Raw genomic sequence first — 239755 nt, forward strand, 5'->3', positions numbered from 1 at the left:
AACGAAGAAAAATTTTTGTCCAAAAATGCGACTTTGTATTAGGAGAACATGATACGATAGGAGGTCGATCGAAAAATTTTTCCAAGAAATGACGTCGAATTCTCGGAACCTCTGAAATTCTTAGAAATGACGTTGAATTCTCGGAACCAGTGAAATTCTTGTAAACGACCTCGAATTCTCGGAACTTCTATGATTCTATGAAATGACGTCCAATTCTTAGAATTTCTAAATTTCTTGGAAGTGACGTCAAATTCTTGGAAATTTCCGATTGCTCGAACAATACCACGATATGCTTCACTAAAAATTCGATTTTATATTAGGAGAACATAATTTAAAGGGGGTTTTTTCACATTTGTCGTATAGTTATTGATCTCCTACTTAATTTTTTATCATTCTCCCTAGCTTTGCCGCTTTTTTAAAGTTTTAACACATTTTTTTCCCAATTTATGTATAAATTTAGATATTCACTGCACGTGCACTTATCTACTAGAATTTTTAACGTGTTTTTTTATCATTTTTCTCAATTTTTTAAAAATTTCAAAACACATTGGTTTCGATTTTTTTGTTATATGAAATATCTCCATTATTTTTTATAATCGATTGCATAAAATAATATACCGAGTGTCCGAATAATATTATCTGATGTAACTCGCTTGTTTTTGGAAATATTAAAAGATGTGTCAAATAAGTGTTTATTTTTTTATACATAGAAGTGTAAGGAATTTATAGAAGTGAATGTTTTCTGAATAGAACTATACGTTTTTTAATACACAAATTGATGTCTCTTAGTATTCTCTGTAAGAAAGTATTAAGCAATATGTAACAAAAAACTTATGGTTTAAAAAATAAACAAATTTAATTAAATATCTTTCAAACTAGTGATTTTTTGTTAAAAATGATTCAGTACTTTTTTTATAGAAAATATTATGATACATCGATTCATGCATTAAAAAGTATAGGATACCATTTAAAAAAATAAAGTAGAGCTCGAGAAGTTTTTTATGAGTCCATTTACGAAAAAAATAAGGGCACCAGATTATAGCTCTTTTGAAACCATTCAACTTTTATTCGAAATATTTTTTAATATTATGATGAATAAACGAGATATTTAAGAAAAAAGGTTAAGGCGAAATTCCCTGAGTGATGGTAAAATTTTTGTCCAAAAATCTGATTTTGTATTAGGAGAACATAATATGACAGGAGGTCGATCGAAAAATTTTTCCAAGAAATGACGCCAAAATCTCGGAATCTCTGAAATTCTTGGAAATAACGCCAAATTCTTGGAATTTCTAAAATTCTTGAAAATGACGTCAAATTCTTGGAAATTTTCAAATGATGGAATGAATGAAAATTTTGTCCAAAAATTCGATTTTATATTAGGAGAACATGATTCGATAGGAGATCGATCGAAAAATTTTTCCAAGAAATGACGTCAAATTCTCGGAATCTCTGAAATTCTTGGAAATAATGTTAAATTCTTAGAATTTTCTATAAATCATAGTTTGAATGAACGAAATTTTAATTCAATTTCTCTTTGTATCAGGAGAATATAATTTATTTGTGATTTAATAATTATATCGCAGAATTGTTAAGTGTTTCAAATTTATTTCTTATTACTTATTTAAATTTATATCTTGTAATTTCCCTGACCATAAATCATAATTATCTCTTTTAATTTGTAAAAAATTTAACAATTCCTTATGTTCTTGTTCAAAATATTCTTCCTAGTATTACTAGGAAGCCTTCGTACTTTTTCCTTCAATCCGGCATGTCTTTGAAGTTCACTGTCTAAATCCTATGAGGTCGAGCTGCCTTAAAAAGACAAGTTTCCTCCCTTTGACGTTGGATTTCACGCAAGGCTAAGTTATGCGAAGATGCTCCTTGTTTAAGCGCAAATTGGGTTTGCCCGACGCGAAGTAAGAACCCTCGCGAGGTACAAAGGTCCTCGTCCTTGAAATTAATTCGCAAAAGAGACAAAGGACTTATTCGATGATCGTGGAGCGCCGTTCAGGCTTCACGGTTGACGAACTGTCGACACGCGCCGGGCAAATATTAGTCGACTGGAAGTGGCAGTAATTGGATAAATAGTTGTCAGAATCCGTACCTTCCACCCTCTAAAATAAATTTCTTGCAAAAGACATACGGATAAAATCAATCCTTGTTCATTCATGGAAATTAAATAATCAATTTTTTCATATGTTATAGAAAATGTCTTAACAAAGCTCTATTTTCGAAAGAATTGACTTTTAAAAACTTCCTACGAATAAAACGTATAATAAATTATTCCTTGAATGAATTTAATTTTCTCGAAAACGATAATATCCCGATATTAAAAAATTTCAATGTATTCTAAATTTATACATCATGGATATATGTAAAATTAATAACAAAAGTTGTATATTTTAAAAATAATTAATCCATTTTTGATGATTAACCGATTAAATCTGTTCAGAGATCATAGTTTTCTTTTGATTCACCAGGATCGTGCAATTTATTTCATTATATTCGACACGCGTCGCGTTTGATCGATTTTAGTTAATCGCTCGGGGTTATATAGCAGAATTCCTAGCGTGCTGGACGCCGACGCACCTATTGATTTTACGGGAGAGGGAAGACGAGGGTGAGGAATAAGAGAGGACAAGGGGGTTGAAGGTGGTCCGACAGTCTCCTCTGACCGGTGCAGCTTCATTTCCCCGGTGAAGCTTTCACTTAAAAACATCTTTTTTGCGTTTTACCTCGAACAATCGTCGAATAAACGACATTATACAATTTGATACAAATTTAAGACACGCTTTCTTTTTCGATTTTATTTGCTATTATTAGAATTCATTGATTAATATGCAGATGACACAAGAGATGAGACTGTGGATCTATTATGTTTGCGTTTATGGAAAATTTAAATATAGAAAAATGTATAGGCGAAAGAATAGAAAATATTCAAAGTGTATATCATGGTATTTAATGAAACAGTTCTCCATTTATATGTTCATAAAAATTTCAATTTGCATAAATAGTACTTGAAGTTTAATAATAATTATTTGCAAGGAATTTAGCTAATTTATAATTACGATAAAATAGAAAATATACATGAATGATTCTGAGAATTTACATTAGAAGAATGAAAATATTTACAAATTATTATTTATAATAACTATATTAAATGATGTTTAAATATTTAAAATGACTTAAAATTAAACGGAGTGATTACGAAAAATATTTGAAGAAATATTTCAATCAAATTCTAAAAGTGACGCAACATTTAATCTCAAACATTCAAATGGCACAATCGAATTTCTTTTTTGGCGATATTGTGAAAAGCAGTAAAGTATTAACTTCACATATTTCGTTCTCGAGATAAGTTTGAACGAGGTTAAGAAAGGGAGAAACAAGAAGATCGAAGGGATGAATCGTCCGTTGTTTGTGGATATCTCGAATGAAGTGGTCGTCCCGAATACTTGGGTAATCCTTCGATATACGTGAGAAGAAAATCAGATTTCTTAAACGTCAGCCAGCCCAGCTGAATTCTGAAGTTCAAGCTGGCCAGGATGAAAAATTCACAAGGATTTTTTCTCCATACTCCTCTGCAAATCCCTCCATCGTGAAATATGAACCAGAAATATCACTTCTTCTCGATGATAATAAATTTATAATTTTAACAAATTCATAAAGTATTTTATCATTTTATTCATTAATTTTATTATAACTATAAATGAATTACACAATGTATAATTGTAATGAAACATTTTGTTCAATTATTGCGATAGATGTACGAGTTTCTATTATGTTGTTATTATATTTTATTTCAACAATGATACATTCTTTATTTCAATCGTAGATCAAAGAATGAAAATTTTAACAAACGCAAATAATTTAGATTATCCGCAACGAAGGTTTATAAAGGTTTATTACCATGTATCTGCAAAATTAAAATATGGAGAGTGTAGGTGTGTGGCTGAATTATGCGACAATAGCGCCAATCAAACAAAATTTGCAGCATAATGTAAACGAATGAATTGTAATCACGATCTGCAGGTATACTACTTTTCATTATACGTGGAATTATAATTATTTGTTTGGCATTTGTCAAACAAAAGCGTGGGATAATGGTAAATATTCGCTGGTCGAGTGTTTGTTTTCAATTAAATCGTGCCCACATCGACCAACGACAAAGCTGCGAAACACGATGGCGTAATTATGCCCGTGCTTCGTTTAAATTTCGCCACGATAATCGATGACCATTAAATGACGACGGACCGAAGAGGAACACGTCGCTGACTTTGCTTTTAATCCAACTTAACGGCTGAACAATTCGTTCTGCTTTACTCGTCGATCCAACGCGCATTCAATCCTTTTTGTTTTTTTTTTTTTTTTCTGTCAATTGAAGCGCATCTTTCGAATTTCCTGAAAATCAACATTATCTATTTATGCTCTATTTAAATTTTTTAAATTTGACTCTTCAAATTTCAATTTTCTAAATTCTTTTCAAAAGAAAGTTAAACAAATATTATTAGCAAAATATTGCATTATTCAATATATAATAAAGAGTTGCCAATATTAAAGTTAATAAATAAATATATTATGCAAGATGCCTCTAAATAATATTTCGAATTCGAAGAGTAAATCGATGATATGTAAAGAAGGAGCTGAAAGAATAAAAAGGAAAGGAAATGAAAAATAAATTCATCGATATAAGTAAATATAAATATTTATTTATAATACAGTACATTACAATAAATATACAAATTAAATAAAAAAATATATCTTCCGTTCATTTTTTCCAAAAGTTTTCCCCGAGAAAAACGTCTCATTAACTTCCGATCCATCTTTTTTCGACGACAAGCCATCCGGTCTTAGGTGTGCGGCGAAATTCAAAAGTTGAGGAAACGCGAAACGATTTGAGAACCGTCGCTTTAAAGCCCCACTTATCGAGCGCCTAGTTGGTATGATAATGTAATAAAATAAATGGAGGTTGCTGTTTCCGAGCGATATGGACTCTCGCTCTATCCCGTTTCCGCCCCAAATCTCGTTCTTCCTCTACTCCACGCCACCCTCCTCTCCGCCCTTCCTCGTCGCACACCGCCACTTTCGACTCCTCCATCTCGTTCCCGTGGATTCGAGTCTCTCCGGCTCGCTCGCAGTTTCATTTCCTCCCAACCCGCTCCTGGACCCTGGAGGGGTTGGCACGGGGGATCGAGAAGGTAGAAGGGAATGGAGCTCACCTCGAAAGCGAAATACAACAAGTCCCGCCGCCATTGCTGGGTCACCCTTCAACGGGAGTTTTGTCGTTGCGTGGGAGGGGGTTTGACAGCCCTGTGCGACGAGTCATCCCCTTTCGACCCCGACGTTCCGCTCGGTGGGGATGGGTGAGAGAGACGGAGAGGGAACCTCTGTTTCATACAATATAAGAGAAATTGAGAAAGAGACGGTTATATTATACGTGGATAAAGAAGAAGCAGGATAAAAACAGGTGAGGTCGTGGAGGAGGTAGCTTGGGGGATGGAAAAGGAAAAGAGGGAGAAAGAGGAAGGTTGGTTCGTTGGGAGAGAGGATATCGTGGTGGAAAGGAGAAAAAAGATCGAGGGTATGAGGCGGAGAGTATATTTATAGGGAGGGAAGCGAGTCGAAGAAGGAAAAAGAAAGTGGGATGAAGAGTGATACACGTATATATATATATACACACACACACACATAGAGGGTGAAGATGGAAGGAGGAAGGGAGAAAGGTCGAAAACTCCGCCCCTGTATCCGCAAAAGCGAGTCAATACCATGACCAGCCATCCTTTCTCCTCCGAATGCCCTCACAGGCATAACCCTGCCTTTCCAACCCCTTTCTCTCTTTGCGCTCTCAAACCGAGATATCGAAATTCGTTACGTGAGGACGCTCGACTTGAAAGTTGACGGCGTCACGAGGCAAACGTGTGTTTTAGGAATCGATCCCCGGATATGGACCGGACGGAATTGAATTTTGAAACAGTTTCAGATACCTGTGAGTACCATTTAGCATCGTTCTTTCTCGACCGTTCTCACAAAATTTCTTCACTTCGCAACACCGTATATTTTCATTTACACAGCGATTTTTTCCGCTTGGCTTGTCAAATTTAACAGTGGCGTGAAATTGTAACATTTAATTTTCGATCGTCGATAATTGGATAAAAGAGGAGAAAAGTATCTCTGTAATTGGGGGAAAAAAAAATTCAATCCTGAAAGGATCAAGGATGCTCGGTTAATCTTCTTACCAATAATTCCAACGCGCCCCACGTAATTAGAAAAACGCGTATACGCATATTTGAGAATCGTACAAAGGCGGCTATGATCGAATAAATGCCGGGCAGTGATTCCCCAGATGAGGAAACGATTCGAGGAAACGATCGAAAAAGTATTAAGGGTAAGTCTACCCCTCCCTTCGTGCCGGGGCGTTTAACTCTCCGATTGCTTTGACAACTTAAGCAGGCCCTTAAACCTTGCTCGAGCCACGATGTAATTTATAAGCGGCTGTGGGGGTAATTCCGTTGGGGACCGTCAAACTGCCATGTGGCAAAACCCTCGAGGGAAAGTCAGGGATTATACGGTGATAAATAAATATGTACGTTTATGCAACAACCACCGTGACTCGGGGGTTAGCGTCAAATTTCGATTCGACCCTCTGTTAAATAAACAGAAATTAAAGTAGTTCGGGATGGTGGGATCTTTGACTTTCGTCGTGGGGCGAGACCGCGTGTCTGTCGAGATTAGTGAGCGTGGAATTAGGGGTATTTTGTCTAGCTTTGTGGAGTATCGAATATTTTTTTGATAGTAGATAAATTAAATAAATATTATTGTAACGATAATGTTTCTGATTTATTTTATAAAGGAAAATTACAAAGATTTCATTCTATCTTGATTGAGAACACAGTATCGAAGTGTTGAAATTTTTTTATAGATTTATTGAAAATATGAGATATCGTAGAGTAGCAAATAATTTTTTTTTTCTTTTATTTCGTTAAAGAAATTCCTAGAATATTTTGTCAATAGGAGGGTCATTAATTCGACGTTTCGATGATTCTTACGCATGTGTACTTTTATTACAAGTGATTACGTAATCGTTACAATATATGTCACGTGACTCAATATCTAGATTTTTACAGCAAATAGTATCACAACACGAAATATACAAGAAAAGCACAGACAAGTGTATCTTTTTACAACTGTCCAAAAAAGTTCGTATCAGTTTACTCGTATATTCAAAATTCTTATCTTACATATTTTAGAAAGTATAAATAAGAAAAGAAGAAAAGAAATATATATATAAAAAAAATGAATATCGAAAAAATTAAACGAAAATTTTTCATTTCACTATCTCTTTTTCAACCTGATGATTCGTATAAAATTGATTACTTAAAATCGAAGAATTAAAAAATGATTTGGTCAACACGTCGAACCTAATGTTCGATAAACATTTCTATATTAAATAAATAAATAAATATATATATATATATATATATATTATATTTATATATTATATATATATATATATCTATATCTTTACATCGGAACATGAGTATCCTTCGTTTCACTTAGATACCGTTGAATCATTAAACTAAATACTATTATTCGTCGATTCGTTCACCTTTCTCGAAGGATCTATCGTTACTCGACCTCGGATCTAGTAAGAAAAAAAAATCACTAGGTCGCGAATTCAATTCATATTTGGGGCTTCATCCTTAGGCCAAGGCTTTCGCACACGTATAAACTATTCATCTTCGATCGATCATTCTCGACTATTTGGTCGGTTGCTCGATTGCTTTTATTTATACTTTCTAGTTATTTTTTTTTTTAAATAATCTGCCGTTGAAACTTTGCAACGCCTACGCTGCACCTAAATATATCAGTATAGATACTTTCGCGAGGAAAAGTCTTTCGTGCTTTTTTTTTTTTTTATATTACACTTAAAGAGACGATATTACAATGGAATTTCGATCAGGCATCTGCGATTGATTCTTTTTGCAAATGACTCGAATTTTTATATTCAAAAGCATTCGTTCAAATACGAAAAATGTGAAATATGTTACAAGATCGCTCTTACAAGATCCATAGAATTCCACTTATCTTTGATGATTTGAATCTTCTTTTTCTTTTTTAATTTTTATACATGTCGCACAAGACTTTCTCCATTGGAGTGTTGCCGATTGTTCTGTGAAAATATATCAATTCCACCCTGGAAGCAGGCACTGTCCTCAGTAATGGGAGCAATAGCAGTAACCTGCCGAATCTTGCCGGACTACCTGGTTGTTGCGCTCTGGCGTGTTGGCCCAACATCACTTGGGCTTGGTCCTGCAGATTTTCTATCTGACTCGAATCCTTTAAACCACGGGTCTCTGCAATTGCGTTTTGGAAGACACAGACTTATTTACAATTTCATAAAATATACGTTTATTCTAACGCAATACTGATAATATTAAGAAGAAGTAATGATATTATTGAAATTAATCAGAGCGCGAACCTGGTCGAAATAGTACTATGGCTTTCATACAGGCGAATTCAGCAGGATCAACCATGACAGCCTTGTATCTCTGCAAAGTATCGTGCAAATGCCTCACGTCCGCTGCCACTTGGCTCGGTTTACCCGTCGTGGTTTGCATGTGGATTCCGGAATGAGGGTGAGGATGCGGCGACAATGTCAAGGCAGTCAATTCCGCGGAGTTGAATAGGGGCGATGATTCAAGTGGAAGGCACCACTGCACTGCGTTCAGAAGGAAAAGCTCTGACCAGGCCTCTTCTAGTAGTATCACCTATCACGGACAAGATGAATCAACAAATTTCATAGATTTTGATTTTTTAGAAATGGATTATTTCATTGAAAGAGATTCTATAATATTTGAAATAGAAGAAAAAGAGTTTGTTCGATACCTGATCCCTGAAAGGCAAACTCGCGAAAGACGGAAGATTCTTGGCCCACTTTACAGCCATGAAGAGCAGTCTAGCACTGGTTTCGTAGACCGTTTCAGCACTTGCAGGCGAGTACAACGAGGGGATCACAGGAGGAATTTGCGTGCAACCGCTCCTTTGGGGTGTCAATGGTTCCTCGTTCGTTACGTCTATACTATCCTCGGATGCATTTCCTGTTGCAAAAATATTCAAAATCGTTATCGAAAAAAATATGATTTCGATATTCACGCGATATAATAAGTGTTAAAGAAAAAGAGAACACTAGTGAACAATTCTAAATACATGGAATTCTATATATAAATGTTGAAAAACTTGTTTCATAAAAATTGATAAAGATTATTGATAAAATAAATGAGTACCATCTTCGTTATCCTGTCGAGGTGGTGTCGGAGGGTTGGTCGAATTTGTCGTCGGGGCAACGGTGGGTAAAGGCAGTGGTGTCGTGTATCTCGCCATGGCCAAAGACACAGGTGGTCTGAAACATTATATTTTAAAAAATTGTATTTCGAATTTTCATCAAATTTATTTTTTATTTTATTTTCCCTATGCTAATAATATCCAATAAATATTTTTTGTCAAAATAATTTTTATTCTTTCCTCCAGATTTATCTTTTACGAATTTATATATATATATATATTTTTTTGTGCGAATTTTTAATCGCAATTTTAAATCGCGTAATGAAAAATTATCTCGAATTCGTATAGAGCGATACCAAAGTCGATATGTAAAGCAAAATTGATTATACGAACGATTCGCAGCAACTTTAATTTGTTCGCTCGCGAGTTTTGTTTGCATACTTTCAGCGTATGCCGCGAAGAAATTTCGTTTCGCGGAATTCGGGTAGGTAGGTGGGCGAATATAGGTCGCCCTGTACGAGAAAAGTGAGCGCGATTTGCATCTTGTGCGAACGAATTCGTTGTTGAAAAATTCGGAACCGATTTCACGTCCAGACGGTCGGAAAAATTGAGAGATTGCAGATGACGGTGTGTGATAAAATTGCGGTTAATGTATCAACAAAGCAGCAAGAACAAAGGTCAGTGCACTTATATCCATCCTTTTCTTTCTATAAATATTATCGTAAAAGGTGTTCTTCACGCGCATTCATTCAAACATTCCTAATATTTCATCAAATTAATCGTTTAAATCGACTTAATCTCGATACGATATTTTTTTAATTAGAAACAACGAAAAAATTATAATAATTTCTTTTCCTGTACGAGAATATTCCAATAATTAATTAAAAAAATAATTTCATCAATTCCATTGTCAATAAAAATGAAAAATGTTACTATGCATCTATCTTTGCATTATCTCTGATGAACAAAATCATCAAATGGAAGAAATTCAAATACTTTTTAATTCTTATTCACCCAAAGATCTGATCGTAAATCTTAATTTTCCACACAGAAAACAAAATCTTTGAACGAAAAGACCGCCGCCACCCTGTCACCTACCACGAAGACCGCCCCTGAGGGCAAGATCAATGCATCGACTTCCGTGTCATCATCCAAGATGGCGATTCCGAACAGCAGAAATTTCGCCAATTGTTACATGGAACTGTGCAAACAGCAACATCTGCGACCTCTGCCGGTCATCTGCGTGACACTTCCCCATAGTCTAGACTTCACCACCGACCGTGTAAAAATGGACGATTGGGGCCCAATATTAAATTCTCTGTCTCTCGATCGTAGCCTACGATCGATTAGCGTTCGCAGCAGGTATCAATGTCGCAAACCTTTGGAGGAGATCAATTCGGAAGACAAGGCCAGAACGATGGGCAAGGCACCCGTCGTGTTGTCTCGATATCTTCTGGAATGGCTGTCCCATAGCGTAGCTCAATGCGTCAGAAATTCGCCGGTTCTGACCAATTTGGAGCTGGAAGGAATTCCATTTCCTCCAGATTGTTTGGCTGTTCTCTGCGTGGGTCTGTCGCACACGCACACCCTTCATTACTTGTCTCTCCAGCGTTGTTACATCGGTGATAGTTCTTGCGAGGTGTTGTGTCGTACGGTGGCCGACGTGCCCAGTGTCAGATCGTTGAATCTCAGTTACTGCGACTTGACGTGCAAGTGCGGTCCGGCTCTGGCGGCCGCCTTGTGCAGACAGAAGCTGTTACTCTATCACGACACTTGGAAACAGTCGCTCAGATATCAGGAACCGAATCTCGAAGCTATGCCGGGATTACGTCGTTTGACGTTGAACGATAATCCTCAACTCGGCGACGCGGCCATAATGGAGCTGATCGAAGCGGTGAGGGATAGCCTTTGGTTGAAAGCGTTGGATCTGCAACGCTGTGGATTGACCGACAAGATCGGCAAGGATCTTCTCGAACTGCTTGACCACAACACCACTCTGAGTATCCTGGACGTGAGGCAGAACGTGAACCTGAACGAGGCGTTGGTGAACGAGGTGATCAAGAGGCTGGAGGAGAACAACGGTGACGCGAAGACCGAGTATAGGTGGTTGGGTTTGCCACAGCACGATCGAAGAGTGGTGTCGGCAGGCAGTGGGAACAGGAACGAGAACGAGGATCACAGGAAACCTCCGATCAGACCGCGTAGCACGGAGTACAACAAGGGGCCCTATGCAGCGAGGAGAATGGTTAATCAAAGTAACGCGAGGAAAACGAAAATGAGACCTCACGTTCCACCGTACAAGACTACCAGACAACTGCAGCAACAGGAGCAACAGCACATCATTCAAAATGGTCAGCCCAAGTCGAAAATCTCGCTTCATCTGGATCTACAGTCTCACATACAGCCTGTGATGGGGGAGGGACAAAATAACGTTCCGTCCTACGTGGACAGTATTCAGGCTGACACGGACAGGTCGTCGTCGAAAAACCTGGAGGTCATAAAAATTGACGTTGGCGTGCAGGTGGAAAACGAAGAAATGGAGAATTCCACTAAAATTCAAAAGATCCAGTTCCAATTGAGCGAGGCGAAGGCTGAACACGATCGGCTCATCGAAGAGGCTAAACGTAGCGGTATAATGCTGGCGGACGAGCGAGGAAGACGCGAGGCCGCCGAGGAGCAGTTGAACGCGATGAAAAGCAACCTGACAGAGCTGGAGAACGCTCTGGAGGAGAAGGAGCGGGAAACGAGCGGATATCTATTGCTCAGTCAGCAGTCTTTGGAGGAGATTTGCAGTTCCTTTGATAGATTGCTGAACATGTTGGACAGCATGACGAAAAATCGGAATGCTAATAGAAGAGAGAGTACCGAGGCCGCCATTGTGAGGGCGGACATAAAGAGACGGGTCGCCTCTGTGATCAGGGAGACGAAATCGGAGAATCTGAGGCGAGGATTCATCATCGACGACGACAACTCAATCCAGTACACGGAGCCTATCAAGAAGTTTGCCAAGTCGGAGAGCGACATGAGATCCGCTTTGCCACCGATTTCCACGTTGCATCTGGAGAGGAATATAGGGGACAGTCCGGATATCGGTTCGCCCACTTTGCAGAGGGTCTTGCTTCACGAGAAGGACTCGTTGTCTCCCAGAGCTAGGGCCAGGGCGCTGTTCGCTCAGATAATTCAAGGGAACACTGTGCTTGACTTTTGCACTCATATCGATTAGTAAATTGGGAGTAGCTGAAGATTCAGGGACGAGGTTTGTAAGGTGTACAAGCGCGTAGCTTTTTATAGAAATAATATAGGTAGATAAATATACGGAACGAAGAAAAGGAACAAGTGCTCAGTTCGTCGTACGTCGACCCTGATTCATTGAAATATCTTATAAGCTGAAGAAGCTGCGTAACGATTGCTGGGAAACGAAACTAAGAAATACAATAGATAAATAAAAAAAAAGAGAAGAAACGTTTTTAGAAGAAGAAAATTTTGAGAAAAATTGAAGTGTCGTGATTCGCTCTGCATCGAATTGCACGGATTAATAAGCGTCGAATTGAAGTGAAGTTCGACGGTGGTTTCTAAGCAATTGGAAATGTATCGTTAATAATCGATAATTATAAATATATTACGCGAGAAGTCGCGTTGGGATCGATTTGTAACCGCCACGGTTTTTCTTAGCTTCGTAATTGTAAATGGAATAAACAGCTTTCATCCTTCTCAATAAGCATCACTTCGTTCGTGAAACACGTGTGTAGTATAATTAGTTTGTATGGAAGTTTATTTCGTCCGAGTAGCTATAGCATCGATATTATTCCTCTTGTTCTCGTTCTCCTTTCCATGAAATTTTCTCCGATACGTGAGCCAGATTTCCAACACAATGATAGAAGGTTAATATACGAATAAAGCCCGGGCTTATGCAATTTCAATAGTCGGTCCGGAAATAATCATGGATAAGAAAGGATGAAACGTCTCGTTAAACTGCACGAGACATTTTGTTAGAAACTATTGTACGTTGCCACTAGTATTTACGTATTTATTACAAATACTAAAATAGCTAAAATAATTTACTCCAAAGAGATAATTTAATCCAAATTCTTTTTATCTTCTCAGATGACGAAAATATACTTTCTCTTTTTCTTTTTTTTTTTTTTAAATTGTGCACACTTAAATAAAACTTTTCATTCGTTCAGCTAAATGTAGTCGAGTCGATGTTATTTTATAATATACCTCAAAAGATTCGAACGGCCTAATAATTATAAATCATAAAACACTTTATCATCGAGCATATTTAATTTGTCAACGATTTAATGTAATCACAAAGTAACCATCAAGAAATAAAGGATTAAATACACACGAAAGAAATGGAATCATTGATAAAAAAAAAAACATAGCCAAGATTAAATCAAGGATAAAAAAAGCGATAACGGTAAACTCGGGCACTCGTGTGAAAGCCTGCACGCGGAGAAAAGAAGGCGTAATTTCCAGAAAGCTGCGGATATCGACGCCGAGCACGCTCGCTGTCGCTTTTAACGTTCACCCCTTGGCGCTCTATGGATTTTCCATTAGTTCCAACCTGAGTACTCGGTTACCTGAAAAACGGTCAGCCACGGGCTACTAGTCAAAGGTAATTTTTCATGATAGATCACGCTCGGCGTGGCGTGTTGCGAGCGCGCTTGCTCACGACGGCGAAAAGTATGCTGCTCTCCAGCAGAAGATCAAACGTGCCAACAACGTCGTCCACTCTCTTGCTCTTATCGTTGTTGCTCCCGATGAATCGACGATTATCGATCGCGAAAACCCTCCTCAACGTTACCTTTAATCCTCCCCTCGACTGACCACCTGGATCCGCTCGACGATTCATCGCGTCTTTGCGTCACCTAAATACGCGCTTAAGTGGGATCCAACGCGTGAAATGAATCTTGAGCGTTGCTCGAAGAAGTGGAGCAAGGATCTTCTTAATAGACACGATTATTTTTGTGTTTTCGCAAGAAGAATTTTCAATTTTTTTTTGCCGTGAATTTAGAGATTAGAGGCTGATGGAGGATTGATCATTGAGCGTGACTACTAATTACAATTTTTTTTTGATCGATATATCTAAGGTTTTAAAAATTTTTTAAAATTAATAATTATTTACTAACACCTTTATCTTATTTTTAGACGGATTTTAAATATATTTCTTCGAATAATAACAATCGAAATAACAATTCAGAAACGAAATTTCGATGAATGCAAAGCTGTCATTAACAATTTCACAAAGATGAAAAATAGAAGTAATAAGACTCACCCAAAGACACCGACGGCGACCGCTGCCTCTCGAAGCGCTCTTTCTTGATCCATCTCGACGAGAGCCTCTGGTCTAATGGTGGCAGTGTTTCTGGGTTGCCGTTCATTCTGTACCGCTGAAACAGAAGCGCACATCTTCGATGTAACGTCGATAGCAGGCGTTAATTGCAGCTACGAATTAATTACACGCCCCCGTGTATTGCCTCGTGCGCGCTTTAGTCAGCGCTATCGAATGTAATATCTTTTGGAATTTGCGCACAATAGCGCGGTAAACTACACGCCGATTAATTGCTTCGATCAATCTGCAAGAAAACGATCGTACGAGATTATTAATCTTGCAAATTGATGAGGAATCGATATTAATTTTCTTTTTATTTCTAAAAGGGAGGAGGAAAATTCTTCATCCCTCGTTTTGCATTAAAAGAAACAATAGAATAGCAATTATAAAATTATTCTTCGAAACTTGATACATCATCTTCGTTATTCATTATCACAAGTTCAAAGATTCTTTCATTCTTAGGATATTTCCAGCATTTTACATAATCCTTAATATGTATTAGTGATAGATAAACGGAGTGCAATCGATCTAAAAATAAGACAATTTATAGAATTTCTGGGAAAAATAGGAGGAGCGATCAAACGCTATATAATTGATCATGTATCTCGATAATTCGTTACATGGAATATCCTCCTTCCCTTGGATCTTCTTGGTTATTGAAATATTAGTGGAGCTCGGTATGGAGTTCGACGAGTCTTGTTGAGATTAATCGAGGAACAGACGATTGGCCACCACCCTCTCGTCAAATTCACGTAACGCGTTATATCACGACAGCGGCCTGCGACTGACAAGCGTGAATTTAACAGACGTGTAGAAATCAGCCACATTTATTGTTCGTATATATTCGTATATATATATATTTTGCCGTTCGATAACTTTTTGGTTGACATCCATCTTTGGAATAACTTCATGCACCATGGAGAAAATGGAATATAATAATAGAAAATGGATATAATAATATCCCTTTTCGTCTTTTCGCTGACGTGAATTTTCTTTGGGGATCGAATTAATAGAAAGAATTGTAAAGGAAAGAAGAGAGGGACTTCGTTTAATGTTTAACTTGGCGTTCTGAGCTTTGGAGATGATTACATTGGGGGACGAAATGAAGATGAGGTTGCTTGGAATTTTTTAGGGCAATATAGAGATGAATTTTAATGTTTTTTTAGACTAGGCTTAGAAGATAAATAGAAATGTGAAAATTATCAAATTAATAATTTAATCTTGAAATTCTGATATGTAAATGATTCTATCTTAAAATTTCTTTCCTCTTTTTGTTAGTATTGTCTGATAAGAATGACAAAATATTTATACAGTCGTGAAAAACAAAAAATTCGTCTTTTTGAAATTCGTCAGACGACAAATCAACAGTTCAACACCGATATATGTTTTTAATATAAATAACGTTAAACGAAAAACTTCTTTCGCTTATTTATAACGGTATCTTTTGATTAAAAAAAATTACATATTTAATTTATCTCTACTTTCTTTCTTAAAAGCATAAAGTAAAATCATCACCATCTCAAAACTTGCATACATACATTGCTACTAAACATCTCTATTTTCATTTTTAAATTTTCTTAAAAGATTTCGCAAAAATATCGTTCGTTAAAGGAAAAAATTCGTGACTTTCTGCACACAGCATATCTTCCATAAATCTTCCTTAAAAGCACAACTATAGTTATCTTCGATTCTCGCAAAGACAATGCAATTTCATTTACTTCCGCTCTCCAAGAGAGAAGATTTGTGACACCGAGCACACGTTAATAGCGATTAGGATCCTTAGTAGCGTGTAACGGCGAGCAGAATATATTTTTTTTTTCTTCAACCCTTCCCTTTTTAACGTGGCACGGGTGCACAGTAATTTCGTAATGATAAAAAGCGTGCCGCGGCTCGTTTTACCTACGCGTCGTGCTGCCTGCTGAGCGGCTTAATAGGATCCTCCTACTTCATCCAAGCCTTTTGCATCCGGCTCTCTGTCTCTCTTCCCTTTTTTTTTTTTCCACAAGCTTTCTTCCCTTGCTACTGCCCTCTCGCTCTCTCACTTTTTCTCCCGTTTACCCTGCCGGCGGAAAAGATAAACGCCCTTCCGCCGGTCGCGTCCCCGGGAAATTTTTCTTGTCCGCGCGTATAACACGCTGCGCTTTCCCTTTTGTCTTTTTAACTCTTCAGTCCGCTTATTTTCACACACCCCTCTCCCTTTTGCGCCTCTTTTTCCTTCACACCGTCTTCCTTTTTTCACGTAAAGTTGCCTTCATTTTCTTTTTTCGATGCACACAACCAGGGATCCTGGCACGACGGATGTTTAAGAGGCATCCGGGGGAGGAGCGTGAGCCCTAGAGTTTCAAGCGAAAATATTATTTGCACGATTAAATCGAAATTAAAAAAGTTTAATCGAACGTTTTCATTCTTGAGTTTACATTCTCCGAATTTTACGATAATAATTGCGAATATACGAATCTTCCTCTCTCTCTTATAGTTGACATTAACGATATTTAAATGTAATTTTAAAGAATAATTAAATATATCAGATCGATCAATCACTCGATAACGTCACCTATCATCTATCCCATTCGAATGATCAAAAAAATCAAACGATATCACCGATCATTCATCTATTAATCGATCTGTAATTCTCCGTAAATTACAATCGTTAATTGTTCTCGTTCGATAATAAATAGAGACCTCCAGACCCTAGAATCCTTTCCATCATCGCATCGACGTCTCCGACGTGCAATCGTTTCACACGAGGAGAGATAAACGCCCTTTTACAGATCGTTTCACTCTCATTTGCGTGAAGCTCACCGTGGGAGGTCTGCCTCCCTTTTTCACTTTGCTTCTTCCGTGTATCCTCTCTCCCTTTCTTTCTCGGCCGCCGTTATGACACAATTTGCGCCTCGCCTCTTCTTTTAACCTCGCCTCCGCCCGGGATTCCTCGCCGGGATAACACGCGTGTATTCACGGGGGCGAGAAAGGGAGCGCGACAGGCAACGAGCGGCGCGGATTTTTGAGCATGCTGATCCGCCTGCACGTTGCATACGTTTATTTCTCCCAATTAACCCTTCGGGGCTAGACGGCGGCCACGCGACCGTCGCTAACGACCGCAGTGTTTACGACGCCTTTCGTGGCGAACCGCACCGCTCTGCACGCGCGTGCGGCGTGTTTGACCGCTCTGCACACGCGATTTTCATCGAACGATTATCGTACGTAACGAGGATCATCCTGACGCGTTAGGTTTCGGGCAAGACCTCTGCATACGCGATTTCCATCGAACAATTACTGTGGAATTCTGATGGATAGGCTTCAGGATAGATTCTATGGCTATGTAAGATCATTTTTCTAATTTTCATCGAATGACTATTGTAATATCGGAGGATTCTGATAGCTGTAAGCGATCTGCACTCATAATTTTCATGGAATGATCATAATGATTCCGATATATAAGTTTCAGAACCGCTCTGCATACGCGATTTTCATCGGACAATTATCGAGGTACGAGTACGAGGTACAAGTAACGAGGATTCTACAATAATTTTCATCTATGACTACTATAATAACGTAGATGATTGTTGTAATAATATAGATAAGTAATAATTCGTGATCGTAAGAATTTTGGAACTTTGATGATCGAGATGATCTTCCTATTGTAATCTCTTTTTGAAAGGAACTCGAGGAATACGAAGAATAATGCAATTATACTCTTACAAAAACTATCTACACTTTCAGAGAAAAGAAAGAAAATAACGATACTTTATTGATTCTTTCTACCATTAAATGGAACGATTAATAGTATAATATAAGTTTGAAATTAATTCTATTCACAACAATCCAAAGTAAAACACATCTATCTACTCAGCGACATCACTTCACATCGAGAAATCAAGCACTTTAAAAATATCCTCGAAACGATATTGATCAAAGCTTCGAGAAACCTACAAATCAATTGCCTAGGGAAAAATATCAGCGCACGAGGATCGTAATCGCGAAACTTTCCGCAATATCTTTGTCGCGTAACTCTCGACGCTGGCCAATCTAATTTCCCGTGGAAACGATCGACGTTCCATAGAAACGTCGCCGTTCCGGTCGCCAAGGGAACCGGGATCCAATTGGAAGTATTTCTTCTTACGACGTTCAAGTTCGGCAATAAGAAAGTTGGTTGCGCGCCCCGGGACGTGTTTCCGCGAGGAGAAGAGAAAGAAAAAAAAAGGAAAGAAAAGAAAAGGAGAGAAGAAGAAGAAGACAACGGGAAGAAGGATGGAAAAAGGGGGAGAAATGCTCTTTTGCCGTGGCAGGTGCGTCTGTTCGTTCGGGTGAAAGGCATTAAGAGTTGAATCGAACGGTTGCCGCCAAACCCCTCGTCAATCGCTTCTTCCTTATCCAGTTATTTATGTCGCGAGCATAAAGGAATTCGTTCGAATTCCGCGTTTCGAGGGGGAAACGCGAGGGTTGATTGATCCTCGCAATACCGGTTTACCTGTGGAAACGGATAATCTAATGTATCGATAACTGGTGGTTTCGGAAAATCATTCTCTGTGACGATTTTTAAAAAACGATATTCTTTCTTCTCTTCGAGAAGTGTTGTTTTTTCGAGTCGAGGAAAATTCGATCCGATGGATCGTAGTAAGCTGTTTTGCAAAATTCTGAAATTGTATAATTTAATTAATTCGTGAAGATCGATTAAGAGGAAAGTTGTTCTATGCTCACCATACGGCATCCGTGGAGTGGAAGAGACATGTTCTTTAAAACGTAACAAAAAAGAAGAAAAAGAAAAGATTTTTTGCATTTAGAACGAATTTCTCTCAAGTGGGATTTAAGTTAAAAAGCTTAATTATTGTTTGTAGAATTGTTTCTTTCTTTTTAATCTATTCTAAAGTTTTGTCGTTCCTAAATTAATATACGATGACGAATAAAAATTAAAATAATGGAAATAAAAGACAGGGGGTAATTTTTACGGTAAAAAAAAAATGTGTACTTGTTAAAAATTTGTAATTCAATTACTCACCGTCTTTATTCATCCCCATCTGCATACACTTCTTCAAACGGCATGCTTGACACTGATTTCGATGAGCTTTGTCCACAACGCATCTTCCGGTACCGGCTTGACATCTGAAGATAAAAATTTTCGAAATATGTTTAGAAGATTCTAAATAAATAAGACCCAACTTTTTTTTTTATTTTATAAATTATTTATTTTCGAAATAACTTTAATTATTAGATTTTATAATAGGGAAAAATCATCGTAGAGAAAAACTGTTTCACTTGTCGAAATCGATCGATCCTTGACGACGATGTTTCATCGACGACCGTCGTAATTTGATGGCTGTTGTCCCTTCCGAAAAGAGGACAAATTTCGAGCGCACTTGCCGGAAATCCTGGCTGCGCACTCAGGAGATGGCGTTAAATTCGATTACTTTCATTGTTCGGCTAACCCTGTTATCCTTTCGAGCTGACTAACGTAAAGACCTCGCTCGAGGTCACGTAACCTTCTTCTTATTTCTCTTAATTTCATCCAATCCCGCGATAACCTCATGGTACTTTTCTTTTTTTAAAGCTTGTTTCCTCAATCAACTACTTTCTTTTTTTACATAAAAAAATCGGATTCCATCCATCAAATCCATAAAAATCCATTCAGAACATAGAGGAAACCATTGAAATCATTTTTCGATTCATCCCGATATCTCAATCGGGATATAACGATTCAAAGTTTCTATGGCGCTTAGTTTATGAACCGGTCCATGATTCAACGATCCACATTTTTTTCTCCTTTTTTCTAAGAATTATGTCTGGCACTTGACTGAAGTTTGGCACAGATCAATGAGAGAAAGTGCGAGCGAGAGATCCAAATAAAAAACAAAGATAATGATGATAAATGATTAAAAATTACGCTTTTCTTTATACAACGATAACCAGAGATCGTATCAGGATAAATCAAAAAGCGTTTTAAAGGGCAAGATTCAGCTCTTCTAACGATCTTTCACTCATTTCTTGAAAATCATTATCTTCGAAGTTATAATAGTTCAAAAAATTTTTTTAATACTAACGATTTTATTAATAACACATCGAAAAATCTATATTTCTTTCTCAATTTACAATTTATTCATTTTTTAATCATAATCCTCATCATTATTCCTTTCGAATCAAGAAAGAAGAAACTGTTTTTTATTAAACGAAACGAAAGTCAAGTCCTTCTCCTGACAGTTCCCATGTACTGTCATCAGATTAGAAAAAGATACACGTAGTAGTAATGGCTCGAGGCCAGTTCTCGATCGAATCCCGGTCTGTTAGCGCGATTTTAACTAACGTCACTCACAAGGAGGCGGCTCGATCCAACGGCGCGACGAAAGGACGCCACAGTCGTGGAACTATCTTGTCCCGAGGCGGTGGTACACGAAGGGCACCGAAGGGTGGCTGCGTGCTGCCCTGCCAGCGGGGTTCCTCTCGCAAATTGATTTGCGTTCACACCCTACCGAGCCTCCGCGCCGCCCATGCAACACGGGGGGATACATCACCCTCCACGGCATTCACCCTTCAGAACCACATCATACATTTATTTACGCATCTCTCTATTCTTTCGCTGGCCGGCATTGTTTGGTTCATCGAGTTACCGGAAACATGTGCTGCCTGTTATCGCGTACGAAGATCGCGGCTACGGATGATTCGATGAATTAACTCTCTGCGAGAGGTGGAAGGATCCAGTGAAGGATAGAGACTGATGAGACTGGGAGTAATGGGTGGTTTGGTGGAATTGGTAGATGAAGGAAATTGGATGGAGAGTGGATAGTAGTAATGATTTTTGTTTTTGAAGATTGAGAGAGATTTTGGAGATCGATACGTTAATGATCACAATCAACTTAAAAGTTGAATTTTATTAGGATTGTCAATCTTTCTATTTCTGAATTTTTGTTCTCGTTTTGTCGCTCAATATTGCCTATTGAACGCGTGTTGCGAATGGAAGTCTGTTACTAAATCCTTCGATTAAAAAAAAAACATTTATCGAGCAGATAACAGAGGAACAGTTGATCCATCGCACGCAGAATTCAAGTGTGGCCCAGTGGGAGTCGGCGCGAATTTTCCATGCAATCTGGATCATGCACGATCTTCTTAATTGCATTTAACCGATCCGTGAAGTTGGATTTTAATCTGACGATTATGGTCGATGCGCGGCGCATCACGTCGAGACGCATCTGTCGCGGTCTGCGTTCCCCTCTAACGAATAATTGGTTATCTGTGCGAAGCCTCTTCACTCTTTACCACGTTACGGCCATTCGACAGGAATTGATAGTGAAGAATAAAAAGCCGGTGTAACGGGACACGAGAAGTTCAATCGGGAGGACACGTGTCGCGAATGCTCGATCTTCGATCCATTTTCACACTGTGACGATATAACACAAAAAAGATAGCTGAAATTCTTTTGACGATACTTTTAACGAATTGTTTGCTTTACGTACGAAAATCAAAAATTTACTACATATAAAACTATACTACAAATAAACTCTCGTATCACATCTTTACAAATCGTACACATCTTCTTTCACTATTTTTCCATTGAAATTCTCGATTACATAATTCTGACGAAATGATCATATTTCGTGCTCGAATCTTTTCTCAAACTCTGCAAATCCAACTCAAAAGAAATTCAAAAATCTCCTCTCCCCAACAAGACTTCATATTCGTCACTCGAGACAATTTGCAATCCGATCACGCGCTCAAAGCGGACGTAGCATTTATTTTTCGAGCATCGACGGGGTTAATAGTTTGTATATCGAGCATCGTGTATCTCTTCGACAGGCTTAACGTGCACACCTATGGCCGCCTGTTATCGATAGTCACGTATACGTAGTCAAAGGGATATGCACGCACAGGGGTCCGACAGCCCGTTGGCTCGAGTACGTGGCCCCGTGTAAAACGGATCGAGCGTATCAGACAGCGATTCCGGGCTGAGAGGGATCCGATGGAGATGGATGGCCGTTCCCAGGGGATGGTAATAGTATGCCGTATACATAGGGTTAGGTGGATAGGTCCTCCAGGGTTCAACATTATGCCGTTCCGCATTGTTGCCCGGTATTACGATGAGCCCACTCGACTTGGACCACATGGCGCCACTGGCTGCCCAGTTTGACATTAAACGCCGTAAGAAGATCCGCTCGCTAATTTCTGTCTGATTGAAGACCCGAGATTTCCCTCCCTCGTAAGGGTATTTCGCGATAAAATGATTTTGGTTTTGTTCGATTAGATTTCTAAGATGTGTCGTCTTTTTTATCCTGGCGTAAACGAGTGATTTAGCATACAATTTTGTGATTTGTATTGCAAAATATTGCGAAATATAAGGTTAAGGTATTTTAATACTAGTAGTTGGTATAGAATTTAATAGAATTTCTGGTAATTTCATATTGCGTGTAAATTTGGATTTATAAATCAAATGTTTTAACCTTATAAGTATGCAAAATTTACAATAATTCAGAATAAAGAAGCTATCGTTAAAATGTAGATTCATAAATTAGAATACCAACAAATAATGATAAATTTTATTTTGAGAATCCTATGTATAACAATGCAATACTATATATATCTACTTTATATCTACTTTCGTTAATAATGAAAAATCATTGGATAAAAGAAAAGAGTCTTTCAACTTACCTGTATATCAACTTCCGCCTGACGCTTCGTTTGAAGAATCCACTGCATCCGTTGCAAGCGAGAATTCCGTAATGTTTGCCGGAGCTGGTATCGCCGCAGACCACGCATATCAAACCGAGGCTTCGCGGTGGTTTACTGCCATGTTGCGGTTGCAGTTGCTGTTGTTGTTGCTGCTGTTGTTGCTGCTGCTGTTGCTGTTGCTGAACTTGGCCCAACAGATGAGGATGGCCGTTACCAAGGGCGGTTAAATAGGGCGACCTCGCGAGAGGGAAATCGGTCGGTATTCCTCTGCAAAGAGGAACAGGACATTCTTGGACAGACCTCGAGGCGTAAGGATCGTGACTCGAGGTCGATCCTGTCGCCCCAAGAGGACTGTATCGTTCCGGTAATCCTGGGGAGATTACGCTGCTCTCGCCTGAATCTGGAAACAAACGGTTTTTCAGTTAGCTTTCTTCCACTAAGAAAATTCCATTTGCAAAATTGTATGGATCATTGTGTTGTTATTTTTCCTTTTTCTTTTCCTGTCGATCGCTTTTTTACGGGATAATTTCAGATTTCTTCAATTATTCCACGATCAATTTTGGCCCATTCTATTCGATCAGATGGCAGATAAGTTCGTCTAATCCCGAAAATCTCTTTCGTGCGTTCACGTCATCGACTCCACCATCCACCCTTGATCGATCCTCGTAAGAATGGGTCCGTAAATGTGTACTTACGTAAAATGAGTACATGCTCGTAAGTCGTGCGCAAACTTTATTGCTGTTCAGAAAGGATCGCGAAGATTTGCGGCCGATTAAATGGACGATGATAAAGCTGTTATCAATACTTGACAAGATTAACCCTTTTAGTGTAAGTAATTTTTCGAAATCGATTCATCTTGTTCACTTTATTCTTTTCACCATATTTTTTTCTTCGGCTCTAATTTGATATTTTTGAACGGCAAAATCTTTTTTTGATAAGAATCTCCGCTCCGATCGACTGTGGTTTCCCTCCCCACGAGACTTATAGTTCCTTTCTCCTGCATCCCTTAAGGCTTACCGAATGGATCGCAAAGGCAAACAATATTTACATGGAGAAACGAGTTCTTAAAAACCAAGATATAAATATTTATACGCTCAGAAGAAAGTATAAAAGAAAAGTGAGATGATTCCGTCGCTTAATGTTTATCAATGCGAGCAAAACTTCGTATTCAAATCGTATTCAAATAAATGTTCAATGATTATTCATTTCTTATACTCTTTCGTTCAGTCCACGCTTATCCTTTCCTTGTCCGGATGAATAAGGAAGATTTCCAATCCACGAACAACACGTGGAACAAAGATCCAAACGTGTTTCCTGTAAATTTCTAGCGTCACCTCGGCGTTAACGATATTAATTGAAAGATGGAAATGCAAAGAGATCGTAGAACATCTGCGTGATCAACGAAATGTGATTTCGCCTCTCCGCTCGAGTTTATTAGTCACGCCAGCGCCCTCGACCGAGGCGCGAGATCTCCCCGGAATCGTATTTGTCGGGATGCATCGAAAACTCGTTCCGGTCTCGTTAATGCCGCGGGGTCAAATAGGATCCGTTCGAATTACCATGCGAATCGACAACAAGTCGATATCAGGTTAGGGCCCCTCCCGTATCTAACCCCGTTTTAAAATAATTTAATCGTGGCCCTAGTCCGCCGAGTATTATTTGAAATCGTTTTCGGCTCGAACTACCCCGGTGACGGATTGTAATTGATGCTTACACTTATTCGTTTGAGAAAGAGAATTAAGTTTGTGCTATTGCTTTTTGTCTTAGAGGGAAAAAAGTGGATGCAATGTATTTGAGATCGATTTTTGATACAATATTTTTTAACAATTATATTTTAACAATAGTGAGATTATTTATATATATCTTGTTTTTTTTAAATAACAATATATATATATATACGATAAGTATTAGGGGATGAAGAGAATTGCTACGCTATTTAAAAAAAAGGATTATCGACAAGAAAAGAAAGATATTTATTGCTACACGAATCCAAAGAACGAATTGACCGTCCCACGATGACATTATAACATTAAATCCAAGAGATACTTATCTATCTGTAATCGTAATCAACGATCAAAGCCGTGGAGCACGTTTGAATCGTTGGCTGGCACGCGTGATCCGGCTTCACCAGCAAGAATTCAATCGTATCGTTTCGTCGTTACGGTTACGGGGGATGAACTCGAAACGATCTTATTAATGCGACTCACGTAACTTCCTAAGCGTGTCGGCTTTTCGATCTCGTTAACACTCTAATCCCAACAGAGAGACACGAATTACGACGTATGAAATCTGTCCTCGATAGACAGATCCACACGATTCGTCCATTTTTAAATTAATTACGTATATACGTGCGTAATTTTATTACAAAATTCGTTCGTGGATTTGACAATATTACATTGTTACATATTTAAAATTTCGCTCACGTATCGACATCAAAAGGGTTGATTAAAGCTTTCTAGAATTTGTCATCCACCACTCTCCGCCAAGAATAACCAAAGACTTCGCTCTCCCACTTTATCAATCTAATTTTCCCCAATAAATCCTCCGTCACAATACTATCCGCTCCTCCCCCAAAGACTGATTTGAGACTCTTCCCCCGAACAAGTTCCAAGGCTCACCATAATCCTCCGCAAACGAAATATTTCTACTTTCTTCCTCCTCATCCGGTGGCCAAATTTTCCCAGAAATCTTTCTCGACAAGGTTACGCCATTAAAGTAATCGAATCCCGGCGGAGGCGCGCGAAAACGCGGCTGCCAGGGGTTAAAGGAGAGAAGAAAAATTATTATGCGCCCGTATGGTGGCCAGCGTGCGAATCGCGAAGCGTGCGCGTGTGTGCAACGAAAGCAGGGGCGTCAAATTTCATTAGCATATCAATGTTGGCGGATGGCAAGGCGCCACCTGCGCCCCCGTATTATGGGATCATCGAGGTGGTGCAGGGGTGGGATGCGCGTGGAATGACGAAGGGAACGTTGACCGAGAAGCTCGAGGGGGAGAGGGGAAAAAAAAAGGGGTTTCGTAACTATCGGAGACCACTTTGGTCACCCTCCACCCTCGCACCCTCGGCTCCAATCTCGACTAATTGTTACCGCATTAGGGAGACACCGGAATTGTCTGGGCTGATGTCTCGCGTGGAAACGATTCGCGATTTTGAACATCTGCTCGAGTTGATTTCGTGTTGCTGGCGAAAAGTGAAAATTTCTTTTTTTTTAGTAATTTTGATTTTGAGAAGTGTGATAGATTGCGAAGATTGTGAATAGTGTAGTATTTTAGATATTTTATTATTATATCGATGATGTAAATGTAATATTAGATATAATAAAAATAATTAACGCGTGTTGTGAATCGACTTTAAAAGGAATTTATATAGAAAATGTTTTTTCTTTAAAGAAAATTGCAAAGAAAGTTTATAATGAACAAATCCATGATATATTAATTATTATTGATATTTACAAGAAATGTTTATAATTAATGTTTTATTTAAAATTAAGTAAAAATTAAATTATAAATTCTTGTATAATATATAATAATAAGTAAATTTTCTGAAGCATTTAATTTAAATCAATAAGATGTTTATAAGAATTTTAACAGAATGTTAAGTAAATATCATAGATCAGAGATATCGCGCAAAATGTGTTAATTAACAGTGGATTTTAGTGAATAGCTAAGTGACTAGTTAACTTGAGATTAATACTTCGTGGTTATATTGTATAACTGAAAATATATTTGTTCAGTTCCTTTTGTTTTCAATGCATCTTCATATTTATATTTCAACATACATCACGTAACACTTGCACATTTGTGGAAACTGACTGAAACTGACCAAGAAACCAAGAAAGATAAGATTCCATTATAATAAATAATTTTTAAATCCGTTAAATTAATTTTAAAAAATCCTGTTGATATGAAGAACTATTTTTAACATTTAGAAAATAATAATAAACTATTTTTGTCGTTTAACGCGTAGAAAAATCATGCTGTATTAAATTCTTCAGGTCACTCAAAATCTGATTACACTAATGGCATAATTTCGTTGGCCGCGTAGCAACCCTCTTTTTGCTCACTTGCCACCCTAGAACTATGATTCGCATAAAAATACGTCGAGAGATGATTTATACGTGTAGCTTGCTATTAATGGAGTTGTTCATTTATAAAAGAACGCACGAGAAATCCAGTGCTTGTTGAACGATGATTTAAAGGCAACAAGTATCGACAAGTATTGTTGTAATGTCAAATAATTTTGAGAAACAATATTTGCTCCTCCCGAAACGAATGTTACCATGTTTTCTTTCATTCGCGGAAGTGAACTCATGTTCGATGCTTCGACATCTGAAATAACAGTTTTGCATTTTATCACGTTACATTCGTAACCTTTGGATTGAAAAATTAAAAAGAGATATGACTCGATTTGCGTGAAATCGATTTTAATATAATAGATTTGTCCGATGAGATTGATGAAACTATCATTGTTACATTAAGAATGATAAGAAGAACGAAGAGAAACAAGAAAGATTAAAAATTATCAAAATATTTGAAAACCAATCTATTTTTATCTCGATCGCTAAACAGCGAGGAATGTTTGCTCAGTTATGTTTCTCTTGCCTGTACAATATTTCTTACGAATTTAATATATTCATTCTGAATTCATTTCGAACACTTCGTTTCCATGGATAAATCGATATTAACTTACCGTGTCGAATACTCAAAGGACTGGTAGGACTTCTCGGATGTTCCTGAGATGGATCGTTTTGCGGTTGCTGATGTTGGTGCTGGTGTTCCTCCGAAGTCGTGACCGACGTTGCTCCGTTCATGGTGTATCAACCAACATTCCTCGTTAAACAAAAGACAATATACTGGAACATATTATACAGCGCGTACAGACGTTATTATTGCCGCAATTACTACAATAAAATAATCTCCATCGTGTTCCAACACAAAACTTGCCAATAAATCGAACTCACTCTTCGATATCCAATTACAAAAAAAAAAAAAAACTCCTCACCTATCTATTCTTTTTCTTCTTCTTCTTCACTCTTCTTCGTGTACACCAACAGTTCCAATTGTTCCCACTTCTTATCCAAAAATTTATCTTCCAAAAAAAAAAAAAAAAAAAAAGAACTCGCTCAAAAGTATTACGAACTTCTCGCACTGATATTAAATAACAAATCACCCATCATCTCCGGTCCCTTCCAACTTCACTAATGCACGAAAACGGATGCACGAGAACACGACGACCCCGATCGAACCCGACCACCAGCTCCACTCCGACAACCGATTTCCAGGGTCCAGGATCGGTTCTTGGAAACTGACGGAACCGCGTCAGAGCAACGACGACGGATGACGTCTCGAGGTTGGCATCTCCCGGCGAGAGATCGACGGTTAGCTCGGCTCGTATCACCGGAGGTCGACGTCGTTGGTGGCTGGAAGTGGTGCCTCGACCCGCGAGCACGGGCCACCGATTGGTCCGTTGGCACTTTTGAAGGCGGGATCAGGAGGCAACGGCGGAAAAACAACAAAAACGAGGAGCGGGAGGATTTAACCTATAGCCGGCACGTTTGACGCGGCGCTTCGCCGACGACGCTCGTCGCGGCGCCTGCGCGCGCCCCTTCGCGTCGGTTGACGCCTGGCCAAAGCTCCAACTCCCCACCCCGTGTTACGTCGCCACGAGACGACGCCTACCTTCTCCAACTGAACGTCGTGCAATTGTTGATCGTTGGCTACGTGGTAGTGGAGCCCGTCTCTTTCTCAATTTCACCCTTCTTTCTCCCGGCCTGCTTCGACCCGCGAGCATCCCCTTTATGCAGGTGCAGAGTAGGACGATACCCGGCGTTGCTGAGCGAGAGGAATCAAATCCACGAGCGGAGTGTGATACGACGAAAAAATGCCTTTTGAGAGTTAGGTCGCAGCGGGGTAACTGGATGTAGAGGACGAGAGATTTATCGTGGAATAAAAATCTGTCGTGATGCAACGTTATTTTAATCGAACGTTACTAATTTTTATACGATGGATGAATCGATTTCTGAACAATGGGACGTTGATATGATAATGATATTACACGACAGATTGTTCTGTCCATGATTCGTAATACTTGTAATAGACAAATAATGAAAAGTAAGGTAATAGAAATTCCATGGATAAATCGAATTCCCCCAATGTGCAACGCTCGAGAACAGCAGGCATCTTGTATTCCCGCGACGTCGTCAAAGAGTCGTGCTCTGAAAAGACTAGTTAACGGAGCAATTAATCGTCCGATCGAACTTCCGATTCCTGAAGTGTTCCCCCGGACAAATCGAGCGAAATCCACTACTCGGCCCGGTTTAGTGGTGAATAGCATCGCAGTGGCCTCGATAATAGCGGCGAAGTCGGTATCCTGGTGGTAATGTTGGTGGTAGTAGCGATGGTGGTGGTGGTGGTGGTGATGGTGGTGGTAGTGAATTCACTCGGAGGGGTTGCCAGGTCCGCCATGCTGGATTCCTACCGTCGAACGACCCTGTGGTTTTCCCGTAATCGTTGCCAGGGATGCAGCCAGGCATTCTCACCCCTCCACAGGAACCCTCGAGGAACTCGAGGCCACGCCCCATAGCTCGAAGGCGGACCAATGACGCCTGGACGTCGCGACGCGGCCGTCCACCAATAGGATTACCCTCTGATACGGTCTTTCGCTTGTCAATGACTGCTGCACGAACACGCTCGCCTACCTCTCGCTGGGGTGCTTTTCAATTTCGGAGCCCGTATCCTCATAAACGCAGCCAACCGCCCGTCCACCCACCCCAACGCACACAGCAACGCTTCGATAGCCGGCCGTGGAGCCACCGGTGGAAAACGTGAGCAAGTGTGCGAGCGGACGCTTTGTCGAGTTTCCAGGGGCGGATACAAAGGGGATGATTAAAAAAGATGCTCAGGGAGGACGAGTCGCGGTGAGGAGTATCGTGAATCGAAGGTGAGAAACACTGAGGGAAATTGTCGTTGAGGGGTGAAGGGTGCTTCCGGTAATTGGAATTGATGACTAAGGATTTGGGGGATTTAAATGGAAAAATTGATGGAGTACGGTATATCCTTGGCTTCCAGGTCTATGTATATTTTCTTCTGGAAATTTAATCGCGCTAAATCTTTAATCAAGTCGAGAACGCAAAAAAGATTGTATGTAATCGCATGAAGTTTCTTTTTTTTTTTTTTTTTTTTTTTTTTTTTAGAAAAATATTATTTCGCCTCTATTATTATTCGTTATTATTATTATTTCCTATATAATTTTATCATATGTTTTTGTGTCTTACTGTTTGAAAAATTCGATTTCCTGGGTTTCGAAAATTCTTCGTCCATCCGTGGCACAAGCACAAACAAACGCTGTTTTATCAGTCATCCGCCGAGATACGATGGACCATTCATGTGCAGATAGATGCCGCGTAAAGTGCATGCGTGTTTATGAATATATCCGGCAAGCGAATCATGTGCACTTACACACGAGCGATTGATACGAGGGTGAGTTGGGCTTTCGTACAGGGAAAGAGACGTTCCACGTGTATACGTATGCTCATAAATAGAAGCAACCATCCATCTACTGATTAAAATGAGCGGAAAACGCGTACAGGGGATGAATAAATACAGAGACGTATGGTAGGTGAGCATGCGTGGCCATCAAAAACATTTTTCGTATGTACAATGGAAAAAATATGCGGTCGACGGTTAGTTTGCCAATTATTTCGAACAGTTAGTTTGCCAATTATATCCGTTTATCTGTGAAATTGCGAGGAAATAGAAGTTACAATCGCGTGAAATACATTTATTAATTTAAAAATGAAAAATATTCTGGTTTTTATGGAGAGATCAATTTGAACGAGGCTTTTTTATTCTATATTTCTTGGCTGAAAAAATGAAATGCAAAAAGATTTAATTCGTATCTAATGTTTATTTTTATCAAATAATTTCTTTTAATATTAATTATATTTATCGTGAAATATTTATTTAAAAAATAAAAAGAAAATTAATACGAAAATTTTATTTGAAGATTGCTTTTTAAAGATAATAATTAAAGATAATAATTAAAATCGTTTGATTTCTTTTTTTTTTTTTTATATCAATTATTTAATTATTTATTTAAATAGAATTAAATTGATCTTAATATTCAGATTGCACTTAATCAAAGATTATTTCATACAATATCAGATGTATATTTTTAACATAAAAGTTTTAGAACAATATTATCGTATAAAGTATTTAATTTCTTTCAACTTTCAAACAAGTATGATAAAAAAAAACTATTGAAAAATTCTAAGACTTTTGAACGGCTGCATACATTTAAAGATGAATATTAACGACGCGGAAAAATATTATATTTCCTTGTAAAAATACTCTCCTTGTTTAATTAACAATACTTCTTCTATTTACAGTACGTCCGCTATTATCAATTAACATCTAAATTACATCTAACCAAATTAAAAATTTACAATCTAATACATTCTGAGTAAAGTTTCTCTTAAATAACATATCATGTCTTATTTATGTAAAAGATTTTTCATACAAACATTAAACACTTTTTGATATAAAATCTGTCACTTCGAAATTTATTGAGAAGTCGATGGCGTTGAGACTGCGAATTTAGAAATTTCTCCGTATTTCTCATACTTTTTTAAAAAATTATCTATAACTGCACACGCATTTTCGACCACGACCATTATTTCAGGCTCAGCATCGATTATCGCCAAGACTTTACGATAATGTCTAAGTATAGATTTATTCCGGCTATGGAAATCCTTGATTCGATTTTTGATATAATCGAAAGTGACGGATACTCTCTCTGTAGCTTTCACGCTTTTTGCCATTTCTCGATCGGTCATTACGGAATTTCGGACATGCAGAAGTATGACGAGATCAGGTGATCGTAATTCTTTATCAAAAACTTTACCTTGTTTCTTATCCCGAGGAAATCCGCTTATAAAGAATCCTTTTTTCTTATGAATGTTTTCCAGCATTTTTATCGCGATCAATTCTACTAATACATCCTCTGGCACCAGTTGACCTTTCGACAAATAACGTGCCAGAGCGTAGGCCTTATCCGATCGTTTGGCCACTTCGCTTCGAATAACATCCGTAGATATTATGCGCTCGAAACCGTATTTCTCCGCCACATGTGTGGTTATTGTCCCTGAAATGGTCGATTATAGAATGTTGTAGTTATAGAATGAAAGATTATATAGTTATGGAATGAAAAAACTTGTTTCTTTTTCTTTTTTTTTTGTTTCAAAATTTTTAGAAAATCTATTTTGAATTTAATGAAATGAGTATAGATTGTAAGTGAAGTAATAAAATTTTAAAACGGATAAAATGATAATTAAAATTGAAAGTATAAAAATAAAAATAATATAATATTGATAATAACAATAGATAATAAAATAACGTGATTTTCATATTTCATATTTTTATTATTTTCATTAATTCAATTCTTTTAGATATTTAAATGAATTTTTCTTCAAAATAAAATTAGTAATCTCGTTATTGATGTGATTAATTCTTTGCATTTGTTAAAAAATGCGTTAATTTTATCTATCTTATTATTTATTATCTTCAAAAAATTGAATGTGAAATATGAAATAAAAAAAAAAATAAAAAAAGATAATTAAAATTTAATGAAATCTAAGGTTATGTGATAATGAAATAAATATAATAACTTTTTCCAGATCCCGGTCCTCCAATGATGAAAATGATAGGTAATTTCGATCGTTTGATCGGGGTCGTGTCAACATTGATACCTTTGGGAAGAGAAAGACTTAAAGGATCGGTAGGCCTCATATAATTGCCCATCGAATCAATCGTTTGAGATTTTTTTATAATTTTAAAACCACACTTTCTTTTTATGATCATTAACGAAATACATTTGAATATTCTCCCTATTTATTTTATTTAACGTAAAAATTTCTGTTCAAATATTTGATTTTTGAAATTATGTTTTGTTAATTTGAAGTTTGTTTTTAATCTTTATCAATATAAAATGTGAATACATTCAAGCAAAATATAGAATAAAATGGAAGCAAGATCTGTTCTGAAGTTCAGTTTAATCTATCGTTATTGTAGCAAGATTCCTTCTTCACCGATTATCGATATTTGCTTTCAATATTTACCTATAAAAAAAAAACTGATTATCACTAATTCTCAAATATATCAATTAAAATTTATTATATGTGACGTATTAATATTTAATGTTATATGGATTATATTAAATTCAATCTTCAAATTTTTCTATCAATCAATTCTTTGCTCAAATATGAATTCCTACTTTTCTGGCAGTAGATAAAATTTGATTATTTGTTGATAAGAAGTTTATAATAATTATAAAATGTAAATAAATTTTAATGAACGAAAAAAAAAAAAAGTATCCAAATAAGGACTTATTTTAATTACTTTTCATTTTTGAAAAATTGCACAAGTATCTTCTATAGTATCATATTCTATAGTTATCATTTATGAGAAAAATTTTAAACGAAAAAGAACATGACTCATAATTTCGAATTATCTCTGACATATGTTAACTCGATTGAATCACTGTTTCTAAGTTGTTTTTTAATCCGTGAGAATATTTAACGTTCACATCGTGGGTGGTCATTCGAAAAAAACATTACTGTACTTTTATATTCGGTGTCGTGGAGCTAGAGAATAAATTACACCAATCAAAGTTTCATTGGCGCGACATACCTCTTTCGACATTACTTAATTCATTTTGACACATGGAAATGAATTTCTAATCGACGATCGATAGTAAAGGAATGCTGTGATTCGGATTCGAACATCGAAAAAATTTTGATTGATACATAAACTCAGTCCTAAACTTAGACCATTGCTCCATATATCAAAATAAATTATATTTTATTAATTCTTCACGATAAAGCAAAGAAATTAATATTCTACGAAAGGAAATAAAATATTTACGTAATATTTCACAGAAATACGAAAATATAATTAGAATACGATCTCGAAAGTCACGTCATTTATTATTCCTTCATAATACAATCATTCCGAACAGTACATAAGATCGAATAGTAAGAAAAGACATAAGGGAACATTGTGTTAATCCTGATTTCCCGCAGTGCCTGATAGAAATCTATTCGATGTTCAGAATAGAATTTCTCGTGATCTTATAAATTCAAATTATCTACGGTTCGATGACTAATGCAACTATGGAAATATCCAAGTAGTACAGGCAAGCGAATAAACACGCGGTTCGTTCAAAGTAAAATGAGTAGAATGCTCAAGGCTGTTATTCAATGTATTGCCATATTGTCGCAAAGTTATATATTACATAAAAGTTACACGCATCGATGACAATGCGTGAATACATTTATAATTTGATCGAAATTATCGTCGTGTAATTAACCATCTTTTGTTCATAAAACGAAGCTACAAAGTCTTGGATTATATAATAAGACTTCTGTACTATGTCCATGATAAATAGTCAAGTGATTATATAATAACTTGTATAATACACTTGTAACATATCCACGAGATCACGATTTTTAAATAACCATACCCAATCTCCAAAAATTTTATACCCAATAAAAGCTGTTATCGTATTAGATTTATGATCGTTTCAATTGCGCCAGAGAGAAACAAAATATCATCCTACAAGGATGAAATTACAGTGAGATGATAAAAGATGGATTAGATAAACGAATGATATATTTAATCCGTAAAAAAGAATAATAATATATACATTTTTCACAATGGCTCGTATTTTAATACTAGCAAAGAGTTAGAAACGTCGAAGCAAATTCCGTCCCTCTGTGTTTTAACAGATAAACATACCCCTATTTAGCACACAAACATACATCTCCCTCGGTAAAAAGATGTATCTGCTCTACCTTTCCGGAGCCAACGTTAGAAATTCCTATCTATACACGCATATAACCGTGTATAACAGATATCCATAAACTATATCGATAACATTAATCTTCGAGAAGCACAATGCGATTTTGAATACAATCAGAGCACGTTGTATTTCCCTGCGGTGCCTTATCGACCTTTACAATTTGCAAATTCGACGTCCACTAAAAAAAGAGAGAGGGAGGGAGGGAGGAAGACAGAGAGAGAGAGAGAGAGAGATCAAGATACATTCATATTCCATTTCTGTTTACCGAATGCGATAAACCTCGAACTATACCGTATCGCTTCTCGAGATACAATGTACGAGATTACAAATTCTTGCAAAACTTGATGCCGTAGGGGTATAGTCAGTCTTGTGCACCGATGAAACTTATGTTCTTCTACATACGTGTAGAGGCTGAGTTTGAGGCAACTTTTCTCCGAGAAGGAAGTCGTATATTCGTTTGACTGGGAAACAAACTAACCAGGGCCAGATCAAGCGTACGGTGAATTGATTTTCCCTCGAATAAAGATTAAGATCATTAAAATCCTATGGTTACCGGTGACTCGTTCCATAAGCCACGCTCCGATAACATCGAATCGGGCGATAAATTAGTACAATTATAGAAAATGGACACGGTCGATCGATAATGTCTGTGCAGTGGGAAAACTATATCTGTCATTGGAATACGAACTTACGGTAAGAGGTGAACCAGATAGAAAAATTAGTAATAGAAAGATTAGAAGGTGGATATTGGATATTGGAGATTAAAATTGAAATTAGGGATATAATATTTTATGTTTGTATGTTTTTCTAAGTTCTGATTTTCTATAAGAAACACGAAATTTTTATGATTTTATTTCTTTTTTGGAAATTTATTCGGATTAAGCAAGCCTTAATAGATAACGATTCATCAACAGGATGAACAATTTCATCGTAATTGATTTTACCTTATAATTATGGAATGATGTGGAGGAATGCGTTGAAACTATGGTAAGCAGAATGCTTAAGCTTCCATCGAGAATCGATATCTTCCGTTTTACCGGTGGAATCACCATGTGCCTAGATTGAATCTAATGATCTCAGAACAGGTTACGCAGCCGTGTTCAAAGGAATCGTGGAAGAGACCCGGCGTCGCATTAAATTTTATCGGTTGTTCCACGTGAAATAATCGCGGGCAGTAATTTCTCAAAACGAGCTTCAATGACCCTCCGATAGATTCATTGTGATTGAAATACTTTCCTTAATTGTGCACGTCGATGATAAAGAAATTATGGCTCGACCATAGATCTATCTGTAAATTAAAAGCAAGAATGTTGAGGTCGATATTTTTTTTTTTTCTTTTCTTTTAGAATTAAACTTTTTCTCCTTTAACACAGGTCTTTTTCACATAGATTTCCTCAGATCTGCTTATACTTGCCTAATAAGATTAATCAATGTTCCATTTAAAGCGCCTTTTGTACCATCGGAGTTGGTGGAATTTATACTAAGGAGACCTTATTCTGCCAAGATCAATGAGCAGCACAGTACAAATGAAGACAAATAGTTGTCACTGAGTGAAGTTGAATGTAGAAAACGTTATGTAGAAATTGGCTTCGCTGATCGAAATTCAAGGATCGATCCTTTATCGGTCACGTATTTAAATTTCAATGTTTTGGAATGAATAACTGCGAAATAAAAATATTTCGACGTTTCCCATCGATCAACTGAAAGAAAAACAAGCAACCGTTTGTAACTTTACTACGTCTCTTAATTTTAAAACAAATATTACGCATTCGAGCTTACCTTTTATACCTTATATACCTTTTATATTCTTATTATGAAGTGCGTTTATTCACGTATTCATACATAATTTAAATTACAAATATCCCTCTTTATTTTTTTCATTCGAATATTACACATAGTATACATATTCGATTAATAATATTTCTTTTAACGAAATTGCTGCAAGAGAATTTTATTTTCTCAATTTTCTCATCAAAGATCTTCCATTTTTTTAAAAACTTCTCACTTAAACAATTATCACATTTTCCATCATTTACACTTATTTTCCATCATTATCCATTATGAAAATTACGTTAATAGCAGCTACCTAACAAACACGATCGACAGACCATGAAGTCAGACAATTTTCTGTTTCTTAAGCATCGTGTTTAGGCGTATTATATAGGCGTAATAATACAATAAGGCACGTACAGGAGCTATTAATAAACAAAGAATCGCGTACTAGTCTAAATTACAGAAGAAAATTACCTCAAAATTACTTTTATTTTTTACCACGTTCTGATATTCAATTTTTTTTTCTCTATCAAACGTTTTACAACTCGACACGGTAATTATCAATCGTGTAAGTATTTTACATGATTTCTACGAGTTTGCTTTCACCGCGCGCTTTCGTTTTTACTTAACTTTCGTTCCGTTCCTTCTTCTTCTTTTCTTTTTTTTTTCTCTCTCCTTTTTCACTGTCGTAACTAGAAGAACGATTTATTACGTTCCTCCATTTTCTTCCTCTGTCGTTCTCTTTCCATTGAGATAGATTCGTGTGATGGTAATTGGATTGATAAACGATATTTGGGCGCCACGATTCCTGGAATCATTCGATTAAAGATTTGAAAATTTATTTAGGAAGGAAAGGTATTTCGGATGAAATTGAAATTTGTTTTGAAGGAGTATGGAAAGTGAATGATTTTGTTTCTTGTTAATAAAATATGCTTTATGAGACGATTAATAGCCTTTGTAATTTGAGAAAAGAATGTGGAGGACAAATATTTTGGAAAATAGAAGGAGATGATTTCGTTTGTTTTTTTAAATATCTAATATTTAATGTAATATATTTTTTAATATTATCTTTTTCTTTTAAATCTTATTCTTTTTTTGTTTTTTTTTTTTTTCAGTTTCAGAAAAACTTGATATATTTTAATACTCTTGAAAATCGAGAAACTGGAATAAAGTAATATTATCGATCGATTTATTAATCTGGAATAATCTGGATTAGTGTCAAGTACGATTGATTTAGAATTCTTGGAAATGTTTTGACGTGGTTTTTAAAATATTCGATTCTACTTTGGTCCATTTGAAATTCTTAGTGCATAGATATATAACGATATAATTTATCAAGCGTATAATTTATGTACAATTTAAACAGCAATATATGTTACATTTTTTTCATAGTCCATTGGACATAATATTTAAACTTGCGAAATTTGATTCGTAATTGCACTACGTGTGTGACAAATTTTAGTACAAAAATCTGGTACAATATATTACAATATATTTGACAGCAATTATCAGTTAATGAGATATACTATCGAAAAGTAACATTATAATAAATACTTTAGCAATATAAAATATATAAATTTTAATTTTAATATTTAAAGTTATGCATAACAGATGTGAGAATGCATTAATTTTATTACTAAAAATATTTATATAAACTATTCCCTAATTTCCCAACAGGACCATAAAAAGACAAATATCGAATATTTTGAAAAACAATTAAAAATTAAATTTTATTTAAAATTATATACTACTCTCCTTATATATTTCTTGCAAAAATCTTTAAGGTATCGAGATGTGAGACAAAATATTAAAAACTGTGAACAATAAGCCACATTATTAATTCACAACAAGTATTGAATTATACTAATGATAAATAAAAATAAATAATTATTAATAAACAATACCTAAATATCGTATTATGAAAAAAAATGTAAATCATAAATGTCAAAAAATTAGAAAACGAAAATCATTCGCATGGATCATTCACGGTTGTGTTCAGAAATGTCGAAGCTTAGATGGGTGTGCTCCTTTCTCTCTCCCTTGCATACATATACGTATCTTCAGCCCCGATCTATTTGCCGAACCACTCCTATCGATGTATCACGACGTGCACTCGGCGCTGATGCAACTCTATTAATGACGCTAAATGGCGCTCTCGACGTCACAAAAGTGGCACACGCCCGACGTCCGACCGGGGTATTCGTGTATTCGTTAAAATGCGGTTTTCGACATGAAAATGCCTCCAGGAATTTTCATACGATCGATCGACGATGTGACGCAATCAGTCTAGGCTACGAATCGATTTTTTCTTCACATCGAGAAACGAACAACGTGTCTTGATTTTCCGGTTGAACGATCTTTCGATAAAAAAATTGAAAACGTAAAAGGTATTCTCAGAATCCTTTTAATTCACGCGATATCGATAATTAATTTATATTTTTCTTATCTTTAGAATTTTGTTCAGGTAGCGTTTATAAATCTTTCAATTGATTTGGGAATTTTTAGAAGAGAATTTTGTAGTAAAGTCTGTAATAATTATTAAATTTCCGGGAAATGAATGAAAATGAATTTTGATGGATTCCTTAATAGAGATTCCTTAAACGTTATATGTTCAAAGATCGCTTCGAATGATACTTGTGAATGGTATATAGTTTATAGTGTTATATCTAAGAGTAAAGTTTGTGTATCTAAAATTGTGAAATGGAAACAAAGGATTAATAATTGGATACGTTATCCAAATGTTTTGTTTACGTAGTTAAGTCGTTCTCACATCATAGATCATCTACTAAAATGTTTATAATTGAATTTCTAATATTAGAGAATATTCTGAATACAATGTTTCGAACATGAAAAAGAAGAGTTAAGCCGTAATTGCCCATTAAAAATTCAACTGAGGAGATAGTGAACGGTTTAGTTACTTAGAATAGATAGTTATTCTATTTTATTTTAAACAACAACACTTTAAAAATAGAACACTGTGAAAATGATTTAATGATAGTATTTATCTCAAACCATAACCTTACTGATACCAGTATATTACCAAGATGTTCTAAGGTAGCATTTAAACATTTTTAAAACATTTTTAAAACATACTAAACATATTTACATACATAAATGCATTATAATTTTATTTATCATTCCATATTTATCAAATTTTTCAATTTTTATAATTCTTGTTATTTTATAACGCAACATGTTTAATAATAATGTATTATACTAGATAAATGTTGCGTTTCATTATAGTGAAAAGCGGCTCCAATAATCCGAATTTGATTAACAAATTCTTCGAAATATCGCAAGCCATTTTATAAAGTTAACGTCGTTACTTTCATTATTTATAAAAATAAAAATCGAGAAATTATAAAAATTATAAAAAAATAAGAATCGACGCTTCATTCAATCTTTATTATATTACGACACGTCAAAAATTCATTTACACAGAAAATATAACTTTTGCAATACATTTTTTTTGCAATACTCAATCTTAGAAGATTTAAAATAGAGATTTCTCTTCTCTACTTCGCAGAATTAGACACAATTTTAATACCTTTCGTCTAACTGTGTCTAAGCTCAAAAATTGTATTGCATAAAGCTCGTTCCTCGTAGCCGGACCGTGTCGCATTCAGAATACCTTAGATGTTTAGGTCATCGCCTAATATTAAACGCTAGCGCGCGATTGAGCTGTTCGTAGAGCGGATTTTAGCGGATGAATTATGCCCGGGATGTTATTAACGCGTTATGAATTGCCCGTTTATTTCCATGCCTTAATAAATAACGGTCAGCGAATCTTGGAAAAATTGGAGCAACCGCGATGCTGCATCGCGTCAAGATATTTCTAAACGCGTTACGTTAGATAAAAGTTGCACGGGCTCGCGTACAAAGAAACTATTTATTGCGATTTGCAAGGTAAATTGCGAGCAATTACTGCAATCTAGGCTTCTGAATGATACGTACGCTCGATACGAGAGTTAACGTCCATGTGTCTCGGGGATCATCCGAGAAGCTTGAATTAGTAATATCAAGGTAGAAAATGATTTTCCTTGGCTTCGAGATACACCTGGTAAACGGTAGCCGCGATTAAAACGCGAGGATTCAACGTTTCTCGAGGTATGCGGCGCTAGTGATCCTGTTCCGTGATGGACGGACAAAATGTAACTCTCTGTAATCGGTGTAACGCGAAGAAGGAAAAGAGACGAAAATCGATTTGCGCAATGAAAAAGTTTTTCTTTCGTCGAGAAATCTCTTGTTTAAATTGAGAATTAAACGGAACAAGTTTATTCTATTAATGGAAGTCCTGTCATTACAATTTACAAGTTAATAAATTGCGAAAATAAGGTAACGAACGATTGGTGGATTGGCTACCACCACGTGGAAGAGAAGAATTTCTACGAGGAACACATACACTTGAAAGTCAATTATTCAACTTATGACTTATTGCCTATAAATATTGACGGATAGTTATCATTGCTGTAGAATGGAAATGTTTATCAATTAAAAATTTGTTAGCCAGAGAAATATATTGTGCCAATATTTGCGTATTTAACATATCGTGTAATTTAAAATTTCGCTTTCGAGGAGTGGCTTCGAATCGCAGATCTCTCGATCATTGGTTAATATAATATTGACGCGTTTCTAGTTATTACGCGCGTATTCCAAATGACGATTCGACATTTTAGACACGGTAAAATGAATGCGATCTCGACACGGAGCATTGCTTGCTCTTGTTTCGCTCGTTATTCAACGTGTAAATCAATCGATCGTTCTCGCTTCAGTGGAACAATTATGATGCAACGTTAATGATACCAATGGGTCGTGTCACCGAGTCAACGACACTGCTCAGTAGAGATGATAAAAAAGCAGGTAGCTGTTGGTTCACCATGCCATAATTGTATCCAATTGGTTTAATAAGTCTTGGGAGGTTATTTCAACAGGAACAGGAAAAGGTTCGATCTAAATATATCGTTATAGAAAATCGATAAATAAATGAATAATAAAATTCAATTATTAATTAGAATTCTGGTATAGATATTTTCATAAATTTTATCGAAAATTTATTATAATAGATATATTATTTATTATTATTATTATTATTATTATATGAATAATTTTCTATTTTCATTATACAGGAAGAAGAAATATTTCGCGACTGTAAAATGTATATTTTGATTTTATATTTGAATATAAAATTTCATTGCTTATACTCAAAAACAGATTCATTTAACAGTCCATTAAAATATCTCAATAAGCAAACGAGAAGCAAAGGTTAATTAAACAAAATACATGTTAATATAAATGCACATATTCGGTCCTAAACAGAAAAAATAAATAAACGGTTTATAATTTTTTTTTTTTTTTTATGAATATTCATAAAAAGCGCGAAACACGTAAGTATCAAAAACTCGATTTCTTAGTGCCATCAATACCAATGAATATTTGATAACGTTTATAACGTTTGAATTTATAATATCGCAAGTAATACCGTATATTGTTTCGTGAAAATGTGGAATCGATCCAAAGAAAATGTCCGTGATTTTCATAAATAACACATCCCCCCACCTACATCCATTCTTACTTATCTTCGATCAACGATCGTTATTGATTTATGCACTTAATAATACCAGACCAGAGATTTTATCGATAAGGCGAACAAGCTTTATTATAAGATATTTTAACAATGATAAACATTTCATTTTGATATATGATTTGCTGCGCGAGTTAATCGCGAATGTCATCAACGCGAATCTGATTTTCACCTCATCTTGATTCTCTTATTGCAACAGGTATTCGTTTAATTTTCTTAGATTCGTTTCTTGCCAACCTTCCATACCTGTTGGCTTTCAGCCAGCTAAATTTGTTTCTGATCATCATTCATAACACCTGTATACATCTTTTTTTGCCTCGTTGCTCTAATGTTGTTGCTATCCTTCAGTTTTTTTCTTCTGCTTCCCTTTCTCTCTTCGTACATTTTCCTCCTCCGTGTTCAACTCTCTCTCTCTCTCTTTCTCAATATTCTTTCTCAACAACGACAATAAACTCGGGGGCCAGGAAAATTGTTGATCGAGGAAAATTCGCAACTCGCAACTCGATCGGAAATACATCTAACCCGGTGCATCGGCGATCAAGAGGATGATCCAAACGCGATATATTTATATACGACGCGTAGACCAGAGGCTGATGAACGATGATGATATAACGAGGGAGATGCACTCCGGACGTCTCGTAGGAATGCAGCAATTTAGCCAGATATCAGCCAGACCGACGCGGCTAATTCTATCTACGCGCCACTCGATAATTTGCTCGGTGGAAAATTAGATCGGCACCGCTGAGAAATCGCTAATTACCGATCCCTCGTCTCTCGTTCTCGATGACGCGTGAACCGATCCCATCCGGCGCAGAAACACCGGAGAATCCGATTTCGAATTTCCTCGAAATTAAAGCCTCGAGTCGGATCGATCGGGCTTGGATACCGATTAACGACTATCCACCCGAGAGAAACAGGAACAGGTATGTAATAAAGAGTCCTATTGATCCATGGATTGTAATTTTGTTGGGGATTAGAGAGTAATTGGGACAACGATATCGATCTTTATATAATTATTATACGCGTGGACGGAAGTGAATTTGTTTGTTGATTTTTAAACGGATTTCGAAAGGGGGGAATCGTTCGATTTTCGTGATCGATGAATTTAAATCGGCTTGATTAATTCGATTGGAGAAAAGGGTGTTTATGAATTTTATGGGATGTTCGACTTTGTCGGTGATCTCTTTATAGGTTGTTCTGGTAGTGGTCGATCGGAATGGCAATCTTGGTAAGGCTGATATAAAACGCTCAACGGAAACATTGTACGGGGATAATAAATCGATGGCCTCCACTCGAAATACAAACGGTACAAACACTCGTGGCGATATATTTCAGCATAGCTAGTGCTCGATTAGGCGATAAATAATCGAAAAAGAAGCGGAACAGTGGAGGTCTGGATGTCACGAATAGCAGATATTGTTAATCTGAAAAATACATTTGTCAAGCGTAAATTTTACTTACGGATTACGTAATAAACGATTTGGAAAGATTATTATTATTACCGTAATATAATGTTATTAAATATATTGGATGGAAAGTATTACAATGTGGGAAGATGGGATTCTAATGTGAATACGTGAGTTTAAGTAGTGTGAAATATTAGTATCGTATTTCTGAAAGAGATTAATATCGTGTTACGTGCACGACGTGTCCGTGAAAAGTATCGTTCGCGTGGCGAATATTGTCTTTGATCGGGATATTCGTTGATAAAAAGGGAATAGAAGGGAAGAAATATTTTTTATAACATTAAAATGAAAAATTCAATTCAAATCTCGTTCGATAAAACTGAATCAAATAAGCTTGGATCGTCGAGTGGTCAAAGTAATCTGAACCTCTTAATTAAAAGGAAAGGAGAGAGAGAGAGAGAGAGAGAGAGAGAGAGAGAGAGAAAGAAAAAAAGATAAATTTATAATAAAAAGAAAATTAGAGGTGAACAAAATGAAATTAAAATTAATACGAATAATTCCAACACCCAGGATTTAAAAATATCGATAAATCGTTTGTTTAATCGAGAGGGGAATATCTCGAGCGAGCAAGAGCGAATCGTCGAATCGATCGATAATCGCCATAGGCGAGATCGCGAGAAACACCGGTTCCACTATTGATATCGATGCAATTGATAATGTATAAATATTTAACGTTATTCAGGATGCGTCCATAACTACGATTACGCGTTATATCCACGTTTCGTATCGTCAGCGATCTTTTCTTACGACCGGTTGCTCGCTCTGCTCCCTTTTTCCTTGCCGAGAGACGAGGGAAAGACTAAACCACGTTCGTCGAATCTCCTCGCTTCTCCGTTTTCGCTCGATACCTCGTCGGTATTAGAACTCTGGTAGAAGCGGTGACATCGGTTTTCGATATTATTCAACGATATTTATAGGATCGATTTTCAACGCCGCTCCGGAACGGATGATGCAGGAAAAGAAACGTATATAACCGTGTATTAAACTCGGAGAGAGATAATATCTGCTGTGTTCCGAGATGGGATAAATTTACGGTGGATAAAGATTTTATTATATTTTTTGAATATTTTTAGAAACGTAAACGGGGAATGAGGCGGTGATTGTGCGCGGTGAATGAAAGGGAATCAGTGGAAATTAATGGAGAACTGTGAACGTAAATTATCATCTGTTCAACTTTTGACTTTCGAGCCGTTGTTTTAATTTAAAAGAAAAAAAAATATTCAGGAAATAATATTTTTACGAAGTTTATTTAAAAATTGGAAAAGTTTATTTCGACAAAAGAGCTTAGAACACGCTTCAACATGACAATTTTTGACCTACGATTTAAACAAAGAAATATAATATTCATAAAATTATAATTAATTCACTTTCCATGTTTGGATCATTAATAAGTAAAAGTAGTTGATTTAATGAATTTTGCGAAATACGCGAATAATTCGTATAAAGCAAAGTTCAAGGATCGAAAAATACCGATAATGTGGAAAGATCTCTTGGATATTTCGAACGATGCACACGTTTTACGTGGATTATGGGACTAAAATTAGTTAAACCTCTTGTTACCTAGTCAGAAGAGCTTACGAAAAAAAAAAAAAAAAAAGGAAAATAAAAAAAAAGATCACGACACAACGGTGCAAACAAGCCTGTTAAACCGACTATACGTTCACGTAAGCTCCTTTCGCGATAAACAACCATTATAAGAACCACTTAATTCTTTGCTACTTTTACTCCGGGCCAGATGCATCGAGTTCGTCGCCAGCGTTAAAAATCCATTATCGAGAAGAAGTACACGCGAAAGAGACAACCTTTTTGTTCCTTTCCTGCATTTTGTCAGAAGAACGAGTTATTTCAGGGTTAATCTTTGAATCCTCCACTTAAGCTTTTTTTAAACTCTCTTGTTACTAAAAAAAAACTTACGTCTCGCGGTAACAGTGAATTTTTTCACTATTGTTATCCTGCAACGTTGACAAATTATAAAGAAAAATTGAACGTCTTTGCGTTCAGCTTTTTAAATATTTTCCGAATATTTATAAACAGACTTTTGATCGATGTTAAAAAAATTACAGATCTCTTGAATCTTCCTCACTTTTCTATTACACGTTAATCAAATTAAATCTAAAAAAAAAAAAAAAAAAAAAAAAAAAAAAAGGATCTAAAAAAAAAAATAATACATAGTCACCGAAATAAAAAAAAACACTAGGAAATGGTCGAGGCTAAAAGCATCCGTTCTCAATTGCTGTTATACGCCGCTTTTAAAAACTTCTATGAGTCAAGCTCTGAAAATTCCATTCCGCTTAATAATTCACCGATTTCCTTCCTCGATCCGCGCTGATTTCGATCGAGTGAACGAGAAAAAAAAAAAAAAAAAAGAAAGAAAAATGGAAAAGGGGGGATGATGGTGGAGAAAAAGTGGAAAAAGAGGTGAAACGGAAGGAAGGAAGATGAGATCGGAAGCGTGGCGTGGTCAGGTGACAGACAAAGGTGGAGTCCCCTAAAGCTGCGTTCATAGAGCAGCGCGAGACACACCGCTGTATAAAGTCGATCCTCCACCGACGGGAGCCGTCAGTTCGGCACGACACCTCTGTAAAGCACGACAGAGGAACTCGCTTCTCGGTATTCTGTAACATGCATCACGCTACCGTCGCTGCGGCTTCTCATTTGATCAAAGATCTAACGGCCGACAAGTGAATCGCATCGTGAATCTATTATATCGAAATATCGTGGACTCGAATTAATCGTGAATCGATCGGCGGAGACGAGATCCGAGAGAGTTTTGCTACGGAAACGTAAACACCAGCGAGGAATCAGAGATAAAAATATGCTCGATCTTTACGTCGCACGTATACGTATACGTGGCGAGAAGTAATTTCGTTCTAATCTTTCGTAGGTGATACTTATTTGTGTTAATTGAGTGATTTCTTGAATGTAGTTTATTGATTCAATTGTTCCATCACGGAGAATTATATATATTTAATAAAGTTGTTTCTAAAGGTGATCTTGATCTTGATTAGGTCGTAAGAAAGGTTTGCTGTGAAATGTAGTACAAGTGCATTCTTTTCTTTCTTTTTTTTTTTTTTTTTTTTTATCGAATGTGAATGTAGTAAATGTCATATTCGTATTTAAATATACGTATATGGGGAAAGGAGTAATTATGTAGCAATATTTGTTGTTAACAATTTAATTTTGTAGATCCAAACATATGGATCTTTTTCCTGTGAAATTTTTTTTTTCGAAAATAAAACATGACAAATAACACGTCGACATTTCGGGAAAAGATAAGGTTTACCTTATTTAACTTTTCCTCCTTGTTCTTGTTCAATTGGAATTTTACGACCACCATGACAAATTGACCTCGTGTTTCGAATCTTTTTTTACATCGGGATTGTACCAGATACTAATGTTGGTACACGCTCGACATGATTTTTCTCATCGGCCGGCCAACTTGTCGTTCGAATTCCAACTGTTTAAAGTTCAAAGGTGATCGAATTCCCGTGACGAGCATGGATTTAACACGTATTCCTTCGCCAAGGATGATATTTTACATCGCGTTGGAACACGTTGACAAATTGAAAGAACAAGATTAAGATACGCGAAGATATACGTGTCAAAGCTGGCCCATTAAAGATTCGAATATTTCTGAAAATCGTGGCAAAATTCTGCGAATCGAGCTATGACGTGAACCTCGTCACAGACGGTTATAACCTCTTTCCTCTTTCCTCCTTTTTCTCTCATCACCGCTGCCGCGACACCACGAGACTATTTTTCTATCACAACATACCCGGAACACGAGTTTAAACCACTTTGTCTGCACACAAATCTAAATTTACGACCCCTTTGACGGCTTCCAAAGCTATTTTCGTGGACGAATGCAAGCGGCCTTGACTTTGTGCCTCTCTTCGCACGTGAATCTCGTTCTCATGTACCGGAAGAAACCGTGAAAACGTAATCACTAATATTATTTAACCTTCAAACTTTTCCACCTCGATCGAAAGTATCATCCTTGATGTCCAAAATTTCCATATATGATGCGAACTATGAATTTTAATTGCATGTATTTTCTAGCAAAATCATTCTGTGTCAGTATCAAATATCAATATCTATTATTATATAATTTATTATTAACTATTCAACTTTCAATTTCAAAGAATTCAATTCGAAGTGTACAAAAAAAAAAAAGAAAAATAATAATAAATCCTTTTTCACTTCTGTAAGATTAGAAATAGAATACAAAACAGAAATATTTCAACGTGTCCTTAAATCGAATCGATCGTTTGTTGCAAAATCCTCGATTCATCCATCATTTTGAAAACGTAAAAACCCCAACTATCAAATATCACGAAGAAGGCCTAATTTCTGTTACACGCACGATTATCTCATCGGTTCTGTTTGTTGGAAAATCGTTTCTGCCGATCAGTCATTTCACAAACGCGTATTATTAATAGTTCACGATCCCGATGGGTCGATAATCATAAAAATAAACGATGGCTCGCGTTATACCGACACTTGCGCAAGTACTTACTCAGATCCATCGGAATGGTGGCATTCTTACAACCGTGTTCCCACTATAATAAAGTAACGTGGTCCCATAAACATCAGTTGTGAACAAAAAAAAAAAAAAAAAAAAAAATAGACATAGCAATGAACCGTGGAAGCCGTCTGACGAGGCCATTTTCCAATGTAATTAACACGTATATCGGGATTCGATGATTATGTAAATTATTTTCTTGTCTCATAAAATATATATTATTAACGTCATTGAAAGATAAAGTATTAGAAAAATTTTTAAAGATATTATTATGATAAAATTTGTGTTATAAATTTAGAAAATTAATATTCGGAATATCGATTGGTTGAATTGGAAATTTTTATTATATTTTATTTTTGTTAAAATTTTAATTTTTTCTTCTCTAACAGAATCTCAATGCAAAATTAAATCGAAACGAGAACGAAACATTTGATTTTCATGATAAAAGATACTGCTCGATCTCTAATCTTGATTTTTTTCCGAAATGTGTCATAAAATTTACCATTTTATCCATTTAAATTGTCGTTTCGATGGAAAAAGATTCCTTTCCTGATAATTTTTAAAATTAACATCATCGAAGTAAAGAAGAAGTCTAAAACGATGAAAATGAAATAATTATTGACGAATAATTTATCGTCGGTAGAAAGTACAAAAATTTGTTGCCCAATTTAATATTTTGTCTCCGCGTTACGACATCGTTCACCGATAGACGTTTTCGTTTTCTGAAATGTTGCGCCATGAGCGTATTCTGTGCCGCCATTTCGTTTGAGTGACATATACAGACAACTGCCCGAATACATAACCCATAAATTCATATTCACCCGCAACTCGATTACTTATCGCGCACTTCCACCGCTACTTAACGTGCAACATTCAACCGGCAATAACTTCCAATTAATATGCACGCGCGTTGCCATCCAAAACTAATAAATAATCGACTAATAATTTAATTACCTTTAAATAATTTATTATTTTAACAAATTCAACAAATCGTGTTTTCCAACTCGATGAACATTCCTCGTCAACATTATACTCACGAGTAAAATTTTAAAATCTCTAATTGGCTAATGTTCCTCGTAAAGATCGAATAAAATATACGATCGACTGGAGAATATGTTATATACCGTTTATAAATTTGTACGAATACAATTTTTCTCCCGATTTTTCTTGTACTTTATTGCATCACGATGCCAACTGAACCCAACACATGCACAGTTCCGCGAACATAAATTAATTTCACCAACGGGAAAAAAAAAAAAAAAGAAAAAAGAAAAAAGATAGAGCAACACACAAATGTAACCACTTGTAACATAAGTAGGTACGTAATAATATATTCTATCGTATCTAGGAAAAAGAATCTCATATTTATAGACCAAGTAGCTCATAACTTCTCCGACAAACCGATTTTAAAACGGTGTATTTACGATTTACAAATACCTGAGATTGTAATTCACGCAATCTCTCACTCAATGAATTCAATTTTTTTCAATTTTTTTTCTCATTGAATCGCCGCGAAGAAAGAGAGAAAGAAAGAGAGAAAGAAGGGGGGGGAGAGGGGGAAAGAAAAATAAGCAATCCAACGTATATACATATAACCGAATGTACGTAATTACAGCTCCAATAATTTCGTCTTCTTATTTCCCTCTTGCTTCATAAATTCCACGTGTTGCAGCCACACAGCGCCATTCCAATTCCGCAAAATAAACACAAACTAATCCCCTTTGGCCCCGAATACCGGGCCCATAAATTAATCCCCTCAACCCCTCGACAACAGCGAAACATGAAAGAGCTCGAAAAACAAGGCTCCATAAACAATAGATCAAAAAATGGCGATAATGTAAACCGGGAGGGAGGAACGTAATTGAGATCGATCTACTGGAACCATCGAGGTTGGCGCCAGCCGATAAAAAATGGCGGCTTGTCGCGGATCGAAACTTTTCATATACGCGGTTAACGTTATACGTGTATAATTGAGAACGAAAGGAAGGATGGAATGCAAGGGATCGTGGATCGTGAGGGGGAGGGGATAAAAATATTTTTTCCGCCTAGCGCCGGCGCGCTTTCAGCAGAGATAATTCTACTCGTAGGAGAAACGATTACGTTCGACAGGTCGACGCACGACTAATATCGATTCCCGTCTAACGCTCACTAACAACTGGAGCATGAAGGCATTATGTGCGCCTTCGTATACGTACACACGTGAACGACGGCACCTCTAATATCCAATTTCCTTCGTGTCGCATCATAACTCGTTTCTCACGATGCAAAATATCTTGATCGCGCGTCGAATCGGTTGCCTGTGTTGTTCCCCTATCCGTGCAAGTGTTGCGTCCGTGTTGCAGGATACGCGTGTGTGCGTCGATGGCGGCGGTGCTCGTGAGTCGGTCTCGATAAAAAGTTTTATTGGACGGAATCGAGTTTTCGAGTAGCGGATGGTGTACTTAAGATATTGAGGTATAGTGAGTGAATAGAAGAAGATTTTGGAGCCACTCGAAAATCGGTGTCGTTCAATTTCTTTCTTTTTTTCTTTAAGGGGATAGAGAAGCGTGTTTGGGGAATCGGTTTGATTTTTTTTTTATTGGAGGAGGCGATGGAATGCTTGAAATTTTAAGGAGCAGTTTTTCTTCTACTTGAGCTTTTTTGCGTATCGATTTGATGATTTGATTTTCTTTTATCGATCTTATGACAATAAAGAGATGTTTTGGGAAAATTCTTTTCTAATTGTAGGCCGGGCTTGTATTCATTGAATCATTTCGGATTTTCTTGCTTAATATCATAAAAAAAAAAGAAGAAGAAAAATGTCTCAATCGTTGTCTCGAAACAAAACGAAAAACATCAATTCGCCGATAATGTGAGCTGCACCGCGTCATCCGGAAATCGAGGACGCGACTTAAAAATAGCAGCCGATCCTCCTCCACCTACCTTCAGCCGGCATTAAAATATTGTTCAAACGTTGAATATATTTTTTTCCGCCGAGGTGTGCTCCATTCTACAACCGTAAAGAAAACGGCTCCTTTCTTAAAACAATCCTAAAAATAGTCGGCGATTTCCAACACTTTGTCGTTCCGCTTTCTCGATGAAACCGCTCCAAACATTGCCTTCTTGTGTGTTACACGTATTCGTCATTAGCACGTGTCAACTTAATTATCATCAAACCAGCACGTTCACGTCACACGTCCAATTATTTTTATTAATACGACAACATGGAACAACTTCTTCTTCTTCTTCTTCTATTCGTTCCTTCGTTATGAAGGAATTCAATCGATTCTCTTACGAAATCGAAACGGATCGATCGTGTAGTAATCCAATCGTGCTCGATATAATAACACTACTGTGTAATTTCACTTGAAACTTATCGATCATTCTTGTCAGCACCAAGTTTCAATCTCTTATTGGAAGGAACAGAAGCAGCACGCCCTAACCTTCGAGGAAAACGTGTTTCGTGAAACAGGAGAATGGAAACAGGAGCGACGAAAAATCAGAAAAGGTCACCGATTTATCACAAGTCTCTTGTAATTATAGTTCAAATAGTCCCATAGCGCCCCATACGTCCTTCTATCTATCCTGCCTTACCACGCTGTAAATAATTTCTCTTATCTCCGTTATCCTTCTATTCCCGTGTACACTAACGCGATCACAATTTAGATACCTGCGTGGAAATTCCTACGTTAGGATAGGAGGTAACCCGAGAAACAATAAATAATATCCGCGTATCGGTGAATCGGTGGAAAAGTTGGCGTGGAAAATTGCCAGGGAAACTGAATATCGTGAGAATTCTAATATAGAAGCTCGAGGTGTGAAAGGAAGAATGGAGATTCTTGGTTAAATTCATTAATGTCAGATTTGTAATGTCAGATAGAGTAGGTATTTTATTGAGAAATCGGATAGAGATAAATCTTAGAGATAAGGGATAAATCGAAATTTCTATGAACGAAGAATATTTAATTTTAAGAATAAAATTAAACTTTCAAATAAAAGAAAAGAAAGAAAGAAAAAACATTTGATCGCTTTCTCGTATTTATTCGTTATTTAATTTTATTCAAAGATATTCCGATCGGAGGAGGATCGAAGAAAGGAAACGTAAGTTTCATTAAATTATTGTGATAAAAGCGATTCGATGGTGCGAGTAGAAGAGAAGAAGAGTGTGAATACGAGTGAAATATGGCATCGTGATTTCAATGACAGCCGAGGGAATTAAAACTGAATCGTGTGGTGTGATGCAAAACGACTGTCGTGCTCGAAAAATGACGAATAATTGTTCTCGAGATCGCTTCGAATCTCATCTGGAAGAATATTAATGGGAAGAAGCTTGTGGAAGATGATACGTGGAGCGTGAACCGGAAGAAGAATGTTCTCCAAGATGGATCAAACGATTCTTCTCTCTCTGCTGATATCATTGACGGTAAGATTTCGAATGTTAACAACCGAGGAACGTCGAAACGTGATTTAACGCGTGTTACATGGTATAATTTCTGGGCTGGGTCCAATTTGACTCGAACTTCAATGCCAAACTCGTAGATTAAATTAATGTGCAATCGTTTGGACCGGCCTGTTCGTGTATGGAGAGGAAAAAAAAAAAGAAAGGGAGGGGGAGTAAGTGCGGAGGCGGTGTCTTTGATGCTGATTCAAAGGACTCTCCTCGTTGAAACTCTTCTTAGATACGTCATCGATTTTTATGGTACTTTTGTAAAAGCTTAGTTCGGTTTTGAAATTAAGGAATAAATTATTCAGTCGAGTGTTTTAATTCCGACCGAATATGGACTTGGCTGACGGACTTAAAACTTGTATTTCTTTAACCGGACGCTTCTTCTCGATAAGTTAATTTTATTCACAAAATTTTAAAGGTTAGATTATTATAATATTACGCTATGCAAGAGACGTCACATTTAACTTTATCCTTCGAGATGTTGCCTTAATTGAAAATTCGTTACGTTAAGAAAGGTCGAGAGGCGTGAATTATCACGCGAAAATGAAAGTAGTTACACTTTACCAATTACCAGGCATATCCATGCATAACATTTAACATTTTATACCTTCGATCGATGGAAATTAATTTCTCGATTCCTCGCGAACACAACGAAGGCCGCCCAGTGGATAACCTCCAACTCGTGCAAGGATATTATAATTTATACGCTGCACGAAAATCGTCATACCGGTCGGCCATCAGAAGTGATCCGTTGAAAGACAAATTAGAGGATATCTGGCGCCTGCCTCGTGCTTTAAACTCGTCCGCGTTCTCGTCCACATGCTGAAAAGCACGGCCGCGCGCGGCCCCTCTCTTTTTTCCCTTTTCTCCTCTTCTCTCTTTCTTCCATCCTCCTCTCCTCTTCCTCTTTTTTTCCCTCCTCCTCCTCCTCCTCCTTTTATTTTCGTTTCTCCTCTTGGAGCCCGCTCGAGCCGCTCTCGAGAGAGTCGACGAGGGCTTACCACCACGGGCCAATAAAAAGTATCACGCGAACGTGTCTCATCCGTGTCACGATGATAAGAGTGACTCTTTTTGGGAGCATCTCTTTATCCGTGCGTGTCACTGAAATTCGTCGAAAGCGTGTCGGTGTATTTCTTCTCCAACAGAGAGAGAGAGAGAGAGAGAGCCAACTTCGAGTAGGAGTTTCTCCGCCGACTTTCTTTCGAGCTTCTATGCTTAAAACAGAACTGGCCGCGCTCGTAAATTAATTTCTCGTGGAGAACGATTTGGTTTCATCCACTCTTTTTTTTCTTCTTCTTTTTTTTTTTTCTCCATCCATTTTTGTTTGGTCAAGAGTTAGTGCAGCGTCGTTAGGAAAACGTCGGGGGAAAGAGGCGGTATAAGTTCCACGACGCCTTCTCTTCTTATGTTAGTTATAGAGTGTGTAAAAAAAGATGGATCCCCTGGAGATTTATAGAGTTGTAAGAGGAGATAGGAGTAGGATTTCTAGTATTCAAGAAGCCATTATCCCGATATTCTCGAAGATTTCATCATCGTGCGACGATACACCGTATCAACTTCTGTGTGAAGAATAATTTGATATTGAAACTCTTGAAACTCGTGAAATAATGAGATGATTTGAAAATGATAATAGCTTTAAATGCTAAAATACAAAACTCTACAGAATGTAGAAGCATCTCTTCAAGCATCCATTATCATAACACGGTTATTCCTACCGCACCGCACGAAATAATTCATAAACGTAACTCAAAGTAAAATATGACGACACGGCAATCCCTTTCTCGAAACGTGCACTTTGCAAATACAAATAATGAATAATAATGTTGAACACGAAGTCTGAATACGAGACAAATTTCACGCGGTCTGAAACAGCTGCAACAAGCGCCACGGGACGCGTCCAAATCGGGCAGCCGCGTATTTCGTAAATTCAGCAATGTTTTTCGCGTTGGGTAGCTAATGAATCCTGGTGGCGCTTGTCGTTAGTTTAATCAGCGTTATTATTATCATTTACACGGGCTAACGAGACCTTGTTGTCGTCGAGAAGTTAAATAGTCCACGCGTATACCTTTAATGATCGGCAATATTTCAAAATTACGAGGAATATTTCATCGGCGAAACCTTTCAAACCGGTTTCCCCCTCCCCTCCCCCCCTCCCCTCCCCTCCCTGTCCATTAGGAACTATGACGGATAAAATGACGATCGTACATTTGGCGGGGGTCAGATGTGGTTTCGCGTAAAACGAAGATAAATTCTAAATAAGAAAGTAGTATGAGTCAGAAATGGTCCGACATTGTGGTCGGTCGTAAAAGGAATTCCCTTTGCTGTTGGTGTAAAAGTAAAGGAATATATTTTTCATGATGTTTCCTGCGTGATAAAGAGGTACAAGCGTCACGATCTACAACAGCAAAGGCGCCACGTTGCGAGGGGAAAAATGGTATCCGATTAACGAAGTTATTTATTGCCTACGAATCTAACCACTCCCTCGTTAATTATCATAAGAGATACGTGAGCCTTGTAACGTGTCAATCAAACTTTAAGCTACCGCTTTAACCGCCGTTTTTTAATGCGTATGGAAACGGGTTAAAACAGAGATAGAGAATGAAGGGTGGAAAGAAGTGTATCCTTTTCCCGGTTCGAATACATTTCGACGAGTCGCCGTAACATTTATCAAACCATTGATAATAGTAATTATTGGGTTTACATATCGTTTCTCTAACGTTTGAAATTTACGATCTAATACAGCCAGGTAAATTTTATTAGGCTCCTTATAAATCACACGCGTCGAACCTTAATAAAGATTTACAGAGGAAAAAAAAAAAAAAAAAGATTAGAATTTCATTGTGATTGTGATATGTATGATAAATGATCGATGCACGAATTGTACGTAGAAGCTACTTTTCCTCACATCCTATTATTAGTTTGTTTTATCGTCAATTTGCCAGCTATTCTCCTATTGTTCTAAGCCTCTGAGGAAAATTGCTAGCCGTAGCGTGACCATTAACTTCATCAACATATAATAAATCACGAGCAATTCTCCAACTTCTTTTTCTCGGGATTCATCAACATTTCTTAAAAAAACGTCCCGAATTGTTACATAACGAATCGCAAAGAATCAGAAAGAACTTTTCCAGGATAATGGCATCGTTTGGCCTAACAATCGATCATAAAGGAAACAACGGGTGAACGAGCAAGACGTTCTTTTATTTTACGACGTGCGTCTGTCGTAAATAACGCGGTTTAATTGTGGCTGATTTTTCTCTCCTTTCCTGATGAGCCGAGACTCGTCTGCGATCGTCCAAGGCCTGTCTAGGAAGTGCCATTACTGCGCGAAACGCATTCCACCCGTTAAATGCTGCGAGTAGCGCGTATTCTTAGATCGGCCAAGCAGATTTAAAGCGGATTCGAACCGTGTTCGAACGGTTGAGAAAGCGCATGTGAAGTATCCACGATCCAAATTTCGTTTTTTGTCACGTTTCATAAAGTCGAGGAGATCCTTCATTAATCACTAGGATCGAGATCCATCACTTACCGCCCACGTCGCTGCTTGAGATTGTCTATGCCACTTAGAAGGAACATCTTCTTCTTGGTATAGTGTGAAATAACTTTGCCGTGAAATGGCTTTTGGTAGAATGCGTTGGACTTTTGACTTTTTTTTTTTAGGATGTTCGAGGATATCATCTTCCTCTGAGAATAGGAATCCCTTTGTGGAATAATGGAAAGTGAATCGTTTGAGAAATTTGAGAATTAGAGGATTAATTCGAGGGAAATTTCTTCATCTTAATGATTCAGACAAAGTATATGTAATTAGTTCTCCTTGGATGATGATGAAATTTAGATTCTCATACGTCTTTGACGTATGAATTAATCGACAATGATCGTTTAAAAACAATTATATTCAACAGTGATCAATGTAAGAACGATCCGATCTTTGAAGATGATAGATTCGTAAAATCTGATAGTCTGATTAAAACCATGAAAAATCTTTTATCATCGTTAAATAATCCAGGAAATTTCAATATTTTCCTGTTTTTATGTACATGAAATAACCAGGCATTGTAATAAATTATAAATGTTTCTCAGCTTCCTGTAAATGTCTCGCATTTTACTTGCGACAATATTTATTTCTCGTCGCCAGATACAAAAGGTTGCAGAATTTTTAACCGTTCAAATAGTATTTCAGAATAATTAACATGCTTAAACATTGTTGCATTTGATCATAAATTCACGCTGGATTGTAAATCTCTTTTCTAATAAAACTAGGCGAAATGTACAATAATTTGCATTGCGCGGCGTCACGTAATTTCACGATAATTCAACCGAGTAAATTTATACCTGAACCTTGGTTGAAAAGTATAAAATGTTCAATTTCGCTCGCTTCGGTGTACCTAATTTCTAGATTAAATTTTCCTCTCCTCGACTCGAACGATCGCTTCGCTTTTACGCGCACGTTCAGTCGACTGACAGTAGGAAGATATTTATTCATGGGCCATCAGTTTCGTGTCTCGTCTCCGTCTCAAACGTTGACACGCGTTTAGTGCAGGGTCATGATTACAATCATTCGAGTTTCTATTGGCGCTACTCGAATCTTCATTGACAGTTCTCACTCCCTTCCATTTTCTTCTTCGTTGATATTTTTTATTCAACTTTGTCGGTCCTTTATCCCTCCCAAGTTTCTCTCGTTATTATCTATCTCATTTTTTAACAATTTCCTTTACTTCAACATTGGAAAAAGTTGCAGAAGTTCTCCTTCAAACACATTCTTATTTTCTCTCGTATATTGAGAATAATTATTAAACTCTCTTTTTGCAAGTGTAAATTCTTTTTAAAAAAATTAACAAATTATTATCTACTGTTATAATCATAGTGGCTACATTAAAATTCAAGCAGATTCGATTAACGTCAGGGTACCGATTTCCACGGATTATATAGGCGCGTATCTTTCAAACGGTGTCCGGTTGCACGTACAAGATCCCTCTCGATTAGTCGAGTATGCATTTCAGTATTGCACAAGAGATTCTAATTAAGCAAAAACCAACCTTAATCGACGCTAATCCACGATTCGATACGCTCGTCTCGCCTCTGTTCTCCGTTCCTTTCGCAATTTTAAAATTTCACAAATTTCGATCAAAACGTATTCTTCTAACGAATAAAATCCTCAAGAGAATTATCTTCCTCAAGGTCGATTAGATACCTTATCTACCTCTTCAACTATTGTCTTCGCAAAGACAAATCCCACTTGATGAATCTTTCGATAATTTTAATCTTCGTACGATACAAATACACCAAATACGTATTATTCCATGAGAAAACAAATTGTAATAATTTTCAAACTCCCGTATAATATTTCCTTCACGACGTTATATCGAAAGACAGATTACATTACATTCACGAGCAGCGTTTCCAACATTTCGCTATCTACGACGAAATGGCGAATCCATTCGACGACATTCGACTTCTCGAAGGATGACGATGCACGTGACCGCGCTTATTCGCCGGCTATCGGTTCTGCTTTCGCGTCTCATCCCTTTCTCATCCGGCGCATTACGAAGCGTGCACGCGTAACCGGCGCCAGGGAGCAGGTTGCAAACGCCTCGAGTTTCATTGCTCGCGCCAAGCGGATCGTCTCGAAACGGGCGGGAAGAGCGAGACGTTTAGACGCGCTTCGCCTTGTCGGACCACCGTGAAAAAGCATTTCGAATTCGCCTCGGAATCCGGTCTTATCGAGAAAAGTCAATTATATCCGGCGCGGAGAACTGGTTGAGGAGTTGGCGGGGGGAGGGAAAAAATGGAAGGAATTCCTTGAAACCGTGAAACGTTTCTGCGAAACATTCCGTGAAACGACTTGCGAAACACTATGAATTTTAGATAGATTTCCATTTGTGCATTTTTGCCCTTTTTTTTTCTTTTTTGAAGACTTTGAAATTAAATTCCCTCCCCCTTTCGATTTATGATCGTTCCGATCTTTGTATTTATTCTCAATTGATAGCGACAGAAACGGAGAGCGTGTGTTTCTTTCCGATAATAATATTTTATTGAAACTGGTTTAGAGAGCGTTGAAAGATATTAAAAGGCGATAAATTGTGTCACAATTTAAGCGTACATTGTTCTTTATGGGATAGAGAAAATAAATTCGTAAAAAATATAAACTATATGTAAAGAAAGAATTGTTTCAAAAGAGAAGAAAGAAAAAACACGTATGAAGATTTTGAAAAATCTAGTACACGTAAATGTAACAGATAGATTAGAACTTTTTTAATTTCTTCGAGATAAGGATAGATTCAGAACTAGATAGATATGAAATAAAAAAAAAAAAAAAGGATATGTGATTGTACAATTAGCGCTTTAATTGTGCGATAATTGATCTAGCCTCGATAAGAAAAATGTTAAGTTAAGTAAGAAAATTTTAAACTTCTAAGCTGCATTGCTGGACTGCTTTGATAACCGGTTTCTATTGAACTTCTTTGGGTTAAATTTATATCCCGTACGATGAATTTATAAAATTGAAAAATTGCTTACTAGATATTGTTGAGAATATAATGTCGTAATTTATTGTGACGTTAACTGGAAATCTTTGTGGTATATAATAATTTATTACGTAATACGTTACACGATAACAAGGTCTTCATTATGATAATGTGTAGCTAATACCAGTTCGTGGTGTCTGGAACAACTCTCGTTTATTGAAATAATAATCTACATAATATGATTAAATCCAGACACCCATTCATACTTCTATGCAATATTTCTTTCTACTATTTTTTATTTTTCTATTTAAAATATAAATTCGTTGTTCGACTTTTTTAATTAACTCTACAATCAATTTTTTCAACTCGAAATTGTATTTTTGAATTACTCAAAGCGGTTCAAATTTATACATTTTTAAAGATTTCATTGCATTTGTACAATTATTCACCTGTCAGAAATAGACGGTGGAACGTGAACGAAGGGGTCAGGACTTTCATATTTCATCGTGGATACGACACTCGACGATGATCGGTGCCGATAACACCGTGGCATCAGAATCGAGTTCGACGTTTATTCTTGTTACGTTATTTTCGTGGACACTAGAGCTGTTTAATCCCCGTCCTGAATCTGGAACATAATGTCGAACCTGCAACGTTCCTCGTGGAACAACGATGATTCATTCGGGGTCCTCTTGAAGCCGATTATTAATTAGCCGCTTATCTTAATGACTTTACATCACTTTCGCTCCTCCCCTCCCCCCCTTTTTTTTTCCTTCCGACGTTGAACCTTCGCCACGATATAAGACTGCGATCGTGGAATTTCATCGTGCAAAATTATTCGCGAGAAATATTCTTTCTTGAAAAATTTTTCCACCGATTCCGAATTTAAAGGATTTGGATGAGTGAAAAGATCGATGAAGGATCGATCTCTTGGAAGAATCGATCGGCCGCCTGGAAGTAAAAGTTGAATTGATCAGGCATTAATTATCATTCGCATAAAAATAAGATTGTACATCATCGGTTACGGTATCATAATAAAATAATATTTAAAGTAGGTTAGCAATACTAGATTCATGCTGTTTAAACAATACTCGAGCGGCGAAACTAGAATTTTAAAACAAATCAGGTTGCGCTACAAAAGACGAAGATTTATGATGTTTAAACGATATTCGAATCGCGACATCCATGAATTTAATTTTATATTCAAACATATCATTCCGTTTACACACTTCATAGATTTAAAAAAAAAAAAAAAAAAAAAAAGAAAAGGAAAAAAGAAATAGACAGGTAATATTTCTCTCCCTACGATGATGAGATACGCTCTATTTTTACGTGACCAGTCTATTGGCCATGAATAACCCTATTGGATCTAAAGAATCTTACGTGACCGGCATAACCTGCGCTCAATTAACTCGTAATTGTGTAAGACATTAACCTGTATGACACTGTTTGATTACACGGTTAGTGTGTTAATGCTTCGTTTACTTTCTAATACAGATTTAACGGATTGCATCAACCTAAATATCACTTGGTTATATTCTCATTAGGCAACTAAAAATATCGATCGTTCGGATTCTATAACACGATTCGGTTCTTTTATCGAAAAATAATAACGATTACAAAAAAACATATTGAAAAGTGTGTCAAGTTTATCAAGTTTAATTCAACTTCCCCTCGAAAAAATGGTGGAGAGCATAACAACTTTGAATGAAAATATTCGCCACACGCCGATACTGAAAAGTATCCTGATCATTGCTCGAATCGAATCTAATAAGCGCGTGGTTTCTGAACGGACACAAGGTATACGCGAAATGCAAACTGCTTTATCGCAGTGTAAACACCTGGTGTGGCCTCGTAAATGTTGTTGGAGAGAATTACAGCTCGCTTATAACAAGTTAACACGCACGACGTAATTTAATGTGCTTTAACACCTCCACGGATTTATGCTACCCATTGCGTGCGAAGGTACGAATGCGTGTGTATTTTTGTAAAAAGTAGCGGCGGAAACCGCGACGCGTGTGCGTGGCACGCGTGTGTACGTGCACGGATGTCGAGCATACGGGTCATTGTGGCACCCGACGTTTATTTCAAGTCGCCATCGCGACGCTATAAATTTCACTGTTACATTTTTGGTCGTGGTGATGAACGGCTGTTCCATAAACCGTGTCGTTAATGAATGGTGAGGGTGTGAGGATGCAATTTGCGATAAAGGAAGTTAAGGCCTTATATACCATTCTTTTCTCAAAATAATCCTATCTTTGATCTATGGATCCTTTAATCGTATCGCGAGCATGGAAATTTTGAAACAAGGACGAAGAGAAGAATTATGAAAGATTTGCGTAAACGATAATTTTTCTGAAATCCAATTAAAATACAAATTTAATTTTCCTCTAATAAGTAAGAAGTTAGTTCAAATAGAGCACTCTCTGCCAAAAGAATCTATTCGAAAGTGAATTATTACGTCTACGTAATTAAGGGATTCCATAAATTTCTTCGTAACAATAATCCCACGGTTTCGATCGTAAATCAAGACCTTCGTCATAAATACAAATCCTAGATAACAATCGAGGCGAGATAACATTAACGTCCGATTATTCGGAGATGGCGACTCGATATATCGAGGAGGAGAGGAGACCTGCTTCACGTGGTTTGACATTATCGAGCTGTAATCGAGACGCCGTTCTCGCGGCTCGCATTGTTCCCTTATACAGGCCCGATTTATAAATTCGCTCATGCGATATTCATACAATTAATATTGGCCACGGTGCGCCACGTAAAAGGCAGAGTATAACTTGACATTCATCCCCGGTTAATCCAATCAAAGAGCCGAGGAGTGTCAGTTTGGGCGCGGCTTTATATGCACGTTACTGATTAGCTTTTTCACTGAAAAAAAAAAAAAAAAAAAAAAAGAAGTGTTCAGCTCTGGCGGATATCAAGGACATCAGCAGACTGTGAACATCGTTGGAAAATTAATCGTAGTTTAACCGATCGATTAACAACGAACGAGAAAAAAAGAATCTAACAATAATGGACAATAAAGATCGATAAATGTACATAAAAATACATAAAAAAAATAAAGTGTTGCAATTCGTAAAATTCTCTTAAAGCCTCTCTAAGATCGAGTAACATTCTTGACGCATTAGCCGAGCCGGACGCATTTCCAAATTGCGAAACTGCGTACCGAAATAGAATCGAATTTTCAAGAAAGCTATCACGGCACTATTAATCGTCCAATCAAACGGTAGTAATAGATACGAATAGTTCCAGATCCGACCTGAATCACTATCGAAGAAGCACTTGCTCCTCGTACGTGGCCATGTGGTCTTCTCTGTAATTTATACTCGTCTTTCGCGTCCCATATACCGATTCTACGCCCATGTAACACTAACCCACGTACGGATACTGTATAAGCAATTTAACATACAATCCCTTATCATCTTAATCTTCTTCAGCTTCATCAACCGCGAGAATAGGATATACGTCGGGCTCGTATACGTCGCCATTACAATACACTTCGAATTTCCTTTCGCAACGTATATTTTCAACTTATCAATTTCCAGCCTACTGACTAATAGGAATTATTATATATATATATATATTTGTTGTATATACGTGGACAGAGGTGGAGGGATTATTTCCGAGAAATCGTCGCGATTTTTCTTAACCACGCTCGATCAAAGTTGCGAATAACAGTGACGTTTACGAGACACGAATATTAATCGTGTCCGTCACGCTGCAACTCGCGTTATAAATCTTTTAAACAATTCTTCTGCCAAGAATTTTTTCAATTCTCTTCGATAGAAATAATTAATCGCCGATGTTGGAAATATTTATCTTGATTTGTATCCTTTGTATCACGTTGGCCAAGTAACTTTTGTTCGTCTGGCAAATGATAAATTTCTAATAAATTTCTAATAATAAAGAAACGAATAATTGCGAGGATATTAAATATAAATATTAAATTTGTTAATTAGGTCGATGGATTATACGAAAAAATTAAAATTATAGATAATTTGTGACCTATATTCCAATCGACATCATAAACACATACACATATGTTAACATGTTAAATTACAATAATCGTCGTATTTCGTTATTATTTACTCTACAAGAATTCTGATCATCGATCGCACAACGTTAAGCAATTAACATCACACACGTTAACTGATGTGTAATAATCTCTATTATAACTTCTATTAATATACTCTATATTAATCAATATTTTCTTAGTCAAGAGACAACATCCAATTACCATATCTTTTCGAATATTCATAAATTCAATTGATAATAAAATTAAATTTTTTAATAACAAAATTGAAAATTTTAGATGAAAAAAATGTTGAATTTCTAAGTTTTAAAGTGTCGATATAATGTTTAATAAAAGTATTTTTTGAAATAACCTAAAAAAGATTCACGATCAAGAGTAGTTTCTCTAGATTTGAGAATCTTTTATATATGTTAACACGATTTTAAATTTTATCTTAAGAAAAAGAATATATAGGTACTTGGATGTTGACATAATGATTAATGGAAGTAACGTAACATAACTTAAATAAGCTTTCAATGGCCTTTAGGTGGTTCTTTGATTGTCTGGATCACCCATGAAGAGATCCATGATTCCGGTGCACTCGACTTGTCGCGATTCACAGACTGAACGACAAACTGCAGCTGGCTTTTGGACACTCACGAAGGAACGCGACGTGGCTAAATTTATTTCTTGACAGCCATAATTTTACCACGGTCCTACGCACAACCATATGCCTCGACATGTTGTGACTTACTAATTCGCAGATTCGAAATTTACTTCGATCCGATAACGAGCTCTGTTTATACAAATTTCATGCTAAGTAACCACGTGTGTAAATACTGTTTCTGTTTCCTAGAATTCTTCGAGTGATTGGGTTCAACGAATTTGTGGTATAAAGACATATCCACTTCCACGAGTAAACAAATAAATGGATGGAAATACTTTAGTAGATTTCGTTTCATTAATATTATAATCTCGAAATATTATTTGAAATTGTATTATTTTGATGCTGTGATTAATCGTCACGAGTATCAAATTAATTAAAAAATAAACAGCAAAATCATTAAAAGATTTAGATGTATTTAAAACATATTCAAATATTTGATCGATATAAAAAAAATATAATGTCTCTCTATATATTCCCTATATACTTTATATTACAAGATTATTATATTGATACGTTAAAAATAATAAAGAACAAAATTTCGACTTTTCATATAACGTAAAAAAACGTGAAAAGAAATTAAAAATTTTGTCATCAAAACCCAATCAGAATGTAGAGAAAACCATGCCGTTAAAATTATTTTTTGATTCATCTCGATATCTCAATCGGTTGCCGAGATATAACGATTCAAATAGCGCTTAACGTAACGCAAAAATTATGAATGGACCGTGGCCCATTGGCCTATATTTTTTCCTGGAAATGCGTACTACGTCCTTCCAAGAATCGCATACTATGTTTTTCCAGGAATCGCGCGTCTGCCGCTTGTCTGCAGTTTGGGATAGGTTAGTGAAACGAGATGCAAGCAAAAGATCCGAATAAAAAACAAGGATAGTAATGGTAAATGATTAAAAATTATAGTTTCCTTTACACGACGATATCTTGGGAACCGGAAGTCGTATCAAGAAAAATCGAAAAGCATTTTAAAGAGCAAGATTCAGCGCTTCTAATGATCGTTCATTCGTTGATCGGAAATCATTATCTTCGGAATTACAGCGGTTCAAAGCGGTTTTTCTAATTTTAATAAGATTTAATTGAGTTTTGAAATAATTACGTGATAATTATATTTATTTTTCGAAGAATATTATTTGTTTTATTAATGATATATTGATATATTGATTTGTTGTTATTTTCTTGTTAGTTTTTTATCGTTACATTTATTCATCGAATTGCATGCATCAAAGTATATTTCAACGTAAAGAATAGAGTTTGTGGAATTTAAAAAAAAGATGTTGCGTACAATCGACCCAACCCGATAACAAAAATCAAAGATATTGATCACATGTACCAATGTGCTGCAGCGTGCAAGCAATGTGCTTGACAAAACGAGCGTAACGCTTTCCATTATTTTTGTCAGTGGATTTTGATTGCTTCCTCGTCGAGAATGTGCAAATGTGTTATTACTTCCGTGTCATTTCTATTTTCTTTGACAATGCGTTTTGTCATCTTTCGATCATCCTTTTTACTTTTATTCTCCATTATCTCAATTGTTGCATCAGCTATTGATGAAAATAATGTAAAATAAAATAATACAATACTCTTAATGTTTTAAATTGTTTTCAATTTCGAAATAATTCGATTAATTTCAAACTTAATATGTTCTCAGTGTTTTCTGAATTGCTGCGATGGACATTTAATCGATGGGATTTTCACGGAACCGACCTTGGAACGGGGTTACAATTTGGTTGCCACGGTTCCTCGTGGTGCTGTGGTTTTGAACGTGACACAATTACGTCACACGGAGAATTATTTGGGTAAGAAGGCATATATTTATCGCACTGCATCATCGGACAAAAATACTCGTACACAAGAGAAAATCTTCGCAAACTGAATGAACAATGAGATAAATCTTGATTTATAAAATGTATCGTATAGTATGCAAATTCGAAAATGATTTCATAAATTTTTTTTATCTTATTTTTTTTTTTTTGTAAGATTCTTGCAAGATAATGAATCTGACTTTCCTTCATTTCTTTCTGATATAACAATAATAATAATAATAAAGTATAATAAATTTTAATAAATATATTCAATTGAATAAAAAAGATATTAAAGAAAGAAAAAACGAATGAAGGAAAATATTACATTACAAATAATATTGAATCAAGCTTATACATAGAATTTCGCTCGAGTATAACAAAATGTATTAATAAGCAAATCATTGTCGTGAGAAGATTATTCACGATTACAAACAATCAATTGTACTTGTTCATGATGCCTCTTTATTATCGATGCCTAGAATTCATTCTATTCGAGGCATTATTCTTGGCATCAACCCTTGCATAATCTCCAATGTCTGCACACGCATTAAGTGAACGTAAATTAAATGCAGTAGCTATTCACGTGACACAATACGTGATCACAACTTTGTCCTTTGATTCGTTCTGACTCTGTGATAGTATTAAAACATATTTAACGATATAACCTATTCCATATTATATATATATATGGATTTTATTGAAATTTTTTTTATAATATTTCTCATTTATTCTAAGATTGTTGAATACGCAATTTTATTGTAATCGTAAAGAATTGTTAAGTTTAACGATATACGTATCGTCATAATGAGTAATCAATTGATTTTATAGTTATATGTAATAGTCATAAAATATCTTGTTTTTTATTTATAATCCGAAGAATTATATAAATCCGTATAAATTGAATAATATATTCGATTTGAAATTATATATATTTGTTAATATATATTGTGAGTGAAAATGAATTTTGTAATTAAATAGTTTTCTCTGTTCACGTAATCTTGCTATTTCATTTAGAAACGAGAGTAGAAGAATACTTATTTTCCAAAATTAATATTTCCGTGAGATTTTTCATTCTTCATTCTTTTGAAAATTCTCACTCTCTATTCTTAATTTTCACACGTCCAGTTTTCTTGAACCACATCCAAATAATAACCGTGAATAATATAAATTGATACGGTCGTAAAACCGATCATATGAACCTTTGCGAGCTGTAATTCTTGCCTAAACGATCTCAGCCAAGATTTTCACAATGGATCGAATGGGTCGATGTGTCATAGATCTTTAAAGAAGATTACATAGCGCATATTATTTTTATTCGATTACCCATTCTTTAGCGCTTGGTGAAACAACCAGGTAGGTGTGAAGTAATGCGAAACGAATCGAAGGTATTCATAACGATGTGATTAATTATATATGTATGTAACACGAATCCTCGAAGTCGATTTCGCAATTTTGTGTACGTGCAATTTACGACAATTTTTCCAAAATTTTATTAGTCGTAAATTTTAGATGGCTGGCCATTTCGTGGTAAATTTTTAAATAATTTCTATTTCGCGAACTATTTGTGGAAAGCTTAAACGTGCGGCAATATTTAGAATGCATTTAAATATACATAAAATAGAAATATAGTGAAGTATTTGAATAATTTCTAGACTGGAAAAATGTAAAAGTGTAAAAAATTTATAGATTTAAATTAGAATAAAATTCATGATTAAATTTCATACATTTTCATGAATCGTAAATTTCGAAAAATAATGTATCTTTTATACTTAGAAATTTAAATTGCCTCGATGAAAAAGATCATTGCACAAGTTTTAAATATACATAATCAATTACAAAAAAAAAAAAAAAAAAAGAAAGACTATATGAATAAAACAAGTTATCATTAATTATTAAAATAATTATAATTTTTCCATGGGAAAGCAATCTAATAAATTATTCCACCTATTTCTATTTCTTTTTAAAATCAATTTTTATGTAATTGTATGATAATTAAACAAAGTTGATAGATTGTATCACTCTCGTTTGTAAAATGAAAACGAAACAATTTGCATTCACGGTTCATATCAAGATAATATTTCGTTTAACCAAGCTTGACGAGAGTTGAAAGACACATAGCGGCTATCCAATGTGCACGTCATCCGCTAAATGACTCGTCTATGCCTTCAATGTATCGTATCGCGCAGTTGCATTGCACCCGACATTTCTCGCATGCAAACCCGTGAATGACTCTCCGTTTCCGTCTCATTATGCGAATCCGAGCTAACTTTAAACGCGCTACAATTACGCGAAATCATTATCGACAGAATGATCTGAATCTTAATGTCGTCCAACGCTTTATTCTACGTAATGAATGTGTTTTATTTACGCATTTCGATTCTTGTGGAAAAAAATATTAGACAATACATTGACGACGAACGAGAAATCTAATTTTCTTTACTGAAAATTATAGATAGGATGGAATGAAATTTTGATAAATTGAATTAGTGATAAATCCTACTAAATCATATATTCGATTTCTGATGTGATAGAAACTGAGAAATCTTTAAGAACAGATTTCAATAATCTTGCTTTGGATTTTAATCTTGTTTCTAGCGGTCAAGTTGCAAGATGGTAGCTACGTGTTCAATGGAAATTACAGCATAAGTCTGCCTGGTAAATATCAAGCGGCAGGGACTACCTTCGTCTACGTTCGTCAAAGTCCCCAGAATTTGGAAAGTTTCTCTGCCATTGGCCCGTTGGAAGAGCCCATTGATGTTATGGTAAATAAATTAAAGCAATGGAAATAAATGAAACAAGAAGATATATATTCAAACATTTTCGATTCAGGTTTTATATCAAGAACCGAATCCTGGGATTGTATATAGATACGTGATCCCCGGAAGTGGGGTGTCTCCGAGTTCTCATCTCGGACATAGGACGGGTATACAATTTTTCTTTTGAATAGACGAGAATGAAATAACAATAACAATTAATGTACAGAAAGTTCTATTTCAGTTTCTAACAAGGCTGGTGAAGCTATTCCTCACAGAAAGTAAGAATTCTTGAATATTCCAATATTTTTTTTTTTTTGTCACACTTCATTATCAATTAACGATTATTCATTATTCCATAGAGTGGAAGCCGGTTCTAATATCAATGATGGAACGCAAACATATCTTCCAAGACGGTACAAGAAAAGAAAATTCTTTTGGAAACCAAGCGGTTATACCGAGTGTAGTAAAACTTGTGGCGGAGGTAAAGAGATATTTTTAGAAATTATATTTCCAAGTTAAATATATGAAACAAACGTCTTTCTTTTTTATTTGTTGTACCAAAAAAAAAAAAAAAAAAAAAAAGGTATTCAGATGTTGAAGTATGTATGCACGAGGGAACACACACAGACACCTGTGCCTGAAAAGAGATGCCACGCGTTAGAAAAACCGCGAGAAACTCAAGTACGATGCAATACTACACCTTGCCTACCCAGGTGAATAGAATTCCACGCGTTCAATTGAAAAAAAATATATTCTTCCATAATATATCCTGCACTCTTCTATTCCTTAATTCAATAATTTTACGCATTTATTGTTTCAATATTTTAAATACAACATTTAACGTATCCATCTAATCTAATTTTAGAGATAATTTTATTTGAGATAATTTTAATTTGTGAATTCCAATATTTATTCGAATATATTTCGTAACGTTATAAAGATGGAGAGCAGGCCCGTGGAGCCATTGTTCGGTTACCTGCGGTAGCGGTACGCGTTCCAGAAGCATAGAATGCGTACAAGAAATAACAGCATCGTTGATAATGAGAATAGCCGATGGCGCCTGCGTGGAGCCTAATATCTTTCCTACTTCCGAGGTTTGCGAAATGCCACGCTGTGAACTCGAATCGAAGGTAGCACCAACAACATTACCGCCTCCGCAATGGAGCGTGGGCACATGGTCCACGGTATGTTTCTCTTTTATCCAATAAAATTCAAAACGAAGCCTATATATATAATAAATCGAGTTAAAGAAAGAAAAGATAAAATCGTGATAAAAATCACGAATAATTTATTATGTTTATTGAGATATATTGTGATTATTTCGTTTTTTTTCTTTTTTTTTTTTTCTTTCAAGTGTTCCACAACTTGCGGTCCAGGTACGAGAACAAGGAGTGCAACGTGCGTGACACAAGGCCCTACGTGTAATCTTGCAGAAAAGCCTATTACTCAAGATGCTTGTGATTTAGGAGCCTGTACCACTAAATCGCCACAAACGAATGCTATTTCCACGAGAATCGAAAGTTCGCAGTGGTTGTACACTGAATGGTCCGAGGAGGTAGAAAATATATATGATTATTTTATGGAACTTTCTTAACATTTTTCTAAATTTGTAAATCGGAAAGAGCCTTGTGAGGAAATAAAAAATATTCGATAGTCGATTTAACACTTAAAATTAATTATTTTTTTTTCTTTGTCGTTCTAAGAAAAGTGTAGTATTTATTATCAATTTCAATAGTGTTCCGCCGAATGTGGAGTCGGTATGCAAACGAGAAAGGTGTTCTGCGAAAAAGATCCGGAGGGAGAATTTTGCGACCAATCGACAAGACCTGAAACTTCAAGAACCTGTTCCAGCAACAGAACCTGTAGTGGACAATGGTTTACGGGACCATGGACCGCGGTAGGTTCAAATAACATAAATAAGGAAAATAATAAATTTAATACCGAATAATAGATATGTTAGCTTACCGTTTGCTGTGAAAATCTTAAAAATTATACACGATTTTTATCCCTAAGAGGGGAAGATCCATCCAAACCTTGAGATTTAAAGTTTACATTTTAAATTTCGAATAAATAATACCTTTTCCTCTAGTGTTCCACGGAATGTGATCAAGGAGAACAAGTCAGAGAAGTAGCCTGCATAACTACGCTTCGTGGATCTCTTCGTGTTGTTCTCGACATGAATTGCCCTGCGAACAAACCGGAAAGTCGAAGATCTTGCACCGCTCCACCATGCACATCCTCGTGGTTTATATCAGACTGGACAGAAGTAATTTAAATTCTTCGCTTGCGCATTTTAACATTAAATTAATCTTCTGTACAGTTGACAATTTTGAGAAACATTTGTAAACCACGAAGCAAAAAATTCATAATTGTTACGTAAATTATTTTCCACGCGTTTTAGTGCTCCCGATCGTGTGGAAAAGGCTTTCAAAAGAGAGAAGTAAAGTGTCTGAACAGAGAGGGTCAGATACCGGAACACCACGAGCTCCATTGCAAAGAAAAGGATCGACCTATATCTCGACGAACTTGCAACGACTATCCTTGCAAGGAGGACATGCACAGATCTGAGAATCATCACACTGTCCTGCAAGTTCAAGACGATCCAGAAATATCAAATGGTATTTCACATGGCATTTCTTAATAATTTGTCAAAAAATTTGTAATTTTCTTTAATGAGACATTCGTTACGATTTATTATCATTTATTATGTTGCATTGCAAGAAAACTACCTTATCTATTTGATAGATTTTTAAATTAAAGTGATCCTTATGAATTCAATTGGATATGACTTATTTTCTTTTTCTTTTCTTTTTTTTTCTTTTGGTTACGAATTTTTCAATCTTTGGAAATCATATTAAAGATTTTTGATAATTTTTTACTTTCAGTTCTGGAAGAAAATCCACTTTGCAAGGACAGTACATCTAACTGCAATTTAGTGGCACAAGCTCGGCTGTGCAGTTACCAGTTTTACCATCAGCTGTGCTGTCAATCGTGTTCCAGAGCTAAGCAAGATCTCGAATGAAAATCTGAAATTCTGTCGATCAACCAAATGTATCGTAAATGCAAATTTAAAGCATCGATGATTGATCGAATCATTGAACGTAACTTTATGATATTATACGTGTCGTAGAATTACTTACTCTTGCACTGCCTGATGAAAGATTTTTAACGCCAAGTTTTATGTATAGAAATGATATTAGATATTAGATTTCCTAAAGTAAATAATGAAATAATTATTATAAATAATCCATAGGTTTATGAATAAGCTTGGATTAAACTTTTATAAAAGTTAATAAATTATAACAATTGTCAACGTTTTATAACGTTTTGAAAAGTAGATTATTTATCGAATTATATACGTATAGCTTTAATTGTAATTTTATAGAAACGATGATATTAATGTATAATTATTTATGATTAATCTATCTGTGAAAATCGTTCGAGCTTTTTATTTAATATTGAAAATAAGTGTTAGATTAAATTAAAATGAAAGGAAAATTTAGTAAATTTTAATATTCAAAAGGAAATCACGAGATCGTCGACGAGAAATTATAGACTGATCGCATAAATTAACGCAACATTGGCATTTAATTTGTATTATTTTCCATAGTTATTATTTGCTATAATAAAGTTTATGCTTTCTATCTTCTTTCTTTCTTTCTTTCTTTCTTTCTTTTTTTTATTTCAACTATATAGAAAACAGCCATGTCAACAAAATGGAATCATCATTAAACAAGCCATATCAACGAAAGTACCAACATGATACTATTTACAATGCTAATAACACAACTAATTAAAAATTATTCACTACGCCTATCACATATTATAACGTAATAAATTATATGTACACATTTATCGTTTTGGATTATGACGGCAGTGATCGTAGAAGAGAATTGTCATATCACAAAACGAATAATTTTTAAAGTACAGAAATGCCTTGCTCAGTGGCAGCTAACTGACAAATGATTAGGATATCATTTGAATAATTTATAGGAAATGGTTTATTTTGCTTTTTCTGTGTGAAATGGACATAAATGAATATAATAATGTTGATAATTAATTATTCAATTTCTCAGCAAAGCAAAATTCCAGCAAGGCAATACTGTACATTCTTCATTTTACGCATCAACAGAAAAGTTTCTTTTAATCCATTAAGATAAACCATCGAGATAAACCGAACATTCACCAAAAATTATTTTCTAATTTAAAATTTCAATAATAATGACACGAATTGAGCAAAAAACTTAGCTCCATATTAAAATAAATAGAGAAACTGATTTTAACAAATTCCAAAGCTTAATTGGATCAAAAGAAAATAAATTGGCAATCGTAGAACCGATTAAAAAATTATACGAGAACTACAATAATAAACTAGATACGAGGATATAGTTCCTTTAGCAAGTTCAGAAATTATTCTGAATTTTCTAAATTTTCTTCAGCAGAAATTGTACTATTATCATGATTTTTGTACGCTGAAAAGAATGCTAAGGCTTTCATAAGTTGATAACTTTTGCTAATTGGGATGTTACTGTCGTACAAGCTTTTAGAGGCTTTGCAATCTACGTAGAACCACCAGTTGCACTTTAGAATCGTTTGGTCGAACAGGGTAGATTCAGGACAGAGGAAGCTCTTCATAATCAGACCATCATCTGTCAGTGCGCAGACATGAAACACCTAATTGTTCACGAAGAATGAAACAATTAAAAATGAAAAAATAAATAAATCTTTGTTTATATTATATAATTTAATAAGAATAAATTTACCATGCATCCAAGATCCTCGTCGGCATAAAGCCCTGGAAAATGCTTTTGATCACCGCAATAAAAGCTCGTGTCTGGAAGATCCACTCGGCTTGCGAAATTGTCATCGAAATTCTTATCGTATCCCATTGGATAATACTCACGAGGCGCATTCATTACTTTAGTGGCTCCAGAATTATATTTACTGAAAATATTAATAACGATAACAATTTATTGGGAAAAGAAAAAGAGGTATTGCAGAAAATCGAATGAAATATATATACATATATATTTTTTACTTTTTGTGTGGAGACATTGTTGTAGTCGTAGTGCTACTGCTCGCCGGTCCTTGCTGTTTTCGCATAAGTTGTTGCTGTCTGAGGAGAATAGCCGCTTCCAGAGCTTCCAAGGTGATGTTACTTGCTTCCGCGAGAGCTTTTAACGATGTCTCCATTCCCTGAATAGGCGCTAAAGACGGAAGTGACGATGGCAACGACGATGAGGATGGCATCGATTGTCGTTTATTGGTTTGCTGTTGTGATTTATTGAATTCAGCTGATTGAAGAGGCATTGGCTGAAGGGAAAGCAAAGTCATCTCGTTGACCGAGGAGGCAACTTCATCCCCGGGCAGAGGAAGCTAAATAATGTATCGAAGAGTATATATAAGAGTTAGTTAAAAACTATATCAATACTGCAGAACAAAATTTAAAAAGAAATTGGTACTATATAGAAAAAATTTTTGAATATTATAAGAAAATAAGATTGAAATCTACCTGATTGAAATCGTCTTTCGATACTTCATTATCAGAATCCTCTAAAATAGCTGGATTGTTGCTGATTCGATCAGTCAATTGAGCAGACGACTGTGGCATCGAGATAAAGGGTGGTAAGCCATCATTCGTTGATTTCGAAGTTTCTGGTTCTACGATGCTGCCAGTTGGTGGTATGGCAGCAACGATGTTTGGCAATTTTCCTGGAATTGCAGCTGCAACCGCGAGCATCTGTGGTGTCTATGGAATAAACATCAATTTTCAAGTCAAAGAATTGTTTTAACAATTTTAAGAAATAAAAAATCAGCATATCGATTCGAATTAATGAAAATTACCTGATCCCTTATCACTTGCATTGGAATGACCTGTTGATGCCTTTTATGTTGTTGAACCATCATTTGTTTTTGTTGTTGAAGTTTTTGTAATTGCTGCTGTCTCATGGCTTCCTGCTGTTGTAGCCTCTGTTGCTTCAACACTTGCAACGCGAAAGCTTCTTGTTGCAATTTCAATTGCTGCTTCTGTTTGGCTTCTTGCATCAATTGCTGTTGCCTCAATAAATCTTGCTGCGTTGCTGATAAGGAAGGTGCTGGTATGGTTCTAAGGACCGTGGAATTTTGTTGTACCACCAATTTTTGTCGTTCTGGTTGCTGAGCTATCGGCCTTGCTGCTCCAGGTGGCAAAGGTTTGAAAGGAGGCACTACTTGTCGAGTGTTTTGTGTGTGTTGTCTCTGATCATCTCGATTGGTCGCCTTAAACGAATCATTATCGATGTATCACAATTATATTATATCTTTTTTTAAAAGAATTTGTTTAAAAGGATGTGAATAATTTTTGGTAAAATTAATGTTGACTTTTAACTGAATTAGAAATAAAATTATACGTATTTATTTTTATAGCATTCCATTATTTGCATAAACATGAAATGGTGTTTCAAATGTCAATATACGGATGATTATGCATTTCGAAATTCTCTTGTCTAATATAATTAACGATCTCTTGTTTGTATTCAAATAACTATGCATTAAATCTACGAAAAAAAATAAAAAATAAAAATCTATCTATTGAATTAAATACATTATCGCGCTTAGTATATATTTAAAGAGAGACATAAAAACTTTAATTATGCATTAGAGTTATGTTTATATCATTGAAAAATTTTTTTAAATGTTTTTTTTTTTTTTTTTTTTTTTTTTTTTTAGGGGATCGAAGGATAAATAGCAAATAGATTTGTAAGTACAATTTACATAAAACTTATGAGATGAAACTCTTCAACATTTCTATTCTATTTAAGCTTTTAAGAACTAAAAAAAAATATGGTATATTAGAATAACGAAGAAAAGTGAGACATATTTTAAAAATTGAAAATATATATATCTAATTACTTTTGTGTAAATTACTAGGAATCATATGTTGATGATTAATGCATTTTGATCTTGTCCTATTTCATTCATCTTCTTTTTTTCTTATATCTATGAAAATTAAATGTACATGCATTAGTATGAGAATGAGAATTTAACTAGACTTAACGTGTTATTGTTGTGGAAAGTTTTACGTGAAGAGTTCACGCACTAATTACGATAAGATCGATCGCATATTTTCAGGCTTAATCGATATTTTAATAAACTTATCTAAAATTTGGACATGTGACTGCAATTTTCCTTCAATAAATTGTTAATATAATTTTTTAAAGATTATCGTTAAAGATATTGACATTTTTTTATCTCGTTTAAGAAGGAGCTATTAAGTATCAAAGAAGTTATTTATCTCCTCTTTTCTCGTTATAATAAATGCAGATTTGGATCACGATTACACAAAGAAAACAGTGTTGAGCATCATATTATATATGGATTCAATCGGAATGCAGTGAAAAAAAAGGAAAAAGAAAATCTTGCCATTATAAGAATCATGGATGGAATTGCTTTTTACATTCTTATTTATCCTAGATTTTCCTTGAACTACTTGTGTACAAGAAGGTACATACCTGCGTAGTGATATAGAATAAAAATTGACTTAGAAAAAATTGTCAATACCATTCGCATCAAATTTAATAATTTAAGAATTTCGCTTCTTTTCATCTCCTTTATTTAAAAGAAATATAACACGTTTCTACGTTTTCAATAGGCTTACCAAATTAGTGTAGGACGATGAACCAATTCTATTGGTCTGTACACTTCTTCTTTTTAAAGCCTCTACATTGGACAGGGATTGACCAAAGCCCAGCTCGTCGCCCACCGAAAATCCTGAAGTTAATAGTGATATTAATTGTACAAAGTTGTATCATAAAATTTCTAAATTTAAATTTAAATAAATCCATAATCTATAAATATTTCAAAGATTTTGTTTCGAGGCAAAAATTTATATAAAGAAATAAATTCTATATACTAAATGCTCTGATGATATTTTGATTAAAATATATCAATTTAATATTTGCAATTTATTTTAATATCTATCTACCTGGAAAACATGGTATAGAAATGATATTATTTTAAATAAAGCTTCCAGACATGCATTCATTTTTTATTTTAATTTTATATTAAATTATGTACATTATGTAAGTGACAAATACCGTTACTGAAAAAGAATGCGAGAAACCAGATCTTTTAGAAGATTGAAGAGAATTAAGCAATCACATATTACGCAAGAATCAACTTCTTTTCTCAATGTTCTATAAATCTGCAAATTTTTTAGAACGGTCCTTTTGATCTTTGACCAATTTTAATGTAAATTAAGTTTTTATTACACGTACCATCTTTCTGGCTTAAATGAATAATGTAATGTGTATAATATCCTTTCTTTCTTCTTATTTATCTTATTCATACTTGTCAAAGTAACAGTGACAGTAAATTGAAAAGAAAGATTTTTTTTTCTTTTAAAGAAAAAGATAATGTTTCATTTCACGCATGTTTCAAACTATTGATTAGGATCTTATGGTAATTCACTTTTTGTGCTTCGTTTCATAATATGTGTTTCATGAATTTCTTTTTAACAAGACAATGTACATAGTTATCGATTATTCAACGTTATGAATAAATGAATATTAATTCGATTCTATTTACATTTTCATTTTTGTGGATATTATATATGATGAATAAGCAGCAATAAAGAGGACAATATTTTACGTGAAATTTTAAATTTGAAATGTCACACACTCGATATAATCATTTTTCTATTTCAAAAATTATTGATTATTCAACAATTCAATTCTTGCATAATGCGCAATTAGTTGCACGAGATAACGCGCAAAACATCCGATCTTTTTTCTCTTCTTTTCTTCTGTCCAACGACATATATTGAAAAATCAGGCCGCCAAATAATAGACGTAGACAGTGGAAAGTATGTTATTTACAAATCCTGCAAGAAAGTGTAATAACTTACTACTCAACATAGAGAAATGTTAATTGATTCAAGCGACAGCGAAACAGCCAGAAGAAATGTGTCGATCTCTGAAAAGCGAATCGTTATACACATATTTGTTTGAAATATTAGTATTTTTTATATATATAAGCAATAGAAAAAATAAGTATTTACACTTTCTCTGTTTTATACACATCACATTATTTCAACGATATCCATTTTATATAGATAAATAATGCACATAAGAGTGTGTTAATACATACGATAGAATAGTACAAGCGATAGAATAGGAAAAAAATATTGTTAATCATAAATGTACAATATATTTACAAAACGCTTTCGATCGATTAATTATATTACGATGGAAGAATGATTAAATTGCTATTCAAGAATTTACAATGTCGACGGTATTCAGAGCAATTCGCTGTTTCGCGAAAAGTGTTTCGACCGGTTTGTTTCGACTCACCCAGGCCGACGTAGCCTTTGACACCTCCAAGATTTCGTACTCGAAATAGGCCGGATTTTTTGAAGGCGCAGTTAAGCACGAAACCAAAGTCCGACTGAAACACGCATGTCCCTAGTGTCTCCCGCCACGTGCATCCTGCAACCAAACCGGAAGAGAAGAACAACTATGGATCGATCCCTGTTCCGATCCAGCTTCTGATTTCATTGTTAATTAATTCCTCTATTGTATCGTGACTCAATGATATGCAAATTAATTTCGAGATCAATATTAAAATAATTATTAATATTCGACGAAAAATTACTAAATACTTATCGAACAATGAAAACATTGAAACAACGATGAAAAATTATCAAACGCTCGATTATTTTTATTAGTTGAATGAATGAGGTGTACTTTTCTCTTCTACTTACTTCTTTTTATTTTCTTTGTTTTATTTTCTTAAAAGATTAGCGGTTCGTTGTTATTTTAGGAAATCGGCGATAAATTTTCAGAAACAATAGGAGAACTTTCTCAGAGAAAGTTCAACGTTTTTTAAACCGGATTTTTCGACATAAAAGTATGAAGTCGACGCGACACCGCGATGAAAATTTGCGTTCTTCTTATTATTCTGAATTTAATCAGTTATTTGATCGACTCGATCTCGACTAAAATTGAAATGAAAATAAAAATTTCTAATAAATACGGGGGCAGATTTAATCCACGATTCTGTAATCTGTGCTATTGACCCTTGTCCGTGAATAGTCTTGTTATCGTAAACGACGATCTCATCGAGCACGATAACCTTGATTGTAATTAGTGATTTTTTCACGAACGACATTGATACGATCGTTTTAATTCAGTCACGTTTTTTATGACGTTAACGCAATGTCGTAGTTAATTTTCGTATAAATAGCACGTTAACGAAGTTTTTCTTTTTTCAGATCAAGATAATTAAAGATGGAATAAAGATACTATTATTTTAAGAATAATTGAAACATTTAATCGTATTTTATTATAGCAAGTAAAATTCGAATAATTAATTGGAAGATCCTTTCGATAATTTAAAAAAGAAATCAAATTTGTAAATACGAAACAAATAGAAATTAATTTTTACATAAAATATTCATGTATATATTTCATAAGGGAAATAAAAAAATAAACTAATTATTTTTAAATACGTCCACAAGATGCATTGTCCAGAATTTAAATATTTTTAGATATAGTTAAATACATATATATTTTTTATAATCAATTATTGGATAAGTGGAGAAGTTTAAATAATTGACGTTTTACTGTAGAAAATAACTTTCGTTTTCCTCTCCAAGGAAACCAATTTTAGTGAAATCAGTGTTTAAGTGTTACAAATTACAAATCTTTTTCCATTACATCTGCACCAAGTTGTCATCGACTATATAATTTTCTCCATCGAGATGACTCAATCGTTTAAGGTAATGATATTCGCTCAAACAAAATCTTCGTTGATATTCGTGATCTCTCACAACGTACAAAAAATTGAAATCACACGCAGATTTTGAAGAAAGTTCAAACAGATGAATCGTGTAAGAGCATGCAAATTATAGTCTTATATTAGTTTAGTCAAAAACATCACACCATCGTTTGACACATATTGATTTAAATAAAATATCACAGATAATGCATAGAATTTCTTGTTGTTCGTGACACGCGTGCTCAATTATTAATTGCAAAAGATATCAGAGATTTTATTTTTTTGGAGTTCAATCATCGTGATTAGGTAAAGAAGAAGAAAGATATTGAAAGAAATGTTCCAAAGAAATATATATACTTCCGGAACTCGAGTTCGGAGAAGATTTGCCAACGTGCCATTGGGCCACAGCCTACTGACCCACTTGAAGAGTCCAATCAACCTTTCGACTGGCCACGACTGGCCACGTTCCATACTTCAAAATCAGTTCCGTGTCTCAAAATTCTTGGTAATTCTGCTCTTTCGAAATCAAACGAGTAAAGATTGCGACATTGTAACAGTTTTGTAAAATTAACTTTACGATCTGTATAATTAATAGTCAATAGCTCTTTCTTTAGTTACTTTCTTTTTTATACGTTTTTTTTTTTCGATTTTACTTCATATTCTAAATGGAATTTTTTTTCATCTCGTCATTGCATTAATGAATGAAATTGACTTAATTATAGAGATGCAATGGTAAGTATAATCTATAAATTGCAGGAAAAATAAATGATTATTTTTTCGAAAAATAAATTTCTTCTTATAAAAATATCAAGTTTTATAAGTATTGAAGTGATTCTATTTGAATTAAAATGTTAATTATAATTTATAACTATTTAAATTAATTAATAGATGTTTTTAATGCACGTTAGTTATGATATATTTACATGTATTAACATCTCAATTGTATATTTAAATTGTAACTTTGGACTAAATGCAAATTCACTTTCTTAATACTTTTGTGATCGCTGAATATATTTTCTACTTCTTTTATGTCCTTAGCCTATATTTCTTGTGCCATAATTCTATGTAACATTTTACAAATGGAGAAGAAAGTTATTACGTTTAATATTCTACGTTTCATACAACGTTTCACAATAAATGAAAAGATCGAAGATGATGAAATTTTACGAGTACGTTTTGTATTATCTGAAAATGATGATTTAAAAATATAATAAAAAACGTTTCATAGACGTTTCAATTCGAATATTCAGCTTACGTTGCATGAATGTAGTGAAATTTTCAAACGAGAAAGCTCAAGCCTACATGTTGACCGAATTACTGAAGAATAAAGTCACAGATTATTCTTAAGAAGAACGTTATTTAACGAACGATTGTATCAAAAAATATAAAAGTTCCAATAAACTTTGAAACATTTAAAAATTATTTGAATAATATTAAATATAATTTATTTGAATAGCTAAATGATATTTTGCATTTGGAAAAATATTTCTTGAAAAATTTTCTCATAAGATTTTTATTAATTATCAAAAATAAAAAAAACTTTTTATAATTAACTGTCTTATTAAAATATAATTCATCATTTCAATTCAAACTACTATTTATTTTGAATTCAAATAAAATATATTTAAATCTTATATTTTAAATTATGTAACTTCTCAAAATCACAATAATTCTTTCTGATTTTTTTTAGACAAATTTTGCATAAAATTTACTTTTTTTTTGTTTCATTTTAAGGAATTCCAGTCCTGTTCCAAAAATTGGGTCAAATTCTAATCTCTTTCAAGATTCTATTCACTGGTAAGATCGGGGACAATGATTTTGATCGTAAAAATTTCAAGAATACTTTCACTGTTCCTTTTCAAGAGCAATCCCAGTCACGCAGTCTAATTATACAAAATTGTATGAATGGAGAATTAAATTCACTTTTCTTTATCTGTCATCGTTTCTTGATTTTATGTGAAACGACACAACGATTCGTTCTTAATGGAGTAAACCTGCGCAATACTTTCCCACGAACGCGGCCTTTACCTTTACCTTGAGAACGGTACTCTCCTTTACAATTGCCACTCTCACAATCGCAGCTCATTTGTCACCGAATTTTTTTTCTGATTTCGAAAAAATTCGACAAGATTTTAATAAATAGTCAACGACATAAAATGAAAAGAAATGAATCGTGAAATCTTATAACTGAAAATTAAGTGAAATTTATTCTTTTTTATTTACATGCACCAAATACTTTTTTTTTTACTGTCCGAATCTAAATCGTCATTAACGAAAGAATAAATTAATCGTTGAAGATGTTGAAAATATAAAACGATATTTCTTCATTTTTTTTTTTGAATATAAATAATTTATTACTTGCGTAGAGAAATCGTCTTCGTTTCTCTTCGCTATTGACATCAAATATTTTTACACGAAAAGAAGAGGAGATGAGGAAGAATTTGAAGATCATCTTCTATCATTTGAAGAAGTGATAGAAAGAGAACCATATGTAGAAAGTGACCAGTTGGATACGAAAACGCTCACATAGACTCGTTGCTGACCCGATTCCCCAAATAACACCTAACTGTCGAAAACTTGGTGGAAACATTATTAGAATCCGACGAGTATCATCCTATAACAATCTGTGCCTCTGTATCCGTTTTGAAAGCTGCTTCCTCGTCGAATAAATCGATCCAGTGAACAGAAACCACAGTTGATACACAAAACACAATTTGTTACAGCGTTTTTTCTTTTCTTACACGAAACCTTCTCTTTTCTTACAACAATCTATCTTCGTCAAATGATATTCCATTTAATCTAACGAACATTAATTATAGAGAAACTGAATCTTTATTACAACTTTTCCTTTCTAAAAGAAAACTAATCCTTGAATCTTTAAATTGTCATAAGATCATTCTCCTCCTTGCATTCTTTATGCAAATTTTCTCGACACCTCGTACTTATATAAAACTCGTCATCTTATCACAATCCAATTAATTACCATTTCCAACGTGAAAGTCATTTTTTCGATAAATATACAGAGAAAGTAGGAATGACAAGCGTATTACACGCTGTCAACGAAAAATATAATCGTAACAGCAGTAAAAGTTTCCACGACCCATATATACGTCTCTTATTATTTTCGAGTATTGCTATATTGTTGAATTGCTCGAAAATATATATACAATTTCGTTTGACACGCGCGATTCACTCGATGATTTCGATCCCCTTTCTCGATTCCTGTTTATAATCGTCGACACAATTGTCGACACGGGCAAAGTAATTGCTTACTTTCGTCGCTTGCTTTCGTTCTATTTCTCTCGCATCGATATTTTTATCAATGTTGAACCGATGTTTTTTACACTTTCTAGTTCGAACTAATGTGATACGATCGACTTTACTGTTACTTTTCCTCTTCAATGATTCTATCCTCGTCGCGTCGCGGCCATTCAATTGCGTTTATGCATATCATTTAATGCACTGTTCCATTCGTGAATATATCGTGTTTCGCGTGAATGTAAACGCTACGATTGAATAATTTTCTTGATGAAGAAGAGGATGTAATTGCGAGAATTTATTTTATTCTTCCTTTTTTTGTTTTTTTTTTTCGATACAGAGAAAGAATGATAATAAATAAAAAAAATCAAGTAAAAAGATTTGAGGATTATCCATGTTACGAAACGTTTTATATCATGTTGCATAAACATAAATATATTATGTTTATATAATAATATATAAAGTATATAAGTTATGATATATAAATATATAAGTGTATTTTATCTGTAATTCGTCTTTAAAAAAACTTTTTTGAGAAACTTTAATTATATTCTCTATCAATCAAGTATTTCTACTAATTTGCTATTTAACTTTCTCTTGTTATATCATAATCAAAGCACGAATACTTAAATTTTTTCGTTAATATGATAAAACTATGATTATTACAGTATAATGTATCTTTTTTTGTTTCCTTAAAAATTATAAAATAAATTAAAGTAAATTTCATTTTAATAAGCAGAGTTCTGCTTAAGATTTCTATTGAAAAATATATAACATAACAAAAGTAATTATCAACAGCCATGGAAGATTGTTTTTGATGTTATATTGAAGTATAATTATTGTTGAAATTATAAATATTGTATACAGAATTTTGGTATCTCATATTTTTATTTTATTTCATATTCCTATTCTTTCCTTTGAATGAAACATTATAATGGATATTGATGTAGTAAAGAAAATATTATATATATATATAATTGAATATACATAATTAATATATTGATAATTGCGAATAAATAAATAAGAAATAAAATCAATTTTGATTTCTTCCTAAGTTTGATTTTTTTATAATTATCGTTGAGAAATTGAATATTAATTAATATTTGGTATTTTACAACTTATTTACATTATCTTATATATCTTATATATATATATATATATATATATATATACATTTTTGAAATCTTTTATATAATTCCTTATTCGATTTTTATTATAATTAGTGAAAGAAGTTTCAGCTGAAAAAACTTTGATATTTCAAAATTTTCACATCTATTGCAAATATAATAATTACCTAAACAAAACAAAGATTTATTTCTAATATATTTTCTAAAATTTTATCTGTAAATTTTATTATAAGCTACATTCGTAGTACTGTAATATCGCGACGCATGATGCAAAACCACACATCGGTCATGCTTAAGTTGTGGAGAAGAGGACCGTGAAATTAATGAAAATTACTTCTTCTTAGCCCACGAAAAGCCATAGTAGCAGGATACGTATGTAGTGCGGTTAAAAACGCAATATTTTCCACATTTTTCGATACGAAAAATCATATTTACAATGATCCATGTATTGAAATGAGAGGAATATAGCTTATATCTAGAGAAGTACTAAGCTATTATCAATGAAAGACGATTATTTGAAGATCCAATAGTGTAGTCCAATAATAATAAGATCGAGTGATAAGGAAAAAGTAGTATACAATGGTGTCAGTCAAGATAGATATGGGTTCGATAGCACAGAATATAAAATGCTTTGATACAAAGCGTGAATGGTGGGAAAAAAGGCCCAAAAACCGAGAAAGAGTATTGTAAGATACTAGTTTCCAATCCTTACATATACCATCATTTATTAGATCAAACAGAGAAAAATGAAATTAAATATATTGGAAACTAGTTGTTGAATATTTAAACATAATTTTGATATATGAGTCTCATATCATAAAAAGATTCTGTGATTGTGACAAAAAAACTTGTGTAATATATTTTAATGGTCAGAAACTTTTAGATCGAGACTTGTGCTGAACGCTTAAATATTCATGTGATATAAATCGAATATTTAAATATTTGCACATGAATATCCAAATATCTTAATTATGCTCTCGAAAACACAGCTTCCATTTTAAGTAAATATGTATTTTCAACACGATCTTCTTCATATTAATTTCTCACATTAATCGATATAGAAACTTTACTCTCTAGAATTTTTTTAGCGATAATTATATATGATAATGTTACGTCCACACTTTCACCTTTCTTTTATGAACTTCCAAGCTCTACACAAAACGTTACGAAATCACCAATGAAACGATATCAAAAATTCTGGAAGAATCATTTACTAAATTCTAAACTCGATCGTCGACTATCTGATTTTAATATCCAATCCAATCAACTATAATACCTCCTATGAATAATTACATACAAATTAAAAACACGAGCACGATATACAATTATGAGAAAATACACATGTCAAATTCAGAAGCTGCATCTTAAAATTTGAAACAAATAACTGTTCTACGTACCGACAACTACGAAGAGGAATAAGGTCGTGGCAATCTTCATACTTGTCTATCCAGTTTTACTTATCGTTTAGTTTTGTCAATAAAAATAGTCGATAATTGTCTCGAAACGTTCCCCAAACGTCTCCTCTTCGAGGATTCTTCAACCGTTTCACCGTTAGATAATTATTCTCGTAATCGCGATGATCGAAGAAGGCAAAATCCGCGAAATTACGAGCCTTCGATGATATTCCACGACAGAAAGATAAAAAGATACGACAGGTTACTCGTTCTCGCGGACACTAATACTGTATGGATATGTTCCTCGAAGGCGAGCACGCTTTCAGACCCCATCTGGTTTCCAGGGACGGCTGAAACTTGGCTCCACTTTCCAGATCCCCCTCCCATTCTCTTCTCGCCATCGTGGAAAACGTTTGATAATTGGTGATTACATATGCGGCTAAAATATATCCATGTTAAACGTGCATGAAAATGTTCGAGGAATATTTCATGTAAGATTTTTATCGTTTATTATCGTTAAAATAAATTCGTTCAAGTCCGTGATTTTATTGAAAAATTTTAATTCGTTACTCGAATTATTGAATTTTTCGAGCTGATGATATCTCAAATATTTTTTTAAAATTGGAAAGAAAGTATCGTCTCTTTTTTGAGAAAGGGATTGTCACTATCACTTATTAATTCTATCTTGCAATTCTCGCTGTTATTAATATTCGATCATATTCCTTGATCTCCAGTATTCTTTTTTAAAATTGGAATTATCTTTTTCTTTGTAAAGAAACATCGGCGTCTGAAATATCTTGACTCCAATTTCCAAGTAGGAATTGAAACTTGCGAGGTTTAAGTTCGCAAAAGTGATATTTCTATTTGTAGAAATTGTTTAAGAATATTAGAAATTACACAGGTGCCTTGTTTCCTGAGAGGAGACGGTCCTGTCCAAGTCCCCACCAAGCTTGAACGGGAACGGTTTGCTCATAGGCTCGATACGCGCACGTTCGAAGCGGCTATGAGTAAAATCCTGTCGAAGTGTCGGTGACCCACTCGGATGAAACGATAACGGGATCGTCGTGCGTTCATTCACGAGCGAATTGATCGACAGGTTGGGAGGATCGACTGGTTTTTAGGTCTTCGAAAGATTTGACAAAACAACTCTATCTACAGATTTTTATCTCCTCTCTCTGGTTTCTTCGAAATTGATTGTATCCTCGTTCTATCAACGTTACGCTGCATCAAATAATTTTAGTAATAATTAGTAACATAACGAAAAAATTAACATAACGATTCGATTCTAGTTGTGCGTATGTTTGATTGAAATATTGCCTTTATGTGTGTATAAATAAATATTTTTTTAAGTAGTTTTAAAAAAGATTAAAGAGTAAAATGGAATATGAAATAGAAGAATTAAAAGTTTAAATCAAGAAACTTGTTTAATCATTGATATATTAATTAAAAAAATTATTTTACTTGGTCTTTAAATGATAATTGATAATTGAAATTAGAAATTTTTTTATATTCTAGAGTTTTATGAAATTGAATAGGGATAATAAATTCCAATTTGATTATATTTATTTTAATTATCGTAAAATTGTTTTAACTGTTTTCAGATATCTATGATTGGATCAAGTTTGCTATGGATCAAGTTTTAAATACGAGTGATGTAATAGTAAAACATTCCGTTACACCGATTTTACAGTGAAATCGTGCCTCTTATTTTGTATAGGTGTGTTAAGAAACATGGTCATGCAGTTCTTGATCATTTTTAAATTAAACAGATTGTTGTTTCGACATTACTTATAAATTAATAGAAATACATCAATATATTATGGAAGAAAACTATGTAGTTAAATCCAAACACGTTTACTTGATGCTTAAAGTTTAACGCCAGAGATATTATTATGCACTTGGCCGTGTGAATGTCAAGTGTAGATCAAGGTTTAATGGTTGCTTTTGTCCATCTTTTATTCTTAATTCTTCTTTATTTAATAAAATATTGATAATTCATTAATTTAAATAATTTTTATGTTGTATGCTTTCACAATAATAATTTACACTTCTTATAATAGAAATATTCAATTGAAATATAATGATAATAAATATTAAGAAAAAAATTAATAGTGAGAAATCTTTTCCTTTAATTTTGTTTAGTTCTGTTAATTCAAGTTCTGTATATCCGATTGAAATATATATATATTTTTTTATAGATATATTTTAGATATAAATTTTTATTGGTAAGAAAATTAAAAAATAGTAAAATACGAAAGAAAAGTTGAAAGTTTCATTCAAGAAACTCGTGTAATGATATATGATTAATCTTTTGAAATTTTATAACGAAAATATTCCTATCCTATCTGCTTTTTTTAAATTTTATGGTAAGTTTGATTCAAAAAATTCATGTAATCATATATAATTAGTCTTTTGAAATTTTATAATAAAATATATTTTCATATATTGTTACTTCTTTTAAAACTGTATAATTATTTTTATATCGCTATTTCTATAATCTTCTCTCATTGATATTTTTACTTGAAAATGAATAATACAATTTTAGATATAAACTCAATTTTCTTTTAGTAAATGAAATCTTGTTATGTTTATCTTTAATGCTTTGTTAAGCATAATGAAATGCACTTTCTTTCATTACATTTCTTCAATATCATGTATATTTTAATATCTAATCTTCCGCATTTCTTTTTCTTCCATCATAAATGATGTTTATATTCTTCCATTTTTTATTATCATTATCTGCTTTAATCTTGAATAAACAGAAAAATATAGAATTGATTAATATTTAAAAATTAATAAATATCATAATTATCTTAATTATGTATTTTTAAATAATATCAAAGAAATAAAGATATTTTGAAGTAAGTTATTTGAAAAATTAGATAGTTTTTACTAAAAATAGTTTAGAATTATTGGAACTTAAACAAGTAATTTATAAGGATTACTTTATCTATAATCTTTGTGTATTATATAAATAATAATTTTAATAATAAATACTATCAATTAATTTTATTATTTTTAACACAAAACAATTTTAATTTTGATTTAATTACATCATTATATAATCCTTTTAAAATGAATATTTATTTTTTATAATACTGGTTTTTAGAAAATAAAAAAGCAACAAAAAATAAAATATAAAAGATAATAATAAAAACTTATCTTAAAAAAAGAGTTAATTATAGTTTTAATGTTTATCAAACAGAATGATCTACTAATCATACTTCTGCTGACTCTTTCCCAATGTCAGGAGCTCTTATTGTTAGTATCTCATCACTCATTCTAATCAGATTCGTGAAAATATCGTGACGTCGTGATATGAATATCTCTGATAAAAATAGCAAGCATGTGCTTCATCTAAAAATTGATAATTCGAATTAATTATATCAGATAATGAAAGAGATCTTGCAAATAAAAATATTTTATGACATTCTGGAGAAATAATTAATTTAATATTCTTATACCTGATTCTTATCTTAAAAATTAAGATGGAAATAAACATTTGTTGTACTAATTATATTTAGATTGATCATTCTTTTTTAACAATAATGATAATTATCACAATGTGAAATCATAAACTACATTTATCTTCGTTTATCCTCCCATAATCGTTAGAATTTTATTTTTGTCCAAAGAAGTACAGTATCTGCCATCTATAGCTGAAAATTAAAACATAACTGTTAGACTTTAATTCATTTCTAGCTCTTGATAAGCATCATTTTTACATTTAATTATTTCTTTCTTTTTACACATTTGAAATGTTGTGTAAAATAATATTCGTACCAATTTTTGTACGTTTATCAAAACTACACCACAATTCTTTTAAAATTATTAATAAACCGAGAATATTTGTACAAAAAGAAAGTTGACATTTTTATAAATACGATTAAAAATATCGAATCTAAAACAATGTGTGATTTCATTCACAAAGCAGTTCAAATTGTAACCACTAGCTCTGGTTTTGGATTTTCCATATATATTTGTGTCTTACAATGTTTCCTATAAATACTTCAGAGGGCTATTTTAAAATTGAGCATGCCTCTAACAAGAATTTTCGCGGTGGATGCAATGCATTCGCGGCACGTATGTATCAGAGAAGCAGCATCGATCGTTATGCAAGAATGGCGCCGATTTGACTCTCTTTATTTAAATTAATTTCCTCGTTTGTTTCGGTATCACCCATTGTATGTTTATGCCTTTCGCCATCTAAAGATAAACCTTCGTTATAAGCGTTGCATTCTCTTATCATCGTACGAATACGGATGATGTACGCTTTGCATTCGCAAAGATGATCTCTCACGTTATCGGCGGGCATTAAAAATAGCCTGTGACGATTCAAAACATTTCAATTTGGTCTTTTCATCGATAATTATAATCGTCTTTTCAGAGAATCGTGGATGGACGCGAATGGTGATCGTGTCACAGAGGGGTTCCATACCCCCGCAATTATTCTATCTATTGATTTTATGATCCGGCTGTGAACAGAAAAAGACAAGCGCTCGATGGTAAATTATAGTTACTCCAATTGTTCGATTTCGTGCTCTCTTTGATATACATCGTACACAATAATAAGTAATATTGTTCGAGATGTATATACAATTTTGATTTAATACGTAGAAAGTTCGTTTTCGTCCCTTCTTTCAAGGACATCTGGTTCTCTGACCGGTTAATTATCTGTGTTAATTTATGTCCTGAATATTAAATTGTATTTCATATGAACGAATTACAATGTAATTTGTCTTGTGTATTAATATTGTGGATTTTTCATCAAATAATAATTTCCATATTTCAAAATTTCTTATTTATGATATACATTAAGTATCGTTGTTACGTGAAATGTCTTACAGATGTTATACATTGAAATTTCAATTCGATCAATAAGATGAATAATTACAATTTTTTAATCTGAATCAATGTCGATCAAAAAGGGGTTCATAGTACTCTCGATGGCTTAATGATTTTTATATGCACAATTTAATCGGTATAATTACTCTGTTTAACATTCAAACTGATTTCTAAGAGCACACGGCTGCAATTCGTTGACGGTCTTCTTTGATAACGCAAGAAAGAAAAACCTTCTTGCGAATGATCATAACACTAACTCCTCTGTCCGACATTTAATTAACTCCGTTTTGCCGTACCCAGAAACGAAACTGTATGACCATCTATATTATATTTAGTATTAAAAAATTCTTTAAAGAATATCTGCTTTCCTCGGAAATGAATGAAACCTTATAAAAGATTTAATGAAGTAAAGACAAAAACCATATTAATGATAAGTAAAAGTTAACTATTAACCATTTTAAAAAATAAATTTATAAAATATTTTGAAACGTTAATTATTAACAAAATTTAAAAATTGTGTATATAAATACCTACCTTAATATTTAACCTAGTATAAAGTTTGTGTCCAGTTAAGTCTAGTTGATTGGATAAAAAAGACATCAATTATTGGTCCATCTCGGGGAACGTAATAGTTCATTCACCTCGAGATAATTCGATGAACTTGTGGCGACCTCTATGCAACGACACAAATGCACACGAACCTGCTTTCCATTGATATTTTCTTTTTCTCTTGAATTTTTCTACATTTCATTAAAGATATAACGAACCGCAATAAAAAAATATCATTTCTGCAAAATTTGATATACCTATAAATCACAATATCAAAGAAATTAAAGAATAAATACTCATACAAAGAGAGTAATCATCACTTAAGTTACTAATTAAAATTATTAAATACCTGGAAATCGGGCCAAAAAAATCAAGACAATTGAAAATAAAATAAATTGTTCGTCGTTTCTGTTGAATTGAATTACAAGTCCTGACTAATCCTAATAAGTACATTGTTATTCTCTTATTGAACCCATGTCCTTTGTGCCCTGCATCCTTGAGAGAAGTGTGCACACGCTTAGCACACGTATCGAACGTTTATCGTTGTCGTGCTTGAAATTATTTATCAACACGAATGTGCCGCGTTGTATACGAAAAATATATGTACGATGCATTATTTATCGAATACCTGCATATCAACAAAATTCTTACCAAACCGTGTCTATGCGTTCGAGGATTGTTCCAGATTCTGTAACTATTTCTGTATCACACGGGAGAATTATCTGTGGAATAAAAGACTTTATATATTTAATAAGACTTTAATACGATCTAAACTTAATTATATAACTTTATCTTAATGTAATGGATTAAATCATCATCGATAAATGATCCTTTTTAATATTATTATTCTTGAATGTTCGATTTTATATTTAAAAATTTCTTCATTGTTATATAACATTTTATAAATATTCAGGCGAAAATTCAACTCATTTTCATCGTACAATAATATTCATTTTTCATACAATAGTTTTATTATTTCACACTTTAAATCAGTATATAACTCTCTATCATATCTATTATCATTATTGTATTTCTATGCATACTTTTATCATTACTATTGTTTCTTACCTTAAATCGAAGCATTCATTTATTCCAAAGATATCGAACGAAGTTGAATGTCTTGCGATGAAGGAAGTCGCGCAGTTCATCGTTAACAGTGTCTCGAAGGTATGGCGCCAAACAGACGCCGACTTCAAAATACGGCGCATGCGTACCGGCAAGAGTACATCGATTGTAAACAAAACCGGAGGCAACCGCGTGGTTTGACCAGTGTGGCGACGACTCTCGCGATCGACGGAAGTAGTGGAGCTGTTTTTCTCTTCACTTTTTCCATATATTCGATTGGAGGAAATCGCAAGTTCGCACCGTTAATTCTCCATCGATATCTTCTCGTAGGAAGAGAAGAGAAAGAACGAGAAGAACGTGTAGAGCTGTAGAAATAAAGTCGACGATTTCACTCGGGATGATCGAAGTTTTGGAAAGGAATTGAAAAGCACAATTTCATCGACAGTCGATCAAATTAGTTTGCTTACAATATCCAATTAACCAAGAAACAAATTGAATGCGCAAAGATTGTTTTCTTACCGTCCAAACGAGTGAGAGAGAGAGAGAGTGTGTGTTCAACAGGCGATTTGAGGAAACCATCTTCGAGATTCGATTCTGTTCTTTCGCTTTCTTCACTGAGAAAGATCTTTGGCGTAATTCAGGGCTTGAAGGGCTCACCAAGATATAACTGATCAACGCGTAGCAACAGGTTTCACTGAGATTTATTTCGATCGTTCGATGAATACGAGCTGTTGGACCGTTGCGCTGGTTGTGGCCTGCTGCACATGCAGCTTTCTGGCTTGAATAAGGGCTCCACTAAGTGCAGGTAGTCTTACAAAAGGGTCCAAGTACAACGTTGTCACGTTTCTCGAGAAACTCGAGGCAGTGGCCTGAATAACAGCAACAGCGCCTGTTGAAAAGCAAGAGGGCGATAATAGTGTACCAAAGATACATGATAACGTGTAACGATACACGAACCGAAGATCAACACCGAGTCACTCTGAAAAAAATTGTCGCCGCGAAATGATGTTTTAGCAGAAAAGTTTCGAGCTGTCCTTTCCTCTATTTGAACTCCCTACTTTTGCAAAGAGGAAACGAAAAGGATATAGGGGAGAATCGACGATTGCTCGACAAAATCAACGACTGTCGGCCAGAGTGATTCATATGAACAATGAAGTCTCTGAAGAATCGTTTTTCACGACATCGTGCTTTAGAGATTTTCGCTTGAGAACGAAACAATTCGAAGATATTGGGCATTGTTTGGAGATTCTTCATTGGAGATTGGATAAGATACACACGCTTGAAATATCGATTATTGCGTAAAGGAGAAACGAGAGTCGTAGAAAATGTCGCTCACCTCGACGGAGATTTGGAACGAAACCTTGCCGATGATTAATTCGACGCGGATCGCTCCCCTTTTAATATCTCACCCTGTACTGATGTCAAAGAGGCACGTGACTTTCGCCGCTCAGGTGGTGCTTACACTTGTGTACATAACCGGTGTGATTGGCAACATATCTGCTCTAGTCATTCTCTTTCATCGTGATAAGGTAATAATAAAAGAAAAAATCTGTTGCATCGTGTTACTTTTTTAAAAGATAAACGGAAATAACGATCGATTAATCATATATATATCGATAATGATTCATGTATTAGTAGAAAAGAGAAAAGTTATTTATGTTTCTATTATCGGAAAGTATACAAAGCGATTCCGTAAAATTTAATTGATAATCGATAGTAATCATAGTAAATACTATTATCTGTACACTCGGATAAATATTTGTCTTCGTAAAAACTGCGATTTTAATTGTCGATGACTAATAGATATATATATCAATCGGACATAATAAAGAAATTTAACACACGCGTGATAAATTATTTACAGAAAATAAGTCCAATGTGTCAAAGTAGTAAAAAGATGAAGACAATTCTTGGAAACGAAGAGTAACAAATAGCCATTACGTAATTGAAATAAATTGTTTCAGAGAAGAAATCGAAAACACTTGTTGATGTTGCGTTGCCTGGCGATCAACGATCTCGTCGCATTGTTAGGGATGCTGGTACAAATGTATATCACGATCTATGTGGGCAGCGTGATATCCACTCGAGGATTCTGCTCTCTTCGCGTGGTGTGGAGGCTTTTCGGTTTATTCAGTGGTTGTGTCGCCATCGTAATGGCAGCTGAAAGGTGGCTAGCCTTGACTAGGCCCTTCGTTTATCAGAAGGTAAGTCAAGATCCTCGATAAACCTTTATGAACGAAGGACCGACATTAGCTTCGGTATTTACAACGGCTTATCGCCAGATTTTTCTTTCATTTTATGTTTTTTTTTTTTTTCTCCTCTTCCTGTCCTCGTATCTCATCTAACGTTCTCATTTTATCCCGAACTAAATCCCTGTGAGTAACGAGTTTTGACCGAATAGTTAAAATATCATTTGAGAATAATATATGCAAATAATATATGCATACCAGAAAGTGTTGAATTAAATTTTTATGCCGAAAAAGGTTTTGTTTTTCTCAACTGGCCATTGATATTCATGATAGCTTATTCTCGCATCAAACCTGAATGGGAATGTGGCGGCAAATATTTTTTGCAAGCGAGGGGCAAATAAAACAAGAACAATCGCTGTTTTAATTGTTAAAAATTGGAGGGTATGTTGTTTCACGAATCAATCCTTGCACAATTTGATTTGAATTGAAATAGCATATACAAATTAGATATTTCGATATATATATATATATAAGATTTTATTTAAATAAGAAATTTTACGCGTCATGACAGAGATAAACAGAGGGAGAAAAACGTCATGGAAACGTAGCCGAACTAGCATCATAGTTTTTATCTATGCGTGATAAGAGTCACGTTACATGGATGTATACATCTATTTGGTATGGACTTGACCCATTCTTTCAATAAACCATATTAATTGGAATTAGTACGAATACAAATTGAATTAATTCTTTATTCACATTGCTATATTATACGCATAGTTATTAACAATAATCATAATGTCAAACTTGTCAAGCCCTGTCTCCGTTGCAACAATATTCCAGAAGAAATAATTCATCGATCTTGCATCATAAATTGGAAATGAATTTCTAATTATTTAACTATTTCTACAATTATTTCTTTGTATATTTAATACGTCACACTATGATTAAAAAATTCATTCATAAGGTTCTGAACATTAACACTGAAAGGTTCCTCATTGAGGATATGAATCACGAAACACTTGAGCACTCTTCTTTCATAGAATATAAACAATCATGCATATTATTAGAAAATAATTAAAAAAAAAAATAATACAAAGTGTCTTCTTCTTACTTGGAAGCAACTGTATCGAATTAATCTTTTTTTTATCTCAAAAACAGTGCTTGGCTAACGGAATCATAGAGTATAATCTTTCGTATTAAATCTTCTTGAGAATCTGGAGATATATCTGCGGTATTGATATAAACAGAATACGAATATTAACTCTGTCACTTCGACGTAGCCAATGATCCGTTTGAGTCAATCTACCGCCATTTAAAACGCAGCGGAAACAATTATTTAAACCGACTGCGAAGCAAGTGCTTCTCTAATGCAGTTCGACTACCAAAATGTATATCCTGTTTGTTCTTTTAATCGTTGTTCCGTATGTCTATTTACGATTCGAGCAAATTTAATACTTGCAACACAACAATCGAGAATCTTTCAAAATATTTAAATTATTCTTATCACGATTATTTTAAATTTTGCAATTTTCTCTTTTCGTACATTCGAGAATTTAAATATTGCGAATAAGAAGTTTGATTAAACGAGATCATAGGTCGTAATAAGAGGCGAAACAAATGTCAAATTTCCCACGATAGTGGTAATCAGTGACGGCTTTCGAAAGTCCTTAAATTATTTCCAAGAAGAAGAAGAAGAAACAAGCGCGTGATCAGCTAATTATTTCGCGGTTGATTAGAAAAAACTGTGTGCCATGTTGTTGATACTGTAACTGTAGCTTGTCTTAGAAATGGAGACACGTGTGTTTTTATCGTCGCTGAATACAATTGTACTGGTTGCGTCGAGGTGAAAAATTCGTGACCCATATTATGACCCAAATATGGACACGCGTCGTGCCTATACCGTTTTCGATCGATCGATCATCAACACTTTGTTCACTCAATATTTCTCTAGATTATTTGAACAATATACCGCGTTAATACATCTTTTTTCAATATTTTAACACGTTCAATTTTTATTTCGATATATTTTCTTAAAAATTCGAATGTAACGCTATAATACATAATTATCATTTATCCAATTCTTGCAGAAAGTAATACGAGAGAAAGGATCGTGTATTTAATTAGATTTAGCAAGCTTTTGGAATTGCTCAGCACGTATCTTAATTCTTGGCAGATGGAGAAGATTCAGGGTCAGTGAAATTAATGTAAACCGTATTTCTGCACTGAATGGTCATTCATCCTGAGCCTTTTTCTTACGATACGTGTATCCACACACGTAGTGTTTCGTAAAATCATAACGAAATTTGAAAGAACATCTTCAATAATAATAATAATAATAAATAAGTAGAACCGAAAGTAGCTTCGTAAATTATCATATCACACTCTTACCCTTATCCTTATTAAACCACATTGTAAATATATAGTCACATTGTAGCTATCAATTGAAATAATCTTCATAAGTTACAATCACTTATTCATACTTGTAAAAGTTCCACGCTTATAACTCACAATTAACTTACTTAACTTAAATAAATATGAATATAGATTTCCTTCATCCAATCAATATTTTTCCAATTATATACGTATTCTTCATTTCTCGTTATTATTTAAAAAAAAAAAAAAAGAAGAAGAAGCATAAGAACGAACATGTTCACAACGAAACTTCGTCCACTTGGTCACTCATACTGTTATTTTCCAATCGTAAAAATAAACCACAATCAGTCGTTCGATTCAAAGCAAGATTGAAAGGGAAACTAGGAAATCCACTCCTCTTGTTAGCATCCACTCCAAGGGGACACTTCTAATACCACGAATCCGCTATAAATTTGTAACACGATAGATTTTTACCTTTCGAAACCCGATGGAACGACTTCAAGGATACAAAGATACGAAACGATGATTATAAAGTCGACGAACCGAGGATTAGTAACGTTCGAATGCGGCTAGATCGGCTCTCCTCTCTATACCAAATATAGCTTGGAAATCTCGACGACACTTTAACGACACTTGGGCCACTTTAAGTTTGATAAAAATGTAGAAGAGTTAGAATGGCGAGGCTTCCAGCCAAAGTAAACTGGATCGACGATCGAGCAATGCGTAAAATTATCTTTCGGTGATTCGAAGAATCTCTGTCTTCGAAATGAAAGTGTTAGCGAGCTCGTTAAATTATGTTCAAAATGAATGTACAGAATCGATGAGTAATTTACAGTGTTTTTCGCGAGGAATTAATATTTCGTTTCTTCCTCCTAATTTCTAATTTTGAAAAGAGGTTAGAGGATTGATTCACATCTAATCTATGAAATATATCACGTAAAACAAGAGATTTGAAATTCCTCCACAAATTTTTGCGTTCCTTGCGAACCAATGAAATGAATGAGATTTAAAAATTGAGGATTATGACGTCTTAAGATTTTTTTTGGACTATTTTAAGACTATTTTTAGCAGGCAATTAATATGAGAAGACGTATCCTTGATACGTGGGAGAGAAGAAAATTGTGGGGTTAATGTAATCTTATAGAATGTTGTGTAAAAATGCCTGAATGATTTTTTAGAATGATTTTATGAACAACAGTATATATATCATAATAATTAAAAGTTAATCATATTGTTAAATTGATAGCGTTGTGTAACGTCATAGATTTATCTTGCATTCGATAATCATAATTAATTGTTAACAATTAATATAGATATTATTTGATATTAATATCTTTTATGTAGGAAAATTTATACATTTTTATATATCATATGTTATCAATTAAAAAAAAAATTCAATCATAATTTCTTTTTAATTTTGTGATAGAATAGCAATGTTCGAGCGATAAAATATTACGCATCACGTTTGTTATTTATCGTTGAACATGCTTATCCTGGTTATCTTTATCTAGCATAACATCTTTTCTTTCTGAAGAAAATTTATGATTATCGTTCGTAAGATTTTCGCTTGTATTGAAATAAAGTATGTAGCCAAGTGTCGACATTCTCGTATAAAGGGGAAACACAGCTGTGAAAATTCGTTTCCTGTTGTTAACTAGGTAAATAGACGATGTTTTTGCTCGTCTTCTCTCCGTTAGCCTCATCAAAAAGAAAGAAATTATTTTACGTTCTTTGATTTTAATTAAGAAGAAGAAAGAAGATATAAAGAATTACTAACTTTTCAGTTTGATTCATTTATATCATTCGCAATATTAAATTATAATCTCCATTTCTTATTTATTATTTTTAAAAAATATTGATAAATAGTGGTAATAAATATTCATATCTTATATATAGAAGAAGAAAAAAAATCTCCAAACATTTCATTATCATCAAAGTTGCATCATCGAAGAAAGAAATTATTCAATCCTCATCGTCATATATTTCAAACTTAATACTTGTAATACTTATCCAACTTCCCGATTTTGGCTTCTCTTCAACAATATTTTCTTTGATGGAAACCAAGTTAGACACTTGTTGATCCATCTATCTAATTCAAAATTTTTAAATTTCTTCGTGTTAAAAAATAAACCTCGTGTTATTAATCCTAAAATGTCTGAGATGTTTCCATAAAATTCTGTAAATATTGAAATAATATTAGCTAAACAAACAATTTACCGTATAGTCTTGAAATTGAAATTTTTTTCTCGAAAGATAAAAGTGACAGAAGCAACAGTATAATAAAGAGGCCTGTACAATTACAGTTTTTTTTCTTTTTTGCTTTGTCTACGTATCAAACACGTCCAGCTTCTCCTGTGAATAGACCTTTTCCTCCCCTGAAAGCACTTAACCACCTCCGCAAAAGAATAACGAAAAATCCTGAGTGGAAGGTTTCATCCCTTCATTTTTCGAGAAACACATTTATCAGGTTTGTGAGAGATGATATTGTTACGTTTGCTTCATGCGTGAATATGAAGGTATATTATACTATAAATAAATCAACCTGTTAATAATCTTTTGTATGAAAAATAGCAGAGAGTGTAAAAAAATGTATCATTTCTATGAGTTTGATTCTACTATAGTTTTATTTATAGTAGCTTATTTATTTTCTTCCTCTTTTTAATTGGATTTCGCTACTTCGCATGTTTGAGATGAATGAGAAGAATTATATCACAGCATGAAATAAGCATCAAAGAGGACTAAACTACTAAAGAGAATTTACATTAATCAAATAAAATTAGATATACAAGAATGATCCTACTTAATGAAAGATTTTTGGGATCAATTCCAATATAAATATCTTAGTAATGTATTTATCTAAAATTTTCAGATAACTATACATCACATTGTTTGACAAATACAAAGAAGCAGAGAAAATCAATTTATCGATTAAAAAAAAAATCGAGGATTTCATATATTCTTTGCGTTAATAAAAAATCAGAGGATTAGAAAAATTCTGGCTACAAACTATAAATGAAGTTTAAAATTTATTTAAAGAAAAAATTATATTTTCCCAAACGAAAGATTATCTTTATACCTTTTTAAGATTTTCTCTGTTTGTTCTACTCTATTATTGCAAACTAAATACCTATATCAATATATTATTACGTCAAAACAACTTCTTCCAAAGATGTTCTTCGTCAAAACATAAATCTCGAAAATAGTATGTTCATTAGATAACAAATGACGTGATAATTTGCACTAATTTTTAAGTTTGACTCAACGATATAGAATTTCGTTCTGCAAATACCGAATCTTGCTTTGTTTGGACTTCGAAAATCATCCATCCTTTTCACGTAAACAAAGATATAACGATTTCTTTTTCCGCATTTTTCCTACACCCAAAGTATCTAAAATAAGATTTAAGATAGTCAACAACGTTTCAGATCAACGATCCTGAAAGTGACGCAAATTAGAAGTTCATCTATTTTGAGATGCACGAGTCTGAGATAAAAAGAAAAATATGTGTAAAGTTTGATCGCCATTCATAAGTTTCTGTCTGGTCTTCGATCCAAGTTTACCGAAACACCGGATAGCTCTCTGTATTCAATTGCTCAATTATTAACAATCGTTGGCGGTCCATTAGAATCGAATCGATATTCTTCGTCTGTTTTTCGCCACGCGTCATCGTCCAAGTTCATTGACTTTGCGTTGAGCAATGATCGATGGGATTCGTGTCCAAAATAGACATGTGGCTCGGTGTGATCAAAAGTTTTATTTATCTCTATTTGTGTAATATGCAGTTGTTTCTTTCAATCAAAAAATTATGGTGTGCCGATTAGAAATAGAAAGTATGAATCGTTACGAGATAAATTTATAATCCTTTTATTTTGTATATTTATTAATTTGATAACTTGACTAACTTTGTTACGTTGTTTTTTTATCTTATTTCCAATTCTTTCGCTTGCAAATTAAAAATATAATAAAAAAGAATTAGATTTTGAAACATCTTCACCTTAAAGGATACAATCAATAGTAAATGGCAGAAGCAAATGTATTAACTTAGTCCTCTTCCATCCCTCATTTAGCCCGAATTTAATTCGTCCCTCGACGTGAAATTGACACAATGATGAAAAAAAAAAAAAAATCAATAGAACGAAAAGATAAGTAAATTCAAACTTCTTCATTGATAAATAAAAATATTAAATTTCTCTCTATTCGGGAATAAAAATTCCTAATGAATTCCTAAATGAAAGATCAATCCGAAGAACGGAAGAGTCTTTTAACTCTGTTTATTTCAATATGTCAAATTGGCACGAAGGATTCCCTAATTTATTTCTCACATAAAATATCATTCTCGTGCTACTCAATCTGTGACACCCATGTGTTCTCCAGCAGGTGACGTATCCAATGATTGTACGTTGCATGCTGGTGCTCTGGTTGGTCGCTCTGGCATTGACAAGTATGCCAATGATGGGTTTTGGCGTGTACTACAAAGGTGAACGATGCGTACGGTACAGGGAAGCTACCGAGCCAGCTGACATCGCCTACGCGTATGTTTGGTTCGTTTTCGGTGAGTATAGAACATTATTGCGATCGATAAATCCTTGAACGTGTCTCGACTACCGTATCGCAACTTAAACGCGGCCAAACCTTGATTATTGGAACCTTTTTCCCTTGAACCGTCAATTAACGACAAAAGGAAATTAAAAAAAAAAGATTAATACCTTGTAATAATAATTTTGTACACAATAATTGTGTACAAAAATTAATTTCGAAGCTATTTTATTAGTTATCCAATTGATTTTTTTAATAATTTTTACAAAGGTATTGTATTTATTTTGAAAATATTAATGGTTCTTTCAAATGTTAGGTACGGGTCTCTGCCTGTCGATAGTTTGGTGCAACCTGGCGGTTTCCAGGGCGCTTAGCAGGCTAAGTCGCAAAGCTGGCGTCCTCAGACGTGTAACGAGATCCTCCTCGAGGGCGAAACCGCTTTTGACAATGACGGGACCAGCGCCGGAAATCGTCACCACCGCTGAGGAAAGGGCATTCGCAAGATTGATGGCCGTGCTATCGATATCGTTCGTCGTATGCTGGATGCCGCAAATGGTAAGCGATCGATCGATGGAAGTAATTGATTGAATTAATTCCTCCCAGCCGGAACACCTTCGCCAATTAAACGACGCTCGCGTCTTTTTGGCCAAGCTAATTAGAATTCGTGAAATGCGCCACTTCCAATCCATCCGCTTTCGAATAGTTTCGATAAATACGTTCGTCCGTTAGAGAAATCTTATTGTTTATTATACTCTTGAACGTTAAATTTTGCTTGAAAGAAAGATTGATATTTTATAATTTTATATTTCAATTTTTTCAATAATTCAATTAAGTGTTACGAGTGGCAGATTCTTTTGATAAGGTTGTTTAATTATCGAAATAGAAGCAGTGATTTTATATTTTCATAATTAACGAAATATTAATGATATTTCGAGAAGGAAATGTCTATGGGAGAGGAGTTTCCGGTTCTTTTATGGAAGTAATAGCGTTTACGTGAGGCGGTTGCTAGAGATCCATTTGATGATAGCATTTGTCATATCTACGTCGTTGAAACATCGATAAAATTTGCCATCATACCCGCCGTGACGAGATTTTAAAAGTGAATCAATATTTTTTTATTCCACACCATGTCCTTAAAGTGCCCATTTAATAATTCGTGATCGGACGATATTTAATTCAATTTCAACCCTTCTAGTGCAATTAATATGTATAACGTTAATTGATGTTAATTACTTCCTTGGATGAAGGAAATAAAAGGAACCGTCATGCTAATGTGGTTAAATATACCGATGGATCAGAATAGAATCTTTATTTAGCTTTGATTAAAGAAAGCATATATTTAAATACTTTAACAGTGAAGAAGAGACAACCGTTAGAACGTATCTCGTTCTCTAATATCATTTTAAAAAACAAAAATAATCTTTAGGATATTTACAGAATTATTTTTTTGTATTATTCTCTTTTTAAAATTTTCTAGAAATATTATATATATATTTTTTTTTGTTATAAAACAACTTCAAGATCTCTCAACAGAAAATTGTACATTGTAATAAATGTTAATAGCAACAACACAACAAATACTTTCTATTAATTTAAATAGAAAATTTGTAAAAAGAATTAAAAAATTTTAAGTTCTCTTCGACTAAGTTGTTTCCAAGTTCAAATTCTGGATATACAAGAAAATTGAATAAAAATTGAATTACAGTATTCAATAATATTTAATAAAACATCGAAGCAGTAAGATTCGCAAATCTTATAAGATATTTCGCATAATTCCAAAGGGATCATTATCATTGCTTCGAGCTCCCGCATTCCTGAATTTTTAATTCGATGTAATCACGATGTATGTATCCTGCCGGCAAGAATACAATCGCCTCGAACAATGCACTCGGTGGTACGGCGGTTGCATACTCACGAGCATTCCCCATTTCCATCTCCTTATCCGCTCAGCATCTTATTCCAAACCGTTTTCCTCGCGCGACGTGTAAATTTTCCCCCGATTCCTGCGTTCCTGCGTCGATTCGAGTCGCGCGCGGTTCACGTTTGCGTTCCTCCGAACTTTCGCGTCGAGTTATTCGTTCCCGTTCCTCGAGTGAGCGCCTTGAAAGCGAACGAACGACGGAAAATAATGTATAACGATTTGCTCGCGCAAAATTGCGAACGTGACGCACTTCCGGCGCCCAGGACGAAGGTTAAACGCGATTGATTTAGTTTGGAATATCGTCACGTACGATCGATAATGGTTTTGCAGAAGGGAACAGGATGTGGAAAGATTTCGAGAAATGTCGAATGAAAATTTTCCACCGCGTCTTTTCATCGGCGACAGTGTATTTCTGTCGTTGACCTTTATCGCGTTGGTTCGAAGCTGATACTATCCGTGACCGTGACCACTTTTCATTCTACGTCATTTTTAGCTATGTTACTTAATTGTAAGGCTTGATTTCGGGAGATTGTTTCTCAATTTCGTAATCAATTTCATAATCGATCGAGCGAACCGAATTTCCACGAACGATATGCGATCAGTGGAATTTTTAATTTTAATTAAAACGGGTCACAAGTTATAAGATAATTGTCCTAATTTGTCGATTTAATAGCACAACTCTTGGCAAAAACTATTTAAAGCAGAATAATTCTTTTTTTAAATTGGAAAAATTACAATTGAAAACTTCATCGAAATTGTTTTCTTGCTAAGGGATTGTATCATTAATTGATAAGTTCATAATTTCATTATTATTATTATTATTATTATTATTTTAAATGAAGTGTGGTTTCGAATGAATGTTAATAAAATTATCTCCATTGTCCAACACGAGATTTGTAACTTTTGACCAGCAACCAGATCAGATTATATTTTGTAACGATGTTGCAACGATAATTGGCTATCACGAAATAAAATCACTAATGGCGCATTTATATTCCCCGCAAAAACCCAATAGAATTGCAAATCTGTTAGAGTCAAGTGACAACAATAGAAAGGCATTGGTTAACAAAAATTATCGCTGCTTTGTTTCGACAGATTTCCATCCCATTGGCACAATTCGCGATGCAGTTGCCAGAGAAGGCGTTACTCGTGCGAAAATTGATTCGTATATTTCACCTGGCCGCCGACGTGCTCCTTTGCATTCACTTCACCCTGGATCCGTACATTTACGTGTTGCTAAGGATGCCACGGCCGAGATTCCGCCTTCTGAAACCCCTGTGCAAGATCTGTTGGCCAGCAAGAAGCCGGTCGAGCTCGTTCAATGGTGAGTCTGGTCAATCCGAAACCCAACTTTCGTATTTAGAGGAGATGGGAACAATTAGTCACGCAAGTGGGACCGATCGCGTAGAGATATGAGATTAATTGTGCGGATTTATTTATTTCCTTTTGATATTATACCGTGATAATTAACAATATATTATTAGCGATAGTATTTAATACTGTGTTAACAATAATATTTAATATACATTAATTTTGTTAATATGTTAATTAGCTAATTATTGTCTTAACATTATTTTCATACTGAAATAAACAGGAGATTACCACTCGTCGCAATTGCGTGACTTATTCTGCATTCTACAATCGAGAACCTTTCCAATTAACCATTGTCTTAATTTCGAAAGATCGAACAATTAAAAAAAAAAAAAAAGTGATGTTTGCTCCATTTATTTCTGGTTTCCAAGATATAACGTAACTTCTAAATATATTCATCCGAGGAATCACGTATTATACGATTGTCTAATGGCACGTGCAACGAGGAAATGAAAAGATCTATACAGTAAAGATGCGTAAAGGGAAGGATTATTTCATCTCTCGATGATTCCTTCGTTGTCTAGCTACGATTAGGGAAGTTTTACACTTTGAGACTTTGAAAATTCGACTTTGAATCTTCACGTAACACATCACCCTCGTTTCCCTAATCATTTTGTATTCTATCGTAACTTATAATAAATCCTCGTTATTGTAATCAATATTGCACTCAATATCCATCTTCTAAACAATGTGATCTACCATAATCTACTTTCTAATCTAATCCATCTTATCATCCTTGATTCGTTATAATTCATCGTACTCTCCTTTGCCAAAAGGAAAATTGAAAGAATAATTTTAATCTTTTAAAAGTTTTCGTCTAACGAGTGATGTTACTCAACTTACTCAAACTCGTAAACGCAATTATCATACCGATCAGTTTCTCGATAGATTAACAACTTTTGGCGTGGAGTGGTATTCCTCTTATCAGATTTTTAGATTCGATGTTCATGATTCCATCACCGATTGAAATGGACTCTCTAACACCTGACAGGTACCACAGACCACCAGGGCAGCAGTGGTGATCCGTCGACCCCGATCACCGAGGCACCCTCAACACCCGTCAGCGAGGAACACGATCCTCCTTTAGTGGCGGTGTCGGTCTGAGACAGGCTTCAGCGAATGATCTTCCTGAAACGGCTCAAGAGTCACGATGGTAGCCAGGTTTGAGCTGCACACTCTTCGAGAACGTTGGAAGATCTTCGCTCGGTATACGCAATTGAACGAAATTCGATCGAGCCGAAAATTATATACTGAAGGCAGCAAAATATCGAAATTATCGCGAAATTTTAAGAATTCTTGTTTTGGCTAATGATCAGAAGAGTATTTGATCCTTCACTTTATTCTTCTTCTTTTTTATTATTATTATTATTATTATTATTAATACTCTTTCGTATCCTTGGATCCATTTTATTCATCTGGAAAAATTTAAAATTGTTTTTTTTTTAAAAAAGATACATTCAAATGTGAAATTTCTTACGTCGAATGAATCCAAGGATACTAATTATTGTTCAAGTATCTCAGTGGAATGGTTTCCTCCTCCGAGGAATTTTCAAGATTACGCAGTGAATCCTTGAGGAACAAATCAGGTGCGTTGAGATTGATACCTCGCTGATTTTTCGTGTACAATGTTCACGTGTTCGAATGTTCTTGTTTCTTTTCTTCAGTTTCCATGTCACTGTATATGATCCATTGTACAGATCATTTTATTCGTTGTAATTTCATGTATCTTTATATTCTTTTTATTAATTGAAAAAAGAAAAAGAAAAAAATATCACGTATCATACTTTATATCGAAAATAGATTAAAATTGCACAAAATTTGTAAAAGATCAATTATCATGTATCGAAATTGAGATTCTTATTTTGTTTTTTTGTTACTGAATTGTATCAAGAAAGTAAGAGCAAACAGCATTCCAAAAAATTATCATCGCAATGCGTGATGCGTGTGTCGTGTTTGCCACTTGTTAATTTTGTAAAAATTCATCAAGATTCTATAAAAATACCCGATTCTAGTAAAATACAGAAGACTCTACTCGTTTGCAGCTTGCAAGTGAGAGTGAGTGTCGTTTTTTTTTCAACCGGGTATTTTGAAAAAAGAAATTGTAAAAATCGACTTAAAATTTTCTTCTTATATATATAAGAGTATATTCATAATTAAAAATAATATTAAAATAAGTTTATTAAGAAGTATATTTTAAGCAAACTTAACGAAATCAAACGAAAAACCATCAATAATGCAAGTATCGACACACATTTCTATCACAGTTGAATAAATAATGTCTAGTCAATAAAGTAATGCAAGCGTGCAGTAATTTACGATAAAAGAGCAAAGAATGGACATTTACCAAAGTATTAAATATTAAAGGCATATTTTTACCGTATAATGTACTTCCGTAAATAGAATTTAAGAAAGAAGAGCATTATATATATATATATATATATCTTTTCCTTTTCTAAAGATATATACTGATAAAAGTACTTATATATACAAATAGATTAATCAACAATCTTGTGATTAACATGACGTTACCATAAATTGTTACTGACTTTATCACTGCAGTCAGTATAACTCATCAAATATCTTACCATCTTCTATTGTATCGATGTAATATTATTAATAAATTTTAATCATTTTTTTTTTAAATACATATTCAAATTCAAATTTTTGAATAACGTAACGTTTGAATTCCGCTTTTATTTTTTCTGTCAATATTCAACTCTTATAAATAATCGATCTAAAATGATTTCTAAAGTACATTAGCAACAAACAAGATTTTATTCGATTCTAATGTTCGCAGAGAGAAAGGAACAAATTAAAGTGAGTGTGTTAAAACGTGAAAAACGTGAAGAAGGGTGCAAAAGAGAACGAAATAAGAATGGAAAGGAAGGAGTACATATAATACAAATATATTTCATACGTAATTACGTATTCTCTTGCTTCTAGACACTTAACAACAATTAATCAATAACTTACGGGACGCGATCGTTGCTGAATACATGACACCTTTTATGTTTAGTTGTATTGCACACTAGAAATATACCACAGATGCATTCGTACACGGTATCAATCGGTGATACGTCTGGCGTACTTTCACGTATACCTTAAGTATCTATACAATAAATAATAATTCGACTTTTTTTTTCTCTCTCTCTCTCCATTCCACTCGTATCCCATTTTACTCAATGATCTATAATATCTTTGTTCAATTCCACACTCACAAAATACACAAATCGTAACGAAATTTCACCATTTATATCATTCCTCGACTATTTTAACGATGAAAACAATTGTCCTTTCCTCTCGATACAGGCAAAATATATCACCAAAAAATCGTCCATTCCTTCGATGCACTCTTTTTTTTTCTAATGTAACGACCACCATCTCATTCCATACGATTCATCATCCCACCCACACACACGTGTCACTGATACTTAAGAAACGATATGATACCAAACATTGGCTCAACGAGAAAACTGATTCTCGTCGCAAGGTCGAAGGCAAATATCTCTCTTTTCTATTCCATTCGTTCATTCACGAGTTCACACGCGCGAAAACACGTATATACGCCTCTCTACGATAATAGAAATCACACTGATAAACAAAATATAAGCCCCCGTACGCGGTCAATGATTTTTCCACTAGCAACAGATTTTACCTTGTTTCGAATAGGCTTGCGAACAATGATGATTTATCACACGTACAGGTATGTCGACATTAATTATATACACATCGAAAAGGTGTCTCTGTCTCTGTGATGATCGTAGAGCGAATCTTGTGATCGTTTTACTTTTTTTTTCGAGCCGTCGAGAGAGAAATCGAATTCCTGATTGAATCTTTTTCGGCGGAATATCGATGTTTGATCAGGATGATGGATGATGGATTTTTGTACGATTAGAATTGAAGAGTGGATATAAAAAAGGCTATATGCACTGGAAATTAAAGATTTATCGAAAAGATTTCAAAATTTTTGTCTTAAGTGTAATATAGTATTGTTAATTAATGGAGAAAGGAATTTTTATTATGGTATTCAAAGCCTTTTTCATTTCCAATCTTCAAGCCTCGAAATTCATTAAAGTAATTCAGAATCAGTCTTGAAGCATTTGAATCGTTCGCTCGGCTCTTCCATTAAAAACGACAACAGACCTTGGAGACATTTCAACAAACTTTTACATATTTTTTTTATGCTTTTTTTTTCTTTTTGCATATATATTTAAACAACACATCCATACGATTCTCTTTCAATTTTCATGATCGAAGGATGACAAATTCGTAATTTATAATTTACAATATCTTTTACAATCATCAAACGGCTTCGTAATAATCCTCCAAAGTATACGTATCCTAAAACGCCTAACCTTGGCTCCGTGAGAGATCTAAAGTTGGTAAAATGAATGGAAGAAGATTCGTGAATCGACAAAGATTCAAAAAGTAACATCCGAAGTTGTAAAATGTCCTCGGCTTTTCAAACGAATCATCGTATTAAAAGTGCAAAATTTGAAAAATTTGCGATTCTTTCTTAGTTTATCAAGGAACCGATCGACGTGCGAATGCGAATAATTCTCGTGCGGAAATAATCAATTTCGAGAAATCAATAAGGACGAAAGTGCGCAAATCGAAGATACGATTAAACATCATAAAAATCAAGATCTCTATCGTGGAACGCAACACTTGGTCTTGCGTAGCGACTATGTGAAGTATTTCGATATCAATTAATTATTGTCAAACGCTGTATGTTTATTTACGTATGATCGATACATCCTCGAATCGTTCAAACTCGTAAAAAAGTCAGATCATTACTCTAATTGTAAAAATTGAAGCGAATAAAACGCGCGGGACGTGTATAAATAGCTTAATAACTATCGAGAAGTACCGTGAAGGTACTGCAGGGGAAACTATGCGAATTGGCCTCTCGAATTTTGTACCATTTAATACATAGATAGACGAACAAAACGATTTTTCCTCGTAGAGCGTAAGAATTATCGCGACGAAGATGAACAATTCTTTGAAGAATTCTTTGAAGAATTCCTTTTTATCCGTTTGCGATTTATACAATCTCTTTTATTAAGCTTTTAATAATTCTTTTCTTTTTTCTTTTCACTACTTTCAACAACGTCTTCGTCCAAATAAAAAAATATCTATGGGAGGACAAAAAATATTATATTATACAAATTCCAATTTCGTCTCCCTTTTAACAATTGAACAATTCATTCGATCGTTCCTAATCTCTCCTATCCGACCATATAAATTCTAATTCCCTCGATTAACAACAACAACAACAACAACAATATTATCACGTTCCAATCCGAAATAAATTGATTCGTGGCCGAGGTTAAATATTTATCCAGTCTGAGCTGCGAAGGAAAAAAGAATTTTCACTGGAATTCCATTAGCGATTAAACATGAAACACATTCTCTTACGATCGGTGAATAATTAATAAAACGTGTTATGTTATTACGCGTCTACTACTTGTCGAGCGCGAGGCGTCGATCGATGGACAATGATAAATTCGTTTTGGCACTTTTAACTCGATTAGCTCCCTTCTAACGTTTTATATGGTATTTTTAGGCCAATAGTCACGTAATATAAGCTCGATTCAACGCTCTTCCAGGTATCATAATCCATTTCGTTTCAATGTTTAATTCCAACGTGTAATATTATACATTTGACGCAGCAGGGATATACACTCGCGAGCGAATCAATACGCGAGTATACGATCACATACGATTCACCCGTATACCCTTTTCTCCTTTATTGAACATCGAAGTGTATCGACACATTGAATGATCAGCCGACGAATTAATTGCCGGCGTCATCGAGAGAAAACCAACTTTTTCTATTTCAAACTGGTGCAAAAGTACAAATTTGCATGGAATCGATTTTCTGAAATCAAATATGAAATTCAAAAAGATCAGATCACGTTAAGCGATATCAGACTTGCACAGTTTTTGATGATAGTCTAAGCAAGCGAGGGCTTGAGATGTTCGTCTGGTTTTGAGTTTGATTTCAGCGAACCGATTTTCAGTTCTGTCGCAGAACAATCCAGCAAGAGTCGAATAAATTATGGCAAAGGTCTGATCATTTGTCGTTATTAGACAGTAAAGATCAGAAACAAAACATATCTGGTTCCACGGAGGTTTGCTTCTTGGCACTTTAATAATAACGGACCTCCCTTATCCTGGTTTTGATCCACTCGGCCAAAATCAGCCAGAGAACCTTCCCGCGTTCCCTGAAAAATCGTCGGGCGAACACGTCCTGAACAGTCACGATCGGACAATGACGGACCCGACTACGTGTGAATTGCACACGCAACAATGAATCCCACGGCATGTCGTGCCGATGTGAGTAAAATGCGGCCCTTACCTGTAAAATTACAATTTTAGAAATCAACGAAATGGAATTTGCTTCCTTTAATGTGGAAAATATGTAAATGAAACGCCAATGCTTTGCGACTTCGCATTTCGTAATGATTATATTTCTACGATAAAAACGTACACATTAGAGAAGAAATAGGGATATCATCGAGAAATCAAAAGAGCGCCGTGGCAAAAGATATGAAGACCCCGGATCCGGGATCATCGTCCACGGAATCCCATGAAGTTTCTCTTTCGTTTCTTTCGAGTTTTACATTTCTAACGATGAAATTTGTACATACATATGATCTCAAACGTGTTGAAAACATAAATCTATAAAATCGAGCACAACAATTTGATCGTAACAATTGTTTTTAATCGATCTTACCGAGGGCCGTGCCAGGTCAGATCACACTTTCCAAAGCAGCAGATGATTGGTCGAATCCTCGCGACCAGCCTGCAGCTCGGCGGATGCCTGTGGACCTCTGAAATCCTCGTAACCGTCTCCACCGGATATTACCAACAGTTTTCCACGATTGATGTTGTTCTGTTGTGCTTTGTTAGATTTCAGAGAATATCTGTTCACCTTTGGACGCGGGTCTGGTTTTGGCGGGGTTATCGTTTCCACGCAAGTGAGGAAACGCACGTGTCCGGTATGTCCATGAGGAATACCTGAAAAAAGAGAGACAAAATAAGTGATCTTGAAATCAGAATCCAGAAAACATCCGCATCTAGCATTGACAATCGACAAAACATTTATACTACCCAATTTCCAAACTTATGTCCTTCGATTCTCTTTAAATGAATCTTAACTTCGTGCACGTGGCATAATTCGTGCGAATAATTCGAAAAACGAGCGAAATAAAATCTATCCCTCGGTTCAGAAGCTCTGATTTTCTTGCAACAGAGTATCACAAATATTGAAATTAAATTATAACAAAGATTGAAAGCCTAGTAGCGATGTTTCCGGAAATTTATTTACGCAGATGCACGAGAAGGGATGAATTTTGCAAATGATTGATCGAGCGGACACTCGCGATGTAGCCACGAAGCAATTCGCACAGTGGCCAGATTCTAATTATATCGGAAGCAACGAGCGGCGATTATAAACGATTGAACGTGACGTCAATACGTACCAGTCACGATCGGTGGTTGAGACATCCTCTGAGTGGATGGCTTTATATGGGGAATTGGCACGGTCAATAGTACACCGGCGCTCGTGCCGATCCAAAGCAACTCGTTGCAAGCCAAAAGTGCGGTGACCCTGAGACAGGCAGCCTTGTGCTGTCGTATTATGTCATCGCAACCTGCAGCAAGTTTAAAGCTTCCATTAAAATAAATACCACAGAGTACGAGAGAAAAACAATTTCTTCGATCGTTATATCTGAAAAATAAAATATCGTTTAATATAATAGTTATAGAGAATTTTATGGTAAAGGTAACAACTTTTTCTTACTTTTCTTATATTACTTTTAATAATATTTTTTAAAGGATATGTCCGTTTAAAAATATGTATAAAATGATTATAAAATTTTTGGTATATTTTAAATTGATTCTTTGTGTATACTCAAACAGACCCAGAAATAGGCCAGGACCAGTGTCCCAATTTGTGAACGACAACCGTTAGTCTACTACTAGTGAAAAGAATTTGGAAAGCGAGACTACTAAGGGGAATTTCTTGTTCCAATTTAATGGCCTGTTATCTCAGGTAAAATTCTTTATTTTATCGTCTAACGAAACCTTTAGGTATTTTTTTTTTTTAAAACAACGAAGAAAAATATAACATATTGTACTATTTTATAAATATCTCTAGAAAAGAAACATGTATCACATACTTACATTTACATTTATTACACTACGAAAAATCTTTGTTAAAGTCGTATTGAATGAGATCAAGTTAAACATGTAACAATACAAATCCAATCCAATTGCAATTCCAATACAAAGAATTCACTAGTCAATTGTATAACTCATAGTATTTCTCAAAGTGAAATTATCGAATCAAAGAAAGGAATCTATTTACGATATATTTGATCCCATTTTTAATTTTCTTTTTTCAATCTCTAATTCTCGACAAAAGAAGATAAAAGATATGATTAATTATATGCGAAGAATAGAGTATCACAGGTAGTCAAGACAATGTATCAAGACACGTAGAAACTTACTGGTAAGCATTTTGGTGACAGCTGGTGCTATATTGATATCTGTCAAGCATTCGTAGCTACCAGAATGGAATAATCGCAGCACGGCGCTATTGTGCAAAGAGATCCACACTCCTAATCCACCGGAACTCGCCATGCAGGAAACGGACAAAGATGTGTCGTTGCTAACGGCGAACGTATGCTCTATATCCAACGTGTGGGTGTTGAGAATCTTCACCGAATTGTGGCATCCGCACCAAAGTTTACCGGATACAGGAAGCATTTTAGTCACTGGAGAAGCGACGGTACCCACCGATACCGACGTTGGATCAGGTGTGTTCCAACCACCCACTACAATTATACAACAATTTTATATAAATTAAGACTGTTTGATTTATTGTAAATCACGTGCCAAAGAATATCTTATTTCGAATTTTTACACGAGATTTATTTTAACTTATCGTTTATATTTTACAATGTTTTTATTCATTTCTTTTCGTATAAAATTTATATATGATGACTTACTATGATCTCGAGAATAGACGGTGATGTCTCCATTGGCGAGTGAAACGAACACTTTATTGTCCAAATATCTGTAATAAATGAGAATAAACAAGAAGAAGAAAAAAAAAAGAAATTAAGTTTCATACGAAGCTGTCGCTATAATCGATTAGTTTATTGATAGAATTTAGACGAGACGTGTCATTGTTTTGATATGTTGATTCGATAAAACCCTTACATGATGCAATGCACGCTGCTGTTGTGCTGTATTTTCACTTTGTTCTTTTTTATCCTGATGTTGTCATTGCAATTGTAAACGTGTATACATCCATCTTCGGTACCTAGCCACATTGTTGGTTGATTGACATCCTCCTCTGTTGTAACATTATCGATACTGGGAACGTCGCCACTCAAACTCAGGCTACCCGTATCTGCACATGGAATGTCGTCCGAGTCCGAGTCATCGGAGCTCGAGCTACTGCAAAACAGCTTTCTTAGATAAACCGTGAAATTTACTAAATAATTACGTATTAAAATAATTGCAAGAATTTCCTTAAAAAAAAAAAAAAAAAAATAGCCTCTTAACGTATCTTTCCATTAAAAATCGACGAAAGAAAATGTATTAACAAGAATCATTTTACATTTATGCTTATTTTTACTTAAGTGAACACATTGTGCTTCACAATGGATATATTTTTGAAACAACATATTTCTTTTTCTTTCATAAGATATTTTATAACAAGAAATCAACCAATTATAATTTCAAAATTATAACAAAAATGTAAGAAGTAACGGAATTCTTCTGATTAGAATTTTTTTTGAACATGTACTCAAAACGTGAGATAAACGAAGATTTGAGATCATAAATAAGTGCAGTTGACTCCTCGTTATACAACACTATTTCCTGATTCAAATTTTCAGTCAAGAGTATTACCTATCTAACTGTATGTTCCCGCCACTGGCATCGACATCCTGGACCGAGATGCTTATGCCGCTCTTACTGTTCGCGAATGAAATGTTGTTAGTCACGCACGAATTCGATCTAAAATACAACACAAATAAAGTAAGGCCCCCTTCTACCAGCCTCTACAAAGTATTACAAAAAAAAAAATTCATTATCAGCAACCGTTTCTTCTCTCTTCTCAAAGATCTCGCAAAATTAAATAGTTCTCACATAGCTGCTCGAAACTTTCAATTGTCAGATAGTCACGTGTCATTGGAAGAATAATTTAATCGTGAAAATACTTTTTATTTCATTTAAATTTTAGATAAAATTATTCGCTAATATTTCAACAAAGCTTTCGAGCAACTTTTTTAATGAACGCTTAAAGAGTCGCAGCTCGAGTTTGGTATTCAGGCATTTGGTATCTCACCTTTGGGTGCAAGCTGGAATTCCAGCGACGCACAAGATCCTCGCGTTGCAAACGCCATTGCAAGATGTCACCTGCGGCGGTTCCGGTGTCAGACTCAACACGCACACTTGGCCCACGTAGCCGTCGCTGTTGCACACCCAAACATCTCTCGAGCCTTGTCCATTGGCCAAAGTAGGCGCAGCACAGGTGAACTGCAAGCCAGCCCGAGTCTTTCGAATCGGCAGAGGTCCCACAAATTCTGGGCAGGGCCTCCTATCAGCGGACAACGCTGTAAGTCGAGACACATCGACACAGGTAAGAGCAAGAAAGAATACTTATGTGTAAAAAGAATTTTTTACTTGAATAAGAAAGTAGTTGCAAGTTTGTCTGCTTCTTAATTTAATTCATTTAACCATTTATTTTAGAAAGAATAATAAAAATGAAGAATGAAGAGTGAATCATAAGTTTGAAGCTATTGTCGATTTTAATATTTGGTATATTCGAATGAATTAATGAAAGAAAAAGGAAAGGTTTTAACATTTGGTAAACGCAGAAGATTCGTATGATAAGAAAGATTCATGAAAGTACAAATCGTGCACGTATATTTCTAGTTGAGTCTACTTCCAAATGTGTTGAATTACGGAGGAGAGAGCACGTGTGAATGTAAGAGAATCTAAACAATCGAACTATGAAAGCAAAAGGGGCATAGAAACGTGGCTACGTTTCTAAGAACACGAGTGTAAACTCGTGTGTGAAATCTAGTTTCCTGGAAGAAACGTCGTGTAATAGTATTGAAAAATTATTAGCATGAGAAAGTGAAGGTATATTAAAAAAACAAACATGATAACAATTGGTAATCAAGTGAAAATCGACATTATCTTCGATTGTTTCATTAATATTTACGAGTCTCTGGATAAATTGATGAAGACATCTCTCGGGTACGAATACAAACACTTGTCAACATTTGTCAAGAATTAATGCCTTCAGAACAATACTCGCTAACGTCTTCAAACGCTGACGAAACGTTTGCAAATAGTCTATAAGCGATCAATAGACACGTAACCACCATTCGTATACATAGGCACAATTCCTAAAAAACACGAGCTAAAAGGAATATCCTTCATCTTCGTAAAGAAAACTTCAGAAAAATTACATTTCGTTTGAGCAAAGTTATATTTTATCACCTTCGTGAATTACATTACAGTCCCACTCACCTAACTTTTGTTTAGCCTCGTTGAAACTCTCCTCCCAGCTGGCTCTTTTGTCCGGTTTCGTGAACATCACGGAAATGTTCTCGATTCCAGCTCTGAAAATACACGAAACAGGTGTCACACGAGTCGTTTTTAAGTCACGTTGCATATTGTACACGGTTCGATGCACGTGTACCTGGAACGTGAGATGAACAAAGCGCAAAAATACGTTTATTGTAAAGTTGGACCGCTTTATGAGCGGCTAATGGGATGAAATGTTTGCGTTCGATAAACTGTCACTGTGTGTAATATCGAGCCGAGGATTCTTACGTTGTCATCTCGGATTGTGGTTTGTTACATACGTGAATAACGTTCGAGCGAAGATGTGCGCGCGAACTTTGCGCATAAAGGAATTGGACACAATGGAATTGGAAAGCGGGACTCGTTTAATGGGAACTGTTGTAAATTATGAAAAGAATTCACGAGCGATTTTAAAAGCTTTTAACGTTTCGCAAGTTAACATCTGCGGTGACTGAAACGTTTATTAATAAATGACGATTTAAATATCGATGTGATTACGTCCGTTCAATTTTGATTGACTTTCCAATGCCGGATATTTTTGAATGATCGCTCGACGAATGAAGTCGTTACTTACTGAGTATTAAGCGTTAATTCCAGACAAGCCAACTGCGAATGCGCCGCGTTCCTCTCGGCTAATTGACGCTGCGCCTGGCCCAGCATATCCTTGATGAGATCCTCCAATTGTTGCTTCGCACTGTGCAACGTGGATGCCAACTCCTGAAGTTGGGTCAACGTTGCGCAGTCTTCGCGCAGATGATCCACTTCGCGGGCCATCCGCCTCAAATTTTCATCTTTGGCTGTTTAGAGCAACGTTTCCTTTATTTCAATCTTCCAAACGACTATAGACGAAAAATTTAGACACTCGTTTACCTTTCATAACTTCTAAATCGTCCAATGGTATTCTCATTAGCATTTTGTACTTGTTCGCTTCGAGTAGGCCAACCAGACTATTCGGGCAGGAGCTATTCAGACAGAAAACGAAAGCATAAGTATATAGAAAAACTATAAAATATTATTATCCCTTCGAATTAAATATCGATAATAAGCTTCACCAATTTGAAATCGTACGCTTTCGTTGAAGTAATATCAAGTTCGATGTGAAAATAATATGAATTTTTATTTTAAATGTTTCGAAAGGATATACTCACGTCGATGGTTTTCTGATAGTTCCGCTCCTCCTCTTGATGCTGGTGATAACGAGTAAATCGGAAAATAAGAATAGCGCCCTTTCCTTTCTGGTTCCTTGGTTCGACGCGATCGTGACCAGATCTTGGCGAATGAACGCTCTGCGGCATAGAACGGACTCGTGTCATTTTCAGATGAATCTTTTTTGTTTTCACAGCAATTTCCATCGCGTGACACGCATCGGTATTGGGAATCGATACGGCGTGCACGCTTAGAGGTTGAACACTTGACGATGAAACGAAGAGCCGAGTGCAACGTTTTACGCGCAGCTACTCAATCGAGGGCTCTATTGTGCGGTTAATGTCATTTTAATCTCGTTCCCCTTTATTCCCTCCCGTGAATCGTGCAAAAAAAAAAAAAAAAAACACGAATTCGATGAATTTTAAAAATATTTTTTAATACGTTTCAATTTCTTCCTCGTTTATTTTTCCCTCGTACTATATTTACACGGTATATTAACGAGAAATATTAAACTTTCATAGTAACGTTCAATCGAGAAATTGTTTAAAATAAAAAATTGATATTTAACGATCTTCACGAGAAAATTGAAATTTTATAATATTCAGTGAAGAATGTAATTACGTTCGATTCTTATTTTCCTCATTTTTTAAAAATTCTAAGTCGAACAATATTCTCTATCACATAAAATAAATTTCATCTCGATGGATTTAACTTTATCGAAGAAAAATATAAATTCTTATTTGTTTAATTATTTAGCGTGTACGAAATTTGTTTGTTTTTCAAATTTTTCCCTTAATTATATCAAAAAAAGAAAAAAAAAGTTCACCTGTCGTTCGTCACGATACCAGCCAGTCCTTCGACGAGCGCCTGAACCTCCCTTAACGTAGTTTGCTGTTGCTCCCACTCGAGAGACTCCCTTTCCGTGCAATTGATCTTTACGACCAACTCGTGCACCTCTTTTTGGGCAGCTTGTAGCAACTCGAAATCAGGATGCGTGGTGTCGGTGTGCTTCAACAGCCTCTGGATCAGCAACTCGTAACGGGGTATCTTCTGCACCGGTTTGATCAATAACTGATCCAGTCCAAGTTTCCCTTTGTGCTCTCGTTCCATTGTCTGTCACGATCGAAAGGAATAATGTTAAATCTCTGCGATTTCGGAGGAAAGGAATAGAACGAGAATGATTTCTTTTTATTAAAATTATTATTATCGAATTATTGCAAATTATATTGCAAAAATAATTTAGATTTTATCATTTTAAATTTGGAAAATATTAATCTGTTTGAACTCTGGAACAATGTAAGGAAATTTAAAAAAATTAAATGAATCCACCTTTCTTCGAACAGATTATCTTGTACTTTTTTTAAACATTTAACTAATTAAACAAAATTTGTTTCACATTAGGAAAAAAATAATCAATTGACTTTTATATTTATTAAATTAATTTTTACGATAAATGCTTTAAAGTCTTTAAAATCGATACGTAAAAAAACATAATTATTTTTGCATCAACTTAATGCTTCGTCACAATAAAGGAATATTGATATTATGAATATTTAAAAAAAGAGAAAAAAATTGGAATATTTTTAAACGAAATCTCGTGATTATAAATTCTTCCATTTCTCTTATAACTTAGTTATTTCGAGCGTTAAGAAATTTACGTGAAATGGAGCGAATCGTAATGAAATTAAATCCAAGCTACTATTTAACAATGCAGAAGATAAAAATGCTAATTGGTGGAGAGAGAAAAAAGAATGCATGGCGTGTATACCTCGAGGAATCGCGCGAAAGCCGGTTTCGCTTGGCAAGTCGTTTTTATCGCCTTCCTCGCGGACTTCCAATTATCAAGGAAAAGGGTATATGTCTCCAGGACGACTGGCTTAGTGAACTACAAAAGAATGAAGAATAATATTAATATTAAATTTAAATTTTCTTTCTCTTTGGATTATTTGTACAAAACTTCGTACGCAGAAAGCAGAAAACTTAAATATATATTTTTATAGAGAATCAATATTTTATTAAATAACTTTGTGCAGCTTTTCCGAGAAATTTATTATTTTCTAGTGACGAATAAAATGCTTGTAAATTTCCGGAGTACTTCGAGTATTTTGAGTGAAAAATTTTGCAAAAATCGAGATGAATGACAGTCGAACAATAAATCAGAGAAATGGAATTGAATATTTCAAATGAAAATGTTTTAATATTCTATTTTTTATTCGATAAAAATTATACTTTAAAAACTATGAAAAAATATATATATGAATTATTTTCAAATAATCAATACGTACTATAAAATAAAATAATTGAGTTACAACGATTTAAAAGTTTAATTTAGTTAGGAATTATCAAGCGAGTACTCGATAAGAAAATCGTACCACATCGAGGAAAACATCACCAATCGTCTGTTTAAGCTCCCAAGTATCCAGTCTTTTACGTAATTCCTCCAGGAACACTTCATGATGATTGAGAATAGCGGGAATCTGAAACACGTATATTCGAATTCTCTTTTGATGACTTAGTTCTTTCTAAACTCTATTCAAAGCTTCAAAAGAATGTTAAACATAAATCGTTAGAGAAATAACGGAATTCGTTTTACTGTTGCAAATTTACCAATGGTTAACATCTCTTCGAGGCTTAGATGTACAAAATACCAAGTATCACAAAAATCATAATCTCGCAATGTTAAAACAAAATTATCGTTATTCTCGATAATTATCATAATATACGAATACTTCTATCATGTTCCATTTCAACAAAATTTACAACTCGTACTGTAAAACGTGACTGTTGATTAAACAAAACCTCAAACACGAGTAATCCTATTCCTCTTAATAGAACCATAACAAACGTTTATTATCTTGTAATTAGGGAATACGACATTGTGTCTACGGGGCTGGTAATTGCTCGCTCCACGTAACATTTAGTAACAAAGTATCCAGCCTGTTTCATTATACCGTATTAAACGTGTTCGCGTTTCAGTGATTAAGAAATAATTAACAATTGTTCCTTCCATCACGAGAATCAAAGATTGGAAGGTGCAACGAATTAATTGGGAACTCGTGGTATCCAAACATCGATCGAACGTACAACGAATTCACGTGGACGAACTTCCGTTTCATTATCACCTTTTTATCTCGTCTGCTGTTCTTCAGCCAATTTCTCTCGCGTTTGTATATTTATGGCAAGTGGAACGATGCGTGTATAATCAGACCGAATATCGCATATCGGAGTACTTAATTTGATAATTTTGTTTATAAATTTTCTTGTACAATTTGAATAGCTAATTAAACATTTCTAAATATATCAAATTTATAATCTATAATATATCGTTAATTTCACATTTATATTCATATACATAAAACTCGTTCGTGTGTAAATTATAACAAATTTATGCTGTAACTCTCTTTTCGAAGAAAAACTTCTTTTATCGAAAGATTATTTTACCTGATAAAATATCTCGTCCACCGTCGCAGAGTCCACCAATCCTGCATTTTCGGAGCTTTTCAACGGTTGAAGGTATTTCTAGAACAAATCAAATTTCAGTCAGTTTTCACGTTCGCAACCAGAATCCTATATTCCGTTACCGAAAGTTTGACACTTTTGTAAATAAAATATCCAATTGGAAAAACAAATGTCTCGTATTACTTTATATTGGAAACTCGGTGTTCAATCGATTTTTATTCAACCGGAATACAGTAATACAAAAAGAGAGAGAGAGAGAGAGAGAGGAACGGAATTTCGTCGACTTACGCAACGTGAGTCAGAGACGGAAAGCTTTATTTTCAACGCGGATAAATAACCGTTCATCGGGTTACATGAAGACGCGGAACAACCTCGGGAATAAAAAGAAACAAGAGAATCGATCGAGGAAACTCACGAAGGACGTGATGAATTGGATCTAAGGTATTCCGCGGATGTTTAACTTTCAAAGAGTGGATAGTTGTGTTGGGTATATTTTTAGCGACTTCTCTATGCTAATGGCTCTTTGGATTAGACCGGATGAAAAGTTAAATGGATTTTAATGTAACACGCAACGCAAAAGTATAAATTGAAATTGTTTCGAGGAAAAGTGTTAAACTTAAGATTTTAGTGAACAGCAGTGCGAATTGTAAAATTGAAATAAAACTATGATAAGCATATAACAATTGTGACGAGTGAATTTTTCATTGTTTGCTCTGGTTTATTCTTAAAGAGATATTGATATTAAAATTTTGTATAAAATTTTCACGTTGAGGTAAAAAATCGGTTAAAATCACTACAAGAAGTCGAGAAATTCTCTCATTAAGAACAGAACATTTTCATTTCCGTTTACTTCGTACAAGGAGATGGATTATCGATCTGGAATCACAATTGATATCTGTTTATTTGTACTTTCCTGATGGATAACTTTCTATTATTTTTCTAACCTGAAGCGACGACATGAAAAATCGTTGATATCCAAACCCCAAGGCTACGCTGTTAAATAATCGCTCGGCTCGAACAACAATCATCGTGGACCGTGATGTTTATAAAATATGACAATCAAACAGTTTTAAGATTACCCATGTTATACTATGTTGCGGAATTCGAATTCTTCTTCTTCTTTTTTTTTTTTTTTTTTGTTTTCTTGTGAATCGAGAAAAATCTTAGAGAGATAGAAACTGCGTAGATATCGCTGCTTTTAATATCTCGTAGAAGAGATGACGCTTTGAATTTAATTCCGTGAAGATGTAGAAGACTTTCAAGACGATATTCTCGTCTCGTGACACATTATAGACATTAAGGAAAATTGGAAGATATTTGCCGAACGATATTGTTAATCTATCCGGTGTACGTGTTTCACGGAACATTACAGAATTATTTTAGATATCCAGAAATCTTCCATATGTATAAAATAGCTGGGATTATTTTGCAATGAAAGTGCAATGAAATATAATACGTGTGTGTACGTGTGAGAGAATTCAATTTATTATTTCCTCGTAATAAATTAGATGATTTAAATCGAATTTAGATCTAGACTATTCTCTACTTTACAAATCTGCATTTCCAGAATAGCGTTGAAACAAGGAATAGTCTGAATCATTCTAACCTATTTGTGAAAAATTTGCAGCTGGCAAATTTGTTCTTCGTGAAAATTACGCGCGAAAAAAAAAAATTTATCGTAATATTTTACAAATAACGAGAAGAAAATTTCTAGAACTTTTCTATTAATTCATTCTTTTCAGGAATGAATTTATTGCATGCAGAAGATAATTATTCTTTTCTTTTTTTTTTCAAATATACAAAAATTAACTCGATAAAATTTATTTAACAAGTTACTTATCTACTTTTCAATCACTAAAAATATGATCGTATACACGTACCGTTATCAAAAAAATTCGTCTGGCAACGTATGTGTAATGGTTTGGAGCGATGGTTTTCCATGTGTGTATGTGTGAGAAAGAATTTAAATAATTCTCGCGAACCTGTCAGATAAACTAGATATGTCTGTCGCAGAAAATAAATAAACCATCAGAAACCAACCAGTTATTTCCATTACTCGCCGCGATATTAACATTAGAATCAATAGCCGTGTCTGGATTCTAGAACGAAATCGATTTTTATTCCCTCGATATCCTCAATTGTTTCGATAATGGCATCGAAACGATTATTCCTCCTGTATTTTCAAACATATTGATAATGATACTTGACCGAGTTGGTCCATGGAGTTCCGTAATAAATTTTTTTACGAGGAAATATCTGTAAAATGTTGCAGATACGCGTGTTCGATTCGAAAATAGACGAACGCAGACTGAATAACCGAAATAATCGTACGGTTTGCAAATTGAATTAATATGTTAATGATCTGAATGTAATGAACGGTACGGGTATGAATCGAATAAATTAAACATTTCTGCACTTAACAACGGTATATTGAATACGAGTTAATCGTGTCGTTAACAATCTATTTCATTCATTGAGGAATAATTAAATTTACGTCAGATTTTAAATTACGATTTAATGTAAAAATATATATATAAAAAAAAAAAGGATGAAGAATTTAAAAAATAGCAACGAACGAAAGAACACGAAAATGAAGAATTATCCTTCTATCTCAAAAAATTATAATAATTTATAAAAAAGAAATTGTATCTAGATCATAGTAATGACCTTTTATAACATTTAAAACACAGGAAAATTTTCTCGTCATCTTCAATTGCGTTCTTCGTTCCTTCATTTCGCTTCGATCCACCCTTATTTATTCAACCAACATCGAACTACCTGCGTAGAACCAATGAGGAATCAGACGAGGAACAGATTGGATATTTCAGCGATTTTCTATTTTCCATCGTCTATATTCATCTGAAAAAGCAACTTCTCAGAATCCAGTTCCAGTTGCATCGTAAAAGATTGCCGCGACTGACATATCGATACGCGCAAATAAATCTGGAAATCACGTCTGGCCGCCATCGAGGATATTAAATTCATACCACGTGCCTGTATCGCATGGGTCGAAGGTTGTGGCCCATTTAAGCCACGATTCGCTACATTGTTTGTGAGAAATCGTCCTTCCATGATTGTGTCGGGTCGCAATAATTACCGACTAATTGCACCCATTATTTATCGACCGAGCAGCCTTCGAATAACGAACAACAAGGATGGAACACCCCCGACTTTCTTTAAATGTCAAACGACGAGAGGAACGGCCGATTTTCTATGACGATTTCACGAGTTTCGTGAGAAATAATGGGGATGGCGCGAAGTTTCTCGATTGGAGTGGTGAAATTCGAGAGGGAGGGAAAAGGAGGGAGATGGACAGGGATTGAAGTTGTAACGAGAATTATTTCTCTTTGTGTAAAATTAGGTAATGAGTAGAAATATCGTTTTTTTATTTTAAATTTAATAAGACGAAACGTAGTTTCCATTTTTCTTCTTTTTTTTTTCCAGCCACCTTCACCTTTAACCTTTTAGGGGAGAAATGACGCTTTCTTCGATAAAAATGTATGTAAAGAATTGCCATTTTTTGTATAGGGGAGATTAATTGGGGCTTAGTCGGAAATCGTTAAAGTATCTGATAATTTGTTACAGATAATTATTTATTTATATTCCTTATGATAGACTGTTTCGAAAATGATATAAAATTAATGATATTGAATATTATTTCTATGAATTTATATGATAAAATGTTTTATATAATAATTATATTAGAAAAGTAATTATTTCTAACGCTTCTTCAAGCAAAAATTTATAAAGTTATACGAATATTTTGTACCAGACGTTTTTATTAAGACGTCGTTTTATTATCAAATTAAATCGTAAAGTGTATAAACTTAAAATGGACGTCTTAAAAACATCGTGAACCATTTCAAAACAAAAGTTATATTGCTTATTAAAAATAATAAAAAGAATTTTCCTGCTTCATCACTTTTGAACTTACTCCACGACTTTTTTTACGATCCACACAAAATTTTATTTCGACAAATTTCTTCTCCTTATTATATTAGTATTATATTAGTATAATTAAAAAAGAAAAATAATGTAATATAGGAATTTCTTCGACAATCACTTTAAGTCGGTAATATTTATCAGAAAACGTTAATATGTAATTCGGGTGGCGTTTAATGGAAACAACAAGCCGGAGATGCGAAGCTGAATAAGTTAACGAGAAAATTTTCATGAAGTAGATCACTAGAGTGGAATCCTTGTACGAAGCAAATAAACGGACAACGAGCTTGTTTACAAGAAACAAGGTCGCGGCTTCGATGCTCAAAGAACTTTCGAAAAGCACATTTCAGTCTACATGCAATATTCTCCACTGAGTAAGTAGAGAAGAGAATGAGTAAAATGAAGAGAAAAAAATCTTCAAATTTTAGATATATTCTTCTTATCCTGTTTATTTGAGTAATTAAAAAAAAAAATTAATCTTGAATAATAATAAAAATTATATATAATTTGATATTAACATAATAATATTTTTATTATAATTTAAATGAGTTGGAAATTTATTGTCAAAGCAAGCTCACGATTTATTTTCGCCAATTTTTTTTTTTTTTTTTTTTTTGCAAATTATGCTTTCAATCGTATTCAGGGAACATCTGAATACGTTTATGTTCCTAGTATTTCATTCCTGCTGAATTGATAAAACGTGGAAAAATTCTCAAATATAGTCAACCCTCGACATGAATTTGATTCCAAGAATCGTCCTTGATTATATTTCGCGGGGAAATTTCATCGATATTGTGTAGTTTATTAAAATGGTATACTTACATTGACTAGTATTTGCAGTGCTTCCACGTACGAACGCTCTGTATCATATAGTTCCACGACCACGTGAGTTCTCGTATCCTGAAAAACAAAATTAACTATTTAAACTGATGATATGGAACATTGAGTTTATTATTCTCTAAAGATTTATAAACAATTAATTACAAGTAATTACGTTATATATAAATATAACGAAACATTAAAAAAATAATAATAAAATATTAATAATAAAATATTAATAGTAAAATATTAATCTTTGTGAAAGAAAGAAAAAACGAATACTAATGGACATGCAAAAATTCGATGAATATTTATATAGAGAGAATAAAAGAGTTATTTGAAAATAATTCTATATAAATATTTCATAAGCCACTTAGATAAAAATCTATCCTGAAATTGAGATAAAAAGCAAACGATTTGAACGAGTATAGTTTTTTGTATTTGAGTATATTTAATTGATTTTAATCGAAATATCATTTCGTTTGTACATTGAATTTCATTATTCGAGACGATGACTTCCATTCTCAACTTCTCTCGATTGTTAAGTGGAATGTAGACAAAAAATTAAATTAATGAAAAAAAATAAATCATAACTATTATAATACTGTTAAAAAATCCTTTCATAATTAAATTAATTTTAATAACTGTAACAATATTTAAAATATAATGCCTGTAGTATCAGGTTTGAGAGCCTTTTACTTTAATTTCTCTGGAACTAAGGGGTTGAAATTAATATTTCATTAACTAGGAAACGAATTATTAAAAATGCTCGAGGGAATATTCCAAGCACAATTTGTATCACCCAACAACATCTCTATGAATTAAAATATTTACGTAACATCGTTAATTACCTAGCTCTCAACATTCAAAACGATTAATTGAAAATAACCAATTGTAAAAAAGAAAGAAGAAAACGATTCAAATATTTCAAAGAAAAAAAAAAAAAATGTTACGAAAATCCTTTCAATTATTTTGATATTCACGCTAGTTAAATTCTTTTCAATTATCCCATTGTTCGATGAAATCCTGAACAATCAATCGGTCTAGAAACGACAAAATTTTCACATTGATCCCATTGTCTTGTGACAAAGATCGCACATGCCCACGTATCGTGCGAGCACGTGCGCACATTCACGTGTTCACCGATAACGTCATGCCACTGATTACGAGAAAAACTATTCCCGATTACGTAAAGCGTAAGATACGACATAATCTTACGTCCTGAACCTGGACGATTGTCATCGATCGTTATGACATAATCGTCGTTAAAGCGTTTCCCGTTATATTCAACATTTTTCACCTTCCATATTTATCTTCAATATTATTTTTATTATTTTGTAATCTCGTGAAGAGATTACGAAATAAAAAAATTGTTTTTACGGTCTGTAATAAATATTTTCATATAAACAACGTATATATTTACTAAATATATCCTTTCGCGTATAAAATAACAAATTATGAATATTAATAAACCAGCTATCATACATATATATTTTTAAAGCGAATTTTTTACAAAATTTTGTGCAAGCAAGAATAAAATCTGATGTATCTATTAGTACCGATGAACGATAGATAATAAAAATGTCTCCTTTTTCAACAAACTAATCCCTTAAAATCAATTTTTCCAAACTGCACTTCGCAACGCTTATTTTTCATCAAAAAGAATAGAAATAAAAAAAAAATTCCATTCCATTCTCGCGGTGTTTGCATTTTTCACGAAACAACGGATAAAACGCATACAGGAAACCGAGAGAATTTCACATTTGCCTGGAATAATCGATGTCAAAAATTAAAAAAAAAAAAAAGGAACAAATAAAAATAGAAAAGTGATCGATATCAAAAATGAAATAAATAAATAAGAGTGAGAAAAAAAGATATCGATATAAAGAAGGCAATGAGCACGATGGTCACACACAATGCGCGTGCAATGTAGAATCCGTTGTGTGTACACACGTATATTGTGGGATATTGGTTGTAAAGCATGAAAAGGAAAGCTACCCACGCGGTCTGTGCTGACACGCTCGTTATTTTCGCTGTCCACCGACGGCTGGCTGATGAGCTTGCGATCAGCGTTCATCGTCATCCTCTTCTCTAACGCCTTTGTCGGTCCCTCGATACAGTTTTAAGCTCTCTAATCGCGTATCAATCAGGCTCCCCGCATTCGTGTCCCATGTCGATTGTTCCACGAATTGTTTACGACACTTTTCGAATCGAGAACAACAACGAGTTTTTGGTCTAATTGGAAGGAGAAGAGATCCTCTTTGTCAACGGGATTCTAATGATTCGATGGATCGATCAGAGGCGTGATTTTATTCACCATTTTTCGAAGAACGATTCATTAGATTCTGTTTAACATCTTTGAAGCAGTTGAGGTAGAAGCGGATGGATTGTTGGTTATCTATGAAGGGCTGGAAGAAGAGGATCGTTCTGTATGTAGCCTTTTTTTTTTCTGCTAGATTAAATGGAAGTTCAATATTGCATTGGAAGAATAGATTCGTAATTGAGAAAATAATTTCGATGCGAGTTGCAATACTTGAACAATTTCGATTGGATTATTTTAAATTAGAGTGAGATAGTTTGTCGATTATTTTCGAAGCTAAAAGAAGAGATTTGTAACTATTTTTCATCTACTAGATCAATAGTAATTGGAACGTTTTATTGAGAAGATAATTTCGTTCTACAAAGAATATTCAAAAGACAATTTCAAAATGATTTTATAACTATATGATTTATGATTTATAATTCTTGAACAATCAAAACTGTTCAATTATTAGATACAAAATATGCAATATAGTTTCAAAATTTTTAAATTGTGTAATCCTTGTCTTCTTTATTTCTGAAGTAAATAATATTATAAAAATGCAATTAATATTTATTAGATAAATTTTCAATTATCTGCTTAAATTCATAATCTCGCCCTTATTCTCATTATTATCTATTCCTATTATCTCCTATTAAAAATGAAGCGAATTGTGTAAAAGTTATATCCGGTTCACAAGCGTGAAAGAGTTTTATAATATTGTAAAAAGTTAAACGAGAAAAGGAGATTTATTTCGATCAGAAAGATTTCCCCTTATCAGCCGTAGGCATTATTCATTTTATCCCATAGTTTTCCTCCTTATTAACATTTTCTCATAACACGTAATCAGGAAATATTAATAAAAATAATTAATTTATTGGAAAATTATAATATCGGAAGCTCGACGCAGGAATTGAAAGAACAAAACTTATCTTCGATGTAATATTTTTGAACAAATCTCATTTCAAAATCAAACAAAAATATTTCCAATATTTCGTAATACGAGTGATAAACAAGAGAAAGAAATATCTGTAAACAGCTATGTTCTAAAATAACAATATGCTGATATCATTATTTTCAATACTATTGCATATTTCAATATCCATAAAACAGAAACTTTTAAAAGAGAGGAATTGATTATTTCAGTTTAATTACAATTATTCATCTTTATTCCGATGTTAACAAATGGACAAATTCATTTTTCTCGTTCTAATTCAATATGTAAGTATTATCACATAGTAAACATCTATGTCTGATTTTGAGTTATTAATACTGAAATTAAGTATGAAAACAATTTTTTATTTTAAAGCCATTCAATCGAGGAATCAATAGAACACTAAAAATTCCAAATTTAAAATTTTGATACGTAGATACTAGAACGAAGGTATCGATAATTTCAATGATATTTCATTGCTAAGTATCTGTATAATTTCAATTACTCGATTAAATCGCGAAGAAAATATTGTTTCGAGTTTGCTCGAGTATTTCTCGCTTCGAAGTGATCGAGCAGTGCCACTTTAAAAGCTCGGTCCGACAAGTTTTGGCGTTTCCACGTAGAGCTTTCACACTTCGAGCTGGGATGATCATACGTCGAACACGTCGTGCATGTACCACACCGTTCTTCCACGTTATATTTAGCAAGCTGACTCAGGGCCCCCCTCGTGAGCTTGCAAGCTCCCCTTTCTATCTTTTTCGCTCTTTCACGCTTGTCCTTCTTTCCGCCGAGAAACACGCCATTCCGTACCGATTACCGAACCGATTACATTCGAAAGGACCTGATTTTCCCTTCTTCGCTTCGATTCGTCCGGGAAGACGAGCCGAGAATTTTTTAAATAGTTTTAAATTATCCAGTTCTTTTCCTTCGTGGAAATATCGAAGATAAAAGATAAACGAATCATGTGAAAATCAACAGTCCAAAGATCAATGCAAGTGAAATAAGATTATCGAGGTGAAAAGTTGATCAAGATAGATTGTGTGATAAATTCAAATTTTAGATATTCTTAATTTTTAATCAGAATGTTATTATATTAAACTGTTGAACTTTTTTTTAACAACATTTGATTATTAAACTTGCAATTGACGTTAAAACGTTACATCGCGAATAATTCAATCGAAAAGTTACTTCTCCCGATAACGAACTCCTGGTTAATTTTAATTACTCTTCTGAAACCGTTCTGAAACCACTGCAAACTTCATTATCGTTCCGTATAACGAGTAAAAAGTACAATTCCACAGATGCTCCCCCCTCGCTGATCAATAATTCAATAATATTTCCAAGAAAGGAGGAAGGAAGATAAGGGGGGAAAGGAAGGTAAGGAAAAATAGAACATCGATATTAGCCCGTTGATAAGAGATCCTTGGAAATCTTAGAACTGGAATGCGTTTTCACGTGAAATTAGATCCTAATAGGGAAACGCGACGTTCTGAAAGTAGATTGGCCAATGTCGATGCAAGGCTACGTTCATCCCCCTCAACTATAACGCGCGTTTCCTCCTCGATGGAATTCGAGGGGTGGAATACCGTATGCTCCTGTCGATATGTCTTGTCATTCTCGAACGACAGAACTCAATTTCCAATCTATTTTATTGATTGAATTAATAGAAACCTCGCATATACTATTAATTAACTTAAAAAGAAAGGAAAAGAATTTTTTTGAAATAAAAACAAGTAAGTGCGAGGGACGAAATTTTATCGTGGATGAAAAATATTTAGAAAATTTAAAGTTGGATACATGATTTAAATCGTATAAAAGAAATATATGTAAAATAATTTCGGATTTATCCCGTGAATCTTTGTTCACTCATTGTGACATTAAATAATGACAGCTCGACGGGAGGGTAGTATAGCTTAGAACTAAGGAGCTTTTCTAAGAGGCAGGGAAACTGAAGCGCACTCTTTGACCTTTTTATTGGCTTGCATGCCATCGTTTGTGTTTATCGTTCCGCTAATTGTTCAATATTGTAAAAACTATACGCATTTTTATGGTAATTATAAAAAAAAAAGCAATATCATTCTATATAACATAGAATGAATTTTTAAAAATCGAATGCATATATTAGAAGAAAATATAATTAAAAGGGATTAATAAAAAATGCGATATTTATATATAAATGCGGTAAATAATATTTATAAAAACAAAAGATTGTCGCTCCACTAGTTATCAATCCACTAATTATACCCTTTTAAAGTGTTTTATATGCATGAAATTCAACATTATCGCTTCCAAGAAGTACAAAGTTACGCTAATATGAATTTTAATATTTCAAAGGCAGCTAATCCTCTCCAGGAAACAGGAATAACATAACTGAACGGAAGGTTAACCTCTGACCTTTGACAAACATCCGTACTTATATTATTTCTACCGACTTCTCTTCCAATTACATACGATTTCCTTCGATAGCCGAGGTCTCACAATAACAACCACTTTTATTTACCAAACATTCGACAGATTTCAATTAACATTCCATCACGGCGAATCGAGATTTAATTTTTCAGTTCAATGTTGTTCGATATACTTTGTACCGAGTTAAACGATGTCAATCGTGTCTTGAACACACCTCGCATTCTTGAAACGTCAAAACATCGATACGACGATTATCCTCCTCCCCCCTTCCATAGATTATGAGACGTAAATGGTACACGACGTTGCGAATAGAATCGAGAATAAATAGAAGGTGGCCGAGCTTACGTGGTGCAAATATGCAGCTACTCTCCTAATATTAGTTCTAGTTGCTACCGGCAACATTATTAAGCCCGTAGAATCCTTTAATCACCACCAATTACCAATTAATCATCTATAATCCCAGGTTAACTCTACTCGACATGCCATTATTCTACCTCCTCTCTCAACTATATACTATATAGCCATACTGAAACGAACGAAAGAAAAATAGAGGGAGAGAGAGAGAGAGAGAGAGAGAGAAAAAAAACAAAGAACAAAAAAAAAAGAATAAAAAAAAAAAAAAAAAGAGAGAGAGAAAAGCTCGGTCAAGTCTATTATTCCATCCAAACCAAAGCCAATCAATCAATCAATCGTCATTCCTAACTCTAATCATCACGGCCGCACTACTGTTCTACCAAGCAGTTCTTTCTTCGATTATCATTCCCAACGACACGATTCTCAAGAAACTCACACGTGACACGTCTAACAAAGGCCTTGGATCAGCCTCTGTGCCCACCGAAAAAAACCTCCGTTGGGGTAAAAACACGGTTCCGCGTCACGTCAACAATCGTTTGACTCTATTTTCAAGATAATTCTACACTCGCAACGGTAGGACGTGACACGTTGTTAAGCCGCATTTTCAACACCGGCCGATCTCGATCGAAAGGTCACACACGTGACAACGAGAGACGCGGAGCCGAGTGACGAAGCTGAGTGCAAGCTCCTCCACGGATTGCTCCTCTTCACGAGGTTCACGAGGAGCTTTCTCGCGATGCGGCAGCGAGAGACGACGTTACGCCTGAAACTGGCGACCCGTCGCACAACCACGGCCAGGCTGATCGATGCCCAAGAGAATACGGAGCAAGAGAGGCAGAGATGGTTACGTTTCCAGAACGCCGGCGCACGCTCTCACGTGGATTGCACGCGCGCGCCCGCGTATCCTGTCCATCCTGTTCGAATCAGCTTTGCCGCGCTCGACCTTGCTCCCGGATGGCAAGCTCGCTGCAGCGACCTTGCGACACCACGCTAAACAGCCAACTGTCTCGTCGAAAAGAGTCTCGCTAGGATTAGGCGAGGTTGCACAGTTCAGTTAATCTTTACTTTAAACCTTTGGCGAGGCGACACGGGGTTGGTTTTTGAAATAATTCTTCTTTTTCGAACACTTTTTGAATTATTGATAAAGAGAAGTTATTCATGTGTTTTAATATGTTGGATTAGAAGGGTTTTAGTCGAATTTTGTTCTTAATTCTGTGATGAAATAAAATTAATCCTTAATTTTATGCAGATTGCACGGTTTATATGGTTGATTTGAATATTTCTTCTAATTATCTTTGAATGATTGTAAAGGGTGATGATAAATAATACTCGATGTATTTTACACGTACGTGTCATTGGATTAATTCTATTTCTATTAATTATTATTAATCTGTGAAGATCGCACGATTTATATGACATAGTTGATTTGTGAAATATTTTTCCTAAATATATTTTAATTACTGTGATAAAGAATAACCGTTGTTTGATGTATTTTTGTATCGATATTGGCTTACTTAAGCGACTTTTAATTGAATTATCCTTAACTCTGTACAGATGGGATTAATTCTTAACTTTGTCGTGGTTTATATGGCTTTTCGAGATGTCCACTCGTAAAAATTTTTATAAATATGCACGGGGGAAGATTGTATAATCGATTATACATTAATTAAAAAAAAAATGTATTGTGGAAACGAATCAAATTCGTGATAAATAATTGTCGAAAAATATAAAGACCATCTTTAATTATAAATCTTTAATTATAAATTATTTTCACGAAAAATAAATAGATATTCATCGTGGTAGAATGCTCGATTTGATGTTATTTACCATTATGCGGAAATTTATTCGCACGTGAGTTGAAGTCTATTTAGTGACTCCGGAAGTTCGCATCTGCGCCAAACTGAATTAACACGTGGTTGCTTATCTCTGCAGGATATCTAGTAATAATTCATTTCTCTCGACAAGGATACTTATCACTAATGCATCTCCTTGATATCTTTTAACAGGATTTAGAATAATAGATTGAATAATTTGGTATAAAACTCACGTATCTTAACGAAAATAAATAAGAATTGAAATTAAGTTGATGCTTCATTCGATTAACAGAAGAGAATTACACATTTTCTTAAAAGATTTTTATCCTTTGTTGAAATAAATTTAAATATATTATATTATAAAGAAAGCGAATTTTAATTAACATCTTACCTTTAATAATCATATACATCCGCGTATTCATCATTATACAAGAATGAAGCTTTGACTGCAAAAACTCGAATCCTTAGTAAATTTTAAATTTCAACAATTTCAACAAGAATATAAAATTATTATGCGCATTTAAAATTATCCATACTTTATATAAATTAACAATTTTCGAACTTTCCTTCCAGTGAATTAATCAAACTGAAAGTAGAACTCGAAACGTCGTAAGCTAATATTAGAATAACAATATTTCCACGGGATAAAATACACTTCGTCAAAAAATAAATCACTCAACACAATGATTTACTTTGCTGTAGTAATAAATATTGTGTATCGAAGTGAATATCTCAAATATTTTCCTTTACTAAATTATTAACTGAATATTTCGAATATTTCATTGTGATGTAATTCGAAGAAGGAACATCTCCACGTAATTCTTACGTATTCGTGTTCGAAGACAATATAAACGAGGAATTAATCTCGTTGGAGAAAATATACAAAAATATCGATTGGCCAGTGCTCGGTTATTGCGAGACAGTGTAAGAAATTATTTTATATTTTGTTTTTTATCGCCTCATGCCCTATATTTATTTCGAGGACGCTTGTTTAGTCTGCAGCGTCTCAGGCCTCGAGATTTTCGGGCATTTTATTCGAGTTTGTCGATCGCCCTCGATGCAGTTCTGCTTTTCATTCACTTTGCTCACGTATTGTTTTTGAATAATCTGAACTTTCGCGCGTTAAAACTTTCATCCATTAAAATCGATTACGCGTCGAAAACGATGATCATTACAAAATTCATTACAAAACTTGTTCCCTATAACTGAATTATTTAAACTTTGCGTCAACGAGATTGATATAAGATTTATCGTGATGCAGATCTAGAAGATATCACGATTAACGATACGCCACATTTTTTTAAATGAAACTTGTAAATCGTATAAATTTGTAAAGTATAATATAATTTTGGTAACAAATTTATGAACTTCATTACGAATTAAAAATGCTACGATTGAATTATTCTTAAGAAAAGTCGAAGAATCTTGTCACGTTACCTTTAGATATATCTTAGGGATATAACTAATTTTAATACTATGACACATGTTAAACATATTTCAACACGCGAAATATTAAAAGACGAAAGAAAGAGAAAAATAGATTTTCAACAAGTTCGTGAGGTGATAAAGACCGACGATGGCTATAAATTATTCAAGAAGCTACGTGGGCACCGACGTCACTCGGACGTCACAAACGATCTGGCATTGTAAGTTTCGGGATTCATTCATGAAATCCTAGAAATCTACGTAATATCCTACCTAAAATCGATGACATCAGAAGATAGACAAAGAATCCAGTCTGAAAATATCCCTGTTTATCCCGTGGCCCCGCTATTTTCAACCGAGATTGCTTTATATGTTTTCTTAGCAATCCTTTCCGCTAGAAATTCTGTGCTTTCGCGCACAAAACAACGGGCTTTATTTTCACGCGAATGTCAACCAATTCCACCTCTTTTCTCTCCCTCTCAATTTAAAAAAAATCTTCACTCGTCTCGAACGTTAAAATATATTACGTTTTGACACGATTATGATACTCGCAATAATAAATGCAAATAATATTCAGAGTCGTAAAGTTATCGAACATAATATCGCGAAGATATCTTCAGATTTCTCCTCACTTTAATTTCTTTCGATTTCTCGAAATTTTCGCGCGAGTCAATATCTCGATGAAACGTTCTTCTCTGTTACGCATCACGAATGGTCCTGTTTTTTTCTTTTCTTCTCTTTTTTTTTTTTTCCAGAAAACAGAAAGACCAGCGTTTTCTGCTGCAAGCATGACTAATTTCCGTTTCGCGCGTAGATACATCATCGTCGAGCTAGCCAAGGTAAAAATGCGTGACGCTCTTCCAAAGGTAATTTATTTTTATCCGTATTTCGAACGAGTATCTGCGCTCTAATTCTCCAAGTTGTTGGACTCGCTGTTGGGTAACCTTTCTTATGATTGTGGTAACGAAACGGTGGCAAAACGATCGGCAGAAAAGAGATTAGACGGTTTATTAACCGACAACGTATAGCCGCTAATCAATCCATTTCCCCTTTCATTGTACGTACGTGAAAGTCTGCTCGTTAAAAGTTAGCAATCGATTACGAGGAAAATTATGGAAACCTTAGAAAGCCGACTTTCACGGCAAAGGTTCAAAACGAAATATATTTCAACTAAAGAGATAGTCGTGATTGCGATACGAAGTTAGATACTATTGGATTCGATTCAATTGTGTATTCAACGCTAGACACAATAAACTTGGATTAGTTAAAAAAAGATGCCGCGGTTGAAAGGGCGATGCTTTCGAGGATTTTGAGCTTCTCTTATCGAATACGGAACACTACTACTACTTTTAAAAACGGAGAAAATTATTTGCGCAAAATTAAAATTCCACGTAAATAATCAATTTCACATACTTATTATATTCCAACGATCCAACTATTAAACTCGTACAAGCATGAAATAACGTTTCAATCATCGATAAATTACAACCAGAGATTTATTACTATTACAAGAAATTAATAAAATTCCATGTGTGTAAATTACAGAATTCATTCATTTCGAATGATCCACCTCCACTCTTCAACCACCCGTCAACCTCAAATTCAATTTACCCATGGAAATTATGTTAACGATACGCAACACCAATATCTACCCACAAAATTACCATCGTCAAAAACCGTTCGAAAGGAAACACTTGCGTGTAATGAACCAAGTTTAATTAACGAAAGAGCATCGATCTAGCATCCCCATCGCCTCATGAGACCCTAAAAGCGACAGTTTCAAAGAAGTGGGGGCGAACTCGGCCGCTCGCACGACACGCATATCGTCGAACACGTCGATGTGTATCGAACAAGGTCGGGTTGCGTAAAAATGAGACGGATTCTGTCCACAGTGTGCACGCGTTCAGAGGCCCAGGTACACCTAAGGCCAGGAATATCCTCTCGTGCACGCCCCCACCCTGCCAGAATCGTAGGGGACACTACGCTAACCTCGAGTGCACTGGCCAAACCACCAACAACTCATCCCAGAAATATGACCGAACATTATTATTAGATTACACGTTTCGACGTACCACGACTGGAAAATCTGTTTCGAATTACTCGGTTTTTAAAGCTCGCCTTTTTGCTTCTTGGATAATGGTCTTTGCAGATTTAGCTCGATGTTGAATAATGTTTAATGTTTATGTTAGCTTTGTTCTCTGGAAAGGTTTGCCTTTTCGCTTGTGAAATAGTGTGTGGCGCTCTTTTTAGAGGATGAAAGACAATTGTAGTTTAAGAAGCTTGAAATGTAGATATTTTGATATTGGATAATGGTTTAGTTCATAATAGTTTTGTTCCCTGGAAAATTTTCCTTTCGTTATTTCCTTTTGTTATTATCGCGAGGTAAGCTTAATTCGATGTTGAATAATATTTTGATGTTGAACGGTCACCCATCATTTTCCAAAGATCGAAAGTTCAAAAATCAGAACATCGGTATTTCTGTTACACGATTCGTCGCGTGAACCAAATGGAAGTGGGTTGAAGAGACGCGAGAGACATCCCTCGATTGAAAATTCGTCGCCAGATGTTTGAGTGCGGCGAGGAAGATCGGCGAAGAGGCTGGCAGAGATACGACGCCGCGATAAGATCAATCGCGGTGCTCTTGACTCTCTCGAAGACCATTGCCTTCCCTCTCTGCCCCTTTTGTTTTTACTGGTGTCCGCTCGTTAATCGATCCGCCGATTAGCTCTTCATTACATCGCCGTATCGCGCGCGGATACGCTTTTACACGAAGCGTAATTATCATTCGTGTAACTTAGGTATTTTTCAAGCCGAGCAAAAGAAGAGATGAAAGGGGCAAATTAGCGAGTCTCTCTTTTCAAGCTTGTTAATTCGTTGAGAATGTACTTCTGTGAAACATTTCGAGTATTTGCGGAATGCAAAGGGCAGAGAACAATTATAGATGTTTCATCAATATGAAAAAAAAATGTATCCTTTTAGATACTTTATTTCTTAAATTATCGATTGTTAAATATATCTGTACTGTATTAATTATTCTACGTAACAATTTTATCACATACACGATCTTTCAACTAATATCATCCATCCATGATTATTCGTTGAACTTTTCAAGATAGAATGCAATTGAATATAAGGAAGAAACCATTAATAAAATAAGAACGTTCAGAAAATATCTCGTTCGAAGTAATAACATTTCCAATAACAAAAGCCTCGGATAATAAAGATTCCACGAGCCCCAAGAAATGCTTATTTATCCTTCATTTCGATTAATGGTTCGGAATTCGACTTCAATCAGCGTTAAATCATTCTCATCTTCGTTTACTTTATCACATTGTTTCCCGTTCCATTGATATCTCTTCTTCTATCACAACAAATCTCGTGCCTCGAGGCAATGAATATTAAATTTAGAAGTACTCACGTTTCGATGCGCGGGTGCACGAGCCACCCTCTCGGAGGATCCTCGAAGCAGTTCCGCGAGGAGTTCGGGACTTGGTCCCGGAAGACCTTCCAGTTTGCTCGGGCTGGAAGTGGTTCTGTGATGGCAGGGCGTGGGCGGCTCTGAACCACTGTTATTCGAGCTCGTGTTGTACGAGAGATTCGCGGATACTTTTCTGCGTGGACGAAGACCTTCCTCGAGAGAGATGTCGGCGGTTCGCGGCTTCGCCATTTCTGCCTCGAGCATTTGCCCGTAAGGGCCGCGGAGAGGCCTCTTGCTGTACCTGCACGAATGAAAATCACTTTGAAGTTTTTATCTCGCCGAGCGTTTCATCTCCGTTTCAACGATTGTATTGCCGAGGAACTCGTTCTGAAGTTGAATTAAGAGAAATAATAAATGAGGTAGGTTTTAGACATGTTTGATAGATGATCTCTAATCTTTTAAGAATTCATAAGTAATTCTGAATTTTTGAAAGATTAGGATGATCAAAGAATATAACGTAATAGCGATGTAGTATATTCTCAAAATTCTTTTTTAAAGAATCTAAAGAGGAAATTCATTCTCATAATTATCCTCGTTAAATTATCAAAAATTCCTCTTTATTCTCGATAAAATTCATTCTAGTTCTAATCGAAAACACGAACAGGATATCAGGCGAAAGAGAGGATAGTTTTAAGCGAAGTGTTTCGCGGTTTTCTTCGTTCGAATTGCGTTCCGTAAGTCGTCGTTATTTGCATTCTATTCCAATATATCAGCGCTCGTTCTCGAGTTACCTTCTAGGTGTGTGGCCCTCGCAATCAGAGAGGTCGCTGGGCGTCGCAGGTGGCTCGTCTCTTTCCTCGCTGCTCTGAGCTGACAGCTTGTTCCTGTCGGTGTCCAAGGACTCCGGCCATTGGGTTATGTACACGCCCTTTCTCCTTTTGCTGGTGTCCCCTCGATACCTTCTCGTTTTGCCCGACGGCGACGACGTCTCGGAGGGTGCCTCGCTCGCCGCCTCGCTACCCTCGCTTGCTTGACTCAGCCGTGGCTCCTCGGGTGGGGGCGTTATTATCACCTCGTGAGGCTCCAGCCTGTTGTCTGCGGGTAAAAATCATTTTTGTTTCAATTCGTGAAGTTGTGGCGAAATTATTATTATATATATTTGGACGAATGGAATTTTTTTTATCAGTTTTTAAATAATAAATTTGAATAGTATTTAGAATTTCGTTTTTTTTTCTTTGTAAGTAAAGATTCTTCGTGAATATGATAATTTTTTGGAAATAATGAATTTTGACCCACTTTTTGATAAAATTGCGAAGAAATATTAGTTTCCAGGTTTTTTTTATAACATAGCTATACCACTTCGAAGAAATATTAATCGAAAAAGAAGCCGAGTTTTACACGAATTTAAGCATCGGTGCATAAAGTGGGCAAGCTGATAAATAACGTAGTTAGGAAACAACCGCTAGCCGGAGGTAGGAAAATAACCATTAGCCGGCTGTTTTAATGACTCAGAGCTAACAGAAGCCTACTTATCCAACAAACAGAAAGAAATATCGCGGATAAAACAAAAGTAACGTCCCGCTTCCCCTCGCCCCTTCCAATCTTCATTTTTCTTTTCCTCTCTTCTTTAAAGAAGAAATCAAAAAACAAGTGAATATAATAAAATCTGTTGAATCGTAACCTAGGTCAATCATCAACAACCGTGGTATTCACCACAATTAGAGAACCAATCCAGACACCGAACGTGAACGGGCGCGTGAAGTCATCAATGAAGATGGGTTGGAGCCCGATGACGTTGAAATTTCTATTTCGACCCTGGCACCCACCGTTCCGAAAATAGAGGCCACGCGAAATAAAGTGGAAACTTGGGTGCACCTTTGTACCCGTACTCCTGTCGATGCAACCAAAAATAGTCCTTCTTTCCCTACCCTTCCCTGCCACCACTGTGGGACAAGCGAAAATATTTGGCCCGGCTCATCCGGTTCGATTCGATGCTCCAATACATCAACGGAGCCGGGCCGACTTTCAACGACCGATTCCTAATTCTTGCCACTCGATGCCTCGATAAACGTGTCAACGGATATCCGATAATTAAGAGAGTGTGGCCGCGGGTCGTTGAATCTTTCGCGTGACGAAACGTCCTCTATTAAGATGCGCGAGGCTGATAAGCAACGCGAAATGAACGAACGAGAGAAAGAGAATGATCGAGGGTGAAGGCGCGATTCTGGCACGGGATGAAGTCATTAAATTTAAATTACAAGCAGCGGGCATGTCAACTTTAGTAATATTATGTTGCCAATTTCCAATGACGAAATCAAATAACAAATTGTTGTTATATTAAAGGGAGAGTCGCTTCGGCATTAGGATTATCTCTGCTCGTGGCTCGACTTTGAATAGATACATCGTGAGAATAGAAGAAAATATCGTACGAAAAGTAAGTTTGTAAAGATAAATAATGTTATGGAACCGTGTTAAAATATCAATAGATTTTATTAATGTGCAAACATAATAGATAAATGTAACAAAACAATCATCATTTATTACTTTTTCTGGATTATATATCTTATCTTTTCTCTTCCTTTCAGAAATCACAGAATAAACCAAAGTAAGTTTCACTTTAATAAGCGCGCAACAGAAACTTTCTATTACGATCGCAACATAAAACGTCCATTAAACAAAGGAAAGATAACTGTCGCTAACAATTGGAAAAGAGTTTTCCGAGCGATATTTCAAGCACATTATTGTGTACAAACCTTGGCATACCGAATGAAAAATAAGAAAGAACACTACTTGTCTAATTTCTTCCATCGATCGACCTACCTTTCTGCGCGGTTTCCTCGATAGGCGCGTTTTCAACGAGCGGAAAAACGGGTTCAGACGTGACGATCTCGATAGGAGGTACGTCAGCCTGCACCAGATCATCGACTCTCGGCTCGTTGATCTCCGGAACAGGCGGTTCCGGGCTGGTGAGAGCGCTGGAAGTGGCCAGGCTGTCGGAACCATCGCTCCTCGGTCGGATTTCCTCGACGTTTCCGGTTTGAGGTACGCCCAACCCTTCCGCCGAACCGACAGCACTGTCCACGCTGGGCGTCGAGGTTCTTGGACTTTGACGATTGGGACTGTTCTGTGGTGTCGAGACCACCGGGCTGACGTCTCCTCGTCTTCGCGGCAACGTGCTCGCACGAACATCCTTGCTGTCGGCCCGATTCGACGTGGCTATTGGCTGTGCCTTCTGTCGACTAACTGGAACACAAGATTTCGACTCATTATTATCCGTTATTGAGGTTATCGAACGAGAAATATGCTTACTTGTTTTCCCTTTTGTGAACAATTTTGACGGGGGAGAGTATAAACATATATGGAGTACGGTTGAATAATTAATTGAACCGGTAGTTTAAACTAATTCAACGAATCTCGATAGCATCTTTGAAATTACTACCACTAGCGAAGGTTGAACGGTTGAGAAAACTTGGTGATTCATCGTAGAAGAAGAGATGACTAGCCACCTATCACACACCAGAGTAATTAAGTTGTACACGGATTCGCGATGCATTAGCAGGGAAAAATAACCGTTGCTAATTCCTTTAAGAGATACTACTCGGTTCTAACTGTATCTAATATCCTTTTAATCGTATAGCATAATAAAACGTATTAAAGGAAATCAAGTTACTATATCTTGCTCGTAACACAACTATCTTACATCTTAAAATCTTATCAAAAATATAATTATAAGTCTTAACGATTTCCCAAGTCCTAACGCACGAACATACCTTCCTTATCTTTCGTTCAATCCCTCCAACTTATCAATTACTGTTTTCCAACGTCGAAACTGTGCGTAGATTTAAAAAAAAAAAAAAAAAGAAAAGAAAAGGCAAAGAGAGGAGTAGAAAATCGAAACTGTGTGTAGATTTAAAAGAAAAAAAAAAAGGCAAAGAGAGAAGCAGAAAATTGAAAGTAAACATCCGCCCGAATCAATCCCGAACATTTCTCCTAACTATGAATCATTGGTTTTTAATCGAACTGTCATCACGTATCACGCGAAAAGAAAATGAGAAATTGTAGATTTATAATCTCGAAACGAATTTTTCTGAAAAACCAGCGACTGTTGAGAGGTGAGGAAGAGCGCGAGAGAAAGAATGAGCAAGTTTTAATTACCTGCTCGTGTGTCAGGTAATTTTGGCAGACGTCTCAACGCGAGAAGGTGGACCATTCCAATAATAACAAACAGAGTGAGAACGAGAACGAAGATCTCGGTGACGCTTTGAAACGACAGCACGTCGTCTTGGCCGAATTCCCGTGAAAAGATAGCGATTAAGAGGCGAATTCTGTCGTTTTCGAAACTTTTATTATTCCTTTCTTTCAATTGTATATTATCGGTATTGAGATTCGAGAACCAGAGTATTTGTTTCAATTATTTTAATTAAGGAAAATCGTGAACGGCGTTAAGTTAATAATAATTTTCGAGATTGCGATTCATTTGATTAAATTTAAAATGAATTTATGCTAGAATTTAATTATTATTTGATTGGTATACGTCAAATTTTTTTTTCTTATAATACTGTTAATATTAATAGCTTCGTTAACTTTATTTAGAAAAACTTGTACTGTAAATTCATGAAAAATCATGATAGATCGCAAGCAATAATTTAGCTGGATGCCGCAAATTCATCGTCCAAGGAATCGTAACAAATTCGTGTATCTAATTTGGCACAAATTTTCCACGTATCGTAATCTATATCTTATAAATGTAATAAACGTGCAGCACATGGTGTAGAAAATTTTTTAAATAATCACAATTTCCTAGATTTTGTATACAAAGTTTAATTTGCTTAACAAGAAACTATTCTTCCATGTAAATTTTAATAGCTTTGAGAACAAAATTTAGTACTCCTATAGACATAAAATAACATTTTTATCTGAAAATAATCTTTCTTCAATTTAAAGGCAATAAGGAACTCGTTGATCGAATGTATAACCTATCGATAATTACAACAGATGTTGTAAATCATCGAGTATATGATAATAATGAATTCCATGTTACCTGGACCGTCTCGTAATTATCGTCGCAATAATTAAACGTCAAATTGACTACTATGTAAATCCTTCGTTTACTGTAAAACACACATCCGTTAATTTTCGCTATCTTCCTGATGGGAATACTTCTCACGAGCATAAATACGGGGACAAGAAAAATAATGGAACTCGTGAATGCATAAGCACGCAATTACGGGCACACGATAATACTGCACGCTAAAGAATATAATCCATTCATGCTATTTTCACTTTAATTAATATCGTGAAAGGAGAAGAATATTACACAATTTAATTATTCATTCTTACAATAGAAACATTTAAAATATTTTTATAATTTTACCATCATATTCACCTCTTTCTCATATTTTCCACCCCATTTCTTTATTATCTCTTTTCTCATATTTTTTTCAAACAGAAAATTTCCACAACACCTCAACACGGAATATTCTTTCTCAATTCACAATTTCCATAAGAGAAAAACTACTTTTCTCCGCGATTAATTTTTCTTTCCAACTTCTCCCCAATCATACTCATGTGTCGTTTTCAATCATCAGCCGTAAGCAAAGCGATTGTCAACTTTGCGGTCGTAATTATTATCGTCCCTGGATTTTTTTCCTTCATCGACTAGAAAATCTATTATCTACCCGCTTAACTTTCTCTCGAGCACCTTTTCCCTCTCACCCCCGGTAATCAAATGTTTTTCCAGCGTTAATGGCCTCGTGGATCCGTGGACTAGAGCTGTATTTCTGAAGATACCAAGTTACATGTTCTCGTAAACCGTCTTTCGAACGTAAAAGGTGTCCCGCGAAAGATTTATTGACGAAGGGGTTTCCGGCTTGCGCCACGCACGCGGTTCACGTCGCGTTTCACGCCTTTGCTCTTGTTACACATCGAGAAATCGGTTGCATTCTTGCTCATTTTAGTTTTTCGTCTCTCTCTCTCTCTCTCTCTCTCTCTCTCTCTCTCTCTTTTGCTTTTTTGCTTCTCGTGGAAATTGCCAATGATATTTTTATTGCTTCAGGAAAAAAGAGAAAGAGAGAGAGAGAAATAGATTATTCGAATATTGTCTTCAGTTACTATAATGTCATTCGTGAATTATGTAACAGATTCATTTTCTAAGTGTATTCTAAGAGTACTTTTCGAACAAGATTTAACGACTGCTTTTTGCATAAATATTTCTCTTCAAACAAGAAACTTTTGAACTCCTTCAAAGCATATATTCGATTCGTGTGCAATGATAATTTAATATATATCCCGTGTCTATCGTTATCTGTTATTAATTCGAAGAGGAACTCTTAGAGAGAGATTAAATCCCACAGAAATTTCTATTATGCTAACATTCGTTTAAATTTCTATTTAATGTAAAAACAATTCTTTCACAATCCACAACGATTCCATAACAACGAGCACAAACATTTCTACCAGAATTAACATGATCACAAAAGAAGAAAGAAGCTTTGCTATCGATACCTCTCGATAAAAGCCAGCAACGCGACAGAATTTAAATAATTAGCCGAGCAAACAATGCGTTTATTCAGGCCAGGGATACAAAAAGCATTATCTTTAAAGGCCGTTCACGATCTCTAATATCTCTCTTATTTCTAGTTATCGTGAAATCGAATCTGCCTCCTCCTGGTATATGGTTCAGGGCCGTAATTATTATATTTTCGTAGACGAAAGTCAATGTTACGCGTGTCCAGAGAGAAAAATCCAGATCTTTAGAGAACCGTTCGCTATTTTCGGCATGGAGTGTAAACTGTGTATTGTATAAACGTCCTTTTCTTCTCTCATTTTTTTCTTCCTCTTCTTCTTCTTTCTCGAGAAGGTAAAGCCAACATACCATTGCAAGCATAAACAAGCTTCATACTTCGCCAAACGAGGAGAGATCCGCGGAGAAGTAGATGGGTCTCGATCGACCCAGTGAGGAAATTTCACCGAGGAAAAGCGTTCGATATCCTCGAAAATTATTGGACTGGAATTCGTGTAGGTAAAATGTGATCAGGAGAGGAGAAGCGAATTTAGGGCGTCTCTTTAACACAGAAACTTAGAAAGCAAGATGCAGGAAATAGGATGTTCGAGAAAAGAAGAGAGAGAAAATTCATGCATTTCTCAATGATATAGAACTTTGTTCATGAAAAAAGCTAGTATAAATTTAATAAAACTACTATGATCAAAGTATAGTTTCGAATATTTATTCTAAGTTACTAATTAATTCGATTATTGTGCAGACATATAAAAATTAATCCTTTGCGGACTTAGTATTCTCTGATTCTTGGCAAATAGAGAATATTTTTTATATGAAATTTTAAATTAAAGACTAACTAAATATTAGAAATAAAGAAAAAATATTATAGTATTGTGAAAATTTTATTATTATCCTTAATATTGCTGTAATAACGATATTTATCTGCAAAGAATTAATGAAATGATTCTTATATTTTATAATAAAAATATAATATAATTCATTAGCTGAAGTTCATTAAAAATATAGCAAATGAGATAACTTTCGTAAGTCTATTGTGAAGCAGAAGAGTTTCGAGGAATTCGCTGCTTTTTACGGATTTAGATTGTTCCTATCCACAGATGTTGTACCGACATCTACATGTAATAATAGACATAATGAGTAGTGTTTATTTGGCGAAACGCCATATAGCCGGAATTTGCATTCTCGCCACCCCGACTGGGCTAGCCAATATTTACAAGTACACAACTAACCGTATACAAATCATATAATTAATTGACAATGTTTTCTCTTCCAAATTTCCGCGTTCGCTCGACACCCGAGCGATTATTTATCGCGTCTCGAAATGAAAACGAAACGATACCAAAGGCAACATTATCGTGTCCCGTTATGTAACTCGATGCTCGAGTCTTCTACGTCTCTTACTTTGCCTTTTTTTTTTTCCACTTCTTTTCCTCTTTTTCCAATTTTACACTCGTTTCGTCGATAGAAGTTGAAATTTAAAGATCGGTACGTTTAACATTTTCTTGGAGAAAATACGTATTACTTATGAAGAATGATGAATAATGAGGATGTTGAAGATCTTATTTCTTGCTATTCTCATAATTCGTTTTTCTTTGCACTAAGTAAACGCTAAATTAACCACTAAATTAATCAGGAAAATTACAATTTATAATTTGAATTATAAAAATCGAATACAATAAAATTTAAATAATAATAAATAGCTTTCAAAATTTGTATAATATCTTTATTTATGCACTGTCGTTATAAGATAAAGGATAAATAGAAAAATTCAAGAAAAATATTGGCCAACGTTTAAGAATTCCTAGCTAAGATTTTGAAAAAGCTTTATACACATTGCTTTATATCCATTGTGAATCCAGAAAATTAATGCTTGCAAATAAGTTCCAATATTCATTGAATCGAAGAAAATTTCTTCGAATCTACGAAGCAATAATGCTCCGGCAAAGAAGTAAAGCAGAACCTTTTATGGGGAGTGACTAGTAGAACCAGTTCCGAGCAGGTGAAGACCCGAAAAGATAAACACGGAAACAAAGTACAATGAATGCTTTGGAGTAACTGTTCTTACGGTCGCTTCTGCTCTCCCACTGCTACGCCCATTCAAATACCTCTCGTAATGCATAGATTCTACCGTTTCGTTTACGCTCATTTAGAGCTAAGGATAATGTGTGATAACTGCGAACAAAATCTACGAGCCTATCATAATTAGAAGCTAGCGATTTCTTTGGTAAATTTGAGGAATAATAATGCGAAATTGAACGAGTTTGTGAATTTTTCGGAAGTTTTTTTTTAGTAAATAATTTAGATTAATATAAATTACGAAAAGAAAACTTGATGATAATGTTTAATGACAATATTCAAAATATATTTTTGTATTTTATAAAAGATATTAATAATAATCTGCAAGGATCAGAGATATTTAATTGATCATTCAAATTCATTAATTGGTCTCTTGCCTACTTTTATATTCAACATTTCTATCTTGATATAAATCCTTGATAAAATTCATTCACATTACCAAGAATTGTAATTTATTATCAATATCGGATATCAGAAATATTTTACAGCAGAGCTCCATTCATTGAAAATTTTAATTAGCATCCCATTAACCGTCCAATAGAATTCACTTATCTCGACGTGAAATCGTAGTAACTGTATAATTTTCGATTACACGAATTGTTTATCCCCCAATGGATTCGTTTTCATTGTTTCAATCTTCTTGATAATAAAAAATTTATTAAAAAGAAAAAGCAAAAGAAAACAGATAAAAACTATTGAAAAATCGGTTAAAATATATAATAAAAATTATTATTCAAAAGCAACTACCTTGATTGAAGTCCACCTGGCCAAAGGAGGCACTCCTGAACGGTGCACCGGCTCTATGAAACGTAAGCAGAGGTCCTCTGGGCTCCAATCTGGTGATCGCATCCCTGGCTTCACCCTCGTTCCCTTGGCCGGAGGCGGTGTTCAGATTATCACACAAATCGTCCACACACGTACCACTATCCACCACCGAATCACTGTACTGTCTCAGGTGTTTCGCCGTGTCTGCACTGGCGTTCAGCTCGTTTTTTATGTCACTTACGTCACCACTGTTCCTATCATATTGCCTGAGCGACCGCGATCTCCTCGAGTCGGTGCACGTCTTCCTGTATGCATCGTTACTCGACTCACTGAAACACTCGTCACCGACACTGTCACTCCGGTTGAACGTCTTCGGCTGGTTGTGTTGCAGTGGATATTGCTGAGGGTGTTGCTGGTTCCCTGAACCATGCCCGGTTCCCTCGCTGTACGTGTAACTTCGACAGGAAGGTCGACCGTCGCAGCGACCGCATCCTTGATTCGTTGTCTAGTTGAAAAATTATATTTATTTTCAAATTACACAAATGAATGTTCTCTTTGAATTTCATGCAAATTAATATAACTCATTTTTGTAACTCTTTTCGCAGTTGATATTCCAATATTGATCTTTTAGAGTCAAGTTTTACAAAGAATAAACGAGGACAAATATTGAATGCAGTATTCAATAATTTTAAAATCATCTTATTTGTAAATCTTGCGATGAAGTCTTTGCTCATTTTCCATGAAGAAAGAGCGCGAGATTGATGTAATATTTCAGGGGAAAAATGCGATTTATATCTGCAAAGTTTGTGCGCACGAGTTTACGACTGCCATTTGGCACATATCAGCTAGTAAAGTTTTTCTTCAATTATCATGTTTCCGGAGTAAAATTAGAAATATCAAATCGAGGATTTCGCTTCTCGGGATTTTTAAGAAAAATCCGCCCGACTATAAATCTATAAAAATCTTTGCAATTGGGAAACAAATTTTTGTATATGCTCGCTATAATATAAATAAATAAGAAAAAAAAGGGGGGGGGAAAGGAAGTCTTTACCTGAGGACAATTTTGAGAGGGTGATTGGTATCCACTCGGGGGTGGAGAGGATGCTTGAGTCCGCGAAGGTCTTCTGGGTGGTGGTACGGGGGCTGGTCCCTTGAGTTTCTCGGTGAGCTCTCGAAGGCGCTCGGCCTTTTCGCTCCGGGGGCCGGAAGAGGACTTTTTACTACTTCCTCCTCCGCCCCCGCTCCATCGGAACCTGTGCAATCGGTCCACTGCTATCACTGCTGGTTCCTGCATAGATAAACCACCATCGTGTCATAATTACAATATTACAATATTAAATTTACGAAACCTACTGCTTCCTCTCTAATATTCGAAAGATCGTATTCAAAATTATTTTTATAATCAATTAATTTCGAATATAATTTCTCGAATCTTTCAGATTCTGATCATTCTCACGAGGTTTTTAAAGATCGTGCACTCGCGACGTTCCAATTTTTGGATCGGCCGTGCTCTGCGCAGCGTGCGTTGCCTCGTGCGAGGGAAAAGACAGATGACGACCAAAATAGAATATCGTTCTTCGACTAGACACCTACGTATCGCACATACGAGTTTCCGATTCTCTAGGCCCCGTCACTTTCCAACGATCGATCCTAATTTTCCCTCCTTATCCTCGTTGGAATTCGGCCGGAGACAAATTAACAGGTTGAACCGAGTTAACAGGTGAACCAGATTCAACAAAGACCAAGTTCTTGTCATTCGAAAATTAATCTGGCTTAAGCCAAGATTATCCGTGGTATCCGAGAATCGTCGAATTAATTTCCCTCGATCCCATATATCCTTCTCACTCCCTGACAGTTACAGGCCGACAGAAGAGAGGAGATACACGTTGAACGGATATAGATAAAAGAAAAATGGAAGGAGATAAATAATAATCAATCCTCGCGAGAGGGAGAGAGAAAGAGAGAGAGATCTTCTCCCCATCTCCAGCCATTAAAAATACTACACCTCTACCACTTGTAACCCACCTCTCGAGCTTTGACACAAAGCGTCCTCCCAGGTCGAAGACACTTCGTCCCAAATTCCTACGAACCAGCTCACTCTTACGAAATCACAACAGTTTTTCTACAGCCTCCGAACCGCGTTCCTTGGATCCTCCAAAAATATCTTCCAAAAACCAACCACGAAATCTTCCATCACACGTTCAACACACTCGTCCTCCTATTCCACCAGATAGATCTACCAATCCGATCAACAGTTCCTCCCTTCACCCTTAAACCCATTATACAATAGAAACACGAATCAAAAAGAATCAAAAAAAAAAAAAAAAAAGAAAGAAAAAGAAACGAGCAAAGGAAATCCAAGCTTATAATTGATCTTCAATCATCAAATTTAACGAGATGTATAAAAAAAATTCTAAATACCTGCAGCTTCAGCGTCTGATGCTTGGTCCACTGTGCTAACTGTCGCGGTACCGAGACGGACTGCAGCGTCGTGGACGTGTTGAACGACGTGGAGGTGGATACCGACGGTACCGCCGCCGTTAGAGCCGCAGACGATTGTGCCTGATGGTGCTGTTGGCCAGTGCTGTTCCCCACCGACATTTGCAGCATCCCTCGGTTATTATTAGAGTTCACCAACGTCGGTTGCGCCGACGTCGTCGTTGGCGTCGTCAGCGTCGCCGGCTGTTCCACGCCGGCAACACGGCTGTTCGAAGACGTGGGAGGCCCAGGAAAAGGAGATTGTCCACAGCTAGCTCCTCCACCGCCACCTCCAGCTCCACCTACACCACCTCCGCCTGTTACGCACGGCGAGGACGAAGCGGCGATCGTCGTCGACGGCGGGATCCTCGGCAACGGTAGACGCGAACGTGGACCGATGCAACAGCAATCGGCGATGCTCGTGCTCAGCTCGAGACCCGCAGAGCTCTCTGGACACCGATCGGTCAGTTTCTCGCGAGAGTCGCTCTCCCTGGAACTCCTCTTTCGACGCCTCTCCTGCGATTCTTCCCGCGAGTTCGATGGCGGCAGACTTTCCTGGAATTCAAAAATCGATCGATCGTTTCTTTTTTCTTCTTTCTTTTTTTCTGAATTTTGTTGTAAATGAGTGATTTCGAGTGTGTGAAATTGTATTGTAGCTATTTTAGTATTTGTTGAGTATTGCAAATGTAAAATTAAAAGTAGATACTGTGAAAGATTTTCTTGGAATCTTTGAATGTTAAAAAGACAGTAGGATCTTTGAAAGTTTAATGATTAAATTTTGCTGAAACAGAACGATCATGGATATTTTTCTGAGTTTTTTGTTCTGTGAATTTGAATTTTAATTAATTCTGATTGAAAAAGAATTGGAATTTGAAGGAATTTTGATACCAACAAGTGTAAAACGTACAGATACTGCAATCGTGTCTCTAAGAGTTTAATGACGACAGACTTTCTTAGAAGGGAACGATTATTAACGTTTCGATTTCTTTCGTTGAAAAATTTCTTTCGTCATTGCTTTTTGTAGAAGCATGATTAAATTATTCTTAGATATGTTAAGATTTACCACTTCTTAAAAAGTGATACTTACAAGAATTACATTTCACGTTTGATTGAAACAAATTTGATTGAATAGAATTCGAAAGAACATTGATTAAATTTCGAGATGAAAAGACAATTCATAGGTTAATTTTATAACAAATATATGTAAACTTCGAAAATAGACTCCATAAAACTGCTGAATCTTTACATTGTCGTGTTACGTGTATTTTATAATCAGCAAGAAAGTAGCCACGCATATGTTCCATTAGTGTGTATAAAATTTCGTTCACAATTGAATAATTCAAAATTTTATTCTTCAAGTACTTTTAAAGTACTATTAAAAACAATAAATAAAATTGATCGAAACGTTTTATTTCGAAGTTTAAATATATATTGAATCTTGCGTTTCAATATATAAATAGAAAGAAATAATCTATGATGGTATTCGAAGGAAAGAAGACTTTAGGAAAATCTTATCTTTAATTTGTAGCGCGCTATGAAAAATGGCGGCCTCTCGCGCATATAGACTAGAGCACTCCTTATACTCCTTTGTTTAATGCAGCACGAAAGCAGTGGAACAAATGGGACCGTAAAGCCTATGAAGTAGCTTCGTATATATAAAGAGACTGAAAGACTGCTTCTTGTGATACCCTGTAAAACGAAACGTAGGAAGTAGAACCTGCTTGTACAAGGTAATTTCACTTTGCCCGTACGTACGAGGGAACACGCCTAATTTGAATAATTTTTTCCCCTATAGATCACATTTTAACCTAGTTGGAAACGTTACGTTAAACGATCTCACGATTGTAAAGTGAAAAACAACAGACGAAAGTCCAATTTATATTTTAATTATCTTAATTTTCCTTCAAACTAACTTCGTTTATTTTCCCCTGGTTAAATTATCATCCTCCAGCAAAATTGACATTCAACTACTGAACGAGACTTGGAAGAATAATCTTCTTGCACCGAGATATTTCCCTCTGAAATGTCACAGTCACTTCGTGATGATTATTCGCGTCATTTCACGCGGTTCAACTGATACACGTGCAAGAACGATTGCGGTAAAGAGGATAAGGGAGGTAGACAATGGCGTCGAGGCAAGGTGACGTTGTTTCTTCCCACGAACGAGCCCGGAGATAAACTCCTCTGAAATAGATCTCTGACTCTTGCGTGTATGCAACACGATGTACAGGCTATATGCTGGAAAGTAGAACCCATCTAATCTCCTTTCTGGAAATCCTCCCGAGATACCGAGATACGTCCCGAAATGTCTGCTTCGATCTTTATTTTGACATTTTACGCTGCACGACTGAGAACACGATACCACCTTGAGACGTTACAAAGAGAAAGATAACGAACTACATACCGAAGGATCCATGTTAAGCAATAATTCCGTAAGAGAAATTTATTACATACAATAATACCGATATTTATACCAAAATATACGTACACGTAATGTAACATCAATGAGAAAGATTATTCGAATATGTCAGAGGTCGCTTTGAATTCGATATTATCGTTTCAAAAGTGAATATGAATTTAACTCTGTATGTAATATTTAAGGAATTTTTAACTATAAGTACTTTAATTTCATCTTTTTGTTTTGCTAAAACTTTCAAGAAATCGCAAAATTATAAAAAAGTTATGAATTACAATTTGATAAATATTTTTTTATTTAAAATATAAAAATATTAAAACATTTATAAATTGGAATATATTTTACACTTTTATAGTTATATAGTTGTAACCAGAATTTTCAACGATATACTTTAGATTCGAAAATATTATCTATGATTTCATATATTACTATATTTCAAATTGTTAAAAAAGAATATTCACATATTCCACATTCTTCAAAATTCGTAATACAAGAACTAATTATACAGAAAAAGAGAAATCGTCAAAGTTTACAAACCAGACAAACGAGAAAACTTAAAACTTAAAAGTTTAATACCTTAAAAAGTATCCTCCGTACTTTTCCCTATATAACTACTAATATTAATTATTCGAAAAAAAAAGAAGAATGAAAGAAGAATTCTCGAAACTCGCTGCAAAGAACACGCAAAAATTTCACAAAAAGTTAAGATCGGTTCTCGATGATCTATCGATGATCGAAGGACTTGGCAGTGGGTTGGCGGACTCGTGTCGAGATTTTCATGTAGCCGCTATGTGTGCTCGTATGATGTCAACGTGGAATATTATTCCGTTCTGACGAGGACGGTCAGCGCGGAGAAATAGGAAGAGGAAGAAAGAAGGAATAAGAAAAAAGGGGGATGGCTCGGACCCGAGTCACTGACTGGCGGCATTCTATTTGCGCGATCGCCTCTATATTTAGGATTTCCTACGTCTTCATTTTGCTCGCGCGAACAACGTCTCTTCTCTGTCGCGAATCCGTCGAAGGTCGTCACCGACGGCCAACGGAATTTGAATTCTTATTTGGCTGGACGCTGCGTCGGTCTCCTCGCGGGTTCCGCATTAACCAATATAAAATCACGCTGGCAGCGTGAAATTTCAAAAACTTTACGTATCCTCCCCTTCGTGCCCCTCTCGATGACGCAGATCGAACAGCACGCATTTTCGACCGTGCTTGAACGACGCGAGGAATGAGGATTCGTAATAACGCCGGTATTGATGAAGTTTTAGATAAATGTAAATACATTTTTTAAAAATTGGAGTTGAGAATGCGTTCCAATGGAATTCTTCGATGGAAAGGTATGAAAAGTAATTGCACAAGTCGTTCTATTATAATTATAACGACCCTCATTTATTTTGTCGTCGAATATTGTTCGATGTATCTTTGTGTGTATTTGTAATTTAAGGAAATTTGTCAGGAAAATTTGCGTAAAAATTTTGGAATCTATATACGGTCTTTGGATATTTTGTACATGTTAAAATATTCTGTAAATTTTAGCATATTTATAAATAAATAAACATCTACGATACTAGTAATAACAATTTACGAACAAATTCTTTCCATAGCGTATTCCAAACAAAATAGCTAAGTTAACCTTTTCATCACGGATCAAATATGATAGAACTTCCTGCTCCTCAAGTTGATGCTTAATTAGCTTTGAAATTTTGCGGATAATCTACATGTTACGAAAAATCAATTTTCGTTGTAACATTGTAATCGTTTAATTTTATCACATACGAAACAAAATGTTTTATTCATTAATATAGAACTCGAATCTCATTGAAGAACATAAAAGAATTAAAATTCAAATTACGTATTTTAACTCCAAGAGATTACCTCTTCTTAAATCGAAGAATTTTCAGCAATTTTTTTTTTTCAAATGCATCGCAATATTCTAATATATTTTCTTTATTACGAAAGAAGAATTACGATTTGAATGAAAAAATTGTGAAACGCGAGTGAATCTTGAAGAAAATTTAAAAAAAAAATAGATAAACTATTAGAAGAAGGATTGAAAACGAAAAGCGTTTTACCTGAGAAAGTCTGAGACCGTATCTGGTACCACCTAGAACCACGTATCCACCTCCGACACTTCCTCCTGTCATGGCTCTTGCTGCACCCCCAAGCCATCCTCCGAATCCACTTCCTCCTGCCTTCTCCGCTCCGCCACCCCCGTCTCCACCGACGCGGGGCATTCTTCATCCTCCCTTCACCCTGTACAAAGACGCCAGACAAATTACATTTCATCCCTCGCTAAGAATTTCATTTAACGTAGTAATTTTATTCTTTTTCTCTTTTTTTCTTTTTTCGTTAGATTAACAATCAAAGTCTTCGTTATTCTAATAAAGAGTTTTCGCTGGCAATGATCTTATTATGATGCTTTTCCATCTTGTGCTTTATGAACTCGCGGACCGTATAATGACGTAAGATAAATCTAAATTGTGTTTTGAGTAAATACACGGGCACCGTTTTAACGTTTGATTCGACAGAGGAAACGAGCATAAATTTCGCAGCAACGCTTGACGTTTGACATATATTTTTCTTTCTTCTTTCCTTCCTTTCTTTCCATTTTTATATATATATATATAAAATATATATATATATATATATGTCGACTACAGAAATATACGTACAAAATTTAAATTGAATTACTTTTTTACGTTTAACAAAATACACACACATATACACGCATAAATTTTAAATAATTATACGTTTCATCGATAATAATATCAGGAAATTTCACTGTAATCTCGCAAATCACTCATTTTCACCTCTTTCAATTGGCGGGGGAGCGATTAAGCGGAACACGATTTCATTAAACTTATTATCAAATAAGTATTTCAACTCCTTATCGCTCGTTTTAAAGCTTCATCATTATAAATTAACCACCATAGACACGAGACACGAGCAGTTTCGATAATATCGCGAACTTAATGTTCATTTTATTCACAAATCAAACGTAATCAACTCGTAAACTTTTCTTCTCACGCAGATTGCACTTGATTTACAGAATTATTCCCAAGATTTCACAGTATGTGCATGCGCGCATACGACGACTTCCAGCAACTTTAATGGAACTTTCTCGCGAATCCACGGGAATTTCATTCAGTCAACGGCGACGCGGCGTAAATAAATAAAATCGTTCTTCACAGTTATCAGGGAATGCGCAAACGTTCGCAAGAATTCAAGAAGCGATGGTCGTGGTGCGTGCGTGCGTGAGTGCGTACGCGGGTGCATGAATTCGCATAAGCGTAGCTATTTAATCAGATCCGTTTTCTGATTTAAGGAAAATTTAACAAGGAATATAATACCATTGAAATTTCACAACTCGAAGATTCATTTTTTAAAATAACGTTTAAAAATACGATTAAAATGATATTTGGTTAATATTATGTTTCATTCACAGTTGTATAATAATATTATTAATCGCACGAAGAAGAGGGAATTTTCTAAATTTTAATTATATTCCACGGTATAATTTATATAACAATATAATTTCCATTTTGTTTATAAAGTTAACAATATAATTATAATGTTAATCTATGTTTGGCCTTATGCATAATTAATATCAATCGGAAACTGACGTCATAATACCGTTACATCCGATTTAGGCGACACCGACGATTTCTGTACGAAAAAGGGAAGCATTTAACTTTACCAGAAATGGAAGCAATATTTATAACTGTAAAGACACATTGGAAGAAATACATATGTACACTCTTTTATCATTTTATATAACTTTATCATAGGGAATAACTTTATAATAGGAAACAAATATTTTAAATATTTGTGCTAAAAGGAATTTTTCGTAATAATAATAATAATAATAATAATAATAATAATACATGTGGCCGGGTATAAATTATCTAACTATAAATTTATTATGATAATATTCGTTAAAACGAGTATTATAATTTGAACGAATAAATTAATCACGGGAGATTGAAAATTGCTAGTAGTTAATACATCAATGAACGTATGAATAAATTGGAAATTTCAGATGTCCAACGGTTCTAATTTTGTAGTATTTACTTTGATGTAATTTCAATTTATATTTATTCATGAAATACGTAAGGATAATAATTTGAAAACAATTTATTTTTATCATTATAATTTTTAACATACGTACATACTTGGTTGGTATGCAATAAATATTTTGTTTCTAATAACAACTTTAATATAAATCGTAAATTTTAATGTTTTACATTTGTTCAATAGATGCAAAGTTAAAAGTTATTATTAAAACAAATTCCAATTTTCGAGCAAATATGATGAAACGAACCGAATCTTTTGAACAGAGATATAATAGGGATATAATACGTATAAAAAAATTTCAGTGCTGCACAATCATCGAAAAGCTGGCTCCCATCTAAACAGTATCACGATGGAAGCTTTATGGTTGCAAATATTGGGCGTTTATAAATACCTGTGTATGTCTTTTCTATTTCCGAATACTGAAGGCTAACTATATCGAAGTGGTTCGCGCATCTTCTCAGTAAAGGGGCATTAAGAATCCATCATCAATCGCCAAATAATAATAGGGATAATAAATTCTCTCCATCCAATAGACTCTTCTCCATTGAAAACATCGTTTACGTACAAAGAAACGAGACACATTGTTTTTCGAATGTTGAATTACGACGTTTTATTATCGCGAAAAAGCGATGATCGCATCGTTTCGCTTGCTTTATTCTATCGCGAATATATTATAGGTACAGTGATTTACGAAAGTATTGTATACAACCGTAAATAAAAAATATTAACGATGGAAATAGATACGATGGAAATTTTGTTGAAAAGATGAAATGGATTCTTTTTTTATTTTTCTTGTAAATGTAACTTTGCAATGACACAATGATACAAAGCAAAACTTTAAAAATAAAAAATTGTAAAAATATTTTCTTCATTAAAAAAAAAACTATAAATAACTATTTAACGTGAAAAAATTCTGAAAATTCGAGGATTTCGTTTCATCAAACACATTTTATTATCTATATTTTGTATAATCGATTGTATTCTAATTATACAATGAAAACTAGAATTCTCAGTTAAATGAATTTCCCTGTAAAATATTCTTCGAATACTTTTGCGAGTTACTGTACCGATTTGGTGTGTTACGATGAACGAGACGGTTAGATTTATACGACGATAAAAATCATTTCCGTTGTGCATTATTCGTGATATAAAAATGGGATTGATTTTTTTTTTTTTCAAATCAAAATGTATGCAAATTACCCTCGGGGTTGGACAAGAATTTATGCACAGCCGTGGAATAGATTGAGGAATTAACGAGAAATATTTCGACGCATCACAAATTCTAGAGCCTATTCGATTCTCGTCTAATGTGTTTTCTGTCAGATAGCGGTGATCGAGTGACACTCAATTCCAGAAATGAATTATTTCATGCTTGTGCTCCCGACGGATGCCGAGTTCGATTCGAACGAATCTGATAAAGTTCACGATCGATAATGCGAATTTCGATTTGCAAAAGTCAATTATCTTTCAAAATAAGTCAATTTTCTGATGAATATTATTATGAATATTGGCTACATTCTCGTATATATGTATAGATATGTAAAGATAGAAGAAAGATATTCAAATGTGAAGAAATTATTATTTTTATTATTTGTTGAGAAATGAACTTGAATTTATTTCTTTCGAGAAATTTTATTGTTCTATTAGTAGAATTTAAATAATGTTAATAATGGCTCATAATTAATATAGAAATAGATAATTATAATCCGTCGAAATTTCGCATTCTATAATATTAAGTGATAAATGATGAATTATTCTTGCTTAACTGCTTCAATTATAGATATAGTCGTAGTTTACAGGAAATGATTTATTATTACCTATCTTTGATTATTAATTATCCCAAATATCTGGATAGGATTGTTAAACTTCTAACTCGCAATCAATAATTCTCAGGCAAATTAAAATGGCACGATAAAAAAAATAGGATTAGAATACGAAGTATAATTAAAACACACTCAATTAATACTTATCTTAACATTTAATGTATCTAGGAGGAGAATATTACAGATTAATTGTCCCAGTGTCGATAAATTTTTCCATTAAATACTACTCACAATTACCGGGAAATATTAAAAAACTTTTTCCACATCACTCAACGAGAAACTTAAATTAAAAATCTCACTGATAAAACGAGCCGAGAAAATACAATAAATACAAAAGAGGAAGAACCAATAATATCAACCGAATGCAAAGTTCTCGCAAGCAAGAATCCTACCGTTGGAAATGCAAATTTCTTTATGAACTTCTGCCGCGAGCGAGCCGATGCATTCCTCTCGAGAAAATAGTCGATTGGTCCACGGAAAGCGGCGTCTCTTTCACACAGCCCCGAGTCCAATTGGCCGGAACGAATTGAACTTGTGCCAGGGTCGCGTTGAGGTAAATAAAAAGAAGGCGAGGAAGCCAAAGATGCCTGGTGCGCGGCAAGATAGCCGAGGGCATTTTCTTTCGCTTTCTTTTCGTTCCTCAAACCAAGCACCCGCGATATTTTCGAATTCCGCGACCGCTCACGACCATTCTCCCACCTTATTCCAAGAAATTTTTATCTCGCTTCGCTTCGGCACGTGGCTTTCGATATCGCGAATTTAAGTCGATTCGAAAGGCGAAATTTCCATGGTGTATCGAAATCTTTAGGGAGGATTCACACGTGTCTGTCTATGAAAAAAACTTCTGTGAAGTATAATTTTTGATTGAATAAATTGGGATAGTGGTACCATTTAGAGAAACGTGACGAATGATTTCAGATTCTTTGTACGATTAAAACGACGTATGATGTACAAAGGAAAAAGATTAATTTCTTTCGTTTTCAAGTAATAATGATTAGATGAAAATTTTTCAAATATAAAATTCTTTATTGAATATACTTTATTGATAAATGGTTTGGTTATTATACATGCGAAAATAAATGTAGAATAAAATTCAATTTTTCTCGAAAACTAATTAGATATGTTCTATACTTTTTGCTTATTTTTAGAATTATCTTTTATCGATAGATCATTCGCATCTAATCGGCCAATTATTACATGTACGTAAAAATGCTATTATTCTTTTTGCAATTTATTTCTACACTCTACAGAATCACCATACGTTTCTTATATTATGATCTCGAGCACCCTGTCAATTCTTGTCTATTATTTTTAAAAATTACATCTACTGGTTCTAAACTACAAAGACTACAAATCGGTGAACCGACTTTCGCATATTTCAGTTGCATTCGATCTTCAAAAGCATACTTCCGCGAGACTATTTCAAAGGGAAAAATAAACAGAGAGATCGTTCTTCCTTCGTGAAATAGATCTCATAAAATCCGTTGGACTAGCCAGCGAAAAATTCGCGAAATAGACGCTACACAGAGAGTGAAGCATGTCGAGCGCAGGTGGTACACTCGTTTATTGGCACTTTGCCCTGCCGTGATCTTCGTACGCCAGATTTGGATGATTCAACGATCGAAGAGTGGTTTTCGCGCGCGACAAAGCGGCCTGGCACGCGGAAAATATACGAAGATTCCGAGGGGCAATGATATATGACGTAAATATTCGACGAGGGATGCGAAATACTTATATATATATATACACAAAGGGTATCCACGAGAGAAGCACCGACGTCAGAATTCCCGGTACAACAAGCAAAAATCCACGAGGGACACAAAACACATCGTGAAAAATGACACCGTTCATCGATCGAGCTTTTCTACGAACATTATCGTCAATCGAGCCCTCCTCGAGTATAAGCTTCTATTTTCATTCGTCAGATTTCATAAGAAGAAGAAATAAAAAAAGAGAGAGAGAAAGAGAGAGAGAGAGAGGCAGAAGTGTCAACCGTCTCGTCGAAGAGACGGCTAATTTTAATCCGACGATCTTTTGGAGAAGACCAAAAGTCTCTCTCTCTCTCTCTCTCTCTCTCTCTCTCTCTTTCTCTCTTGGCACATGAAGCCACGGTACGAATAAGGAAAGCGATGAAGAAAAAGAGGCAACTGCATTCCGTTCAGACGACGTTATTTGCACGAGAGGCGCAACGCGCGTCTCGGTGGTGCAAACAACCGATAAACATGCACGCTGCTTTGTCATCGCAATGTGGCAGAAACCGTCTCGTTCGGTTTATTTGCGAAACGATAAGCCCGCCGCGCCGTTGCTGCGATCCATCCCGCCACTCTTTCGCCAAATTTTCTTTTTCATCTTCGGCCTCTTCGAGGAGAGGCGTTTAACACCGCGAAGAATCTTTCGAGCAACCGTTGAGCAATAAACGAGGCAGAAATCTTGAAACATCTATGATTTTACGAACTCTTTTGGATTTCGCATAAATTTTTGCAAACGTCTTTTTATTCAGATTTCGACAAAAATAAATGTAATTTCAATTACATATATATATAGACCATTTTTATTCGAAATAATAAAATTGTAAATACGTAATTGTTAACGATACTGTTACTAACAATTGTACTAATAATTATAAAACGATAATTATGAAAATAGAACAAATAATTATTGAAAAAAGAAGTAGAATTTTAATTTACAATTCTTAACTATATAAGATTTTTATCTATTTCTGTCTGTATATAGTTATCATAAATCATGATGGATTCAAATTAATAGCTTCTAATAATATTGCTATTAATTATAAAACAATAGTCATAAAAATAGAACTATTGAAAAAGGGAAAACACGATTTACAGAAAGCAGAATTTCAATTTAGAATTCCTGGCAAATACCTTCGCTCGATTAAACAAAAAATTTCGTTGCTAATCGTCCGGCAATTGGCAAGACATGTTTCGAAGGAAATGATCAAACGGTGAAACTCCTGTTCGCGAAACCGCTTTTGTACTCTGTTTCGTGTCGAGGCATCTCTTTTCGGGGAAACGTTTCTAAAGATAGAGAGACACGTTCGAATCGCTCTTAACACGTCCAAGCACGGACCGTTCCTAAAGCTTGCCTCTATACAGAACTAATTTGTCGCGACGATTCGAGAATCGGGCAGATTCGCGTCAATCACGTTTAATTGTGGCCGAACATCTGCGCGACTGCACACGTAGCCAATTGTATCCAATGATAAACAATGAAATACACGCGAGATAAAGACTCTCGCGTGCCTTTCCCTCGTTCGATCGATCGTTATCGCTTCGCCTCCTCTGAGAAACTCGTTCAATGTCGCTTATCGATGATAAACCAAAGTAATCCCCTCCCTTCTCATTAAAATTCCTTCTATCCCGCGTTTTCCCTTCGTAAATTATCGCCAGAGATCGTTATCGTTCGCTCGATTGTTTGAACGAGTAAATATAACACTTCGAATAATCGAAATCTTTGCGCTTTAAAGTTTTCCGATTAATTTACTGATTTTGAACGGAGATATGATATCAAACGCAATATTTTTTTTTAAAGTATCTATCTCTTAAATGTAGTATTTAATATTGCCAATTGGCCATTTTATTTATACTTATTTATAGTCTTTATTACTAGATAATTCCTTCCATTTTCTTAATCAGAAAAAACTTAATTTTGCATAAAACTCCACGGACTACTTATTACTACTTTTTCTTTCTTTTCTTTTTTACCATTTAGAATACTATTATACCAAATTATTTTCACTTTCCACGAAACACTCACCGTCCCAAAAAGTGCCAAATTACAACTATCGAAAATACGCACCTACGTTCTTTCGTATTACGGAATCGCTAATAGTTTCACACTTCGACGAACATTCCTACACCCCAGAATAAACACTCGCGGTCCCAATGTCCACATAATCCATCCGCCAGATGCGCTAAAGGGTTAAAAAGGCGCGAGGCCTGCCTAGATTCCGTAACGGAAAAATCTTTCAGTTCGCAATTCGAGCGAGGAATCTGAATCAGAGAGATCACGGGGTCGAGCAATCGGGTCGATCACCCACGCATCGAATAGCGGAGAGAGGATTGGATTCGCTTACCGATTAATCGAAATAGCCTCATCTCACGGCGGCCAACACTGGAACTCTTTCGAGCTTCTTCTTGGATCTTGATGTCGCAGCGACGACAAGGGCTCAAGGTCACGCGTTAACAGACAGAAAGAGAGAGAGAGTGGAGGGACAGGCGTGGCGCACGCCGAAAACCTCTATTGTACACTGGCGGCCGAGGAAACAGAGGCGACCGAGTGGAGAGGAGGATCGAAGAAACGCGGCCGGTTCGCGGATCAGGAATATGATGCCACCTTGGTGAAAGCCTCCGCGAAGAAGAGGCTCCCTTGCCGCACCGAGTGCCGCTCCCGCTAAGCGGAAGATTATCTAAATAGACTCCGTGCTACCAGGCAGAAGAGAGAGGGAGAACGGTGGCCGGGGAGAGAGAGGAAGTCGAAACGAGGTGGTATTTATACGTCGTGTCTTTTGGAGAGCCGGTGAATCCGCGACGAGGAACATCCCTAACAGCGAGGGAAGAGAGGAATATCGCTTCGTTTCGTTTCGTAGAACAGCTTCGAGACGTTTTTCACGGGTTTTCTTTATCGCTTGGAGAGAGTGAAGAATGAAAATTCGAAACGTGCGCTAATGTTTAAGCGAGTTTTGCGCGAAGGAACGTGATATTGGTAAGGGTAATAGAGGAAATACCACACACGGAGTGTACAAAAATGGAAGCAAAGCCAATAGACAGCCAATGACCTGAAGCGACAACTTGGCCTCTCCATCGAGTATTATCAGAAAAAATTATATTGCCATTATAATTATTATTTTAATTTTCTTTAAATTGCATTATTATTCATCTAGGATTTTGTAAAAATTTGTAAATTATCGTTATATACTTTTATAAGTATTTTTGCGTGGCTAATATATTCTCGCATCCTTCTAATAATTATCGTACAGTATCGTATTATAAGCTGTAAACTGAACTAATAGGTAAAGAAAATTGGAATTATCGCCGGGCAAATAAATTTATTGGCGGGAAACTGGTTAAATATTCGTAATTGATAGATTATCGAACGTTGATTCTTTTGCAAAAAAACAGAGGAGAAAAGAAAGGAAGGAATAACGATCGCATAAACGATACTGGGCTTAGGTAAATTGATTCTTCACGCACGATTGAACAGGATACCGTGCTAACGATCATCGTGAAATAATTCTAAACAGTATCTGGAATCCTATTACGATTTTCATTGCTCCAATGAAATCATCGATATTCGTGGATAGTGTAATATTCCTCGTATTATTTCCATGTATATGGAATTTTCGAGTATAGAGAAAGAAATTCAGTACTCGGTAATTCGAGGTGAAAAATCTTGAACGAACATTTCCACACCTGTCTTGATACAGCTGCCAAAACCGATCGCTCGGTCTGAATTTCTCGGTCGATGACGCAACATCGTGAACACAATCATCGAAAAAACACGACTTGTGGCATTTGTTGAGACAACAGCGGGATATAATGTACATATAAGAACGAAGGAATTTGATCTTATTTACGCTTGTCGTGCACGGAAGTCGAAGCGAGTGTTACAGGCGAGTTTCGAGGAATTAAATCCTAGAAGGCAAGAAATTACGAGAGATATATTCTAATCAAATTAATTATTATTTCCAATTCTTTTAAAGAGAGGAAAAATTATCAAATAATAAATACACTGCGGCAAGAATTAAAAGTCTAGATCACCATTCCATCCAAATCAAATCTATAATACTTAATGAAAAGTCGTTGTTCACAATTCAAATTCGAAATCCTAATGAAAATAAAAGTATAAAATAAGTATAAAAGTATCTGTAATAAAAATGAAATAAAATATCACACAAATGTATTCAAGAAGATCGAAACGCAATATCCGTTACGATTGTCTCTCAAATTAAAAATAATTCAAAGTGTGATGAAAAGGGGACGTAAATCAAAACGATCCCAACATTCAGCTATCAAACTCTTTGATGATTTATCGTCCCTACAATGATCCTCCTATGAGACGAGGAGAAGAAACGTGGCAGCGCCCCGTTACGGTTCGTCTTAATGGGCCACGATGTTAGAGGGGCACGAGGAGAAGGCCGCACACGCATCCTCTCGATGCACAACCGACTTCTTTCCTCCCCCGTAGGAGGAGGAGACAACCGCGACGCGAGGAACGGTTCAGGGCTTCCGGCATCGGCGAGATTACCGGCAAACTTCGACTTTCACCGATCGATAAAAAATCTCCATCTTTTCCGCTCGAACAACGGCGCAGGACGATCGAACATTATATTCATAAATAGCGGACCAACGTGCTCCATTGTACTTTCTCGTGTGATTATCGTGTGGCCGAGGCTCGTTCCACGAAAGGATACGCTTCGTGATCCCGCTACATACAAAAGGAGGATACGAGATTTTAACAGGTGGAGGTATTTAGCTTAGGAACGATTGTTCAACGAGATTTTATTTGGCGAATCGAGCGTTGTTGAATTGTGTATCGTGCGAGTTGTTGGTTGAATCGATGTTCCATCAATTTTCGTTAAATTGATCGATAGAGAATTGATTTACGCCTTTCGAGGGAGAATTCTTATCTTATATGAGGATAACTCTAGCGGATGATCTATTTTAATCGAGAATATTTTAAATATTCTTTATTTTCCGATGTGTTTTGATTCTCGTTAAATATTGAAATAGTCGATAATATAAATCTGTCGTAAATAACGAAATAGTTCTCGAATTCTACGCACAATTCAGGTTCATTAAACTTGACTTTATTTTCAATTTTGTTCACGCTTGATCCAAGATGCAAAAATATCAGCTCGTCAAACACAACTCTTGTTGTTAAATGTATACGATTAATATACGACAAATATCGAGATACGAAAAAGAAATATTTGTATATTTAATAAATCTTTCGATTAAGATTGCAACAACGTGTGTATATATTTATATACTTACTCCTGCAAGGGTTCGAAAACTCTTTCCCGGATGCCATCCACGTAATTCCGCTCGAGAAAGTATTCCCGTTCGATCGCCGTGCAGATATCCATAACAAGCACTTCCTCGGCCGGATGATATTTTCGTTCGCGCGGAATTATCATCGACACCTTTCCACCGATGATAACACAAGAAATCACAACTCGCACTTCGAAACAGAAATTTTCCTCGCCGATAAACCTGTCCTCGTCGTGGCGCTTCTAGCTTTCGAACGATCGTTAAATCGACGTCGTTCGATCCTGAACATTACTCGGGATCGACGAGTAATAAACGTTCCGCGCAAAATCTAGATGTTCCACTTTTGCCTCCACTCCGTTCGTTTTTCTTTTTTCCCCTTTAATCTCCTTCTAAACCGATTTCCGTTTCGAATCGATCGAAAAGAGACATTGGACTGGCTCCAATTAGACGGTCGACCGTGATCGAAACGTTTATTGAAAATCTCTTTAGAGCCAGATTCCAGATTTCTCTACGCACCGCTCGCGCTAGCCTTATCGTTGGCGAGATAATATTATCGTAATATCGTGTTTTTTATTTCTTCTTAGATCGCGAACGATAAACAAATTTTCGTACGCACGAAACGTCTCTCTGTCCTCGTTTCCTCGGGTCGCTAGTTTCATCAGAGAGGTAATCTTAAAGTCAATGTGACTAGATTAGCAGATCACGAATCGGTTTTTTGCACCGGTAGATCGACACACACACACACACACACACGCACGGAGATATATATATATATATATGCACGCGCGTATATGTGTTCACACAACGCGTACACAACAGGTATCAACTCGAAGGCATTCTTCACGATTCTTCGAGCGCGCGCGAGATCGCTTTTCACTCCGCTCTTTAATTAATCACGAATGCACTCGGGGATTAAACGAACGGAATGCGCGACGGCTACCATCCACTTTCACTCGAGCTCGACTTTTTTTCCTTTCCACAGAAGATGGATTTTCGGCGGCTCGTTAACCGAGGAACGAATCGAGGATCAAGAACGTCGAGAAAGAACGTCGTCGACGACGCGCACACCACCACCACTACCACCACGATTATAAATAATTTCTTTTTCCTTTTCCCTTCCACTTGGCTCCGCCACCTTTATCTTAATCGTATATACGTAGGTGCACGCGTATCGCTTTTATCAGCTCACGACAGAGAAACGACACCGTGAACGTTTTGATTTGCCTGTGGAGGAGAGGCACTCGGCTCGCCCCCTCGCCGCAACATTAATCTCGTCCACTTACCGGACGAGAGGAATTGTATTCCGTAACAGTAGCATATTAAAAGATGCTAATGCGAACCACTTAAACCAGTTTCGCCGAGAAAACCGACCGTCTCTTTCGTACCGATTAATCGATTAATTGGCCGAGCACGAGAGCGGCGAACGGAATCGATCGGCGAGAACGAAATGTCTGCTTTCCCCTGTTTCCAAACGTTCGAGCTTTCCTTCCCCTTGAAAGCTTTCAATTTCTAACGAGCATCATCGGTCGATGATCATCATCGTCCTCTAAACCGCTTAACCTCTCGCTCCTTCCAGCTCCTTAAATTCCTCGAGTGCACATGTACTTACTTACGAGTCCGCCCCCCCCTCGAACTCGTCCAACGCAACGTAGAAGGATTCGATTCGCGAAAGAGGAGAGAGAGAAAAAAAAAAAAAGACGACGCGACACCGCAGAAAAAGAAAAAAGAAAAAAAAAAAATCCTTCGAAACGAATCGAATCGCACAACAATCGTGACCTTTTTATTCCAAAAATCTTGAAAGCAAATCCATCCAGAGGAAATGGTGTAAATCTTAGAACACTGATCGTAGAAATCATCACCAGTATCGCGTACACGTTTCTCGACCCGGTGTGCACGAATCCAGGAAAACCCACACGCACACACACGCACACATGCGCACACACGCAAACACACCGAGGATCTTGATCTATCGTGTTCCACCACGGGCGAATCGAGTTCCACGAGTGTCCACCGTGTCCACACCAGGTTTAATTAACGATCGTTGGAGGAATGGAACGGAATACCAACGGCGACGACGGCCAAGTGCGCTCCACGGATCCAGACGTTGGGACCGCTCGGCGACGCTCAACCGTTCTGGTGTAATCGAGGCGATATACACACGGCCGATGCGGTTTCACGGCAGGGAAAGAGAAGGAGTGACTGGGCGAGACAGAGAGAGAAAGAGAGAGAGAAAGAAAGAGAAAGAAGAGAAGAGAGAGAGAGAGAGAGAGAGAGAGACGGTTTACATCAGATCAGCCGAGACACGCTGCACGTTTCACAGCCGAGACGACAGACCGATCGAGAACGTATCTCCGGTGGGCCGGCAGAGCACCTCGACGACGAGTTGGAGGCCGACAAATCGGTGCACGGATCCAGCTGGGCACCACGAAGCTGGCCCGATTCGACACGAGAGACCATGGCGTATGTGCACGAGCCGAGCCACGGCACGAACCGGTGCGAAGGAAACCTTCGAGTCGTCGCGAGAGAGTATGCGAGAGAGACCCGAACGGGGCCCAATCTCACTAGAGGGGACCTCTATAGCGCCTTTCCCCTAACTCCGACCGTGTGCGCACACCATGTTGGAATTTTCTTCTTGTTCGCGTTCTCCTCCGCCTTTTTTAATCACCTTCCTCCTGTCCAAGCCTCGCTTCCTTCGAAATATCTCTTTGTCATCCTGAAGCGAGCGATTCGAGGATGATTTGAAACGAGGGTGAAGAATTCGTGTATCGTGATTTGATTTTGATTTGGAGTAGAAATATTGATCGAACGATAATTTTTCGATAATTTTTCAACGGATTATATACGCGTGTTTCGTGCTCTTGCTTTTGGAAACTGTTTGCTATGGGTATGTATTGTGAGGTGTGGGCTTCGTGTTTTGGCGGGAATGAATTTAAAATTCAAGCGTGTTATCGATGCGATATATGGATCGATGTCACGGTGTTTTTTCACGGTGTTTATTATAATTCTCGGTTGTGACGATGTTACCTGATCGACGAGGCGAGCTTGCACGGTGTCCAGAATAACAGAGGATGAAATAGCAGAGCAAAGTAACGCGAATTCGTCGACACAAAAGGAGTCGACTATATCGCGTTTCCGATAACTCTGATAACTTCGTACATGAATTAGTTCGCCGGGCGGTATAAACATTCTATCGTTTCAAGAACAGTGATTCTAACAATCATCTCTATTTCCATTTACAAAGCGAATCGAGAATCGATCCAAGGAGCAACTTTATGAAGAAATTACATGCACCTTCTTCTTTTATTCATGATCTTCTTTTGGGAATAAATTTTCGATCCCCAAATTGTTGGGATTGCACGCGGTTAATTTTAAATCGGTTGAATGATGTTATAGTTTTTCTTCAAACGCAAAGTTGTTCCAACAACTTTTTGTTCGGCCAATTCCTTTCCTGCAACCCGCGTGCCGCGTTAAACGAGCCTTCAAAAGCGAAATACCAATGCACGAAATTTAATTGCAGTGCACGGTAATTCATTTTGCACACGCGTAACGTTTTGATATTTAACTCTTGATATTTAAAAAAAAGAAAAATCCATAAAATTTAAAAAATTCCATTTAAAATAAATTTTTAATTTTACTCGTCGCCTTATTTCTTTTCTCGATATTTTCCATAAAACTTTTTTTTTTTTTTCTTATCCCGTAAGTAATATTTCACATTACGTGCGTAAAACTTTGGTCCCAAACTAAATCGCAGTTGAATAATTAAGAATAACGATAAAATTTGTTTTACTTCTTTGGTTTCTTAATAGGTTTTCCACAGAAAACCTTTCTATTTCTCCCTCTTTGTCTCTTTTTTTTTTTTCTACAAATTAGACGTATACGTTCACAATAAATGAAAATGATTATGAATATTCAAATTGAACGCAAAATCTTAAAATCTCTTCCTTATAGTTACAACAGAGTAGATGCATCGATTTATTATCCCTTGATTTTCTGTAAGCATGGATAAAGTCACGTGCTGGTTGCTCATTTAAAATCTGTTGGTGTTGCGTTCACTAACTGCGTAAAGACGATGCCACGAGACTTACCATTCACGAGGTTGGGATATGGCTTCAAGAATGGAAACGGCGGCAACGTTGTGCGCGATGCTTTCGAACCGGCATCTAAATTGAGAGCCAGTTTAAAGCTAATTTATACTTACGCTAAGGTTAAGATGAACTGTCATATTATAATTTTCGGGACAAACATTAATCTTCTTTTTGGTGTCTCGCAAACATCACGAGAACGTACGATGAATCTGTAAATGTCTTCAAGGTCTTCTCTTTATATCACCAAACATTCGCGCGAAACGAAGGAACGAAGGAATTTCAGAAATTTTTAATCTAATATTCTTTCACAGATCGTACAATCTTTAACTAAAAAAAAAAAAAACTTCTCTTACAGCGTACAATTTAATTAGATAATAAAGATCATCTGTTATACGACCGCTTTCTTCTAAATTGTCAAGAAACCAACATATGATATGACGAATTAATCTTAGAAAATGATTAAGACGGTTGAAGGAAGTCGAACAGAGAATTCTGATGATCCAATTGGATTAAGTAGCCTCTTATATATTCATACATACATATATTTATAGCTTTTGGTCTAGACTAAACTCCTCAAGTCACTGTCGAGACTTATCCGTCCAGAACTAGACGGATACTATATATTACTATAAAGGATCACATATATCCACTGTTTTTATTCTTTCTATACGTCAACATAGCGCGATCCTCTTCCCTCGAGAGATTACTAGCAACGGATGCAATATTCACGATCCCCTTGACATTAGATACACCTACAATAACGAGTCGTAGCACGTACTCGCAGATCGAGTGCCAACTATGGTATAAATTCTTCTCGTTACAGTAGCTCTGATCGAAGATACTATTACTTCTATATTATTCTTGAAATTAATCCACTTGTAATATATATTCAGCGATTCTTTGATATATACATGTATATTTCCTTATATTCGTACGATTATTTCATATATTTTAAGTTAGTCTCCATACAAAATTTTATATATACAAATGCAAATAAAAGAAAAATACGATAATTTATGTTGGAATTATACAATTATGTTGATACACAATTGAATTACGATATTTCGTTACGCAATCGAAATACGAAAACTACGATCATCTCGTTCTCCCGAGATGAATACCTCGTCCATTACGCAGTACGCTATTGTGTTCGATGACTATAGGAATTTAAAAGGCTCGCGCGAGTTCTGCAACGTTCCATTGAATCGTGGGCCTCCTCTGATATTCCGTTATTAGTGAACGAATCGAAGAAATTACCGAGCACGTATCGTTTACAAAACAACAAACGAGCGGTTGTTTGCAATGCCTCTATCACTTAAATGGAACGAGTTATATATTTTGATAAGCATTTATATATCTATACATGCTAAGCCATAGACCACGAAAATTAATTGGCAAACAAATTCCGGTGTTTCACGGTCTCTTGACATTATTACTGCGCCTATAACTCTATTGGTTCATGGGTTTCGCTGTTCATAATATTCGATGTATAACCGATTAAGTGAAAGCTTTCTGTCCTGTTGTACCAGCCTTAACATTTGGCGTAGTCAAAGGCTATCGGTTCTTTTTTTCTTCGCGACTATATTATCAGTCACAGATCTTATCTGGTTTCAGGCAGTTTATTTACATTTGCGGTACCAAAATGGCTGCTTGCCGCGGAAACCGCATCCAAGTAATTCGAAACCATTGAACTACATTTTCCACGGGTTAATCACCGACAATGCTCGACTCTTGGTAATATGCATATTAACTTCGATACTTTCATCCTTGCATTGTCAAGGTACGGCGCATTAAACTATTCTTTCATCGTTAACTGCCATCAATGGTTGCGAAACGCGTAAGATTTTATTCGCTGTTTGTGGTAAAAACAATTGCTTTATGCAATATCGTAAAAAAATTATTGGTCTTAAAATTATAAATTCTTTATTTTTTTTATAATAAATTAAGAATAATGTTTAGAATGAAGTTCAGTGAAAAGTGTGTTCAATGTGTTTTTAAATTCTAGAAATTATTGTTAAGGAGAAAATTTGTTTCTTCATTTGTTTTCATTTTTCTTTGTGTTCCTTTGTTAACATTAATATTTTTAATCTTTAAGATTAATATAGTTAAGATAAATATTTTTAATCTCTAATTTTATTATTTGTTGATTGTGTTAAATTCATTTGTAATAAAAACGAAAACTAAAAAGAAATATATACATATTTCGTCAGATTAGATTGAAAGAGCCGCCATAATAGTCCTCTTAGTGGAGGGAACGCAGCAAGGCGCCATTAATAGTATACTTTGTGTCGCTCACATACATTCATTGTACATGAAAAAAATAAAATTTGTTAAATAATTAAGATATTTGAATTATTTCAATAGAATCAATTCGATAAAATAATATATTTCTTTAATAAGTATAGATAATTTGCAAACTGAAATAGGTCAAGCGATATATGATAACCAATCACATGTAGTAAAAAAAATTGAATAAATAAACTAAATAAATTATTAAATATTATTATGAACAATATATAATTACAAAAATAACAATCAAAATACAAATTTTAATATAATTTGCATGAATTTGTAAACAATACATTAATTCAACTGAAAATGTATCTTTGAACTTGTTCTGGACAAGTTTTCTTCAATTGTTTTCAATATTTTAATATTGAATATTTTTTTTGTTGTATAATTTAAATTATATTAATGCATTATATATGTATTTAAAATGAAACTTGAATTTTGCAATAAATTTAAAAAATATATTATATTTTCTTAAATTTATTCCCTAGTATTTTTTCTAGTTTTATAGGATTTGTATGTTGGTACACCTTTTGCGTCGACGCCCAAGCGTTACATTAATAACAACAAGTAGGTGTATTTATGAGTTAGATCATCCACATTTTCTAATAGCTAATGAACGTGACTATAATTATTGCATGTGAATTTTTACTTTAATAAAACCATGACAATTTTGGAAACCTGTTGGTCACCATTTGTTTGGACCAATAATATCAAAACAGGATGTAAAGCTATTGCCTTTTATACAATTGTATGTATTTTTAATTAATAACTTATGTTTTTACAATTTATTTATAATTTAATTTATATATATTTTATTTCAGGCTATTAGTATAATATCTATTACATTAATTTCCTATCAATTAAATGGAGGTGATTCAACTCAATTGTATAATCCTCTTTTTGAGGCTGATGTTAGAGGATGTAAGTAATACAAAATTGTATAATTGATAATTATATATATATATATATATTCATTATTATAATATATATTCATATACTCTATAACTTTTTTTTTTAGCAATGCAAGTTGTGGGAGGATTTTTCATCTTTTATTTTAGTCTTCTGATAATATCAGGTGGTTTGATGATACATGGAATAAAAGAAGGAATAAGAGGATGGTTACTTCCCTGGCTTGTATTATGGTTTATTGTATGTTTATTTCAATTAGTTTTTGGACTTTGGCTTATAGGAGGATATTATATTTATGTAAGTTTCTCATATTTTATAAATATTTTGTATTATTTTATATATTTTATAAGTTCATGAGTTCGTTTTAATATTATGTTTGTAGCTTGACGCAACATTTGCAGCAATGTGCATTTGGTTGTGGATGTCGTATAATGTATGTATAATATTATTATTTAATTTTTATTAAATAATAAATTTATTTGTTACATTCTTTTATCTATTAATGTATTTTACATTGTATGTAATTACATTAATAATTAATATCATAAAATTAATTGAATATGTTTTTAGATATACTGTTGGTTAGTAGTACTATCGATGTACAAAATTTTTGAGGAACTGCAATCTCCAAACATAGAACTTCTATGGCCTTAAATAGCTACATAATACTAATTATAAGATGTAAGATACATTGATTGACACCAAAGTAAGATACAGTGTCTTATAGAGATACATCTATAATTTTCTACTTTGTATATTATTTTTCATAGAAAGTGTTTATTCAAAGAAATATTTAAAATAATTTAAATCAAACTAAAACCATACAATGTGTTCATTTTGAACATGATTATTTATTTTGACATATCTAGTATTATAAATATTGTGAACACGTAAGTACCATACTTAGTGTCAGTAATGTACAATTAGTAGTTCGATGCCTTGAAAGTTTATAACTTTCACATTTTAACAAAAGACTGATAATGGTCTAAGGAATCCATCCAGATTTCAAAAAATAATTTTGAAATTTATTGATAGCAATATATAATAAAAAATTTTATTGGTTGCTTTACACGACCAACAAAAATTTAATATTTGTAACTAATAGAAACATTTATTATAAATTTTTATATAACATTATACATTTATAAAAAATTGTAATATTTTGATATGAATAAAAAATATAGAATACCTGTATTTTTTACATTAAAAACTAATATATATTTTAATTTTGAAAAAGAAATCACAAAAGAATATCGTATATTGACGTTTCGTATCTAATGGCGGATCAACAACTAGTAAACAAGGAGAGTAATCAGTAAGAGAAGGATAGAGCTAGAGTAAAAATATTGAAATCAGCGCCATCTTCAGAGTGCCGCAAATGAAACATAAAAAGAAAGGATAGAAAATAGTAAAAAAGAGATAGAGATAGAGGAAAACAGACTGCCAGCGCCATCTCTTGAGTACCAAAGAAATTTTTAAAAAGAGAGTAAGATAGAGCTAGAATTGACTTACAGCACTATCTCTTAGGGATTTATACTTAACATTTATTGTAAAAAGATATCTTTAATGCTCAAGAGATGGCGTTGATAATCAATTCTTATTTTATATCCATCCTTTTCCTATTATTCGCTATCCTTACTTATTTAGTTTCATTTGCGGCACTCTAGAGATGGCGCTGATTTCAATATTTTTATTCTAGCTCTATCCTTTTCTCATTATTTGCTTTCTTTTTCTATACTACACTCTACAACTGAGCGCTCATAAATCAATTTCGATATTTGATTAATAAATATAAATTATATTTATAAAATATAAAAATAAACAAATATAAAACATATATTAATCGTTTATTTTAATATTTTTATATATAATTCTCATTCTATATATTTTTATATATATATTCTTAAATATATCAATATAATTAATATATATATATATATATATATATATATATACACACATGATTTTTTTTTTTTTTTTACATGTTTCAGGGGGATTCAATTAGCGATTCGGCCTGTCTTCGAAGGAGAGAGCGCGCTTTTGACAAATTTTCACGAAATACGGCACGCCTGCCGCCCATAGAAACGGAGATAAAGATCGGCACGATGACGTAAAACGTTTCGAGAAAGTTTTATTTATTATCGTCATTAATATCGATACAAGGCCGAATAATCCCGGGGAGGGAAATTAAATTAAACTCATTACTCGTCGAGTTTATTATTCTTAATTCGTACGTTTCCCAGATAAAGGTAATAATTCCAATTATAATACTCGTGACTCGTGTTACATCCGAAATTTCACGGTTCACGTTTCATCAAACTCGTCAATAATATCATTGATCCGGAATTTGATCTCGCATCTTTAAACGGCGATCGGTTAAGGAAGGATTTATAATACATTTCGGCGTGGAATGGAAAATGGCGGGGAAGTGTCGAACGAAATTTACAGCCGGGGATATTTTTTTTTTTCAGGCGCTACTTTCGACTGTCGACAATGGTTTCGCGAAAGATGGTAGGCATAATAATGTACAATCTTTATTGTCACGACGCCACTTTCACTTCTGAACCGACCACACCCGAGGTAATCGATCGCGATGATCATAAGCGCTATTCGAACAACATTTACCTATATTCACACCGGTTTGGGTCTGTAATAATGAAATTAATTGCGAGGTTGATCGTTTCGCAATACCTGTAACCTTATCCATTATTGTGGAGAGAAAGTAAGTTGCCTGGGCTTAAGAATCTATACGTGGGAATTTATTTGAATTTCAAGTTTATTAAATTATCCACTCGACAATATTTTCCACCGTAATTTATCTCTCCATCTTAACAAATGTATCACGTAATCCCCAATTATTTCATAAAATCGTTTTTATAAAATGATCGAAACATTGAGAATTTGCAATGCATCTAGAAAATTAAGAAGTAACCCAATTTGATTTAATTTAATCTTCCATGGAATTCCACGGCTGTAATTTGATCATTCGAGAGTTTCAAGGATGAAGGAAGTTCCGTAAGCATTTTTCCAAGTGAAATTTTCGTTATTATCGTATCAAGTGCGATAAATTATTCGGCAACGATTGTTTTATTTATTACGCTCGTCCGTTTCGGTGAAACTTGATTTCAGAGTTGAAAGGAAGGTATAAAGAAACACTGGGTATTTTCTCGACGCTTTTATCGGAAGAAGAATGTTCCATTCATACTTTTACACGCCATTTATGGACGCCTCATGCGCGATATCAGTCTTATCAGCACTTCTACGCCGCCTACAATTTAATGCGGTTGTATGCGCATGTAGAGCTATCTGGAAAGGAGAGACAGCGTTGCAAGAAATGCTACCTGCACGGCAAACAATCGCGAAATCTCCTTGTCGAGGAGTATTCAATGCCAATCCTGGCTTCGAATATCGTTCTAATTTTTTCTCTCCCCCCCCCCCTCCCTCCTTTTTTTTTTTTTTTTTATTTCGCGACAGTTCCGCTACTTACGACATTGAGAAACAATTGAACATTATCTTCGCGGTCGTATGAATTACACGGGAACACCTCGAGAGAAATTTAAATTTACCGTACTTTTCGATATAATAATTATTGAATTTTCTTACAATGCACAACATGTATATAACGTTTATTTTTATATTTATGAAATATATAATGCATAATGAACAATTGATCATTTGTAGACCAAGATAAAAACGGGAGATATTGGAGAAGATTTTTGATATATCGATATCGATATATCGTAAATCACAATTTTCTATTGAATTCTATTACTTCTTTAATAAAAAAAAAAAAAAAAAAATAGGAACAGTAATAGAGACTCTATCGATTTAATTAATCGCTCGTGCAAATAAATACACGAGAGAATTATATATAATTTATTCGAATATTCGAGTATCGTGATCGACGTGAAACGAAGAAACACGCGGATGAAGAGGCAATTGTGTCATGTTTTAAAAGTGGATCGTTTTACCGGATCATTCGAGATTCATGAAACTCTTAGAGTCCCCGTGCGGTAAAGGGAATTCGACACGAATTCTAACGATGGCACTCGCTCGTTTCGCAAGTCCACTCGCAGATTCAAGATAAGGTTTCGAAGGCACGAAACTTTCGCTGCTCGTAACGAGACGCGGCAGAGTTTAATTATTGTTTCAACTATTGCCGAGAGAAACGGCTCGTGCCTCTGAAAATGCAGGAGGGAAGAGGGGGTTGGGCGCTTATGGAATAAAATGCATACGTTAACGCATTCTCTCGAGGAGAAGGAAGGATGCAAGGACGAAGAGAGAACGTGCGCTGTAATCGAGGTGTTGAGATCTCGCGATGGAAAAATTCGTAAGATCTCATTCTCTTCTGAACAACGAAACAAGGGCAATCGTAGAAACGACTGTCGTAAGAAACCGTTTGCATAGCGTTGCGATTCGCACACCAGTGTTTGCGTGCTCACATTTCTCTATTGCTACATTATTATTTCCTATCGCGTTTGATGCAATGCAAATCGTTCGTACAAAGAAATCCACGATGAAACATTTAATCAACAAAAAATTCTCGATCAATCAAGCTGCTTTGAAAGCTATATATATATATAATACAAAGCGAAGTGCAGATGGAGAACTCGATTAACGTATAGAATGGTATCCAATGAAAAAATGATTACCATTCTGCGCGCGACAAGGTCAAATTCCGCGCTGATTGCGCGATGCGAATTGACACACGCGCGGTTGGATGATCGTCGTTTACGAGAGATCTCGCGGAGATGCTTCATTACAGCCGATTCCCCTCCTCTCCTTTTATCACTCGTCGCGTGAAATCTTACTGCACTGCCTATCCTTTTTCCCTCGATTATTCGCGCGGCGGAATCGTAAATCGCGGGACCAGTCTAACGAGTGGTGGACAACAGAAACGATCGACTGTGGTGAAACGTGGCGATCACCGATCGGTCGCGGCGATTATAATCGGCCGGAGACCAGGGTGAAATCCTCCATTTATGCTCGACAGAAGGAGAAGGTTGGAGCGGGGAACGGGCGATTTTATGACAGGCGAACGAAGCCTGATTCTTCTTATTCTTGCGATGAATTTAATTATGGTTCTCCGTAAAACTCTTGGAATAAAGGGGAAAGGATGGAATGGTTTTATATTTCGTGACAGAATTTATAGAAGTGAAATTAATTTTAGTTCATTTTGGAATATTTTTAAGAAACTGAAGAGTTTATGTTATAATAATCGTAGTTTTATTTATAGTATCAATGAAATATTCGGGTTTTTGATTATGATAAGAGATTAATTATCGGGCCTATGATTGCGCAGAATTTTGTAAGATCCATTTATACAGCATATTCCAAAAAATAAAATGGGCGTTTCATTTGCTCTAAATAAAAAACTATTTCCGAAAAAAATGAATATTTCCAATAGGAATCAACGAAGAAATTTGTTTAAGCAGAAATTTTTCGCAAAAGGAATGCTGTTGACGAACGTTTTCTCGAAAAAAACGAAAAGGCAGACAAAATACCATCCCAATATCCAATTCATCCTCCTCTCCCCAAAACACACGTAGCCTCGCCTCGAAATAAAATAAATTCGCGTTCTCACACATGAAAATACCGTCATCGTCGTCGAAGCGTGTCGTTTCACGAACAATTGCGTAAAAAAGGAGGAAAAAAGAAAAAGAACGATGTGGCGGGGGAACGTTTCTGCTATTCTCTACTTTCAATGTAGCACATCCCCGCTCGATGCGGCGTCGTCTCCTTCGACACGGCTATGATTTACGACGTGTCACAGAAGAGGTCGTCAGTCAAATTGTTTCACATTGATTTTGAGGTCAAGAGGCTCGTACCGTGGTCTCTGCCCACACGCGACGTCCCCGCAAAAGCATTGTGGTTTCCAGCGCGCTTATTTATGCGCGGCCCGGCCGTTTCCGCCCCTTCCGCTTCACGCTCTGGCCGTTGACTCGGTTCACTTGGACCGCGCGCACGACACTTCTGTCGTCGGCCCCATCTCCCGCCCATTGTCAGCCTCCTTCTGCTCGCCTCTTCCTCTTTTCGAGACGAGGCGATTTCCATACGCGCGAGTTTTATGCGCTTCGCCTATTTTTAGGACCCACCGTCTCTTTCAACCTGGCCTGGAGAGGAGAGACCCACGACGGATTTCCCTCTTTGACGCTCGTCGACCCTCGGTTAAATTTGCCTTTCCTTTGCATATATACGCTCGATTCCTTTTTTTTTTTTTTTTTGCTGCCCTCGTGGACAATGATGATATTTCTGCGATCTATGTGCGTGCTTTAAAGTGTAAGTTTCAAAGGGGGAACGGTTGTCGGGCGGAAAGATGGCCCGGAGGACGCTTTGATGTGAGAAGTTCCGGGGGGAGGAGGGGCGTAACGCGTCGGCTCCTTCACGCGAATTAGAGAAAAGTGGGACACGAGTTGGCTTTTTATAGTGATGGAATCTGGATGGTCTCAGGACGAGTATGATAGTTTTGGGTTTTAAAGCTTATTACGATCTCGCTGAAAGCAAGTATGTATACTATTTTCCATTGAATTTTTATAATTTTACAACGTAATCTGCAAAAAAATTTACATTTGATTCTTGAGGTAATTTCCTTTTGCAAATATTTCTATTCGTTAATTAATAATAAAACGTTCTCACATTTTTGGAACACATGTTATGTAACGTTTCGTGCGTGCAAAGCGGATATAATAAATTACTGCTTGCAGTACCTGTGTATTTAATTATCTTTGCTTAATATACGGTAAGACCATTTATGATTAAAGTATGATATACGAGCATAATAATAATACAAAAATACACAGCGATAAACAATATCTTACAAAGCGATCTAACAATTTAACCGAAGTCTGTTAATTCTTACTCGCTCTTCGAAACGTAAAAATGTATATATGGTATAGATTTCAGCATATCTTTTATGCACGAATGGGAGAATCGACGAAACAATGAAAGCTATCGCCGTTTATCTACTCGATCTCGCGAATGTTGGCGCGAGCGCGGCGTTTCAGATATTTTTTGTAGATTGAATTTTAAATCGTGACTCGCCTCGCGGCCGAAGTCCACGCTTGAAGTTCAATATTTATCTCCTTCGATCTCCTTTGGAGAAAAAAAAAAAAAAAAAACAACAACACTTCACGAAATGTCGGGCCGATTTCATCTTTACAACGGGCAATAGCTTGGGGAAAAGGTCAGGTAGTTTCTTTTTCCTTTTTTTTTTTTTTTTTTTTTTTAAGAAAGCACTCGAGCACCGTAATGCACCGCGCATCCATTTTTCCATCCATCAAGCGGATCGACAATGCCCGCTCGAAAGGGTAACGTTAAGTAAATACGCCTCGAAGACAAGTCTTTTGACAAGACGAGACGAGACGAGACGCGTTTCACGACCCTTTCGTTTCACTAAAATGCACATTATCGATGTAACGATCGGTACAAAATCTTTTTCGGTCTCTTGAATTTCCTATTTCTTTTAAAATATTACAGTATTTGATATTTATCACATTTTCCAACGTCACAATGACTTTCAAATTTTGCTGTGTCGCGTAATAACAGAAACAAAAAAAAAAAAAAAATTAGAAATCTTAATCATTGTAACTTCCATCATTTTATCATTATTATTTTCAGCTTTCGCGTTGATAACGTGGTAATATTGTAAAGGCACGATAATGCTTGTTACATAAACGAATATAACTCGAAGAAATGAGATTTACTCTTCCAAAAAAAAAGAAGAAAAAAACGAGAAGAAAGTACCTTTCCTTTCCTTTTCGTCAAATTTGGCCACGTGTCATTTATAATCGGCCGTCATTCAAAAAACTCGTTCAGGAAATCGCAGAAGAAAAAAAAACGGGCAGAAAAAAATGCGAAACAATTTCGATCGTGAACCAAGTAGGCAAGCCTTTTCATCGGTGCGCGGCAAATGAATTTCGTTGATTAATGTTTCTCCGGGGCCAAATGGTGGTCGATTAAACGGCGGCCGATTATGCAAATTTTTATTTGGCGCACGCTTCGCGAGAAAGTTACGGTAAAATCGGGAGAGAAAGAAGAACGAGAAACGAGGCCTGGCCGGCGCGAGGCGGTCTCTCGAGATGAAACTGAACACGGAAAAGAGGTTTCTTCGGAGGAATCGGCGGAGATTTTTGCCTCGGTTGAGCCGCACACGAGGCGCGTATGCAAAGAGAGGCCGAAGACGGCCTCATAACGTATGTATCTCGCTTTCTATCGGAGCCCCTGGAACCATATTAGTGCATCCTGTGTTGCGCAAACTGCAGCGGCCGACTGCAATCCGGCTCCATATTAGCTTGTGCGTTGTATTTACGCGTCCACTCATTAATTGGAACGTTTCCTGCCTAATATATTATTATTAATATTATTATTATTATAGCATCTGTCGTAATATGCTCCGGCTACAGGAGGGGAGGATTGAAATTTTCCTTCTGTGAAAAACGTAATACAGATGTGATGCAGTTATTATTATCCACACCTTTTCCACTTGTGCCATTCTCGATCGATAATTCTGTGCAATTTTGAATCGATAACAGAGATTCTATGATTTTTGATTTTTTCTCGGTCGCAATGTTACGTGTGATAATATGACCGTGAAATGTGGTTACAGTTACTTGTTTTTTTCTCCCTGGAAATTATTTCGCGAAAAGAACAGGATGCTCGCGGAATTGAATTAAAACTGAAAAATTTGGTTCCCGTAAATTGGAGCATAAAAACAACGTGTTTTTGTGCTCACTATTAAATAGGATATAGTGGGAAACAAGAGGGAATTTCAAGTGCAAACTTTGATGTATGCGTGCACAAATAAATAAACGTTGCTGTCAAGAAACCGAGGTTTTACACACTGACGAGAAAGTTATGTACATGATACGTGTACTGAATTATTCGCCAACTAAAGAAAATTACATGCGGAGCAATCTTGAATTAAAAGTACCGTATGTATTCAATAGCGCGGAACAAAGTCACGAATGGGAGACTCTCATTGGGCCTGATCTCTATACACCTACGTTCGCTTTGTGACAAATTAATATTAAAATTTATATTAAAATTGACTAATTGCCAATTTTGTACGCGTTTAATTTATGAATACAAAAGTAATGGATCGATCGTTTTTCTAGAAATTAACGAGGGCTAAAAATATTCTCAATATCTTAAACGCCAATTTTATTTATGTTACATCATATGCGTTACATCATTCATGAGATAACCTTTCGTTTGATCTTGTTAAATTGTCCCAGAATTCTCAGAAATCAGTATCTCGAGCGCTAGTTAACGGTCAAAGGCATCATTGACTGATTTTAGAACAAACGTGGCGCACGCTTGTCCCAGAATTCTAATTTATGATATTGGCTTTGTGTCACGATTCTCATGTACACGCAACGTTCATCCGAATTTGTCAATCTTAATTAAGAATTAATCAATCAGCCGATCAAACTAACGCGCCAATATCAATGAATCGTGTAAATCAATCTTTAAGAATTTAAGAATTTTTTTGATATCATATAAGGTAAAATATAATCTAAATTATATCCGTATATAGTTATGTTACAATAACAGATTGTATTATATTCGCGAAAAATTATAAACCACGATTTTTCGTGTAAAAAATATATATAGAAGAAACTAAAACTTTTATCATTAAAATTCATTCAGAACATAGAGAAAATTATGTCATTGAAGTCACTTTTTGATTCATCCCGATATCTCAATCGATTGCCCAGATATAAACACTCAAAGTTTCCATAAGAACAATGCTGAGGTTGTGAATAGACTCGCAGCAACCCAGTGACCTACATTTTTTCTTGGAAATGCGTATCACGTTTTTCCAAGAATCGCGTCTATCACTTGTCTGGAGTTTGGATAGGTCAGTGAGACAAGGTGCGAGCGAGAGATCCGAATAAAAGACGAGAATAGTAATAATAAATAATTAAAAATTACCCTTTTTCTTTACACGACAATATCTCGGAAACCAGAAGTCGTATCAGGATGAATAAAAAAACGTTTCAAAAGGCAAGATTTCGCGCTTCTAACGATCTTTCATTAATCAAGAATTATTATCTTTAAATCGGTTTATATTTTTCCTAATTTCAATAAGATTTTAATCGAATTTCCCCCAATGATATATTGATTGATCGAAGTCTTTTATTTTGATGAAGTAAATTAAATATTTCCATTTTTATATCTTTATTTATTTGATATTGATTGATACATCTACCAATCCATATTTATATTACTTATATTTTTTTACGATATCTTTTACGATAATTTTTCCATGATACGGAAACAAAAAAAGAAGGCAAAGGAATGGGGAAAAGATGGCGGCCAGCGGGAAATAAGAAAGGGAACGAGGATAGAACGGCGAGAGAACAATTGATGACAATTGAAGCGACGAGTTGGACGCAATTATCGCGACTCCCTCGCGTTACTTGATAGCGTAATTAGCGTCGTCTAGCTGGCTTGGCGTGTGAAACACGGGCCGGTAAACATGGGCGATCGTATTAATCGTTAACTATCTTGTACTCGTGAGAGGAGGTTGCCGCGTTCAAGCTCGCGGTAAAGGTCGGATAATAGTGACAGTCGAAAAGTTAAAACCGCGTCCAATTAATTCCCCGGTCGTGGGTCCAGCCTCCACTCGTCGGAGGAACGATCGTGTTTCCCCGCTCTGGTACACCGCCGTCTCGTGCCCATGGAAATCCATGGAAATTAATTTGAAGGTGTGTCTCTCCTATCGCCAGATTGCTCCAAGATTCGAGGCACGGCGTGAAAATGGACGATTACTTTGCGATCGGTTGAGAAAGAAAGTCGAGGAATTACGGCGATGTGAATTTTCACGCTCGTTTGCCGACTCACGAGATAAAACTCGCGTCGAAACGGTTTTATCGCCTCTAATTTGTATTAATCCGACTGGTTCGATTCCTCTGGTCCTTGTTGGTGGTTGAAATTGATTTGATTCGATTTTGATTTTAAAGCAATTTCGAGACGATGTGATTTCTTCTTCTAACTTACTCTCTTAACGTATTAAAGAAACGATGATTTTCTTTCTCGATTCAAAATTTATTCTCCACGATGGAAAGATCGAGTTTTCTTCAACTTTGGGTTAAAAGGAAAAATATTATAAATAAACTAGAGCGATGTTCTTCGTGTCGGTACGAATGAATTAGATGCTCAAAGATTCGAAAGAGCGGATGATCATTGGCTCGCTATTAATCTCTCTAGCCAAAAATCCCTATTATTATTAAAATTATAGCGCGCCAGAAGGTTGCCTCGCTGCATTAAGGCTACTACTGTTTGCGGATAGCGTGTCATTATACGGAGGGTGTACAAGAGTCGAGAATTGTTTCGTGTGTGGTCCGTGCATCACGTGGACATTAATATCACGTCTGTCTGAAACGTGTGTTTCTTTGAAACGATTCCACACGATTCAGATGTTTTCTTGAATGCATTCATTTAAGCCTCGAATCGAAGATAACATTTGATTGAAAATAAATTTTTCGATCCGTTCTCGTGAAAACGGAGAAATAATACTTGTTCCACGGAATTAATGGAACGAATCTTCGTTTATATTCGAATAATGAAAATGATTATCTCAACTTGGAGCTACTTTTCAGAAAAAAACATTCAATCCAATTCCAATTACTAGAACAATTTTTCTTCCAATATTTATATTTTTAATCGTGAAAAATCATTTGTAATTTTCTTAAAATTATCGAATCAAAAACCTTGGCTCGCTCGAGGTAAAGTAGAAACAGAAGAAAATCCAAGAAGAAAATTCTATTCTCCTTCGAAGCAATTCTATATTTCAAGCAGGAGCGATATTCCAGTTTGTTCGAATACTTCCTCCAGGCTATTACACTCGTTCGAACAATTCAATTCGAGCATCTCGAGTATCAAGTGCGGCGCAACAACGATCTCGTAAAACTTGTGGATCCATGACACGGTTAGATCTGTCGGGCCAACCCTGGCCTGCACGGATAGGCCGCATTCGTATACCAGATTATGGAGTTCACGTGTCGTATTATCATAGACAGTGCAATGTCACGAGCTCCTCGTCTCGTGTTTGCACGTTAAAGGCGGCTGTAACGGCTTGCTATAATACGGTGATCCATATATCGCCTCGGTTACCGCGCGTATATATCCCTCGTGCACGTCGAGCAAACGAAACCTGGATGCAACAGCATGAACGTCCGTGGTCGCTGCTAATCCTGCTCGTGCTCCTCCGATCCCCCATTGATCCCTCTCCGTCCCTAATAATCCGGTTTCAATCGTAACCATTAAACGCAGCTTTCCGTTACTCCCATGCGAGATTTGTCGCTTAGCAGAGGTTGAATAAGGTATTGGATAATGGTAAAAGATATGATTTATCGTAATTTAGTGTTTTGAGATTTTAAGTTTAAGTTTCCTCTTTTCATTTTCGTTTCGAACGAAACGATGAAAGGTTAATTAATGATTTTATCGCAATTTGTACAATTAAGATTTCGATACTTTGGTTGAAATTTAAAATTTTTTATATCGTCTTTATCCTGTAACATTTCCTGTTTAATATGTATAATATATAAATAAAATTGAGAAGTAAAAACTATATAATATCTTGATCCTTTTCGGATTCTCTAGGAATTGAATTGTCTATATATATTAAAACTTAATTTAGTTGAATTTGCACAACAAATTCGTATACAGTATATTCTTTTTGTGGACCAATTAGTGTCCGTGAAATATTGCACCGTTTCCAGTTCCAAAAAAAAAAAAAAAAAAGAATATAAATCGTGTAAGCCGTGTTTCATAAATAATCCACCGTGCTACTTGCATACTCGACAAGTAGATTCTTCCTGCACCGTACAGACAAAACATCTTCTCTGGTCTCGAAAATAATTCACACGATTCAACCCACGATCCACTCTTTTGTCACTCGCGCAATCCTATTCTACGGGGCATTTTAACATTCATTGCTGTGTCGCTTTTCGCGATGTCCACGGCGAACAATGTCCTCCACCCATTTTTCAAACGAGCACTCGCTGGAAACGAGCCGGCTGGACTTTGACAAATGTCAAGTGCTTCTTTGTGATAGTTCCCTTATCCACCGAAACATATCGACCCCGTAAGATTAACCCAATTCCATCTTCCCACGAGTGGCAACCGTTGTTCGTGTGTTGCTACGCTCGAGAATGCTCGAGGCGGGTTTGCAAGTAGGATCAGAAGCAACGAGCATGTTGCACGTGATACTCGCGTTACCTCCGCGCCATCCTTGTTCTGTCTTTCACCAAGGGAACAACGATCGACTATCTTTCCGTTGGTTTAGCGAAATCCTTGGTGATGTTCATTGGGATCGTTTCCTCGAGGAATTTAGGCGGACATTTCTCTTATTGTTAGCATTGTTCGATTATGAAATCGTAATCACTGTGAATCTGACACGTCGATGCATTTAAATTTTTGATAAGATCTTCGAGGTGTTTTCGAATTGAGTTGTGAGCAAATATGGAACAATCGAATTTTTCTGTTGCTTCTTGTTTTTTTGGGGAAGAGGATTTATTTAGATATTAGTTACAGCGTTAAATTGTATGGAAATTCTTATTTTTTTATATTATTCAGAAAAGTTTTTATTATTTAAATTGTAATTAACGAGGTAAAAGAACGTAGGCAAGAATTTTTCTGGATATTAATTCTACGCGCAATTATATTGGAGATATAGAATCTCAAAGGATCAAGGAATCTTGTAATTTTATGAAAAGAATATATTATTTATATGATAATATATATTTTATGAAAGAAAATACAATTAAATGAATAAAGAGAGATATGTAAATTTGAAATTGCACGTCATTACAGATGATTAATAGATGATTAACACAGCTTTCAATATTTATCAAGCGAATTGACAGCTTTAAACAGGTTCAAGGGAACAAAAGGTGTTGCAATTGCAATTAAAACGTTCATAGTGAAAGTGTTTGACAAACACCTTACGTAACTTCTTATATTCCAAACACATTTGGTGCTCTTCATGCATTGTAACACGCATAAACTTTCTTTATATATAAGTATTTATATGAAAAGAGTGTGAAAGAGAATCGTTACAATTGGCCTTGGCGAAAGTAAAAGTATAAATTGGAATCACGTCGCTTGTATGGAAATATAACGAAGGGGAGAAAGTCGTTTTCCTGTGAGAATTTAAATCCCGCAATGGCGGCCATGCATCGAGCAAATCAAATGCCCCCCTGGATCGAGTTATATTAAGCAGTTTCGATCCAGTATTCATCTGAACTGGAACATTTCCTATTCTCGTTTTTCCCACGATGCTTGGCTGGATGAAAAAGTTGTTTCTGACTCGAGCCAGAAGGAAGGAAATTGTAGGAATAAAAATTGATAACAGTATAATAAAGCACAGGAAATTTCTTTCGTCTATAATCTTGCATCAATTTCTAGGAAATCCTCTGTCTCCAGGATTATATATCTCTTCTAATCTTGGAATCTTTTTTGGAAAACTCGGGAAGCGAAATCGAGTTCTTTTTCAATGATTTTCTCGAGAGAAATTCCCTTCTCCTACCTATATGTTATTACAATCAATAAAATCCTAAACGTTAAGATTCGAAAAAAAAAAAGCATTTTCACGTTGAACTCAATATCACACGAGCAATCAATATCGACCATTCTATCGTCTAATCTCACCTCGTACGTATTTGAAATGCATCGAATTTCAAATTCTCACGCGAGACGTCAAATCGGAGAGGGGACAGATCGATACGCGGCGAATAGAATCGAGTATGTTAACTAGGGATGATCTACATGCATGCTGAGCGAAATGTATGCAGAGGCGAACGATTGCCAAGGCATCTTGATCTTGCTCATTCGCCTCGGTCGGCTACGGCATGCAACGACGAAACACAGGATCCATCTTTTCTCTCTTTCGTCGATCCTCTTCGGTGTGATGAACCTCCGTGAATCTATTTGCAAGTGAGAACGAGCAACGTGTACAAAGAGCCCGTCGTTCGACGAGTCGGATATGCGGCCAGCCTCGTATATCGTTCTCAGGAAAATTTTTAATCTTGAACGAACATCGGGAAGTCGTGAGTGAGTGAAAGAAGAGTCGTTCTGTTTCAACGATTTTTTTTTTATGCCAATGAACTGGTAATTGTAACGATCTGGAAAGTGGGACACGAAGGAAATACGAATGTCTTCCTTTCGAGGATTAAAATTTTCGAAAGAGGATGCGAACACCAATCGATTTAATAATTCGAATAAAATATTAAATACGATAAAGACGAAGTATTTAAAGACATCACGATATCTTCATTGTTATCAGTGATGGAGAAAGATCAAACTTGCAGATATATTTACCATACATGATTTAAAGTCATTTACGAAGAAAGCGATTTTTAACATTTTTTAAATATGATCTTTAAGCATACAAAAAATTATGTATCGCTTAATTTAATCTCTTACATCTTTTTTTCTATCATCAATAACAATCGAGATATTCGAGGCGGTCTGGTTCGAGGTGTCTCACCCTGTATATCGTGAAAATATGTGATTCTCATTATTAAAATTGTCAGTTCTCCGATAATTTCTAAATTTATTCCGTATAAAAAAAGAGAAAGAACGATGCGGTACACGAAACGAGTTCTCCAATTCTATTTTTCTCACGGGGAAAATATAATTCAGCTCGCGTGAAGCTGAAGCTGTGCGGAAACGTAATCGATAAACAGACTGCTTTACGCGTGTCGCAATTATCAGTGATCAAGTCACATTTATCAATGCATTTCGATCGATCGTGATCTCGAACGGCCGGATAGATTCTAATTTCCAATCGGATTAATCCAATCGAGATATTTTCTTTCGCGATGAGCAACGACAGCTTTATTGACACGACGTCCACGTTACTTAACTTGCGCTGTAACACGTTTCCGATTGATAGCGTGACTTATAATTACGCAGCCTGATCGCGATGAATCGGTCGATCGGTTTAATGAGATGTCAAAGAATCTGTGGTATATGAGTTCCTTCTCTTTATCTATTCAACAAGACATAAATTCTCGATTGCAACGTTCAACCAGATCACAGGATAATTTTTAAAGATTCGATTATTTTTATTCGTTATTATTCATATGGAAAATTTTAAATATTTCATCAATCGAGTCACGAATTCTCACAAATTAGTTACATATAGAGCATGAATTATCAGCTTATTGTACTACCAACATATTATACTGCGATCTTCAAAGACAGAATTATTTTTGAAAGCTCATTTGTATAATTTGATAATAAAATTTGATAATATCATATCAGAGAAATTCTAATAAAATATTATAAACATACCCTTTTTTTCACACTCGTGAAAAGCGTTTATACAAATCTTTTAAACATACTTATATACATCTACTACTTACAGTAGACGTGGACTACTTATAATTTGGTCGAAGTGATTTTTGGGATGTTCAGTTATTTTTATTCACATTGGAAAAATTTGATAGCATCGTTCAATGTTTCAAAAAAGTAATAAGCCCACCGCGTATTCAACCATTTCCTCTCGAAGCCACAGGTAGGTGGTAGTGGTGACGTTTCTTCCACGATCCTTCCTTTTAGCAGCGTTTATACACGAAACCTTGAATGCTCGTTTGAGCGCAGGCTAGGAGGCCGGCACGGTTTCGAGGATCACGCACACGAGGGGTACGGGCCACGGCTACTTCGTTGCTGACGTCTCAATGCAGCCACCGGGTGGACCACCCAGTCGCGATACTTCCTACGACCGCCCAAACCAGAATTCCCAAGAAAAAGACGATACGAAGGGAAGACGAGGACGGAGGGAGGGACCGATAGGGAGGAAGAAGGGAGACGGAGAGATGGGAATCGCGGCGCAGCAGCAAACAGGCGAGGCTACCTACTCGCGGCGAGGAAAAAGGAAACGAAAACGCGGCGGTGGCGCTGCCTCGAGGGAGAATAAGAGGAAGATGGTGAAAGAAGCGAATACTAAGCGGGGAGTGAGATACGATCGCGGCCGAAATTTACTCATCCGGCCGTAATTGCTTTCGGGATGAGCACGTACGACAGGTAGAAGAGGTCCCGGTGGGCACACCACCTGCGCTCACGCGATCCACTTTCGAAAACAGCGAGCCGCATTACGCCGGCTCGATTGTCAACGCATAAATGAAAGCCGGCTGCCGGTTAATGAGCACGATTCGAAGGGCGAAAGTGGCAATGATTTCGCAAAATTAATTACGATTTTCTCGTTATTATTATACATACGGTGATGGATGGTATATTTTTCGGAACACGTTGGAAATTTGTTCGAAAGTTTTCTTTGATCGTGAAAGTCCGATTTGAAGTTGTAGATTTTTTTTAATGGACACACTGAGCGTACGGTGATAAATAGTTTTCAACTTATTCCAGAGATCGAAGCCAAAATTGATGTAGAAAAAAATTTTTGGATACGATCGATCTATTTCGATCAATGTAGTTTTTATCACATTGTATTTTAATTTCGTAGATGTATCAATTAATAGAATTAATTGAATTAGAAATATTTATGCTCTGTAAGTGGAATATCGAAACAGATTAAAATATTATATTAGGAGGATTAAGAAAATTAATATCATTTCGACATTCGAGGAATGTCGATAAAATTTCATTCAATAACGATTCTCGACAACCAATGGCATTCGAAAAATCTCGATCATCCTGTTTCGCCGATTACACGGGATCGAACGAGGTTCAAACTGTCAAAGTGATTACCGCTCTTCGCTCTTCGAGCAAAAAATTCGCACGCGAGATCTTTAATTACAACGCGTGTAAATATCAACTGAGTTTCACGGCTCGATTTCGGGGATCTGCATTCCCCAGATACCACGAACGATCGTCAGATCGTCTGACACAGGCGGATTATAAATCACTCCAGCCGTTTCGAGAGCCGAATTAAACAGGTTGGAATGCCATAATTCGATTCTATGGGTTTAAAACGGTGTCCCATCGTGGGACTCCCGTGGCCCGAAAAAGGCCCCAGTTGTCTGTTAATCCGGTGAAATATCTTGGATGTGGTGATCAACGTATAAGCTTTCGTTCATTGACAAATTCAACACGGCAACGAGAACTCTTCCGTGAATAATCCGTCTTGCATAGAAACGCGAACAGATTGCAAACATTGGTCGAGATTTCGTTAATATTTCCATACAATATGGAAATAATGTAAGAATTGATACAGTATCATCTAATATCTAAATAAGTACTCATAGGAACAAACTTAATGTTTTATAAACGATGATATAAATGCGTGATTAAATTTTTATTACACAATCAATTTGTGATTGATTCCATGTTTTAGATGTATGTCTATACGTTTTAATAATAACGTCGCAGCTATTAGCTATATAATAAACGCACAGTCCAGCGTACAATGATAAGTACGTATTTTAATACGGCCAATAATAATTTGCTCGTTAAAAATTCGACAACCAATTTTTATCTTTACCAGACGACCACTAGACAACCAATTTGTTTAATTACAAAGGTATGCCGTTCGCGTTTGCCGTCGTTGAACTTCCACATTTGACCCCAGCCACTTAAAACAGCGTACTATTATTGCCACGCGAACTTTCGGAATATTCCAGTGACCAATCGTATTATAGTATAAAGTAATAGTATTACACGGAGCATCGAAACGAATCGTATAAGATCAATAAAGATTTCAAACGATCGATGAATCGACTATGGAATTCGTTGATCATCAGTTGTTAACAATGAACTATCACTAGATGATAATATGTTATTCGAGATTAAATAAAATTAGTTTGCTTCCATCCCTTCGATTACGAAAATAAGTTAATCGTATTCGAATAATAATAAATCAAACTACTGTGTGAATAACTTTTGCCTCACTGTCACATTGTGAGCGTCACTCTCGTCCTTTTATCTTAAAGCAATTGTCGGAGGAATGGAATATCCTTTTTAGGTTTGAAATCATCAGTTTCGAAGATCTATCTCGAGACAAAGACAATATTAACAATACAAATATTAATAAAAACAATGAACCGAGTTTATAATCATTAAATATTTAATCAAATATTTAACGAATATTTATTCTTATTCCAAAAAAAAAAAAGAAAAAAAGAAAAAAACAATGAATCATCGAGCCTGAGTCGTCAAACATGTCTCTTTCGAACAAGAATAAAACACTTTTACTCGATACAAAAGTGTCTGTCACGCATAAACACCGACGACGAGTTAGAGAGGGTGGTGTACTCACCGGATAAGGCAGCTAATGACTCAATTCCGAATACATTCGGTTTGTCGTTGTTGAACCCACCGTGATTCACCGGTCACGCTGAATGACATTATTATGCACCGTTTGTATCGGTCGAAAGAGGCCGAGATGGTGGTGGTGGGAGGGGACACTGTACAAAGGCAGCAAAGCTTTCGAGGCCATTGTGCGTATAGGCGTACTCACGCAACCCGATGCATTATCTCACGCAATGGGACACTGACACCCTGTTTGTGGTCTCCTCTGCGGCGTAAAGAGCCACACAAAGCGGACGAGCGGCGCTGCCTACGGAAAACTGATAAGCTGCTGGAGCCTCGAAAGGGAAACGAGTTTTGTCGCTACGGGATCGAAATCGCAGGCCTTGTCTTCCCCGCTGTTAAGACTAATGGGTGAACGCGTTCTCAGGCCGGAGGAATTTCACTATCGTCGCTCTAATCCCATTTTGTACCCTCAAAGTATGGTGATGAGATCAAGTTCAATGTGTAATTTAAAACGTGAGTACGTATAAGTTAAATCCAAAAAATTGATTTTATGGAATTTATTAAAAAATTTACTTTTGCCACTTTTATCAATAATGATATTTGAATGCATCGAAATAAAGTATCGTTGTCGATATATCAAATTATAACATGTTAATTAATAACATGTTAATCAATAAGGATAGTCAATAATGAGATAGTTGATAGTTGGCAAATATCATTATTTTTATATTAAATTTCTGTAATTTTATTTTCATTTTTCCGTTTATAGAATTTTAATGATAATATTTGATTTGAAATATTAAAAATCGTTCCATTAAAGATTGCCAAAGGAATTAAAATTTAAATAAATAAATGAAGAATTTCTTCTAGTAGGCGTGTTAGAAATTAGCATGTCTAGAAGATTGGCATATTATTATTATTAGAAACTAAGTTAGAAGGAGGAGAAATTTATTATTAGGAAAAGTTATAAATTATCAGTATGTTTGTGTAACATCTTTTACAATTTTTTAACTCGATAAATGCATCGTAAAAGCTGGTGACAGTATAAATTTAGTATTCAAGGAAGTTTATGTAAATGTTAGGAGAGTTCAACGTTGATTTATAGAATTGAAGACGGATGATCTTTCATTGGTGAATAAGACGAGGGAAAGGCTAGGAAATACCATCGACAATAATGTTTTAAGAGAGATCATTGAAAATAATCCATGACAAGAGGGAAGATGATATTTCAAATGAAAGTAAGCTATTCTACAATTATTCGTCAGCTGGGCTTCATTGGGAAAAATAGAAGGAAATAGATAAATGATGATCCGTATGAATTAAACTGGCAAAAGAGAAGACAAATAGAGACAGCCAATTTCTTATTTCAAAGAAATATATTAAGATGCTTTGGAATGCGAAACCTTATCTCTATCATTATTTGTCAACTTTAATTACAATAATAAAATTATATAACTTGCAAGAAAATAAAGTTAGTTTTCCTTATCTGACATACATTTCTTTGCAATTTTATCTTTGTTCGAACTTTTTACGCTATAATAAGAACAAACTAGTAGTAAGCAAGATAGTATTCGAAGCGTATTAAAACCGAGTAACCACAGACATCCGATGCAAGAAAAAAAAAGGCAGTCTGGTTAAGGGAGTGAAGACCATTTTGAAACATACCCCTTTGTGACCATGTCTACATGGCCTGTCACTGTGACGCGCTACGTTAAAAGGCATTACAATGAGATCCAGGCTTCCTTGTCGTCTACGTACCAGCACGAGATTGTATGGTTCCGGAACGGAACAGTGCCAACTATTGGAAGGTAGCTCGAAAGCGCTTGTAGGACTCGTCTGCATCACAATGAATTGAAATTGTACGTGGACTGACGTTCACAGTAAAATATGCTCTTCCTTCTCGACTTCGAATGTCTATTAAAAATAAAAAAATAAATTTCATTTTACAATTATTTTGCGTCTTTCTTTTGGGCAAAGAAGAATTAATCTATTAATCTTCTGTGAATTCTATCGTGATCCCCACAAATAAGATTTAAATATGATTCTTTTGTACAGCAATTTTAGTTACAATAATTCGCGTTGTTTTGTTTCCTTTCTTTATAATTATCTACAAATAAATGAGAATAAACAAAAGAGACTTGTCTGACGCTTGTATTATTATTTGTAGATCGATCGATTCATTGATCGACTATTTTATTTATTCCGCGCGCTATCTTTCAATCAAATGGTTAACACAATTGCAGTATCAAATTTCTATTTGTTTGAATCGAAATAAATAAATTTCCACCGCGACGCAATTCCAATGAAAGTTTCATTATGAAACCCCAGAGATTCATTGTCATCGAACCATCCGGATAATACATATTTCATAACGAGACGCGTTCCAAGCTCATCCCTACCGCGAGCTGTCGCAACATAGAAGAACGGTTGGCTGAATGGCAGCGTAAAGCAAATAACAAATATCGCTACCTACGTCGAGTTAATCGTAACATTTATATCTTATCATTGGCGTGGCTTAATGCACCCCAGCGTAAGATCGAGCACGCGGCGGGGCCAGTGTAATTAAATGACTCGGTATGATGCCGAGGGAGCGAGAGCGTGTTGCGATCCTTTTTTTTTTTTCAGACGATACCACGGTTAAAAAGTTTCACGGTTCGTTCGTTTAAAGGCTGCTCGAAAGGCTTGGCCGGTCGACGTAAAAGCTAGCGATGGGATCAAGTTCAATATTTATTCGCGAATCCGAGTTATTGCCCCGTATAAAGAATATTAGATTATTTACAGTTTGTATGGTTGCAAAATATTTGGATGAATACAAGAGATGGTAAATACGAAAATTTTCAAGATTAAACATTTGGAAAAATTGAAAAAGAGTTTTTCCAAAGTTTTATAAGCTAGTTATAATAGCAAACGATTATCTTTCTAAACAAAGATACCTACTTAGCACGCTTTGGGTATCGGAATCAGTTGAATCGGAGGACGAAATGGTCAGATTTGGAAATGGAACAGTTGGATCAATCGTTAACAAGAACATATTTGCAATATATATTTGATTCCATCGCTGAATAAAGGCTTTGAAGTTACATAAACTCACAAAGGGGAACACACTCAGGCCGAATCCCCCCTACCTCTCTCCTACCGTTATTTCTGACTCACACCTTGTTGCAGCTAGTTAATTATGGGCTATTTCTCGCGACAACCGGAATTAAACGATCCGACAGCATGGTCTGTCGAACTGGCGCCGCGGACCTCACCTGATCATTGGATCAGAAGGGAACAGAATTCAAAACTGACGTATTTTCTTGTTCAACGCTTCTCGCTACGCCTTGGTTCGCCTTCCTTTTATTTATTTTTTTTTTTATTGACCCATTTGATAGAATCGTTTCACTCGTTTAGGAAAGCACGTTTGAATGCAGTTACACGTTCGACAACACGATGTTGAAGCTTGTTTCGAGTGGGAGGAATGATACGGTGAAACTGCATGTAGAGTATTTTTTCTACGCGTATAGATCTTTATTTGAAGATTGTGTGATGGGTGATTTCTATATTTATTTTCAAATTTAATTTTTCTCTTGTCAAATTGACGTAATAACCAAAAGATGAATAGCTGATAAAGAATGTAATGTATAAAAAAAATTAAAATATTTCTTATTAAAAAATCTTAAAGATAATGTAAAAGAAATGCTTCAAAAGGATTGACCTTAAAGATGAACATAAAATGGATGGGTCAAAAACGGCGCAATGAAAAAAATGGTACTGCAGAATAAAAAAAAAGAAAAAAAAATGGCAAACAGCTGAAAAGAGAAATGCAAAAGAGAAACGCATTGGTAGGGGGAATGTTGGACACATCAAACGCACCGCTGCACGGTAGGAAACGCATTTCGGACATGAATGATAATGCGGAGGGGGAACAAGTTTTCGTTTTATCCAAGACGTAATCGCGTTTCCTTCCGCTGTCGTGGACGATTCAACCGAGTTGCACAAGAAACGATTCAAATTCCTTGGTCTAAAAAGTTAAACCATCCAACATGGAATTGTGTTAAGATGTACTAATTATCATATTCGTTATAAATATGATAATTCGGTATAGCATAGGTAGAAGCGATGGCGTGGCAGACGAAAAAAGAAGATTAATATCGGTGGGCGTAAAAGAAGTTCTGTAAATTAAGTCCCTCGAATTTTTGTTGGAGACGAACGTGATGTTTAAATATAAAATTCAAATTTTATTCCTCTTGATCCGTATTCTAATTTTGAATATTGAATGCGTGTGTGGCTCATATTGAATCGTTATTAGGTATTTTTAATTTTTATCTCTTGCACAATTAATCGATTAATAATACGTATATTTTATTGAAAAGTAGAGTAACGTGTATTGGAAAATAGTACCTTTTTATGAAGATTTATCTCATTTTATTTTCTTCTTTCAATCAGTTTATACTTGAAATTTCACACTGAACAAATTTATCTTTCTTGATATAATATGATACTGCGTGTGAATATCTCAGTAAATATTTACTATCAGTACTAATACGCAATAGTAACCATAAACAAAACATTGAAAGGTTCATTTATCGCTTAAACACTTTTGAAATCTATCTCTTCCAACACTCTATGTACGATCATTGCTCCAATATTGTCGTAAACCCAGTTTGCGTGTAAACAGCTCGAGCACCGTGTAGTTTTCTCATCCGTTTTTTCGAGGCGTTCTTAAAATTCCCACAGTAGCCACGTCCACGGAACAAGGACGGGCAATCGGAATTGAAGGAGGAGGAGAGACTATGCGGGGTCGGTTTAAGGGCCTGATGGCACGAGTCAAGTGGAAGCTCGTTGCCGCAATTATCGCGGAAACGAAACGACTCCGAGAAACAATACGACGCGCGCCGCGTAAACGACCAGAAAAGAGGGGACGTCGGAACGAGAAGGAGAGGAATGCGTCTTTGTTTTATGGAAATTAGAGGAAGGAATGCGCCACGCTTGAAGAAAATTGCATTCACGGGAACTCGCACTTCCATGGAACTCGATTGTATCCCGCTCGCTTCCTGCCTCGAACACTTTAAACTTGTATATCGCCCAACAATCGAAATTTGTAGTCTTCTTTCATGTTCATATAATTCTAATTAATTCATTCAGAGTCGTTCTAATTAAAATTGTAATTTTTTTGTATCATTCTTGCAGCATAACAAAGCTTTTACATTAGATTTGCGTTATAAACGTATTGTAATTGTTGTCTCAATTTTGACAAATCTTAAATCTTGTCTTATCATCTTTCTTATTTTCTAAATCTTTAAAAGTAATATACTTCCAACTCAAAATTTCGTTAGAGGAATACTTAAAATGTCGTAACTAATTTTTAAAGGAATAGGAGGAGGCTAATGAATATTAATTACGAAACAAGTCTTATGGAAAAGATTTAGAATAACGAAAGGCGGGGATATACTTGAACTAATTGATTACGAAAAAAAGAGGATGGCACCAATTAACTTCGAGTTTAAAACGCATCATGCTGCAAAAGGCCAGCAATTAAAAAGAGTTTACGACATGGTGCGAGAGTTCCACACCAGATGAAGAAGAAGAAAACAGCCTCGAGCTTCTTTTCAACCTAGCAATATTGTCCCACGTCTTGCGAAGAAAGAAGTTGTATAGAAAGTTTGAGAAAAAAAAAAAAAGAGCGGAAATGAGGTAACCATTCTGATGGGCCGAAATCTGATGTCTGTCCACGATGAAGTCATTTTATACACGTTTTCAAAGACCTCTGTTCCATTCATTTCTTCTTCCCCCTTCCCTTTTGATCTGTGCAACGCATATTTAATTCTGGTATGCTACGTTCTGAGAAAATCGTTTTCGTTTCATCATCTCGAATATTGCATATCGATCTGGTATTAATTTCTTGGAAATTTTGAATAATAGATATTCTTAACTGTTACAGCAAGAATATAGAACGGCATTCCTTATGCATCAGATATCACTTTAGGTATCCCAACAATTTCAACATATTCTTCCGTCGTACTTTTTTAGTCGTAGATAGAAAAAAAAAATATATGTTTTTCATTTAAAAAATACCGATAATTTTGAAGACAAACGTTTCTTTTATATTAAGATAAATATGAAAAGATAAAAGATACATTTAAACGATTTACTTCTAATTAGCCACATTGTATATAACATTTTAAATGAACACGTTAACGAAAAGTTTTATATTGTAAAATTAGAAAGATTTTATATAAATAAATACTTACGATGGATCGAAATTAAAATATTTTCATTTAATAAAATGAAAAACATTTGAATATTTTCCTCTCGAAACAGTGAATCTGTCCATATTTCAATCAGTGGAACACTTTATAACAAAGTCGAGATCTCACAGAGGAAGCCGCACTAAAAAACACAGGGGGTCTGTAGCCACCCCTGGGTTCGCTGTGACCGAAGATTATTCTTCGTATGTGAGTCGCGTCTGGTCCCTTCATTAGAATAATTGCGTACCGCAGAATGATTAAGTGCTCCCTGTGCATGCTTAGACGATGCGTGTACATCGTCTTTTCTTCGAGTGAGCATCGACGTCTTTTTGTTACAAAGTACAGCGTACGAAGTAGGCCGTGTTGCTTTCTTTACATCGGTGTCAACCCTTGCGGAATAAGATCAAATTGTTTCTTGCGAGTTATGTCAATTTTATTTAAAAGTAAAATTTGAAACAATTATTTACGTATGATATTTTGATGATAAGAAAAAAATTTGTCACCTCCATTGCGAATTACTGTAATTAAAGGTTGAAGTGATCAATAATATAGTTAATAATTTAATTCAATAAAATTTGTATAAAAATAAAAAGGTTCTTCGATTTAAATATGAAATCAAAGTTTGTAGTGGATACAATATAATCATTTCCATTTAACAGTTTAACTGAATTACTGATATCATTTCTATTATTACCATTGTCTAGTGATGACATCAGCTCATTCACCAGTTATTGCAACTACGATGACCATCAGTAAGGTCCGACTTTAAACTAAACCAGGAAGCGAGGTTGGAGAGCAAATACGAAGGAACAGTAAAAATAAAGGAATGAAATATGTATCTCGGGACATAAAAGTGATGTGTCTCTCCTCCAAACGAATCAACCCGCATGTAAACGTCTCTTTGATAACATGTTCAATGAACAAATGGATAAATGAAATACACTTTCCCACGAAAGTTGCCTCGAATGACTTTCATTCTCGTGCAATAAAATTGTATAAAAATTACTCCTTGACATAAAAGACAATGACGTGTACATGCAATCAAATTTTGTAATAATCGAACAAATCACATTTTCCCATATATACTTTGACGTGTCAAGCATAATTAAATCTTTTCTTATTACTACATGAAAATAAAACACCGAATGATCCATATCAGAGAAAATCAATTCTATCGAGAATACTCATAGAAACAATAATCTCGTCTTATTACTACATAAACGAAATATCAGTAATAATAAATAAAGTATCTAATGATTCACATAAAATGTCGATCTTACTTAGAAAACAGGAACTTATTTCCATCAGAAAATCAACTTTCACTTTTCCCTGTATTCGCAATACTTAGAAAACATACGTCTACAAAACATCACGGTCTCTAATTTCCCATTCAACCCTATCCAGGACGGTCTCGAAGGCCTCGCGTTCACCCGCTCGTCATCTCTCCCCGAGGATAAAAAGGACACGTCCCCATTAATTCTTCCCTTAAATCGTCGCAACGACGCTTCAGCCGCGATACAATGTGAAACCATAAAGATAAGTCGGAGCTTGGCTCACTCGGTACACCGTGTCATAAATTCCAACAAATACTTATTATCCTGTCCGCCGTGACACGTCCACGCACCTTCCAGCCGACTGAATTCCAGCCGATCGCCGCGCAGCTGCATGTGCATCGGCCCGCGCGAGCAAGAAATCCAGAAAAGTTACTCTCGTCCTCGTTAAAACCGACCACTCGTTGCGTCGTTGTTTGTTGCTTCCGTTTTGTTCGCCCTCTCTCCGACCAAACCCCGTTGACCACCTCCTCCTGTCGTCCGTCTCGCTTTCACCGATCCTCTTCAGTGTCATTCCTTCCCCCTTCGCGTGCACGAATCTGTAGACCCTTTGTTTGTTAATGTAACCGCGCTTCTTCTTCTTCTTCTTCGTCCTGTACCGCGACAACCACCCTGTCGTTGGCCCCCTTTTATTCCTCGATGATGCTCGAGCTCGTTCTGCCTCGTGTGTGGCAATTTTTCTGAGCGAGGAAAGATTGAGGAGGATATCTTGGTTCTTTTTGGATTATTCGCGAATGATCGAGAAAGTGATGGAAGAGAAAGAAACTCGTGGATGAAGAGGTTCGTAGGTTCGTTGGTGTTCGAGGGATAAACGAAGGAGAAAGGATAAAATAAGGAATAATTATAAAACAAATGAAATCAGATTAACCGCATAATTGCGTAGTCGGGATTTCGTTGGTTGTTTTACGACAATGAGGGTTCGACTTGATCGATGCGATGTCGACGAAGAATCGAAGGTGGCTGCCGCATCTCTTGGTGGCATGAATGGAAAACACTTGAGAGATTGTAGACTGTCTCGTACGATGATCGGTGCTTCATCTTCACTATTTGAACGTTTGGTAATCGATACTTTATGTAGGATGTTGAAACGAATCGGTGCTCGATTGTCACGTAAAAAAATTGTAAGTTTAAATTTAATTCTATTTCTATCTTAATATATATTGGATATTTATCGATTAATTTGCACTCGAATGATAAATTATGATTTTTTTTTTGTGAAAATGATAAAGAATAACATAACACTGTTAAACAAGAGATCAATAAACAAGAATTCGTCATTTTTTAAGAGAACAATAGGTTTTAAGCATAATATACTTTATAACTTTGATGCTATTGAAGTCATTGTCTTTATAACGCTTTATGATTAGCGAGAAATGGCTAACAGTAAAAGTTCATATTCGCGATAGTCTCTATTATATATAGTTTATAGTTGTTCACAATTCGATCGTACGTCTTCAATTATGCTGTTCAATAACGAGACACGATTAACTCGATCGTTGCATTCTTATTACATCTTCACTTCCACACAAGCAGTAAAAGCTAATTTTTTCACAAAGAAACACTTATAAAAATTGAATTGAAGAAGGGTGACAATCGTCAGTGTTTATATCTTCAAAAGAAGAGGAATTCGTCCGAATTTGACCAATATTCAATTTACAAAATATATAACTTCGTCAATTTTGAAGATCTTTTTTTATCCTAAGACACCCTTGTATCCAAGTGTCTAAAATTTAATGAAATACATCGCGATACCAAAGACATCATGTTCGAACGTTGATGTTACAGAGAAGCAGCGAGCAATTATGATCTCAGAGGCACCGTTCGTCGAGTGACACTCGGAAAGCACTGGTTCCAGTTACTTCTAACAACAATGTCTACACGAGAGTGCACAGGTCAAGACACTGTACCGTTGGACCACCTCGTCGTGGCAGACCACGAAAGTGTATCGTTGCCAGGAGGGGAAAGACAGGCCTGCCCCAGTGGCGGAGTTTAACGTTTCATACACGAACCATAGAAATCACGATCTTTAAGGCTCTTTACGTGCAACATACGTCCGCGTTAAAGCGTATCCCCGTGACTAGGTGGTCTCTGTGTCTCTTCGATCTCTAAGCCGAGTCGAACACACGCCACAAAAGCCTCACGATCGCGCGGTGTCGTTCTTCCGTTATGAAATCGGAGGACGTTCCTCCACTATTTTACGATTTCACGGAAGATCCTCGGTTCTCGAACGAGGGTTCCACCTTTTCCCAACCAAGTTTACGATCATTGTACTTCCTTCGTGGATAATTCTCCTTTTTTCCCAGTGGTCAGGTGATCGGCGGTGTATTACAGATGGGGCTCCACGGTCGTGGAGGGGATAATTTTATCGCATTTGCATGAAGCGGCTCGAAATAAGGCTAAGGAAACGGAAAAGGAAAGTCGATTGCATAGTAATGGGCAGAGTCAATGAACACACCATCTCGTTGACAGTCATATTAGAAAACGAGCTTATTTGACTTTCTAACGCGGTGCATAAATTTCATAAGGTCTTACTCATTGTTTGTAACGGGAATCGAAAGTTCATTGCATCGAGATAACCGAGGAGACAATGCGCGGTTTTCGTTCGACGTACTGGACGATTAACATTATAATTTGGATCGATTTATATTCATCCGCATATATTTGCAATTTGTCGAACGTACGATAATTTCTTGCGAGTAATTTCTCTTTTTCCTATAAGTATAAGTAATTTTCCTAAGTAATTTATGAGCGTTCTCGTTTAACCAACGTTCGCAAGGATTGCTTTTACTAATTTTTTAAGAATTTTTTAAGAGCAATTGAAAATGGCTTGACGGAATGGGTCGGAATTAGCCTCTGTGATTTCCAGCATAGAGCACAAGAGAGTGCATATAACGGAGAACTAAAAACGTTTGGTTCGGCGATGGTAGTTAATCTTAATAAGATTCTCCAAAAGCAGAGAGACCATAAATTTTCCGGAAAAGATAGATGAGTATCTCGCGGAGTCGTAGGCGGCCCGCTTATCGCCGCTGCTTCATGAAGATGCAATGACGCATTAATGCAACGACACGCTTTGCATCAGCGATCATTTCCTTGCAATACCGCCGAAGGAGGCGTTGGGCGTTCCCGATCACGGTGGCTGTCGAGCGGACACCGACCACCGCTTCCACCTTCGAACCAGACAGCGTTGCATTCCACGATGCAATTATTTAACGCTCTTTGTGTGGCAAATTCGAAACTGAGTTTATTCGATTGCGCGTACATTTTACGAAACTTTAATATGCTTCCTTTTTGCAACGTTTTGTTTACTCGCTCATGGGAGTTTAAGAATGAAAGTTTTAGGAAATTATTTGAAGTGGTTATCGAAAGGAGCAAAGGAGTGAAAGCTCAACCTTTGTGATATTTGTGTGGACGTTATCTAACTATGAATATGTTTCTGTTATTTAAAATAAAATTTAAATAATAATATATTCGTAATTTTAATACATTTGGAATAATTTTAGGATAATGACACAAAAGTAGCCAAGATGCAGCAGTATTCCATTAAATTTGAAGTTTTCTTTTTCACGTTATTTGAATTTTTAATCATTTCTTTTTTTTATAAAATAATATAATTTTAAGTTTTGTAAAATAATAGAATTTTTCATCGATAAAAATACAAGTTTTTCAAAAAGACAATTAGAAATTTTGTTGAATAATTTATTTCTAATTTTCTCCAGTGCATTTTCACTTTGTTTTCGTCGAGTATACTCATCATCGTTCAAAATTAATTATTTTTTCAAAATAAAATGAAACATTTAAATAAAAGCATATATATATAGAATTCAAATCTTACTTTCTTTTCTAAAAATTTTATATAAAATGGCGTATAAGATTTCATTTCTATAAAATATTAAATTTAACGTGAGAAAAAGTTTCCCTTCTTTGTAATTAAATGAATTTAAGCTTATTTAATCAAATTAAACGAGCAAAGTATATAAATACGATACAATAATAGAATAATTATAAAGTTTAAGAGTTTCAACGGACTTGAAACTAGTTGAAAGAGAAAAATGTAACGCGTAACTATGATTAAAAAACATGACGCATACATAGAATTAATAATATTAACATCTTAGTCATTATTTCATGGGATGAGTCATGGTGTCGTGCTCATGGAAAGTAATATATATTTGCAATGAATCCACAATATGAAAGACTGAATAAACAATACTCTTTGTCGAGAAACCGTGCCGATCTGTCATACTGAACTTTGAATTTAAGAAACGTTCGAGTAACTCGCCAAGTATAATTTATGTCCAGGGCAACAACCTATACTTTATAACTCGCGTAAATCATACGTGTATTCGCTAAACGTGATTCAATGGCTAATTCGATTTAAGTAAACACTTTGACTCACTTCGAAATTAAATTTATCGAGGTCTGCAACCTCTCGCCAGAAAGGTGAGAAATTTTTTTTCAGTAGACAGTAGATATATAAGTGGGAAAACATTCTCAATTTTTAAAAAATAATTATCTAAAAGTTATATAAAAATAGAACAAAACAATCAAATACTGAAAACTTCTTCGTTTGAAACATCCCTTATAGAATTTCGAAGTTTCGAAAATAGTGTGTTAAAAAAAGATATAAAATTAAAAATCTCTATAAAAGATTAGAAATCATTTCTCAAATTAACAGTTAACATTTCAACAGTTGATTTCGTCCTTTCCAAAATTGTATATAGAAATATATGCACGATTTCCACTATGTACCTATCCATGACGGTTCCCGTATCGTATTATCGCGTTGATGAACCGAATTAGACCCGCTTCCTAGAAAAGGCAGCCATCAAAAAAGTCGTGGGAAGGTTTAACGTTCCGCAGTTGTAGTACCGTGACGAATCACACAAAATGTTCGCGGTGAAATTGGTTTCAGGGCTCGCTCGTTCACCTCTTCCTCCTTGCTCTTCTTTTAAAACTCGACCCCTTTAGTCTCTCGCTCTCGTTGTCCTTCTGTTTCCTCGTCTCCCCATTTCTCCTCGTTTCTTTGCCCTCCTTCCGTCACGCGTGTCCCTCGACCTTGTTTCGCTTCTATCTTTGAGCCGCTCCGGCCTCTGACGTCGCGACGTATCGTCATCAAACTGCTATGCGTTTTTCTAGCCGAATATATACGACTCTCGTTTCGTTTTTCTCTCGTTTTGGAAGTTATGGAGGGTTGAAGGACGAGGCGAGGAATTTACAGACGCATAAATTGTAATTCACGCGCAATGTGCTGCGGGAAATCTCGACTCGAGGGTTTGGAGACTAAAGAAACTTTGTTATTTAATGTGGATAAACTGGATCGTTTATATTTGAATTTTCGCTTTCAAGAAAAGAATTTTCTAGATGTTCCTATTAATTCTTTGATTAAATTTAAAAAAAAAAAAAAAGAAAGAAAGAAGTAGAAATATGTAAAATGGCATATAAAATATTTATTAAATTTATTTCATTCACAGACAGAATATTGAAATTTCATTTGAAATATTACAATTGAAATCAAATAATCAAATCACGTACGAGTCTCACGAAGAGAAAGAAACTAAAATCTCTTCTTCTCGTATCTTCCACCAATCCAATTCTCCGTACTCAAAGCCTTCACCGTAAATCCGAGCCAACCGAACCATAAATCGAAAGAATGCGTACAGACTTCGACTCTTCCATCCGAAATGTATTCAATTCGAATGTTCTTTTCGAGTTTCGAAAAGAAAAGTCTCTCCCCCTAAATTTCTAATTCCGAAGGATCGATTACCGAATGGTCTCCCCGGTTTACGAAAAAAGAATCTTTGAGATACGGTTTGGCTCGGTGGACGAAGGGAATTTTCAGAAACGAGAAAGGTGTCGACAAGCCGGCTCGTTCATTATATCTTCACCGGGGTTAATGCACCGTCCACAATCACGAGATGCACGCACCTACGTGACCGGCTTCCACAAGCGTTGACACATCCTGTCGCGAGCCACACCTGCGATACGATGGATACGATACGCTTGTGCTGGTTACGATAAAATTGCAGGAAACGATCGGAGGCAGGAAGAAAATATTTGTCTCGTGCCGTTCTGTATATTCTTTTTTTTTTTTTTTTTTTTAGATCGTTGTTATCCCCGTTGAAGGAATATCGTAGCAAGGACTCGTTTCTAAGGATTCTTATTTAATTTATTACGTGAAATAGCAAAAAAATAATCGTGTCTTTTTCCATGTTGTAGATTTATTATTGTAACTATTATTACAACTTTTTATTTATAAAATAAGAGAGATTTCCTTCCTCAAATGAATCTGTGCTCGAATTTTCAAACGCGAAGTTTATTTTCTTCAGAGTGGAAGATAGAAAGGCGTGAAAAAAAATTATACAAATTGTTGATCATCTTTATTACATGATCCTTCTGTGCAAATATTTCAATATTTATAGAATCACGAGATCTTAAAGCATGTTTCTCGCGTGCATATCGTCAACAATATAGCGCGCCATTAAATAAAGCACGACAAACATCGTAAGAAAGGCAGAATCACGAAAGCGGGATTATATAATATACATGTAAAGCAAGATCAAGTTTGCAGATCTCGTCTCGGGGTATCGATAAAGGGGGACTGACGATGGAATTTAACGAGATCCGCGCGTGACAAAAACCAGTCAGAGATCTCGACCTGGCGATGGAAAACCTGGTGAAACGAGAGCTGAATGATGTAGAAGGCACGACAATGGTGCTGTTGAATGGGCTCATGAATGATCGAAAGAATGAAGAAGTGCCACCCGTTAGCAGGTAATAAACAGCCTTCCTACCACTGATCATTCGAAACGATCTCGCGTGCATTTTCCAACGTTTATAAATACGTTGTTGAAGAACACGAGACAGTACTCTTAACAGGCATACCCAACGCGTATCTTCACGTTGAAAATGTAGCAAAACGCAGAAACGTCGCAAATGATCTTTTTGAAATAATCCTTTCTTCATTAACTTCACCCTTCGGAAAGAGCAAAGTGGAATTGCTTTAGAGTAATTTAGATTTTTGCTCTCGTACTCGAACTATATAGCGTTTGTTTTTAATTTTATTCGCATCTCAAGAAAATAACTTTATTAGAATTTAAGTAGTAGAAGTGCTGATCTGATAATATATTGCTTAATTTAAGTAGTTAATCCTTTAAATTTTCGAAAAATTTGAAAAAACCTGAAATACTTATCAACATTTCTATTATAATCGTTCAAATCGAAGTTTTAAATGTTGATTTTACTAAACATCTTATTTAATTCATTATTTAATCCTTTCGCTACTAAAAAGATGAGATATCTCGATTCCATGATGTCATAAATACGATATATCTGGAAATATCTCACCATATATGTCGTAGATGCGATACTATGAACGAGATATCTTGTTACTATGATACGATATCGTGATATATTTTGCAGTTTTCCTTATATTTCGATTATCCATTAAGCAACGCTCTCAAGCGTGGAAATATGAAAAATAAGAAAATTAACTTGTAAAAAAAAAACTACAGAGTATCCTTCTCTAATTTACTATTAAATTCCTCAAATTAATTAACAATCGATTATATATACTTCAAATTTTTAAATTCCCCCTTTAAAAGAATAACCTTCCGCAAATAACCGTTTCGCGCAAAAGTATAAAGAAACTGCAACTACCGTTATATACCGTTTTATCGAAAACGTGTGAAATAAAACGTTCGGAAAGTACATCGCTGCGTGAAATGTATGTCACCGCGTAGCAGTAAAAATATCCTGCACCGATATAACGCGAAAGTGATATCGTCGCGTCGCCCGACAGAAAGGGCGGGAAATGGACGATAATGGCGGTCACGTCGAGCCATTCATTAGAGGCGGCTTGATGATTTTTTTTCGGCATTCGAAGGCATTGTGCAACCAGGTCGGATGAGATTGACGATACCTCGTCAGCGGTTACCAGTCAGAGACAATGGAACGTCTCTGATGCTCGCCTCCCTTCGATTTCTAAACACCTTCGGAGAACAACGGCACCGTCGTTCACGCCTACACGCGCCATTGTCGTATAGGGGTCCCCTCGATGATGACTCGTATGCCGCGGAAACTGCCTCTCTCGATCGAGACCCGCTACTCATCCACGATGTGTCAATACTTCCCTCGGAACTAACCGATGTCGTTCGATACGCGAAATATCACGATACACATGATTCGATACACGGTTGTGGATCGCTGTGGGTGGTTGTTCTCCGGTGTTCTGTGGGGAATCATTCGAACTTTGGAAGAAGGAAGATTTTACAGCTTTCTGAACAACGATTTTATCACTCGTTACTTGGATTCGGTCATTTCCTTTGAATCGAGGTATTCGGTGGTTGAAATTAAACGAGTTTCTTGGTTACAGTTATACGCACGTCTGCGTGAATATCTGCTTAAATCGGTTTTTGTTTTAAATTCGCGATTATTGGACGAAAATTGTAAAATTAAATTCTCTCGCTTCTATAAGTTCTTTTTCGTACAGCAAAATTTCTCTCAAATTACGATATTTTAATACTAAACGCCATTTCATTTATCATAATACAAATTAAATATAATTCGGCGAGAAGAGATATTGTAAAGAAATTCGAAACATTTTGAATAATAATAATAATAATAATAATAATAATCGAAGAAAATCATAAAATTGAAATTGAAATTTACACTGACGATGAATATACGCGTATTCCATCGATAGTTGGTTAGCGGATTTCTTTTTATTATATCATTGCGTATATCAATCTCCGTGAGAAGGAGAAATCTCATTTGAAACTTTTCAGAATCTTCTAAAACTTTCCAACATTACGTAGGAAAACCATTTCCGTTCCCTATCGCACAGATTTGTCTAAAATTCCCGCTAATAGATTCGAAGAAAATTTTCGCCATCGCATTCGCAATACGTTATCATAGAACGTCAAAAATTGGAAAGGATATTCTCGCCAATTACCATAATTTATCTACGACGAGACCGAAAACTCCATTACTTTCTTCCACGGCGAATCGTTTTTCTCCCTCTCCGTATATTACATGCGAAAATTACCAATAATCCTTACCAATAAACCCATTCCAACAATATTTCTAACATAACTACACTATGTATCGGAAACCTATCTCCTTCTTCGAATCATCATTTCAAAAATTCTCTACTTAAATATACTCTTTGAAAGGATAAATTCTAAAATTTAAATCAAATATGAAAATTTATATGTAAAAAAAAATATATCTATCGACGTTTATTTATCAAATAAGATTAATGTTTGTGTTAAACGCGAGACGAAAATAGAATGAAATTTACCTCTTTTACATTGTCGTCTCTATCTTTGTCTTGTTTCATCTAATATAAATTCAAGTGTGTTAATCTTATCTATTTGTTTTGAATTCTAGACTCGATTCTCCGAGATGCGTTTTACGAATATATCTGTATGTGTTCTTCGACTTTAATAAATTCCTCGTCACATAAACAAAACTAAGCATATTTAGAAATCCTAATGTGAAATTGGATTCACACTCAAATCATTCTAGGCTATGGTTTCACCACGGTTGCTTTATGATCATTCTCATAATTTCCAGTCAAATCACTTTTAATCGCGGTTACGAATCGCGTCCTAAACCGTGAAAGCCATTTCGATCTGGCTAAAGATGCGTTGCATATTCGAGCATACCAGTTGTCCGATCCGTGATATCGAGGTCTGGCAAGTCGAAGAGAGACGATCGGTCGTGTTTAGCGTGGCTCGCGCGAAACTGCGCGTATTTGCATAATAAAACAGCCTTCGGCCAGGTGATTCATCCTGATGCACTGCCTGGACGACACTCGGGATACAGGGGCCAGCGAACTCTTTACGACTCGTAGCGGAACCTGTCCCGCTAAGACGAGGGCGCATGCGCGAGGCGCGTGTGCCTTCGCCTGATTGGACGAAAGTTCGATCTCTTCGAGATGAATCGATCTCGCTCGACAACCACGTGACACCGTGAGCGGTGAACGATGTTCGAAGACATGTTTGTGGTTATCGATAGCGAAGGTGTTCGAGTACGAAACGATGAGAAGAGGATATATGCACGATGGGAGATATTGATGCGATGGAAAGGTTTGCGAAGGGTTGTGAACCGAATGGATGTTTTAATTTTTTAATTTTTAACGCCACGTGTTAAGTGGCCACGTCGATCACCGATGACTGGCGTGAACAAAATTGTTCTCGCCGCTTAATGCGTTGATCCTTAGAAACGATAGACTGCGATCATTTTACTTTTAAAAATGAGAAATAAATCTACATGTAATTAATCAATCTTTTATTTACGAAAATTAAATTTCTTTAAATTAATAACCTTTGTTAATCGCAAAAATATATTAAACGAAATGATTGGATTTGTTAATAATATAGAGGCAGTGAAAATATTACTCGTCTACAAAGTGTTAATTTTTTACTTCATCGTATAAAGAAAAGATCAATTTAGATTCATTTTGTAATTTGAATGATCAGAGTTGATTATATTGATTTTTCGTTTAGAAAATCAAAGTGAAATAGATTATAAATCAATGTTATTAACATATAGCAACTAATTTTGACGGTTCTTAATTACAACAAATTTTGTATATTAGATATTGGAAGACTCTTATCCAAAAGGAAGTTGAAGCAAAAAGTTACTAAAAGAAAAAAAGAGAATTGTAAATTGACTGGAACGTTTCATTAATTAACCGTGCATTCGATTTAGACTATTTCGAGAGAGAGAGAGAGAGAGGGAGAGAGAAAGTAAAAAGAATTTGATTAACAAACGTTCCACCGTATCGAATTTTATCCACTCGTCGCGATAAATTAAATAATCTAGAGAAAAACGAATCGGCGTTATCAGATGGATGGCCACGTGCGAAGAAAAAAGCTCGCTCACATACATAAGTAGATGGATCGCGATAGCGGATTAACTGGATCCGATTGCGTAAAAACGTAAATCAATGTAAAAGGAATAAATTCGAACCAGTTTACCAGCAGTCGCTCATATTTTGAATCTATCTTCAGCGAGCCTTCTTCTACTCCAGCTAATCTTCCACTCCGCTAATATTCTTCTAAACAGGAGTAACAATCTTAATTCGATTGAACGAAAATCTATATAATAATAAGATACGAATGTCCTCGATATTTTCCTTCGATAATCCACACTACTCATTTGTTAAAACAAAATAACAACACAGCAAAATAAACAAACCGCATTATCAACGAGCTTTATGGTCCAATATAATAATCTTAGATAACACCATCTGGTGTTCGCGCCTTTATCGCTTCCACATTAAATTTCACACCTCTGAAACGCACTAAATTATGACTTTCGAGCATGATTCGAAGTGAAAGGTTATCGTATTTATTACGGCCGATCATATTCATTACGACGAAACGATATTTTTGTTATGAACGATGAACAAAAATTACTATAATGTAACGTGAAAGCATGATGCGTAACAAATTACCGTCTTCGATAATTTTTCACACCAGCCACACATTTCTCCAATATATTTCCCCACGTTTTATTTATCTTGTTAATTTTTCACTTCGTTACTTTGTAACGCCCTCGTGTATAAATGTCATCCTCCTTTAAACTCGAGCCGTTGCTGCAGTAGTACGTAGAAAAACAGAGAGAGAGAGAGAGAGAGAGAAATTTTTTAAGAATTTTTAAAACATTTCCCCTTCGAACGATCAATTCAAATAATCACAATCCCGATTGATCAAATTATAGATCACAATTTAAATTTTGCAGCATTTTTCGATAGATTTTTTCCAATATCCAACACGCTCGTCGCGAAAGAAATTCAAGAGACGCGATAATCAAACGAATAGCGTAACAGTTAAATCTCACGAGGTTTCCTCCGACGTTCAACTCCCCGGGGGCAGCGCCGGCGGAAAGACTAACGACCACCCCCGGCACGCAGCAGGGCCCCGCATAATTCAGATATTTTATACAACGGGTTTTACAGCGGATATCGGTGTACATAGAATTCCACCTCGAGCGTGGATCAATGGTTTGACGAACGAACAAAGCCACTTTTATGCCCGACCCGACGTCCCTGGCGACGGAAGTCGAAGAACGAGCCGGCAAGTTTTTGTCGAATTGGCCGTAGCATAACGAGTGCAAAGTGTTCCTCGAAGAGCGCGGCGACGGCGGCGGCGCGGGTAACATTCTGGTCGCGAGCCGGCCGAAAAAACAGGTAGGGGCACGGAATTATTATTCCCTTTTGTTCGACGCGGCGATCAATTTTCCATCCCGTCGAATAGATTCCGCGGGACGTGCAGAAACTCGAGAAAGATTCACGTGGGCAACACGAGCCCTCGTACAAACTCTATTCTCTCTTTTCCCCCGTACACGAAACGTTCTCTATCAGAAGTCCATTAAGTCCTTTCGCTATGTGGGCACACGCACGTGGGACACGCGAACACGCGAGAGCACCCACGCGTCCGCGTTTCGCGGATTCTCCAATCGAAACGCGTCTATATCGCACGTAGTCGAGGAATATGCGAGCCCCTGGCACGATCTTTCAACCGTTTCTTCGCGCTCGTGTCTCTGTGTTTTCGTTTCTTTTTCGCCGTTGACAAATTATCGTCGCTTCTGACTTTTTTTTATTAAATCTACGTAACTTCTCGTCGTGGAAGATTGCGTGTAAAGTTATTCGTTGGAATGGAATTTTGGATTTATTGCGAATTGTAGGAGGAGGTATCGAGACATCGATCTTTTATATTTACGTTTTCGTCACAGTTCAATTAATATTAATTTCGATCGAAAGGAAAGATTTCGAATTTTCCTCCGCTCCGCAAGAAGTTGTAAGACTCCATCGCATCACCATGGTATTTCATCCCCTCGATGCTTCAACCTAGGATCGATACTACTTTCCAATCGACTTAATCTCGCGTAGGTGGTGCGCGCGATCGAGAAATTTGCTGCACGCCGCCGAGTCCGACGATCGTATCATGCAAAAGCGGCATGGACACGCACACGATCGTGGTGCAACGAGGAAGCTATTGACGATCGACAGAGGCGACGTGATCGTAGCACAGCTTCCGGTATTACGTTCGCGACTATCGGGGCCGAGATATCGGGGCTGTGGCGCGTATCGATATTATGCAGCACGAGAAATACGGGAGCGCCAAGTGTACCAAACGTCGTCGACGACCCGTATCGAACAGTGATGCAGGATTTCGTCGAGGCGTTGGAACAGGTAGCAAAAGACACGTCGTTTCGTGTCGCGAAAAATTTTATTTCTCTATGTCTCTATGTGTTGATTATTGTTCAAATTTATTATCGAGAGGCGTGGTTTCAGAGACGTGTAAAAGATACTTGAAAATTATTGACAATATTCCTTTCTGTTGTTTCTTTTGTTCGTCGTTGGTAATGGTGAGTTTTACAAAAATAGAGAGTTCGAAGGCGTGTGCAAGAATTATAGATATTGTGTGCTGATAGGTCTATAAGGATTACGTTATGTCGCGTATTGCATGCTGTAATGTTGCATTCATATCTTACGGAAATCTGTTGGCTATTTGTAGATTGCTGCTGATATTCAGAATCTTGTACCTGGCTAGGTTAACGCTTGTATATAGTAATTTATTTGAACATATATTCTATGTGGCTCAATAAGAAAAGAATAAAAAAGACTTGATCGGTACTGGGATCCGAGACTGATCCTATACATTGTGTGAGTTTATTAATCTAATCACAGGAACATCTTTCCATACGTGGAAGATGAAACAAAGTATCAAAGTATTTTTAATGAAACTCGTACAAAACACAATTTCGCAACACAATATAAACTTATTCACACCTACGCGGGAATCACCATAGAAATATATATATGCCTGAGAAAAATCAAGTTAGAAACTCTCTCGAAACGGAAATGGCATCAACGTGTATGGAGGAGCTTGAAGTTAAGTTCAGAAATTATAGAGGCACGATGGAAGTTTCCTGTCTCGGTTACGTGAAACGTCAGTCTCGGTTCTCCGGACAATGGAGAAACATGGTTTCAAGGCTTCAAGAGTTTGAAACGTTTTAATGATATACAGGAACGAGACGAACGCGGGGGCGTACGGATCTTTGGTAAATTGATCTTTCTAACGACTAATCCGACGAACAGTACCGTCGTTTCCCCGCACAAGGATCGGTGACCTTTTATGGAAGCTTGCGCTCGGCTATGGCATTTCAAGTATCCACCGAATGGGACACGAGCCGCATTCCCATTAGCCGAGTTGCCTTGAACTTGATTCGATCGTTCTTGACGCGAAAAATCCTTTGATCTATCGATTCATATACTGGTCGCCATCCTATTTCGATGATAATTCTCTTGGAGAAATTTGAAAATTCCAATTGTATACTCTATACGAAGAAAGATGTTTAACGCATCCTCTAATGTCAATTCTCACGTGATACAAAGCAAAAGAAAAAAAATTCCTTCTATCCTAGAATCCATCCAATCTTTTCCAGTTAAACGTCGAATGTCTCAATTTTGGTACGAGATCAGCTCCCAGCTATCGACTCTTCTCATCGAGTGCTGAATTTACATCACGAACGTCAGTTTACCGAAATCGATACACGTATCTTCAAATTTCCACTGGTACAACATTCAGTTTTATTCCTTGGCGAGATATTATTTTCCGTATGAATATAACTCAATGAGAAAGATTTAACAACAAGTTAGGTATCTAAATGGCGTGGAACTCTTACGATAATCACGGTGTTACGTTACCAAACGAATCCGTTTAATTCGTCTGATAATTGGTGTATATCAAGACGGTTTTCGCCGTGTATCGCAATTACCAGGGGGTAAAAAAAAGTCTTCGTGATAAGCGTGAAAATTGTCGGTATACCGTAAATGTGAGAAGTAAACGTTACAAAGTGAACGTCTCAATTTAGTTGAAAGGATGCCCGCGGCTGAGCAACCATTTTTCTTACCGCTTCTCTATCACGAAAAGCGTTTACCGTAAAGTGTCCGTTATTCAAGCACTGTTGCGATCAATTTCCGCGAAACGGTCGACGAAATTAGCTAAGCAATCGTGGATGGGAGAAGTCGATCGCCGCGTAATAGCGACGAATCGATCAAGTCGAGCGTGAAATGTGGCTCGAACAATCGGCGAGAAACGATGATCATTCGGGTGAAAAAGTAACACGATTCAGCGAAAGGAAAGATATTGCGAAAATTTATTGGATCGAGATAGATCGAGGGCCTTTGAGGAATTTATCCGATGAACGAAATTGCTCTCTCAATGTTTCAATTATCCTTTCCACAGATTGATTTTATTTCATTTACTTATCGATACATTCGTAATATAACTTTCGAAAAAAAATTATCAACACGATGGCTAACGTTTCGTAAAATTTACGAATGTTTTGTAGAAAGAAAATTAAAATTAATTTTTCTGAAAGGAAGTTTTATTTTTGTTTTAAAGTAATTAATTCCTTCATCTTTTCGAAAAAAAGAGAGAGAGAGAGAAAGAGAATTGCAAGTGGGCGAAGCATATCGAGAATTGCATCACATCGGAGGCAATTCTGCCCCAACTCTCCTCGACGGTCCATTCGATAGGATCGCGTGGGATTGATCTGCCCCACGAACCGTTAACGGTCGAGGTTGATAATGATGGTTGATGAAATGATTGAGGAAATCTCGAAACAGTAGCCGACCAATTTAGTTGTTTCGTACGGTCGCCCGCCACTTGTATCGTCGATTTCGACGAACACTTTTGATTATCCTCACCCCCTCGATTGCCCGTTAAATGACGCAACCTAAATATCTAATGGCAGTTAACACGTCGGACGACACGTTTTATATACGATATTTAATTGAAAAGTGGATACAAGATTGGATGACGTACAGTTGTTTTATACGAGAAATTATTGTACACTTGTGAAATGAGAAATCGTGTTCTTTCCACTTAAAAAAACGTTTTCCAGAGTATCATTACGTTTAATCTAGAAGAATTGTTCTTGTAATTGGCAGCTGGAATATAACACGAAATTGAGAAAGTTAAATTACACGGGGCATATATTTGTGTGTACGCTTCTCGTGTGTTATTTTTAATTTCACTGACCACAGAATTCCTATTGCCGTATCTTTTTCTTTTTTTTTTTTTTTTGTTCTATCAAGGTTACTTTCACATTTCTTTCGAATCATCGGTAATTTCGATATTCTCTCTTAATTTATGGCCACCTTATAACAACATGGATCGAGTTTTTTTTTTTTTCAAAATTCATTTTATTAAGATAAAAAATAAAGGATTGAATTAAATTGGGACGTGAATTTCCAAGATTTCATATCATAAGAAAATGAATCTGAAAATTACCCGATAAGATTAGCTAATTTTCAAAATTTACAAGATCCCCAATCTTTCGATTATTTCCTGTACCCTAAAAATCCACTTTTAACGCTTGACTCGCTTTATCTACGTATCCTTCGCATCGAAGACAAGGCATCATAATTCCTCGTCGTGGGGAAAATCGATTTCAAATAGTGGACGCAAATAAGGTCAAACGTTTGTAAACGGCGGTTCCTTATTTATCCCGTGTAAATCCCGTTTTCGAAACGATTTCGCGATCGTCGTCGACGCGAGACGATCCCTCGACTCTTTGAAAATGATTTCGCGTCCGAGTAACCGGCTCACGCTCTCGCCCATTAATCTAATCGATAAAATCGCTGGTAATCGATAGCACAGTCGACTGCACAGTCACGCCGCAATCGTGAGCTCCCACGTGTACGTACGTTTGTTAAAGCGGCGCGAAATTGTATCGAACACAGAGCATGGTGAACGAGCTTTCCATCCGGCACACGCCTCGCGGACTCAGTGGCTCGGTCGACGAGGGACAATTGTGGATGTCGAGTTTCTCGAGGCTAATGGACCAGTTCTGAATATATTCGAATACATTTTGGTGGATCGTTTGTGTATTCTCTTGTTGGCAAATGAAAAATTAAGGGAGCAGAAAGTATCGTTGATTTGGAGATATATTAAAATTGTTGATTCTTATAGCTTTGTTGGCCCAAGAATAGATGATTATGGATTTTAATGCAAATATATGTTTCTCATTAATTCAACGACATAAATGAATATATTACGTATCTTTTTCTTTCGACGTTGAATTTTATTTTTATGGTAATCGAATATTATGAACAAATTTAGTATTCCTATTTTAAATAAAATTTCTGGTTATCCGATATAATATATAAAATTGGAAAAATTCTGAATACTTTTATATTAGTTAAATATCGAAGCTTGTTTTAACTGCATAAGAATCTGCACTCTATTACTAATATTAATTCTATTTTATTTAAATTAAATTGTAATTCAAAATGTATTATAATCTCGAAATAAAATTTCTGTGAAAATATAATACAGCGAATAATACAATGAAACTTCATAAGAATAAATAAACTTAATGAAAAACATATTGCATTGTATAACTTTTTTCTTTAACTTTGCTCTTTTTTTAAACCTATCCACATTTTTATTTTTATCCTTGGCAAATAAACGCTCGCTTATCAATCATTTCCATTGCGAACGACCCCATCTTTATTACATTTTTATTATCGAACGACAAGCGATTTCCATCCATCGGCTAAAAATTCCATAAAAACGTAAAATTCCCACGTTCGATCCACGAGTAAAAAAAACCTTCCTCCGCGTCATTCGCAATATCGGCTACCGTTCCCGGCCCGACCACACAATTTCATTTAAAGCCCACATATACACATGCAACAAATCGACAAGATTGCAGCATAAAATCATTTCAACTCGCGCAATAAAAATTTCTTTATCGCAGCCGCTCGTAAACTCCCTTTACTGGCAATAATTGTCGTTCAACGTTGGCCTGGCGACGGCCAATTGACATCCGATTATTCGCGAAACCGTGCCACGAACGGACGAAACACGGAATCGGTTATTAACACCTCGGCCGATTTTATTTGCCGCGAATCGTTCAACCGATTATGTCGTTACACGGTTTCCAGATACCGATCTAACCGATCGATCTCGACCGCGATTGCGACACCCTCCCCGACATTATCTCCGATTTCTATTATCCCAATCACGAATCACCACCTCGAACCTCGCTTCATTTTCCATCGATCCGACTCTCTCATTGTGTACGTACGATGTTTACGTTCGTTTAAAGTTATTTGTAGTTTCGCGGCCTCGAATATCTCACCGGTGATTTTATCTGTCAGATCGGGGGGATTACTATAAAGATCTTTGTTTAAACGAACGAGGATCGTGGGTGTACCTGACAAGCCAAGAATCGTATTGTTATCTATGGAGGAAACCGTAGCGGGTTAAATGGCTGCGCCCGTTTGATCTTTCGATACACGATGGATGGATCGATCGATCGATCGATCGAGGTTTGGAACGACAGGATCATTAGTGGCGCTATAATTGAAAAGCGAAAATCGTGCGTGTCTTTTTCTCTTCTTCTTCTTCTTCCTTTTTCTTTTTCTTGCGCTCATTTATTTTCTCGTCGGAGAAGGATGTTTTAATAAATAGACGTTGCACGACGATAACGGTGTCGATTCGGGAAAAAATGAGAGCTCGATGGATTTGCGAGCGGGGGAATATGCGTGGTATGATCTGGAACGAGGTTTTATTAAATCTATATAGGTAGTAGTTCGGTTTAATAATAAAGCGCACCACACTAATTCCTTCGACTTCTGCTTAACGATTTCTCGATAATTACGTTGTAATAATGATTAACGAGTGGCTTTCGGTCCCCGTGTACCTCATTAATTCTCGATCACGCAGTACGGAAGTGGAGAAGTTATCGGTAATTACCGGTGGACACAGAATTCTTCGAGTGATTAATGCACGATACACGATAACTATGTGCCAGATATATTTTTTTCTTCTTCCTTTTTTTGGGTGTGACTATCGATTAAATTTTGCTCGTTAGAAAATTCTCTGGAAAAGGATTTCGAAGAATGGTATTTCGAAAAGAGAGTAACGATAATTTATACGTTATATCCTCGCGCAGCTTAATGAATTCGAGTATTAATCTCGCTTCAAAAAATACCATTATCGAAGGAATTCACTTTTTTCGTTAAAAATCATATATACCACAATACGCCTCTAATACGCGTTCTACTCTCCAACCACTTTCCAAAGGAGCTAAACGTCACAAACGCTTTCATTCCTATAAATTCCATTCCTCCGCTATTCCGTTAAAATTCCCTATAAACCCTGATCTCCAACCCGGTTCTCTCCCCCCTCCCGCCGTGTCGTAACGACATAAATCTATGAAAAATATTCGCCAGGAATCGAGAGGCCGTTTAATCGGGCGGGACGATAACTATCGGTGACAGTGAATTATTGCAGTAGAATCGCGTAAGGCAGGGTCGATGAAGGAGCCGGTTGTTGACGCTCATTGAAATCGCTCGTCCCCGCAATTCTTACGCGCGTCCGATGAAATTCGATCGGAATGCGGCCCAACTAATGGCGACAAGTAACCAACCCGACAGATACTCGTGTCCCATTTTCTCTCGTCGTTGCATGAAACAACGCCTTCGAACAACCGACCATCGTCTCGCGCGTATACAGGGTGTTTCCCAGTTTTCGAGCCAAAAAACTAGGAGGAGATCGATCTTCGAGTTGAAGACAAAGAGATCCTTTCAGAGGATCTTGAAACGCAAATGATGTAACGATCTTATTTTTTTGCGTTATAAATATTCAAAAAGTGACACGTTCTTTTTTAGCTAATTTATACAATACACGGGTGATGATTGAATCCTGGATTAAAGAAAAAGAGATATAACGAAAGTGTTATAGAGAAACACCCTGTACAACTCGAATTTCACAATCCAGAGATCTTTATTCTCCTGCCAAGTCAATATACGTTTAATTCGAACGTTTTAATACGCTTCGAAGCGAAACGTTTTATTTTTTTTTTTTTTCTTTTTTCGCGAAGAACGTGAAACTCGATCTATCGAAATGTATTGCGGCATTACATGTGCACTAGCTCGCGCTCGAAACTTTCTTTAACAGCTCGACGAAATCGATAAAATTGCGAGCGTAAATTTCACACACGCGGTGTTCCCCGTGTTCCTCGAGACCTCGTATTGTACTACATCTCGATCGTAATTTCATTGCCGGGCTAAAAGAATGCACGACGCACGCACTTTCACCGCGCGTTGGGGACCATCTGGTGGTTGGAGTTTGGAAAACGGTTTGACAGGGTTTCGAGGCGCGGCTCTGGCGCGATTCTAAAATGGGAATCGAGACTAGGAACGAGTCAAAGGATTCGATTTAGTTGGACGATCGGACTATGACGCTTCTGGGAACGTTTCTCGCGACAATGATGACTAATCGTAATCGTAACTGTGACATAACGCCATCGTGGTGGTCTAACGGATGTCGGATGAAAGACTCGGTTGAGGAGGAATGTAGGTGAAGTTATCATTGCGTAGGAAATTTGAGATGTCGGAACACGGTTTGAAAGAGTTTATTGTTTGGCTAACTGGTAATTGGTACGTGAGAAGATCGGTTGGAAGTTTGGTCTGAAAATTGCGGAGAAATCGTGGGAAATTGAATCGTTTCATTCCCACTTTTTTATAAGTTTCGCTTTCCTCCATGTTTTGATACAATTTCTACAATTGTTGCTACGATTAAATAATCTTCGAATAACAGAGTCGATGATTGGCAAAAGAGAACGAAGGTATCGGTATTCAATGAACGTCAAAGATAAAAACTCGAGGCATTCGATTTAACAACGACATCGAAAGTTGTTTCTTGTCTCGACAGATACCAAAGAATCGCGGCACATTCCTGCACGAATCATTAGTAGAGCACTGATTCGTGGTCTTTGTCCAATATCGGCGAATTTATCTGATATAACCACCGCCAATAATCCTTCGATTATTCTTTTGTTCTTTCTGTCCCGGTAGAAACACGAGGGACGATTTTATTAAAATTCCTATTAAAATTCCACGGTGGAATGGGAAAAGCTGCCACCAAACGTTTACTTTACACGGGTTTCGCGTGTGGATGATTCGTAATTTATATCGGCGATAGTATCACGCGGTGTTAAGTTACTGATAAAGAGGCGAACTGTGTGCAACAGCCGGCCCATCAAGTACCACGACGGTAAATGCAAATCGAACATTGTCGGTCGTTTGCAATTATCCAGCCATCAATTGCCATCGTTTTAATCCCGAAACGGATCCCAAGGTAGCATTAGAAAACGTGGAATCCAAAGAAGTGGCTTTCTATTTACGATAATAAGGAATAATTTTCTCACGAGTTTCACTTCACTACGAATCCTTGGCTCCTTCCTCTCGAAAATCTCCTGACCAACGATCGCGTCGAAAAAAAATCGATAAAAAGTTCAGAAACGAAACTCAAGGAACTCAAGACACCGCCGCGTATCCAGTTTCGTCCCGACTCGTTTTCATAATTCGCCTTTTCAATCTCTTGCGATTCAAATCTAAAAAAAAATCACCAATTCTAATGACTCGATTCGATCGCGTGAAGATACGCGGCCACGAACGACCCAATTCTCGCGGATCCACGGTTGTCAATCGGATGGAAGGCACGTGGTGGTGATGATGGTGGTGGGCACGGAACGAATGAGGATGAACGTTGGCCGACTGTTGAACGTACGATTTCCTGATTTTCGTGGCAATTTACCGCAATTTAACGCCCACGCGTGAGCCAACTGCAAAGTGCACGTAGGCCGCGGATAATACGTGGCCGCGTGTTTCTGCGCATCGGCCAGATGGACTTTGTTTAACCTACAAATCAGTGGGATTCGGATACGTGGGCGAACAACAGAGAATCTGATATCGTGGCCGTGGACAGTTAATCATCCTTTAATTAACGATGCAAGGAAGTGGGAAACGAGGTAGGGAAACGATTGGCGAACGGGTTGAGAAGTCCATTAACGTGGGGGAATGGTGGATAATTGATCGGTCGGTTGAAATCGAATAACGTTGCGAGTTTGCGATTTTTCTTTTTTTTTCTTTTTTGCGGACCGCAGAAATGCTTGGAGAGAATTGATAAATGACCGAGCTATCGATTCGACTTAGAAACAACTTTGTACATGGGAAGTTTAATTGATTTCAATCGCCGACTTTCTTGTTTTTCGCTTGAACTCGTTACTCGTCACTAGCTACTGTGTTTAATAAAAACTATCGTTAATTTTAATCCAGTTAAGAAAAATAACGTATACTTTATGAGAATCAGATAAAAATTATTATGATATAAAAAAAATTTGATCGAATTAAATAACTCGATTCGATAAATTGAAGTAGAAAGAAAAGAAAAAATTAAAAGTCACTCAAATGTCGAATTTCGACAATTAATTTTTCTTATTCGTGAATATTTATATAATTCATCGCCTCGATGTTTCGATTAACCGATAAATTCAGAGGATTCGTTTGATTTTCAACAGATTTGAAACCGATGACTGTTTCGAACTGCATCTGCCGATCGGAATCGTAATGACGATCATTATCAATTACATCATCCCGTTGCAATCGATTCACTCGAGTTAAATCGGTGTCGAGAAATCCGAGAAACGATATACTCGTTAAAACTACCAGTTTTTATTGCCTTTCCATCGACTCGATAATTATTTTATCCTTTAATTAATTGGAGCATGCTCGAGTAAACATCGTGACAACTTGGAAAACCGCATGAATGCAAATGCAAAGGATCGAAAAAGCAATACCAAGTTCATAGAATACTCTGGTTGTTATTACCTCGAGGCAAGTTTCAGATAAATAAAATGATATCGTTTAAAGTTAATGGGTGAAAGGTTTCTTGGTGTCGAAGATGAAGCTTCAACTTTACGAGCTTTTGATTTTTAATCTTTAAAATTTTCAAAGACACGTCGATATTTAAAATTCGGCTTCACTTAATTAGATTTTTTAAAATTTTCCAACGGAATTATTAACTTTTCTAATTCTAATTGGAATTTTACACGATTAATACGATATACAAATCAATTCGAATATTAAAACGCATCGCTAGTTATACCCATTAAACAGTATCACGACGCAATTAATACAATCGCGTTTATCTAGTTACCATTCAAACCACCCATGTTTATTATCTCCACTTACATTATCTCTACTGCTGATTCCGTTAAACTCTACTTTATATCCCAATTAATTAGAGCGCCAATCGTCTCCCATAATTACAAAGCTTATCGTCCGGATTACAACGTTCACTCGAAACGTAATAGAACGTAATAAATCCGAAGGAAACGAACGTTAGACCGATCGAATAATAATATTGCAAGATATCGAGGATGATTTTGCAACAGTTTTTTATATTCTTTTTTCTTATTTTCTTTTCCTCTCCCTTTTTAAGATTCCACTCGTGGAACGTGATCTAAATCGTGCCGTAAATACGATTAAGATAGAGACCGCGAAACACATTGTTTCCATTTTCTCGATATATATATATACAAGCGATTATCTTGTATCCTAATAACTGATTAGCAAATCGTTTAGCTCGAACGTAGTGATAATGAGCGTAGATAGCGTAACCGTACAATGGAACAGGGAAACAGGAGAGGAATGTTCATAGAATGCTTGTTAGAGAAGATGTATAAAGTGTTTCGAAACATTGTTCTTCAAATTTATGACGATTTGATTATGGTGATGGAAATTTAATGGCTGGTTTGCCCGTACGGGGATAGGTTCGAGTGTGCATTGGAACATAGATAGCGAGATACGCGAAAGAATAATGCAGACAACAGGATGTTCGATGTAATAATGTCAGTGTTTGTGATAAATTATAATATTTCCTAGAGAATGAAGAAGATCGTGGGGAGATGGGTACATCGCGTGGCCGATTAACACGTTCTTTCCTTTCGATTCAATACCCGAAATATCGATAATAATGTATCTACCATTCTATCTTCGAATCGTCGTTGCTCGAATAATCTCGAATCTCTGCGCTTTTTATCACTTTCTCCCAGATTGGAAGGAAAGTGTGGAAGGAAGAAAGATCGAAAAGATACGAGTTTAATTGAAACGATCTAACTTAACGATCGAACATTCGCGGTATTAAATCAATTTTGTGGGCAATTTATGTCAAAAATTTATACTTCTTCATATTTACATATCATGGGATCAATTGTCGCAAACGTTCAAACTTTCTACGAAATCCATAAACCATCCTTCCTCGTCTCTCGACCACTTTCTCGACTTTCCACTTCCCAGTAGTAACGTCAATAAAAAAGTGATCCGCTCGGGCAACGGAGCAGGAACAGGTACAGAGTAGTCGATCGATAGTTTATAGTTCGTGCCATATTTCTATCCGCGACACCGGTTGCATCGGTTACATCGCCGATATATTCGTATTCCAGCCACCGTTAAGGTTACCTTTATTGCTTCCTACCCGGAGAATTATTTTACCGCGATAATTATTTGGTTACGTCCGCCGTGCAAAACGTCGACGTTTATGCGTACACGGTTGATTTCCTGGCCGCGTTATTACTGGACGAGCACACGGTGTGATCGGCTGGATTAGGTCGATTTCTTCATAAATTTCACGGGTGCAAATGCGAGGAAGCGGCGAGAATTTTCTCGCTCGACGACCAGGTTGAATTCATCCTCGAGTGTCTAAACGGTTCGTAACGCGATCGTTCGCTTTTATCGCTTCCTGCTTTTATTGCAATTTACAGATTCCACGCCGCGGTTTGGCGTGTACACGCTACTTGCGGGAATTGAGAATGACGATATTTCTAACGGAAAAGCGGTAATCTCGCTTTCTAAGAAGCGTTTCAGTCGGTGGAGGAGTGTTAAGGTCGAGTTTAATGATCATTGTGCTATATGGTTTTGATTTTTTTCAGCTACTTTTTTTTTTCTTTTTTTTTTTTTTTTTCGAATTTTTGTCGATAAGATGCATGATATTTTATTAATCTCTTTAAACGAACTGTCACTTTTAAAACTTATCCTTTGTTGAATGATACAAGGAATCCTTTCCTTTTTTTTTTTCTTTTCTAGTTTTCGATTGCGCGAATTCGTTTTATTATCTCTATCTTGTTTATAAATAAATATACGAACGAATGTTGCGTGTTAGATAATTGAGGCAAATAGCGTAACAAGTAAATAATGGCACAAAATTACAGACGCACATATTACGACATATTCCGTCATCGTATAAAAACAATTTAATAATACCCATTTCAAAGCTGTAAGCTACTTTAAAATAAACAGGAAAAATCTCCGGCCTAAGAGTTTAAATTAAGACGAGTTATAATTAATTTCTTACTTTTTATTCTTAACCAATTAAAATGTAAAAATTAAAATTGTAAATCTCTGTAAATTCATCGCGTGATTTAATCCTTTTTTTCTTTTTTTTCCTAATATAACGTGTTTAATATATCGAGTCCCGATATATGTCGAGAAAAAAAAAAAAAGAAATTATTGGAAGGGAACGAGGATTTAATTAATAATGCAATTTCCATCGACACATTCTTCCTGGTTCGTCGAGCGTTCGATCGACTGCTTTTCCGATCGATTAGACCGTAATACCGCAGTCTATATTTAATCACAGGCCAGTCAAACGAGGCATCAATCACTTTCTCGATTAACCAAGAAAAGGCAAGAAAAATCTTGTGTTCCAACCGCAAACTGGATAATAGACGTGACATCTTGTAAGAACTTTGTATCACATGTTCCGAAATATTACGATTAACGTAGAAAAATTGCATTTGCACATGGCTAACGAATAAATTCAACAATTCTTCCTCTTTATTCGCGAAAATTTAAAATTCTTTCGCCATTTCCAACGAGATAAAGGACACCATTATTATCATCGCGCTTTCACCGGAGACAAAATTTCGCCCATGCGTTCAGGAAGTCGTTTGATAATCCATTTATCAAGTTGATATTTATTTTTACAGGTGGTGTTCCGGTTGCAATACAGCTCGAATAGCACAGAAATCGCGATATCGCGCTGCAACCACATGTGGGTAAACCGTGTTATCATCATCGAGGTATCAATGTGTATGTCGCGACATCCTCTATTCTCGTTTCAATTTTGCGCGTTATATATTTTGCGAGTAAATTTACATTTTAGAGATCGAAGAATTATTATCAATATTCTTATCCGATTAAGAAAGATAAAACAAGGGAAATTACATAAATGTTTCTCGATAAATCATCTTCCCCTTTCGAATAAAATAAAAATAATACACAATCAGTGAGAAAAAGTATCGTCCAACTTTCTAGTACGAGTTTATTGTCCATTTTGAAACTTTGTCTATTTTGTAAGATGTAACAAAAGCATGATTCATCCTTTGTGAAATTATCGGCGAGACGGTTATCTAATACACAGTTACTTGTCAGCCTTCTCAATTATGCATCGACAATCTGTCGATTAATTAACCTTCCGCTCGGCTACTAATTATCAGCTGACAAACCGGGGAGTTTTTCGATCGCGATACACTCGCCCACGCGGCAAGATAACACGTTTATGCAGCGATCTTTTGCACAATTAAGCGAGACGTATCGGGTGTCGTGTAGCTGCACGCGAGCAAGTATGTTAACGGTGGTGCATAGTATATACACGTGTTCTGGCAATGCGGTTGGGGATATCACGTGTAATACACGCCACGTGTGTTGCCCGCCCTATTCCATTCGAAACATCCATTCCGGACACAAGTTTTCCAAAAACTTTTAGATCGTGGATAGGTAACACTACTCGAGCATAGAGTCGATAAATTCAGAGTTATTATTAGAGTTTATCGTTTAATTAATTTGTGATACGTATAAAGGAGGGATAGCAAGTAATAAGAAAATAAATGCCAACATAAACCAAACTCTCGCAGCGAATAAATCTCCATTCGAAAACGATTTTCAATTCCATAAACGTCTACCTATTTCTATACCTCGTACTTCAAAAGGATATTTACACAAAAAATCCTCCGTTTCTTTATTTGTAAAAAAATGTACGCATCCATACCCATAGCAATCTCATAGCGGTTTAGCAAAGGCTCAACAACGACACCGGTTTAAACGGTTAATAAACTTCCACTCGGAAGTTTCTCATCCCCATAAACCTTCAACTTCTCCATAACTTCGAGCAAGTGCCTTCCACACCGATACATCCAGACATTTCACCCGAGAACGTATGTAATAATACACCCGCGCAGTACAGCATCCTTCCGTCCCTACATCCTTGAACCTTTCCCGGGCACAATGTTGATTAAAATTGCAGTGAGAAGTCTCGAGGCCGCGCGTGACAAGAAGTTCATCACTCTTTACGCGTGGGATTAGCGATGCAAATTTGCACTACCGCGGGACATAATTGGCCGACATTGTGCGTTCGTTAGCCGAGCATTCTGCCGCCTATCGGTGGCGGGACAAATGTGAATGGCCGCCACCTAATTGAAGGAACGACGGTTTCCCGGCGTGACGCGGTTTTCACGGTTCGAGGGGAAGAAACGATAGAGTTTTTTTCTTTCTTTCTTTTTTTTTTTTTTTTTTTAATTTCCATCGATTTATCCCGTGACGAAACATCCGTGCGACAAACCTGGCGATAGTAGGGGCACTTTAATTAGAGAAAACCATTGTGCCGTGTCCTTTGGAAGAGTTAACTGCGTGAAAATTTATGTGAGAATGTGGAGGGAAACAGAAGTGCGGATAGTAGGAAGGAAGAATGGAAAGATCGGGATAAAGTGTTTTATTGTATACTACCTTTGTACGTACGTGGTGCTATTGTCTCGTTTGGCTCTTTGTGAAGGTTCGCGAAGTTAACCCTCGAATGGAGGAGAAAAAAGAAAAGAAAAAAAAGGTATGCTTGAGTGCACATTATATGGAAATTCTTATTTGTAGCAGTGAAATTGTAATCTAATCTGTCGGCGAAGTTAGAGATAGCGTAGCTTTGTCTTTCACATATATAAAATTGCTTCTACTGCCGAATCGAGGGTGAGGAAATTTCTCCAAAAATTTACAATTGCGTATATGATGACTGCACGGCCTATAAAACGAATTGTAACAACAACAAGAGAGGGGAAAGAGGGGGAAAGCATCGAACGACACACTCGAAGACGATCGAAACGATAAAATAATCCGGTCGTAAGCTGTGTTTCGACTATTTATCCGCTCTCGCGGGCATAATTAATATCATTATTGTGATGTCAACGGGAGGAAAACGGTACGAGCACGTCGAGCGTGTGTTACACGAGTTGTATATACTGGGGACTAGACAGGCTACCGCGCGGGATATGCTAAATACGATCAAACAACGTTGTTTTATGCTAAGTGACCCCTGTCACGTCGAGAAAGACAATGCCGCTTGTCTGTTCCCCGCGAAATGCATCAGGATGTTTGCTCCAACGAGCTGAAGAAATCCCTTTGCACGAATCGCGGCCTTTCTCCTTCCTTTCCTCGCTCGAACAAACCGTGCAAACTTTGTATCTACTCCTCGTTGAAGCCCGTTTGGGCTGCGATCGCGACCGTTTAAGAAGTTTAATTGCAAGACAATCTTGCACCAAGGATCAACCAGTTTTTAAAGAAATTCGATGACTCGAAGAATTGGAGAAGAATCGATGCAGTTGATTTTTTTTTTTTTTTTTAGAATTCTGAGGAAGATCGTTAAAAGAAAAATAGAATATCGGAATCAGAAAATTGTCGAATCGTGAAACTCGTCTCGTTAAAGGGAAGTGCACCGTCTTCGCATCGTGACGAAACAATAGGCTGACATTTCCTTCCAAGCTTGAACAAGGTTCGTGAGGGAAAAAGGCGGATAGCTGAGGAGCTATATAACGATACGAAGATCCCTGTCGTGTGATAATATATCGATAGGTGTTCGTGGTTAACGAGGTACCTGGATCATGGGTCGAGCGTGCCAATCGATTTGACACGCACTCGAGATCTCGGGGCGCCGAATAATCACCTCTCATCTTCACCGACGACGCCTTAACGAGATGACAAAAAGGATCGTGCCCGCGGAAATGTTTGAGAATTGTAACTTATTCCCCTCTGTAGTTCGTATTTATCATAAACTTTTGATTCCCTTTAGAAATGAAGTTTCAAACTCAAGAAATCTTTGATTAATTTTTCTCGAGCGAATTTTAAATGAAAATTTTGCTTCGAATCGACGTATCTCGTTTTTCGTTTCTCCATTTCTATCTTTTAATTATAAATACATCGAAACTCGTTAAATGTAATATTGATGGAGAAAATGAATTTGATATTCGTTCAAAAGTTTCTTATTAAGATTCGCTTTCCGCCATCCTGGTGGTTTTTCAAGGAACAGATTAACGATACTCTTATTACTCCTTTAAGAGGGACAACTTCGAGCAAATGAAAACTTGAACACGGTTTAATTACGATTCCGGTTGATCCGAACGAATTACATTCCCCATTCCGTGACGGAGAAACCCGAGCGAATCCCGGCGAGATTCCAGGTTAACTTCGGTGTCGGGCATAATTTGCACAACGCGTGTATGAAAATGTTGAGCGCAAACCACGCGTTTTCCGCGTAACCTCGGCGTGAGAAGAGAAAAAGGCGGAGGATGGCTCGTTTTCTATTAGCGTTCTATTACCGTCAAGGAGTTTCTAATCTCCGTGAATTGGAGCTAACAGTGGCGTGGAAAACGTGGCGAAGAAAACGCTATTCCATTTCCTTCTTTTGAACTCGAACAAGAATTACATCGAAATGGCGAAATTCGCAATGCCGGTGAAATTCTTTGAATCGTGGATCGAGGAAAAAAGGGAGGAAGAGGGGTAAGATGGGGGTGGGATGGAAGGAACAAGAGGAAGGCATTAATTGCGGCCGAGAATTTGTTGCATCGTTAAAGTATCCACCATTGTCACGAACCGGCGATGAATCACACGCTGGCCGTAGCATTGTCAAGTGCGGCTATAGTAATTTATCGCGTTGCTGTTAATCCTGTCCGCGGTGTCCCTTAATGTCTTCGATTTGAGCTACGCGGCGGATAAATTGTACGAGGGATCACGAAATAGTTGCAAGCGAGAAATGCTTAATTTCAAGTTCTTGATTATTAATCTCGATGGATTGGATGTTGTTGTGTAACAACGGCTCAACAATATTTCGAATAAAAAAAAGTAAAAATTACTTCTTGTGCTTGAGACGATTTGGACAGGAGGAAGATTTTAATATCTCTTCAAAAATGAGTTGCATAAAACAAAGGTATTATTAAGCAAACTAAAATAATTAAATTTTTGATTTTCGATTTAAGCTATTGTTGACACGTACGGAGGATCACGAAATAGTTGCAAATATTGCGAAAATGTTTAATTTTAAGTTCTTGATTATTAATTTGCATCAATTGAATTTTGTTATATAATAATTAACTTTTGAATAAAAAATAAAAGTTAAAGCAATTGCAAATGAACTAGAGTGAAATTTCACTCCTAATATTTCGATCGATGGAATAAATTATAATAAAATTCGAGTATGTTCGGTCTGGATAAAATGGATAGATTAAGGGAACAAATTTTAGAATCTATTCTAACATTGTTGCAAAATTTTATTTCCACGTACCTTTCTACGATTCATCCTTCCTTTTCGTTCTTTATTATCATCTCTCTGGGGGCCCGATACTGATTTAAAGAACCGTGGCACGTCGGCTCCTTGTATTCTTAAACGGTGCCCGTCTGAATTTCTGACTTGTCCGAACATAAATTCTTGGACGGGGAACAGGCGCGAGTTTCTTCGCAAGTTGAATTATGAATTCCACTCTGGTTGCAGGGCCCCTTTATTCTTCGATCTCCTTTGAAGAATCGGTGAAACTCCGTCCGTTCGTATTACAACCACGCCTGGCAAAGAACACTCTCTCGTTCCTCTATTTTTTAATCTTTGCGACCTTGTGCCCGACACATTCCATTTAGATTCGAAGATCCTAGAGTCAGGTTTGCAAAAAACACGAGTTCCAAGGAACAGATGCGTATAAAACTACCTGATTCCTTTTCTTTCTGCGCTTCTAAGAATTTATACGTTTTTTTTAAAAAAAGAAATTAACAAATAAATCCATTTCACTCTTTGTTATCTCATTCCAAGAAAATGACTCCAAAGTATTATATAAAAAGTAAATATAAAAGTTTAACGCTTCTTCGGAAGTATTTTTGTTTCTATCCAATTCGAATAAAATGTATTTTTAAAGAGCTTTTAAGATACAAGTATTTCTTTATTGACAAAAATTAATTAATCGTTAATAAATTTGATCAGTTTGTTTCTCAATAACCTTTGTCAGTAATTTTTTATCGAGTATTAAAACACAGAAATATAACTACATTAATATATCATTCGTATAAAATTCCACGATAAAGAATATATATTTGAAAACGATTTAAATTTTTTATTTGAATTAAAATAAGTCAAATTATCCGAAAGAATGACACGTAGGCTTTAACGAATCTAATCGGTAAACAAAAGATCGGAATCTTGTTGTTCTTATCTTGTTCTTATCTCGAGCAGTATCTCTTACATCACAGATAAAAGGCATAACAATCGAATTTCTTGTGCAACCCACGTTCCTTCTCGGTTACGATGCATTCACTGCACTCGAGAAGCATCGATGATTTACATAGCTGACGCTTTGCAAGCGGAACATCGGTAAACGAAGGGAATGGAAGTAGAGACCATCCAGATTTATCTGGATTATTATTAGATTAATGTTTATCACGCTACATCCCATGGTCTCCATTTAGATCCTCTCTGAAGCGCGTATTTCATATTGACGAAATAAAGTTACTTCCTTGTTCGTTCGCGCAAAGTATTGTCTTAAAACTCGAATATCATTTCAGTAAAAACGCGTACGATCACGCCCATGCATGGAGAAAGAAAGGAAAGGAATTTATTTTCTTAGTTTTATAATAATATTTCAAGATAATAATTAAATTGAATAGAAAATAAATTTTGCAATTGAATTGATTGAAAATATATAATCATACGATATTTCACATTACTCAAAAACGACGAGAGTTTACTTTCTCTTATTTAGATAACCAATGTCTACTTACACGAATTCCAGCTGGAACTAAATATTTGAAGAGGCACGTTCCAAAGGGGAGGCATCTATTTCCACACGTATAATCCAAGGAACCGTACGTTGCATGCTCCTTAACACAAGTGTGAAAGTTCCTTTCGATTTCAAAACTACTGCTATTTTAAGAATCTTCATTTAAGACAATAAAGTTTGCGAATCTGCAAATTTTGAGTAACTGCCACTTTCATTTCGAGTAAATACAATATATCATGACAATATTTTCTGAAACAAAGGCAGGAAAGTGATAAAGCTGAAAAAAGAAAAGAATTTTACTAGCCAGAATGGCTATTAAAATAAAAGTATCTTCCACTCGATACGAACCCGAGCAAAAAACCGTGAGTGGAATGTTCATTTTGTATCGCAACGCTAATAAGCTAATATTTTTTTTTAGAAATCAAACGCGACGAGTGCTTTAATATATTAGCAATATTATATGATTTATAATTTACAGACAAAAAAAATGAAATATTCGCGAAAATCAATTATTTACGCAACACTACTCTATGCACTCCAATTTAAATAACGCAACGCTAATGACGAAAAATCCAATGCAACCTCCTTCCCGAAGTTGCTGTCGTACAATCACCCTTGTAGCTTTTTTAGCCACTTAAGGTGATTCAGGAACACAAGCACTTCCACGATCATAGTGGAAATATGGGCATATTCAATATTCGCAACACTACTTGAAAAAACGCGATTGATTTATCAACGCTACGCTACTTTTTAAAACAAATTCAATAAAAATCATTATTATTGCACAATTAGAAAACTACTAATAATTAAAAATAGAAAAGTTAATAACGAGTATAATAATATATGAACTATGATACTATTTTATAAGAAACTGTAACATGAAATTTATAACAAAAAAAAATCGCGACATATTATAATTCGCAACACTAATGCAAACGCGATTCTCATTCAACGCAACGCTAATGCAAACGCGAAATGTAAAACGCAACACTAATAAAAAATCGCGATGCCCGTGATGACTGGATCTGGATGATGGGCCTGCATGCAAATCGGCCGGACAACACAACAACAATTACTACGTATACTAAAACGAGCACAATGACAAAATAGTAACAATGACTTCCCATTCTTTGGACCCAAACGACAGATCCAAAAGATGAGAAGCCATTCGTTGCAGCCCCTCTTCGCGACAATTTGTCGAGGCCTCTTCGGTCTTCCTCCTTCGGGCGCAATGCCCGCTGAAACTTAAATCTAGGCTCGAGACTCACTAATCGCAAATCAAAGAAAAAAAGAAGAAAAAAAAGGACTAAATCGCGAAAGCTAAGTGCGCGTAGACGATCAACTATCAATTACGATCGTCGATCGTACACGTGCAGAATCTCGAGCGCAACGTTCGTTTCGAATTTACCTCGCGACCGCGACCGCGGAAATTCGAAAAATCGATGAATAAAGCCAAATACGAATGGCATGCTCCATTCGCATTCCATTCCAGCTTCATTCTCGACTTTTCAAATTATATTTCCTGAAACAAGTTGTCACGCGAAAACGCGCCTACCCGACCAGAGACTGTGACAACTTGCCCGGCCCTACCTACTTATAATTAACACACACACCAGAAGTATACTACCTATCCTACCTAACCCTATATTTAAAAAATGGCAAAACAGGCATACCAACACATTCATACTACGATTCTCACGCATAATACTCGGGCGCAAAAGCCTACACTAGGGAAAACGTCCCGGGACGCCTCCGACACCCGAGCTTGGCATACAACTCGCACACTCTAACTGTACGTACCATTTTCCTGAAATCGACTGACGATGGCTAGTGACCATTGCGTGAAATGCACGTAATAATGCAATAAAAACATGTTTGTATCTTAATTTTGATTAGGAATATTTATTTATAAATGGATGTATTTTTTAAGGCAATTAAATTATTAAAGTAGCATGAAAATTTTATCATCATTGATCATTACCACAATTTGAAAGCAAGAATTATAATATTGCATACAAATATTGTTGTTGAAAATATTATAATGCTATAAATCGTGAATATTTTAAATATTTCAAGTTATATCGTGTTATGAAATGATAAATAAAACGACGCAATTCCACAGCCTAACCACACACACATAATGTGGAAAATACGTCGTGCACGATACACTAACGCATCGTCAGTCGCTAAAAAATGTTTATTAGCTTATAAACTAAGGCCATCATATCCATCGCCTTTCTCTCACCCAAGTAGCACTTGGGCACGTGAGTGAGATCCTGGCAATAGACATGGAAGGGGTTAAACCTGAAAATCCTGAGCTAAAAAAAGTATTAATGTGAATTTAACGGGCTAAAATTATATCATTTTATTTCATTCTTTAATAAATACTTAATTACTTAACAAATTTAATGAATTATTGAATTATTAATTTTAGTAAAAATATAATAAAAAAGATGTTTATTTATAATAATTAATAATAAAAAATAATTGACTCTAAATGAAATATTAATGAAAATAACCTCAGGCGATCTCTTCATCAAAGCATATATTCGAAAATGAAAAGTCACTGTGCAAAACTTCATGCCTTGATTCAGAAATCTACCTGTCGCGAAATATCTTCTTGCACATAATATTACATACATTTCTCTTTTGCGGAGGAAATTAAATATTTTTTAATTTGATTCAAATCATACTTATTATAAATTTATAACATATCAAATAATTACATACTATGAAAAATAAATTTTGAAAAATTGAAAATTGTTTATTATATCACTAATGATTATATGCATTTTATTGTATAATCGATATTTTTATCCATTATATAACAAAGTTGGAGGACATTATTCTTCACTACAAGAGATTTAATTAAAATCAACATTTCTCGTTTATTTCAATATTCGTTTTTATTACTAAATTAATATAGTTATTCATAGTTCGATTCATATAGTTGTTTAATCTTTATTTTAGAAATAATTACGAAAGCATTTTCAACTATAAACAATCAAACTAATTTGTACCGTTCATATTAATCATATTAAAATAACTACATGTATATTATATTATATTAACTACCAATATCATATTAAAAACGCGACGTGCAAGAAGATCTATCCTGATCTAATAAATAAAACACAAAGAAAGAAATGTTACTATTCACCGGGTAAATATCCGGGGTCATTGTGCTCGTGCAAAAATCTACGTATACAACCAATCATCCGTGTCGATTAGGACCTTTCGTCCTACGACATGATTGAATGACCGGAGGAACATAAATGCATGCGACTCACCAATAGATGCGAAGAATCTGCATTGTCGTAGTCCAAGATATCATCGCCAAAGTAGTCGTTATCAGGAAGTGGAAACTCTAACAAAACATGAAACATTATAATTAAAACACAATACTGATCATATAAAACAGTTGAATTGGAAAAAATATATATAAATAATTACCTCTTCGCGTGATGGATGATAGCCCTATTCCTTCGAGAAACACTGACTCTACCCTGTACCGAAAACGAATATTTAAAATAATAAAATAAAAAATAAACAACTGCCATCGCGTCGATTTAAAACATAGGCGACGAACAAACACTGATTCTAGTTTCGCGAATAATTATGATAATTTAGAGTTATTATGCACTAAAATATTAAAATAAACTATTACGGAACAAACACTGATTCTACAGACCGCATTGCACGCGGTCGCAAATATTTTTTAAAATTGAAGAGAAATGTTCATAAACTGATAATTACTTTCGAGAAGCACTGACTCTAGTCTGTACCGCAAACGAATATTAAAAATAAAAGAAAATAAAAATATAAAACTATTAACGCGTCCGTTTAATTTAAAATCGGCGAAAAAACACTGACTCTAATTTACCGACTTTGATAAATAAATTTAATTAGAGCTATTGTGCTCTAAAATATTAAAAAAACTATTACGAAGCAAACACTGAATCTACCGATCGCATTGCGCGCGATCACAATAATTATCTGGAAATAAAGCTGATTAGTAATGGGGAGGGGGGGATATATATATATATATATATATATATATATATATATATAGAAACTATGGATTGATTATTTCATATACAAAGAATAAAATATATATTGTTAATAAAAAACTATTAATATTTATGGTGAATGTTCATTATAAATATTCATTATATTATACTTTGAAATGATAAAATATATTATAAAAACGATCGAATAAAAATAGAATAAATACATACAGTACACAAATGAAACATCAAACTTCTTGAAAAAGTACGATGGCGTCCATATTGAAATTTTTCCCGCCTTTCAAATTATACCAGTAATCAAGTAATAATCTGTACGAAAGAAAAGATTTTTTAAATATATATATGAAATGAAATAAAATTAATCGATCATACAATTAAAATAAAACAAAAATCACAAATTCCATCTAAAAAAGGCATATATATGAAAACTAAACTAAAATCTTATCTAAAATTCTAACCGTCGAATAAATGTCGTTATTTCGGTTAACGAATTAATAGGAGGAGAGGGGGTGGGGTATATGCGCGCGCGGCAAGTCTAAACCTGTCGAAACCTGTCGAAATATATCGAGCGTGACAAATAACGCGAATTCTCAAATTTTTGAAAAAACGATATTATGAAAACGAATAACGAACATTGAATGAAAAAGAAAAAAAAAATATATAAATATTTTTACGGAGAGATGCATTAGAAACAAAATACGTTTATAATACCTATATATATTATACGCATATATCGATATATTTCGAATATGATAAAATAAAATTGACTTTATGCACAATCGTTTTAATATGTATAAAAAGATTATAAAAATCTATTCAAAATAAATTTATTCTAATAAATTTATTCGTTAAAAGATATATTAACATGAAAATCATCGGTCATAAATCGTTGTAATATGTCAATGCCATCAAACCATTTTTCTTTCCAAGCCATTACGACAATCGAGCGAATAAATTCTTTCAAATAAAAATTAAAATCATGAAACAAATGTATAAAAAAGCTATACTAAAATGAAGCAACAAGTGAATTCGAATCCCGATTCAACGAAGCACGAAATACCGGTAATCTCGACGGAAACGATCGATGCAAAAAACACAAAAAAGTCATAAATACTAATTAATTTCGATGTAATAATAATAAATAAACTATTAAATAAACAAAAATGATAATAATTTATAAATTTTATGGTAAAATATGATCAAAATTACTTACTGCGCAGTAGAATTTTTTCGAAGCCGGCTGCGACACGTCCTCCCACTAGCACTTTCCACAGAAAACTGACTCCCTCCCGCCAAAATTTTCTTAGGAGCTTTCTGATTGGCTGGCATCGTATGATTCGATAATCGAAATCCTATAGAAATAATAATATATTGTATAATATATTTTATTTATTTTAATTAATAATATTAATTAAAAAATTAATTTACTTGCATTTTATTAAATTTTAATTTATTATTTATTTTTTTAATTCTTATATTTATATATATTTTTATTCATTTATTTATTCATTAATTCATTATCGATTCATCGATTATCGATTTAACGAATTTATTTATTAATTGTTCATTTTTCTAATGATTTATTTTTAAATATTTTTATAAATTTCTTTAAATTGCTCATCTATATTCACATAAAATTAATTAATTTTTTTAATTTATCATTTTTTATACAATTATTTATATATTTATTTATATAATATAATTATTTAATTTGTTTAATGATTTCATAGACATTTTTATAGATATTTCTTTTCTATTCATTCAAATATACATCTATTTATTTATTTATTCATTTTTTTGGTTATTTATATGATATATTTATTCATTTGTGCAATGATTTATTTGTACACTTCATTAATTATGTCTATTTGTATTCTATTGTATGCATCAAATTAATTTATCTATTTATTTATTCCTTCACTTATTTATATTTATTAATTATTCTTTCATTAATTCATTTATCTATTAACTTATTTATAGACTTTTTTATTTTATTCTTTTATGTATGCATCAAATTATTTATTTTCTTTTTTACTCCTTCATTCATATATTTATTCAATTATTTTATTTTATATATTTGTCTATAAAAATATATTTTATATATTTATATATTTGTCTATTGATTTATTTCTGTATTGACTTTTTCATTAAATTTATCTATACACGCATCAAAGTGTTTATTTATTTATTCCTTTCTTTATTTATCTATTTATATATTTAATAATTCATTTGTCTTATTATTATATTGACTTATTTATAGATCATTTTATTTTGTTCATTTATGTATATATCAAATTTATTTAGTCATTTAATTATTTATATATTTATTCACACATTTTATTCACAATTTATATAGTGATTTATATATAGACTTCTATATTTTGATCATTTATATATTCATAAATTTATTCATCTTCATAACTCTTGTATAACTAATTATATATTTATTTATTATATATATATTATATGTTTAAGTGATTTACGTACAAACTTTTCTATTTTATGTATATATATATATATATATATATATATACTTGATGAATGCATTAAATTATTTATTTGTCCATTTATTTATTTATTTATATATTGTAATTATATAATGTTTTATAATTATTTTAAATATATTATAAGTTGACATAAAAATTTAGATATAAATTATGAACAAATGAATGAATAAAGGAATAAACAAATATTTAAATAAGCAAAAGTGTAAGTAGATATAAATAATTTGATACATATATAAGAACTAGAACTAAGTCATTTATTAAATGAATGATTAAATATATAAATTATTAAACTAAAAGTAACAAATATTCCTTTATACATTTGATACATTTTGATACTACATATTTTTATGCATATTAGATGATACATAAATGAATAGAATATAAAATCTATAAATAAATCTAGAGAAAAATGAATGTTTGAAAGAATAAATATATAAATAATTTAATGTTAATAAATATCAAATGTAAATATATAAATGAATAAAACAAAAAAGTTTACAAATAAGTCATTAAAAAAATGAATGAATAAATACACAAGTAATTAAATAAAGAAAGGAATGAACAAATATATAATTTGATATTAATGAGTAAAACAGAAAGTCTACAAATAAATCAATAGCAAATGAATATATATATAATTAAATGAATAATTAAAGAAGAAGTTATATAAATAACTTGATACATACATAAGTAAACAAAATAAAAATGTCTAGAAATGAATCATTAGTCAAATGAATAAATAAATATATGAATAATTGAATAATCAGAGAACTTAATATGTAAATGAATTGATACGTATAAAAGTGAACAAAATTAAGGGATTCATTAGTTATTTATATGTATGATGTTTGTTATTTCATTTGTATAATGATTTCTTTCTTGACTTTTTTACAGATTTTATTGTTTTACCCATTTATATTTACACCAATTTATTAATTTATTTATTTATTCTTTCAATATATTAAAGATTAGTTTTGTCATAAAAGAATGAATATATAGATTTACAAATAGTTAAGAATGAAAATAAAAAAATACAAAATAAATATTTAAATATATAAATAATTATAAAAATAAATAAATCAAAAGAAGAATATTTATATAAACATATAAAATATATATATAAATAAATAAAGAGAACAATAAAAGTGAATAAATATATAAATAAAAATATTAAAAAATTAAAAAATAAATTAAGAAAATAAATTAAGAAATGTGGAAATAAATAAATAAAGAAATAAGGGAACAAATAAATAAATAAAAATATAAATTAAAAAATAAATCAAGAAATAAATGTGGAAATAAGTAAATTAATAAAAATATAAATTAAAAAATAAATGTTTAAATAAAAAAATATGTATATGATTAGTAGAAGTAACTTGAAGCAATTAATAAAAATTAATTAAAAAGTAAGAATAAATTATATATAATATATATGACTATTAATTATATATATAATATATAATTAATATATATTATAATATAATAATAATATATATTAATATATTAATAATTAATATGTATTATATATAATAATAATAATAATATTATATAATATTATATTATAATAATATTATATAATATATAAAATACAATATATATATATATATATATAATAAATATATTAAAATATTATAAATATTAAAATATATTAAAATATATAATAAATATATTAAAATATTATAAATATTATAAACATTAAAATATATTAAAATATAATAAATATATTAAAATATTATAAATATTATAAATATTAAAATATATTAAAATATATAATAAATATATTAAAAATATTAATTAGAATAAAGTTGAAAATTATTTATTATATTAAAAAATTTAATTAAAATATCATAGAATCGATCCACTCGTCAACTAAGTTCGATAAGAAATGATTATTCTGTCGCGATTTGCTTTGTATTTATAGGACGCGGAGATTTACGGAACCATACGTACTTTGCCGATTGCTTTAAAATCGAATTTTCGAATTAAATAATTAATAATTTTTCAAACTTTAGATTTTTATCATTAATTTATGTATCTAATAATTTATTATAATATTAAATATAATAATTAATTTATATTTTTATAAACCAAGTAGCTGTTTTATGATCTTAATTTTCGAATGTAATAAAAACCAATAAATAAATAAATTAATTAATTTATATAGAAATGAACAAAGCAACAAGTTTAAAAATAACTCATTAGACAAATATATATACATATATATACATATATATATTTATTAATTTTATTCATTTGTAATATATATATATATATATTTATTTATTTAATAATATAAATATATTTAAACATTTATTTTTTTAATTTTGTATTTTTATTTATTTATTTATTTCCATATTTCTTAATTTATTTTCTTAATTTATTTTTTAAATTTTTAATTTTTTTAT

The 239755-nt window shown here is 35.3% G+C and overlaps 8 protein-coding genes and 2 long non-coding RNA genes across 19 annotated transcripts; 4 read left to right on the plus strand and 6 right to left on the minus strand.

Annotated features, from left to right (window-relative positions):
* Positions 1 to 7533: 7533 nt before the first annotated feature.
* Positions 7534 to 32265, minus strand: LOC100863980 (photoreceptor-specific nuclear receptor). The gene is made up of 10 exons (XM_086915410.1): positions 32173 to 32265; positions 27961 to 28123; positions 23252 to 23672; positions 19617 to 19720; positions 19319 to 19351; positions 14561 to 14675; positions 9285 to 9400; positions 8887 to 9098; positions 8480 to 8768; positions 7534 to 8354 (listed from the first exon to the last, which is right to left on the minus strand). Exons 2-10 carry the CDS (start codon positions 28079 to 28081, stop codon positions 8116 to 8118), a joined length of 1650 nt encoding a protein of 549 aa, XP_086771536.1. The 5' UTR covers positions 28082 to 28123; positions 32173 to 32265; the 3' UTR covers positions 7534 to 8115.
* Positions 9687 to 12997, plus strand: LOC105736728 (uncharacterized). The gene is made up of 2 exons (XM_012492788.3): positions 9687 to 9959; positions 10334 to 12997. Exon 2 carries the CDS (start codon positions 10439 to 10441, stop codon positions 12503 to 12505), a length of 2067 nt encoding a protein of 688 aa, XP_012348242.1. The 5' UTR covers positions 9687 to 9959; positions 10334 to 10438; the 3' UTR covers positions 12506 to 12997.
* LOC100869564 (adenylate kinase isoenzyme 1) lies at positions 31738 to 33289 on the minus strand. Its single transcript, XM_012492789.3, has 2 exons — positions 32936 to 33289; positions 31738 to 32412 (listed from the first exon to the last, which is right to left on the minus strand). The coding sequence occupies exons 1-2, from the start codon at positions 33126 to 33128 to the stop codon at positions 31832 to 31834; spliced, it is 774 nt and encodes a 257-aa protein (XP_012348243.1). The 5' UTR covers positions 33129 to 33289; the 3' UTR covers positions 31738 to 31831.
* A 2719-nt stretch (positions 33290 to 36008) lies between these two features.
* On the minus strand, positions 36009 to 37710 carry LOC147656399 (uncharacterized). The gene is made up of 3 exons (XR_015294506.1): positions 36907 to 37710; positions 36542 to 36827; positions 36009 to 36415 (listed from the first exon to the last, which is right to left on the minus strand). It is a non-coding gene; the product is annotated as an uncharacterized LOC147656399 (long non-coding RNA).
* Positions 37711 to 46483: 8773 nt separating this feature from the next.
* Positions 46484 to 72267, plus strand: LOC100863865 (thrombospondin type-1 domain-containing protein 4). Of its 4 annotated transcripts, none has more exons than XM_086915411.1 (14): positions 46484 to 46827; positions 52515 to 52871; positions 65714 to 65861; positions 68463 to 68629; positions 68697 to 68790; positions 68865 to 68901; positions 68983 to 69104; positions 69207 to 69336; positions 69564 to 69807; positions 69978 to 70178; positions 70359 to 70520; positions 70713 to 70889; positions 71025 to 71241; positions 71509 to 72267. In XM_086915411.1, exons 2-14 carry the CDS (start codon positions 52818 to 52820, stop codon positions 71643 to 71645), a joined length of 1890 nt encoding a protein of 629 aa, XP_086771537.1. In that variant the 5' UTR covers positions 46484 to 46827; positions 52515 to 52817; the 3' UTR covers positions 71646 to 72267. The 4 variants fall into 4 exon arrangements, with proteins under 4 accessions (XP_086771537.1, XP_031775419.2, XP_086771539.1 ...); XM_031919559.2 differs by having other exon boundaries at positions 46506 to 46827; positions 52580 to 52871; XM_086915413.1 differs by having other exon boundaries at positions 46509 to 46935.
* Positions 72193 to 85491, minus strand: mtg (mind the gap). Of its 2 annotated transcripts, XM_031919561.2 has the most exons (8): positions 85161 to 85481; positions 77953 to 78087; positions 76260 to 76372; positions 74468 to 74881; positions 74136 to 74372; positions 73662 to 73999; positions 73387 to 73567; positions 72193 to 73297 (listed from the first exon to the last, which is right to left on the minus strand). In XM_031919561.2, exons 1-8 carry the CDS (start codon positions 85198 to 85200, stop codon positions 73034 to 73036), a joined length of 1722 nt encoding a protein of 573 aa, XP_031775421.1. In that variant the 5' UTR covers positions 85201 to 85481; the 3' UTR covers positions 72193 to 73033. The 2 variants fall into 2 exon arrangements, with proteins under 2 accessions (XP_031775421.1, XP_086771540.1); XM_086915414.1 differs by lacking the exon at positions 77953 to 78087 and having other exon boundaries at positions 85161 to 85491.
* Positions 85492 to 88337: 2846 nt separating this feature from the next.
* Positions 88338 to 90737, minus strand: LOC147656400 (uncharacterized). The gene is made up of 3 exons (XR_015294505.1): positions 90537 to 90737; positions 88622 to 88816; positions 88338 to 88514 (listed from the first exon to the last, which is right to left on the minus strand). It is a non-coding gene; the product is annotated as an uncharacterized LOC147656400 (long non-coding RNA).
* Positions 90738 to 91819: 1082 nt separating this feature from the next.
* Positions 91820 to 106654, plus strand: LOC100863742 (prostaglandin E2 receptor EP3 subtype). Of its 2 annotated transcripts, none has more exons than XM_012492706.3 (6): positions 91820 to 93145; positions 93581 to 93820; positions 100559 to 100733; positions 101034 to 101272; positions 103734 to 103962; positions 105001 to 106654. In XM_012492706.3, the coding sequence occupies exons 1-6, from the start codon at positions 92942 to 92944 to the stop codon at positions 105111 to 105113; spliced, it is 1200 nt and encodes a 399-aa protein (XP_012348160.1). In that variant the 5' UTR covers positions 91820 to 92941; the 3' UTR covers positions 105114 to 106654. The 2 variants fall into 2 exon arrangements, with proteins under 2 accessions (XP_012348160.1, XP_003698007.1); XM_003697959.4 differs by having other exon boundaries at positions 91840 to 93145; positions 100556 to 100733.
* A 3574-nt stretch (positions 106655 to 110228) lies between these two features.
* Positions 110229 to 164881, minus strand: LOC100869318 (rho guanine nucleotide exchange factor 17). 5 transcript variants are annotated; one of them, XM_012492699.3, is made up of 25 exons: positions 161887 to 162164; positions 153969 to 154149; positions 149427 to 150038; positions 148057 to 148293; positions 146988 to 147510; positions 140465 to 140887; positions 138436 to 138739; positions 137645 to 137945; positions 124995 to 125072; positions 120213 to 120290; positions 119144 to 119248; positions 118540 to 118656; positions 117598 to 117884; positions 116774 to 116911; positions 116496 to 116587; positions 116200 to 116422; positions 115569 to 115660; positions 114376 to 114643; positions 113937 to 114044; positions 113241 to 113480; positions 113027 to 113094; positions 112526 to 112852; positions 111497 to 111667; positions 110749 to 111032; positions 110229 to 110370 (listed from the first exon to the last, which is right to left on the minus strand). In XM_012492699.3, exons 2-24 carry the CDS (start codon positions 154128 to 154130, stop codon positions 110770 to 110772), a joined length of 5217 nt encoding a protein of 1738 aa, XP_012348153.1. In that variant the 5' UTR covers positions 154131 to 154149; positions 161887 to 162164; the 3' UTR covers positions 110229 to 110370; positions 110749 to 110769. The 5 variants fall into 5 exon arrangements, with proteins under 5 accessions (XP_012348153.1, XP_012348152.1, XP_086771535.1 ...); XM_012492698.3 differs by lacking the exons at positions 110229 to 110370; positions 161887 to 162164 and adding an exon at positions 164807 to 164881 and having other exon boundaries at positions 110450 to 111032; XM_086915409.1 differs by lacking the exon at positions 110229 to 110370 and having other exon boundaries at positions 110450 to 111032; positions 113241 to 113477.
* A 5758-nt stretch (positions 164882 to 170639) lies between these two features.
* Positions 170640 to 173299, plus strand: pasi1 (septate junction component pasiflora 1). The gene is made up of 5 exons (XM_003697958.3): positions 170640 to 171928; positions 172002 to 172101; positions 172199 to 172386; positions 172472 to 172522; positions 172660 to 173299. The coding sequence occupies exons 1-5, from the start codon at positions 171842 to 171844 to the stop codon at positions 172741 to 172743; spliced, it is 510 nt and encodes a 169-aa protein (XP_003698006.1). The 5' UTR covers positions 170640 to 171841; the 3' UTR covers positions 172744 to 173299.
* Positions 173300 to 239755: the final 66456 nt, after the last annotated feature.

This window comes from Apis florea, unplaced genomic scaffold (assembly GCF_048593485.1).
Source record: "Apis florea isolate Af1SG1 unplaced genomic scaffold, ASM4859348v1 contig_3775_pilon, whole genome shotgun sequence".
Classification (NCBI taxonomy): Eukaryota; Metazoa; Arthropoda; class Insecta; order Hymenoptera; family Apidae; genus Apis; species Apis florea.

Bases quoted from the DNA above. Each gene is read 5' to 3' on its own strand.
- LOC105736728 (XM_012492788.3), top strand. From the start codon at position 10,439: ATGGCGATTCCGAACAGCAGAAATTTCGCCAATTGTTACATGGAACTG.
- LOC100863980 (XM_086915410.1), bottom strand. From the start codon at position 28,081: ATGAACGGAGCAACGTCGGTCACGACTTCGGAGGAACACCAGCACCAA. The intron at 14,676-19,318 runs GTGAGCATAGAA...CTTCTGTTTCAG, and splicing joins CACTCCACGGATGCCGTATG to CGGTACAGAATGAACGGCAA. The intron at 9,401-14,560 runs GTGAGTCTTATT...ATAATGTTTCAG, and splicing joins GTCGCCGTCGGTGTCTTTGG to ACCACCTGTGTCTTTGGCCA.
- LOC100869564 (XM_012492789.3), bottom strand. From the start codon at position 33,128: ATGATCATAAAAAGAAAGTGTGGTTTTAAAATTATAAAAAAATCTCAA. The intron at 32,413-32,935 runs GTTATTATATTT...CGACCATTTCAG, and splicing joins AGGACCGGGATCTGGAAAAA to GGACAATAACCACACATGTG.
- LOC100863865 (XM_086915411.1), top strand. From the start codon at position 52,818: ATGTTCTCCAAGATGGATCAAACGATTCTTCTCTCTCTGCTGATATCA. The intron at 52,872-65,713 runs GTAAGATTTCGA...ATATGTTCTCAG, and splicing joins CTCTGCTGATATCATTGACG to TGTTTTCTGAATTGCTGCGA. The intron at 70,179-70,358 runs GTAGAAAATATA...CAATTTCAATAG, and splicing joins ACACTGAATGGTCCGAGGAG to TGTTCCGCCGAATGTGGAGT.
- mtg (XM_031919561.2), bottom strand. From the start codon at position 85,200: ATGAAGATTGCCACGACCTTATTCCTCTTCGTAGTTGTCG. The intron at 74,882-76,259 runs GTAAGCCTATTG...GATTCGTTTAAG, and splicing joins CATCGTCCTACACTAATTTG to GCGACCAATCGAGATGATCA. The intron at 74,000-74,135 runs GTAGATTTCAAT...TACATTATTTAG, and splicing joins CGAAAGACGATTTCAATCAG to CTTCCTCTGCCCGGGGATGA.
- LOC100863742 (XM_003697959.4), top strand. From the start codon at position 92,942: ATGTCGCTCACCTCGACGGAGATTTGGAACGAAACCTTGCCGATGATT. The intron at 93,146-93,580 runs GTAATAATAAAA...AAATTGTTTCAG, and splicing joins TTCTCTTTCATCGTGATAAG to AGAAGAAATCGAAAACACTT. The intron at 103,963-105,000 runs GTGAGTCTGGTC...AACACCTGACAG, and splicing joins CCGGTCGAGCTCGTTCAATG to GTACCACAGACCACCAGGGC.
- LOC100869318 (XM_012492699.3), bottom strand. From the start codon at position 154,130: ATGCCCCGCGTCGGTGGAGACGGGGGTGGCGGAGCGGAGAAGGCAGGA. The intron at 116,423-116,495 runs GTAAACGAGTGT...TGCTCTAAACAG, and splicing joins CGATTTAGAAGTTATGAAAG to CCAAAGATGAAAATTTGAGG. The intron at 115,661-116,199 runs GTAAGTAACGAC...GTGTATTTTCAG, and splicing joins GAATTAACGCTTAATACTCA to AGCTGGAATCGAGAACATTT.
- pasi1 (XM_003697958.3), top strand. From the start codon at position 171,842: ATGACAATTTTGGAAACCTGTTGGTCACCATTTGTTTGGACCAATAAT. The intron at 171,929-172,001 runs GTATGTATTTTT...ATTTTATTTCAG, and splicing joins CTATTGCCTTTTATACAATT to GCTATTAGTATAATATCTAT. The intron at 172,523-172,659 runs GTATGTATAATA...ATATGTTTTTAG, and splicing joins GGTTGTGGATGTCGTATAAT to ATATACTGTTGGTTAGTAGT.